At 43.5% G+C, this 288,358-nt stretch overlaps 1 protein-coding gene across 1 annotated transcript; it reads left to right on the forward strand.

The window, feature by feature from the left end:
* The first annotated feature begins 75,266 nt into the window (after positions 1 to 75,266).
* LOC126456278 (uncharacterized) lies at positions 75,267 to 196,155 on the forward strand. The gene is made up of 4 exons (XM_050092033.1): positions 75,267 to 75,593; positions 173,346 to 173,880; positions 190,933 to 191,192; positions 195,258 to 196,155. The coding sequence occupies exons 1-4, from the start codon at positions 75,267 to 75,269 to the stop codon at positions 195,804 to 195,806; spliced, it is 1,671 nt and encodes a 556-aa protein (XP_049947990.1). The 3' UTR covers positions 195,807 to 196,155.
* The last annotated feature ends 92,203 nt before the right edge of the window (positions 196,156 to 288,358 follow it).

The following is a 288,358-nucleotide window of genomic DNA, read 5'->3' on the forward strand; positions in this document are numbered from 1 at the left end:
GGGGGAAGCGTCTAGCAACTCATAGAAGGGTGGGGAGCTGTCTGTGGGCTAGGTTGGAGGTGCAGGTAGAGTGAGCATAAACCTTACCACCCACTGTTGATGCAACCTCCCTATACACACACCAAGGTCCCTCATGTCCATGGCCTTGACATGGTTGAACAGTACCTCTCCCAGAGCCCTGCATATTCCAAACCCACCACTTCATTCCTTGCACACTTCCAAATCTACATCCATATGCACAGCTATTTCACCTTTGAAGGGAAGGTATACAAACAAATTCATGGCACAGCCATAAGCACCCACATGGTATCCTCCAATTTCTCCTCTTCATGTGGCACCTAGAGGAAACATTCCTAGGTTCATAAAACCCCAAATCCTTAGTCTGGTTCAGGTTTATTGATTACATCTTTATAATCTGGACTCAAGGCTAGGACACCTTATCCTCATTCCTCCACAACCTCAACATCTTCTCTCTCACCCACTTCCTCCTCCAACCATCATGCTACCTTGCTAGATGTTGGTCTCCTCAGATGGCTCCATCCACACCTTGGTCCATGTCAAACCCACCAATCATCACCAGTACCTGTACTTTGACAGCTGCCGCCACTTCCACACCAAAAAATTCCTCCAATACAGCCTGGCCACCCATGATATGTGCATTTGCAGTGATGAAAACTCCCTTGCCCAGTATGCTGAAGGCCTCAGAAAGGCCTTCACAGACAGACAATATCCTCCAGACCTACTTCATAAACCGATTTCCTGCGCCATATCCTGACACACACCTCATCATCATACCCATCCCAGCAACCGAACATGAAGAAACGCCCCCTTTGTCATCCAACACCATTCAGACTGGAATGACTGAATTATGCCCTTTGTCAGGGCTTTGATTATCGTAATGACCTGAAATGACGGATGTCGTATCCAAGATACTTCCAACCCCTCCCAAAGTAGTGTTCCACTACCCACCCAACCACCACAACATCCTAGTCCATCCCTATTACACTCCTACCCCCAATCCCCTGCCACAGCGATCATATCTCTGAGGAACACCCAGTTGCAAGACCTGCCCAATACACCCACCCAGTACCACCTACTTCAGTCCTGTCACAAGCTTACCTTAACCTATCAGAGGTCAGGCCATCTGTGAAAGCGTAAATATTATACACCAGCTCTGCTGCAACCACTGCACAGCGTTCTACATTGGTATGACAGTCAACCAGCTGTTAACCAGAATGGCCACCGCAAAACTGTTGCCGAAAGCAAGATGGACCACCCAGTGGTACAACATGCAGCAGAGCACAACATGTGAGATATCAGTGGCTGCTTCACAACCTGTGCCATCTGAAACCTCCCCACCACTACCAGCTTTTCGGAGCTGCACAAATGGGAGCTATCCTTATGGCATATCCTTTGCTTCCATAATCTTCTTGGCCTAAAGCGAAGGTAGCTCAGTGGCCCCATCCCCCTACCCCATTCCCCACCCAATAGTGTGTGTGTGTGTGTGTGTGTGTGTGTGTGTGTGTGTGTGTGTGTGTGTGTGAGGTGTGCATGTGTGTGTTTATACACATCATAATCTGCTGCAGTACCCCTGTCGAAATTGTGTCCCCACATCAACTAGCTGTATGCTGTTATCTCACTCCCTAGTCTATGGAATGGTGAGCCCGGCCATCTGTCACCTGCCCCTCTACTTGAACCCATAGATAGCCCACAGATGGCTCCCCACTCTCCCTTGAACCGCTAGAAGCTTTCCTCCAACCCCCTCACTGCCCCCCACCTCTCACCGTACCTCACCTAACCCCTGATCCCCACCTCACCCCAGTATACTCACTGTGGTCCAGTAAAGAGCTGGCTGCCAACTGAGCACAATATAGGTAGCTGGACATGTGCATGTGAGTGTGTGTGTGTGTGTGTGTGGTTGTTTTTTCTACAGCTAGGAAAAGGAAGTGCGTTCTAAAAGCTAGCCAAGCTCTACACCTTTCGTTTGTGTGTCTATCGACGATGCACTGCTTCTGCCGTCGGTGAGTCATCTCCTTTATTCCTAAATAATTCGTAACTTCCAAGCAGAGATTTCCATAAATTATTAAGGAAATGTAACTCATCCACGAAGGAAGTGACTTGTAAAACTCTTGTACGACCGATTCTTCAGTATTGCTCATTTCTCTGGGACTCTTACAGGGTAAACTAATAGAAGAGACAGAGATGATACAACGGAGACCACTGTGTTTCGTCACAGGATCGTTTAGTCGGCGAGATAGCGTTACAGAGATGCTCAACAAGCTCCGAGAGAGTACATTACGGGGAAAATCGGACAACATATTATGACCTCTCACATATGTCTTGTGAAATGATTATAAAGAGAAACATTGTGAAATTAGAGCTAATGCAGATGTCTACCGATAACCATTTCGTCCATGCACCATTTGGGAATGGAATATGGACGGGCGGATCAGATAGTGCCACCACAAGCACCCTCCGCCACACGCAATCAATTGACTTGCGAAGTACTGATGTAGATGTAGATCAGAATCGTGTACTTAGCTGTGGAAAAAGGGTGTCTTTAAATGTGAAGAAATAATTCATTGGACAACAACCACAAATACATTTTAAATTCTACAAGGAAGGTAACCATTGCGTTTCAGCAGCTAGTCACTCACCGTTTTATCTAGTAAAAATCTAACGTGAAATGAGAGAACAGGTTGAACAGGCAGTTCGTAAAGAACAGCGCTAATATGTAAATAGTTTTAGTAAATGACGTGCGTCCATTTCGTCATTCTCATCCTTGTAGAGTTCCCAGATCTCTCATTTCCTGTTCGTATTATTCGTACTGCATATGATGACAGTGCCTGGTACGAGAACTCTACTCGGCAGCGTTTACACCGCAATAGTGATGCCCAGGTGCTTACGTTTCAATTTTAGAACATTTCTCTCATTTCTGTGAACAGTTTCAAGGTTTACATCAGCAACCGTAATCTCACTGCACTCTGTACTCTGTACTCTGTACAATAGCCTCCGAGACAATACATGAGCAATGTCGGAAAACAAGGTCAGTGGCGTGCTATATCCAACACAACAATTATCCACTCAAAACCAAATATCCATAGCAGCACAAAGCATACATAATGCTCAAAGAATCACTACAAAGACACTCGGCAATAAAATCAACAACACATAAAACTCTAATTTGTATTTCGGTATCTGGGGGTACACTTTGACAAACAACATATCTTCACTAATCAAGAACAAAGCCAACGGTGTACTCCACAAACTACCGACATTGAACTCGGCATCATCCAGGCTACCACTTCATCCGTCCCACTGCCACCATCACACCCCCCACTCTACCCACCACGATACACCACTGTATGGGACGCATTGCAGAGACATATTCCACCACGTCCAAATTCACATGCACCAACGACCTTCCAGCAGTTGTGAACCGCGCTGGTGGATTAATTTCTTACCAACCTCGCGGCCAGCATCGGAGCACGTTGCAGAACATGCATTTCTGTCCGTGGTGGTCACATACCCTATTAAGGGGCGATGTAATGGAAAATGTAAACATTTATTTAAAAAATCATTACAGCCATATTTATTAATGTACAAATCTAAAATTTTGCATGTGTAAAGGAAAAGAGCTCTATTTTAACGGAAAAATATATTAAAATATGCAGGATTAATATTTTGCCAGAGATATGAATTTTTAAGTTTTTTGCTGTATAAAGAGCCATAACTCAGATTCTAATCATGCAATTAATCTAAAAATTTTATTGTAGTATCCTGAGAAAGTTACGAGACCATTGAACTACAGTTATTAATTTATGGTACATATTGTATCATTAACAGAGTTTTTAACTTTACACATCCAAAATTAACTTTTTTCTACATACAATCATCTAAAAATCAAAATGTAATTGCCGGATCTCGTATTTTTTAGTTGAAGGGAGATATCAACACACTGCGAACAGTTCCTCAAAATTTCATAGCATTAGCGACTATACTATTTGAGGAAAGGCTTCTAATAACATAAAAAATGTAACAGGGAAAAAGAGGTTCAAAGATTTTTTTCTCAAACTTTTACATGTAATAAGCTTACCTCAGTTTTAAAATCCTCCGTACTGATACTCCTCATCCTCCAGGTTTCTCTTCTCTCCTCTTCGAGTCTGCCTGGCCTGGATTTGCAGGTGAGACACTGATCTGTTGCCTTTCTTGATCGTCCTCTCGTCGATGGTGTGAAATGCTTTTGTTATAAACATACCAGGTTCTATATCAACTCTCTTCAGCACTTCAATTCTGCCATTATTTCCCTTATTTTAACATAAGAATGCATCATAGACGCCTATTTTGAGTACTTAAAGTCCACAGAATGCCCTTTTTGAGCATAAAATCCAAATTAAATTATTGAAGCTTTCATTTGCATTTTGTGTCTTTGCATGAATACACTTCCTCAATAAACCTGAATGTGGGCTTAATTGCATTCATAACAGGTTCTGGTAGTGAGTGTTTATGTAAATACGTCTCATTTCTGTTGTTGAACGTACACCAATCGTCTTTAGGTCACAGATTCTGCAATGGTGTTTGGTCAGCACGCCTCATTGCCTCTAAATTATGTGTGTTTTTCCTAATAACTCTCCCATAAAATAACTGAAGAGAAACAATTTCTTTCATAGTAAGCCTGTCTTTTCCTTCTAGCGGTTTTCCATCCTCAAGTACTTCACCTTTCTTCTCTTTCAGCAAGCGACGAAGCCTACCACCAAGCCTCTTTTGGATGCCGCCAGTACATTCCAACTTTTCTATTGTTATATTGTACGGATTTTTATCTGTTACAGCTTTGAACGAGTCCCCATCAACAAGGTATTTAGTATATCTTACAACATACTGGTCCTCAGATCTGGAGAACATTCTCACGACTGCGGCAGCCTCCGTGCCCCCACTTGAGGCACTATAATTTTTAGAGCATGCTACTGCACTGTTTCTCACTGTCTTCAGTGTTGTACGTTTTCCTTATTGCACACCGGTGGCAGTATTTAGACATAATTTCTACATCTAAAACTTTACCTGAGTCAATACCAATAACAGATGGAACTCCATACAGAGATCTGTTACACCATTTCATCCAGGTCCCACCTACAGACAAACACAGGTCAGTAACATTTGTAGTAGATTCACTGTCATGAATATCTACCCCAGGATCTATTTCTTTTTGGTTTATTTCCACCAATTCCTCCACTGCTTTGTTCGTAGAAATTTTGGCAGTATCCCAAACAGCATCAGACATTTCTTTATTTATTTTTTCACACCTTGCACAAGGCGGAGGCATATTCAGAAAACCACACAATAAATTACCTCCTTCCCTGCCCTGTCCAAGTCATCTCAGAACATATGCTAGCCTAAAATTGCTTTCATAGGTACCAGTGACAGTTTTTTCGAAGGAGGAAAATGAAAATTCATAGCCACACGAATTACAAATTAATTTAAAATCACAAGCTATTCCCACTCTTCTTTCTTCAACAACAATCATGCATTCCGTATTTTTACAGCTAACACAAGAACATGAAAACTTTATAGCCTGGCAGAGAAGCTCTAAATCAATAAGTCTGAATCCAGTGGAATCCATATCAACATCATTCACGCACCTGTACAATTCTCCTATCCCATGTTTTGCTGCTGAGATGAGAGCTCTTGTTCTTCATTTCGAGCTGCTTCCTTTTTTTTTTTTTTTTTTTTGTTGGTAAATCGATTTCCATGAAATCTCCGTTTCCTAAACACAGTTTTCCCACCATCCTTTATGCGTAAATCTTGACTTCCACATAAAGGTTAGGATTGTCAAAACGTAAATAAACCACATGCTAAGAAGTTCTCAGGCGAAAATATAGATGTCAGCCAGAGATATAGATGTCAGCCAAAGATATCGAAAGAAAATAACCTACACACTGACAAAAATTCCTCTGAAGCACGCAGTTTCCCAAATGTCGGATATGGTGGGAGTGGCGGCCAGTGCAGAGTTAACCAGTTTAAAGGCATTTCTAAATCTGCTATCAGGATAAAATTCACACACAACACAGATTAAACTATGTATATCAAGAAAATAATATTTTCGAAAAGTCAATTTTTTGGAATAAAATCCAACTATGTCGCGTCTTTTGTAATGTCCAGGGGAACATAATAAATTGAGATGAATTCAGTGTACTTATTGTCCCTTAAATAAAAGTGTCATTTCTTTTCGTCCATTCGTATTTTTTTCAGTTACATCTGTGCTATACTGTAGCAGTTCATTCTATGTATGTTCCAAGTTTTTATCGAGCTATGTTACTTAACAGTCACATATCAAGCGAATTTTATTTATGTCCTTCAGTTTTGTTCTTTGTTAGTGTCCAGCAGTTTGACTGTGACGCATGAGCATGCTCATGAAGAGAAGAGAATCGAAGCATTTGAGATGTGGTGCTACAGACGAATGTTGAAAATTAGGTGGACTGATAACGTAAGGAATGAGGAGGTTCTGCACAGAATCGGAGAGGAAAGGAATATGCGGAAAACAGTGAGGAGGAGAAGGGATGGTATAATAGGACTTCTGTTAAGACAACAGGGACTGACTCCCATGGTAAAAGAGGGAGCTATAGAGGACAAATGTGTGGAAGATGACAGAGAGTGGAATACAGCCAGCAACTAATTGAGGACGTTGGTTTCAAGAGCTATTCTGAGATGAAGAATTTGGCACAGAAGAGGAATTCGTCATGGGCCGCATCAAACCAATCAGAAGATTGATGACTAAAAACAAAAAACGTCATCGAATATAACTGTTTGGAATGAATTCTACGAAAGAATATTGAAGTACCGGCTCATACGGTCCATACAATACTGAGTTGGTAAAAATTCTGTTTCTTGAAACAATGCTCTCCAGTTTCCGTTTGTGTTAACATTATGCAAACTACGAAATAATTGACAACTACACTGTTTTAAAATCTCGTAACCAAGGCTACAGTTTAAAACAAGTTAAATTTTCGTCTATTAGAACGGAAAGCTTACTCATTTCAAGAATCATTGGCATTGAGATAAAGAAAATATTTATTTTCAGTTTTGCATGCCACGGAATCGTATCATAGATCATGGGTAATGCAAGGAAGTGTCGATTAATATCGTAGTCATTAAATAGCGTAATACGAAGCATTACGCCGAAAGCTGAAATTTTGTTTGTAAACGCTTGTTTGGAATCTAATAAACGCATAAAAATTCTTCTGATATTGGAATACGTAATTCTTAGTGAGGGGCAACAGAACTCTCTGAAGCTCACACTGCCCACTACGAAATCCAGATTATCGAGTACATCTCGCCTGCGAAAAAGCTATCCGTTCTCAATTAAACTTACATATGCTGTTTGACTGCAAAACGAAATGATACAGATTGAACTGTTGACCCTGAATATTCCTAATCTGTATCTTTTGCTTAGCAAAGAATCACTGTACCAGAACAGTTGTCCTAATTACACAGCAAATGAACTTAACATTTATCGCATCTGTCCTTCTGATAAACTGGTTGAAAGCTTACAAGATAGCACTTTTATGAAATCTTTTACAGATAGGAAACCTCTGAAGTGATTTGAGATGTTCACAAATACATGCCGACAATAACTGTACCTTACAGTAGACATGAATTTTGATGATAATTACATTTATTGACCTGTCTGTGCGAACGGAACGCTCGCCCGTTCTGCAACCTGTTACTATTAAGATAACGATGAAACTATCAAAAATCAATTTTGATTTACGGTACTTGCCATATCCAATGCAAGACTGATCCTTATCACTTTTTATAAAAATGCTTCTGCAGCACACAACTCGCTATGGGCAATGCGAGTATACAAAACCACATGCATGAAGGTAAAATGAAATGAAAAACGAATCATAAATGAGAACAAGTACACTTCATTAAGCCATAACAACAAAACACCCTTTCATAAAGTTCTCACAACTAGAAAAATCAACAAAATGTTGTGAATGTGGTGAAAACTACGAACATCCTTTGTTGGACGAAAATTATGGAAACTAATACTTCGGACCAACATTTCATGTAAGTCACATCCCAGTGCAAATGTGTAACGCAATCATCTGTGTGGCGTGCTTATAAATATGTATTATTTATATTTTAGGACAACTAATCAATAAAAACGCCCACATGTTCTAATGAAAGCATGAAAGCCTTCTGGCGATGAATGGTAATGATTCGAAACCAGTATAGGTACCTTCTGAATAAAGGAACTTAATATAAATTTGTGGCTGGTTGCTGTCTCAACACTATCAACATTTGTTTTCAAATAACAGCCACGGTCTCCGACCATGTCATCATGAGACAGAATTGCGTGAATCAACAAAATATTTCTTAATAACTTTCTTGTGTATAATTACTTCCTGTAACATTTGTTTCAACTATGACATAACCATATGTTGCATTATAAAATTTCTACAGTAAACTTCAGCCATACGCAATGTTCCAACAACTAGAGATTACACAGTTCCATGTATATATATATATATATATATATATATATATATATATATATATATATATATATATATATATACTAAATTCCCTTAAAAATTAGACTACCGGGCTAGCCGCACGGTTTAACGCGCTGCTTTCCGAGCGGGAAGGCGTGCCGGTCCCCAGCACGAATCCGCTCGGCGCATCTGTGGCGAGGTCCGGTGTGCCGGCCAGCCTGTGGATGGTTTTTAGGCGGTTTTCCGTCTGCCTCGGCGAATGTGGGCTGGTTCCCCTTATGAGGCCTCAGTTACACTATGTCGGCGATTGCTGCGCAAACACCGTATCCACGTACGCGTACACCATAATTACTCTACCACGCAAACGTTTGGGGTTACACTCGTCTGGTATGAGACGTTCCCGTGGGGGGTCCACTGGGAGCCGAACCACACCATAAGCCTAGGTTCGGTGTGGGGCGGCGGTGGGGCGGGTGGACTGCTGTGGCCTGTTGGGGGGTTGTGGACCACTGCGGGCTATGGCGGGACGAAGCCTCTCCATCGTTTCTAGGTCCACAGTTCAATACAAACAATACACACACCTTAAAAATTCCTCTTTTGACATTCCTGCTTCGTATAATCTCATTTCCACAAAAGTTTACTCAGAACAAATTATTACAAAACCTTTGCTAAACAATGTTACCTTCACTGCACTGCAGGCCAGCTTTCATCCTTCTAAAATAAGTAAATAGCCGGACTGTTTGACACACACTGACTCACTGCTACTCTCTGACAGTAACATCTTTGGTTTCATAACACAGATTTACAAAGAATGTGATTACATTGATACTACAAACGTTGCGTACATTTATCAAATTCGCAAATTCATTCACAATTATGGTCAAAACTTACTGAAAATCGACATGGCAAATCGGACGGTCCCCTTTCAAGGCACAAAATTCTTTTAGTTAATTTTAGATCATAAAGTACTTTCATGTAGAAAATTACCCAATTAATCTTTGAAAATCAGTTAATCACGTAGCCTCCATTATATCTCGCAACATCCTAACATTTCCGCTTGTCAGCTACACGAGCAAACATATTTCATCGACCATTCTGAATATTAACGTGTTTACAATCTATATGGTTTACTTTGGCACCGCAGAACGTACTCGTTCCACTTACGTGACCGACATAGGAAGATAGGAGAATACAGCGCAGTCCACAAAATATCCTTGTAGCAACGACGTGCTTTATCAAAATCTTTGCTCACACAGTTCGTTCTCTGGTCTGCTGCTTTGCAGTATGAGAACGAACCTCCCCGATGACGAATGGCTGTGCTTTATCCTCGTTCCTGCATCCGTCACACATTATCATATGTTTGCCGCAACCCTTGTGAGGGACGGTCATGCCAAGATTCGAATGCTATCTCTGCGGGAGAAACCTCTTTCCAGCAGGCATTTGTTTAACAGTGAGCGTATGAACAAGAACGAAGCGTCGTGCTTTAAAGAATCTATTATTTATGTTACAGCTTTCTGAATTCATAAATCACTCGTGAAACTGAATAGTTACAGAGATCACGCCAAAAAGCGATAGAGAGATGTACTACCGTTATAACGTCTCCAAATCTGGACATTTAAGAGTGCGTGAAATTTTGTAACTTACTACTAAAGTGTCTGAAGTGTACAGTAATTACTTTTCAACAGAGACATTGTCTAAACAATATAGCTACCATTCCTGACAACTGAAATAATAGATAATAATACCTTTTCTCGTTCTATAAAGGAAGCGGTCGTAATAGCCACTATCTCTTCTGTCTGCCTCACTTTTTAGTTTTCGCTCGCTGTTCTTGGAGAAAGAGTCATTTACGTTGAGGAGGTGTGTATGTTGTAATGGTTAATATGTATATGAAATGTTAGGTTTCTTATTATTGAAAATAACCTTCCGATCCCTCATGTCAAAGTTGTGAACATTTAAACGATCTCTAGCAATGTATAGCTGCCACGCCGCCAGGAAACAGAACATCGCTGCTGGGCAACAATCAGCAGCCATCACGCGGCAGTTTCAAATACTACAAAATATTTAATGTCTTTTTACACAGCAACAGCCACAAAGCAATTTAAAGCATTTCATTTAATAATAGCTTGCATAGCAAAGAGTTTTTTTTTTAATTTTTTTTTTTTACAGTGTCAGTATTTGCAATATTTTAGATCCTAGTTGGATACAGTAGCTTTGGCCTTGACAACGAACGAAGAATCTTAAAATATATAAACTGTTGGGCGCCTTGTATGATGAAAGTGAACCCACCAACAAAAACTAAACACAAAGCCAATAGCCGTCCGTAGTGGCCGTGCGGTTCTAGGCGCTACAGTCTGGAACCGAGCGACGGCTACGGTCGCAGGTTCGAATCCTGCCTCGGGCATGGATGTGTGTGATGTCCTTAGGTTAGTTAGGTTTAATTAGTTCTAAGTTCTAAGGGACTGATGACCACAGATGTTAAGTCCCATAGTGCTCAGAGCCATTTGAACCATTTCGAACCATTTGAACCAAAGCCAATATTTCATTCTCTTTACCTATTCTTATTTCATTGGCTTGCCTAAGGAATCCTGATCTCTATTATATGCAAGTTTTCGTAATTCACAGGCGGCCTTGATGTCGGAATGTCAATTAACGGACCCGTAAACAAGAATGAAACGAAATACAGTTTCCGTGTATACGTTAATCGTCAGACCACGAATAATCTAATCACATTAATTACAAGGTGTGTCTGAGACGTTCGGTAAATGTTCTCAGAAAATAAAGGAAACTATAGGTGGAGTACTCCCCCCTGAACCATAGACCTTGACGTTGGTGGGGAGGCTTGCGTGCCTAAGCGATACAGATAGCCGTACCGTAGGTGCAACCACAACGGAGGGGTATCTGTTGAGAGGCCAGGCAAACGCATGGTTCCTGAAGAGGGGCAGTAGCCTTTTCAGTAGTTGCAGGGCAACAGTCTGGACGATTGACTGATCTGGCCTTGTAACAATAACGAAAACGGCCTTGCTGTGCTGGTACTGCGAACGGCAGAAAGCAAGGGGAAACTACAGCTGTAATTTTTCCCGAGGGCATGCAGCTTTACTGTATGATTAAATGATGATGGCGTCCTCTTGGGTAAAATATTCCGGAGGTATAATAGTCCCCCATTCGGATCTCCAGGCGGGGACTACTCAAGAGGACGTCGTTATCAGGAGAAAGAAAACTGGCGTTCTACGGATCGGAGCGTGGAATGTCAGTTCCCTTAATCGGACAGGTACGTTAGAAAATTTAAGAAGGGAAATGGATAGATTAAAGGTAGTATAGTGGGAATTAGTGAAGTTCGGTGGCAGGAGGAACAAGACTTTTGATCAGGCGAATACAGTGTTATAAATACAAATTCAAATAGGGGTAATGCAGGAGTAGGTTTAATAATGAATAAAACAATAGGAATGCGGGTAAGCTACTACAAACTGCACAGAGAACGCATTGTTGTGGGCAAGATAAACACGAAGCCCACGCCTACGACAGTAGTACAAGTCTATATAACAATTAGCTCTGCAGATGATGAAGAAATTGAAGAAATGTATGATGAGATAAAAGAAATTATTCAGATAGTGAAAGGAAACGAAAATTTAATTGTCATGGGTGACTGGAATACGATAGTAGGAAAAGGAAGAGAAGGAAAGGTAGTAGGTGAATATGGATTGGGGCTAAGAAATGAAAGAGGAAGCCACCTGGTGGAATTTTGCACAGAGCACAACTTAATCATAGCAAACACTTGGTTTAAGAATCATAAAAGAAGGTTGTATACATGGAAGAAGCCTGCACATACTGACAGGCTTCAGATAGATTATATAAGACAGAGATTTAGGAATCGGGTTTTAAATTGTAAGACATTTCCAGTGGCAGATGTGGACTCTGACCACAATCTATTGGTTATGAACTGTAGATTAAAACTGAAGAAACTGCAAAAAGGTGGGAATTTAAAGAGATGAGACCTGGATAAACTGAAAGAACCAGAGGTTGTACAGAGTTTAAGGGAGGGCATAAGGGAACAATTGACAAGAATGGGGGAAAGATATACTGTAGAAGAAGAATGGGTAGCTTTGAGGGATGAAGTAGTGTAGGCAGCAGAGGATCAACTAGGTAAAAAGACGAGGCTAGTAGAAATCCTTGTGTGATAGAAGAAATATTGAATTTAATTGACGAAAGGAGAAAATATAGAAATGCAGTAAATGAAGCAGGAAAAAGGAATACAAACGTCTCAAAAATGAGATCGACAGGAAGTGCAAAATGTCTAAGCAGGGATGGCCAGACGACAAATGTAAGGAAGTAGAGGCTTATCTCACTAGGGGTAAGATAGATACTGCCTACAGGAAAATTAAAGAGACCTTTGGAGAAAAGAAAACCACTTGCATGAATATCAAGAGCTCAGATAGAAACTCAGTTCTAAGCAAAGAAGGGAAAGCAGAAAGGTGGAAGGAGTATATAGAGGGTCTATACAAGGGCGATGTACTTGAGGGCAAAGTTATAGAAATGGAAGAGGATGTAGATGAAGATGAAATGGGAGATATGATACTGCGTGAAGAGTTTGACAGAGCACTGAAAGGTCTAAGTCGAAACAAGGCCCCGGGAGTATACAACATTCCATTAGAACTACTGACAGCCTTGGGAGAGCCAGCCCTGATAACACTCTACCATCTGGTGAGCAAGATGTATGAGACAGGCGAAATACCCTCAGACTTCAAGAAGAATTTAGTAATTCCAATCAAAAAGAAAGCAGGTGCTGACAGATGTGAAAATTACCGAACTATCAGTTTAATAAGTCACAGCTGCAAAATACTAACAGCCGAATGGAAAAACTGGTAGAAGCCGACCTCGGGGAAGATCAGTTTGGATTCCGTAGAAATGTTGGAACACGTGAGGCAATACTGACCCTACGGCTTATCTTAGAAGAAAGATTAAGGAAAGGCAAACCTACGTTTCTAGCATTTGTAGACTTAGAGAAAGTTTTTGACAATGTTGACTGGAATACTCTCTTTCAAATTGTGAAGGTGGCAGGGGTAAAATACAGGGAGCGAAAGGCTATTTACAATTTGTACAGAAACCAGATGGCAGTTATAAGAGTCGAGGGACATGAAAGGAAAGAAGTGGTTGGGAAGGGAGTGAGACAGGGTTGTAGCCTCTTCCCGATGTTGTTCAATCTTTATATTGAGCAAGCAGTAAAGGAAACAAAAGAAAAATTCGGAGTAGGAATTAAAATCCATGGAGAAAAAATAAAAACTTTGAGGTGCGCCGATAAAATTGCAATTCTGTCAGAGACAGCAAAGGATTTGAACGAGCACTTGAACGGACTGGACAGTGTTTTGAAAGGAGGATATAAGATGAACATCAACAAAAGCAAAACGAGGCTAAAGAATGTAGTCGAGTTAAGTCGGGTGATGATGAGGGAAATAGATTAGGAAATGAGACACTTAAAGTAGGAAAGGAGTTTTGCTATTTGGGGAGCAGAATAACGTATGATGGTCGAAGTATAGAGGATATAAAATGTAGACTGGCAATGGCAAGGAAAGCGTTTCTGAAGAAGAGAAATTTGTTAACATCGAGTATAGATTTAAATGTCGGGAAGTCGTTTCTGAAAGTATTTGTATGGAGTGTAGCCATGTATGGAAGGGAATCATGGACGATAAATAGTTTGGACAAGAAGAGAATAGAAGCTTTCGAAATGTGGTGCTACAGAAGAATGCTGAAGATTAGATGGGTATATCATATAACTAATGAGGAGGTATTGCATAGGATTGGGGATAATAGAGGTTTGTGGCACAACTTGACTAGAAGAAGGGATCGGTTGGTAGGACATGTTCTGAGGCATCAAGGGATCACCAATTTAGTATTGGAGGGCAGCGTGGAGGGAAAAAATCGTAGAGGGAGACCAAGAGATGAATACATTAAGCAGATTCAGAAGGATGTAGTTTGCAGTATGTACTGAGAGATGAAGAAGCTTGCACAGCATAGAGTAGCATGGAGAGTTGCATCAAACCAGTCTCAGGACTGAAGACCACAACAACAGCAACATTGATAAGGACCAGGTGCAGCAAGAAAATAAAAGTGAAGCATAGGTATTTACGTGCGACCGCTACGATATGGGACGTTGGTGCTAGATCTACATTCCAAGAAATCCTTCAGTTTATAATTAAATGGAAATTTAGTGAATCATTAACCCGCACAAGACCTACAATCCAGTACTTCCTGACCATACGTGTACCATGCGAGAGTTTCTCTAAAGTGAAACTAACAGAAAAATTATCTTCACTTTTAGATAAACGACTAGCCAATCTGTCAATTTTATCAGATGAAAGAAAAGTTTCAAATGTAACAGATTTCGGTGACATTATTGTGAATTTCAGTAACATAAAGGGATGTACTACAATACATCTACATCTGCTTCTGCACGACTACTTTGCAATTCACCGTTAAGTGTCTGGCAGAGGGTTCTTCGAACCACCTTCAGATTATTTTTGTGCCGCTACATTCTCTACCAGCGTGGGGAAAAATAGACACTTAAAACTTCCTGTACGAACTCTGATTTCTCTTATTTTATTACGACGATCTTTTCTTCCTATATATGTTGGCGACAATAAAATATTTTCACTTTCAGAAGAGAAAGACGGTGATTGTAATTTCGTGAAAAGATCTCGTCGCAACGAAAAAGCCTTTGTTTTAATGTTTGCCATTCCAAGTCGCTTACCATATCCGCGACACTCTCCCCTCTATTACGCGACAGTGCAAAACAAGATGCCCTTCTTTGAACGTTTTCGATGTCCTTCATCAGTCGTACCTGGAAAGCACCGGATATAGCACAGCAACACTGTAGCAAAGGACGAACAAGCCTGGTGTGGGTTGCCTCTTGAATACACCTGTAGCATCTTCTGAGTGTTCAGTCAATAAAACGTTGTTTTTGGTTTACATCCCCCACAACATTATCTATCTGAGCTATCCAGTTTAAGTTGTTCGACATTGTAAATCCTAGGTATTTAGTCGAATCGACAGCCCTTAAATTTGTGTGATTTATCGTGTAGACGATATTTACCGGATATCTTCTTGTACTCATGTGCATGAGCTCACACGCCTCCTTATTACGAGATAATTGTCACTTTTAACACCATTCAGATATCGTTTCTAAGTCATTGCCATATTTGGTGTTGATCTTCTCCTGGCTTTTACTAGACGGTAAATGACAGCATAATCTGCAAAGAATCTAAGAGGGCTACTCAGATTATGTCTTAAATCTTTTATGTAGATTAGGAACAGCAGAGGGCCTATAACACTTCTTTGGGGATCGCCGGATATCACTTACGTTTTTGTACATACTGTGCGACCTTTCTCATAGGAAATCTCGGAATCAGTCGCACAACTGAGACGATGATCCATAGACACGCATTTGGTTAGACGTCTCTTGTGAAGAACGGTATCAAAAGCCTTCTGGAAATATAGAAATATGGAATCAATATGAGATCTCCTTTCGATAGCAATAATTACTTCGTGTGAATAAAACGCTAGTTGTATTTCACAGAAACGATATTTTTTGAGTCCGTGCTGACTGTGTGTCAATAAACCGTAATCATAGAGGTAAATCATAATGTTCGAACACAGTATATCTTCCTATATCCTTTCGCAAATAATATCTACAATAACTGTCAATACCAAGAATACGAAAGTAGCTGATATTATAACTGTACAGCCTTTGTTTCCAGGAGTATAAAATAAACGGTAATTTTCTTACTCTATACTTTATTATTTCTTTGCACTCTACCTACCATTTCTTATGCCAAATGCTGTTTCGTATTCTAAGTTGCTCACCTGTATCTGTAAGTATGCAAATTACAGTTACTAGAGCGTAGAGTACACACAGTATAGATACTTGATTCCTTCAGACATTATTATTCATTTTTAAGAAAATATACACAACAGATTCATCAATTTCTAAGCAGACTTGGATCCTCATTTGCTTTCACCACGCCGGGCCTACGACAGGTTCTACTGTTCCTGAAACTACAGAGCGACAAATATTGAACTATATGAAAGAAACGTAAATTAGTTACAAACTACGGCATGTACGCACTTTCAAATGGTTCAAATGGCACTAAGCACTATGGGGTGTACACAGTTTATTCAACATGTAAACGTCACTACAGATATTCGGATTTAGCTTATGACATGTACGATATGCTTGCCATCCTTGGAAATGATGTGGCGCACAGGAATAACGAAATTGTGCATGACCCGATGAAGTGTCGGTACATCGATACTATCGATGACCTCCTGAATGACTGTTTTCAGCTCAGCGATGATTTTGGGGTTATTGCTGTACACCTTGTCTTTAATAAGGCCCCACAAAAAGGAGTCGCATGTGTTCAGATCCGGAGAATATGGCTGCCAATCGAGGCCCATGCCAGTGGCCTCTGGGTACCCCAGAGACAAAATACGGTCCCCAGAGTACTCATCCAGGACATCAATCACTCTCCCTCTTCGATGGGGCCGAGCATGAACCACATCCTGTAGAAATCTTGGTCACATTGGACAATGTGGATAAAATCATCTTTCAAAACCTTCAGGTGCCGTTCTGTAGTCACCGAGCCATCAAAGAATATCACGCCGATCATTCCGTGACTGGACATTGCACACCACTCAGTCACCCGTTGAGTATGAGGAGACTTATCGATTGCGAAATGCTGATTCTCAATCCCCCAAATGCGCCAAATTTGCTGATTGACGAAACCATGCAAATGAAACAAGGCACGTGCGCATGCGCATCCTGATTCCCATCACTCTCCGTGGCCAACCGTGCAGTTTGAACGTCGTAATAACGCAGCCCATTCAGAAGTTATGACGATTTTATTTTACCGGGTGATCAAAAAGTCAGTATAAATTTGAAAACTTAATAAACCACGGAATAATGTAGATAGAGAGTTAAAAATTGACACACATGCTTGGAATGACATGGGCTTTATTAGAAGAAAAAAAAACACCCCATATTGCTAGACGCGTGAAAGATCTCTTGCACGCGTCGTTTGGTGATGATTGTGTGCTCAGCCGTCACTTTCGTCACGCTTGGCCTCCCAGGTCCCCAGACCTCAGTCCGTGCGATTATTGGCTTTGCGGTTACCTGAAGTCGCAAGTGTATCGTGATCGACCGACATCTCTAGGGCTGCTGAAAGACAACATCCGACGCCAATGCCTCACCATAACTCCGGACATGCTTTACAGTGCTGTTCACAACATTATTCCTCAACTACAGCTATTGTTGAGGAACGATGGCGGACATATTGAGCATTTCCTGTAAAGAACATCATCTTTGCTTTGTCTTACTTTTTTATGATAATTATTGCTATTCTCCGTATGTCGGACATTTTTTGAACTTTTTTATTTTTTTGGTTCCAATAAAACCCCATGTCATCCCAAGCATGTGTGTCAATTTGTACCTCTCTATCTACATTATTCCGTGATTTATTCAGTTTTCAAATTTATACTGACTTTTTGATCACCCAGTATATAGTTCTGTAATTGTTACCCTGTATCTAGTACTCAGGATAACATGTCATAGTTGATATGCACGGCAGCTTGAAACGTTCGCTTGATGCAAGCTGAAGAAATAAAACTGCGCTCTAAATCACTGCATACTTCGTATGGCGGTGTTGTAGCTTTACAGTTGACAAACCGAAATGTTGACTCGCGAAGAAATTTAACGTAAGCAGTTCGTATTCCCGCAGTAAGCCGGATGGGGGTGCAGTCTAAGGCGCTTACCTTTACTGCGCTTCGCTGACGGGAGAATGGCAGCGAGCTGGGAGCTGCAGACGCAGCGGCGCTATTCCTTTTTTTTCCCCCGCCGGCGAGGTCTCTGCTGGGATTAAGGGCGCTGGCGGCAAGGCGAGAGGGAGGCACTAGAAAACCTGGGAGAGATGACAGCCGCCTGCCCTAATGGGGAGGATTAGCACTGTGGACCCGCGACTGGCACTCTTCCCTGTGTCTGAGGCCCCGAGGAGTCCAGCAAGCAAAGTACTGCGGGTGCTGGACCCATTGCGGACGTCTGCACCGCCAAGAAACAGTAATAACCTGCCACGCGACGACTAAATGAGAACCAGGAATTGAATGATCTTCCTTGTTAGTACTTGGCAACAATTTTCCGTTTCCTGTATTCCTCTCTCGTCCCAAGCGAAGGAGTGGGGGCTTCAGGAGGGAGGGGGGGGGGGGCTGGCCGTGTGAATCAAGGAAGTCGAGTGACTGTCAAAAAATGGACGGAGAAGAATTTCGTGTGGTGATTAAACATTACTTTATGAAAGGCCAAACGCCTCAGGAGGCTAAAGAGAAGCTTGATAAACATCACGGTGACTCTGCACCTTCGATTAGAACAGTTTATAAGTGATTTCAAAATTTTCGGATTGGCCATATGGGCACAATTGATGCTGAACGTTCTGGACGCCCTGTGGAGGTTACGACTCCAGATATCATTGATAAAATCCGTGATATGGCGATGGGTGACAGAAGAGTTAAGGTGCGTGTGATTGCTAGTGCTGTGGGCATCTCGAATGAACGGGTACGTAATATTTTGCATAAACATTTGGACATGAGAAACCTATCCGCAAGATGGGTTCCGCGATTGCTCACTCTTGACCAAAAACGGAATCGTGTGAAGTGTTGCAAGGATGGTTTGCAGCTGTTCAGGGGAATCCTCAGGACTTAAAGCGTCGTTCCGTCACTGTGGATGAAACATGGCTACATTACTATACTCCTGAGACCAAACAACAATCTAAACAATGGGTTACCAAGGAATAATCTTCACCAAAAAAAGGTAGGAAGGGTTATGGCTACTGTATTTGGGATTCGCTAGGGATAAGCCTCTTAGACTATCTGAAAAGAGTAAAACTATTACAAGTGCATATTATTCATCGTTATTGGACCGTTTGTAAACCGAGCTGCAAGAAAAACGCCGGCGATTGGACCGCAAAAAAGTCACTTTTCCATCACGACAATGCACCAGCACATACCTCAGCAGTTGTGGTCGAAAAATTAATGGAAATAGCATTCCAACTAGTTTCACAGTTCCAGACGTGGCTCCCTCGGACCAGTATTTGTTCCCCAATTTGAAGAAATGGCTGAGGGGACAAAGATTTTACTCAAACGAGGAGGTGATTGCAGCAACTAATAGCTATTTTGCAGACTTGGACAATTCCTATTACTCAGAAGGGATCAACAAATTAGAACAGCGTTGGACGAAGTGTATAAGTCTAAAAGGAGACTATGTCGAAAAATAAAAAGGTTTACCCCAAACACGTAAGTAGTTTTTATTTTTGTACGGACTTTTCAAACGCTCCTCGTACTCCTTCCCCAGGTGCGTCTTATAGGAGCGCATTCGGCACGGAATTTATATTTATGGATGGAAATGCGCTGCCGCACCCAACAGCGCAGGTGGAGGAGCCTTTGGAACGAGAGGGTATTCGGCAGGTTGGCTAGTCTGACCTTCCTCGCTGCTTAAACGGCATCGAACATGTGTTAGGGAGACGTACTGAAACACGTCTAAATGCACCAACGAACATCCAGCAATTGTCAACAGCGTTAGTGGATGAATGCAGCGCTCTACCACAATAACTCCTTACCAACATTGTGGCCAGCATGGGAACACATTGCCCACGATGTATTGTCGTCTGTGGTGATACACACTCTATTAAGGTCAAAGTCTCGCCGTTCTCCTGAGGATCACCATAAATCACGGTGACTACAGGGTAGCTATTTTCTTTGAAAAAAAAAAAAAGTCTGTTCGTCGCTTTCAGTTACCTTCTGTGCTGTACTGTAGCAGTTCTTTCTATGTATGGTCCAGGTTTCATCGAGCTATGCTATTTTTTTTCAGTACTCAGTCTTCCACATCCTCAATTATTTGCTGTATGTCTTCATCCAAATTTTTTGCCATCCACAGCTCCCTCTAGTACCATGGAGGTCATTCCCCGAGGTCTTAACAGTTGTCTTATCATCCTGTCCCTTCTCATTGTTAGTGTTTTCCACATATTCCTCTCCGATTCTGAGCAGAGCCTCCTCATTCCATACCATATCAGTCCACCTAATTTTCAACATTCGATTGTAGCACCACATCTCAAATGCTACGATTCTCTTCTGTTTGACCCTAAATAACGAAAATTGTGAGGTCATCCACATGAGTGCTAAAAGGAACTCGTTAAACTTCGGTTACACGATAAATCAGTCTAATCTAAAAGCCGTAATTTCAACTAAATACCTAGGTATTACAATTACGAACAACTTAAATTGGAAGTAACGCATAGAAAATGTTGTTGGGAAGGCTAACCAAAGACTCCGTTTTATTGGCAGGACACTTAGAAAATGTAACAGACTTACTAAGGAGACTGCCTACACTGCGCTTGTCCGTTCTCTTTTAGAATACTGCTGTGCGGTGTGGGATCCTTACCAGATAGGACTGACGGAGTACATTGAAAAAGTTCAAAGAAAGGCATCACGTTTTGTATTATCGCGAAATATGGGAGAGAGTGTCAAAGAAATGATACAGGATTTGGGCTGGAAATCATTGAAAGAAAAGCGTTTTTCGTTGCGACGGATCCTCTCACGAAATTCCAATCACCAACTTTCTCCTCTGAATGCGAAAATATTTGTTGACAGCGACCTACACAGAAAGGAACCATCATCACGATAAAACAAGAGAAATCAGAACTCGTACGGAAAGGTATAGGTGTTCATTCTTTGCGTGCGCTGTAGGAGATTGGAATAAGGTGGTTGTGAAGGTGGTTCGATGAACCCTCTGCCAGGTACTTAAATGTGATTTGCAGAGTATCCATGTAGATGTAAATGTAGATGTTCCGGTTTTCCTACAGCCCATGTTCCACTACCATACAATACTGTGGTCCAGACGTGCGTTCTCAGAAATTTCTTTCTGAAATTAAGGGTGTAGACTCTTGGCGACGAATGCTCTTTCTGCCAGTGCTAGCCTGCTTTTGATGACCTACTTGCTCCGTCCATCATTGGTTATTTCGCTGCCTATGTAGCAAAATTCCTTTACTTCGTTTTCCAACCGTGGTCTAGGGGTAGCGTCTTTTATCTGGAATCAAAACTGCCTCGGTCCCGGGTTCACAACCCGCCACCGCTTAAATTGTCATTATTATTAATCAGCATTGGCGGCCGAAGACTTCCGGCATAAGAAGTCAGCCTAATTCTGCCAACTGCCTTGTCAAAGAGGGCAGAAGAATCATGATCAACGGCATGAGGATGCAGAAGGTCACGGAAATCACTGCTTTAAAGACACATAAAATGTATCCACAGGACATGTGGCCTGTAATTGAAAAGAGTCATGACGATGTCTCCATTGGCAAAAGATTCCGGAATATTCCCCCATTCGGACCTCCAGGAGGGAACTGCCCATGAGAAAAAGATTGAATAGATGTTATTTAGCTCTGATATTTTGTACTTCTACGGAGTGCTCAAAAAGACTCTCCGCAGCGTCGTATGATTGTTAGCTGCGCGTGCCGTATGATTGTTCACCTGCTTGGGTTACTTCCCCTCAAGTGGACTCTCCCAACATTCCATTTCTTCGTTTATCTCAGCCAGCGTCAGTAGAATCGTTGGTGTGTGTCGTTACGTGTTGGCGTGAACGTTTAAGTTTAGTTCCTTTGTTCGTTTGTTTCGTTTATGTCGCTGTTAAAATGCTAAGCGTTGGAGGACGTGTGTTTTTAGTCGAACAAGTGTTCAAAGCTGGCGGTAAATACACAGTTTCATTTCGTCAAACATTTATTTCAGTTTTCCCGGAGACAACACTCCCACATACTGTGCGAGATTTGACTAACAAATTTCGAAGTACGGGTTCAGTGACAGTTGCACCGAGAAGTGGTCGTCCTAGCGTTTTGTCTGAGGATAAACTACTCGATATTTCCGATAAAATGTCCATGAGTCCGACCACGTCAGTAAGAAAATTCGCCCAGGAAATCGATGTTAGTGTCGGAACGGCCCACACACTTTCCCCATACAAAGTGACAGTCGTGCAAGAACTGAAAAATACTGTTCAAGGCAAGAGACTCCATTACTGTCAACGATTCGAAAATTTCGTTCAACAAAATGGAAGGGATATTCTTAAGGAAACGTTTTTCACTGATGAGGCGCGGTTTCATTTATCTGGGTACATGAACTCGCAAAATTCTCGTATGTGGAGTACTGCAAATGCATTGTGTATTCATGAGGAACCACATTATTCTGTGAAAGTAGCAGTTTGGATTGCAATTTCTAGACATCGCATTGTGGGTCCCATGTTTTTCAACGAAACAATAAACGCACAACGATACTGCAGTGATATTCTGTACCCATTCATACGAGAACTTGTGTTAAGTGAGACACTGAACGGCTATTTTCAACAAGATGGTGCAACCGCGCTTACACCTCGCGTTTCAATGTCACTGCTTGCTGATGTTTTTGGTATCTCATAATTTCACAGAGACATTGGCCTCCACAATCGCCTAACCTAACACCACCTGACTTTTTCTTCTGGGATGCAGCGAAAGCAACTGTCTATAAAAACCGTCCAAAATCCATCGATGAATTGGAGTTGAAAACTGCAATATACACTTTCACTACTTCTGTTTCAGAAGAAATGTTACAGCTTGTGTTTGGAAACATGATTAGACGAATTGAATTGTGTATTCAACAACAGGGGAGACACATACAACATTTAATGTGAAAATTTCTAAGTAAAAATGAATATTCAATAAATTAATGACTTGTATTTCACTGAGTTTCATTTCGGTATATTCACTGCGGCATACGGAACGTGCGGCTAACAATCAAACGACACCGCGGAGAGATTTTTTGAACACCCCGTATAACGGAAACGTTCGTTCTTTCTTCTGTCCGTGGTACATGTAACATCTTCCGCCAACACCACACCTCAAAGACACTAATTCGGCTCTTGTCACTTGCTTTCAGAGTCCATGTCTCGCGGCCTTACAAGGACACGCAGAGCACTAATAATTCCACCACCCGGATCTTCGTTGCTTTGGATATTGAGTGTACCGTTCACGCCAGCCGTGAGTTTATCTTTGACGGAGCAGCGGCGGCTGCTGAGGACAGGAAAGCTACAGGTAAAGTAAAGTGTACTGAAGACGAGGGTGCTTTTGGGTAGGGGAGCTACGACGCCACGTGGACGTCTGTACGCGCCCAGTATGTGTGGTGAAGGTGCTACCGTGTTGCAGGAAGTTAAATATTGGCATTGGCGGCAGCCGTTGGAAACAGGAGCAGTCGGGCATCGAAGCAATCATACCGTGTTGCTATATGTACCCGAGTTACCTGGAGGAGTTATTATTTTGCTAGCGGACTAACCACCTCATTTTCGGGAGGAGACTTTCTATTTTGGCCTGTGGTTAGCAAGTACTAAAACTTGGTCATTTCTTGAATCTGAGCCTGAACGTTCTTTTAGAACTAGCCTTTCAGTTTTATATTTCTGTTTAGTTGGTAATTCTTCTGTAGCTTATTCGTATTTGATCCCGGTCGTGTGCCTTGAGTGAACTGTGTGGTAAGTCATACGACGGTTGTAACTCCTTTATTCTGCTGAGTGTTCGTTGTTCAACAGCGAGCGGCAGTGTACCTGTGTTATTCTTGTTCCTTAACTGGCTTTATGTGTATGTGTTGCAGTTGTTTTACTGTACAATTGGCAGAAAGCTCATGTTTGTATGAGGTTGGCGGCTTCTATTTAAACGGCACGACCGACGAACGTTGACGGCAACAGAATTTTGAGGAACTGTATTGAGCAAGGACTCCCACAGCGGATTAGGTAGTTTCTGTGTCAGATCTTACCACTTATCTTGTTGTGTGTTAACTGGTCGCTAGAGAGTAAGAGTTTTTCTACTTAGTATTTGGTTTTGGCAGATGTCTCTTGTAGTGTATGGTAAAAGGGTTATTTTTTTCGGAATATGGCTTTCTGTATAGATAGTAGTATGTCAATCTGCCCGGAAATTGGTCTGCTGCTGGGGTGCTTACGATTAACTAGTACTTATTTTTAGTCGTTTTAACGACGCCGTGTTAAGCGTGTCGACGCTTGTTTTTTTTTTTTTTTTTTTTTTTTTTTTTAAATATGATAGAGGTCTGTTATTAGACTGCAGTTAGAGCGCCTTGAAATTTTCTGTTTATGTTCTTTGATGAATTGTCGTTTGCCTTCTGAAGGTTATTATTTTATGCTAGGTATCAGTCTTGCGCCCGTATGAATTCCTTGAGACTTTTTTTTTAAGTCCCGGCTTGTGTGGTCGTTCGAAAGACGCTACACACACATAATTAGGAGCAGTTTCTTATAAGCACCTTGGTGAATGGAAAATCGGCCATGAATTTTGTTAGCTCGAGGTCTGTGCTTCTCAGATAATTAATTTAAAGTCGTCCTACTGAATTTCTTGTTACGCGCTATGGCCGTCAAATATATGAAGTTGTCACCCACCTGACGAAATTGCTATTGTACTGCGTGCTGACCCCGCAAATGGACCTTTCTTTTTTATTATACTTTTTGTGATTAATTATTATTGTTTGGGTTGTGTTATTTCATCATTGTAGCTAAATCTGGGCAGCCGTTAATTATTGTTTTGCAGCTCCACCATCTAAATGTTTCTGTTTCAAACAGCATACTAAAAGATTTGGCGAACTATGGATGCAGGATAAAGTTAAAGTGAGATTTATTTTGACTGTCGTTTTTTTATTGTATAGAACAGGGGTCTCCAAACCTTTTAGTCCACGGGCCACATTGACTCCTCCACGAAGTCATAAGGGCCAAGTTCTACCTAGTGGGATTAAAGCACCCTAGCACTCCATGATCACCGTAATGTAAGGCTAAAGGAAAGATGAAATCGCAAAAATCTAAGGTTGTGGGAATAGCTAGCACTGAAACGAACTACGATTTTTATTTAATTACATGATTTTGATTGGTGGACGTACCTGACCGAAATTCTGGCGTATTTTATTCTGGCGAATTTCACCGACAAAAAAGTATGTCACTGCACATTCTTCACGAAAGCGTCCTGCAAAGTAAACGAAATCTCAAAATCATTGTAAGCAACACTATTACTGCAAGACGCAACAGAGGTAGAGTATGTCAACGCATTGTTATTTCAAGCAGCGCAACAATAAGTTTAGTTATGCAGTCTTGTAGCGAGTAGCAGAGCCAGAGCATATATTTGACAGTTCTGTTAAGTGATTGTGTCTATGATGCGAGTGTCTCATTAGTTTTTTTAGTGTTTTATGCGCTTTACTAGTAGGTGAGACGACGAAGTGTGGGACAATTCAAAGTTTGAATTAGAAGAGACAAGGAAAATCTGAAAATCGAAATATGTATAGCACGACTTGAGTATTTTTTCACTGTATTTTTTAGTGGAACTACAGTGTAATTGTGAGTATTTAATTTAGTAATTAAAGTACCTTAAAAATAAATTAATTGCATTTTGTTTAGGCAGACTGCTCCCTAGTTTTATTAGTATTAAATAGCACAATTTTATTTTCAGGTTACAATCTTTTGTAAAGTTCTGTACAAATATGGAAAAGAAACGAAAGGTTGACAGTGAATGTAGAATTTTTAAAGAGCAGTGGGGATGTCAATATTTCGTGGTGGAGTCAAGCAACAAACCAATGTGTATTATTTGCAATGAAGCGATATCAGTCTTCAAAGAATACAATATAAAACGTCATTATGAGACTAAGCACTCTCACAATTACTCCAAGTTTACAGGATGCGAACGATTGGAAATGTATGAGTCTCTGAAACGCGAGCTAAAATCCCAGCAGTCGCTGTTTAAGAAAGTAAATGCTGAACAACATACAGCAACTCGTGCTAGTTTTCGTGTGGCTCATTTAGTAGCGAAACAGTGTAAGCCATTTACAGACAGTGAATTAATTAAGAACTGCTTCATTGCAACAGCAGAAGAAATGTGTCCAGAAAAAGTTAATTTATTTAAAAACCTGAGTTTGTCCGCAAACACTATGGCTCGAAGAATAGATGACATTGCACAAACTATATCAGCACAACTGCGTGACAAAAATCAAGACTTAGACTGGTTCTCTTTGGCTGTGGATGAGTCAACAGATGTATCGGATACTGTTCAAGTACTACATTTTATTCGAGGGAATGACAAAAATTATGTAGTGTATGAAGAGCTCCTTGATGTTCACAGTATTCACGGGACGACCACTGGCGAAGATATTTTTAAAGGAGTTGAAAGGGCAGTTCAGAAAAACAATCTTCAGTGGAAGAAATTAAAACGTATCACAACTGATGGTGGCAAAAACGTGTGTGGGAAAAATAAAGGTGTTGTTGCTCTCCTTTCTAAGGCCGTAGAAAATGACGGTGGCTCAAAACCATTAGCAGTGCATTGTATTATTCACCAACAGTCTTTATGTGGAAAACATTTAGATATGTCAGAAGTTTTAAAGCCAGCTATTTCAGTTGTTAATTATATCAGACCCCATGCACTCAGTCATCGCCAGTTCCGGGAGTTTCTTGAAAATGTTGAGGAAAGCGACTTGCCATATTATACTGCAGTGCGCTAGCTTAGCTGCTGTAAAGTTCTGACCCGTTTTTTTTTTATCTCCGAACAGTAACTGAAATTTTTTTGAACGAAAGGAATCGCTTTCTGGCTGAATTACGGAACGGTGAATGGTTATGGAAGCTAGCATTTTATACAGACTTAACTAAACATATGAATGACCTTAATCTAAAATTGCAAGGTGAAAACCAGCTCCTGTCTGATTTATACACGCATGTTAAGTCCTTTCGACAGAAGATTGCTTTGTTTCAATCTCAGTTCAACAAAGTATGCTTCACGCATTTTAATACATGCCAAACATTCAGTCAGCAAACTGAGATTCCGTTTCCTGTAACTTTCGCAATTGAAGCTTTGAGCGCTTTGAAAATGAATTTTGGATCACGTTTTTCAGATATCGATGCAAATTCAAACGATATCTATATATTTCAAAATCCCTTTGACGTCGATATATAAGCGTTACCCGCAGAACTTCGGTTTGAAATTATTGATATGCAATGTAGCGACTTTTTTAAAGAAAAACATTCAAAGTCAACATTACTGGAATTTTATAAGTGTCTTCCATCCACACAGTTTCCAAATTTACATAAATTTGCCCGTGGATTTTTTTCCGCTTTTGTCACTACTTATTTGTCTGAAAAAGCTTTCTCCAAAATGAAACATGCAGAAAGTATTTACAGATCAAAATTAAGTAATGAGCATTTGAAGTCGCTGATGATTATCTCTGCCAGTAAACTGGAGGTAATTATGAAAGGAAAGTTACAGCTACATAAAAGTCACTAATTATGACTAAGATGTTAAATTTCTTTACGTGAATACTCTAACACTGTGAGTTTTCAAGCTATAAATTAATTACAGTTATTTTTATACATCAGTACAACTAAAATATCCAATATCATTATGTACACCAGGTATTGTATTTTCTTTAAATTGCCTTTAAATAAAAATATTTTATACGATTTTCTTGCTATGTGTATTTTACAACGTAATCAAAAGAAAGTGAAAACTCGCTTAAGAAGCATCTTCCATAATGAAACTTCCTGGCAGATTAAAACTGTGTGCCCGACCGAGACTCGAACTCGGGACCTTTGCCTTTCGCGGGCAAGTGCTCTACCAACTGAGCTGCCGAAGCACGACTCACGCCCGGTACTCACAGCTTTACTTCTGCCAGTACCTCGTCTCCTACCTTCCAAACTTTACAGAAGCTCTCCTGCGAACCTTGCAGAACTAGCACTCCTGAAAGAAAGGATATTGCGGAGACATGGCTTAGGCACAGCCTGGGGGATGTTTCCAGAATGAGATTTTCACTCTGCAGCGGAGAGTGCGCTGATATGAAACTTCCTGGCAGATTAAAACTGTGTGCCCGACCGAGACTCGAACTCGGGACCTTTGCCTTTCGCGGGCAAGTGCTCTACCAACTGTGCTCAGTTGGTAGAGCACTTGCCCGCGAAAGGCAAAGGTCCCGAGTTCGAGTCTCGGTCGGGCACACAGTTTTAATCTGCCAGGAAGTTTCATATCAGCGCACTCTCCGCTGCAGAGTGAAAATCTCATTCTGGAAACATCCCCCAGGCTGTGGCTAAGCCATGTCTCCGCAATATCCTTTCTTTCAGGAGTGCTAGTTCTGCAAGGTTCGCAGGAGAGCTTCTGTAAAGTTTGGAAGGTAGGAGACGAGGTACTGGCAGAAGTAAAGCTGTGAGTACCGGCCGTGAGTCGTGCTTCGGTAGCTCGGTTGGTAGAGCACTTGCCCGCGAAAGGCAAAGGTCCCGAGTTCGAGTCTCGGTCGGGCACACAGTTTTAATCTGCCAGGAAGTTTCATATCAGCGCACTCTCCGCTGCAGAGTGAAAATCTCATTCTGGAATCTTCCATAATGATTGATTACTAAGGCTAGTCGCCGAAGTGGCGTCCATTTGAAAGACTTGCACCAGACTCGTGAGCAGAAAAAAATGCAAAGAGTTTTTTTACTTAAAATGTTTTCGCCAAACTAGTCTGTGAACCGTTCTTTTTTTTTTTCACTATCGCACGGAGAATGGTCTGTCTGTTTATTGTGGATAGCGACAAGTTTAACCACTACCTTCCGCTTTGTAAAGATAGAGCTCCGACAATGTCGTGGTGTACTGGTTGCGATAGGCCTCGAAACTCAATTGTTGCCAGTATAGGTACCACCTCGCATATTTGGCGGGCCGGATACCGGGGCTGTCCGGACAGCTAACGCGAGCCGGTTTGCCGGCCCTCGCAGGCCGGTTTCGGCCCGCGGGCCGTAGTTTGGAGACCTCTGGTATAGAAAAGTGATCTGAAACTTCTGGAGCGCTGGAAAGATTTTCTTTCTTCTGAAATTGTTAGCAGATTTATTGTCAGCCTTAGACTGTTTATTTTGGTAGCAGCATCTTTCGGCTCCAAATATAGTACACTACCGTTATAGAGAGTTTCGTTATTGCGGCTCATCCAACGACAATTTGTCGTTTTTTTTCTTTATCATAACTTTTTGTGTCATTATTCAAAGGAACTAGATAGTCACAGACATCCACTGCCTCCAGATTCATTAAGTAGCCTGTAGGTTGAATGTGATCTCAACCTTGTCGGTTCATAACCATTACTTTCACGTTTGTCTCTAGACTAAAATTCAAACTGATAGTCTTCCCTCTGAAAAACAGGTCATTAAGTTCTGCCTAAGTTCCTGCAATGAGGCCAGCATAATCAGCAAAACATAGACTGTTGCTTTTCCTACCGCCAATTGAAATTCCACCATTCCAGCCATCCAGTGCGCACTCTGATATCTTACTGAGCACAGACGTTGTAGAGCTTACGTTATTTATTTATTTAGCGTATGGCTATACATGCAACATTAATACATCAAGTGTTAGACATTAAAATCTTATAACAATCATAAATATAATTTATGTTTATATTGGTCAGTTAAAAGGTTATATCGAGGTTTGAGATCCATTCTAGCGCCGATGGGGATGCCTCCAGGAAGTCGGACCAGTTCCCTGCATATGCTCGCAAGGAGCATTCACCATGGATGTGTTGGATCGTCTGTCTAGGGGCACCGCAGTCGCATTCTGGTGACATCGCTCTTCCCCATTTGTGTAGTGAATCCGCACACCTGCCCTGTCCAGTACATATTCGATTTAATGCGCACCATGTTTTCCGTGTTAGTTCCATTCCAGAGATGTTGCAGTTATAGCTCTCAAACCAGGTCTGTAGTTGGTCATTTGTCTTTTGGTTCCAATCTAGTCTCCATTGTTTCATGTGGTCATAGTTATTATTTTGAAGCTGCTCAGCTGTGCGTATGGGTGGCTTTCTTGATTTCAATCGAGTGTGTCGCAGTTGTGAGAATTCTTCTTTAATTGGTAGTTCTGGTTTTGTCTCAATCTTTCTGAATTCGTGCAGTAGGGCCGCTTTTCTACGCAGGTCCGGGGACAGGATATTACATAGCACCGGTAACCAGTACGTGGGCGTTGATTTAACAGTTCCAGAAATCAACCTCATTGTGTTATTTAATTGCCTGTCAATAAGTTTGGCGTGACAGCTATTAATCCAGACTGTAGCGCAGTACTCAGCCACAGAGAACACTAAGGCGATAGATGAGGTGCGTAATGTTTTTGCGTTAGCTCCCCAAGTAGTACCGCTAAGTTTTTGGATGATGTTATTCCGTGTTCCAATTTTTGCAGTGGTGTTCTCCAGATGTTTTCGGTAAGAAAGAGTGCGATCCAATGTTATAACTAAGTACTTTGGAAACTTATTATGTTTGAGGTTGGTGTTTCCGAGTTTTATGTTAATAATTTCATTTGCCATTTTGTTATTAAGATGGAATGTAGATACTTCAGTTTTGTTAGGGTTAGGCTTGAGTCTCCATTTCTTGAAATAATTGTATAGTATTTCAACATCATTATTAAGGACTTCCTCTGTATTGAAGAGATACTTGTCTCTGGTAGCCAGTGCTATGTCATCCGCATAGCAAAATTTTCTTGACTTTGTGTTTGGGAGATCTGCTATATAGAGGTTAAACAGGAGAGGGGCCAATACGGAGCCTTGCGGAAGCCCGTTGTTAATAAGTTTTGTGCCCGCATCTCGTGGTCGTGCGGTAGCGTTCTCGCTTCCCACGCCCGGGTTCCCGGGTTCGATTCCCGGCGGGGTCAGGGATTTTCTCTGCCTCGTGATGGCTGGGTGTTGTGTGCTGTCCTTAGGTTAGTTAGGTTTAAGTAGTTCTAAACTCTAGGGGACTTATGACCACAGCAGTTGAGTCCCATAGTGCTCAGAGCCATTTGAACCATTAGCCAATAAGTTTTGTTTTGCTTGTCTTTCCGTTTAGGGTGACCTGGAAGGTTCTGTTACTCAGCATACTATGTATTAAGGATGTTAGAATCAGGCAAGGAATCACTCTTAAGAGTTTGTAAATTATTCCATCTCTCCAAACAGTATCATATGCAGATGTTACGTCTAGAAATGCAGCACTTGTTTTCAATTTCTGTTGAAAGCCAGCCTCTATGTAGGATGTTAATGCCAGAACTTGGTCACGAAGCCTGCCTGTTCTATAGGTAAGTTCTCCATAATAATGCCGCTAATTCGATTATGGACAAGTCGTTCGAGAAGTTTGTATGTACAGCTAAGAAGTGCTATTGGTCTGTAGCTTAGCGGTTGGTCTGCTGGTTTCACTGGTTTCAGCAAAGCTATTATTCTTGCCTTTTTGAATTCTCTAGGGAGATGGTTTGTAGTCAAAATGTTCGAAAGGAAATTTGCCAGCCATTTGACTACGTTCTTTCCAGCGTAGGTCAGAAATTCTGGATGTATGTTGTCAAAACCTGGGGCTTTGCCCGGTTTCATATCCTTGAGGGCAGTAATGACATCATCCTCAGTGAATGGTCTGGAAAGCTCTGATATATTTGGAGTATTCTTTTTTAGTGTTCTGAGTTCGCGCTTAATCATCCTGGTATGCGGTTGGTCTCTCGGAGCTCTTGACATTTCGACAATGTTATTTGCAATTTTCTCTGGTGTTATGGTTGGATTTTTCTGGGCTGGTCTTGTCGTACCTCCGAGTTTACGTAACAAACTCCATGTCTTCCTACTTGATTGAGTGAAATTCATTCTTTCAGTTGCTTCAGTCCATCGTTGTCTTCTTGCGGAATCTAGATTGTGGAGGAGGTCATCAGCTATTTCTTGGTCACCACTACTAGTAAAATCCTCATATAGCTGATGGCATTTTGCATCCCATCCTGGGATGTATTCTTTTCGAAACCCCCTAGGGATGTGTTTTTTAGCTGTGGTAATTATAGCTTTCCTGAAACGATCATAGCATTTAGGTAGTGACGGTATAAACCGGATGCATTTATCAAGGTCCGCTGAATACTTCTCCCAGTCAGCTTTTTGGAAATTCCATCTAGGTCGAGGGAAGGACCGTATCAGGGGTATAGTGACACCGATGTCTAAAATAACAGGCCTATGCTGGCTGTGTGGGAAATCTGTGGCAACCCTTCTGGTTCTCTCTCGTTATCGGTAGTTACAAAGCAGAGGTCCGGATTGTAGTCCCTGCGCCAGGCGGCTGAGTGGAATGTGCCCCTCTCTTTGTCATCGAATATAAGATGTAGATTGTTCTCGTCGGCCCATTCCACCAGCGCTTCTCCATGTTCATTATTTTGGGTGTATCGCCACATTTCATGATGGCTATTAAAATCACCGGCATATATCGTTGGGTGTTCATGTACGGGTAGTACAATACTTGGCCAGATTTGGTTTGGTGGTTTGTAGACATTTATAAGTCTTATGTTGTCTACTTTTATATCAACAACATGGATGTTGTTTTCTGTGCTTGTGGACAGCAGGTGTGCATGTTCAATATCGGATCGGGCATATGTGGCGGTGCCATAGGCGTGATGATGTGTTGCGCCTATTTGTTGGAAGCCTTGAATACGTCCTCTTCTTTGTAAGTCTTCCTGCGAGTCGGTAAGTGTATCCTGAAGGAGTACCACATCGATGCTATTGTCCAATAGAAACTTTGAAAGATATTCAGATTTGGATCGACTAATTCCCTCAATATTTAGCTGGCAGATCCGGACTGATGGTCCCAATCTTCTAGTCGCATGGTTCCCAAAGGAATCGTTCGTTTGGTCACTTCGTTGCATGTTTGAATTACCAGGAGATCCCAAAGGATAGTCTGGTAGCCAAGTTTGTAGACTATTTAGCCGCGATATAATCACGTTGCCCGGGGTGCACCACGTGGAGGCTAGTCTACTACGCACCCCGTAGAGCTTAGGTGACAGAATAGAACCTTGTCTGCCGTGCAGTTAAAGGCGCTGCAGTCTGGAACCGCAAGACCGCTACGGCCGCAGGTTCGAATCCTGCCTCGGGCATGGATGTTTGTGATGTCCTTAGGTTAGTTAGGTTTAACTAGTTCTAAGTTCTAGGAGACTAATGACCTCAGCAGTTGAGTCCCATAGTGCTCAGAGCCATTTGAACCATTTTTAGAACCTTGTCTGTCTCAGTCTGTCACAGCGAAAATCTTCTTCCGTTCAGACCTTTAGCAATGACACTAGGTTTCGTTTGAAGTCCAAATTCATTAAGCGCATGCCACAACTTATCCCACACGCCAAGTTATCAGGTATAAAATACAATGAGGTTATGTACAACTCGTGCAGAAATCAGACAGAAGTTTGTAAGAGTCGGAGGACACAAAAGAGGGGCAGCTATTGTGAGGGAGTGAGACAGGACAGTAATCTGTCTACCGTGTTATTCGAACTGTCTACTGAGCAAGCAGCAGAGGAAGCTAACTGAAATCTGGAAACGGACTTAAAGTTCAGGGCCAAGCAATGAGACCTGGGACACAATAAGTGAATGGCATGGCTAGGCTGAGGTAAGTACGATAGTTTTCTTCAAAACACGTAACACTTTGATTTCAAAAACTCCCATTAAAAGAAACGAAAATATTCAAAAATGGTTCAAATGGCTCCGAGCACTATGGGACTTAACAGCTAAGGTCATCAGTCCCCTAGAACTTAGAACTACTTAAACCTAACTAACCTAAGGACATCACACACATCCATGCCCGAGGCAGGATTCGAACCTGCGACCGGAGCGGTCACGCGGTTCCAGACTGAAGCGCCTAGACCGCACGACCACACCGGCCGGCGAAAATATTCAAATTCAGTTTAAGATAATATAAATTTATAGAGTGAAATGGATATACCCATACAACTTGCTCAACAATTACAAAATTCAGTTAAAGTAATTGAAGAAATGTACCACAACACAAGATATTAAAAGAAATAAAAACAATTTACAAAGTGTTCTACCGACCTTTTTTTTATTTTTTCTAAATTACAGGGGTGCGATCCCGAGGTCTGCCCTCTATGCCTCCCCCTTCCCGTCCTCGAACGCACCCTCCTATTTTATTTTAACTTATTTTTTATGTTTCTTATTTTTATTTTGTTTGCATTTGTATTTATTTATTTGTTTTGTTCTTCAGCGTCGAAATCGAGTGAACAATTGTAATACAAATTGTTTCTGTTTGTTGTAAACAAATTAATGAACATAATTTTTTTTAATCGCATTTTCTTCGTGCGTCCACCTTCCATCACACAGCTGAACTCAAAACACATTATAACACATAAGAGAATGGAAATTCCTGCAGTTATATTGCACACGGTCAAAGGAAATCAAAATAATGATGAAAAACAAATCGAGCACGCTATTCCATGTGCGCTTCCCATCTGCAGCCAATGTTCGTTGGAACCACGCCGATAACCATTTTGCCTCGCGTCAGTGTCCACGACAGCGGTCATCTTCTGCCCGGTGCAACCCAACTGTGAGGGGGCTATGAAGACAATTCAAAAATAGTTTGCGAAGAGTTGTTGACAGCGAGGAATGTGCTCAAATGTACTGTGTTTATCCTGGAGATATTGTCAATTAGCAACAACCATCTTCTCATCATCGCTAAATACGTAATACATGGACATGCCTTTAAACCACGTGATAGCATGAGTCTTCGTGGTCGGGAAGTAAGTATCCTCCAGGCATAGGTGGAGTCGGGAGTCAACCGTGTGAGACGTGGCACCAAGGTTATAACAGAGGATCTTCTGTACCAGCAGCCATACGACAACTGCTGTTCCACGTGTTAAACGGGGTTTGTCAGTGTCCGGGATATGACATTGTGGTCAGAGTGGAGAAACCGCCAGCCCAATATCGTGCAACTTGCGGTACTTCCTGTTGACCACATGGTACCACGTTGCTCGTACCCGTGTAGGGAGGATGAGGTGTTGGATTATTCTCCGCACCACCGGCCATAGTGTGGCCGGGATCTTACACTCAGTCACATTGCGAGAGATGCTCTCAGTAGCAGACGATAGACGTTTCTCACCTTCGGAGCTCGAGTGGTTGGCAGATCAGTGTGCACAAAACTATATTCGAATATGAATACCGATATGTAGGAAAAGAGAGGGAGCGATGTACGCAACCGTAGCAGCTGGCATCAGTTCCTCCAACAGACTGGCCGTAAGTGAAGTTAGTTTTATCACTGTGCACAAATATAACGCTGCAGCGCACACTAGTACGTTTGTAAGTCCTGGTCCAACTTCAGGCTGAATGAGGGTGAAGGTGTCGTAGCGGACGTTAAACAAGAATCCAGCCGTAGTCTGCGTGCCATCGCTGTATCTAGTGGGAGAACCTGAGCCATGCGCATCAATTTGGTCATTAGACGAAGGTGAAGATATTGACACTTTGTACGAGGTCCATGGGCCGAAGTAGGTTCTGGTGGGCTTATGTGGGGGTTGGGTTGGATTGTTTGGGGGAAGAGATCAAACAGCGAGGTCATCAGTCTCATCGAAGTGGGGAAGGAAGTCGGCCGTGCCCTTTCAAAGGAACCAACCCAGCATTTGCCTGACACGATTCAGGGAAATCACGGAAAACCTAAATCAGGATGGCCGGACGCGGGATTGAACCGTCTTCCTCCCGAATGGGAGTCTACTATGCTAACCACTGAGGCACCTCGCTCGGTCGGATTTCTGTGCGTGTCAACTGCAGTAGTCGTCTATAGTTCGTGGTAGCCACGCGACGCACGCCTCGTGTAAATGTAATACCCAAATATCTGACTGCATCCACCTTTGGGGCCGGCCGAAGTGGCCGTGCGGTTAAAGGCGCTGCAGTCTGGAACCGCAAGACCGCTACGGTCGCAGGTTCGAATCCTGCCTCGGGCATGGATGTTTGTGATGTCTTTAGGTTAGTTAGGTTTAACTAGTTCTAAGTTCTAGGGTACTAATGACCTCAGCAGTTGAGTCCCATAGTGCTCAGAGCCATTTTTTGAACCACCTTTGGGAGAGGCGTCACGCAGACCACCTGCAGGCTTCTTCTAACACGCATCGCCGCCGACTTGGCTACATTCATATGGCTTCTCGCCGCCAATCCATATCGCTTGATCCATTCAGGCACGGAGAGCACCTCATCTGATCGGACCAGCAGTGGAAGGTCATCAGTATACGCTGTGTTGTAGAAGGTGTGCCCTGTCAACGTAATTCCCTTATGTCTGCCCTTCAGCCCTCCTAGGAGCGGTTCCAGTGCGCTTCCGTAAGAAACCATGGATAGTGGGCATGCTTGTCGAACCAAACTCCGGTTTGGCAAGGAATCCATCGTAAGTCTATTTAGCAACATATGTGATGATGCTCCGCATAAGAGGCGCAAAATTACTTCGAGGAAGTCAGATAAGAAGCCCAGGAGGGCTAGAACTGACATAAGAAACCATTGGTGAACTCTGTCGAAAGCATGGTCGAAGTTAACTCAGATCACAGCAGCTCGATGGCAACAAGATATGGCGAAAACTATCAAATCCATACATTCACTAGTGGAATGTTGGACTCACCTCTTTGTGTAGTTTGTTCCATTAAAGGGCTTAGTGGCAGAACCTTATTTATGCGCGCTGCCAGGAGCAGGGTAAAGATCTTCTAGTCCGAATTTAACATTGTAATCAGGCGGTAGTCCTCGATATGGTTCAAATGGCTCTGAGCACTATGGGACTTAACATCTGAGGTCATCAGTCCCCTATAACTTAGAACTGCATAAACCTAACTAACCTACAGACATCACACACGTCCATGCCCCAAGCAGGATTCGAACCTGCAACCGTAGCAGTCGCGCGGTTCCGGACTGAAGCGCCTAGAACCGCTTGGCCACCGCGGCCGGCAGTCCTCGATAGAGGCAAAGCGAAGTCCTTCATTAGCTGTTGTCGATGTCGACGGCTATCAAGCACGATGCGGTGGATGGATGGTATTTTGCCGCTCGATCGGTTTTGGCGCCGCGACCGCACCATGACTCTTTCAAATTTTCGCCGTCTACATCAATACGTCAATATGTTGGCTTCAGTCTGGCAATTTGTCATCTATCTCTGGTGACAGCGGTCGGGATACGAGTTCGCGAAGTATCATTTAATAAAAGTACAAAGTATACCAATGGCAGGCGGCGATGCCCTTTCCATATTGTATCAGTACCTGCTGGAACGCCGGTTTCGCACAAATGAAATGAAATGGCCTTTGGCATAGTTGGTCGGTATGTCCCATTCGGGTTCGGCCGCCAAAAAATGGTTCAAATGGTTCTGAGCACTATGGGACATCACACACATCCATGCCCGAGCCAGGATTCGAACCTGCGACCGCAGCGGTCGCGCGGTTCCTGACTGTAGCGCCTAAAGCCTCTCAGCCAGACCGGCCTGCTCGGCCGCCAAAAGCAAGTCTTATTTCATTTGGCGCCACACTGGGCGACTTGCGACCGATGATGAGGATGAAATGATGATGAGGACAAAACAACACCAAGTCCACGAGCGGAGAAAATCTCCGACCCAGCCTGGAATCAAACCCGGGCCTAGTGCATGAGAGGCAAACACGTTACGACCCAGCTAAGCAGACGGACGTCGGGTTCGCACATTCCGTCCACCATGCCAACGTTGAAGGGTATCGTGGAAGACCTGTTTCGCTGTGGGCCAACGCGCAGCCAATATCTGACGGCATTGTGGGTCCTGGAGGTGTGCCACATTCATATTCCACATACCACAGCTGCGCCATACACGCTGTTGCTGTAGAACGACGGGCATATGAAGGTAGTATGGTCTGAGAAGGCAAGTGGCTACCGTTCGACGTGCAACAACATGTGAGACTAGATGCGATCAAGACTACTGGCCGAGTGACTGGTGAGAATTGTGTCCCAGGAGTTGTCACCTTGCACTTTCTCCCAATTAACGATGAGATGGATGTCTCGAACCAGTATCCGAAATTCTTGACAAATCGAAAAGTGTGGGAGCACAACGTTAAAATCGTCGCCGAAGTTATAGTGACTGTACCGACAGAGAAAGAGGGTGGTGTTATCTTCTGAGTAGAACTGCGATCTTTCGCGGAGTTTGTCGGTTCCCGATGGAGCATACGCGTTAATAATATGTGTATGAGGTTTGTTCAAAAAATTCCGGAGTATTCGTAATTTCACGTCAATGGGGTGTTGAAGCGTAATGCGGTTGGCATCCCTCCTCACTCCTGTGTTTAGTGTGCAACTGCCGGAAGTTCCACTGTTGTATGTCTGTTAGTTATTGTTCAGTGTTGTATTGAGTACAACATTATATCGCACAATAATCCAGGGTTCAAATTTTTAGACAACATAGTTGCGTGGAGACAGCAGCGATTGGTTTATTTATAATCAATCAATCAAAATGGCAGTCACAATCGCGTTATTTATTTTGTCGCCAACCGGTTTCAACCCGCGGTGGGATCATCTTCAAGGCAATTTACACCATTTGGTCGCTCGCTGGAGTTGTCACCCTGCCTGTGCATGGTTGGTAACTATCAAACCACGCACAGGCAGGATGACAACTCCAGCGAGCGACCAAATGGTGTAAATTGCCCTGAAGATGATCCCATCGTGGGTTGAAACCGGTTGGCGACAAAATAAAAACGCGATTGTGACTGTCATTTTGATTGATTAACCCTTGGTTCGGTGTGGGGCGGCGGAGGGGTGAAGTGGACTGCGGTAGTCGTAGTGGGGTTGCGGACCACTGCGGCTGCGGCGGGGACGGAGCCTCTCCGTCGTTTCTATGTCCCCGGTTAACATAACATGACATAACATAAAGACTGACGGTCTGATCACACGGTGTCATATATGTCGCATAACCATAGTAGTCGGAGAAGGACACGAAACTAATTTCTTGCAATAAAGCAAAGCCGGTAACCGAAGCACGAAGCATCTCTCGCAGCAAATGGATCTTCACCGTTCTTACAATCATACTGAGGTTAATTGTGGCGATACGAAAGCCTTTCGTCGAACTGCGGTTTGCAAGTCTTCCATTACGTCTGAGATGTCTATTGAGTGTCAAGCTGCATCGTGACCATTGGCCACTCCCAACACATCGGCCGGAAATGTTCCTAAAATGCAGGCGCCACCGGTGCGGGCGCTGTTGGCGTATTGCAGAGTAAGACTATCTTGCATCGTCTCCTCGGGGCACGGTATGGGTGTCCGCAATGGCCGGCCGGAGTGGTCGTGCGGTTCTGGGCGCTACAGTCTGGAACCGAGCGACCGCTACGGTCGCAAGTTCGAATCCTGCCTCGGGCATGGATGTGTGTGATGTCCTTAGGTTAGTTAGGTTTAAGTAGTTCTAAGTTCTAGGCGACTGATGACCTCAGAACTTAAGTCGCATAGTGCTCAGAGCCATTTGTCCGCAATGCGCCATGTGGAAGGCAATTCCCGTCTCGGGTACTTGTGACTGACCGCTCGGCTGTGAGTACGTACGAAACTTCCTCAGTCCCATTCCGTGTTGCCAAGCTGCACCCGGCGGCGGTTGCCGGCAGCTGGTTCTCAATATCTTCTGAATTTGCTCTGTGCCTCCGCTTACGGCACTTTCGAGATCGTTACTTTCTGGTGCAACCTTCCGTGTCAGACGAAGGCAGCGGCTCACGACACTCCGACACAAAGGCCACAGTCACCACGATCAACGAGTCTATCACCATCTCATCGTCATGGACATCATCTGTCGACGGGGTGGTACCGTGAGAGTGGAGTCCGTGACACGTAAGACGGGCGTTTCATCTTCCCGCCACATCTGAGCATGCTGCGTTGTGTCATAAGGGAGCGCCAGACACCACGGTCAAGCGGCCACAGCCGTGATGGCGGCAACTGCCCGACTTAGCTACCCAAGCACGACTTACGACCCACCATTAGAGCTTTACTTCCGCAAGTACCTCATCTCCTGTCTTCCAAACTTCCAGGAGTGCTAGTGCTGCAGATTTCGCAAGAGTGCTTCTGTGAGTTCTGGAAGGTAGGAAGGATATGGGGCACTGCCGGAAGTAAAGCTCTGAGGGCGCGCCGTAATTCGCGCTAGGGTAGTTCAGTCGGCAGTTTTGCCTTTGGTGGAGCAGTGGTGCGAACGAGTTTTCGCCGCGGAATGAGCGCTCGTGTTATATACTCAGCACTCGGCCGTTTCATGCACGCCGGCATAATCATGTACGGTGATGGAAAATAGAATCGCTTCACCGAGAAGGAGTTTTGCGACATAAACAAAAGTAGCCGTGTTCCAGCGTCTGTAAGACGATGTCTGTTCAAATTTCGCACCAGTCTCACAAGAGTGACGCTAACACCACTATGAGAATGCAAATCAGATTTGCTTTAAACACACGTTGTAATGGACGTGACCATTACCTACGTTAGAGATTCGATCTGATGAGTTGATCTTAGTGAAGAATGCGATTAAGGCGACAAAGACGCCATAATCAGCACCCCACTGAGTTTGGACGAGGTCGTGTAATAGGGCTACGAGAAGATCGAGGTTTCTTCTACGATATCCAGAAAGACTTGTCAGGAATGGGATTAAATTTGGTCACTTTCTTTACCAGGTTTGAGAATGGTACTATTTTAGCTCTTTTTCACAATCTCGGAAAGCAACCGTTACTAAGGCAACTGTTATATAAAGCGGTAAGGTAGTTGGGAAAAACGATATACAACCGACATAGAATCTTACTAGTAACACCAATCTCATCAGGAGCCTTTTTTTTTCAGGCAAGTTCGTTATTATTTCTTCTATTTCTGTCTGTGTGAAAGCTATGTCCTTTATCGTTCCGTTGGGGGCATTTGAGATCTTATTAGTTTATGGTACTTCATGACTTGAATGTAATCGTCCTCAGGCACAATATATTCGATCATATATGTGGCGGTTTCTTTTAAATCCGTTATTTTCGTGTTGTCAGTTTTCCTTAGCGTTGTCATGGGAGCATTATTTTCTCTGGTGCAATTCGATAGACTGCGTTCCAAGGGTTATTTGTTGGGATCAAGCTGCACTATTTCTGTATAGCTGTGCTGTATTCCTTCTTCTCTTTGCAATATTGTTGGCCTCGAAGCTCTCTCAGATGTTCGCTGTTCTTTGTCCTTTGATGAATTCGCCTCAACGCGTTGGTCTTTTTCGCTCTGCAGTTAATTCAAACGACCACAACTTTTTGTTCCACTTCTGTACTTCAGCCGATGTTGTATCTTGAACACTTACTTTAGTGCAAGAAGTATCTAGAACTTCTTCAGATTCTGTGATAAGAGTTTAAGTATTTGTTTCCGCTTGATTTTTACTGCCAAATTCTGGTCTATTTCTTTTAAGTTGTGTAAGTCCGTGTTTGGTAAATATTTCTGAGTAAGATCTTCCAACAAATACCCATCAAAGTCTCTCAGGTTTTCGTCTCTAACAATAAATGTTTTAGTTTGAATTACGCTTCTAGCGTATGGCGTTGAGCACACTCTTACGCTAAAAGTGATAGTCCTATTGTTGGAGCAACACTCTTCTTCACCGCACGTCCATTGGCTCAGATGAGAGGTGGCAATAGTTAAATCAATATTCGTCTTCCAGTTACTGTTGTCAAATGTTTGTCCGTGGTTCTCCTCGTTCAGTAGGTACAGATTAATTTTTCCATCTCCTTTCCTCTGGAGCTGGTTACTATGTCTTTTCACATGCTTGATCTTGCATCGTATTCCATAGTAAATGCTAAACCAACTCTTTTATTGTACGTTATCATGTAAATTTTTCTTAGGTCACTGTTGATGGGTTTCGTGATATCTAAGTACAAGCTAGATATGAAAAATCGCAAGTTTTCTTTTACTATTTCTACAAATACTGAATCCTCGCCGGCCAAGTGGCTGATCATTGCGGAATCAATATCTTTGTCGGTTATCACTATTGCTGCCCTTTTCCTTGTGTTACCTGCGCTAAATACAGCCTCTAAGCAATGCCAATCTAATAAAATGGCTCTGAGCACTATGGGCCTTAACATCTGAGGTCATCAGTCCCCTAGAACTTAGAACTACTTAAACCTAACTAGCAGTCGCCCGGTTCCGGACTCTAGCGCCTAGAACCGGTAGGCCACCGCGGCCGGGGTCCATCTAATATTGCACAATAACTTGCATTATGTTAGCTGTTGCAGCTCTGCAGCGCTGTAGATTTATTTGTATGCACTTGATTTGATATTGAAGAGACCAAGTAGTCTGACTTGTATTTGGTTTTGCCAATAGTGATAGTCAGAGTTGTGTTTGCGTTATGCACTATTTATTTCGGACGTATCAACGCTACTGCATTGTACTGTCTCGAACAGAGAGGTGACGAACACTATCTCATTTTGTGGCCATCTCCTTTTTAATCGCACATAACAATCGCTGCAAGCGAAGACGTTCGTCGATTGCTTTGGTTTTTTGTAAGTTGTTTATCAATTAATTGTTCCAAAGCTGCAATATCTTTAGTGTGCTGTTTTGCAATCGGAAGTATTATTTTCTGACTTCTTGTCACATTGTAAAAGGCTTTGAATTGTTTTGAAGACATGAAGTAATGTTAATGGATATCTTCCGCCACTGGCGCACCTGTCATTGAGGAATGTGATACTGACGAACCACATTCGGATTCCGTGTCTATCGTGTCGTCGTTTTGATGTGCAGCGGGAGATTGCTGCTCGCGTTGGTCGAGATCCAATGACTGTTAGCATAATGTGGAATCGGTTGGTTCTGGAGGGTAATACGGTACGCCGTGCTGGATCCCAACGGCCTTGTATCACTATGCAGATGATACACGGGTATTCATTGGACAAATATATCATACTAGAACTAACATGTGATTACATTGTCACGCAGTAGGGTGCATAGATCCTGAGAAATCAGTACCCAAAACAACCTCCTCTGACCGTAATAACGGCCTGGGCATTGAGTCAAACAGAACTTGGATGGCGTGTACAGGTACAGCTGCCCATGCAGCTTCAGCGCGATACTACAGTTCATAAAGAGTAGTGACTGGCGTATTGTGACGAGCCACTTGCTCGGCCACCATTGAGCAGACGTTTTCAGTTGGTGAGAGATCTGGTGAATGTGCTGGCCAGGGCAGCAGTCGAACATTTTCTGTATCCAGAAAGGCCCGTACAGGACCTGCAACATGCGGTCGCGCATTATCCTGCTGAAATGTAGGGTTTCGCAGGGATCGAATGAAGGGGAGAGGCACTGGTCGAAACACATCTGAAATGTAACTTCCACTGTTCAAAGTACCGTCAATGCGAACATGAGGTGACCGAGACGTGTAACCAATGGCACCCCATACCATCACGCCGGGTTATACGCCAGTATGGCGATGACGAATACATGCTTCCAATGTGGGTTCGCCGCGATGTCGCCAAACACGGATGCGACCATCATGATGCTGTAAACAGAAACTGGATTCATCCGAAAAAATGACGTTTTGCCATTCGTGCACCCAGGCTCGCCGTTGAGTACACCATCGCAGGCGCTCCTGTCTGTGATGCAGCGTCAATGGTAACCGCAGCCATGGTGTCCGAGCTGATAGTCCATGGTGCTACAAACGTCGTCGAACTGTTCGTGCAGATGGTTGTTGTCTTGCAAACGTCCTCATCTGTTGACTCAGGGATCGAGACGTGGCTGCACGATCCGTTACAGCCATGTGGATAAGATGCCTGTCATCTCGACTGCTAGTGATACGACGCCGTTGGGAGCCAGCACGGCGTTCCGTATTACCCTCCTGAACCCACCGATTCCATATTCTGTTAACAGTCATTGGATCTCGACCAACGCGAACAGCAATGTCGCGATACGATAAACCGCAATCGCGATAGGCTACAATCCGACCTTTATCAAAGTCGGAAACGTGATGGTACGCATTTCTCCTCCTTACACGAGGCATCACAACAACGTTTCACCAGGCAACGCCGGTCAACTGCTGTTCGTGTATGAGAAATCGGTTGGAAACTTTGCTCATGTCAGGACGATGTAGGTGTCGCCACCGGCGCCAACCTTGTGTTAATGCTCTGAAAAGCTAATCATTTGCATATCACAGCATCTTATTCCTGTCGGTTAAATTTCGCGTCTGTAGCACGTCATCTTCGTGGTGTAGCAATTTTAAAAAATGGTTCAAATGGCTCTGAGCACTATGGGACTTAACATCTATGGTCATCAGTCCCCCAGAACTTAGAACTACTTAAACCTAACTAACCTAAGGACAGCACACAACACCCAGCCATCACGAGGCAGAGAAAATCCCTGACACCGCCGGGAATCGAACCCGGGAACACGGGCGTGGGAAGCGAGAACGCTACCGCACGACCACGAGATGCGGGCTAGCAATTTTAATGGCTAATAGTGTAAATTTCATATCCAGCCACTCATACATATTATGTAATACGTACCAAACGCAAAATCATAGCGATCCCTACTTTTCATTGCAAACTTTTCCGAACTTCGCGCTGTGTGTTACTTCCATACATACATCACAATAACTACGACCATTAACGAAATGATGGGCACACCGTAACGAACCTGACGTATAAAGCTACAAGTTTTTTCACCGAATAGTTTCTGTAAAATCGTTTCAGAAAGACTGCAGGGCGTGTGCATCGATTGTGTCATCGTCGACAGGCCGATAGGTGGAAAACGCTTGTCGGCCTCCCCTTGTGAACAAACGAATGAAATCGTCCAACTCTTTGGACGAGAATTGGTCACTGTGCATCGACGACCGTATCCTGTTCATCCTATACTGAAGTGAAAGTAATACGAAACGAGTTCGACAGAAATGACACTTCGAAGACGATCACTCACCTCATTTATGATGGTCTACCGCACATTATAAAAGGACGGTTCTTAGCAGGGTCTGTGATCACCATGGGCAACAGTGGACGCTCTGTAACGTGCTCTCTTGCTGGCCACGAGATGCGTAAGAAGTTCATGTGGCAGGGCGTCTCATACCCTCACCACCACGGTTGACAACTACTGTACTGTCATCGGTGCATGCGGACGAGCCGCAATACGTCTCCGTAATGGACCCCACGCGTCCTTATGTCGGGAAACGGGCAGGCCAGTCCATTCACCGAATATCCATTCATTATAAGAGCTCCACCACCTGCATTGCTCCGTGCGGTCCAACATTGTCATCCACGAAAATGAAGTCAGGAGAAAATCCACCTCTGAAAAGACCCACACGGGGAGAAGTGTAATGTCACAAGAACGTTGACCAGCGAGCGTACCGCACTATGGTGGTCAGTGCGCCCATGCGACATTATCACTCCCGACACCATAAGGGCTGCACAACCAAAACGGTCACGTTCGGCAATGTTCCGCGTGCGTTAAGTGTTCCCGTCTTTCGCCTTTTGAGTGTACTTCGACAAACACTACTGAGATTGAGTCTTGCCTCATTCGAGAAGAGCACGCTACCCCACTCCTCATTCGTGCACTTCTTGAGCTCTTATCAGCATCGCAAACAATGCGCCGATGAGCGGTTGTCAACGAAACTCAGCGCACTGGTCGTCGGACAAAGAGACCAGCCCCATGCAGTCGCTGTATAACTATGAAGGGTGAGACTGTGTCTCTTGCGTTGCTGTTAAGGCGGGTCCACACTGAGCGCGCCGCGCCGCGCCTTGCTGCGCCGCGCCGCTGCAGCCCGCGCACTGCTGTAGCACAGTAGAATGCGCCGTCAAATGGTTCAAATGGCTCTGAGCACTATGGGACTCAACTGCTGAGGTCATTAGTCCCCTAGAACTTGGAACTAGTTAAACCCAACTAACCTAAGGACATCACAAACATCCATGCCCGAGGCAGGATTCGAACCTGCGACCGTAGCGGTCTTGCGGTTCCAGACTGCAGCGCCTTTAACCGCACGGCCACGTCGGCCGGCTAATGCGCCGTCCGCGCCGCGCCGTTCCGAGGCGCGCACTGTGGTTCCAGTTGGAGAGCGCACACATCTGAAGACGGAGCGAGCCAAGATTGTGAGTGCCGCATTTATTGAGCTGTACCATCAGTTAAGTCATTGGGTAACCCCAGTGTTAAAGAGTACGGCATTCTACGGTGGAAATGATCTTTTCAGTGAACTACTTGCAGGCGACAGTGGACAGTTCGAAAACTTTTATCGAATGTCTTTCGAAGACTTCGAATATCTGTTGAAAGTGATCGAACCAGACATAATGAAGAAAGAGACAAATTGTAGACGTGCTATATCTACCAAAGAGAGACTGGCAATGACTTTGCGCTTTCTGGCAACTGGAGATTCCTTTACAAGTCTGATGTATCTGTTCAAAATATCTAAACAAAGTATATCAACGATTGTCATCGAAGTTTGCACCGCTCTCAATAATGCACTGAAACCCTTTGTGAAAGTAAGAAGCTATTATTGTTTACTGTCGTTAAATGAAACCATCCTTTTCAAAGCATTTGTAGTTATTTGCATGAAGTTGTTACCTGTCCGAAGTCAAAAGTGTACAAGGTAAAAGAGGTTGCGGGCTGATAGCATTACATCAAAGAAAGTTCCTTACAAACAATTATTTATTGACTGCAGTTTTGTTATTCGTTACAACCTTATATACGTAAATATCCGCATACAAATAAAAATGTCTGAAACACGTTATTGTTAACAGAATGTGCTTAATCAAATGTATTTATGAAGTACTACAAAAAAGTATATGATGAAGGTTCTTGGAGCAGAGCTGAATCTGGTAGACGGAGCGAGAGAGAGTCATGTCGTTCATTGCTGCTGCTTGGTTGAGTAGGGACAACCGTATGATGAGAGACGAGCACAGGTGACTGGGAGTGACTCGAAGGAGAAGTTGCGGAATAGGACTGCATTGGGGAGACGGGTGGGTGGGAAACAGGACTGCTTTGGGAAGAATGGACGACAGAAGGAGACGAACTATCTGATGTCAGATAATGTGCATAGAAATCAGTCTCGGCATCGAAAATAAAATTGTTTATCCTGTGCATTAGCACTGATCGCCTGCGCGTGTCAAATTTGCCGAGCTTCATTGCAATATGTTCCCCGAATGTGGAACACTCGTCGGGACGTACATTTCCCACACTTTCCAAAATTCCATAGGCCTTCATGAGCATCGGGTCTTCTTTCTTCTTACGTTTACTGGCCGGTTTTTTTGGGGACTGGAAAACCTTTCCCCTGTACGCCATTCCTTCCTCTTTGTTAATAGGAGGTGACTCTCCAGGTCTCTCCGGACCAGTGTCATTTAGATGTAATACTTCTTCGGCGACATTTACCGTAGAATCCTGTTGGCTTTCTTCATCACCAGAACTCTGAAATGAAACATTAGGCTATAATGTATTAGGTTTGACAGTAAATGCCACAGCCAGAATTCTATTTCATTATGGTACAGTATGAAGTAATATCTTTTCCTTTAATTCACTTATACGGCTAAATCGATTCTACAAGTAGCAATATTTCTTGGCGAACACGGAAATTCCACTAGTGTGAAAAGTACGGTTAAATTTGTGAGCAATGGTCGATGGATTGATATCGGATGTTTTCTGAAGGCAGACATGATGCCATTGATTGTTAACAAACCCTTATTACAATGTCACGACTACAGTTTCTGCCGTAAGCCATCGTTAAGTTGAATTTCGAAATACACTCCTGGAAATGGAAAAAAGAACACATTGACACCGGTGTGTCAGACCCACCATACTTACTCCGGACACTGCGAGAGGGCTGTACAAGCAATGATCACACGCACGGCACAGCGGACACACCAGGAACCGCGGTGTTGGCCGTCGAATGGCGCTAGCTGCGCAGCATTTGTGCACCGCCGCCGTCAGTGTCAGCCAGTTTGCCGTGGCATACGGAGCTCCGTCGCAGTCTTTAACACTGGTAGCATGCCGCGACAGCGTGGACGATGAACCGTATGTGCAGTTGACGGACTTTGAGCGAGGGCGTATAGTGGGCATGCGGGAGGCCGGGTGGACGTACCGCCGAATTGTTCAACACGTGGGGCGTGAGGTCTCCACAGTACATCGATGTTGTCGCCAGTGGTCGGCGGAAGGTGCACGTGCCCGTCGACCTGGGACCGGACCGCAGCGACGCACGGATGCACGCCAAGACCGTAGGATCCTACGCAGTGCCGTAGGGGACCGCACCGCCACTTCCCAGCAAATTAGGGACACTGTTGCTCCTGGGGTATCGGCGAGGACCATTCGCAACCGTCTCCATGAAGCTGGGCTACGGTCCCGCACACCGTTAGGCCGTCTTCCGCTCACGCCCCAACATCGTGCAGCCCGCCTCCAGTGGTGTCGCGACAGGCGTGAATGGAGGGACGAATGGAGACGTGTCGTCTTCAGCGATGAGAGTCGCTTCTGCCTTGGTGCCAATGATGGTCGTATGCGTGTTTGGCGCCGTGCAGGTGAGCGCCACAATCAGGACTGCATACGACCGAGGCACACAGGGCCAACACCCGGCATCATGGTGTGGGGAGCGATCTCCTACACTGGCCGTACACCACTGGTGATCGTCGAGGGGACACTGAATAGTGCATGGTACATCCAAACCGTCATCGAACCCATCGTTCTACCATTCCTAGACCGGCAAGGGAACTTGCTGTTCCAACAGGACAATGCACGTCCGCATGTATCCCGTGCCACCCAACGTGCTCTAGAAGGTGTAAGTCAACTACCCTGGCCAGCAAGATCTCCGGATCTGTCCCCCATTGAGCATGTTTGGGACTGGATGAAGCGTCGTCTCACGCGGTCTGCACGTCCAGCACGAACGCTGGTCCAACTGAGGCGCCAGGTGGAAATGGCATGGCAAGCCGTTCCACAGGACTACATCCAGCATCTCTACGATCGTCTCCATGGGAGAATAGCAGCCTGCATTGCTGCGAAAGGTGGATATACACTGTACTAGTGCAGACATTGTGCATGCTCTGTTGCCTGTGTCTATGTGCCTGTGGTTCTGTCAGTGTGATCATATGATGTATCTGACCCCAGGAATGTGTCAATAAAGTTTCCCCTTCCTGGGACAATGAATTCACGGTGTTCTTATTTCAATTTCCAGGAGTGTATGTTAAATCATATCATTGTAACCGGCATGCACTTGTTCTGAGCATAAAATATTGCAGTACGAATTTCATATATGGAATGAAAATTCTATGCAAAATGCAGGACTATGGCTTAACGCCGAAACTGCAGTTGTGACATGATACTAAAAATTTGTCAACAGTCGATGGCGCCATGATTGCCTTCAGAAAATATTATATCACTATGGGCCCCTCACAAGAGAAATTCTTGTCATCGCAAGCTTTCAATCTAGAACTGCTCATTGTAGACGCTCATTTCAATCACACTTGACACGATTATGTAACAAAGACACGTTTCAATTCTTCAGTTTTTAAGACAAGATATGTTGTAACTTCTTTGAAACCCTTTCTTGCCGGCCGGAGTGGCCGAGCGGTTAAAGGCGCTACAGTCTGGAACCGCACGACCGCTACGGTCGCAGGTTCGAATCCTGCCTCGGGCATGGATGTGTGTGATGTCCTTAGGTTAGTTAGGTTTAAGTAGTTCTAAGTTCTGGGGGACTTATGACCACAGCAGTTGAGTCCCATAGTGCTCAGAGCCATTTGAACCATTTTTGAAACCCTTTCTTTTCAGTTGCCGAGTACTACAGAAGAATGGAAACGATGTTCGGGGGAATTTGATAAAACATGGAATTCCCCCATTGCCTGGCTGCTATGGACGGCAAACACATAATGTTACAGGCAGCAATAAATACCGGCAGCGAGTACTATAACTACAAGAACTTTTTTAGCAATGTGTTATTTGGTCTGGTGGATGCAAAGTACAATTTCTTGTATGCACAAGTAGGTTCACAATGTCGTATATCTGATGGCGGAATATTCAAAAGCACTAAATTGCGGAAGAAATTGCAAGACAACTCCCTTAACATACCTCGACCTGAACCACTTCCTGCACGTGAACAGATGACACCATATGTTATATTGGCCGACGAAGCATTTGTTTTGCATGAGAATGCGATGAAACCATACGCAGGCGTCTATGCGAGAGGTACAAAAGAGAGAACATTCAACTATCGACTTTCAAGAGCCCGTCGAGTTGCTGAAAATTGTTTTGGAATCCTGACATCCGTTTTTAGGGTCATGAGGAAACCAATGCTTCTGGACCCAGAAAAAGCCAGTGTTATTGTACTGACAACTATTTACTTGCATAATTATTTGAGACAGAGCAAGAAATCTTCCAGTTTGTATGCTCCAGACGGCACAGTGGACAGTGAGCTGCCAGATGATACTTTAGTGGAAGGAACATGGAGACGGGAAGCACAACCAACGTCATTATGCAATTTAAAGGCAGTGCCAAGAAAAAGTTCGTCAAATGCCCGAGCTATTTGCGAAGAGATAGCCGACTATTTTATTAAAAATGGACGTATGCCTTGGCAAGATGAGGCAGCATGAAAGCATATACGTGTTTGTTATCACTACACCGTTGTGAAGACCACACTTTGGCCTAATTATCTAGTGTGTTAAAGTGATAATAGAATCTGACTCTATATTATAGATAATTGTTACATGACATGTACGTACATATTCTGTGTTTATGGTACCAGTGGGAGTGTCTCGTTCCTTCAGGAATTCAAATAATGGGAAAGCAAACCAGTTACTATTGTAAGTGTCTGTCAACCCTGAAACAATAGTGTGATGTTATAATAAATGTAAATGGGAAACTGTGTTGTTACAAACATTGTTTATGAGTAGTTACCTATTCCAGTGGCCCTCGACTTCTTCACTTTCATTTTCTCCCTTCTGTAGGAAGACAATAATGATGTCGTTCTTTTTTTGCTTGGTCGATTCCACAGCCGACGCCACTGGCGACCCACTGCCAAGCATCACTTTTTTTGGGTTTCATATGGTAATTATTGTCTTTTGGGTCCCACAGTTCCCGCCTTTGTCTATACAGCTCTATGAGGTTCTCACTTTGCTTCCGGTCCCACTCCATAACGAGGACACCTACGCGAGAACACACGACCTGTCACCGCGAATTGACGCACGCAATAAACTACCGCGCCCGCCAGCCGAAGCCCCGTCTAATCTGAGCGCGCGCAAACGCACCACTCCCTTTGATGTACCGACAACAGCCGGAACACTGCGCGGCGAGGCGCAGCACAGCGCGGCGCGGCGCGGCGCGGTTCGCCGCCCACACTGGACGCGCACACCCGCGCACAGCAGTTTCGCGCAGCGCGGCGCGGCACGGCGCGCTCAGTGTGCACCCGCCTTTAAACGCGGTTGCCGTGGCACCTGCTGCTTTACGTCCGTGCCCTCTCGCCTGTTGCGCAATGCAGCAGCCGTCCACTGCTATAGTTGACCGTGGTCGACCATCGCCTCTCCTTCGTGCAGCAGTGTCTGTGGTTCTGAACGTTCCCCATGCACGTGAAACCAGGCTGTGAGCGATAGCAAGCTCCAGGCCCGAACTCGCCACACTTCGTCCCACTTCCAGTTTCCTGATGACTCTTTCCCAACTGAATTCATCTAAGAGTTGTCTCGGGGCTATGTTGAAATGAAGGACACCATCACACTGCACCGTAGCTGCTTGATGACTGACACACACCGTCTTCTCTCGTTTCTTCAACTGCTTCGTGTTGCGGGCCCAGCTCCATAAGGCACTATAATCACGGCGACCTCACAGCATGCGACGTCCACCTTTCTGTCCATTTATGTCCACCAAGTACTCACAATCAACACCGATTTAGAAAACATCATTCTTGTGCAACACAACTAGCTCTTTACCCACACTCGTGTTGAGCGTTATTGAAAGGGATTTCAAATTGATTCCGTATTTCTATATTTCCAAAAGCCTTTTGACACTGTACAAAACAAGCGGCTTTTAGTCAAATTGAGTGCCGATGACTATCGTCACAGTTATGTGAGTGGATTCGTCGTTTACTGTCAGAGAGCTAACAGTTCGTAGTCATTGACGGAAAGTTATCGAGTAAAACAGGAATGATTCGTCGCGTTCCCGAAGGTGGTGTTATAGAACCTCTGCTGTTCCTTATCTACGTAAACGATTTAGGAGACAATCTGAGCAGCCGTCGTAGCTTATTCCCACATGGAGCTGTCGTTTATTGTCTAGTAAAGTCATCAGAAGAACAAAACAAACTGCACAACGATTTAGAAAAGATATCTGTATACTGCGAAAATTGGCAATTGAACCCAAATAATGAAAAGTGTGAAGTCATCCACATGAAACGTAAAAATGAATCCGTTAAACTTAGGTCATACGATAAATCAATCAAATCTAAAGGTCGTAAATTCAGTTAAATACCTAGGATATGTTGTTGTTGTGGTCTTCAGTCCTGAGACTGGTTTGATGCAGCTCTCCATGCTACTCTATCCTGTGCAAGCTTTTTCATCTCCCAGCACCTACTGCAACCTACATCCTTCTGAATCTGCTTAGTGTATCCATCTCTTGGTCTCCCTCTACGATTTTTACCCTCCACGCTGCCCTCCAATACTAAATTGGTGATCCCTTGATGCCTCAGAACATGTCCTACCAACCAATCCCTTCTTCTGGTCAAGTTGTGCCACAAACTTCTCTTCTCCCCAATCCTATTCAATACTTCCTCATTAGTTATGTGATCTACCCATCTAATCTTCAGCATTCTTCTGTAGCACGACATTTCGAAAGCTTCTATTCTCTTCCTGTCCAAACTATTTATCGTCCATGTTTCACTTCCATACATGGCTACACTCCATACGAATACTTTCAGAAATGACTTCCTGACACTTAAATCAATACTGGATGTTAACAAATTTCTCTTGTTCAGAAACGCTTTCCTTGCCATTGCCAGCCTACATTTTACATCCTCTCTACTTCGACCATCATCAGTTATTTTGCTCCCCAAATAGCAAAACTCCTTTACTACTTTAAGTGCGTCATTTCCTAATCTAATTCCCTCAGCATCACCCGACTTAATTAGACTACATTCCATTATCCTTGTTTTGCTTTTGTTGATGTTCATCTTATATCCTCCTTTCAAGACACTGTCCATTCCATTCAACTGCTCTTCCAAGTCCTTTGCTGTCTCTGACAGAATTACAATGTCATCGGCGAACCTCAAAGTTTTTATTTCTTCTCCATGGACTTTAATACCTACTCCGGATTTTTCTTTTGTTTCCTTTACTGCTTGCTCAATATACAGATTGAACAACAACGGGGAGAGGCTACAACCCTGTCTTACTCCCTTCCCAACCACTGCTTCCCTTTCATGTCCATCGACTCTTATAACTGCCATCTGGTTTCTGTACAAATTGTAAATAGCCTTTCGCTCCCTGTATTTTACCCCTGCCACCTTTAGAATTTGAAAGAGAGTATTCCAGTCAACATAGTCAAAACCTTTCTCTAAGTCTACAAATGCTAGAAACGTAGGTTTGCGTTTCCTTAATCTTTCTTCTAAGATAAGTCGTAAGGTCAGTATTGCCTCACGTGTTCCAGTGTTTTTTCGGAATCCAAACTGATCTTCCTCGAGGTTGGCTTCTACTAGTTTTTCCATTCGTCTGTAAAGAATTCGTGTTAGTATTTTGCAGCTGTGACTTATTAAACTGACAGTTCGGTAATTTTCACATCTGTCAACACCTGCTTTCTTTGGGATTGGAATTATTATATTCTTCTTGAAGTCTGAGGGTATTTCGCCTGTCTCATACATCTTGCTCACCAGATGGTAGAGTTTTGTCAGGACTGGCTCTCCCAAGGTCGTCAGTAGTTCCTAGGATATACTAAGATGGTATCTGTTCTTTCGGACATGTCCGGAAGAACAGATACCGTCGGTGACCATGCAGGGGACGTTGTAGCATCGGTGTTGACAACAGCCGACTGCAGCGCTACGCTGCAACTTAATAAACAGCTCGCCCTGCCGATGAAGCTGCCCTGTTTAACTTGATTACACAGGAGACATCGTATCCTCTGCGCTAAACGAATTGGACGACAGTGACTCCTGTGAATCTGACTGTAACGCAATTTGCCTCTTTTTGACTGCGATCTTCATACACTCAGTTGTCATGTCCCAGTGCATTATTTTAATATAAACTGTTCGGAAAGTGCGAATGTTGATAGTGGATTCAATAATTAGTTGCAGCTCAGTGGCCTGTTTTTCTCTGTGTATATACCGATGGACCCAAAATTCCGCAGGAAGAGTATACTGAACGTTCATCTCTCTGCTCTCAGATTCAGATCCGGAAAACTGTCAAACTGCCCCTAAGCGCCTCTATGTTTTCGGCGGTGACAGTGGTACTTTTGGAAGCTCTTAAACTTCTCTCTTCCACGTCCTTCCCCAAGATATTAATTGCTTCCTTCAAAGTCTGCTTCAACGAGGTGCAACAAAACAACTAATCGCTACAACTTGGATGTGGTTACGGAATGTATTCGCAGCACACGGATGGGGCGCACAATACATTTTTCTGTGGTTGTGTTCCCAAGCAAGTATCCTACATAATGACGAAGTTGATGCATTAGCCAAGCAAGCGACATCTTTAGGCACTGTCCTGGATCTGAATTTTCCTTCCACAGACTAGTTACGTGAGGCCAAGAGTCACGCAAACCAACAATGGCAAGAGATGTGGAACGTTTCCCAGCAAGCGAAAGACCGTTACTACGCAGTTCTCCAACCTCGGACTCTTTCGCCGGCCGGAGTGGCCGTGCTGTTCTAAGCGCTACAGTCTGGGACCGCGTGACCGCTACGGTCGCAGGTTCGAATCCTGCCTTGGGCATGGATGTGTGTGATGTCCTTGGGTTAGTTAGGTTTAAGTAGTTCTAAGTTCTAGGGGACTGATGACCACAGCAGTTAAGTCCCATGGTGTTCAGAGCCATTTGAACCATTCTGACTCTTTCACAGCTGTGGTACATGAGGTCACATTTGAACGGATCCACTATTTCTGCTACCATACAACTTCGCTTCAATCACGTGTATTTTCCTCATCTACGTCGGATCGACGTTTACGCTTCGTCGGTATGTGAGTGTGATCCTGAGTCGGAAACTGATGTCAACCACATCTTGCTTATGTGTCCAAAATTTGACTGTGAACGGTTGGACTTTCTGAAGACATTGCTGAGTGTGGTATATCACCTTCCTCAGTTAGTTCCTTCTCTTTTATTTACCAAAGACATTCGCCTTTATAAAGTGATTGTTAAGTTCCTTAAGAATACTGGGCACAATCTGTAGGTTTTAATGGTGCAGATATTCTGTTTTTCTGTCTTGCTTCTGTGGATATTTCAGGAACAGTGTGAACTGTGACTCAACAAAATTTTAATTACCTTTCAATCTAATTGCTGCAAAAAATATAGCGGACACAGCTGTGACTGTTTGAGCTTTCTCTACTTGTAAATATGTATTTCTATATTCTTTTATTCAGTTCCATGCACTTTGTAACTATGTGTTATTGATGGCAAAATTGAGTTGCTACTCGGAAGGCCAAATGAAGCAAAAAATAAAGTTGCTTTAAGGGGACATTGTATGTCCTATGCCTCCATTGTTAAATTATCGAATTTTTTGACCCATTATCTTGGAAGCTTTTTAAGACACCAACTTACAATTTCCCATAATTATTGAATGCACCTTTCTAGATACACTAATCTAGAATTATTACTAAAATTGCATTGTGGGGAATGTTATCTTTTTTTTTCAAACACTCAATTTTTTGACAGAATTTTGTAAATAAATGATGATAAAAACAAAACAACTCAGGATATTGTAATTATTCTAGTTCCATATGTGTTGAATCTCACACTTTGCATGCTGTGAAAATTTCATGTCTCTACCATAGTACTTTTTTTTAGAAAACAGGTCACTTATTGCAAAATATGTACTCCAGAGATATTGAGGTTTAAAACATTTTTAATTACAAATTTTTATACAGACTCACATTTCTGCTGCTTTTATGCACTAGAATTGCCCTGGCCCATAGTCTGTGTCTTCTTCAGTGTCACAACAGCCCAGTGCTTCCTTCCTCCTTTTCTTTCTAGCTTCTTTTGTCATTTGCTGAGCAGCTAACTCTGCTTCACGTACACAAAGTTCATCCATTCCCGCAGTCCTTTAGTTGTGTTCTGTCCAAATCTTACCCCTAACTTCTCCAGAACCTTGAGTCTTTCATAGTCCCCACCATTAAAAGTTATTGCAGCATCATACACTGCTAACTTTAGTCATGAGGCCAACAAATACATTTTTAGGCACGCGGCACCACACAACATTATTGAAGGACTCATTCACATTCTGGGTCTTCCCATGTAAACACTTGTTTAGTAGTTCAGGATTTGCCAAAGGAAGAGAATGTTTATGTGTAAATTCATGCAGGGTGCCAGAAAATTAAGCTTGCCTATATTTACACCAAGTGTTTGGTGGAGGTGGACACAAAGCATGACATGGCTTTTCATCGGTTGATATTCGATGAAAGAAAGTGCTCCACACAGCTCTTTTCATCTTGCATTTCTTGAAGTTACTTTTACGCTTAGTTATTTTACTTACGTAAAAAAGCAATAGAAGTTAGCTTACTAGTAAAATAGCCGATAATCACACTACTTTCAACGAAAACTAGTATCAGAAGCAAAGGACTGATTTGTTTATTCGTAATGCCATCTTCTGAGACGTAGCAGTGGGCACAAAACAAAGCAATTCATAGCCTTCTAGACTGCGTAGTTCCCAACAATGACTGCTTAACTGTGACAGTATATGCGTAGCCGCGAAAGTTGACAGTCACACGCAGCATTCAAAATATTATTTCAAGGTCTCACAATTGTCTGATTTTAACGTGTTATATACCAAAATGTTAAGGAAAGTCCAAAGTACTGGGCGATCAAAAAGTCAGTATAAATTTAAAAACTGAATAAATCACAGAATAATGTAGATAGACAGGTACAAATTGACACACATGCTTGGAATGACATGGGGTTTTATAAGAACCAAAAAATACAAAAGTTCAAAAAATGTCCGACAGATGCTGCTTCATCTGATCAGAATAGCAATAATTAGCATAACAAAGTAAGACAAAGCAAAGATCATGTTCTTTACAGGAAATGCTCAATATGTCCACCATCAGTCCTCAACAATAGCTGTAGTCGAGGAATAATGTTGTGAACAGCACTGTAAAGCATGTTCGGAGTTATGGTGAGGCATTGTCGTCGGATGTTGTCTTTCAGCATCCCTAGAGGTATCGGTCGATTACGATACACTTGCGACTTCAGGTAACCCCAAAACCAATAATCGCACGGACTGAGGTCTGGGGACCTGGGAGGCCAAGCATGACGAAAGTGGCGGCCGAGCACACGATCAGCACCAAACGACGCGCGCAAGAGATCTTTCACGCGTCTAGCAATGTGGGGTGGAGCGCCATCCTGCATAAACATCGTACGTTCCAGCAGGTGTTTATCAGCCTGGCTGGGGATGATGCGATTCAGTAACATATCGGCGTACCTCTCACCCGTCACGGTAGCAGTTACAAAACCAGTATCACGCATTTCCTCGAAGAAAAAAGGCCCGATAACGGTAGATGTGGTAAATCCAACCCATACCGTGACTTTCTCGTCGTGCAATGGAGTTACCACGACAATTCTAGGATTTTCGGTAGCCCAAATTCTGTGGGCGTTGACAGACCCTCGGAGCGTGAAATGAGCTTCGTCGGTCCACAACACGTTACTCAACCAATCGTCACCTTCCGCCATCTTTTGAAACGTCCACACCGCAAATGCCCTCCACTTCACTAAATCGCCAGGTAGCCGTTCATGATGCCGATGGATTTTGTACGGATAGCGTCGGAGGTTACGCCTAAGTGTCAACCAAACAGAAGTGTATGGAATGCCGATGCGACGTGCGACTGCACAAGCGGTGACTTCCCCGTGCATAGACGAACCCGCTCCATTTCTTCTTGAACTGTCTCAGCAGCATTACGCCTTGTGCTCGGTCAGCCACTACGGGGTCTATCGTCTAAACAACCCGTGGCTTAAAACTTCGAAATCATTCTCGCCACAGCTGCATTTGTCAAAGGACCTTTACCCGTTCGAAACCCTTCCTATGGTTATAGGATCGTAACGCTAAACTAGCACATTCCCCATTCTGATAATACAGCTTCACTAAAAGCGCCTTTTCAGGTAACGTCAATATGCTGCGACTGCTGGCGCATCTGATTCTCCTTCTCATTACAGCTCCTCTTATACACGATTGTCATGCGCAGTCACTGACGTTTTGCTGTCCAGCGCCATCTGTCGGACATTTTGTGAACTTTGTTTTTCTTGGTTCTAATAAAACCCCATGTCATTCCAAGCATGTGTGTCAATTTTTACCTCTCTATCTACATTATTCCGTGGTTTATTAAGTTTTCGAATATATACTGACTTTTTGATCACCCGGTACATTACGGAGTAGAAAACAGAAACTGTCAAATTTCAACGAAATTCTCGTACAACGTGATGGTCGCATCCGTGTTTTGGGACATCGCAGTGTACGCACATTGGAAGCGTGTATTCGTCATCGTCATACTGTCGTATCACGTGGCGTGATGGTATGGGGTGCCATTGGTTACACGTCTCGGTCACCTCTTGTTCGCATTGACGGCACTTTGAACAGTGGACGTTACATTTCAGATGTGTTACGATCCGTGGCTCTACCCTTCATTCGATCCCTGCGAAACCCTACATTTCAGCAGGATAATGCGCGACCGCATGTTGCAGGTCCTGTACCGGCTTTTCTGGATACAGAAAATGTTCCACTGCTGCCCTGGCCAGCACATTCTCCAGATTCCTCACCAATTGAAAACTTCTGGTCAATGTTGGCCGAGCAACTGGCTCGTCACAATAAACCAGTCACTATTCTTGATGAACTGTGGTATCTTGTTGAAGCTGCATGGGCAGCTGTACCTGTACACGCCATCCAAGTTCTGTTTGACTCAATGCCCAGGCCGTAATTACGGTCAGAGGAGGTTGTTTTGGGTACTGATTTCTCAGGATCTATGCACCCAAACTGCGTGACAATGTAATCACATGTTAGTTCTAGTATAATATATTTGTCCAATGAATACCCGTGTATCATCTGCGTTTCTTCTTGGTGTAGCAATTTTAATGGCCAGTAGTGTAAATGAGGTGAGTGTAATTATTGTGTTCGAAGAAACGTGTCATTTCTGTCGAACTCGTTTCTTATTATTTTCACTTCAGTATAGGATGAACAGGATGTGGTGGTCAATGAACAGTGACCAGTTCTCGTACAAAGAGCTGGACGAGTTCATTCGTTTGTTCACAAGGGGATGCCGACAAACCTTTGCCACCTTTCGCCCATGCGGCGATATGAGAGAATCGATGCACACGCCCTGCAGTCTTTCTGAAACGGTTTTACAGAAACTATTTGGTAAAAAAACTTGTAGCTTTGTACGTCAGGATCGTTACGGTGTGACCATCATTTCGTCAATGGTCGTATTTGTTGTGATATATATGTGAAAGTAAGACACTGCTCAAAATTCGAAAAAGTTTGCAATGATAAGTAGGGGTCGCTATCATTTTGCGTTTGGTACATATTACATAGTATGTATGAGTGGCTGGATATGAAATTTAGCTAACATACTTAATTTTCCTCTAATGTTGGGTAAAGATGTCTGTTACCAGTCTTGAGAAAATTGATCTGAAATATTACACTCTTTTGGGATCGCACCACGCCAGTGATAAAGCCAGAGTGAAACATCCATAACATGCCTCATATTTCATAAACTGTTTCTGAAATGGAAATGAGATTCTGGGAAATGATAGCACACGAAGAGGAGAATATTTCGCTGTATGGTTATTACGCTCAACTTTATTATCTGCTATGTTATTCCAATAACTAAAGACTTTTCCGATAAAGAAAGAATGTAATTTTTAAGGACCATCGATAGCTGGTGAAACGAGAAATGCTAGGCGTTTTGGAACAACATAAATGAAGTCATTTCACCTTTATTTTGTACCGAGGATGTGCTCTTTCATAAGATGCTGACCTTACTTTTCTCTGGATCCTCAGTTAATAAACTTAATAAACGACTGTTTCTTAATTCTTTCGCAATTGTGTCTGCACAACATGTTAATGAGGTGAGACTGTGTAAACTTTTCTGAGTTTTGCCAAAAGAAGCAAATTTTGACAAGAAAACAAGAGAAATGTGTAGGTTTTACTCAAAATTGCACACTCGTGGCACTTCTCTGTAAGTTACAAACGTATAATAAAACCAGGCGAAAATAAATCTCTGCATCTTCCGCAAATTTCTTTTCGATACTAATTCTTTTTTAGATACTAGCCAAAGAGCTCCCCCCCCCCACCCCCCTCCCCTGAACCATGGACCTTGCCGTTGGTGGCGAGGCTTGCGTGCCTCAGCGATACAGATAGCCGCACCGTAGGTGCAACCACAACGGAGGGGTGTCTGTTGAGAGGCCAGACAAACGTGTGGTTCCTGAAGAGGGGCAGCAGCCTTTTCAGTAGTTGCAGGGCAACAGACTGGATGATTGACTGATCTGGCCTTGCAGCACTAACCAAAACGGCCTTGCTGTGCTGGTACTGCGAACGGCTGAAAGCAAGGGGAGATTACAGCCGTAATTTTCCCCGAGGGCATGCAGCTTTACTGTGTGGTCAAATGATAATGGCGTCCTCTTGGGTAAAACATTCCGGAGATAGAATAGTCCCCCATTCGGATCTCCAGGCGGGGACTACTAAGGAGGACGTCGTTATCAGGAGAAAGAAAACTGGCGTTCTACGGATCGGAGCGTGGAATTTGAGATCCCTTAATCGGGCAGCTAGGTTAGAAAGTTTAAAAAGGGAAATGGATAGATTAAAGTTAGATATAGTGGGAATTAGTGAAGTTCGGTGGCAGGAGGAACAAGACTTTTGGTCAGGTGAATATAGGGTTATAAACACAAAATCAAATAGGGGTAATGCAGGAGTAGGTTTAATAATGAATAAAAAAATAGGAGTGCTGGTAAGCTACTACAAACAGTATAGTGAACGCATTATTGTAGCCAAGATAGATACGAAGCCCACGCCTACCACAGTAGTACAAGTTTATATGCAAGCTAGCTCCGCAGATCACGAAGAGATTGATAAAATGTATAATGAGATAAAAGAAATTATTCAGATAGTGAAGGGAGACGAAAACGTAATAGTCATGGGCGACTGGAATTTGATAGTTGGAAAAGGAAGAGAGGGAGACGTAGTGGAATGGGGGTAAGAAATGAAACAGAAAGCCGCCTGGTAGAATTTTGCACAGAGCATAACTTAATCATTGCTAACACTTTGTTCAAGAATCATGAAAGAAAGTTGTATACATGGAAGAGGCCTGGAGGTACTGGAAGGTTTCAGATTATACAGGGTGAGTCACCTAACGTTACCGCTGAATATATTTCGTAAACCACATCAAATACTGACGAACCGATTCCACAGACCGAACGCGACGAGAGGGGCTAGTGTAATTGCTTAATACAAACCATACAAAAATGTACGGAAGTATGTTTTTTAACACAATCCTCCGTTTTTTAAATGGAACCACGTTAGTTTTGTTAGCACATCTGAACATATAAACAAATACGTAATCAGTGCCGTTTGTTGCACTGTAAAATGTTAATTACATCCGGAGATATTGTAACCTAAGTTGACGCTTGAAACCTCCGACGTTCAGTTGTGTGTTGTAACAAACACGGGCCACGGTCGGCGAGCAGCATCTGCAGGGACATGTTTACGATGACGACCGTGTTTACGAGTATGGCTGTAGTGCACTGTTGTGGTTTGGTCTAGCTGTCGCAGTGTCCGCATGTAGCGCTTGCTGCTATTGTTATTCTGCATTCGTCTCCGCACGCAGACCAACTGTAGTACACCGTGTTACCAGACGTCTGTGATAGTGTAGTGTTGTAGGAACTGTGACCATGGTGTATTCGAACTCTGAAAAGGCGGTCATGATACTCATCTATGGCGAGTGTCGACGAAATGCAGCTGAAGTCTGCAGGGTGTATGCAGAACGGTACCCGGACAGAGAGCATCCAACGTGCCGCACATGCAAAAATCTACCGCCAACTGTATGTAACAGGTATGGTCGTAGCACGTAAATGGGTCCGTAACAGGCCCGTCACAGGAGAAGCGGGTGCAGTTGGTGTGTTAGCTGCTGTTGCCATGAACCCACACATGAGTACACGGGACATTGCGAGAGCCGGTGGACTGAGTCAAAGTAGTGTCATGCGCATACTGCATCGTCACCTCTTTCACCCGTTTCATGTGTCGCTACATCAGCAATTACGTGGTGATGACTTTAATCATCGAGTGCAATTCTGTCAATGGGCATTAACAGAGAATGCGTTGCAGTTCTACCTGTTTACCGATGAAGCGGGTTTCATAAACCACGGGGCAATGAATCTACGGAACATGCATTACTGGTCCGTGGACAATCCTCGCTGGCTCAGACATGTAGAGCGACAGGGACCGTGGACTGTAAATGTATGGTGCGGAATCATTGGCGACCACCTCATTGGTCCTCACTTCATTGCAAGGGCCCAAACAGCTGCAACATACATCGCGTTTCTACAGAATGATCTTCCAACGTTGCTCGAAAATGTCCCACTGGAAACGCGTCGACGTATGCGGTATCAGCATGTTGGTGCACCTGCACATTTCGCAATTAACACTAGGCTGACCCTTGACAGGATGTTCGATGGGCGTTTCATAGTACGTGGAGGACGCATAAATTGGCCAGCCCGTTCTCCTGATCTTACACCTCTGGACTTCTTTCTGTGGGGTACGTTAAAGGAGAATGTGTACCGTGATGTGCCTACAACCCCAGAGGATATGAAACAACGTATTGTGGCAGCCTGCGGCGACATTACACCAGATGTACTGCGGCGTGTACGACATTCATTACGCCAGAGATTGTAATTGTATGCAGCAAATGATGGCCACCACATTGAACATCTATTGGCCTGACATGTCGGGACACATTCTATTCCACTCCGTAATTGAAAACGGAAACCACGTGTGTACGTGTACCTCACCCCTCATGGTAATGTACATGTGCGTCAGTGAAAAAGACCAATAAAAAGGTGTTAGCATGTGGACGTAATGTGCTGTTCCAGTCTCTTCTGTACCTAAGGTCCATCACCGTTCCCTTTGGATCCCTACGTAATTCGGTGCTCTCCGATACACACGATCGAACAGCGGAGGAGTGGTACTCAAGCGTCAACTTTAGGTTACAATATCTCCGGATGTAATTAACATTTTACAATGCAACAAAAAGCACTGATTACGTATTTGTTTATATGTTCAGATGTGCTAACAAAACTGACGGGGTTCCATTAAAAAAAACGTAGGTTTGTGTTAAAAAACATACTTCCGTGCATTTTTTATGGTTTGTAATAACCAATTACACGAGCCCCTCTCCTCACGTTCGGTCTGTGGAATCGATTCGTCAGTATTTGATGTGGTTTACGAAATATATCCAGCGGTAATGTTAGGTGACTCACCCTGTATAATGGTAAGACAGAGATTTAGGAACCATGTTTTAAATTGTAAGACATTTCCAGATGTGGACTCTGACCACAATCTGTTGGTCATGAACTATATATTAAAATTGAAGAAATTGCTAAAAGATGGGAATTTAAGGAGATGGGACCTGGGTAAACTGAGAGAACCAGAGGTTTTACAGAGTTTCAGGGAGAGCATTAGGGAACGATTAACAGGAATGGGGGAAAGAATTACAGTAGACGAAGAATGTGTAGCTTTGAGGAATGAAATAGTGAAGGCAGCAGAAGATCAGGTAGGGACGAGGGCTAGTAGAAATCCTTGGGTAAGAGAAAATATATTGAATTTAATTGATGAAAGGAGAAAATATAAAAATGCTGTAAATGAAGCAGGCAAAAAGGAATACAAACATCTCAAAAGTGAGATCGACAGGAAGTGCAAAAGGCTAAGCAGGGTTGGCTAGAGGACAAATGTAAGGATGTAGAGGTATATGTCACTAGGGGTAAGATAGATACTTCCTACAGGAAAATTAAAGAGACCTTTGGAGAAAAGAGAACCACTTGTATGAATATCAAGAGCTCAAACGGAAACCCAGATCTAAGCAAAGAAGGGAAAGCAGAAAGGTGGAAGGTGTATATAGAGGGTCTACACAAGGGCAATGCACTTGAGGACAATTTTATGGAAACAGAAGAGGATGTAGATGAAGATGAAATGGAAGGTACGATACTGCGTTATGAGTTTGACAGAGCACTGAAAGACCTAAGTCGAAACAAGGCCCCGAGAGTAGACAACATTCCATTAGAACTACTGACAGCCTTGGGAGAGTCAACCCTGACAAAACTCTACCATCCAGTGAGCAAGATGTATGATACGGGCGAAATACCCTCGGACTTCAAGAAGAAAATAATAATTCCAATCCCAAAGAAAGCAGGTGTCGACATATGTGACAATTACCGAACTATCAGTTTAATAAGTCACGGCTGCAAAATAGTAACGAAAATTCTTTACAGACGAATAGAAAAACTGGTAGAAGCCAACTTCAGGGAAAATCAGTCTGGATTCCATAGAAATGTTGGAACACAAGAGGCAATACTGACCCAACGACTTATCTTAGAAGACAGATTAAGGAAAGGCAAACCCATGTTTCAAGCATTTGTAGACTTAGAGAAAGCTTTTGAGAATGTTGACTGGAATATTCTCTTTCAAATTCTGAAGGTGGCAGGGGTAAAATACAGGGAACGAAAGGCTATTTACAATTTGTACAAAAACCAAATGGCAGTTAGAAGAGTCGAGGCGCATGAAAGGGAAGCAGTGGTTGGGAAGGGATTGAGAGAGGGTTGTAGCATATCCCCGATGTTATTCAATCTGTAGATTGAGCAAGCAGTAAAGGAAACAAAAGAAAAATTCGGAGTAGGGATTAAAATCCACCGTGAAGAAATAAAAACTTTGAGGTTCGCTGATGACATTGTAATTCTGTCAGAGACAGCGAAGGACCTGGAAAAGCAGTTGAACGGAATGGACAGTGTCTTGAAAGGAGGATATAAGATGAACATCAACAAAAGCAAAACGAGGATAATGGAATGTAGTCGATTTAAGTCAGGTGATGCTGAAGAATTAGAATAGGAAATGAGACACTTAAAGTAGTAGATGAGTTTTGCTATTTGAGGAAGCAAAATAAATGATGATGGTCGAAGTAGAGAGGATATAAAATGTAGACTGGCAACGGCAAGGGAAGCGTTTCTGAAGAAGAGAAATTTGTTAACATTGAGTACAGAATTAAGTGTCAGGAAGTCGTTTCTGAAAGTATTTGTATGGATTGTAGCCATGTATGGAAGTGAAATGTGGATGATAAATAGTTTGGACAAGAAGAGAATAGAAGCTTTCGAAATGTGGTGCTACAGAAGAATGCTGAAGATTAGATGGGTGGATCACATAACTAATGAGGTGGTATTGAATAGACTTGGGGAGGAGAGGAGTTTGTGGCCCAACTTGACTAGAAGAAGGGATTGGTTGGTAGGACATGTTCTGAGACATCGAGGGATCACCAATTTAGAATTGGAGGGAAGAGTGGAGTGTAAAAATCGCACAGAGAGACCAAGAGATGAATACACTAAGCAGATTCAGAAGGATGTAGGTTGCAGTAGGTACTGGGAGATGAAGAAGCTTGCACAGGATAGAGTAGCATGGAGAGACGCATCCAACCAATCTCCAGACTGAAGACCACAACAACAACAACACCTACCAAAGAAGAGGTGACAGATCTTTGTGAATGGTCGCCATGCAGGTGCGGGCTTGAAGGGCCCCGCCTAATATTAACAGAAAATGTGAGTCTAGGCTCCAGTTTGGAAAGGCGCATCCCCTCTAGCTCTCGGCATTTCCCCTACAGCGCCTGCCCGCAGCCCCCACCACTACCGCCCTCCCCACAGGTGCCCTGCCGGCTGTGCATCTACCAGTCAGGGTTTCCTGCGTGCACCATACTATAGTGTAGCAGTTCTTCCTATGTACGTTTCGAGTTTCATCAAGCTATGTTACTTTGCAATGAAACACCATGCAAAGCTACTTGTGTTTGTAAGTTTTTCATAAATGCATTTCGCCATTCATGTAGCAAATTTAGTCTTGGTAAATCGGATGAACTTTTCTGAATCACCCTGTATAGTAATAAATAAATAAACAAATTAAATTAAAAGACGATGACTGTGTTCCTCTTCGACAGTGTTTCTAATTTTTGTCATTCTGATTTGGCCTGCGCATGCAACATTGTATGATATGGCAGTCAGTCAACATTTCCAGCTTGTGCGCCCTAGTTGATTTATTTTATGACATGTCACAGTTCAAAGTTTGGTGCTGTCCATGAGCGGTTCGTCAGTGCTTCGGTGCCATAGAACTCTGGCCATACTTTTTCTCGTTTGTCCTCCATGATCTTCAGTTGATTTCTGGAAGCCCTGGTGGGTGGCATCATATATCGAAGTTCGATGTCTTCAACTAGGAATGTCTCTCTCGCTAACAGGTACACTTGTCTAGATCTTGTTGTCTTTGAGAGAACTAGTGCTCTCTTCAGGTAAGTCGATTTTACCTTTTCTAGAGTTTCTAGATTTTTTTCTGTCAGGTGGTCCCATATAACCTCGATCCCATAGGCCAGGATTGGCAAGATTTTTGCGTTGAATAATTTAAGAAAATTGCCGCCAAATAGCCACATACAGTTACTTTGCTTAACATTTTACATTTACATTTTACACTTTTGCATATTAATTTATCGATTTCACTCTTTTACTGCACAGTTCTATGTGATATCGTTCACAGGTTTCGTTACACAGTTCACATACACATGTTGTGATTGGGTTGTGACAAGTTTTGTTTTTGCAGATTAGATGATGAATGCCGTGAATAGAAAATCTAGTTATGACATGTCACAGTTCAAAGTTTGGTGCTGTCCATGAGCGGTTCGCCATTGCTTCGGTGCCATAGAACTCTGGCCATACTTTTTCTCGTTTGTCCTCCATGATCTTCAGTTGATTTCTGGAAGCCCTGGTGTGTGGCATCATATATCGAAGTTCGATGTCTTCAACTAGGAATGTCTCTCTCGCTAGCAGGTACACTTGTCTAGATCTTGTTGTCTTTGAGAGAACTAGTGCTCTCTTCAGGTAAGTCGATTTTACCTTTCCTAGTGTTTCTAGATTTTTTTCTGTCAGGTGGTCCCATATAACCTCGATCCCATAGGCCAGGATTGGCAAGATTTTTGCATTGAATAATTTCATGGCCGTTTCTAGACTGAGTAGGCGGATGTTTTTGATGTCCTGTATTGCTATTATTGCTTGGGCTGTACGCTCTGTTGTATGTACTGTGAAGCATTTGACTGTTGGTTGCAATGTCACCCCTAGGTATTTAAAGTCTGATGAGATTTTTATTTCTTGTCCTCTGATGTTGATTTCCGCATTCTTGGGTGTTTTGCCTCCTTTTTCTGAGAAACACCATTTCTGTCCTTGTTATGTTTATGTTTAGTTTGTGTTCACTGCACCATTTGTCTATTTTCTCAATGGTTTTCTGCAGCTTCTGTGTATCTGTTGAACCTACGGCTATGTCGTCAGCATATGTATATATGCGTACATCTTCATTTTCTCCAATTCGCAGTACTTCTTCAGCGGCAAGAATTTACAGCAAAGGGTCACCCTGTAAGACTCCATTCGTTTGCTGAATGAGGTTCGGAAAAGAGAGGTTGTCTGATATTGTGATTAAGATGTATTCGAGGATTGACTTGATTACTCTTGTCAATACGCTATCTTCTCCCATTGTGTTTTCCAGTTTTCGGACAATGACATCTCTTTCCAGTAGGTCAAAGGCTTTGGTAAAGTCTATGAAAACTGTGTAGAACATTTGTTTCTTTTGTAGCACTTCGTCGATGTTGTTTAGAAGAAGCCTGACTGCCGTAAGTGTTGATCCTCCAGATCTGAAACCCATTTGTCGTTCTGGGAGATGACTGTCCGCAGAGGCTTTGATTTTTTGTGTAATTATCTCTGAAAACATCTTGAACTGAGTATTTTCGAGGGCTATGCCTCTCTACTTTTTTGTGTCCGTTGGGTCTCCTCTACTTTCGTAAAGAACTTTCACTCTCGAGTGTCTCCATTGGGTCGGAATCCTTCTAAGTTCCAAGCGTTTGTTGAATAGTTTGATCCATACATGTTGGAGGGCCTCTTTGGCATCTTTTCTATGTTCATTATACAGGGTGTAAACGGTATCAGGCGCCAAAATTATACAGATGGCACATCTCGCAATGCTTGACAAAAAAGTCTAGTAACATGTTTGCGTATTTCCTACTGTTGTCTCAGAAAAAAACAGTTCGTCTCAGGATAATGGTTTTGGAAAAGTACAGGGTTATTACAAATGATTGAAGCGATTTCACAGCTCTACAATAACTTTATTATTTGAGATATTTTCACAATGCTTTGCACACACATACAAAAACTCAAAAAGTTTTTTCAGGCATTCACAAATGTTCGATATCTGCCCCTTTAGTGATTCGGCAGACATCAAGCCGATAATCAAGTTCCTCCCACACGCGGCGCAGCATGTCCCCGTCAATGAGTTCGAAAGCATCGTTGATGCAAGCTCGCAGTTCTGGCACGTTTCTTGGTAGAGGAGGTTTAAACACTGCATCTTTCACATAACCCCACAGAAAGAAATCGCATGGGGTTAAGTCGGGAGAGCGTGGAGGCCATGACATGAATTGCTGATCATGATCTCCACCACGAGCGATCCATCGGTTTTCCAATCTCCTGTTTAAGAAATGCCGAACATCATGATGGAAGTGCAGTGGAGCACCATCCTGTTGAAAGATGAAGTCGGCGCTGTCGGTCTCCAGTTGTGGCATGAGCCAATTTTACAGCATGTCCAGATACACGTGTCCTGTAACGTTTTTTTTGCCGAAGATAAAGGGGCCGTAAACTTTAAGCCCTGAGATTGCACAAAACACGTTAACTTTTGGTGAATTGCGAATTTGCAGCACGAATGTGTGAAGACTCTCTACCGCCCAGATTCGCACAATCTGTCTGTTCACTTCACCATTAAGAAAAAATGTTGCTTCATCACTGAAAGCAAGTTTCGCACTGAACGCATCCTCTTCCATGAGCTGTTGCAACCGCGCCGGAAATTCAAAGCGTTTGACTTTGTCATCAGGTGTCAGGGCTTGTAGCAATTGTAAACGGTAAGGCTTCTGCTTTAGCCTTTTCCGTAAGATTTTCCAAACCGTCGGCTGTGGTACGTTTAGCTCCCTGCTTGCTTTATTCGTCGACTTCCGCGGGCTACGCGTGAAACTTGCCCGCACGCGTTCAACCGTTTCCGTTGATTTCCCCTTACAGAGCCATCAAGAAGCTTTAAACTGCGCATACCATCGCCGAATGGAGTTAGCAGTTGGTGGATCTTTGTTGAACTTCGTCCTGAAGTGTCGTTGCACTGTTATGACTGACTGATGTGAGTGCATTTCAAGCACGACATACGCTTTCTCGGCTCCTGTCGCCATTTTGTCTCACTGCGCTCTCGAGCGCTCTGGCGGCAGAAACCTGAAGTGCGGCCTCAGCCGAACAAAACTTTTTGAGTTTTTCTACGTATCTGTAGTTTGTCCTGACCATGTGTCAATGAATGGAGCTACAGTGAATTTATGAAATCGCTTCAATCATTTGTAATAGCCTTGTAGATACTTGGCCGTGCACGTAAGTAAGCAATCGGTTCCTGTTATTGCCCGCTGCGCGTATTGACATCGCGAGCGTAAATCGTAAACACATAGGCAACTGCGACCTGAGTGGCTGCGTCATTGTAATACACCGAGCGACGACAGTAGGCGAGTAACCTGTGCAGATGTTATTGCAACTCTGTTAACTGTTAGGATGGAAAGGAGATTTACTATAGCTGAACTATGCGATATTCATTTAATTTGTGGCGAGGCAAAAGGTATTGCGAGGGCAGCTGTCGAATTTATCGAGAACGCTTCACACAACTACGACTTCCTGCACGAAAGACATTTGCTGCTGTGCACCAAAGGGTTGTGTCATTGTAATCCTCTACCTGTATGTGATTATTATGCTTTTACATCTTAATAAAATACAGTAGTTATCTGCACCTTTGTAAATTTTCGTCCGTATGTGAAACGTATCTTCTGTTCTGATACGCTTTCCGTTTTTGTTACATCATGACAGAATTTCCTTAGATTGAGAGATACTGACTCTTTACTGCCCCGCGCAGAAGGCAGAGGCCCACAACGCGCCGATCGTACATTGGAAGCTGAGGAAAGAATTCTGGACCGCATCCAGGAGGATCCTTCTCAGAGTACTAGAAGCATCGCCCGCCACGTGGGTATATCGCACACTGCCGTTCATCGCATTTTGCAACAGGAGCGTCTGCGGCCTTACCACATTCAACGCGTACAAGCATTGGAAGAACAAGATTTCCCTTCACGACGTGAATGCGCAGAGTGGTTTTTGTTACACAGTGCGCAGCATGATTCTGTCAACAAAATACTCGTCACAGATGAAGCGTGTTTCACTCGCGACGGAATAACTAATTTCCATAACATGCACACGTGGAGTGTACACAATCCTCGCCACGTAGTGGCAACACATTTTTCAGCTACGATTTCCCGTAAATGTGTGGGCGGGTATGCTCGATAATTACATTATTGGGCCCTATGTTTTACCTGCACGTTTGATTGGTAACTATTACCGAACGTTTCTAGAGGATACATTGTTACCAACGTTGTTAGAAGACATTCCGTTAGGCATACGTCATAGCATGTGGTTCCTCCACGATGGTGCTCCACCCCACATTGGTCACAGAGAACGCAGATTTTTGGATAGTCGATTTCCAGGACGATGGACCGCGCGTTCGGGTCCACGTCGATGGCCAGCACGCAGTCCTGATTTAAATCCACTGGACTTTTGCTTTTGGGGCCATATGAAGGAACTTGTTTATGCTGAGTCCGTAAATAATGTGGACGAATTGACGCCGAAGATTTTAGATGCTGCCAATACCATAAAGGCCAATGTGCATGTGTTTGAACGAGTGCGACGAAACTGGGTTCGCCGTAATGAAGCATGTGTAGAAGCGAATGGTGGTCATTTCGAACATTTATTGTAGTATTGGTGTAAGAGGAAACGAAGTAATGGGTTTTCTTTTCGTAACGATGTTGTACAGAAGAGAAATAATGTGAATTTAGTATTCGTTATGGCATTGCCGTAAAAAGGTGAAACAGTTGATTGTAATTAATGCACAACTATCTACTTGGTGATTGACTGAATTTGTACTAATGGAAATACATTGTGTTTGATATTAGATTGTCATTACTACTACGACCTTCGTTATCGACTTGTTGAGAAACAGACTGATTGTATTCAATTCACGTAAAGCGAATTACACATTCTTGACAACCCAAAAACCGTTTACATTCCTTTTTTCGGTAGCACCTGATTATCACACCAGATCGTTGTACACGTCTAATGATTTCAATCCTCTGGTCGGTTCGTTGCCTTTCTCTGGCCGCCCCGTCATTGTAGGCAATAAGCTCGGTACGCCGTGTACTGTCGGTTGACTACGTAAACAGAAATGCGTATACTATCTATCCTACGAACATTAGGTTTTAATAATACAAAAATAAAGTACATGATACAAGAAAATGTCATTAGACTTTTTTGTCAAGCACACCGAGATGTACCATCTGTATAATTCTGACGCCTTATACCGTTTACACCCTGTATATATTACCGGGTCCTGCTGCTTTCTTGTTCTTCAGTGCTTTTATTACTTCTATTACATCTTGTTGATTTGATTTGAAGGGTGGTTACAAGCTGCTGTGCTGGGAGACGCCGTGTGCCCGTCTGCGGCGGAGGGGAGGACGCGAGGCGCCGGTGGTGGGGGCAGCGGGACCCCGACAAGCGGATCGGCCGCAGTCGCGCGCCGGCCGCCGAGCAGGGAGGTCGAGCCGAAGCTGCTCGCGGGCGAGGGGATACGTGGCGAGGCGAAGCGGTCGCGCGCCTTCCGCGCCGCGTTCGGTGGACAGGACAGGCACGATCGGGACACGTGGTTCCGTACGGCGTGACGCAACTCCGACACACAATACGTCAGATCGCTTGATGTTGGCCTCAGCAGCCGAACGTATCCTCTGAAATGCAGTGCAGTGCTTCGAATTTTTCGCCCTATACTTAATGTCACAAATACATTAATTTCGCCATAAATAAGCACACACCCCTTTTAATAAATGCAACAATATTCAACCAATATAGGGCTTCATGTAGGATTCAGATGAACAAAAGAAGAAGCAAGTGATGTTAATTATCGATACTGAATAACCACTTTCCTTCTAAATTCATTAGGCTTGGAAGCTTAATTGTACATGTACCTTTTTATGGGAACTCTATTCACTGACACCAATAAAGTCGTGTGATGACTGAGGGCAGTGCATGTCAATTTCAAGGAATTCGTCACAGTCATAAAATTTGCGAAGTCTCTGTCAAGGTGGGATAAACAAGAAACTACTGGCCTACTGAGACGCGCGTCTTAGCAAACTACCTGAGTCAATGCAGTGAGAAACTTTGTGAATGTTTTCCGTAACTGCAGCAATGCGTTTATTCTGCATCATAGTTAATGAGAGTTCGTTACCAGCGACGAGAACTATTCACTAAGAGAAGACGCTGTCAAGAAGCTAAGGAATCTGTTCTGTGTGTTTTTCATTTAGATTATACCTTTAGACTTGTGGTCCAATGTCAAAGTACGAAACTGGCTGGAAAGATGCTCGTTCGCTCAAAGCTGCCACTTTTGCAGTCGAGTGTGTTGGGAAACTGTCCATTGGATGGTGAGTTCGGCTTAGCCAGTGGAAGTGGTATTGCCTGACACAAAATTATTCAAGGGAATTCGATGTAACTCTCAGCAATAATGAGAGCGTAGTAAAACTGCCGATTAGAAAACAGCACTCTGTCCTGTCGCAGGTTTCACTCATATAAACTGGGGCTTCGAAAACCTGTGAATGTGTCAAGAGTCACTGACGATAATCGTAAAGTGTGGTACACTTCAAAGAAAAGTCCGCCCCCGGTAGCTGAGTGATCAGCGCGACAGACTGTCAATCCCAAGGACACGGGTTCGATTCCCGGCTGGGTCGGAGATTTTCTCTGCTCAGGGACTGGGTGTTGTGTTGTCATAATCATCATTTCATCCCCATCGACGTGCAAGTCACCGAAGTGGCGTCAAATCGAAAGACTAGCACCAGGCCAGCGGTCTACCCGACGGGAGGCCCTCGTCACACGCCATTATTATTATTATTATTATTATTACTTCAAAGAAGTATGCTGTAAGGCAGATTCGGAATGTGAGCGTCCACGCAGGTCGGTATTTGATGTTCAGAGTCTATGGGATATGGTTTATACAGAAGAAATGCCAGTGAAGGATAGGAAAAAGTGATTCATGCTTAGTGCACTTACTCGCAGCAGACCGAAAAGTGAATTAAAAGGGGAAATAAGTGATTGTTGTCAAAAACGGGTTAGCAAAAGAACCAAACCGTCGTTCGTCGTGCCTGAATAAGTCGGTCGAGAAGTGTATTGCTCCTGACGGGCAAGGTACCAGGTTCGAATCTCGGTGTCGATCTGCCAGGAAGTTTTCTATCGAGAAGAGTGTGCTGACTGGGCGTGTTTACAGTGTCTGTAGCGACGCGGAAACTGTCGGCGGCGGCCAGGTAGCACAGCGGGGCCAAGGGCGGCTACTGTGGGGGAGCGCGGCACTGCGCATGCGCGCCGGCCGGCCCGGCTGCGTTCCGGCGGCGACCACTGCGCTCGCAGCAGTCCGTCCTCCGCGAAAGTCGCGCCTCCCCCGCCGGCCCGACGTGACGCAGCGAAAGTCACCGCGGCTCGGGCGCGTCCTAGTTAGCCGCTAGCTCCCGTTTATCGCCAGTCCCTCGCGGTCCACACGGGACAACACTCGCACTCGCGCGCGCGCGGATACCGCCGCTCCTCCAGCGTCGACGCGTTCGGACACCTGCTGCAGGCCGGTGCAGCAGATACGGTTAAAGGTTACCGGAGGATTCGTCAGTACCATTCCGGTGAAGTCGCACCGGTAGCGAACAGGCATCCCTGTGACAGATGCCACAGTTAAAGCCTTGGACGGCGTTCCTTATTCTTGGAGGACAGCTCGAACAGACTCCGACATTACGTCGCTACGACCATCGATAAACCACACCAAAACAAGTGTTACGAAGAATTCTTATCATTGCATGATTTCACAGTGATCCCCTAGTGGTCTTACTAGTAACTACTACACGATTCTATAGCATTATGATAAAAGTGCGGACAGACTCTGCTTTGCATCTATCACAATCACGATTGTACACAGCGTGAATTACTAACTGCTGAGGGAATCAACAGGTGCCAACGACTGGGTGCTTCTGCATTCGATAAGCACCACGGTGGCAACATTTCAATTGTAGAACCTGAATCGAACACAAGTGCTCAAATTTTGAATGCGGATTTAAAGAAGAACTGACATCTGGAGTTGACGCTGAGTCTTACGTGACCGAGCCACTGACAAAGTCGCGAAGTGTGGTGCAAGAAGTCTGCCAGACTTCATTTCTTCACTGAAGTTTTTCACCGCAGCCCTCTGAACTAAATAGGCAAAGTGTACGTATTAGCGTCACTTAATTCGTTTAAATATTAACACCTTCCACAGGGTTGAGTTTCGGGACCAATTTTACCTGGGCGCTTCGCGTGTACAGGTGCTGTGCATGGGTATGACCGCAGCAAAATTCTCTCGCTGCACTGTTGGCGCGACGAAGAGCAGTTCCGTTTGTCGAGTGGCGCGCTGTGCCGAACTGAGTAACACTAGAACGCTCGTCGAAGAGTTATAGCACACGGACCGGCAGTGGAGTCGGACGGGATCGCGGTCGTGGGTGATGCTGGGGTCGGTACCCTGACGAGAGCAGTGTGTGGCACGCGATGGCCTTCCTGGGAGAGAACTTGACGGAGGTGGCGTCGACGGCGGCAGCGGCGGCGGCAGGGGCGGCGGGGGCGGCGGCGGCGGCGGCTGGGGACGGCTCGCTTTGGGGCGGCAAGCTGACGGCGATGCTGGGCCTCTGGCTGGGCTCGTTTCTGGCGGGAGTGCTGCCGCAGCTGCTGCGCGCCACGGTGGCGCCGCCCCCGCAGCTGCAGCCGGCCAAGGGGCTGGGCTTCTGCGCCCGCAACGAGGAGCTGCTCGTCTCGCTGCTGCTATGCTTCGGCGGCGGCGTCCTGCTCTTCACCACCTTCATTCACCTGCAACCAGAGGTACCAACACCTGCACAACTCCATAATTAACCTCTCACACCAGTGCTATTATACTGCGTCCCCATCATCGCTACGTTCATACGCCTGCAGCCAGAGGTACCAACACCTGCAAACTTCATAATTAACCTCTCACCACCAATGCTATTATATTGCGCCCGCCTCATCGCCACGTTCATACACCTGCAGCCAGAAGTACCAACAGCTGCGCAATTTCAAATAAACATCCCTCACTACCGGTGCTAATATACTGTGTCCTCCTCATCGCTACCTTCATACTCTTCCAGCCAGAGATACCAACACATGCGCAACTTTAAAATAAACATATCTCACTATCACAGCTACTATGCTACGTCTTCCTCTTCACCAGCTTCATACACCTACATCCAGAGGTACCAAAACCTGCACAGCTCCATAATCAACCTCTCACCACCAGTGCCATTATACTGCGTCCCCATCATCGCTACGTTCATACACCTGCAGCCAGAGGTACCAACACCTGCACAACTCCACAATTAACCTCTCACCACCAGTGCTATTGTACTGCGTCCCCCTCAACGCCACGTTCAAACACCTGCAGCCAAAAGTACCAACAGCTGCGCAATTTCAAATAAACATCCCTCACTACAGGTTGCTAATATACTGCGTCCTCCTCATCAATACCTCCATACTCTTCCAGCCAGAGATACCAACACCTACGCAACTTTAAAATAAACATCTCTCACTATCACAGCTATTATGGTACGTCTTCCTCTTCACCAGCTTCATACACCTACAGCCAGAGGTACCAACACCTGCTCGACTTCCAAATAAACATGTCACTACCGCTGCTAATATACTGCATCCTCCTCATCACTACCTTCATACGCTTGCAACCAAAGATACCAACACCTGCACAACTTCAAAATAAAGATCTCTCACTACCACAGCTATTATACTGAGTCTTCCTCTTCACGAGCTTCATACACCTACAGCCAGAGGCACCGACACCTGGGCAACTTCCAAATAAACATCTCTCACTACCGCTCCTATTATACAGCGTCCTTCTCTTCACTGCCACCTTCATACACCTGCAGCCAGAGGTGCATGACATCAAAATAAACATCTCTCACAACCATTACTATTATATATGAAGATAATAACTGTTCTCGAAAGAACAAATACCACTGATGCGCCTGCAGCTTCTTTACAATAAATGATAATTAATTGAAACCCTCAGCTGCCGACATGTGTTGTTGACATACCTCGATGGGGACAGCTGAAAATGTGTGCACCGACCGGGACTCGAACCTGGGATCTTCTTACATGGCAGATGCTCTACTCATCTGAGCCACTAAGGACACAGATGAATAACGCGTCTGCAGGGACTTATCCCTTGCACGCTTCCCGGGAGACCCACATTCCCAACTGTCTACAATCTACATACGTAATATTCCTAATAGATACTTTGTTCATCAACTCATTACTCGCTCCCACTAAGGTGACGATTCCCTTGAGAGTTCGGGCAACCTGTGCGGATTAGCACAGACGAAGGTTAAATGGCATATAGTTAAATGGCTACCTGCAGCCAGAGATATCAACACCTGCACGAATTCAGAATAAGCACCTCTCACAAATAGTGATACTGTACTGACTACTAACAATACAATGTATTCTAATAAACAGTTTCCGTTTCTTGAGGCAAGTCATTTTTCGATGTAAAGTGATTTTTTAAAATGAACCCTTTAATTTACAGTTTAGCAAGTATCGAATTTATCCCGCTTGGGCATTATAAAGCTACATCACACCAAAAATTATGGTGTCTGTAGCAACAAGTCATGTCTGTAATAAGGGCTTCGCATAACCACAACTATCATATACTAGAAGTGCATATGAAAAATGGAAAACAAAACTGCAATCCTTAAGAGGGTTTTGTCTCTGTGCCAGAATACAAGACATAAAAATGCCTCAATTATGCTTTATCATATAGATTAGAAAAGTCCTGTCTTTTGCAACTGAAGGCTTTAACTGCATGTACCAAATATGTATCGCCTGTTCCTGTTAGGCACTTTCACTGGTCTGTAATATAAATGAAATTATTTAATTATACTTATTTTGCTAGGATATCTATAGTGATGCTTGACTAACTATTTAATTATCTGTTTGCGAATACAGGGTATCCGAGGAGAATTCGTCAGTATTCGAAGATATGACAGAAACCATCATTTGAAACAAAAACTTCATATGGAATATGCCCCGTTCAAATGGTTTCCGAGATAGAACACATTTAATGCATATTGTCATTTATTTTCTGTATTATTCAATACGTTGCCTGACTTACACACCTGTACACATCTATAGCTTTTAGTAAACATAACAACATTTGTTTTACAAACTATCAGTTGAAAAACACGTATTTTTAATGCATTCACCACTAAACAAAATCGGACACGTCACATTACAGCTGTTCTACAGTTCACAATAGATATTCGAATATCCCACTGTCAACTGCAGTGCACTTGTGCACTCTTGGGAGAACATGTTGTGTTGGTTGTCTGAGTGTTTGTACATGTTCACTAATGAGAGCAGGAGCGCCCATGGCGCGATCGTGCATTCGTCTCGCGTATTCACCTTTCGTTTGCACACGCCATAGTTCACACAAACCCAGAAACAAAGACATCCCGAGCAAAGAGGCTGAAAGCAATGAGGTAGGTTAGGCTAGAATAAAACCTCAAAGAGGTTGGGTGGGTAAGACATATACGTGCGCACCACTAGCTAAAAACAAATACATGTTAAATTTATTCTGTCTCGGAAAATATTCGGAACTGGGAACTTGTCCATATGAAGCTTTCTGCTTCAAATTAGCGTTTTTCTCACATCCCTGAATATTAAACATCTCTCCTGGGACACCCTGCATTTGATCGTGTTTTTTTTTACACTTATATTCATTTTATGTCGTTTTCATGTATTTCTGTGTCCCACTGTATATACTACTAGAACCCAGTACAGATTTTCGATACATAGATCACATTTTATCATAGGAGGTTGGTTGATGGGGCACTATGTGTGTGTGTGTGTGTGTGTGTGTGTGTGTGTGTGTGTGTGTGTGTGTGTGTTTATGAAAAGTTATGATAGCTGCAAAGAACTGATACAGATCTCATATCAAAATATGTATAATTAAATATTTCCTTTATATCATAAGCCACTGAAAAAGCCTAGCATGGGTGGGCAATACACATTTGATAGACACAAATAGAATATTCATTTGCGAAATATGGAATTTTTTTCTTATCTGCGTGATAAATCACAACTGAAGTACCAACTACAAATACTAACTATAAACGTGTGTTAGCCTAACTATTAAAATGGGAACAGATATAGTTACACCAACGTTTCACTATGCACTGTATGCTGGCGTAGTGACAAAACCAGCACAAGGTGGCTTTTTTTCCCATTTTAATTGTGGACATCACGTCTGAAATAGTTGTTCCCTTACCAACTATATTTGTGCGAAATCATTGTTAAGGATACCATCCCAAGTTCCTATTTGCGTTTTAATTCTTGCTGTGATGCAACATGATAATGACCAAGGGTTCGTAGTTAGCTAATCGCTAAATTAGGAAATAAAATGTTTATTTGGAAATGTAATAACAGCCTACATAGGAAAACGACTTCCCTCAGGAAATTCACAACGACCCCACATCCTGCTGAGACCCTTCCCTCTATTATTGCACAAAACATTTAAATTTGCAGTTTGAGAAATTTCCTTAGTTATTGTTTAAACAAGTCCACTTTTTTAGCAATAACAATGTTTGGGTAGTGCAAAAATAATGAGTAAGAAAGAAGGTTGTAAAATAAAAAAAAAATACTGCTCATCTATTTGTTGTGACTCCTCGACGAACACGTAGCTCGTGGAAAGAATAATTTTGCGTCTAGTTAATATGATCCCGGTTTCGATTTTAGCTAAGAACAGTGTGTGGTTAAAACATATTCACTTGCTGATTTGTTGCCTTCACATACCGCACTTCTGATGTTTCGACATTGCCTTCAAACGTATAACTTTTTCGTTATAGTCGGTCACAACTGTTCCACAGATCACAATCTTATTTTCTCTTCAAAAATAAGGTTTACACTTCATCAGATAGAATAAGTTGAAGTAATTTCCAAGCATACAATGTAATTGCAACTGTTCAACATGGCAGCTTGTACCAACAATTACTTCTCACGCTCGCCAATATCATATGATTTGCGATTACCAACCAAGAAGAATGAAAATCGTGTATACACATACGAAAATTTGTTACCTAACGACTGACTTACATATTAATGATCTTTTTGGACTTATTTTTAAAGTTTATGAGTATCTATTTTGTAACGTTGATGACTTCAAATGGAAATAACATTAAATACATTTCAAAATAAATGTAATATATGATAAATAATCAGGTTATTCAAAAAATAAAACACATATTATACACATTATTAAAACTATACTAAACTTGAAATAATATTTTGAGCTTGTTGGTATCGTGTAATAAATATATAAAATGTGTCAGGTAATCCTTTTCATAACTCTATCGAAAGATACTATACGTGATGAAAGATAAGCCAGTGATCAGTTTGAAAATCAAGCGAGTGAAGGCTTCTCCAGCAGCTGTCACTTAGATGCCCTTCTTATTTCGTGATTTCGGTTCACGGAGTTGTAATTTTCGGCAGTTGATAGTACGCCGATGCGTATGTACTTCTGTGTTTAATATTCTTAACTTTTGTATAAACCGAGATACTTTTGAATGGAATGGTGTACTTTTTAACGGTATTTGTAAGGGCGTTGGATTGGTGTAGTCCGTGCAGCAATTTCGGCCATAGTGCTGTGGTGTTGCAATGGTCAGCATTCCTGCCTAGTAAACAAGGAGACCCTGGTTCGAGCCGTAGCCGCGGCACAAATTTTAATTTATTTATTCAGCGTCCGTCATTATCGTAGAATTTCTAAGCTCTTGAAAACACGATTACAGTCATACAACGCGTGTTAATGTTCCCATTGCCACTTATCGCAAAAGCATCCGAAAATGTGGAAAACCTGGAAGAGCAAAGCGGCCGAAATCGGCTATTACGATCAAAACACGGCCAAGAAGGTTTCCCACGGCAGACTGCTTCATTAAATGCAGCTACAACGTGAGCCTACACTGCTGAGATAAAACGAATTTCCTTTTTGCCCTTTTCTATACGACACAGTTACAGAGTCAGTTACGATTGTTGTAAATGAAACTAAATCATATGCTCACTTCTAGCGTATAGCGTATGAGTAAGTGCTTAGGAAAACTATTTAAATTGTTTATAGTTTTGAATTTGGGATTTATAATTCCGTTTTTTGCTTTAGTTAATTGATTAAAACCAAGCATTTGACGCGAGAAAGAATTGCATAGCACTAACACAAAATTCATGTTAACGATACTTGTCTTTTATTCATCAGTAGTATGGTCAAGTTGCACATTGACTCAAAGCGTAAGTAGTCCAGATTCTTAGAGCATGAGGTATTTTCCGACATTCCAAAGGAAAACCCGAACACGTAGTTTGAATTTTCACTTGAAGTTTGATACGCTTCATAAATTTTTCTGAATAACTCATTTAAAGAAATTTTCCGCGAAATCAAACAGTCTAGGACTGACCTTAAGATAATACACTCTAATATGACTGCGTCGGTGCAGGCGTCCAGGTATTTACATAACCAAACAATCAGAATTTTTACAACTATTGTTGAATTTACAACTTTTGAAAAAGCTGCAGTCAAGGAATTTTATTTCGGATTAATTGTAATGCAGTCTGGTGAACAAAGTGAACACTACACATAGATTGATTACTTAGAATAATATAAGTGTAACATATACGTTTGAAAATTGATATATTAGAGGCTTCAACAATACTCCGACGTTATTTCGTAATTACTGGCCTATTACAGGACAGGTAATTGGTAATATTTGAATCACATTGTATCATTAAGTAGTTATGATTACTGTAATAGCCATTGTCAGAAGTTACGAGTGTAACAGTAAATATTAATATTTTCACATCGCATTTGATTTAAGTTTTTACATATTCGATAAAACATTACATAAATTTCAATAAGTGGTGACATTTTACAAGTAATGGACGTATACAATGGGACGAACACACAAACTTCCATGTTCGTGAACGAAACAAAATGTGGATCGTGTAGTATCTTAATTACGGTATCGGTCACTTCACTATGGTGTGTCTCGGTCTGCTACATTACAGTGTCCATACAATGAAGTGCCAAAGAAACTGGTATAGGCATGCGTATTCAAATACAGATATACTTAAACACGGAGAATATGGTGCTGCTATCGGAAACGCCTATAAAAGGCAAGTGTCTGGCGCAGTTGTTAGATCGGTTACTGCCGCTCCAACGCCAGGTTATCAAGATTTAAGTGATTTTGAACATCGTGTTATAGACGGCACACGAGCGATGGGACACAGCATCTCCGAGATAGCGATGAATTGGGTATTTTCCCTTACGACCATTTCACGACTGTACCGTGAATATCAGGAATCCGGTAAAACATCAAATCTCCGACATCGCTTTGGCCGGAAAAAGATCTTACAAGAACGGGACCAACGACGACTCAAGAGAATCGTTCAACGTCACAGAAGTGCAAACCTTACGCAAATTGCTGCAGATTTTAATGCTGGACCATCAACAAGTGTCAGCGTGCGAGCCATTCAACGAAACAACATCGATATGGGCTTTCGGAGTCCAAGGCCCTTGAAGACGGCACGAGAAAAAAGCTTTACGCCTCGCCTGGGCCCGTCAACATCGACATTGGACTGTTGATGGATGGTAAGATGTTGCCTGGTCGGACGAGTCTCGTTTCAAATTGTATCGAGCGGATGGACGGGTATGGAGACAAGCTCATGAATCCATGGAACAAGTGAACATTCGAAGGGCTTTATATGACGACAGGGCCCAGCACGGGAGTCACACCTGGTTGTATTTGCAACTCAGTAGCCGATTTTGGTCGACTAGCCTTCTTCAGTTCTGCTCCACTGTCCTCGGATGCTCCTGTAAAACTTTCTACGTCGTCATTGACAACTGTATAGCACTGCAGTTGTCTTTCTCAGAGCTTTCAACTGTCGTTAAAAGCTACACAGATCCATTTAAAAAAAGTCATACTCGCCTCAATTTGTCGATTGTTACGAAAGCGAAGCGGAATAAACGAACAACAAAATTATGTCTGTGTGCTTTCATGTACAGAAAATCTTTCGAAATGTCGAGCGCCTCTGAAAATAAAGGGGATGTATTGAGCAACTTGCCCTATACAGGATGCATGTTACAAGTACAAAGGAGAGGAGAGTCTAGTGAAGAATGAAACAAACAAGTAATCCTAGTAAACGTAGGCCCCGAGCCAGTAGCTTCACCTGTTCGACGACCCGCCCTGATAGTCGCGCACGTTAGTATTCTACTTCCGTGATGCGGGGAGGCGCTCCGGTTCCGATTCGGAAACTCGCGGCGGATTAACGATGAATGCCGATGTGTCGGCAAGCCTGGATGCGGTGCTTAGGCTGTTTCGCACTTCCGACTAGGTGAACACCGGGCTGGCGTCCGCTTGTGCCTCAGTTACATGATTCACAAACATGTAACAAACTTTCGCTCTCTTCAATGTGGGGAAACACTAAATGGAGGCAGTTCGGGTACACAGATTCCGTATCAGGGGTGAAAGGGGTGGCGACAGAAAGGGCTTCCGGCCCCCTCTACCATTAACATTGTGAAATCCTAAAATTAACTTAACGACCTCGTGAAGATATGGGATAAAAACCAGGAAAGGTAAGAAGAAGAAGAAGAAGAAGAAGAAGTGGAAGAAGACGAGGACCTGAACACATTATAGCGAGAGGTCCCGAGAATCGAAGCTGCACTTGAGGACAAACATTTTACAATGTTCCATATGACTACCGTCATGCGAGGGCAGGTTTCAAAACATCTCCAGATCGATGACGTTTTTAATTTTTTTTATGAGTCACCAGTCTTCTGACTGCTCTGATGCGGCCCGCGATGATTTCCTCTCCTGTGTCAAACTCTTCATCTCAGAGTAGCCCTTGCAACCTACGTCCTCGATTATTTGCTGCACGTGCCTTACACCTTTTTCATCCGAGTGCTTCGTTCTTGTTCTTCTTCTCTTATTGTACCATTATGGCGCTTGAACATACCGCACCTAATCCGTCGTTCCCCATAGCTTACCCTTATTTTTCTCAGAATGTCAACATCTTGCACCATTTTATATTGTCGAAAGCTTTTACCAAGTCAACAAATCCAATGAACATTTCTTGACGTTTCTTCAGTCTTGCTTCCGTTATCAACCGCAACGTCATAATTACCTTTCTGGTTCCTTTACCGTTCCTGAAGCCAAAGTAATCGCCATCCAACACATCCTCATTTTCCTTTTCCGTACTTCTGTACATTATTCTTGTCAGCAACTTGGATTCGTGAGCTGTTGAGTTGATCGTGCAAGAATTCTCGCGCTTGTCGGATCTTACAGTCTTCAGAATTGTGTGGATGATGTTTCTCGGGAAGTCAGATAGTATACTGCCAGACTTATAGACTGGTGTCCAAAATTAAAGCAACAAACCGCTTTTTCCTCGTCCTTTGTCTGATTCACAATATAATCATACAAACTGTCAACAGATGTTCGTACGATCGTGTTCTGCACGGAAGATGGCAATCCGGTCAACGGGCAGCGACGCCAACGATGACGTCAGAGCACCTATCAAATGAGGTAGTGTTTTCTGGGTAGTCCCACATCCACAATCGCTGTGTACACGGTCACAGACGTTGCGGTTTGGCATAGAGAAGACGCCTACCAGACTCTCTGCGGTGGAGGGCCATAGGAAGAATGGAAGCAGGACGGTCGCAAACTCATGTGACCCGACGGATTAATGTGAATCGTTCTGTTGTTTCTCAGATGAGGCGACAGTCTATAGACAATGCAACTGTGTCCCGAAGACCAGGCCAAGGCCTACCATGTGTGACATGGTAGGCCTTATTTAGCTGTAAAGGTACGACGGTACCACCTTAGTACTGCACGACAACTGGCATCTGACCGCGCAGCATCCACTGGACGTGTTGTATCGAGGAAAACGGCATACAGAAGGCTTCGGCAGAGTGGTCTTTATTGTCAGAGACCTGCTGTGTGTGTACCTCTGACGCATCTTCACAGAAGGGAACGTCTTGAGTGGAGCTGTCAACATGCCGACCTGGACGGTCTAATAGGGCCAATTTTCTTTCCACGTATGAGTTCCGATTTGGTCTGGACAGTGATTCTCCACGGATTCGCATCTTGAGAAAACGTGGAACGCGATTTAGGGATCCAAATATTGTGGAAAGAGACTGATATCGAGGGAGATTTCTAATGGTGTGGGCAGGGATTATTTTGACCACTCAAACAAAAAATGGTTCAAATGGCTCTGAGCACTATGGGACTTAACAGCTAAGGTCATCAGTCCCCTAGAACTTCGAACTACTTACACCTAACTAACCTAAGGACATCATACACATCCATGCCCGAAGTAGGATTCGAACCTACAACCATAGTGGTCGCGTGGTTCCAGACTGGAGCGCCTAGAACCGCTCGGCCACCCCGGCCGGCCCACTCGAACACCTCTTCATGAGATTACAGGTGAATCGGCTGGGTTTCACTGCTGTAAGGTATCGTGATGAGACCTTGGGGCCTCATTTGCGGTTGTTGCGAGGTGCTGTTGACTCAGACTTCGTACTGATGGACGATAATGCCCGACCTCATAGAGCACAGGTACTTGATGTTTTCTTGCAAGCAGAAGATTTTGCACACATGGCGTGGCCTGCTCGCTCTCCCGATTTGAATCCCATAGAGCATTTCGGGGATGCACTCGAGAAGTGGGATGCATCACGTCAGCATCCACCTGCCAATCTACAAGACTTAAGAGCAGCTCTGCAAGAAAAACGGGCGTCATTGCCTTACCATGAGATTGTTGACGTCATCGACAGCATGCCCCTTTGATGTCAGGCCGGTATTGCTGCCAGAAGTAGTCACACCCCATACTGAGCACATTAACCTGTTGTCGGAATGTGTGTGCAAATCCTTTAAGTTGGAAAAAACGAACAACATTTTTGTCTACCTTTATGCATGTTGCAGTTGTTTATGTTCTTTATTCTTTACATTGTTTCTACTGTATTATCATCTATTTATACTGTTTTGTGACTAAATTAACAATCTTGAAAAATTTCCATTTATTGCTTTAATTTTGGACACCAGTATACACTCTACACAGGAACGTGAATACTTGTTTTGTTGCCACTTCCCCCAATGATTTTGGAAAGTCTGATGGATGTCATCTACCCCTTTTGTATTATCCGATCTTGGGTCGTCCAAAACTCTTTTAAGTTATGATTCTAATACTGAATCACCTTTCTACTTTCTCTGCCCTATCGATTCCCATTACTTCTTCTATCACGTCGCAGACGAAGTCTTCCCCTTCATAGAGGCGGACAGTGAATGCTTTCCACCTATCCGCTCTGTCCTCTACATCTAACAGTGATATTCCCTTTTCAGTCTTAATGTATCCATACTTGCCTTTAACTTCACCGAAGTTTGTTTAGACTTTTGAATTAGTTCTTCCTACTATCATTTCTTTTTCGATTTCTTGACATTTCTCATACAACCATTTCGCCTTAGCTTCGCTGAACCTCCTGTTTATTTCGTTCCGGAATGATTTGAATATTTCTAAATTTCCATTAATATTTGCGTTCTTCCTTCTTTCGTTGATCATCTAAGTATTTCTTCTGTTGACCATGGGTTCTTGCCAATTACCTTCTTTGCACCTATGTTTTTCTTGCCAACTTTCGTGACTGCCGTTTTTAGAGACGTCCATTCCTCTTCCACAGAACTGCCTGCTCAGCTAATCATCATCGTGGTATCTACAGCATCAGAGAACTTCAAGCGTGTCTCGTCATTCTTTAGTACTTCCGTATCGCACTCCCTTGCGCACTGATTCTTTCCGACTTGTCTTTTAAATTTCAACCTACTCTTCTTCATTACTAAATTGTGATCCGAAGGTGTATCTGCCACTGGATAATCTTTACAATCCAACATCAGATTTCGGAACCTCTCCGTGACTATGAAGTAATTCAACTGAAATCCTTCGGTATCTCTTGGTCTTTTCCAAGTACACGTCCACCTTTTTATGATCCTTGACTAGAGTATTCGCTAATTACTAACTGATATTCACTGCAGGACTCAACTAGTCTTTCTTCTATATCGTTTCTACTACCAACCCCATATTTTTCTGTAACTACTCCTTGTATTCACTCCCCTACAACCGCATTCCAATGTCTATTCGATTCTCATCTCCCTTTACGTACTGAGTTACCCGTTCAGTATCCTCATATACGTTGGCTTTCTGTTCAGCCTCTGCTTGTGACGTCGGCATGTATACCTAAACTATTGTTGTTGGCGTGAGTTTTCTGTCGATCCTGATGAGAGCAACTCTATCGTTGAACTGTTCACAGAAATTCACTCTCTGCCCTACCTTACTATTCATAACGATTTCTACTGCCGTCACACCATTTTCTGCCGCTGTTGATAATTATACTTTACTAGTCTAACCAGAAAACCTTGCCTTCTTCCCATTTCACCTCACTGACACTCACTGCATCTAGACTAAGCCTTTGCATTTCCCTTTTCAGATTTTCTAGCTTCCATACCATATTTAAACTTCTGGCGCTTCACTTCCCAGACTTATAGAACATTATGTTTTCGTTGGTTATTCAGTTTGTTTTGATGGTCATCTCCCTCTTAGTAGTCCCCTCCCGGAAATCCGAATGGGAGAGTAGTACAGAATCTTCTGCCAACGGAGAGATCATCATGACACTTTTTCAATTGCAGGCCGGCCTGTTCTTTGGATACACATTATGTATATTTAGTGAAGTGGTTTCCATTGCCTCTTTTATCCTACTGCCGCAGATCACTGAAATTCTTCCACCCCAAGGACAAGAGAGTGCTCTGAACCTCTGTACGCTAATCCGTCCTCCTTGACAGAGACGTTGGCAGAACGAGAGTGATTGCTGATGATTTCTTTATTCAAAATTTAATCAGCGGCGAGGTTCGAACTCGGTACCGAGGACGTTACCCCAAACCCAAGAGTGATCTAAGACCTACACCCAGATATCATTGATCTAAGACCTACAGGTTTGGAATATACCAAAGCTTGTAAATATCGCAACACATAAAGTCAAACTTGAGGAACTTGGGAGCCCTAGTATAGACGAGCCTCATCGATACATTTCTCGTCGAGACACTATTTACCAGTATTTACATACTGAAAATGATGAGAAAATCAATGGTGGACCGGATGAGATTTCAGCACAGTGTCGTGCAATTTACTTACCTTAGGGGAGCTGCAACAAACTGGCAAATTCTTCTCTTTAGTCCCCCATTTGGATCTCCGGGAGGGGACTGACAAGGCGCAGGTTACCGTGAGAAAAAGATTGAATAATCAACGGAAAGATAACGTTCTACGAGTCGGGGCGTGGAATGTCAGAAGCCTGAACGTGGTAGGGAAACTAGAAAATCTGAAAAGGGAAATGCAAAGGCTCAATCTAGATATAGTAGGGGCCAGTGAAGTGAAGTATAAGAAGACAAGGATTTCTGGTCAGCTGAGTATAATCTAAGATCAACAGCAGCAGAAAATGGTATAACAGGAGTACGATTCGTTATGAATAGGAAGGTACGGCAGAGAGTGTGTTACCGTGAACACTTCAGTGACAGGGTCATTCTTATCAGAATCGCCAGCAAACCAACACCGACGACGATAGTTCAGGTATACATGCCGACGTCGCAAGCTGAAGATGAAGAGATAGAGAAAGTGTATGAGGAGATTGAGAGGGTAATACAGTATATAAAGGGGGATGAAAATCTAAAAGCCATGGGGGACTGGAATGTGGTTGTAGGGGAAGGAATAGAATAAAAGGTTACAGGAGAATGTGGGCTTGGGACGAGGAATGAGAGAAGAGAAAGACTAATTGAGTTCTGTAACACGTTTCAGTCCTCTCTTTGATACTAGTAGACTTCTCCTGGCCAGGAACGCCATTCTTCTCATTGCTTGTCAGCTTTTGATGTTCTCCTTGCTCCGTCCGTCATAGGTTATTTTTCTGCCTAGATAGCAGAATTCGTTAACATCATCTACTTCGTGACCATCAATCCTTATGTTTCCAGAATGAGATTTTCACTCTGCAGCGGAGTGTGCGCTGATATGAAACTTCCTGGCAGATTAAAACTGTGAGCCCGACCGAGACTCGAACTCGGGACCTTTGCCTTTCGCGGGAAAGTGCTTTACCAACTGAGCTACCGAAGCACGACTCACGCCCGGTACTCACAGCTTTACTTCTGCCAGTACCTCGTCTCCTACCTTCCAAACTTTACAGAAGCTCTCCTGCGAACCTTGCAGAACTAGCACTCCTGAAAGAAAGGATATTGCGGAGACATGGCTTAGCCACAGCCTGGGGCATGTTTCCAGAATGAGATTTTCACTCTGCAGCGGAGTGTGCGCTGATATGAAACTTCCTGGCAGATTAAAACTGTGTGCCCGACCGAGACTCGAACTCGGGACCTTTGCCTTTCGCGGGCAAGTGCTCTACCAAATGAGCTACCGACGCACGACTCACGCCCGTTGTTGATCGTCTACTCTTATTATTCCCTTTTGACTCTTGTGTATATTGGATATTATCCCTCTCTCCCTATAGCTTACACCTATTTTTCTCAGAATTTCGAACATCTTGCACCATTTTACATTGTCGAACGCTTTTTCCAGGTCGACAGATCCTATGAACGTGTCTTGAGTTTTCTTCAGTCTTGCTTTCACTATCAACCGCAAAGTCAGAATTCCCACTCTCGTGCCTTCACCTTTTTTAAAACCAAACAGATCGTCATCTAGTATATCTTCAATGTTCTCTTCGATTCTTTTGTTTATTATTCTTGTCAGCAATTAGGATGCATGAACTGTTAAGCTGATTGCGCGATAATTCTCGCAAATGCAGTCTTCGAAATAGTGTAGATGATATTTACCCGAAAGTCAGATGGTATGTCGTCAGATTCATACATTCTACACATCAACGTGAAAATACTCTTTTAATTGCCACTTCCCCCAGTCATTTTAGAAATTCTGATGTGATCTTAAGTCCTCTAAAGCTCTCTTAAATTCTGATTCTGATACTGGATCTGCTACCTCTTATAGATTGACTCCTGTTTCTTCTCCTATCACATCAGACAAATCTTCCCTCTCATAGAGGCCTTCAATGCACTCTTTCCAACTATCCGCTTTCTCGTCTACATTTAACAGTGGAATTCCCGTTGCACTCTTAATGTTACCACCCTTGCTTTTAATGTCACCGGAGCTTCTTGTGACTTTCCTGTATGCTGAGTCAGTCCTTTCGACAATCATTTATTTTTCGATGTCTTCACATTTTTCCTGCATCCAATTCGCCTTAGCTTCCCCGCACTTCCCATTTATTTCATTTTTCAGTGACTTGTATTTCTGTGTACCTGAGTTCCCGGAACATTTTTGTACTTGCTCCTTTCATCAATCAACTGAAGTATTTCTTCTGTTACCCATGTTATCTTCGCAGTGACCTTCTTCGTACCTATGTTTTCCTTCCTTACTTCTATGATAGCCCTTTTGAGAGAAACCCATTCCTCTTCTACTGTACTGCCTACTGAGCTATTCCTTATTGCTTATTCTATAGCCTTAGAGAACTTCAAGCGTGTCTTGTCATTCCTTAGTACTCCCGGATCCATCTTTTTTGCGTATTGATTCTTCCTGACTTATGTCTTAAACTTGAGCCTACTCTTCTTCACTACTAGACTGTGATCTGAGTCTATATCTGCTCCTGGGTACACCTTACAATTCAGTAATTGATTTCGGAATCTCTGTCTGACCATGATGTAATCTAACTGAAATCTTCCCGTATCACACGGGCTTTTCCAAGTATACCTCCTCCTCTTGTGTTTCTTGAACAGGGTATTCGTTACTACTAACTGAAACTTGTTACAGAACTCAATTAGTCTTTCGACTCTCTCATTCCTCGTCCCAAGCGCATATTCTCCTGTAACCTTTTCTTCTACTCCTTCCCCTACAACTCCATTCCTGTCCCCCATGACTATTAGATTTTCATATCCCTTTGCGTATTGTATTATCCTTTCAATATCTTCTTATACTTTCTCTATCTCTTCATCTTCAGCTTGCGATGTCGGCATGTATACTTGAACTATAGTTGTAGGTGTTGGTCTGCTGTCGATTCTGATAAGACCAACCCTGTCACTGAACTGATCACAGTAATACACTCTCTGCCGTACCTTCTTATTCTTAACGAATTCTCCTCTCGTTATAGCATTTTTTGCTGCTGTTGATATTACCCTATATTCATCTGACCAGAAAGCATTGTTTTCTTTCAATTTCACTTAACTGACCACTACTATATCTACTGTTCATACGAGTGTAATTTATGACTGTAATGTAAACAAACTGTGCCACAATGCTCTTATCGTTTATTTAAGCCTCGCATATTTATCCATCTGACCTCTTTCAAGTTGCCGCATACATCGCAGGGAGCTGAAGAATTTAGAAATACTTAATCTAACTTAAATTAGGCTAAGGACAACACACACAGCCATGCCAGAGAGAGGACTCGAACCTGCGACGGGGGAAGCCGCGCGGACCGTGACAAGGCGCCTCAAACTACGCGGCTACCCCTCGCGGCGCAGGGAGCTGAAACACTGTAGGTATATTCATTAACCGGTGTGCTACTGAGGTGAAAGACCCTGAAAGTTGTTTTATCCTAAAGGCAGCAATAGCAGCGCTACATTGTGGGAATATCGCCGACAGAAACAGCTGCAAAGAGTCTTTACGTCAGTAACTGGATTAAAGAAAATGATCAAGAAGTTTGAAGAAACAGTTGAATTAGGTGGTGCAGCATTCCATGGCAGTTGTTGATGAAGTTGCTGCAGGAGTAGCTGACAGTGCAGCACATGCCTCAAATCGTGCATCCAGTGCTCGAGCTCTGACATGGGAATTGTCTCATCCTTGGTCAGCAGTTCAAAAGATTTTGCGGCGCATCTTATACTGGTATCCTTACAAGATTCAGAATGTCCACCAAATGAACTCCAAGATGAGCTACAGCGCCCTGACAATGCGTTTCGTTTTTTGGCAAGCATGGACATGGATGACACGTGGCCGGGGAATATTCTTTGGAGGAACGAGGCACATTCTACTCTGCACGGTGCCGCGAATCCACAGAACAGTCGCATCTGGGGTTCTGCTCCCCATATCCGAGAGATCTGTGCATTCGAGGCACCGTGCAGAGTAGAATGTGCATCGTTCCTCCAAGGAAATCAGCACGTCGTTAGGAAACAGCGGTCATCCGAGACACAGCTGGCCCTCTTTGTGCATGATATACCACAGGCTCTAGATACCGCCTCTCAGATTGATGCCATATTTCTCGACTTTCGAAAGGCGTTCGACTCAGTTCCGCACTGTCGCTTGCTCCAAAAAGTGCGCGCTTACGGTCTGTCCGACGACATATGCGGTTGGATCGATAGTTTTCTAGCAGACAGGGACCAGTATGTCGTCCTGAACGGGATGATTTCAACAGAAACAAGAGTAACTTCAGGTGTGCCCCAGGGCACTGCTTTTTACGATTTACGTAAACGATCTGGTAGATATTATTGACAGCGGCATTAGACTGTTTGCCGATGATGCTGTAGTCTACAGGAAAATAGTATCACACTAAAGTTGTGAACAAATCAATGAGGATTTGCAGAAAATAAGTACGTGGTGCAATGACTGGCAGTTATCTCTCAATATTAATAAGTGTAACCTACTGCATATAAGAGGGTGAAAATCCCCATCAATGTACGAGTGCAAAATAAACGCCCAGTCTTTGGAAGCGGTAACTTCCGTCAAGTATCTGGGTGTGACTATTCGAAATGATCTCAAATGGAATGATCAGATTACACAAGTAACCGGCAAGGCGAACTCTAGGTTGTGGTTTATTGGTAGAATCCTGCAGTTGGGTCGGATTCAAGAGATTGAGAAGGTCCAAAGAAGAGCTGCAAGATTCGCGACTGGTACATTTAGCCATCGCGAGAGCGTTACAAATCTCATAGAAATTTTGAAGTGGTACACACTTGCAGATAAACGACGTGCTAAACGGATGGGCTGCTGACTAAATTCCAAAATCCGATCTTCGCCGAGGATGTAGAGCACATATTATTACCACCAACTATCAAATCAAGCAATGATCACCATTCAAAGATAAGGGAAATTAGAGCTCGTACTGAGGCGTTCAGACAGTCGTTTTTCCCTCACGCGATCCGCAAGTGGAACAGAGGGGGGGGGGGGGGGGGGGGAGGGAGGGAATATAACTTTGGCAGCAATAGTGCCCTCCGCCATACACCGCTTGGTGGCTAGCGGAGTATATATGTAGATGTAGATATGTAGATGTAGAAAGAACACTCTACTCCGCCAGATATTGTGAAGGCACATCCACTACACTCAGCTTGTGTGGTGTGGTTTCACAAGCTCCTTAATTCTCGATACGTTTTATTTTACTGTGCACGGTGCCGTGAATACACCGTCGCATGTGGCGTTCTGCTCCGCCACATATTGTGCAGGAACAAGCACCACACTCAGCTTATGTGACTGTGTGGTGAGCTTTCACAAGCTCCTTCATTCTCGGTCCGTTTTTCTTCCAGTAAATAACACCTCGCGTGCCTGTTGGGTGTACAGTGACATCTGCACGTTATAAGGACTTCAGTGTACAATACGTGATTCCAGCTTAATTTAGTGGATGGCACCAAATATCGCTTGCTAGGTGAAAGATTTGCTTCGAGAAACCTTCGGTAACGACCGCGTCATCTCTAGGCAATATCAAGTTGTGTAGCCTTCCGGACCCCGAGCCTAAATTCATGTGATTCCTGTTTGTGGGGATATCTGAAAGCTGGTGTCTGTCAGGAATGTATTCCTGGTCTGAAGGATGACATACTATGATATGTCACAATGGTTACACAGGGTACGTTGCTAGCAACGATCGACCATGCCGCGTTATGGCTGCAGCATATTTCTGAGCTGGGACACCACCATACTGAGCACATGTAGCTTGTGACCATATCCTAATAAACGGGCCATAACCTCCGTTAGCATGTGTCTACATCTACTTCTACGTGATTACTCTGCTGTTCACAATAAAGTGCCTGGCAGAGGATTCAATGAACCGCTTTAGCCGGCCGGGGTGGCCGAGCGGTTCTAGGCGCTACAGTCTGGAACCGCGCGACCGCTACGGTCGCAGGTTCGAATCCTGCCTCGGGCATGGATGTGTGTGATGTCCTTAGCTTAGTTAGGTTTAAGTTGTTCTAAGTTCTAGGGGACTGATGACCTCAGCAGTTAAGTCCCATAGTGCTCAGAGCCATTTGAACCGCTTTAAAGCTGTCTCTCTACCGTTCCATTCTCGAAAGGCGCGCGAGAAAAACGAGCACTTAAATTTTTTTGTGCGAGCCCTGATTTCTCTAAATTTAATTGTGATGATCATTGCTCCCTATGTAGGTGGGTGGCAACAGAATGTTTTCGCAGTAGGAGAAGAAAACTGGTGATTGAAATTTCATGAGAAAATCCCGTCGCAACGAAAAACGCGTTTGTTTTAATGATTGCCTCTCCAATTGACGCATCATGTCTGTGGCACTATCTCCCCTATTTCGCGGTAATACAAAACGAGCTGCCCTTCTTTGTACTTTTTCGATGTCATCCGTCAGTCCCACCTGATGCGGATCCCACACCGCACAGCAATACTCCAGAATAGGGCGGACAAGCGTGGTGTAATCAGTCTCTTTAGTAGACTTGTTGCACCTTTTAAGTGTTCTACCAATAAATCACAGTCTTTGGTTTGTGCTACCCACAATATTATCTATGTGATCGTTCCTATTTAGGTTATCTGTAATTGTAATCCTTAATTATTTAGTTGAATTTACTGCCTTCAGATTTGTGTAACTTATCGCGTAATCGAAATTTAGCTGATTTCTTTTAGTACTCGTGTGAATAACTTCACACTTTTGTTTATTCAGAATCAATGGACACTTTTCGCACCATACAGATATCTTATCTCAATCATTTTGCAAGTCGTTTTGATCATCTGATGACTTTACAAGACGGTAAATGACAGCATTATCTGCAAACAATCTAAGACGGCTACTCAGATTGTCTCCTATGTCATTAATATAGACCAGGAACAATAGAAGGCCTTTAACACTTCCTTGGGGAACGCCGGATATTACTTCTATTTTACTCGATGACTTTCCGTCTATTACTACGAACTGTGACCTTTCTGACAGGAAACCACGAATCCAGTCGCACAACTGAGGCGATACTCCGTAGGCACGCAGTTTGATTAGAAGAAGCTTGTGAGGAACGGTGTCGAAAGCCTTCTGGAAATCTAAAAATATGGAATCAATTTGACATCCCCTGTCGATAGCACTCATTACTTCATGAGTGTAAAGAGCTAGTTGTGTTTCACAAGAACGATATTTTCTGAATCCTTGCTGACTATATGTCAATAAATCGTTTTCTTCGAGGTACTTTATAGTGTTCGAATACAGCATATGTTCCAAAACCCTACTGCAAATCGACGTTAGTGATATAGGCCTGTAATTCAGCGGATTACTCCTACTTCCCTTTTTGGGTATCGGTGTGAGCAATTTTCCAGTGTTTGGTCGTTACTCCCCTTCTCCTGCACTTTACGCCGCATTCTCACTGATCACATCGCCTATTTTCGCCTGGTGTCACAAAGTGGAAATATCATTTTTTTCAGCATACACCGTGAGCTCTCCGATTAACGAACATACGTACGATGTTTCAGCGTCCCGCGATGTATACAGCCCGCACTGCAGCACTTGTAACACTGTTTAATTTTAACCACGCGGCAGTAGTGCACAATGGCAGGAAATAAAGTCCAAGCCGGAACGTTTCTGCAGACTTGTACGAGTATGTACACAAACTGAACATCACTGAATTACAGGAATATCCCACACCTATTGTGCTACTGCCAGCATAAAAGGAATAGGAGAGATACGCGCTTTATTTAAAACAAACGCGCTCGGATGTTCACGACGGCCAAACGCTCGCATCAGAGAAGTCACCGCCAATAGCAGGCACGAGTGAAATAACAGAATTAAAACGCCTTCCACGCGCGCACAGCAGCATTGGGAATACAGATTGACGATCCATCGTACGACCTGTCGCTACTTGCCTATGCACTGAAAAACACCTCCAGAGACTAAAATGTGTGCAGTGGACGCCATATGTAAACAGTCTTATACTGTTTTTTTTTTTTTTTAAGTCATCTGTCTTCTGACTGGTTTGAAGCGGTCCTCCACGAATTCCTCTCCTGTGTCGACTTCTTCATCACAGGGTAGCACTTGCAACATACGTCCTCAATTATTTGCTGGATGTATTCCAATTTCTGTCTACTTCTACAGTTTTTGCCCTATACAGCTCCCTCTAGAACCATGAAAGTCATTCTCTGATGTCTTAACGGATCCTTTTACCCTGTCCCTTCTCCTCGTCAGTGTTTTCCACAAATTCCTTATTTTCCGGCTCTGCGCAGAACCTCCTCATTCCTCGCATGATCAGTCCACCTAATTTTAAACAATCGTCTGTAGCCCTACATCCCAAATGCTTCGATTCTATTCTGTTCCGGTTTTCCCACGGTCCATATTTCACTACCATACTATACTGTGCTCCAGACGTACAGTCTCAGACATTTCTACCTCAAATTAAGGCCAATGTTTGATACTAGTAGACTTCTCTTGGCCATGAATGACTTTTTTGCCATTGCTAGTCTGCTTTTGATGTCCTCCTTGATTCGTCCGTCACTGGTTATTTTACGGCCTAGATCGTAGAATTCGTGAACTTCATCTACTTCGTGGCAATCAATCCTGATGTTAATTTTCTAACTGTTCTCATTTCTGCTACTTCTCATTACTTTCGTCTTTCTTCGATATACTCTCATTCCATAATCTGTACTCATTAGACTATTCATTCCATTGAGCAGATCATGTGATTCTTCTTCACCATCACTCAGGATAGCAATGTCATCAGTGTATCGTATCACTGATATCCTTTCAACTTGAATTTTAATTCCACTCCTGAGCATTTCTTTTATTTCCATCATTGCTGCCTCGATGTACAGATTGAACAGTAGGGGCGAAAGACTACTCCCCTGTCTTACACCCTTTTTGTTTCGAACACTTCGTTCTTGGTCGTCCACTCTTATTATTCCTTCTTGGCTCTTGTACGTATTGTATCTACATCTACATCTACGTGGATACTCTGAAAATCACATTTAAGTGCCTGGTAAAGGGTTCATCGAACCAACTTCACAATTCTCTATTATTCCAATCTCGAATAGCGCGCGGAAAGAATGAACACCTATATCTTTCCGTACGTGCTTTGATTTCCCTTCTTTTGTCGTGGTGATCGTTCCGCCCTAAGTAGGTCGGTGTCAAAAAAATATTTTCGCATTCGGAGGAGAGAGTTGGTGCTTGGAATTTCGTAAGAAGATTCCGTCGCAACGAAAAACGCCTTCTTTTAATGATTTTCATCCCAAATCCTGCATCATTTCTTTGACACTCTCTTGCATATTTCGCGACAATACAAAACGTGCTGCCTTTATTTGATCTTTTTCGATGTACTCCGTCAGTCCTATCCGGTAAGGATCCCAAACTACGCAGCAGTATTCTAAAAGACAACGGACAAGCGTAGTGTAGGCAGTCTCCCTAGTAGGTCTGTTACATTTTCTAAGCGTCCTGCCACTAAAACGCAGCCTTTGGTTAGCCTTCCCCACAACGTTTTCTATGTGTTCCTTCCAATTTAAGTTGTTCGTAATTGTAATACCTAGGTATTTAGTTGAATTTACGGCTTTTAGATTAGTCTGATTTATCGTGCAACCGAAGTTTAACGAGTTCCTTTTAGCACTCATGTGGATGACCTCACACTTTTCGTTATTTAGGGGCAACTGCCACTTTTCGCACCATTCAGATATTTTTTCTAAATCATTTTGCAGTTTGTTTTGATCTTCTGATGACTTTATTAGTCGATAAACGACAGCGTCATCTGCAGACAACCGAAGACGGCTGCTCAGATTGTCTCCTTAATCGTTTATATAGATGAGGAACAGCAATGGACCAATAACACTATCTTTGGGAACCCCTGAAATCAGTTCTGTTTTACTCGATGGGTGTATTACCCGTCTCTCCATATAGTTTACCCCTGTTTTTCTAAGACTTTTGTAACTGTAATATTCCCAGAAACGAGGCGTTATTGACATTCCATCTGCCTGACGTACGTATTTCTATCCGTAGCAATACCTGTGCAGTAACCATTGTTGCGTAGGATGTACTATATTTAATGTCAAAGTCAATGTCACTACAGCAGTGCATTGCACGATGCAATGTATGATCTGCCTTCGCACATTACGGTATGTGTTATCTTCTTAAAATTCATCTTTCGTCAACACAGGAATGTGTTCCCCGTATAGAGCTCCGCACATGCGCTTTGGTTGTGACCTTTTAAAAAAAATATGATGAAACTCCTGTACAGTAACAATACAGGAACTATAACAACCACCGACTAGGTCATGGATATTCAGCAGAGATGTTAGCTGTGCTTTACCTCCCGTGTTAAACATATCTTTTACTACCACCAAGCACCGAAAAAAAGTTATTTTATGAACAAGCCCATGACCAAAGGTGTTTCCGCTACTAAAAGCCCTAACAGTAGCAGCTGTTGTCATTTAAAAGTTGTTGGCAACAACAGACCATGGTTAAATGGATTTTAGAAAGTCCGAAGAAGATACTTTGCTTTCCCGTTACTTGGATTTCTTCCTCATGATTTTGGGTAAACGCTACAATATTCTGTGTATTGGGAAATTCTCGAAAGGCATCCATTCATCCTTGTGAGAAAGTTTTTTCGTCTGTCTTCCGACTACCTTGATGTGGCTCGCCACAATTTCCTGTGTCAGCCTCTTCGTCTCTTGTGTAACACTTACACTTAAACACTTCAATCATTTGTTGGATGTATTCCAATGTTCCCCTGCATTTTTTATAGTCTACGGTTCTCTACAGTACAGTGGAATCAGTTCCATGATGTCTCAACACCTAACCTATCATCCTGTCAATTTATTCTAGCCGGTGTTTTCCACTAATATCTTTCCTCGAGGAATCTACGCAGCACCTCTTTTCTTCTATCATCAGTCCACTTAATTTTCACTCTCCTTCTGTGGCACCACATCTTAAACTCTTCGATTCTCTTTTTTTCCGATTTCCCCATCGAATCACAACCTGCTGAATGCGTCTTCCCTTTGGCTTTGGAAAACCTCCTCCACCGTAGAATCATCTATCCGTCAGTGGTGTTGTCCACGCAGTGGTTCGTAAGCTTTTCGGAAAAGCTTGAAAACGCTAGACTCTAGATCTGGCGAGTAAGGAAGATACGGCGAGGTTTTGAATCCTGGAAGTGAAGAAAAAGGACAAGGTGCTTTGAGTATTGCGATCGGACGCATGCATTCGTCGCATAACTTTCGAAGTCTTTCGTCGCCTCTTTTGCTTAATCTCAGATTTTAATCGGGGTGGAAGAAATTGATAAGGACAATGTAAAAAGAAATTCAGTATAGCCTTCACAGAACAGTAGTGCTTCATTGTTGTAGGGAAATGAATCTACGTTTAAGGTCCGTTTCCCTGAAATAATAGTGAATCCAACAATCTTCCACTGCGATCAGATGGCTGAAGTCTCATCTCCCTTACCCGTGCACATTCTAAACATTTTCGTCCCGTAATCCATGTGCTGCTTCCTTCGAACTGTCTTTGACATACTAGAAGCGGGAAATATGACGTATCTTGTGCACTGACCCTACACTAATTCCAGCTTCTCTGTCAGCTGCCCAATGTTCTCGATTATTTGCCAGATATATTACAATCCCTCTCTTCCCCCACTTATTTTTTTTTCTATGGTTCCCTCTTGTACCACGGAAGTTATCCCCTGACGTCTTAAAGTACCGGGTGATCAAAAAGTCAGTATAAACTTGAAAACTGAATAAATCACGGAATAATATAGATAGAGAGGTACAAATTGACACACATGCTTGGAATGACATGGAGTTTTATTAGAACCAAAAAAAATAAAAACGTTCAGAAACGCCCGACAGATGGCGCTTCATCTGATCACAATAGCAATAATTAGCATAACAAAGTAAGACAAAGCAAAGATCATGTTCTTTACAGGAAATGCTCAATATGTCCACCATCATTCGTCAACAATAGCTGTAGTCGACGAATAATGTTTTGAACAGAACTGTAAAGCATGTCTGGAGTTATGGTGAGGCATTGGCGTTGGATGTTGTCTTTCAGCATCCCTAGAGACGTCGGTCGATCACGATACACTTGCGACTTCAGGTAGCCCCAAAGCCAATAATCGCACGGACTGAGGTCTGGGAATCTGCGAGGCCAAGCATGACGAAAGTGGCGGCTGAGCACACGAACATCACCAAACGACGCGCGCATGAGATCTTTCACGCGTCTAGCAATATGGGGTGTTTTTTTTTTGTTCTAATAAAACCCCATGTCATTCCAAGCATGTGTGTCAATTTTTACCTTTCTATCTGCATTATTCCGTGGTTTATTAAGTTTTCAAATTTATACTGACTTTTTGATCACCCGGTATGTCCAGCCGTCTTTTCTCTTCTTCTAGTTCCCCATGTATTTCCTCCTCATTTCTTATCATTCCACCTACTTTTCATCAGCTTTCTGTAGCACTCCACTTTAAACTCTTTGAGTTTCTCGTTTTCCGGATTTCTCACAGTCCAAATATATGTTCTCAGAAAATTTTCCGTAAGCCGAGGCTTACGGTTGATACTAGTACAATTCTTTTAGTGAGGAATGCTGTCTCAGCCTTCGTTAGTCTATCATACGTTGCTTTGCTTCCAAGGTAGTATAGTTCCATCATTTTGTCAGTTTCGTACTACGTAGGGTGACCAGAGGTCCGAATTAATCCGGACATGTCCTCCTTTTTAGCTCTTTGTCCGGGGTCCGGGCGGTTTTTACAGTGTCCGGCTTTTTCGGAAAGTTGAATTTACAATTCGTCCCGTTCTATTGCTCTTTTCTCAAATATTTTAAGTATTGGCATAGCTTCCGCGATAAACACGCGCGAAGGCGGTGTTAGTAGGTGGCACCAGGATGGTCGATGTTACCGTTGATCTACCTGTAAGCGAATGCAGATGTCGATTATTTAAAATTTTCGTTTCGTATCTTCGCTTTGTATTGGTTTGGCTTCCTGTAGTGCAAGTTTGATTTGTGAGTGTAATTTTTAACCGAGTGAGTTACGTAAAATATTTGGCTATGCCTAAACGAAAGAGTACATTTTCTGATGTCCTGTCCTGCAAATATCCGGCTTTATGAAAGGGAGAAATGAATTTGAAGCGGAATTTAAGATATGTGGAGCTGAATCGTACGTCTCAGTGGGCAATAAAGGTAAGAAATTACTCGACAGATTAATTGTCATGGTTTTATTTCATTGTTTCATAGTCATTCAATTTATTTGTATTCGGAAGGTTAAAGCGCAGTTTACGTGTCGTCAGCTGCTGCTTGAATTGTAGATGTTGGTAGCGGTGCGTCGAATGAATGGAGGTAAATGGTCTTACGTTTTTCGCTTTGTAAACAATTCCGTGTTGCTGACATAACAAAACAATTGACGCCACACTGTCACGACAATGAATGTTTTTAATTTTTTTTATATTGCTCATTTAACCACCACATCAGGAACAATTAACTACTAGTTTTACCGGTAATTCCCGGCAGTAACGTGACTTGTCCAAAGCTGACGGGTGGTATCGTCAACTGCAGGTGACCCGTTTGATGTGTCCTCTTTTTTCTTCCTTTGTCCTCCTTTTTAACGCTGTTTGTCCTCCTTTTTAAACAATTGCATCTGGTCACCCAAGTACTACGTAATTTTGATAATTTTATCGCTAATATCATTTATCCTAGAAAATCATCCCATTCGTTTTTCTTTCAACAAGCGCATATTCGTCACTTAAACGCCAAAGAGTAAGCCGCCAGAATAAGAAACCAACGAACTGAGGCGCAAGACGCCGAAGGCACGTGAAGTCGAAAGCCCTGTTACCAGGTTGTGGGCCACACAACGTACATTCTGTTAATGGAAACACAAAACCACAGCCAAGCGTCCTGCGGCGTATTCTGCGCTCAGTCGGGCAAACAAGTAAATCACTCAGTTTAAACGGCTTACGGTCCGCAGGACTTTTAGGACGCAGTCGATTGAGCGGGCCATTACCAGCCGGCAGCTGCGCGAAGCTGGGGACATGCATTAGTGGTGTTCGATATGCGTATCAGATGGCGCGCTGCACTCTGTGGCCTAGGTCAGTTGGCGGTGGTGCGTTGTTGTGGCGCTCGATAGGGAGGACGCACCCACGTAATGCGAGTTGTTCACATCGCTGCAGCTTGACTGGTGAGCGTAGGTGGCAGAGAATAGAGTTTTGCGTGTATCTCAACTGCCTAGACGTCTAGGCAGTTGAGGCACACGGAAAATTCTGTTTTCTTTGAACTAAGAGTCGTGAATTTCTCAAATAACACCATGTAGCCTACAACTGATAATTTTTAGTTCTTTTTCGCAATGAAGCACTACTTCGATCATATACCACTTTCAAACACCCTGTTAACACTCTTCTTACAAAAACAATATTTGATATTCAACATGGTGTTATTAGTTAAAGGGCAATGACTAAATAGAACATAAATTACTTTGTACGCTATTGGCCATTAAAATTGCTAAACCAAGAAGAAATGCAGATGATAAACGGGTATTCATTGGACTGTTATATTATACTAGAACTGACAAGTGATTACATTTTCACGCAATTTCGGTGCATAGATCCTGAGAAATCAGTACCTAGAACAATCACCTCTGGCCGTAATAACGGCCTTGATACGCTTGGGCATTAAGTGAAACAGAGCTTAGATGGCGTGTACAGGTACAGCTGCCATGGAGCTTCAACACGATACCACAGTTCATCAGGAGTAGTGACTGGCGTATTGTGACGAACCAGTTCCTCGACCACCATTAACCAGACGTTTTCAGTTAGTGAGAGATCTGGAGAATGTGCTGGCCAGGGCAGCAGTCGAACATTTTCTGTATCCAGAAAGGCCCGTACAGGACCTACAACATGCGGTCGTGCATTATCCTGCCGAAATGTAGAGTTTCGCAGGGATCGAATGAAGGGTAGAGCCACGGGTCGTAACACATCTCAGATGTAACGTCCACTGTTCAAAGTGCCGTCAGTGTGAACATCACACGGAATCAGCAACGACGAACGAAAAGATGTACCGGACCGGAATTCTAACTTGGGATCTCCTGCTTACTAGGCAGGTGCGTTTACCACTGCGCCACCCGGGACACCGTGGTATCCCAACTGCGCGGACTATCTCGCCATGTCTGACGGCCGATCCACATTGCCATCCCGCTGTCCCTATTCATTCCCTCCATGTTCGCTACTCTGAGTTTGTTAATTTGTGGTAAGATCTTATGGGACCAAACTGCTGAGGTCATCGGTCCCTAAGCTTACACACTGCTTAATTTAACTTAGATTAACTTACGCTAAGGACAACACACACACCCATCACGAGGGAGGACTCGAACCTCCGTGGGAGGGAGCCGCGCGGTCCGTGACAAGGAGCCTAAGACCACGCGGCTACCCGGCGCAGCTTCGCTACTCTCAGATCGATACAAGAAGTCGGACGTATTTGTACATCCGCAATGATGGAGGTGAATCCATTTCCCAGCTAGGAAAATCAGTCAGTTATATGAAAACGTGGTGTCTGTCCTTTCGGACATGACTGAAAGAACAGACACCACGCCTTCCTGTAATTGTTATCTGAGATGGTTTTTCCAAAGATGAGTACTTGCAACATGAATGGATAGTTCGAGGCAAAAGCGCGGAAAGTGAATATGAATACTGCGCGTGTGTGTTCATTTCGTTTTCGTTCCGAAGACTGTGAACGAGATGTGAGAAACGAACTTCTAGGGTTACCATCAAGAAAAAAGTTACTACCCACAGCAGTCTCCAGCGTAAACATTACGAACTGGAGTGTGGAAGACATTACAGATAGCAGAGATGTAAGCGGAAAGACAAGAAGTCAGTACGTAAATAACACTCAGAATAGTTATAAAAAAAACCACCTTAAAATAAATTAATTCATATAAATTTAATACTTTTTCACCCGGAATTGGATTACGGAGCGTTAGTGAATGACTCGATAACTAAATTATATTGCTCAGGTTTATTAGCTGTTGCTACCGGATACTTCATTTCTCGTGTAATTAGCCGATATTTTTTGGCTCTGAGCACTATGGGACTTAACATCTATGGTCATCAGTCCCCTAGAACTTAGAACTACTTAAACCTAACTAACCTAAGGACAGCACACAACACCCAGCCATCACGAGGCAGAGAAAATCCCTGACCCCGCCGGGAATCGAACCCGGGAACCCGGGCGTGGGAAGCGAGAACGCTACCGCACGACCACGAGATGCGGGCCGATATTTTTTCCGTGTTCTCAAGAAGTGTTAACTATTTCAATGTAAGAATATAGTACAACTCGCAATTGAGCTCTTAAATCTGTACATTTCACATGCTATTCTAAGGAATTAAGAATAACACTTGATAAGATCTGTCCTTGACAGGCTCAAGGCTGTGAGGTCAAAACCTCTCGATTAGTGGCAAATTTATCTTTAAACTGTATTGGAGTAAGCTATTGCTACGATTTGTGTCACTTATATCACTTTTTTCTATTATTTATTTGATTAATAATGAGAAAATAAAATTCATACCTTAGAGACCTGGAAATCATGGACAACACTGCGAAGCAAGAAATTTGCAAAATCGAGCTTTGACGATTTTACAAAATGCGTTACCGAAAAAGAATGAAAGTCGACCAGACCACACACCTCTGATGATCGCGTTCATGAACTCAGTAAAACAGTTATTAAGGATTTAGAACTTAAGGAACTGAGGGTGCAGATTAAACTTAGTCTTACGTAGTGAAGCAAATGCTCTTCACCGTGTTCTGTCATTAAAGTGGGCAAAAAGGTCATCTGACGCTGAGGAAAAGAACCAAATTACACAGAAGTGTGAGCAATGTGTTGACAAAATATTTCAGACCGCCGCAAATACAATGTCTGTTGAACGGAAGCAAAAAGGGAAAGTAGAATTCAGAGAACATTGTCCATTCATTACTCCTAGAACTCAATCGCCAAAACCTTGTTTGCAAAAGCGAAAAGTACCTTTGTTGTGCAGCATTTCAAAAATGGACAAAGGAATTTAAATGCAGACTACATACGCTCGAAGATATTCTATGTTTATTGAAGGCTAGGTCAAAAACTTTTACTACCCAAGAGACACTAGCAGTTTTGACATTTGACGAAATGAATGGTGATGTTAGCATATGTTACGATACATCGAAGGACATAGTGTAGCAGCCGGTCCACAATTCAGCGTTCAAGTTTGAATGACCCGTTGGTTGTGTAAGTTGTGGAAACAACCGGTTTATTACGACTTCGACAATGTTATGATTAGTATTTTGCTTCAGATTATCATGAAGACAGTAGAGGAATCGGGAATAAATGCTGTAGCTGTGACATATGACACGGGTTGAAAAAATGTAAAAGTTTGAAAGGAACTGCGCGTCGACATAGATAAAACATATTTCGCAAATCCAGAGGACGATACCAGGAATGCACGAGTTTCCTTCGCTGTATCACATTTGAATTCCGTCCGGACAGGTCTTGGATGGTCCACCGGTATCGATCAGTCGCCGTGTCATCCTCAGCTCACAGGCGTCACTGGATGCGGATGTGGAGGGGCACACCGCTCTCCCGGCTGTATGTCAGTTTACGAACATCATGAATAGCGACAACGTTGTTCTTGTGAAAGCTCAATATAGAATCGGTATCCAACATAGAGGAATGAATAATTCTGCTGCCACAGTCGCACAACCACGGGAGTAAGATGAGAGAGATTGCATACATGAGCATTGACAGTATTTCCCCCTCTGTCCATACGTGCTTTGAACAGAAGAGTGTGTGGATTGTACTGGTCAGGGTGTAGTGGAGTTATGTGTAGATGCAAATAAGAGGAGACGGCGTGCACACATTCCTTTTTTAGCAGAAAATGACGATTTGTGTTGTCAGCGGCGGCGTGGAGTTATCGAGAAATATTTCATCTGTCGCTGACTGCAGTGATGGAACCGCTGCAATGCGGTCCCTAGCAGTATCTCGCGTGAGTTTCGCTGCAACAAGAGCTGCGGAAAGTCGCAAGCTTTTGCGCCGCTCGCGAAGAAAATTGCGACGTTTTTCACCTGCTTAACGCGCAAAGCAATGACCTCCCTCCTACTTAACATCTGAAACGTCAAGTTACCTGCATCGTTTTTTATCGCGAGGGGGAACAACGTGAAATTTCAAAAGAAAGTGTCTTCAGCTTCTTAAATCCAAAAAAGTAAAGCAAATTGCTTGAACATGGCGGTGCCCTACACTTGATATACAATGGCGGAAAAGAATGACAACACCAAGAGGGAGTTGTGCGACATTAAAGAGAGGTGGCAGGCGTTGTTTCTATATTTGAAATTTGATGTCATTCACATTTCGTGTCAGTCGCATATAAGGATGCAAATCATATTTACTTTAAATACACGCTATGACGGTCGTGAGCGTTAATCACATTTTAGATGGGACGCGATGGGTTGTTGTTAGTGAGAAATTTCTTTAAGGAGACAAATCCACCATTATCAACACATTACTGAGTTTGAACGAGGTCGTGTTATAGGCCCACGTGGAACTACCAAGAGGGAAGACCATTGTGTTCGGCATACGGGTCTGGCGTATGGTACTGCATCTACAGCAGCAATTTCAGCAGCAGTTGGCGCTACAGTGTCACAGTGAACCGTTACAAATCGGTTACTTCATGGATAGCTTGCAGCCAGAAGCATTTTACCTTGCATTCCACTGAGCCCAAACCACCGCCATTTCCGACTTCAGGCGAGAGGTCATTGGATTGCAGGGTGGAGGTCCGTCGTGTTTTCTGATGAAAGCCAGTTCTTCTTCGGTGCCTGTGATGGCCGTAGATTGGTTAGGAGGAGTCCAGCTCAGGGCCTGCAACCAACCTGTACAGGTACTAGACACACTGGACCTACACTTGGAGTTATGGTCTGGGGTGCGACTTCGTGACAGTAGGAGCACTCTCGTCGTAATCCCACGCATCCTGTCCACAAATCTCTACATCAATTCGACCTATTGTACTGCCATTCACGGACAACATTGCAGGGGGTGTTTTTCAACAGGATAACGCTTGCCCATAAACCGCTGTTGTAAACCGACATTCTCTGCAGAGTGTCGACGTGTTGCCTTGTCCTGCTCGATCACCAGATCGGTTTCCATTATGGGACATCATCGGACGGTATCAGCATTTCACATCTGCATTAGCTTATTTCACCCTTACGTTAACCTGTGATCTTGGAGTGGGCCATATGTTACGTAGACAAATGTATTCCCGAAATTTCATTACTCTAGACCAATTACTTTTTGGTGTTACGATTTTTTTCCGTCATTGAAAAAGTGACGTAAGACTGGAAAGTATGCCAGAAAATGCAGAATGACAGCTGTGGTTCTCTTTTCCAGAGGGTTTGTTGACCATACAATACGTAATTACAGGCCTACGTCATTTACTTCAATCTGTTGTACAATTTTGGTACAAGTATTATGCACGATTAGACGAAAATATGTGTTATAGGAATGAATGTGGGTTCCATAAACAATTCTTGTGGAGCGTAGTTAGGTAAACACTTACTGAATGAGATGATCCATTAGTAAGATGCTCGACTCATGTTATAGGCGAGAACGGATGTTCAGATTCCTGTTAAGTGACGTAGGTTTAGGATTCCAGTTGCTTTCTAAAATTGGTTATTCGTGCCTTATTCGACCGGAAGACCTGGACAACAGCGATTAAATGTGCCCCAATTTATGCCTTATATCTCGGCTCTCGGAATGCAGTTGATGGAGCGACGTACTGTCACGTAGTGTACAAAATACGAACTTACGGGGTATCGGAACAGTTTTGTGATTAGACTCAGGACTTCCATGTATTTCTTATCTGTGTGTAATTGTCGGATGTAAAAGTTACTTCGGGAATACCTTAAGAGATTGTGTACAGCCTTTAGTGTTCATCATATAGAGGACGTTTCACAGTTCATGTTACAAACTTCTAGAGGTTATATAGGGGAGTTAATAGACCAAGTTATACATTGGAACCGCGTCCGCAAACGATTCGTTTCCGTGTTACAAGGAAACTACTCAGTCGCGCTATATATGTCTCTTACGCACTTCGCCTATCCACATTCATGAACGATACGATGAGGTGACGTCACGTAATGTCCTCTGTTTCCATTTTCCTCGATTTCATGCTTCCTCGTGATGCGTCAGCTGACATTACGGTGACTAGTACTGCAGCAACAGGATGCCTGAGTACACGTTCGCAAAGTACATCGATACGTTCTTAATTTGCGGTGAAGTTCACCGTCATGGATGAGAAGCTCAACATCTATGCCACGAGTACTTTCCTCGTCGTGTGACTCAATCTCATCCCATGTTGGAGGGAGTAGAACAGTGGCTGCAGGGAAGTAGGGAGTTCGCAAGTGATGGAGCAAACTATGGTGGTCCAAGAAGGTGGCGCACTGTTGTATTTGAAGACGAACGTCTTCATCCACATGAAGAACATCCGTCGACGAGTACTCGAGCCATTGCGCGTGTCACATGTGTCTCATTCGGCTGCCTGGCGTGAGCGGCATGAACAGCAGCTCCACCCTTATCATCCTCAGAAGATACATGCCATGCTCCCGGGAGGATTTTGTGCACGTGTCAATTTCTGTACTTGATTTTTAAACCGTTGCCTGGATATTCCTCAGTTTCTAAGCTGAGTTATTTTCGTCGACGAAGCGCATTTCAACGGGGAAAGTGCTTCGAACACTCGAAGTAGCCACATTTGGAATCAAGAAAACCCAAAAGCCACATGTACACGAAAATTTCAGGACACCTGCGGCTTAAATATCCGACGATGGTCGTGTGACAGGGCCATACATCCTTCCTCCCCACCTAACGAGTGCCACTTACTTGATATTTCTGCATCAAGCGCTGGTTAAGTTTTTGGAAGATGTACCATTGGACATTCGGCACGAATTGTGGTTCCAGCACAGGTTTCAGACAGATTATTTCCAGGGGCAGATGTGGACTCTGACCACAATCTATTAGTTATGAACTGTAGATTAAAACTGAAGAAACTGCAAAAAGGTGGGAATTTAAGGAGATGGGACCTGGATAAACTGACTAAACCAGAGGTTTTACAGAGATTCAGGGAGAGCATAAGGGAACAATTGACAAGAATGGGGGAAAGAAATACAGTAGATGAAGAATGGGTAGCTTTGAGGGATGAAGTAGTGAAGGCAGCAGAGGATCAAGTAGGTAAAAAGACGAGGGCTAGTAGAAATCCTTGGGTAACAGAAGAAATATTGAATTTAATTGACAAAAGGAGAAAATATAAAAATGCAGTAAATGAAGCAGGCAAAAAGGAATACAAACGTTTCAAAAATGAGATCGACAGGAAGTGCAAAATGGCTAAGCAGGCATGGCTAGAGGACAAATGTAAGGATGTAGAGGCTTATCTCACTAGGGGTAAGATAGATACTGCCTACAGGAAAATTAAAGAGACCTTTGGAGAAAAGAGAGCGACTTGTATGAATATCAAGAGCTCAGATGGGAACCCAGTTCTAAGCAAAGAAGGGAAAGCAGAAAGGTGGAAGGAGTATATAGAGGGTCTATACTAGGGCGATGTACTTAAGGGCAATGTTATAGAAAAGGAAGAGGAGGTAGATGAAGATGAAATGGGAGATATGATACTGCGTGAAGAGTTTGGTAGAGCACTGAAAGACCTAAGTCGAAACAAGACCCCGGGAGTAGACAACATTCCATCAGAACTACTGACAGCCTCGGGAGAGCCAGTCCTGACAAAACTCTACCATCTGGTGAGCAAAATGTATGAGACAGGCGAAATACCTTAAGACTTCAAGAAGAATATAATAATTCCAATCCCAAAGAAAGCAGGCGTTGACAGATGTGAAAATTAACGAACTATCAGTTTAATAAGTCACGGCTCCAAATACTAACGCGAATTCTTTACAAACGAATGGAAAAACTGATAGAAGCCGACCTTGGGGAAGATCAGTTTGGATTCCGTAGAAATATGGGAACACGTGAGGCAATACTGACCCTACGACTTATTTTAGAAGATAGATTAAGAAAAGACAAACCTACGTTTCTAGCATTTGTAGACTTAGAGAAAGCTTTGGACAATGTTGACTGGAATTCCCTCTTTGAAATTCTGAAGGTGTCAGGCGTAAAATACAGGGAGCGAAAGGCTATTTACAATTTGTGCAGAAACAAGATGGCGGTTATAAGAGTCGAGGGACACGAAAGAGAAGCAGTTGTTGGGAAGGAAGTGAGACAGGGCTGTAGCCTCTCCCCGATGTTATTCAATCTGTACATTGAGCAAGCAGTAAAGGAAACAGAAGAAAAATTCGGAGTAGGTATTAAAATCCATGGAGAAGAAATAACAACTTTGAGGTTCGCCGCTGACATTGTAATTCTATCAGAGGCAGCAAAGGACCTGGAAGAGCAGCTGAACGGAATGGACAGTGTGTTGAAAGGAGGATATAAGATGAACATCAACAAAAGAATAACGAGGATAATGGAATGTAGTCGAATTAAGTCGGGTGATGCCGAGGGAGTTAGATTAGGAAATGAGACACTTAAAGTAGTAAAGGAGTTTTGCTATTTGGGGAGCAAAATAACTGATGATGTTCGAAGTGGAGAGGATATAAAATGTAGACTGGCAATGACAAGGAAAGCGTTTCTAAAGAAGAGAAATGTGTTAACATCGAGTATTGATTTAAGTGTCAGGAAGTCGTTTCTGAAAGTCGATGTATGGAGTTTAGCCATGTATGGGAGTGAAACATGGACGATAACTAGTTTGGACAAGAAGAGAATTGAAGCTTTCGAAATGTGGTGCTACAGAAGAATGCTGAAGATTAGATGGGTAGATCATATAACTAATGAGGAGGTAATGAATAGGACTGGGGAGAAGAGGAGTTCGTGGCACAAGTTGACTAGAAGAAGGGATCGGTTGGTAGGACATGTTCTGAGGCATCAAGGGATCACAAATTTAGCATTGGAGGGCAGCGTGGAGGGTAAAAATCGTAGAGGAAGACCAAGAGATGAATATACTGAGCAGATTCAGAGGGATGTAGGCTGCAGTAGGTACTGGGAGATGAAGAAGCTTGCGCAGGAAAGAGTAGCATGGAGAGCTGCAGCAAACCAGTCTCAGGACTGAAGACCACAACAACAACAACAACATGATGGAACGGCAGTACATTTTGCAGCCTGCGTCCGAATCCATCTGAACATAGTCTACGTGGACAGGTGGATCGGTCGAGGTGGACCACATGCTTGGCCACCAAGATCCCTAGATTTAACCCCTTTGGACTTTTTCTTGAGGGGCCACATGAAGATTCGTGTTTACGGAACTTCTGTCCAGTCGGAGGTAGATCTGGATACACGGATCAAATGGTTCAAATGGCTCTGAGCACTATGAGACTTAACATCTATGATCATCAGTCCCCTAGAACTTAGAACTACTTAAACATTACTAACCTAAGGACAGCACACAACACCCAGTCATCACGAGGCAGAGAAAATCACTGACCCCGCCGGGAATCGAACACGGTTGCACGGATCATGGCTGCGGCAGAAGTGATTAATCATACACCACGCAGGTTGGACAGGGTTTGTGTGAACTTACGTCGCAGATACACTGTGTGCACAGAACATGGTGGTTGCCATATCGAACAGCTGTTGTAATATCACAGTAAATATGAATAAAATCTGTACTTTTTTTACATGGGTTCTTATTGTAATTTTCACATTACAATGTCTCTCAGATATGCGTGCATGTATGAAGGTTCAGATACTGTTCTGACGATTACAGCGGTGGTAAATGCTAAAAAATTGATACTCATTTTGCGAATCCGGATTGATGTCACCTGTTACTGACAAATGAAAGTCTGTGCTGGGCCAGTACTCGGACCCAGATTTCCCGCTTATCTCGAGCGGTCGCTCAAAGCTCTTCTGTTGAGCACGGCTCCATGACCGACCCAAACTTCCATGTGTCACGGGGTCCACAAACTTGTATCTGTTCCTCCAGACACGCACGCGTGTCTGAAGTACATTGTAATGTGAAAAGACGGGCACTGTATAAAGAGAGGCATTGTAACAGTCAGTGATGTATCCAAGCCTCGGCGGCCGAAATGACGGTAAAAATATATAATAATACTAGAAAAGATAAAACTTCCTAATGTTCTGCAAAATTATATTTATTTGGTCAAGAACCGGCTTTGGGATTCTCAGTCCATCGTCAGGTGATAACTGAATATCACGAACACTGATAAACAAGACTTTTGTTTGTTTGGTTTTTTTTTTCGTCTCCACAGACTGTACTCTGTTCAGCCATCGAGTACACATGTTTACACAGAATACATAACTGTACAAAGAAAATACAAAAATGCATATTTACAGAATGGAAATCTCAAGCTTTTACCACAACAAACGTTTAAAAAGCAGACTGATAAGTAAACTAGACATATTTATGTAATCAATTCATACTACTTCTTAAATATAATAATAAATGATAAAGGTAAAAAAATATGAATCCTAGAGAATTTTCCCTTTTTTCTTAACAAAATTGACAATCACTTTATACAGACGAATATCTTTAGAAACATGGTGCGCGACTTACACAGATCTTATTTGTACAGAAGATACAGTGTTTGCATAGGAAACCATTACAATAATTACATTAACAAAAAAAGAAGAAACAAAGTTTTTACGTCGAGATATAATTTATAAATGGAGAGAAGCAAGGTTAATTTACAGTTTGAATCTAGTATTTGTAACGAGAACTTAATTTAACAAAGGAGAAAATGGAAAATGAGTCTGATCACTTAATACTAGGCTGCTATTCTGTGTCATATATTTCCAATAGTGTCAACTTTCTGCTATTTTTTACAGAATGTAAAACTTCAAATTTTGCATCGTATGGCTGGTTTTCAGCTAAAAGATGATCAGCAAATCTCCAGTTGCTCTCATGTTCACGAAGCCTTATTGCCACAGCTCTGCCTGATTAGCCAACATATGCTTTCTCGTATTGCTTGCCAGTGATTTTATATATACCACTCTGTGGCAAGGTCTGCAATTTGTCTTTATTACTGAATAAAACTGATATGTTATTGACACTATAAAATACCGGACTGTAGTTGAGAGACCTCAACTTTTTTGCAAGATTGTCTGAAATGTTGACAATATGCACCAGGTTTTGTAACTACTGAGTGCTATTGGCCAGCATACAGAAGCGGTGTAATTTTATTAATTTTCTTTTTTCTCAGGATATTATCAATGAATTTGAAAGCCTGAGTCAGATAGTGGAACAGATATAGATAGACAATTAAATACATCACTGCAACATTTAATCCCACAGCATAAGAAAATTCAGTTCTCAATGGACCTGGGAGGCTCTTCTATAAATTTCTTGGACCTCAATATTGATATTGGTATAAGAAAACACACATTTAACATTTAAAGAAAAAACTTAGCTAGCTTCCAGCATCCAAACAGCTACAAAAATGTAGCTTTCCACTCAATGGTGCATCGCCTCAAATCTGTTCCATTATCCAAATCAGCTTTTCAAACAGAACTACAAACCATCAAATAAATCGTTTATAGCTATGGCTATAGCTCTGCCTTGATTCCTAATATTCTACGAAAAAAGAGAATAAATAAAATTACACCACATCTGTACTTTGGCTAACAGCAGTAACTCAGTAGTTACAAAACCTGGTGCAGAATTCCATATATTGGTAACATTTCAGACAATCTTGCAAAACGTTAAGGTATCGCAACTACAGACCTGCATTTTACAATACTGATAACGTTTCATAATTTTTATTCAATAGTAAAGACGTAGTATAACCCTTGGAACGGAATGCTGTGCAAAAAATTAATTGCAAACAATATGAAACAGTGTGTGTTGGTCAGTCAAGCTGAGCTGTGGCAATCAGGCTACGTGAACATGAGAGAAGATGGCGATTATGGAAGAATCGTTTAACCTGTGCTGATTATCTTTTGGCAGAAAGTTATTTATCTGATGTAAAATGTGAAGTTTTACGTTGTGTCAAGGAAAGCAGAAAGATGACCCTCCAGGAAATAATGGAAAACAACAAATATACGACACAGAAAGCCCATCTAGTGTTAAATGTTCCTTTCTATTTTCCTCCTTGTTAAATTAAGTTTTCATTACAAATACTAGATTCAAATTGTAAATTCAACTTTGTTTTCATCATCCGTTAAATGTAAATCCACATAAAAAATTTGATTACCCATTTTTTAGTTACTGTAGTTATTGTAATGTTTTCCTGTGTAAACGCTGTCGTTTTTGTATCTTCTGTATTAACAATATCTGTGTAAGTCGCAGATAATGTTTATCTGTGTTCCCGACACCTAAAGGTGACTTGAGAAGCCGAAAGTCTGTTAGTGAGCAAATAAACATAATTTTGCAGAACATTAGGAAGAGTTTCCCTTTATAATATTATTACCATGTTCTACCAAGCACGGGCGGAAAATCCAGTTAATGTTATCAAAATATTCGCCTCTCCCTGTGCGGGAATCACGCAATGTACGAGTGTAAGGGTTGTGAACCGCGTGATATTTGGAAGTTTGCGTCGGTCCCGGAGGTGCCCTTGGAAATAGCCGAAGGGCTTAGGGCGACCGCTCTCGACAAGAAAGAAATCCTGTTTCGAGTCCCGGTGTGGTACAAATTTTGATCTGTCGCAAACAGTTGACTTCAATCTGCAGTAGCAAATTGCGAATTGTTTTTGTAGCACTCCCGTAGCGCCAGATAGATGAATCCTAACAGTGGCGGTATCTGTCGGAAAATAGGCCGCTATAATCTACGCAATGTCACGTGGGTTGGTGTGAAGACTGCCTTTCTCGATTACAGCAACCACTGGGCACTATCCTCCTTCCCCAGAAATCCTCCTGACGGTCTCACATAAAACTGTAATTTTAGTCAACAATGAATAAATTTTCGACTGCCAAGATCTGTAAAATCACTTATTCATACAGATTACCGTTTCCGTTAATCCTCTGTTGCCATCTTCGGATCTGTAAAAGATGGGACCGAAAAGCTAGGTTACGGCAGCTAACATAACAGCACACACAATTACATCCTTGATTTTTAATACAAGAAGTAATAACATACCTATGTTTGCATAGTTATGCAATCTTCTCCTTCAGTACAGCAAGTGGTTCTGTACGATGTAGGTCCGTGTTGGTATCGCGAGCTATACCAGAAGTCGACAAGTCAGTTTTAAAATAACAGCTATGTACGAACATGTTATTACGCCGATTACAAGTGCTGCCATTCATCCATACTTCACAACCAACAGATCTCAGCGTAAACATTCTTTATGATACGTAAGTACATCAGCTGGTGCAGTGGTAGCACGAATCGATATTTTAATCTCACACTGGATTAAGGCTTGGATCTACTATTCCATATAATTACTATTGCCTAAATTATTATTATTATAACAAATAAGCGACGTCAGTATTCCACAGTTTTATGAAATTGTCTGTAAAATTATGTGCAAAATTCATAAAACATAATTTAGACATAAAAATTTCTTGAACTTTTTTTCATTTTAGAATTTTTTTATATTTTTTTTGTAAAACGTAAAAAAATGTTTACAAATTCTTTACCAAATTGTTCTTTACGCAAAATCATATACAATATGACAACATATAACCACTTAAACACTTTCTGTGTTCATTTAATGGTGTCATTATCATACACATGTTACAACTAGCAGTACATAGAGCTTTTAAGTGGTTACAGGTTGTCATATTGTCAATGATTTTGTATAAAGATAGATTTGGTAATTTTTTTAAGAATTTTTATAAAATTTTAATAAAAAATTCTAAAATAGTTTTCTAACAATTTTATAAAATGATATAAAAAGCTTTTTATGTCTAAATTATGTTGTATGGATGTTGTACAGGATTTTACAGGCAATTTTGTAATAATGTAGAACACTGCTTTGGCTTACAATAAATGTTATTATACGAGGGCAGTTCAATAAGTAATGCAACACATTTTTTTCTGAAACAGGGGTTGTTTTATTCAGCATTGAAATACACCAGGTTATTCCCCAATATTTGAGCTACACAATACTATTTTTCAACGTAATCTCCATTCAATGCTACGGCCTTACGCCACCTTGAAATGAGGGCCTGTATGCCTGCACGGTACCATTCCACTGGTCGATGTCGGAGCCAACGTCGTACTGCATCAATAACTTCTTCATCATCCGCGTAGTACCTCCGACGGATTGCGTCCTTCATTGGGCCAAACATATGGAAATCCGACGGTGCGAGATCGGGGCTGTAGGGCGCATGAGGCCCTGAAGTTTTGTGAGCTCCTCTCTGGTGCGAAGACTTGTGTGAGGTCTTGCGTTGTCATGAAGAAGGAGAAGTTCGTTCAGATTTTTGTGCCTACGAACACGCTGAAGTCGTTTCTTCAATTTCTGAAGAGTAGCACAATACACTTCAGAGTTGATCGTTTGACCATGGAGAAGGACATCGAACAGAATAACCCCTTCAGCGTCCCAGAAGACTGTAACCATGACTTTACCGGCTGAGGGTATGGCTTTAAACTTTTTCTTGGTAGGGGAGTGGGTGTGGCGCCACTCCATTGATTGCCGTTTTGTTTCAGGTTCGAAGTGATGAACCCATGTTTCATCGCCTGTAACAATCTTTGACAAGAAATTGTCACCCTCAGCCACATGACGAGCAAGCAATTCCGCACAGATGGTTCTCCTTTGCTCTTTATGTTGTTCGGTTAGACAACGAGGGACCCAGCGGGAACAAACCTTTGAATATCCCAACTGGTGAACAATTGTGACAGCACTACCAACAGAGATGTCAAGTTGAGCACTGAGTTGTTTGATGGTGATCCGTCGATCATCTCGAACGAGTGTGTTCGCACGCTCTGCCATTGCAGGAGTCACAGGTGTGCACGGCCGGCCCGCACGCGGGAGATCTGACAGTCTTGCTTGACCTTGCGGCGATGATGACACACGCTTTGCCCAACGACTCACCGTGCTTTTGTCCACTGCCAGATCACCGTAGACATTCTGCAAGCGCCTATGAATATCTGAGATGCCCTGGTTTTCCGCCAAAAGAAACTCGATCACTGCCCGTTGTTTGTAACGCACATCCGTTACAGACGCCATTTTAACAGCTCCGTACAGCGCTGCCACCTGTCGGAAGTCAATGAAACTATACGAGACGAAGCGGGAATGTTTGAAAATATTCCACAAGAAATTTCCGGTTTTTTCAACCAAAATTGGCCGAGAAAAAAATGTGTTGCATTACTTATTGAACTGCCCTCGTACGACAATAATTTACACATGTAATTATATGGAATGGTAGATCCATGCCTTAATCTAATGATGATAATATCAAATCGTGGTATAGTTGCGCCATTTGATGTTCTTATGTATCATTAAGAATATTTACCCTGCAATACGTCAGTTGTAAAACAGCGATGAATGTGAGCCCTTGTAATCGGTGGAATAACATATGCGTAAATAGCTGGTATTTTAAAATTGACATGTTGACGTCACGTATAGCTCACGATACCAACATGGACATACAATATAACACTACTTGCTGCAATGAAGGATAAAATTGTGTAATGATGTAAACATAGGTATGTTGTTATTCCTTGTATTGAAAATCTTGGATATAATTATTATGTGTGTTATTATGTTAACTGCTGTGCAGCAGCGTTTTGGTCTCTCCATTGGCAGATCCGAAGATAGCAACAGGTAATTACCAAAACCGGTAATCTATATGAATAAAAGATTTTAGTAATCTTGATTGCTCGAAATGTATTTAGTGTTCATAATACTACAGATCGCCCCCACGCTGACGATGTTGGTAGCGTATAAGACTATGTAATTTTTGTGGAACGGTGATCAGGAACTGTTGCCACGATCTGTTTCTGCTGTCTCTAGTAATTCGGCGACACTTCGCCCTCGCTACCCGAAAGTCTGCGAGATTCCCATCAGTTGGTCGACGCTTGAATCCACGCAGAGCTGTGCAGGTCCTGCTCACTGCGCAGCAGTATTCGTCGCTCCATCAAGGGACAGGTTGCCTTTTGCAGCTGGCTCGAAGATGGCAGAGCGGGTGCTCCAGTGGCGTGGTGGATTACACTACTGGCCATTAAAATTGCTACACCACAAAGCTGACGTGCTACAGACGCGAAATTTAACAGACAGGAAGGAGATGGTGTGATATGAAAATGATTAGCTTTTCAGAGCATTCACATAAGGTTGGCGCCGGTGGCGACACCTACAACGTGCTGACATCAGGAAAGTTTCCAACCGATTTCTCATACACAAACAGCAGTTGACCGCCGTTGCCTGGTGAAACGTTGTTATGATGCCTCGTGTAAGGAGGAGAAATGCAAACCATCACGTTTCCGGCTTTGATAAAGGTCGGATTGTAGCCTATCGCGAATGCGGTTGATCGTATGGCAACATTGCTGCTCGCGTTGATCAAGATCCAATGACTGTTAGCAGAATACGGAATCGGTGGGTTCAGGAGGGTTATACTGAACGCCGTGCTGGATCCTAACGGCCTCGTATCACTAGCAGTCGAGATGACAGGCATCTTATCCGCATGGATGTAACGGATCGTGCAGCCACGTCCCGATCCCTGAGTCAACAGATGGGGACGTTTGCAAGACAACAACCATCTGCACGAAGAGTTCGACAACGCTTGCACCAGCATGGATTGTCAGCTCGGAGACCATGGCTGCGGTTACCCTTGACGCTGCATCACAGACAGGAGCGCCTGCGATGGTGTACTCATCGACGAACCTTGATGCACGAATGGCGAAACGTGATTTTTTCGGATGAATCCGGGTTCTGTTTACAGCATCATGATGGTCGCATCCGTGTTTGGTGACATTGTGGTGAACGCACACTGGAAGCGTGTGTTCGTCATCGCCATACTGGCGTATCACCCGGCGTGATAGTGTGGGGTGCCATTGGTTACACGTCTCGGTCACCTCTTGTTCGCATTGACGGCACTTTGAACAGTGGACGTTACATTTCAGATGTATTACGACCCGTGGGTCTACCCTTCATTCGATCCCTGCGAAACCCTACTTTTCAGCAGGATAATGCACGACTGCATGTTGCAGGTTCTCTACGAGCCTTTCTGGATACAGAAAATGTTCGATTGCTGCCCTGGCCAGCACATTCTCCTGATCTCTCACTAACTGAAAACGTCTGGTCAATGGTGACCGAGCAACTGGCTCGTCACAATACGCCAGTCACTACTCTTGATGAACTGTGGTATCGTGTTGAAGCCGGATGGGCAGCTGTACCTGCACACGCCTTCCAAGCTCTGTTTGACTCAATGCCCAGGCGTATCAAGGCCGTTATTACGGCCAGAGGTGGTTGTTCTAGGTACTGATTTCTCAGTATCTATGCATCCAAATTGCGTGAAAATCTAATCACATGTCAGTTCTTGTATAATATATTTGTCCAATGAATGCCCGTTTATAATCTGCATTTATTCTTGGTGTAGCAATTTTAATGGCCAGTAGTTTATTTCGGTAACATGACCGGTCCATTCCTGAACGCCGTCACTGTTCAAACACAGCAGGGTGTATGAAGAGCGTCCATTCTGCATACTGACCACCCACAGTGGCGGCTTCCTTTCGGTGATCCGGCGACCACTCCGTCATATGAATGCAGGTCGGGAAGTGATCATTTGAGTGTACGCCACTGACCCTTCCCCCTGGGCCGGTGTGTTCGGGGGCTGGAGAACACACCGAGAGGTCGATAGCGGCGGACGATCCTGTTACACTGCGGAAGTGCGTGCTGTGCGCCGTGTTCAACAAACACGGACATGAGAAGGCTCTCAGTTGTTCTGCTCTTGCGGCAGATGATTGAGGAGCCGTAAAACACACTGCGTGCATTAGAATGAGGAAGGTGCGGGGGATCTGAGTAAGGAAGTCATAGAGGGCCTCTCCGTGTAGCACGGGGGTAGTCATCCTTTCTTTACTCGCCGTCCACTTTTGTATCTCTGTTAAACCTTCTAACCGCCCACCGGTTTCACGGTAATGGTGATTTATAAAGTAGGGAGAAACTTTACTTAATTACGAGTGTTGCCCAGAAAGTAATGCACCACATTTTTTTTCTTCAACAATTCTTTATTGAACACAATGAGAATTACACAAACGAAAGAATGGTATTGGTTGGAAACGGTCTTGTTTGCAATTTTATTTTTTTATTTTTCAACTACGCGTTTCGCCTTATTTGGGCATCTTCAGGTTGATCTACATAGAAAACAGAGAACAAATACATTTATTTAAGAATCGTGATCGCGTTGTGCAGACTTGGATAACCTAAAAGCATGTATAAACAGATCAGGTACTGAAAGAGCAAATACCTTAATTTGGTATTTCTTAGAACGATCCTTTAGACTGTGTAGCCAAAGGGCATCGTCGAACACATCAGGCCAAAATCGCCTTCGTTAAACTCAGTACAAACTAGAAATATAAAATATAAAAACAGATAAGAGAATTCACCAGTGATCGGACACTCAGAAATGCAATCATATTACCGAAGCTTTACGATAAGGCCATGCCTTCCTAGATGGACGTGAGTGACTCCAAGGCCTGCATAACGCGTTCCCGTTCACAGGAGTGAGTAATAGAATAAGATGGGGCTTGAGTGGTTAGCATAATGCACCACAGCGTCGTGTGCTAGTACTGACGCCTAATACAGAATCACCTCATTAGATGGCGCTGCCACGCAGCTGTTGGTAAGAATGAAGGATCGTAAACTGGATATACATAGCCAATGAAATTTCATAAATGTAATGCACATAAAACATTGATAATATGGAATTACTAGGAGAAGCACCTGTGCAATAACTTATCCTAAAAGTTTGACGAAGTAAAATACAAATGAAGGCGGTTAATTTAAAATGAGAAAACAGGGCGTATAATAGAACACACAGATGCAGTACCTAAACAGATTTTACGTATCATATATCACTAGAACGAGGCAATGCCACCTATTGAGGTGATTCTGTATTAGGTGTCAGTACTAGCACACGACGCTGTGGTGCATTATGCTTCAACCAATACTGTTAAGCACTAGTTTGCTGCATGCCACAGATGGATTGGACGAAAGAATGGTATTTTATCTACACACCATTTTTTTCCACGCTACCTCCATCCCGTTCTATGGCCTTCCTCCAGCGCGAAATAAGACCAGTCCTTGTCCTGGTGGCGGAACCAGTGCTTCGCTGTGTGAACCAGTTCTTCATCGTCCTCAAAATGTCTTCCACTAATGGCATCCTTTAACGGCCCATGTATGGGCCGAGAGGGCTATGTCAGCGCTGTAAGGTGGATAGGATAACTCTGTCCAACCATGTTTTGCGATGTGTTCACCAGTCCTCAGACTTGTGTGAGGCCGAGTGTTATCGTGTTGCAGCAAAACATCTCCTCGGTTGCTGTGGCGCCGAAGTCACCGGAAACGCGTCTTGATTTTGTTATTGTGTTGACATATGCTTCTGAATTAATGGTACCGCCTCTTGGTATCACATCAATGAGACGCACACCTTCACAGTCCCAGAACACGATGATCATGACCTTATCGGCGGAAGCAGTCAAAACGGTTCAAATGGCTCTGAGAACTATGGGACTTAACTTCTGAGGTCACCAGTCCCCTAGAACTCAGAACTACTTAAACCTAACTAACCTGAGGACATCACACACATCCATGCCCGAGGCAGGATTCGAACCTGGACCGCAGCGGTTGCGCGGTTCCCGAGTGTAGTGCCTAGAACCGGAAGCAATCACTTTGAACTTTTTTTTCCTTGGGGAGTGGGAATGGCGCCATCGACTGTCGTTACGTTTCGGGCTCAAAATGGTGAACCCAGGTTTCATCACTTGTCGCAATCCGGCACAAGGCGGCCTCCTACTCAGCTTCAAAACGTTGCAACAAATCAAGACAAATGTTTTTTCTGTGCGATTTTTGATCCAACGTTAAACACCGGCGGACCCATTTTGCACACAATTTTGAATATCCAAGTGAGCGAATAATTGCATCCACATTTCCTTTGCTGTTTGACAGATGCAGCGCCTACTGCAGAGTCGTAATGCGTCTGTCCTCGCGAATGACAAAATCAACTCGCTGCAACATGTCAGGTGTGAGACAGCCGTGGATGGTCTCCCCGACAGCTGCAGATCGTGGAGCTCCGCCGAACCGCCTTCTGATGACCTCACCCTCCGTGCCCAGCGACTAACTGTACTTCTGCAGACAGCAGATGCTCCATAGACTCTGCACAAGCGTTTGTCAACGTTCCCCACCGTTCCTTCCCTTGCAATGAGAAGTTCAATTGCTTGTAACGTACGTCACCCACAGACGCCATTTTGAAACTGTCCTGCAGCTACGCTATCTATCGGAAGTGATGGAAACTTGGCGCGCTCACTCTCCGGAGACTATACATACGTAATACATACGTAACGTTTCGCATTCGTAGCAATGTTTTCGGCGGAGAAAAAAAATGCGGTGCATATTGTCTGCGCAACCCTTGTAAATTAATAAAGCAGAGTTAATGAAAGTTAAAGCATATAATAATAATCACTTGCCAGATACTGTGTCAAAATTTTATGAAAATCTAGTTGACATGTTTTTAAAACCACTACCACCGGCCGCGCACCATGCAATCTGGAACCCCTACTAGTGGGTGGTGGGAACCAGGTTGACTGCCATTGGTGCAGCACATCGTATGGGGGCAGGTAGAGGGAACATATGGTCAATCTGTGACACACGTGCTCTGATACAACGATTGCTTGTAGGGCAGTTGTGATGAGAGAAGCGATGAGTGAAAGGCGTTGTTTAATAGCACAGCCACTTTCTCTCTGCTGGGGTCCTTTTATCTGGAAATGTAGCCATGTAGTTCAGGGGCGACGGGGAATTTGAAATGTGTCTACTGCAAACATAATCACATTCGTCTACCCTGAAGCAACAGACGAAGTTCTTCCACACGTGTCATGAACCCATTCAAGTTCCACTGAAGTATGGAAGCCATTTGAATGATGAAGTTTTCCTCCGTTGTTCCCCTGCGGTGGGGTGACTGTAACCAAGGGAGCGAGGGGCTGATTTAACAGAAATACCTTGTTAGTGCTCTCCTACTGTGAGCGTTATGTTCCGCTTCCACTTCCGCTGTTATTTCACTGGTAGGAAACATAGGTTGTTGGACTAGTTGTACAGGTCGGAAGCAGCCACATTTATGAGGTGCAGGATGAAGTGCTCGTCTCAGATGTCGAAGTCTGGGTGCCAACTTTACTCTTCTGTAGGGGCTACATCGATGCTGAAACAAGAGTCGGTACGGAAGTGGGCGGCTGTATGGCCTCAAGCGCCTTCTTTGCGTCAGAATACGAGATGTGCAGGACGACGTTAGTCTCCTGAATTTTCTTTTTTTTTCTGCGAAATTAGGACATTGTTTGCTCCAAACTGGTTGGACGTGAAAGCAATTGACTCTCATTGAATAGTGAGTTCGTGGACAGTGGTCTCTTATCGTCCACACATAGCCCTCTGTTGCAAGCCAAGAGGGCGTGTCCGAAGCGTCGACGCTTAAAAAGCAGCACATATGATGTAGCGTTCGTGTAAATAAACAAGATAAAATTTTGCGAATTGAAATTTGGTTTACGCAAAGCTGTGCAATGATAATAATGTATTAACTAAATGATGTCACGTTTAAAACGTTAAGTTGCAAAGAGTTTGTTATTAAATAAAGGTTTTAATTCTCATAAACAAATATTGACTGCATCGAAGACTGTATATCAGGCTCTCTCGATTTATAGCAGTCAAAAATGTGAATCTCGGTGGTTTATGTTTCCTGACAATATACCTTTCTGGATGTCTACACTTCATTTCATTGGAACGAATCAAACAACAACATGGAATCTTGAAGAGTCAAACAGGTACCAAAGTGGTCAGTGCATATGCAGGTATTATCTACGTAAAAATCAACTGTACAGAAAGATTTTTTCCCTTGTTCTTTAATCTTGCTTCTCAGGATTTAATGCGTTATGTAGTAACTTATTGTACATTAGTATCTGTGTTCGTGACCTACCCACACAGCGACTCGGATTACATTCTCGTACATACAGATACACTGAAGTGTCAAAGAAACTGGTATATGAATGCGTATTCAAATACAGAGATATGTAAACAGCCAGAATACGGCGCTGCGGTAGTCAACGCCTATATAAGACAACAAGTGTGTGGCGCAGTTGTTAGATCGGTTACTGCTGCTACAATGGCACGTTATCAAGATGAGTTTGAACGTCGTGTTATAGTCGTTGCACGATCTTTGGGACACAGCATCTCCGAGGTAGCGATGAGGTGGGGATTTTCCCGTATGACCATTTCACGAGTGTAAGGTGAATATCAAGACTCCGGTAAAACATCAAATCGCCGATATCTCTGCGGCCGGAAAAGATCCTGCAAGAACGGGGCTAACGACAACTGAAGAGAATCGTTCAACGTGACAGAAGTGCAACCCTTACGTAAGTTGCTGCAGATTTCAGTGCTGAGCCATCAACAAGTGTCAGCGAAACACATCGATATGGGCTTCCGGAACGAAGGCTAACTGGCGTACCTTGATGACGGCACGCCACAAATCTTTACGCCTCACCTGGGCCCGTCACCAAGATTGGACTGTTGATGACTGGATACATGTTGCCTGTTCGGACGAGTCTCGTTTCAAAGTGTGTCGAGCGGATGAACGTGTACGAGTATGGAGACAACTTCATGAATCCATGAACCCTGCATGTCAGCAAGGGACTGTTCAAGCCGGTGAAGGCTCTGTAATGGTGTGAGGCGTGTGCAGTTGGACTGATATGGGTCCCTGATACGTATAGATACGACTCTGACAGCAGACATGTACGTAAGCGTCCTGTCTGATCACCTGCATCCATTAATGTCGATTGAGCATTCCGATGGACTTGGGCAATTCCAGCAAGATAATGCGACCCCCCCCAAGTCCACAATTGTTACAGAGTGGCTCCATAAACACTCTTCTGAGTTGTAACACTTACCCTGGCCACCAAACTCCCCAGACATGAACGTTATTGAGCGTATCTGAGATGCCCTGCAACATGTTTTTCAGAAGAGATCTCCACCTCCTCGTACTCTTACGGATTTATGGACAGTCCCCCAGGATTCATGATGTCAATTCCCTCCAGTACTACTTCAGACTTTAGTCGCGTCCATGCCACGTCGTGTTGCGGCACTTCTGCTTGCTCGCGGGGGCTCTATACGATATTAGGCAGGTGTACCAGTTTCTTTGGTTCTTCAGTGTAGGCACATGCAAATAGACTGATAGGTCAATGGCGGAATCCACCCAGTTCGCTCAGAGGCAAACATAAGAAGAAGGAACTGAATCCGGAGTGATACCAACATTGAGAGACATAAATGAGAAACGAAATTCCTGCAGTGATTACGTACAAATCGTATACATGTTCTTTTTATTTGAAAATCAGTCTCTGGACACAAAAAATTAACTAATTTTATAGTTGATATTACAAGAATTAGGTACACAGGGCCTAACTTTAAGGCGAGAATGTCCACCGCAGTACACCGGACAACTTCGATAGACTGAATGTCAGGATGAAATATGGTGACTTCAGGAGCTTACTGTCGGTCTTTTTCATGAGATTCTGAACTTTGGTGGCACGTTTGTTTTCCCATTCCTTTTCGATTTCCTTAGTATCTATTACATCCATAACGGCTGGCACTTTACAACCCAGTGTGCTGCACAATGTTGATAGAATATTCTCCAAGTAGTTTGGCATTAACATCTTGTTTATTTGGGTAGCTTTCAGTGTCTCGATCAGCAACTTACCAACACCCAGCCTGTTGACAGATTTAACTCGCCTTCTAGAGACTTTTGAGTATAGAAAGACGACAGTTTCTCAGACGGACGCTTTACACATTTAACAACAATAAATACATAATTTACCACAGAATATGGTTTATTATTTTGACTGTCTTCCTCAGGCGTCTCACGTGGACTAGCCACACGATATCGCTTTGGGATCTGGATGTTAACACCGCCCAACGCGTGTGAGGTGTGGCAGGTTCCCCAGAGGTTGCCCGCTAACGACTGTTCCACCTCAACTCCCTTGCGTCTCAGCGGCGCGCAGCACGTCTTGATACTGAGTTTCTTTAGTTTTTTTAACTTTTTTTACCACCCTTGCGATCCGGACAATGAAGTTAAGATCTTCTTTCCACGTGACACACAACGTTCTATCGCCGCGCCGCATAGTGGTCGCTGCCATCTAACGAAAGCTGAACTCCCTGATGTGGCGACACGGCAGGAAAAATATGCAGGAGAGACGAATAGCCCACCTCTAGCGACGATACACCGCTACTGGGGAAAACTCAGACACAGTAACTATGACCAAAGGCAGAGTGTTACGCGCGTCCGCTGGCAACGTGTGTCTTGTAATCGGCGAAGCTAGTTCGCTGTTCGCAGTCTTGAGCATCTATGGGAAATGGCTGAAGCACAATGAAAGCACAAACAAGCGACAAAGTGTTGGACGTCCGTGTCTCATTACGGAATGTGGAGATCAGAGGCTAGCCTAGTCTCTAAAGTGCCGTATCTTCTTTTTATTCCGAGCACTTCACTCTTAGACTTACATTTTTATTACGCCCTCTACGTCCATCTACATATTGTACGTTACCAGTCTTTACCTCTCCGATGATTACTAGCATCATGCACCACTTACACTGTCCAAATCGTTTTCTAGGTCGACTTGTTCCCACTTCCCCCAGTTATTTCAGAAATTTTTAACGAAATACTACCATATCTGGCCGGCCGGTGTGTCCTAGCGGTTCTATTCGCTTCAGTCTGGAACTGCGCGACCGTTATGGTCGCAGATTCGAATCCTGCCTCGGGCATGGATGTGCGTGATTTCCTTAGGTTAGTTAGGTATAAGTAGTTCTAAGTTCTAGGGGGCTGACGACCTCAGATGTTAAGTCCCGTAGTGCTCAGAGCCATTTGAAGTACCATATCTTGCTTGATCACAAGTTTTACAAAGCTCTGTCATACTCCGATACTGGATCAAGTGAGTCCTCCATATCGACACATATCGATGTGCCCTCCGCCACACACCGTTGGGTGGCTTGCGGAGTATAAATGTAGATGTAGACACCCACTTCTTCTCTTGTTAAGTTAGCAAACATTTTCTTCCTCTCTTACAGTTTTTTATGCAGTCTTTCCATTTATCTGCTCTGCTCTCTGAATTTGCAGTAGAAACGTTTTGAACCACAAGGTTGGTGGATATACTTTTAAATTCTCCGAAAGTAATTTGGCCTCTCTATTTGAAAAATGTGTCATGTAAACAATAATTTCTTTTTGAATATCCTTAAATTTTTCCTGCTGCTATTTCACTTTTGCCACGTTGATTGCATTTCTAATTCACTTATATTACTGTGTACTTTCTCTTTCTGAACAGTTTTGTTTTACGTTCTGTCGTCTACTGATTGAAAAATTCCTTCCATTATCTGCAGTTTCTTCACACTTACCTTTATTATGATACCTACATCAAATATATGATTTTCGGAAGCTCTGTTGTATTATAACATAGTTCAACTGATATCATTCCGTGATTCTTGGTATTTTCCAAGCGCCCTTTCTCCAGATGTAATTCTTGAATGGTGTACCAACTGCTTTTGCTTGTGGCGTCAGCATGTATAATATAACTACAGTTGATGGCGTTGATTTGGTTTCTGATGAGAATCGTCTTCTCGCTAAACTCATTATTTACACTACTCTCCTATTAATAACGAATGCTACTCCTCTAATACCATTCTCTAATGTTTTTGGTAGTTCCTTATTTTGATTTGATCATAAATCTCAAATACATTTCACTTCACTGACCTGTATTAGATACAGTTTCAGCTTTTGCTTTTCCCTTTCCAGGTTTTGTATAATGGTGCCCTTTCGTTGGTGCTTCGCTCTTTTTCTTATGCTCACGTCCGTTTTTCTAGTCTCCTCCCGGAGATCCGAATGGAGGATTACGAAATCTATTGCCAAAGAGAGAACATCGTGACACAGTTTTAGTTACAGGCCACTGTTCCTGCAAATCATATACCACGTCTTCGATACAGTAGATTTCATAATTGCTTTCGGGGTTTACACGTTCTTTATGCACAGTTAATTACTACCATCAAAATGAGTATACATCAATTAACGAATATTTGTCATATTTCGTTCTTACTCATCATCACAAATACGTATCAAAGAGGCAGTAACATCCAATCACAAACGGTCACTTGTGACTAACTGCAGCTTCTCTCTCGAATACGTAACAATGTAACCATTCTACTTATGCCGAAACTCTTTCCTCAAGCACCACAACTATTTGGCTGGTTACTTTACAATCTAATATGTCATAGGTTCACACTCCTATTTTCGTACGTTTTTTCGACACACTCTGGACAAAATATTAATGATAGCCATGTACAGCAGGAACAGGCAACTGTAATGAGAAAGTTATGACACCGTCGTAATAAATAAAGTGTACATGGTCCATGCTAAACCTGTAGGCGGCGATGGGCTACATATTTTGTATGTTTTTATAAACAATTTTAATACAAACATCTAGAAACAGAGAAGGGCAATAAGTATGAAACGCTTTCGGTATGATCATTAACAGTAGCTGGTTCAAAGCTTTCTACTAATATAATTACACTGGAAATTTGCGGGTATGTGACGGCGCCGTGACATTGTTTATAAAATATATGCTGTTACGTTTTATTGAAGATGACGTGACGACAGCAGCGAAATTGTTTTTCTTTCGACTGTACTGCATACCTGTATACGAGATTGCTGCTCGCTGAATGTGTTAATCCGAATGCGTCAGCTTGCTGTCCGTCCAAACTACCATTTTACCCCAGAGGTAATTCTCTGATAGGGTTACTGCCAGTTGCAATTGCCTCTGACAGCCCTCTAGCTTTTGTGTTATATTCATTCCGTCTGCATAGAGGATTAGTCAGACGTGTGGACGTAATCCTCTGCTCTAGTTAAACAAGTTTTCTCGATAGAGCATTCTTCAGAGATGACTCTGACCATATTTCAAACATGTCTAAACTAAATTACAAATTAAATAAAAGGTATGGTTGTCCTGAATAGGAAAGTTTCTCGGACACCACAGTTCTTTACTAGGAGACAGTACCCCGTCTCCTAACTTCGAATTTACTTATGGAACCAATTATACAGGAGACTACATTTAGAGACGGATTGCGGGCCATGATGTAGCTTCACATCCTTTGAATATATAGACCTGTATCACTGATGTCGATTTGCAGTAGAAGATCGGAACATATACTGTGTGTCGAACATTACGAATTACCTCGAAGAAAACGAACTAGTGACACACAGTCAGCACGAATTCAGGAAACATCGCTCTCCTGAAACACAACTAGCTCTTTATCCGGATGAAATGATAAGTGCTATCGACAAATATATCTCAAATTGATCCCATATTTCTAGGCTCCTAGAAGGCTTTTGACACCATCCTTCCCAAGCACCTTCTAATCAAACTGCGTTTCTATGCAGTATCGTAGCAGTTGTGCGACCAAATTACCGAATTTTCCCAAAAACGTCATAGTTCGTAGTAACTGACGGAAATTCGTCGATTAAAAGAGAATTAATATCTGGCGTTCCGCAAGAAAGTATTATAGGCCCTCTGCTGTTCCTGATCTACTGGCAGTTTTTCACGCATCTCAATATTTTTAGGTCATATCTCCTGGAGCATACGTCGCACAACCACATAATTTTAGACATACGTTTGCTATGTATGTGGACAGTGCAAAACGATTTAGAAAAAATATCTGAATGGTGCGAAAAGTGGCAGTTGACCCTAAATAACGAAACGTGTGAGGTCATTCACATGAGTGCTAAAAGGAACTCGTTAAACTTCGGTTACACGATAAATCAGTCTAATCTAAAAGCCGTAAATTCAACTAAATACCTAGGTGTAACAGTTACGAACAACTTAATTTCGAAGGTTCAAATGGTTCAAATGGCTCTGAGCACTATGGGACTCAACATCTGTAGTCATAAGTCCCCTAGAACTTAGAACTACTTAAACCTAACTAACCTAAGGACATCACACACATCCATGCCCGAGGCAGGATTCGAACCTGCGACCGTAGCAGTCGCGCGGTTCCTGACTGAGCGCCTAGAACCGCTAGACCACCGCGGCCGGCAATTTCCAAGGAACACATAGAAAATGTTGTGGGGAAGGCTAACCAAAGACTGTGTTTTATTGGCAGGACACTTAGAAAATGTAACAGACCTACTAAGGAGACTGCCTACACTACGCTTGTCCGTCCTCTTTTAGAATACTGCTGCGCGGTGTGGGATCCTTAGCAGATAGGACTGACGGAGTACGTCGAAAAAGTTCAAAGAAAGGCAGCACGTTTTGTATTATCGCGAAATAGAGGGGAGAGTATCATAGAAATGATACAGGATTTGGACTGGAAATCATTAAAAGAAAGGCGTTTTTTGGTGCGACGGAATCTTCTCACGAAATTCCAATCACCAACTTTTCCCTCCGAATGCGAAAATATTTTGTTGACACCGACCTACATAGGGAGAAACGATCACCACGATAAAATAACGGAAATCAGAGCTTGTACGGAAAGATATAGGAGTTCATTCTTTCCGCGTACTATATGAGATTGGAATAATAGAGAATCGTGAAGGTGGTTCGATTGAACCGTCTGCCAGGCACTTCAATGTTATTTCCAGAGTCTCCATGTAGATGTAGATGTAGAAAATATTTTCCTAATACAGTTAGTGGTAAAGGAGTAAAAAGGAAATCGTTACACCTGATGCTGAAATGTTACTGCATAACAGTGAAAATCTACTAAGCGACAAACTTTTTTCCTGTCATGGTTTTGTGAGTGCTGTCAGCGAGAAAATTTTCGCACGGATCTGAAATTATGTGTAAAGATTGTTGCAGGTGACTAACTGTTCTCATTCTCTAATAACGTATGATTACAGTCTGGGCATTTGCGTGCAGTGAGTTGCACTGCTTCAAAACATGTACGCAGTTCACAATTGTATTATTGTCTTACTGTATTGAACCCTTCACGTTGTTGTTGTGGTCTTCAGTCCTGAGACTGGTTTGATACACCTCTCCATGCTACTCTATCCTGTGCAAGCTTCTTCATCTCCCAGCAACTACTGCAACCTACATCCTTCTGAATCTGCTTAGTGTATTCATCTCTTGGTCTCCCTCTACGATTTTTACCCTCCACGCTGCCCTCCAATACTAAATTGGTGATCCCTTGACGTCTCAGAACATGTCCTACCAACCGATCCCTTCTTCTAGTCAAGTTGTGCCACAATTTTCTCTTCTCCCCAATCCTATTCAATACCTCCTCATTAGTTATGTGATCTACTCATCTAATCTTCACGTAATACCTCTTAATCGGTAAATTATTTCACCATTTTAAATTTTAAAACGTGGTGACTATTTGTGTGGAATACTGAATATCAAATTTTTGTTGCCCCTTGAATCTGTTAAGTAGGCAACCTGCAATTGGGCTTTGTCTCGAGGTAGTCGCTAAGTAATACACAGGAGCGGACAAAATACGGAAAAGCCAAAAAACGAGATACTTAATACAGTGCAAGCGACCCTCTGGCGTTCAAAATAGCTCCCAATTGTCTCAGAATGTATAAAACGGGTCCTGTATGATTTTCAAGGGAATGTAATACCATTCTTCTTTCAAAATATCTAAAAGTTCAGGTAAGGATGATGGAGGTTCTTAGTGACCACGTAACATCCTCTCTAAAGTAGACCACAAGGGCTCAATACTATAGAAATCTCGTGAATATGGTGGCCAGGGGGGATGCTAAATTTATCCTTATGCTCACAAACCAGTTCTGGGCGGTGCGAGCTGTGTGAACCGGGTCTCTGTAGACTTGGAACACAGCGACACCATTCGGAGACGAACGTTGTGTCACAGAATTGTCCTTATCGGCCAAAATGGCCGTATAAACCTTAGTAGAAATGCATCCTTGCGGAGATACATTGGGGCTCATGGAATACCACGATGTAGCTGTCCAAATCGTCACTGAATCCCGCCTTGGTTCACTCTTGAGAGATAAGCTCGACCAGAAGTTGGATACTGTGTGAAGCAAGATTTATCCGACCGCATGACTTTCTTCACTTACTCGATAGTCCAGGTTTTAGGGCTTCGGCACCACGTTTGTCTCTTATGGAGTCCAGATATCTCTCCAGACAGTTCATGATTCGACTGTACAAAAACCTGATCCAGCCTGTTGTTCTATATGGCTGTGAGACATGGAGTATCCGGAAACAGGACTTACATAAGCTCCTTCTTTTTGAGAGAAACGTGCTTCGGAAGATCTTCGGTTCAGTTCTGGATGCAGATACAGGGGAATGGAGGAAAGATATAACCGAGAGCTTGAGGAACTATACCAGCAGCCCAACATAGCAGGAACTGTCAAAGCCAAACGAATGCAGTGGGCCGGCCATGTGGCCCGGATGGGGGATCACAGATGGCCTCGGAAGCTCCTGGATTTCACACCTACAGGAAAGAGACCGCCAGGGAGACCCAAGCAGCGTTGGAGGGATGGACTCCATGAAGATTTAAACCACGTGTCAATAGATGTGAATGGATGGCGGATAGCAGCAATGGACAGAATACAGTGGAGGAGGAAACTTGTAGATGCGTGCCGTCGACTGGGCCTGATCACGTAGTAGTAGTAGTAGTAGTTGTAGTAGATGAGTGCCCCATCCTTGTCAAACTGGACCTGCTCGGCCTGTAAGATCTTCTTCTATTCACTGTATATACGAATTACGTCATTTCTATTGTACTTAAATTGTAATACCACGACATGTCCAATATCCTTGTAAAAGTGATTTTTTTTTTTCGGATGAATGATACTGCAATATAGAGTCTCGTATTATTGTACTGTAAAATGCCAATTGGTATGCTGGTCGTAGAGAGTACGGCAACAAAGCTTGCCATTCTAGACATATACTGATAGGTATTTAGTCTCCCTTTATCAGTTACCAAAGCAGTCGTTTCGTCAAATGCCTTAGTTCCCTAGACAGTGATTGCAGCACTTGGAGAGGTACAAGTCTCGATAATGGCTGTTTCCTGTGACCTTCCGCCAGGTCTACGTCGGTGATGATCTGGTCACCACAGACAGAAGAGAGACTCACCGCTGGACACCACGGAAGGCCGCCCATTGTCTCAGATGGCTCTGTATCATCGACGTCTCTGTTCTCTGTGGTATACTGTCACGGATAAACGACGCATGGAAAGTCGAGAATTAAATTCAGCTTCCGGTAATCTGTTACTGATGGGTTCGTGGTGAGGCTCTGCCTGTAAACCCTTCCCAGATTCGAGCTGTTACTTTTCGTCCAGTAATCCTACACTCTTCCCGTCGTCTAGGTTCTTCTCATCTTTTCTCACAGTTGTCCATCTCTCTTTTATTTTTCTTTATTTTTGCTCCAGTTCCGTGGAGCCAAATGGAGGAGCGAATCTCTATGGTCACTGAATGAGTTAGTTCATGAAATTAACGTCAGAAATGTAACAATAGGTAAAATAAAACGTACACGACTCCTATGCCAACGACAAGCTGCGAGTATAAGTTAGCATAATCAACAATATAACATTTACATCTACGTCTGCAGCCTGCGAACCACTGCGAAGCGCGTGGCAGAGGATACGCCACACTGTGCCTGTGATTAGGGTTTTTTCGCCGTTCCATTCACATACGGGGCTTATATGGACAGCGTGACATGTGGAGATTTGGATGAGGCCGGGAGGCGTGCACGTAGCCGAAGTGATTAACGCGACAGCTCGTGATAAGCGGAAAATCCGAGTCCTGGTCTGGCAGAAATTTTCATGGGTCACCAATAAATTGTACACCGTATTGGCAATTTGCGAATCCATTTCGTAATATTTACAACAGCTGTTATCGTCAAAACAGTGTCAGATCCTACAGACAGGCATCCATATCTGAAGGACATTGTTTTGAGAGGTCCAGACATTGTAAAAACACAGACATTCTAATAATCAACAATCAACCACTTTAGTTAAATCACTGAAGACAGTTTGTGTTCACAACTTTCTGTTTAATACGTCAGTGCCTTTTAGAGAAAGACGATATAAAGTTGTCGGTTGTTAAACCTAGTCTGAAATCAAACTGCATTACTATACTGTATCTGTAGCCTCACTCTATATGCTCTTATAGTAGGATCCTTCCCGGCGTTTGTCTGAAGTAATTTAGACAAACCAAGGAAAACTTAAATGAGGATGGCTTTATTCTGTTTATCCCGAGTATACAATTCTGATTTAGGAAGAAGTTACTTCATAATATAAAAAGCTAGTGCTACAGAATGAAATTTTCACTCTGCAGCGGACTGTGCGCTGATTTGAAACTTCCTGGCAGATTAAAACTGTGTGCCGGACCGAGCCTCGAACTCGGGACCTTTTTCTCTCGCGGGCTACACTTTTCATCCATCTCTCACCTTCTAGTCACTGCACACACTACACATAATAAGCACATGTTATTTCAGAATATATGATTACTACACACACTGACGTCGACTATATGGACCATGTTCTGTGTATTGAAACCTCCCATTTGCTAGTCTGAGAAATTAACTTACCTCATGTTTGAAAAATGTCATGATTACCGCCTTGAGCTGGTCACAGAATCTTTAGCTAAACAACCAGTTTCGGTCGACTAATCATTATGGGGTATATTACATTAGTAGCAGTAAGATTTTGAACTCCTTTAATGGTAATGGTATTTTTGAGGTTGTTAAAAACCCGCTACCTAAATTCATAAGTGTGATGATATCTATAGTTAAGAATGCCGAAGTGTTGTTGAAAACCAAAAGAGAGAAGAGTTGTGTGCTCATGATGAGTCCCAAAATGCCTTCTTTAACGTCACTGGTTAAGTTACATGAAAAAGAAAAATATATCCGCCCGGTGGTTAGCAACAGCTTCAGTCAAAATAAAATTAAGGAACTATGTACATTGGACACTGTCCATTGCTTAAAAACAGTACATTAATGACCTTAGGCTACCGAGTGAATGTATTTTGTTGTCCTTGAATATCAATAATTAATACACTAATTATCCGATAACAGAAACTTTAGAGCTGGTTCGGAATAATCTTGTTTTCCTAACAAAGCAGAATGAGCTAGTTAATAAAATTGTACTATAAAAATGTAATAACAACGATATAATCGTCGCTTTTAGCGGGAGTAAGGACGAGAAGCTCAGGCTACAAGGAATTTTTAACTCTTTACACCATAATTTAAACTACACTATGGAGTATGAAGTAAGGGCTCTCTTAACTTTTTTGAATTATGGATAAGTAGGAATGCCTAGTGTTTAGAATACGAGGTCTTTCGTAAGACGACAACAGCAGATGTCAATATTGCTGCGAATTCTAATCATCCCCCATAGCAGAAGAAAGCCTTTTTGGCTTTAACGTTCCACAGGTTAAAAGAATTTGCACTTGACCAGAAGGCCACCGCTAGGTAAATAGCCTCCACTATACAGACAGGGATTGGAAATGGACTCAGAGAAAGTGATATTAGGGAAATGGCTGAAAAAATTCTGTCACAGGCTCATGAAGGGGCCGGAGCAGAGAACGAAGAAGTTAGGAATGCTGCTGTGAAGTATGTTGGCCCATCCTCTCTGAAGATTAGTAATGAGTTTAATATGCATAATGTGGTGGTAGGTTTCAACGCTAATACCAAATTGGGGAAGCCTCTCAGTCATAGTACAGAGTAACCGGTTAGTGGGGAGGGGGGCTATAAGATTAAGTGTGAAGCTTGTGACAAGTTTAACATCGGACACACTGGGAGGGAGTTCAGGACGCAACATAGAGAACACAACATAGAGAACACGGTTATCTTGGCTGTTGTAGTGCATTAGGAGCTTATTTAAGTTAGTGCAACCATCAGCTCTGTGATATGGAAAACAATTTACGGATTCTTCATTGTAGGAATAAAGATGCTTATGCTTTTAAACTCATATCTTCAGAGAGGGTGGGCCAACGTACGTCATAGCAGCATCTCTAACTTCTTCGTTCTTTCCTCCGGCCCCTTCACGAGCCTGTGATTCTTTTTTTAAGACCTAGAAATTTTCGTACATAGACGGCGCTTCCATGACCGGTTACTTAATGAGCAGGTCAGTGGAACAAGAGATCGGTTTTTTTCACATTTCTGATAATTTCTTCAATTCCCATTGGAAGTAAAACCGGTGTGCTCTTCGCGGCCACTGTTTAATACACCAAACGTTCGGTGACGTTTGCCGGAATCTGGTGTTTATTCTTTTAATATGCTGTAATTTTCAATTATGTACAGTAATAGTTGCTGCCGTATCATGTACACGTTTATGTCTTTGGGCTTTACTTTTGTCATTCTTAGTCCTCTTGACACACAACTTTTCTTAAATTTTCGTATGATACTGGAGGTTCCGCCATCTGGCACTCTGCTAGCCCAGGCTATCGGCGACGGCACACGTTACCTGCCACTCTGTCGCTGGTACGTTTTGTTCCTGTCCGTGCGAGTGAATGGTTATTGCACCTGATATACCACATGCATGTATTGATGTACGGCATTTAGAGCTGCCTTGTGAGCTTTTGCAACTGTTCATGATACATACATTTTTTGCCTGTTTTGACAAATTCTATTTTTTATTATTTTTGTACGGTTTTGAACCTTGCCGTTGTGTATACTTGCATTTGTATTACGGGAAGAGTTTGTAATCGCAAATTTTGATTACTGACAGGTCGCCAGACGTAGGGCTGGGCCCGAAACTTGTTGTGATTATGGAAATAAAAGATCTCCAAAAAAAGCTACGAGAGCTCTTCAACACCCAACAAGCATTTTTATTCATTTTTATTATATTTGTCGTGATGGTTGCCTACCTCTATCAGGACGTTTAGTCAGAAATAAACTTCATGATGTATTACTTCCTATTTCCGCCGTTCTGTTACAATTTGTGATTGTCCATCAACGTAATGTAGATTTCTGTACTTGAGAAGCTTGTAAATTTATGAAACTAAAAAGCAAGGAAAGGAAATTAATTTTTAAATGCATAGTTTTAGATAAAACTGGCCTGCATAATACTGGGCTAGTCAGATACAGCTCATTTTACGGAAACAAAGCGAAACTGGAATGAAATTCACTGCAGCCGTTAGAGCAACTGCCTGATTTAGCATTCTCCCTGCAGTAAAATAATGAAGGAAGCAGATGGAAGGTGAACAAAGGACCGAGCAGACGGGCCGGTAGTCGGGGGCAAAATTACTGCAGACGTGGCATGAATTAATCGCCAGTCCGAAAGTCCGATTCGAGCTGCCGTCGAATGCGCGGACAATGGCGGACTTGTAAGTGGGGAACGGAACTGACGGATGGACTGCACCTGCGAAAACCGTATCGTGCAGATCGATGCTCAGTGAGCGGCCGAGGGTACTTCTAACGTTGTCTTAATAAAAGAAAAGTAAAACACAAGAAGACATGACAGTAAGTCAATGTAATTCCGTATACGCACGTACACACTGTAATATATAAACATATAAGAGGCCTGAATAGCGTTAGATGCCGAGTCCTCGTGTGAGCGTTAACGAAGGTAGGGGCATATGGAATAAGTTCACAGATATGTGAGCGTCTCGAAGACCTCTTAAGAAATAGAACTTGGAACCCAGTATGTTGACCTCGACGGCGAGTGTCCATCAGAGGCAAGGGTATCGTCAGGAGTGCCCCAGGGAAGTGTCATAGGACCGCCGTTGTTCTCTACAGGGTGTTTCCGTAAGAGCATGACATTTACGGGGACATAGAGGATGCTCCATTGAACAATTTGAGACAGGGAACCTCCGATTGGAGAATGGGATGTTGTTGTTGTTGTCTTCAGTCCTGAGACTGGTTTGATGCAGTTCTCCATGCTACTCTATCCTGTGCAAGCTTCTTCATCTCCCAGTACTTACTGCAACCTACATCCTTCTGAATCTGCTTAGGGTATTCATCTCTTGGTCTCCCTCTACGATTTTTACCCTCCACGCTGCCCTCCAATGCTAAATTTGTGATCCCTTGATGCCTCAAAAGATGTCCTACCAACTGGTCCCTTCTTCTTGTTAAGTTGTGCCACAAACTCCTCTTCTCCCCAATTCTATTCAATACCTCCTCATTAGTTATGTGATCTACCCATCTAATCTTCAGCATACTTCTGTAGCACCACATTTAGAAAGTTCTTATTCTCTTATTGTGCAAACTATTTATCGTCCATGTTTCACATCCATACATGGCTACACTCCATACATCCATACAAATACTTTCAGAAACGACTTCCTGACACTTAAATCTGTACTCGATGTTAACAAATTTCTCTTCTTCAGAAACGCTTTCTTTGCCATTGCCAGTCTATAGTTTATATCCTCTCTACTTCGACCATCATCAGTTATTTTGCTCCGCAAATAGCAAAACTTCTTTACTATTTTAAGTAGTAGAAGGGGATAATGTAGTAGAAGGGGATAATGTAGTAGAAGAGGATAATGGCAATAAAATGACACTACTGTGTACTTTTTTCTTTACATTAGTTACAGTTAACTGCAAATACCATCACTGACACAATAACCTACCATTTGCGCTGTATCTTACAAAATGTGCTGATACTGACAGCCGTCAACCTCAATCCAAGCATGACATCGGCGAACAAAATTATGACGCACCCTGACAAATATCTCTGGTTTGTTTCGAATCACAGAGCAGGCAGCTACAATTCTGGCAAGTAATTCCATCTCTTCTTATCCAGTGGGATATCATTCACAAGTGATTTAAGACATCTCTATAGGAAATAATCAAGGGGATTTAGGTCAGGTGACCTCAAAGGATGAAATAGGATCTCCCCTTCCAATCCAGCGGCCAGGAAATACAACACTGAGATGGTTGCGGACATCCACACTGAAGTGAGGCGGTGGACGTCATGTTGTATCCACATCCTCTCTCAAACAGACAAGGTTTCGTTCTTCAATAATTCAGGCAGAACTCTTTGCACCAACCTCAAGTACAGGTGGCCATTTAGACGGCCAGAAAGAAGTTAAGGCCCTACGACATCCTCACCTACAATGGCGGGCCAGATATTCCCAGCAAAATGTACTTGACTCAACTAGAGCCTGAGGATTTTTCTCATCCCACATATGGCTATTCTTACTGTTCGAAATATCGTCAGTAAACAGCACGATATGGACGAATTCTGGTCGATCAATCCTGCAATCATTGACACAATGCGACCGTTGATGCAAAGTTAGTCACAAAAACTGCATGGACTCATTGTTGGTGATATGGGTGTAATTGTTATTCGCGGAGTACTCGCCACATGCTAGTATGTGCAGGGCCCATTTCACTTGCAATACGACGAGTACTTGTATTGGGGTGGGCTGCAAAATTTCCAGCACCTCCTCTTCAAAATCGGGCGCGCGAGTGGTCCTCAAGTTGCCAAGTCCCCCGTTTCTACTCTCCAATGAGCCAGTCTCCCGCGTTCGTCGATCAAGAGAAATAAACTAGTCGTGATGCATGATGCCTCTCAGGACATCGTTCCCTGTACAGCCTTCCAGTATTGAGAGCATTGCATCGTACATCCCCATACACAAGATGCATGTCATTGAGTTGTGCGAAACTGTACTGGTACTGCTCCACCGTATTGTGCTGCCTGTCTTTGAACAGCACTGAGTAATGAATGTGTCCGTCGGTGATTCATAGCACGGTCGGTCATGGGACAATGTACATTCGACACAACAGAGCCACCTTATGGACAAGTAAAGTAAACAAAACCTGCGCATCATGACTTCCTAGTAATCAGGTTCGTATTCCATATTTCCTTGTAGGAAGGAAATAATGTACGTCTAAATAAACTGCACAGTACACATAAATCTGTACGCAAGTTGGTTGTAAATAAGCTGGAAAACAGTAATGCTGGACAAAGCGGTAGGCAAGTTTACTTCCATATCTCTATAAGCTGGCTTCTCCGATCCCAGATTCCCTACCTCAAATTGTTCGGTGGAGCGTTCTCTACGTCCTGTTACATTTTTGCACGCTCTCACGGAAACACCCTGTATATACACTCCTGGAAATGGAAAAAAGAACACATTGACACTGGTGTGTCAGACCCACCATACTTGCTCCGGACACTGCGAGAGGGCTGTACAAGCAATGATCACACGCACGGCACAGCGGACACACCAGGAACCGCGGTGTTGGCCGTCGAATGGCGCTAGCTGCGCGGCATTTGTGCACCGCCGCCGTCAGTGTCAGCCAGTTTGCCGTGGCATACGGAGCTCCATCGCAGTCTTTAACACTGGTAGCATGCCGCGACAGCGTGGACGTGAACCGTATGTGCAGTTGACGGACTTTGAGCGAGGGCGTATAGTGGGCATGCGGGAGGCCGGGTGAACGTACCGCCGAATTGCTCAACACGTGGGGCGTGAGGTCTCCACAGTACATCGATGTTGTCGCCAGTGGTCGGCGGAAGGTGCACGTGCCCGTCGACCTGGGACCGGACCGCAGCGACGCACGGATGCACCCCAAGACCGTAGGATCCTACGCAGTGCCGTAGGGGACCGCACCGCCACTTCCCAGCAAATTAGGGACACTGTTGCTCCTGGGGTATCGGCGATGACCATTCGCAACCGTCTCCATGAAGCTGGGCTACGGTCCCGCACACCGTTAGGCCGTCTTCCGCTCACGCCCCAACATCGTGCAGCCCGCCTCCAGTGGTATCGCGACAGGCGTGAATGGAGGGACGAATGGAGACGTGTCGTCTTCAGCGATGAGAGTCGCTTCTGCCTTGGTGCCAATGATGGTCGTATGCGTGTTTGGCGCCGTGCAGGTGAGCGCCACAATCAGGACTGCATACGACCGAGGCACACAGGGCCAACACCCGGCATCATGGTGTGGGGAGCGATCTCCTACACTGGCCGTACACCACTGGTGATCGTCGAGGGGACACTGAATAGTGCACGGTACATCCAAACCGTCATCGAACCCATCGTTCTGCCATTCCTAGACCGGCAAGGGAACTTGCTGTTCCAACAGGACAATGCACGTCCGCATGTATCCCGTGCCACCCAACGTGCTCTAGAAGGTGTAAGTCAACCACCCTGGCCAGCAAGATCTCCGGATCTGTCCCCCATTGAGCATGTTTGGGACTGGATGAAGCCTCGTCTCACGTGGTCTGCACGTCCAGCACGAACGCTGGTCCAACTGAGGCGCCAGGTGGAAATGGCATGGCAAGCCGTTCCACAGGACTACATCCAGCATCTCTACGATCGTCTCCATGGGAAAATAGCAGCCTGCATTGCTGCGAAAGATGGATATACACTGTACTAGTGCCGACATTGTGCATGCTCTGTTGCCTGTGTCTATGTGCCTGTGGTTCTGTCAGTGTGATCATGTGATGTATCTGACCCCAGGAATGTGTCAATAAAGTTTCCCCTTCCTGGGACAATGAATTCACGGTGTTCGTATTTCAATTTCCAGGAGTGTACATAAATGATTTAACGGATTGAGTGGGCAGCAGTCTGTGGTTGTTTGTTGATGATGCTGTGGTGTACGGTAAGGTGTCGAAGCTGAGTGACTGTAGGAAGATACAAGACGACTTAGACAAAATTTCTAGTTGGTGGGATGCCTGGCAGATAGCTCTAAATGTGGTAAATTGTAAGTGAATGCGAATCTGCAGGAAAAATAAAACTATAATTTCTGAAAACACCAGTAATAGTGTACTGCTTAGCACAGTCACGTCGTTTGAATATATGTGCGTAGTTTTAGAAAGTGATATGAAATGGAACGAGTATGTGAGAACTGTGGTAGGAAATGCGAATGGTCGACATCTTGTTAGTGGGAGAATTCTGGAGAAACTTAGTTCATCTGTAAAGGAGACCGCACATAGGAAGTTGGTGCGACCTTGGTATCCATGCGAGGTCTGATTGAAGGAGGACATCGAAGCAATTCAGAGGCGGGTTGCTAGATTTGTCACCGGTAGGTTCGAACAACATGTAAATGTTACGGAGAGTCTTCAGGAACTCAAATGGGAATTCCTGGAGGGAAGGCGACATTGTTTTCGAAGAACATCATTGACAAAATTCTGTGAACCGGCATCCGAAGGTGACTGCCGAACGATTGTACTGCCGCCAACATACACTGCACGTAATGACCACGAAGATGAGAGGGCAGAAATTAGGGCTCATACGGAGGCATGTACCGGGTGATCAAAAAGTCAGTATAAATTTGAAAACTTAATAAACCACGGAGTAATGTACATAGAGAGGTACAAATTGACACACATGCTTGGAATGACATGGGGTTTTATTAGAAAAAAAAACCATATTGCTAGACGCGTGAAAGATCTCTTGCGTGCGTCGTTTGGTGATGATCGTGTGCTCAGCCGCCGCTTTCGTCATGATTGGCCTCTCAGGTCCCCAGACCTCAGTCCGTGCGATTATTGGGTTTGGGGTTACCTGAAGTCGCAAGTGTATCGTGATCGACCGACATCTCTAGGGATGCTGAAAGACAACATCCGACGCCAATGCCTCACCATAACTCCGGACATGCTTTACAGTGCTGTTCACAACATTATTCCTCGACTACAGCTATTGTTGAGGAATGGTGGTGGACATATTGAGCATTTCCTGTAAAGAACATCATCTTTGATTTGTTTTACTTTGTTATGCTAATTATTGCTATTCTGATCAGGTAAAGCGCCATCTGTCGGACATTTTTTGAACGTTTGTATTTTTTTTTGTTCTAATAAAACCCCATGTTATTCCAAGCATGTGTGTCAATTTGTACCTCTCTATCTACATTATTCCGTGATTTATTCAGTTTTCAAATTGATACTGACTTTTTGATCACCCGGTAGATAGCCGTTTTTTCCTCATTCTGCTTTCCAGTGGGACAAGAAACGAAATGACTACTAGTGGTATGGAGTACCTTCCACCATATGGAAGACTGAGGTATATTTGTGTAGATATAGATGTAGATGTAGCGCTACCACCACGTTGTATAGTCTCAACGGGACAAATCTGTGGGCGTTCAGATGTGACAGTGCCCGTTGTTGGACAGCGTGGGAACGTGAGAGCAGTCATACCCGCCATCAAGTTTCCGCACGAGCACGTCTGACCACCACAAGGGTTGGATCGCCGTACTGCGCCCCAATCGCATCGTAACCGCTTCACATTTGCGCCTGTTATGCGAGAACTAAATAATTCCTTGCAACGTTCTGTGTCATCCCACACGTCTGGTGGAAGACTGGCAGCAGGCGGACTAGGGAATTACTGTCCCATGTGTAGGCTGCCGTGAACGCCTAAACACAAACGGCTGCGTCTGGAGTGGGCAGTGGTGCCGCCACTGGAAATGGCTGGAATGCTGATGAATAATGTAGCTTCGCATACAATGGTGAATCGCAGTTCTGCACTACCGCAGGTGACCGTCGTCGGGAAGGTGTGGTGATGACTTGGGGACAGATTCCATTCTTTCAATGTTTTGGGACAGGGTAGCTGTGTCACGGCTGGTCTCATGGTGTCCGGAGTCGTCAGTGACCGAGGAAACTCAGTCGGCACGTCGGCAAGTCACAGACATTCTGCATCTTCAAGTGATAGCACTCACGCCAGAGTAACGTGGTACCAGTTTTCATTAGCACAATGCTCAGATTTGTAATGAGGTGGGGCTTTACAGCTGACAGACTGATAATGGTAGCACTAAGCATAATAGTTGGTTGTAGAGAATTTCAGGGAGAGCATAAGGGAACAATTGACAGGAATGGGGGAAAGAAATACAGTAGAAGAAGAATGGGTAGCTTTGAGGGATGTAGTAGTGAAGGCAGCAGAGGATCAAAAAGGTAAAGAGACGAGGGCTAGTAGAAATCCTTGGGTAACAGAAGAAATATTGAATTTAATTGATGAAAGGAGAAAATATAAAAATGCAGTAAATGAAGCAGCCAAAAAGGAATACAAACGTCTCAAAAATGAGATCGACAGGAAGTGCAAAATGGCTAAGCAGGGATGGCTAGAGGACAAATGTAAGGATGTAGAGGCTTATCTCACTAGGGGTAAGATAGATACTGCCTACAGGAAAATTAAAGAGACCTTTGGAGATAAGAGAACCACTTGTATGAACATCAAGAGCTCAGATGGAAACCCAGTTCTAAGCAAAGAAGGGAAAGCAGAAAGGTGGAAGGAGTATATAGAGGGTCTATACAAGGGCGATGTACTTGAGGACAATATTATGGAAATGGAAGAGGATGTAGATGAAGATGAAATGGGAGATACGATACTGCGTGAAGAATTAGCACTAAAAGACCTGAGTCGAAACAAGGCCCCCGGCGTAGACAACATTCAATTGGAACTACTGACGGCCTGGGGAGAGCCAGTCCTGACAAACCTCTACCATCTGGTGAGCAAGATGTATGAAACAGGCGAAATACCCTCAGACTTCAAGAAGAATATAATAATTCCAATCCCAAAGAAAGCAGGAGTTGACAGATGTGAGAATTACCGAACAATCAGTTTAATAAGCCACAGCTGCAAAATACTAACACGAATTCTTTACAGACGAATGGAAAAACTAGTAGAAGCGGACCTCGGGGAAGATCAGTTTGGATTCCTTAGAAATGCTGGAACACGTGAGGCAATACTGACACTACGACGTATCTTAGAAGAAAGATTAAGGAAAGGCAAACCTATGTTTCTAGCATTTGTAGACTTAGAGAAAGCTTTTGACAATGTTGACTGGAATACTCTCTTTCAAATTCTAAAGGTGGCAGGGGTAAAATACAGGGAACGAAAGGCTATTTACAATTTGTACAGAAACCAGATGGCAGTTATAAGACTCGAGGGCAATGAAAGGGAAGCAGTGGTTGGGAAGGGAGTGAGACAGGGTTGTAGCCTCTCCCCGATGTTATTCAATCTGTATATTGCGCAAGCAGTAAAGGAAACAAAAGAAAAATTCGGAGTAGGTATTAAAATCCAGGGAGAAGAAATAAAAACTTTGAGGTTTGCTGATGACATTGTAATTCTGACAGAAACAGCAAAGGACTTGGAAGAGCAGTTGAACGGAATGGATGGTGTCTTGAAGGGAGGATATAAGATGAACATCAACAAAAGCAAAACGAGGATAATGGAATGTAGTCGAATTAAGTTGGGTGATGTTGAGGGTATTAGATTAGGAAATGAGGCACTTAAAGTAGTAAAGGAGTTTTGCTATTTGGGGAGCAAAATAACTGATGATGGTCGAAGTAGAGAACATATAAAATGTAGACTGGCAATGGCAAGGAAAGCGTTTCTGAAGAAGAGAAATTTGTTAACATCGAGTATAGATTTAAGTGTCAGTAAGACATTTCTGAAAGTATTTGTATGGAGTGTAGCCATGTATGGAAGTGAAACATGGACGGTAAATAGTTTGGACAAGAAGAGAATAGAAGCTTTCGAAATGTGGTGCTACAGAAGAATGCTGAAGATTAGATAGGTAGATCACATAACTAATGATGAGGTATTGAATAGGATAGGGGAGAACAGAAGTTTGTGGCACAATGTGACTAGAAGAAGGGATCGGTTGGTAGGACATGTTCTGAGGCATCAAGGGATCACCAATTTGGTATTGGATGGCAGCGTGGAGGGTAAAAATCGTAGGGGGAGACCAAGAAATGAATACACTAAGCAGATTCAGAAGGATGTAGGTTGCAGTAGGTACTGGGAGATGAAGAAGCTTGCACAGGATAGAGCAGCATGGAGAGCTGCATCAAACCAGTCTCAGGACTGAAGACCACAACAACAACAACAAGCATAATAGTGAATGCTGATGGTTATCCACGGTGAAGTTTCAAATGGTTCATATGGCTCTGGGCACTATGGGACTGAACTGCTGAGGTCATCAGTCCCCTAGAACTTAGAACTACATAAACCTAAGGACATCACACACATCCATGCCCGATTAAGGATTCGAACCTGCGACCGTAGCGGTCGCGCGGTTCCGGACTGTAGCGCCTAGAACCGCTTGGCTACCCCGGGCTGCGGTGAAGTTTCACAGCACTGTGCTCGTCCAGACGTGCAACGTATCTCTATGAACTATCGGCGTTATGCTGAGGTATTCCCGTGGCCAGTAATATCCTTATATGGGCCCAGTGGAATGCCTGGGACAACCTTCGACATCAAATCTGTCCCAGTGCCAGAATACGAGGATCTGTTACAAGAATTGTCGGTCAGACTGCCTCGGAGGAGAATACGCTGGCTCTATGTCAGCCGTCGCTACCGAACCAGTGCATGCGTCCACGCCACAGTGTGTGCAATCCCATATTGATAAGTGGGTTAACGCTGCCCAATTCTTTGTAAATTTCTCTAAAGTTCGGATCACTGGACAGGCAGTTGTAGCTTCTTATCTCCTAGGTGAATACAGAGGTACTCAGAAGCCGCGACACACTGTCTTCATCCTATTCAGCTCTGTATGGGTATCACTGCGTATTAAAGACACATAATGTGTATCTATTGGACCTGTGGCCTATAATTTCAAACGTGTCACGATGAACTCTCTATTGGCAAAAGATTCCGTAATAGTCCCCCATTCGAATCTCCGGAAGAGACTGCCAGGGGGCCGGTTACAATGAGAAAAAGACTGAACAATCAATAAAAACTTAACGTTCTACGGGTCGGGGCGTGAAATGTCAGAAGCTTGAATGTGGTAGGGAAGCTAGAAAATCTGTAAAAGGAAATGCAAAGGCTCAATATAGACATAGTAGGGGACAGTGAAATGAAATGGAAAGAAGACAAAGATTTATGGTCAGATGAGTATAGGGTAATATCAACAGCAGCAGAAAATGGTATAGCGGGAGTAAGATTCGGTATGAATAGAAAGGTAGAACAAAGAGTGTGTTACAGTGAACAGTTCTGTGATAGGGTCGGTAAAGCCATGAGAGACGCAATTCTAACGTTGCTGTTGATAAGGGAAGCAAGACTAAAGAAAAATCAAGACATGTTCTTAGGGTTTGTAGACCTAGAAAAAGCGTTCGACAATGTAAAATGGTGCAAGATGTTGGAAATTCTAAGACAAATAGGGGTAAGCTATAGGGATAGAGGGGTTATATACAATACATACAAAAGTGAATAATAAGACTGGACGATCAAGAACGAAATGTTCCGATTAAAAAGGGTGGAAGACAGAGATATAGTCTTTCACCCCAACTGTTCAATTTGTAGATCGAAGAAGCAATGACGGAAATGAAGGTTCAAGAATGGAATTAAAATTCAAGGTGAAAGGATATCTATGATACGATTCGATGATGACATTCCTATCCTTAGCAAAAGTGAAGAATTACATGATCTTCTGAATAAAATGGACAGAATATGAGCTGAGAGTAAATCGACGAAAGACGAAAATAATGAGAAGTAGCAGAAATGAGAAAACGAGAAACTTAACATCAGGATTGATGGTCAGGAAGTAGATGAAGTTAAATAATTCTGTCTCCTAGGCAGCAAAATAAACAGTAATCGACAGAGCGAGGAGGACATCAAAAGCAGACTACCACGGGCCAGGAGAAGTCTTCTGGTATCAAACAGAGCCCTTAAATCGAGGAAGAAATTTCTGATAATGTACGTTTGGAGTTAAGCATTGTGTAGCAGTGAAACAAGGAGTGACGAATATTGAAAATTAGGGGGACTGATAAGGTGAGAAATGAGGAGGTTCTGCGCAGAATCGAGGAGGAAAGGAGTATTTGGAAAACACTGATAAGGAGAATGGACAGGATAATAGGAGATCTGTTAAGGCATCAGCGAATGACTTCCGTGGTACCAGAGGGAACTGTAGAGAGAAAGACAGAGACTGGAATACATCAAGCTGATAACTGAGGACGTAGGTTGCAAGTGCTACTCTGAGATGAAGAGGTTGGGACAGGAGGGGAAAATCATTTAGTGCCATTTATATGACGCGTAGTATGGATGAGCTGCGTGTCAACAAGTCGTATGTGATTAGTGTACATCGAGAAAGGGGAGCAATTCCGCAACAGTGTGACAAACGCCAGAGGTAAAATGTGGAGGGTCGATGCAGATGAAGCGCCTTCTAGTTTCTGGAGAACGTTATATCGGGTTTTATTTTGGTAGCTGTCCCTAATAGTTGTTGTTTCTAGCTGAGTGGTCTGTTAAGAGTGACTCCCTGGACACTTAGGGGTCTTGTTATGTCTGAGTAGCCTTCCTTCAATGTAACCAGTAAGCTGTTTGTTGGCCAGCTTGTTGCTTAGGTAAAACGTTGAAGGTTCTGTTTTAGCTTCGCGGCTGCAACCGCCACTTGCGGAAATATTCACCAGCAGTTGATAAATCATTGATCAACAGACTCGGGAACTTCAAGATCTTTATATTTCATTGCGAATGCTCAGCCGACACCACACCCAAACTTTCTTGATGTGGTTTCAGACGTGTATGATATGTACAAACTGAACAGGAGAGGGATCAGAAAAGATCCTAGTGACAGTCCACTGTTTAGCTTCATATGCGAAGGTATTTTATTGCGCGTTAGTACTTAGAATCATCGGTTACTGAGCATTTTATTGATGGGACTGGAAATTTTTACACTTGGGATGACTTCAGCATGACACCTTGCCAGCTAACAGCATCATTCGCAACCATCAGATCAACCAATACGACCGCTGGCTTCTCTCAATTCTGAAAACCAGCTTCTACTTGAACTAAGAGTGCTGGGAGGACCTTGATTCCTGCGGATGTGGTTTGGTCTGAATTCTGCCTCTTCAACAGGTATATTTTCATAGACACCTTTGGCGGTTCGTCCTCTTGCGCAGTTCTTAACTGAAATCCAGACTTCGTCAAAAAAGACCATTTAACATTTTATGACCAGCTTTTGAGTCATACGCTGACTGCAGTAGAGAGCAGCCGTACTAACGTCGGGCAACAGTGTCTGAGTAGGTCAGTCACTGCACTGCAGCTGCTGTTTGTGCACTGCTTCAAGTGGTTCGAATGGTTCTGAGCACTGTGGGACTTGTTGGTTGGTTTGGGGAAGACCAGACAGCTTGGTCATCGGTCTCATCGGATTAGCGAAGGATGGAGAAGGAAGTCGGCCGTGCCCTTTCAGAGGAACCATCCCGGCATTTGCCTGGAGTGATTTAGGGAAATCACGGAAAACCTAAATCAGGATGGCCGGACGCGGGATTGAACCGTTGTCCTTCCGAATGCGAGTCCAGTGTCTAACCACTGCGCCACCTCGCTCGGTGTGGGACTTGTCATCTGAGGTCATCAGTCCCCTAGACTTAGAACTACTTAAACCTAACTAACCTAAGGACATCACACACATCTATGCCCGAGGCAGGATTCGAACCTGCGGCCGTAGCAGCAGCGCGGTTCCGGACTGAAGCGCCTAGAATCGCTCAGCCACATCGACCGGCTGTGCACTGTTCTCCGATCAAACCTTACTGCTATACTACTTTCAAATGAAAAATGGCGCAATAATTTTGTTGGACTTCTTTCCAAAACCGTTTCTATATTTTCTTGTTCGGCTGACGCCGATCCGCCACCTGCCACGCGGGCAACGCTAAATATGGAACTCCACCGCTCAGAACGGCATGCAATAGATCGTACTCTCCAGAGAGAAGCCTTCCACCTGAAGTGTAGCGTGCCTAAATACATCGCACTAAATCCGATTCTAAATTAAGCCAGTGCTTTCGTGAGTATTTATAGAGGACGATAAAGTAAAAATACGTTAATACCAATACCGTTCGGTGATTATTCTCAGTTCCCATCTGTTTCTGTTTGGCCCAGTAGCGACATTACTTGTATCAGAGCATATAAACTAATTTCAGTCGTTTGTAAACAATTAACCCAAATGTTCTCTAGCACATTCACGTGGTAGTAACGAACACTCACTTGCGAAATCGGACTAAGGACTCGAAAATTTTATTTAAACGACAGGACGATAATTACACAAAATTGATAGTCTCTAACTTCATAACATTGTATCTTGTTGTCTAGCGACAAAGAGCGTGTATGGTAAATGAGAGGTCGCGGGATCGAATACAGGTCGGACTACGGAAATGTTCAGTCTACTTTTGATATAGTCTTCAGCTCTCAATGCTTTGAAGAGCTGTTCGGACTCTACGATAGAACTCTGTGTCCCGTTCCTCTGGCTACATACTGGGGTAAATTCGGGACACGCAACTGCACGAAGTGGCTTCTAATTGAAAGACTTGCTCACGCCAACAGAGGACACGAAATTATTATAACCTCATCACACAAGATTTTCAATCGCTACTTGAGTAAGAACATTATGCACTTCACAACTGCGTGGACCAGAAATTCTTGCCCATAATGAGATGAAAATTGAACAGAAGAGATGTATGAAAAGCTTCTTTTCTTCCTTTCTACTTCTTGCTTAACTTCTTCTTCTCCTTCTCACATTTACTTCAAGAGTAAGACAACAACCTTTCGCAGTACTCATCTGTTGCATTGTCTTCCCAGTCTTCTTTTGCTTTCAAGAATAATCTTTCAGACTCTCCATGTGTCCTTCTGCTTCGACGGATAAGGTCTATTCTTTCACATATTCATTTCTCCTTGTTCTCGTTTCTAATTCGTGTTGCATACCACTCTTAATGTTTGTCAAGTGTAGGCTACCATCGTCATTGGCATATTCAAATAAAACTGTGCTGGATTGCTAGAACGCTTTCTCGTGTTGTTTTGTAGACCGAATTTTCGATGTTATTTACACACCCACACACACACACACACACACACACACACACACACACACACACAGATCATTGGGACATGCAGTCTACAGAAAACGCGGTCACACCGAGTTGAACTTACAGGCTAATGGTTGTCACCATCTGGCTCAGCGAGAAGGGGGTACGTACCTTGGTACACGGGGAAAATGTCGTTTCTGACGCTAGGACTTTGCCAGCTGAGCTGTCCCATCTTGAAGTTACATTTCGTCAAAATGGCTACAGTAACAGACAGATTGAACGTGCGTTGCGCTATCGACCAACTGTACATCGGGTGATTGATGATAATTCTGAGTCGACACTTAAGTCTACTGCCTTTTTGCCTTACGTAGGAAACACTTCCAACAAGATCGGTCGTATTTTACGGAAATACCTTGTGAAATGTGTTTTCCTACCTCCATATAAAATTAGAGCGCTTTTGAGTTCTGTTGAAGATAGTCTTGGTCTGCGTAAGGCGGGTGTATATCGTATTCCTTGTAGCTGCGTCATGGTATATATTGGTCAAATTATCAGGACCGTGGATGACCGATGTACTGAGCATAAACGGCACACACGATTACAGCAGCCAAGTAGATCTGCTATTGCCGAACATTGCTTAACTGGTCACCCCATGTTATATAATAACACCGAGATATTGGCATGCACGTCCAGCTATTGGGACAGTTTTATTAAGGAGGCAGTTGAGATTAAATTAGCGAGCAGCCTGGTTAACAGGGATGGAGGGTTTTGTTTAAATTCTGTTTGGAATCCGGCTCTCTCCCTTGTGAAAAAACAGAGGGACAGAGTCAATGCTGCCTCACCTGCGAGATCGTAGTCTCACTATCGATAGCTCTGATTCTGGTCACCTTTGGTGGCACTAGTGTTCAGTGTGTGTCTTATCTTTCCTGCTTCAGTTCGAGAACCGAGGTTTTAAATTTGTATGTACGTCGCCTGCCCGTTGCAGTTTGCCTTGAAAATGGCGGGGTGTTCTCCCGCCGAAATATCGACGTTCGCTGAAAGCCTTACCTGGCTGAATTCCCGGAAGTTATTTGAAAACGAATGGTTGTTCAGGAATGAAGTATCAACACGTATCCCTCTACCTTCTTTTACCCACTTCAATACCGTTGTACTTTCTAGTAATTAATCAAGTTTTCTACTGTCGCCTTGTTTTTCAGTAATACTACTAAAAATATTAGACGGGTTCCTATCCAGTCTAGGGGCTACAGCTTAACATTTCTGAGAGCAGAACACCAAAAGCTCACAAATTTCCAAAACAGATGAAACTATTGGGACTCACAGAGGGGAAAATTGTGGTAGGGGGAAAATTTCAGTAGCAGCCTAAGAAAGAAACCGATAATGGTAGTGGCAATAATCCTAAATGCAGTCGCAATCAATGTAGATATGTCTGACCCTCTCCACCAACGAGTCGGCCGGAGTGGCCGAGCGGCTCTAGACACTACAGTCTGGAACCGCGCGACCGCTACGGTGCTAGGTTCGAATCCTGCCTCGGGCATGGATGTGTGTGATGTCCTTGGGTTGGTTAGGTTTAAGTAGTTCTAAGTTCTATGGGACTGATGACCTCAGAAGCTAAGTCCCATAGTACTGAGAGCCATTTGAACCATTTTCCACCAAAGACATCGAACGGAGCTAGGTTGCTCGGCCTCGTTGTCTCTGCAGAAACTGAATTTATTATTGTTGCTATTGTTGTTTCCTACTGCCGCTTCTCGTAGTTTCCTTGGTGTTTTTGTTATTCAGGCAGACACTGCTACTGCTGGAGGAGGGCAAGTTGAGATCCATCTATTTTTTTGCCGTACGACATCGCAGTGCCTGTGTTCAAATGGTTCAAATGGTTCTGAGCACAATGGGACTCAACATCTGAGGTCATCTAGACTTAGAACTACTTAAAACTAAGGACATAACACACATCCATGCCCGAGGCAGGATTCGAACCTACGACCGTAGCAGCAGTGCGGTTCCGGACTGGAGCGCCTAGAACCGCTCGGCCACACCGGCCGGCAGTGCCTGCGTTGTTAAGAAGTACATTGCATTGTACTTCTTAACACGACACAGACACTGCAATATCCCATTCATCTGCCTATACCAAGCAGCGACTTTCAATTAAAGTAGATGGTAGAGTTTTGTCAGGACTGGCTCTCCCAAGGTTGTCAGTAGTTCTAATGGAATGTTGTCTACTCCGGGGGCCTTGTTTCGACTTAGGTCTTTCAGTGCTCTGTCAAACTCTTCACGTAGTATCATATCTCCTATTTCATCTTCATTTATATTCTCTTCCATTTCTATAATATTGTCCTCAAGAACATCGCCCTTGTATAGACCCTCTATACACTCCTTCCACCTTTCTGCTTTCCCTTCTTTGCTTAGAACTGGGTTTCCATCAAAGCTCTTGATATTCATGCAAGTGGTTCTCCTTTCTCCAAAGGTCTCTTTGATTTTCCTGTAGGCAGTATCTATCTTACCCCTAGTGAGATAAGCCTCTACATCCTTACATTTGTCCTCTAGCCATCCCTGCTTAGCCATTTTGCACTTCCTGTCGATCTCATTTTTGAGACGTTTGTATTCTTTTTTGCCTGCTTCATTTATTGCATTTTTATATTTTCTCCTTTCATCAATTAAATTCAATATTTCTTCTGTTACCCAAGGGTTTCTACTAACCCCTTTTTTTCCCTATTTGATCCTCTGCTGCCTTCACTATTTCATCCCTCAAAGCTACCCATTCTTCTTCTACTGTATTTCTTTCCCCCATTCCTGTCAATTGTTCCCTTATGCTCTCCCTGAAACTCTGTACAATCTCTGGTTCTTTCAGTTTATCCAGGTCCCATCTCCTTAAATTCTCACCTTTTTGCAGTTTCTTTAGTTTTAATCTACAGTTCATAACCAATAGACTGTGGTCAGAGTCCACATCTGCCCCTGGAAATGTCTTACAATTTAAAACCTGCTTCCTAAATCTCTGTCTTACCATTATATAATCTATCTGATACCTTTTAGTATCTCCAGGGTTCTTCCATGTATACAACCTTCTTTTATGATTCTTAAACCAAGTATTAGCTATGATTAAGTTATGCTCTGCGCAAAATTCTACCAGGCGGCTTCCTCTTTCATTTCTTAGCCCCAATCCATATTCACCTACTATGTTTCCTTCTCTCCCTTTTCCTACTGATGAATTCCAGTCACCCATGACTATTAAATTTTCGTCTCCCTTCACTACCTGAATAATTTCTTTTATCTCATCATACATTTCATCAATTTCTTCGTCATCTGCAGAGCTAGTTGGCATATAAACGTGTACTACCGTAGTAGGTGTGGGCTTCGTGTCTATCTTGGCCACAATAATGCGTTCACTATGCTGTTTGTAGTAGCTTACCCGTACACCTATTTTTTTTATTCATTATTAAACCTACTCCTGCATTACCCCTATTTGATTTTGTATTTATAACCCTGTATTCACCTGACCAGAAGTCTTGTTCCTCCTGCCACCGAACTTCACTAATTCCCACTATATCTAACTTTAACCTATCCATTTCCCTTTTTAAATTTTATAACCTACCTGGCCGATTAAGGGATTTGACATTCCACGCTCCGATTCGTAGAACGCCAATTTTATTTCTCCTGATAACAACGTCCTCTTGAGTAGTCCCCGCCCGGAGATCCGAATGGGGGACTATTTTACCTCCGGAATATTTTACCCAAGAGGACGCCATCATCATTTAATCATACAGTAAAGCTGCATGCCCTCGGGAAAAATTACGGCTGTAGTTTCCCCTTGCTTTCAGACGTTCGCAGTACCAGAACAGCAAGGCCATTTTGGTTAATGTTACAAGGCCAGATCAGTCAATCATCCAGACTGTTGCCCCTGCAATTACTGAAAAGGCTGCTGCCCGTCTTCAGGAACCACACGTTTGCCTGGCCTCTCAACAGATAACCCTCCGTTGTGGTTGCACCTACGGTACGGCTATCTTCACAAGAAACGACATTAAGATTTCGATAAAACTCTTGGGATGCTATCCAGAACTGTGTTCGGAACCGTTATCAGAGCTCTAGTACGATTTCGTATATTTTCGATAGTGAAAATGGGTCCCTCGTTATTTCACTTATCTCATAAACTATTATCTGCACGAAAAAGTCATTAAGGTTTTCTGAAGAACTGTTGGTGAGCTGTTCAGAACTATGATCACAATTTTACCTTGGTAAGTTCATAAATAATTTTTCACACCATTAAAATTTCCCTGTTAGTAGTGTTTTCTTTACGAAATTCTGGAGAACTATTCAGATTTAGTACAGAGATTTCTAGAATTATAGCATTTATACCAAAACTCTAAAAAAATGTGTATTTCTCGAAAGTCGGTACCAGCTTCACAGCTACTTAAGTATTGATAAGTGTGATTATAATATTTCTCGCACAATTCCGCAGAACTATTAAAATTTGTGCAGATAACTCTAGAACTATGGTGCAGCTATCAAGGACTATGAAAGAAATATACAGGGTGTCCATAAAGTCGCTTTACGTCTTCAAAATTTTATTAGAACGGCAGTTGTTGAAATATTTTAACCATATTTCTTTTATTGTAATCAGTGTTTATAAAAGTTTTTTTGACAGTGTTTAATAGACCTCTGTATGGGCGCCTCTGGTTGCACGAACCACATCAAGACGGTACTCGATTTCTTGCGATGTTCGCTGTAGCATAGCTTCATCAGTGGTGGCAATGGCATTACGAATCTTTTGCTTCAAGTCAGCAATGTCCCGTATCTGTGTTTGATACACGATATCTTCTACATACCCCAAGGGAGTGCTATGTGGCGAACGCGGTGGCCAAGGAATTGGCCCATCCCTCCCAATCCATCTGCCTGGAAATGTTTTATTGAGGAACCGACGAACAAATAGTCCCCAATGTGGTGGTGCACCATCTTCTTGGAAAATGATAGTTGGTTGTAAGTCAATCAATTGTGGTGCTACATACTCGGTCAGAAGGTCGTGCTAAACATCTGCAGTAATTGCTGACTCATTGAAGAAAAATGGATCAATTATTCGGTTGCACATGATTCCACACCACATATTCACTTTTGGACCATCACGGTGTAGCTCCCTAACCACATAGGAGTGTTCAGATCCCCAGATGCTCACGTTGTGTCTGTTTAACGTCCCAGAAACATGAAAAGTTGCTTCGTCAGTAATCAAACTAGCTTGAGGAATTCTTCAGCCTCCAAAAGGCGTTCCAGCATGTTGAGTGCAAACTCTGTCTGTTTTGGCTTGTCATTTGGCTCAAATGTCTGTTAACAGTTGCACTTTCTAAGAGTACAACCGTAAGTTCTTGTGGAGGACCTTATGCACAGCTGAATGTGGTAGTTGTAACCGTCTAGCAGCAGTGCGGATAGACTTTGTAGGTGAACGAGTGAAGACGTTAAAAACACGATCGATGTTTTCCTCGGATTTTCTTGGTCGCCCGCTTCTCCCTTTATCCAACACTGTCCCTGTCTCCATAATTTTTTTGTGCCATGCACGGATTGAAGGCGCGGTGGTGGATCTCTTCCATACTTCATTCTGAAGTTTCATTGTGTCTGAACACCCGATTTGTCTCAATAAACCAGGACACACATTGTGCCTTCTCTTGAGGAGTTACCATTTTATAGAGGTTCAGTTCCTTCCATCAACAGAGTACCTGAAACGCAAAAATTTAGCAGTAAAAACTTTACCAAACACTGATTACAGTGAAAGAAATGTTGTTAAAATATTTTAACAACTGCCGTTGTAATAACATTTTTAAGTTGTAAACGGACTTTATGGACCCCTTGTATATTCCTCGAAAGGCAGGTGTCAACTTCACCAGACTCGTGGGTTGTGAGCGCTCGCAGTAAAATTGGTCGGCCAGACGTCGTTACGTAGTGCAGCACTGCCGGCTGTTAGCGCAGGAGAAGTGCAGACAAGGCGCTGCCTTCAGAGGGATGACCGTAATTAGGTTCGGCGTAGCCTTAGATACGAACATACAGTTATATGGCGTGCTGCTTGAGGGGAGACTCCAAACAGAAATTTAATTTTTCTTCTCCTTTGCCGATAGCAACCACATTTTAAAATCATGTCTATTATCGAAAGATGTAGGAACACCCAAGTTTTGAAGTCCATACTTCCGTTAGGATTCGAGTTTTAAATTATTTTAATCGCATTCTTGAAAACCAACATTTGGTACTCACACCACAATTTTCACAAGCCGGATCGGGCAGGTACATTCACAAGACATAGTTCAAAGGTTCTGTGCATTCATTTTATGAAAAATATTAATAATTAGTTTTCAGTGTTCATTTCAAATTTCAGCCTTAAATTTTCTTAAATTATCGATAAGTGAATGTGATGGTAGAATAAAGAAATTACTTTTTCAACAATATTAATGCATAGAAGTATGTAAACACATCAAGAATACTTCCGGCAAAAATTTCATTCAGGTTGGTTATTTATGATAAATAAGTTGCCACTGAGCGTAGAAAAACAATCTTACGATAAGATGGATTTTAACATTTTATCAAAACATGAACGTTGCTACAAGACATAACCATTAAAATTCACCGACACCATAATGTTTTCCATTCCTGCTTATATGAGGCTTGTTCTTGTCATTTCAAGCTCAGGATAGCCTTTGTCTTGAATTTTCTGAACAGTCTTCTTGAGGAGGCGCAGTGGTAGGGATATCTGGTGGTAAACCAATGCCTGTTTCCAGAATGAGATTTTCACTCTGCAGCGGAGTGTGCGCTGATATGAAACTTCCGCTGCAGAGTGAAAATCTCATTCTGGAAACATCCACCAGGCTGTGGCTAAGCCATGTCTCCGCAATATCCTTTCTTTCCAGTTTTATTCTGCCAGGAAGTTTCATATCAGCGCACACTCCGCTGCAGAGTGAAAATCTCATTCTGGAAACATCCCCCAGGCTGTGGCTAAGCCATGTCGCCTTTCTTTCAGGAGTGCTAGTTCTGCAAGGTTCGCAGGAGAGCTTCTGTAAAGATTGGAAGGTAGGAGACGAGGTACTGGCAGAAGTAAAGCTGTGAGGACGGGGCGTGAGTCGTGCTTGGGTAGCTCAGTTGGAAGAGCACTTGCCCGCGAAAGGCAAAGGTCCCGAGTTCGAGTCTCGGTCCGGCACACAGTTTTAATCTGCCAGGAAGTTTCAATGCCTGTTTCCTTGGAGCTTGTTGATTGAACTGTACAGGACTTCATTGAATTCCCTAAATTGAAATTCCAGAGTTAATAGGCAAAGTAACTGATTACCAACGACTGGCTGTCAATTGTTTCGCTTCAGTTTTCCTGGAAATCTTGCAGATTGTTTTCCCCAGTTTCAGTTTATGCCAAGGCCGGAGTAAAGGTAATTCTGTTTGATGGTGATAGAAATTAAAAAAAAAAAAATTGGCATCTTTCTGTGTGCCACAGCCCCTAAGACATTCACTGATTCAAACATTTCTTAAATATACTTGTAATTCGAATACAGCGAAACAGTTTTGGGATCCAAGAGTAAGCAGTATAAAGATGTGAAATAGCCATTTTTTAAATAATTGTAGTTTTAGGGTGGAGTGTCCCTTTAAAACGGAGAGCAGCTGCCTTTAAAGTGGTGAAAAGTAGCATAAAGGTCGCGTTAGGAACCTCAAAGCGGTCAGACACATCAACATCTACGTATCAGTGCAGGATGCCTAGTCTATATATTTATTGTATGCTATGGTGTCTCGATACACTTAGCATTCTATTAAAGTGCTATAAAACTTTGAACACGAAGAAAAAAATTCTGTTTACCACAACATTGCAATTGATTTCCATGCATAAGAGTATGGATTCTTGTAAGGCGTACAGTGAAATGCCGAAGTGAAGAAATTAAACAACAACAAAAAACCTCCGTTTTTTAGCAATATGACTGAAGAATGTATACGGGAGCACAGAAACAAATGTCTCAATAATTTTCCCCCCGTTTTCCCATGCAACTTTTGTCCCACAAACTTTTCAGCCACTGTCATACTTGCGGAGTTATTCTAGGTGGCAATAGTTAGAGACTCACCCTGTATTTACCCTACTGTGTGATAAGACAGTGTTTTCATGGGAAAATGTTTGCGCTTGCCTACGGTAGCTTCATTGTATGCAGGCGTGCGCCTCTTCGACCGAAGCAAATCTACTGTCACGTATGTCTTTCTTCTGGGTTCGAAAAATATGTAAATGGCCCGGGGCAGGTCGGGACAGTATGGAGGATATATAAGAGCTTCCCAGCGAAACATCTGCGAGGTACTCCAAACAACTGTGTAGATTATTATCAGAGGAATCGTATTATTTCGGAGCGTTTAGTGGATGTAAAATTGGTCTTTTTCATTATCACCTTGCACATACACGGCACTTATTGCCTCAGTCATTACTTTAATGACTCTGAGATAGATACTAAGCCGCTTTTGTTTTAATTTAAGAGTAGAACAAGAAACTGTACGACCTTACTCTTCGATTTTTGGTTCGGAAAAACCACATATTTGGTAAATACAGTCGCTAGTCATGAAGGGACAAAAATTCAGCATTGTTTCTGTATATTCACTCAAACTCATTAACAAGATTTTTTAGTTAAATTACAAGAATTAATAAAAAAATTAAGTATGCAAGCACTTTTTTTCCTGTTTTTCATAAACTTTGCAATACATTAATAGCCATTTTAACCATGAACTATTGCAAAGATACCACTCCAATAAATGAGCAAAAGTTGTTTAAGAAGTTAAATAATCACTTTTTTATGGGTTGAAGGGACTTCATTTACACTTATATTACGTAGCATTCTGCATTACCTCACAAATATTTATAGTGTCCATAATTGCTCTTTGTTTAAGAATACGACTGCAAACATCATGGGAGCACGAGGTAGATAGAGTAACATAATATAATAACTACTCGGATGGAATGATGAAAGTGAAGGAGAACGCCGCAGCCGCTCACAGAAGGTTGGACGACACATAGCGTGAGTTTAACGTGAGTATAGTGCAACACGTGGTAGCTGTAGGAAAGAGAAAAGACAGTGTGTGTCAGTCAGTGAGCAGTTACGGTGCACTTTGGTGGTGTTCGTCATTATAACATAGCTTGGAGACAACACAGCAGTTTGGTGTTACTCACAGCATTGTTTCACGTGCATGGGGAGTTTTGTGAACCACTGGCACTTCTGTCCAAAGGAGAGGAAGTGGTCCGGCACGGTCAACCACAGCAGCAGGTGACCGATACACTGTGCAACAGGCAAGAAGGGACCCACGGCAAATAGCAGGTGCAATTGCAGCCATATTTAACAGGTCTGCAAGGCACGCAATCTCACACTCCGCAGCGGCACGGCGACTGCGTGGTGTCGGTCTCTTTTCCAGACTACCGGTACGTTGTACTTCTCTACATCTACATTTATACTCAGCAAGCCACCCAACGGTGTGTGGCGGAGGGCACTTTACGTGCCACTGTCATTACCTCATATTTCCTGTTCCAGTCGCGTATGGTTCGCGGGAAGAACGACTGTCTGAAAGCCTCCGTGCGCGCTCGAATCTCTCTAATTTTTCATTCGTGATCTCCTCGGGAGGTATAAGTAGGGGGAAGCAATATATTCGATACCTCATCCAGAAACGCACCCTCTCGAAACCTGGCAAGCAAGCTACACCGCGATGCAGAGCGCCTCTCTTGCGGAGTCTGCCACTTGAGTTTGTTAAACATCTCCGTAACGCTATCACGGTTACCAAATAACCCTGTGACGAAACGCGCCGCTCTTCTTTGGATCTTCTCTATCTCCTCCGTCAACCCGATCAGGTACGGATCCCACACTGATGAGCAATACTCAAGTATAGGTCGAACGAGTGTTTTGTAAGCCACCTCCTTTGTTTTTGGACTACATTTTCTAAGGACTCTCCCAATGAATCTCAACCTGGTACCCGCCTTACCAACATTTAATTTTATATGATCATTCAAAATGGTTCAAATGGCTCTGAGCACTATGGGACTTAACATCTGTGGTCATCAGTCCCCTAGAACTTAGAACTACTTAAACCTAACTAACCTAAGGACATCACACACACCCATGCCCGAGGCAGGATTCGAACCTGCGACCGGAGCGGTCACGCGGTTCCAGACTGAAGCGCCTGGACCGCACGGCCACACCGGCCGGCTATGATCATTCCACTTCAAATCGTTCCGCACGCATACTCCCAGATGTTTTACAGAAGTAACTGCTACCAGTGTTTGTTCCGCTATCATATAATCATACAATAAAGGATCCTTATTTCTATGTATTCGCAATACATTACATTTGTCTATGTTAAGGGTCAGTTGCCACTCCCTGCACCAAGTGCCTATCCGCTGCAGATATTCCTGCATTTCGCTACAATTTTCTAATGCTGCAACTTCTCTGTATACTACAGCATCATCCGCGAAAAGCCGCATGGGACTTCCGACACTATCTACTAGGTCATTTATATATATTGTGAAAAGCAATGGTCCCATAACACTCCCCTGTGGCACGCCAGAGGTTACTTTAACGTCTGTAGACGTTTCTCCATTGATAACAACATGCTGTGTTCTGTTTGCTAAAAACTCTTCAGTCTAGTCACACAGCTGGTCTGATATTCCGTAGGCTCTTACTTTGTTTATCAGGCGACAGTGCGGAACTGTATCGAACGCCTTCCGGAAGTCAAGAAAAATAGCATCTACCTGGGAGCCTGTATCTAATATTTTCTGGGTCTCATGAACAAATAAAGCGAGTTGGGTCTCACACGATCGCTGTTTCCGGAATCCATGTTGATTCCTACATAGTAGATTCTGGGTTTCCAAAAACGACATGATACTCGAGCAAAAAACATGTTCTAAAATTCTACAACAGATCGACGTCAGAGATATAGGTCTATAGTTTTGTGCATCTGCTCGACGACCCTTCTTGAAGACTGGGACTACCTGTGCTCTTTTCCAATCATTTGGAACCTTGCGTTCCTCTAGATACTTGCGGTGCACGGCTGTTAGAAGGGGGGCAAGTTCTTTCGCGTACTCTCTGTAGAATCGAATTGGTATCCCGTCAGGTGCAGTGGACTTTCCTCTGTTGAGTGATTCCAGTTGCTTTTCTATTCCTTGGACACTATTACCTGACCCCCGCACATCGGCGTCACCGTCTGCGACGGTGCTAAGGGCATTGGGATAGGACCAACGAGGAGTCGGGTCACGTACTCATCCCGGATGAGAGCAGATACAGTCCGGATAGTGATTCTGGACGTACACTCATACGGCGAGGGTGGGAAAACATGCGCCCAGGAACCTTGTCAAACGTGATCGTTCACTGCACGCCTATACGCCTCTTTAGAATGACGCATTCTGCAGCGTCCGTCCCGTCCCGCATGACGGATTATAGATGCGGGATGCCTTCATCACAGGGAGTGAAACCAAAGCAGATGTTTACAGTACGACCGAGGCCGCTGTCGGAGATGAAAGCACAGCCTCACGTCTCTGCCAACGGCCGGCAGGGCCCGCTTCCCGAGCACTGCGGATCGACAGCTTCGCCAGAGGTCGCGATCAACAAGCGGACTATTTTCCCACGCCAGTGACGTGGTGATCGAAAATAGTCCCAGAAGATCAATCCGCCGACCGGCCTTATAAGCCAGCCCATCGCCGGCCAGCTGGTACTAACAACAGGCCCATTAGCCTTCTGAATACCGTGGTAAAGGTCCTAAAATCTTTGATCACCACTTTTCCGAGCCGCTGGCGGTGGCTGGGACGATCTGTCCGGAACAGTTAGGATTCGCTTCCAACTGATTAGGACCACAGAGCATGTCAGCAGGGTCTTTTACTCAGCCATTTCGACGCTATCGGTTTTCCTGGACCTGCGAAACGCGTACAACAAGATATGGCAGGACAATCTTGTGTACAAAATGCTGACACCAACGACCATCCACCACATCTATGTCAAGATCGTCGATAATTTCCTCCACGACAGAACCTTGTTGGTTACTCAGCAAGGAAAACGCTCAGCTTACATCATATGTCGATGGGTACCCCTCAAGGCTCTCTGTTGTCTCTCATCCTCTTTAACATTTATGTTAATGATATGTCACTCATCCCACACTACCCCCGGGCGCAGTTCGCCGACGGTACCGTGCTCTATACGATCAGCTGCAACACGGACCAGCTCATTGCTCGCCTGCAGAGGCAGGTGGACCCCACTGCCATCTGGTGTCGATCAGACAAGAGTGCCCTCAATGCCGCTAAAACTACGGCAGTCTACTTCTGCGCCACAACATCACTATTGCAGGGGTCCGGGTCCCATGGTCCCCGGGTACCAAATATCTAGGAGCCCTGATGGATAAAAAACTGCTCTTAAATCGAGATTCAAAATATGTCACCCAAAAAGGACAGAAGCTGATAAAAGCGTTATACGCACTCTTCAACAGCAGGGAACTGAGCTTAGAAACGAAGCTCCGACTGTACCGGATGGTTGTCCACACTTCCCTCACCTACAGCTTCTCTGCATGAGGCACTGTTTGTGCCTCCCAGATGCAGACACTCCAGCGCCCGCAGAATAAGGTGCTTCGACGCAGCCTGCTTGCTCCTCCCCTCACGAGGGTTGTTACGCTCCGTGATGAAACAAACACGGTAACTCTAAAGACGTCCATTCGAGAGAAGGCTTGGCGTCTCTATGACAAAGTGGATGCCCTGCACGACACGGCCACCGGCTTACCTCATATTGGCACCCCGACTCCCAGTACTGGCACCACCACCTTGTTCCTCTCACCATCCTCGAGGAATTGGATTCAGACCATGGCTAACGACAGCCCGGTTACTGCTACTAATAAGGTGTCAGTCTTTATACGGCCACTCAGTATGTGACGTCCATAATACGTCCACCACTTTCAGTACCTATGTAGTTGTGTTCCTTATTGCCTGCTACCTTGAATTTACACTATCAGAGGGTGGCACAGGACATCAAGTCCCACCGCCACACCTAAAACGTGGACTCTAATGATGTCATCGGGATGATGTCATTGTAGGATCGGACAATTTTACAGTTCCATCAAGACAGTAAGACCGAGATCTGCCGGTGACGCTGTACCTTAACCTACTAGAGGGAAAAAAAAGCCAGAGGGCAGTTTGACAAGCCACCCAGACTTTCAGCGATTTGCTACCCCGGCCTCGTCTGCTGCTTGTCCCGGGTAGTCAGGTTCAAAATGGTTCAAATGGCTCTGAGCACTATGGGACTTAACATCTATGGTCATCAGTCCCCTAGAACTTAGAACTACTGAAACCTAACTAACCTAAGGACATCACACAACACCCAGTCATCACGAGGCAGAGAAAATCCCCGACCCCGCCGGGTAGTCAGGAGTGGTAGCTTCGGACTGTGACTCAAGGGTGTCGTGTAATGGTGATGTGGACTCCCTGAACAGCTTTGTGTTAATGCTGTGCCGACCACTTTGTAGTAGTTTTGTTTCCGTTTTTTTTTTTTTTTTTTTTTTTTTTTTTTTTTTTTTTTTTTTTTTTTTTTTTTTTTTTTTTGTGGACTTTCTTGAGTGAGAGACTCGCGAGGAAGACATTTTATTTTGTTACTCTTCTGTTATAAGATCCGAAGTGGGATCTGTTACGCCATTACCAAGGTAGCCTCTGCAGGCCGGCAACACATCTAACATGACAAAGGACCGAGGTATCCTATGCCCAAAGGCGTAAGCAATGGTAAACATCGGATGTTTTGGAAACAGACATTCCGCGTACTACTTCCTGCAGAGGGAGTTCGAGATGGCCTGCAGGAAGTATTACTACAACAACATCTGATTGGCTGACCAGTACTATTTAAAGGCTAGAACCAGCGCCGGACTTCAGTTCACGCCGAAAACCGACCTCATGGACGTCTCCACGGAAGACTACGTCTTCGACATCAGAATAGAACTTGGAATTAAGTGTATGTGTGTTACGACGGACTCTTGTGGGAAATTTAGAAGTTATCTTTTGTTGTCTCTAGTAGGAAATTCTTATAGGATTTGTGATTGTGACTTTTCGTTATTATTCTGTCATTTCCATGTAGACTCACATCACTAAAAGTTGTGTTGTAAAAACGTTCGAATTCTCCATTGCAACAGGATCCATACTTTGTTTCTTGCCTAAATTGTGTTTCGTTTCGACTACACTGTCATCATCAGCCACGTTGTTGATTTTAACCAATAAAAGCATATTGCGGAATATTGTTCGAGTTTTGTCTCTGCTGCCGCAGATACAGTACATTCGGTCGTGGATTCATTTTTATAGGTAACAACGTGTCAGCGCATGAACTGTGCAGGTGGAAAAAAAGAGGACATTCGTCGAGTGGACTGGCCTGCTGATTACCTCGAGTTAAAACCCACTGAGCACATATGGGATACGTGGACACGTATGGGAAGACATACTGCCGCATTTCCACGTACACCAGCGACCACCCAGGATTTGTCAGCCGCGCTGGTGGAGGAGTGGAACGCCCTGCCACAAGAACTTTGTGGCCAGCGTGGGTGATAATCACGCACCCTGTTAAGAACCAAATCCCTCCTTTTGTAATTTCCGGTGGATCATCATAAATCGCGGTGACTTCAGCGCAATTATTCTCTTTAAATAAAAGTATTATTTCAGTTACCTTCTATAATATACTTTCTATGTGTGGTCCAAGTTACGTCAAGCTATCGTCCGAAAGTTACTTTCGACCTTAGGTTCTGCACACCACTGTACATTGTCCAGAACTAATTAGCACCCGCTTTTCCAAATGTAACTGATCCTCCCTACACACTCATAAGGAGAAAAGGAAAAACGTTCTAGGCATTTTAATTGAAGCACAGACGTGCAACCAGTGAGATTATATTAAGAATGTAGCTACTGCTTGGCGTATTGTATTCCTTGGCGACAATGCTTGACGGACTTGGGACGAGAGCAGTTACGACAGATTTAGCCTCGTAAAAAACCTTATACCTGAAGCATTTAAGTAACTCAGAGGACTGACTACTGTAGTGGCGCGAACCCGACGTCTCTGTTCACCACTGCTTATTGCATAAACTTACCGTCTGCACAAGTGTCCGATTACTGCTGACTGTATGATAGGCTACGGATTGCGCGCTAAGGCAACAAAAAGGCGGCAAGCTAAAATGCGTGGTACATACCCTACTTCTGTGGTTGTAGACACCACGCTTAAAGTTGTTAGAAAGCATTCCCTCAGGAAAGAATCAGTCATTTACAAACATTAGTAACGAAAACAACTTCATGTAGACCGTAGTTTCCACAAGTAAATTACACACCCCAACAAGTCATGCATCACCTCTTTATTTCGAAATATATAGAACGAAAAAACAGGCTCAGACGCATCCAGATAAATTCATTTGCAATGAGTCCAGATTTTTCTAAAAGAGCAACGACAAAATTGTCTGTTTCAGATAACATTATCGGGAAACAGCGGTCTGTCAGTTAAGTAAAATTAGTAAGGAAACTGCCTCGGTCACACAGCCATTTGTTAAGAATATGACGAGTTTCGCCTTTAGTAGTAGGCCGTCTTCAGATAGTGCACTGTAAAGATAAGAATTATAACTGCTCATTTACATATGGAACTCAGAAACGACTACAAAGAATACACGTTAAAATGATGTTCCGACACCCATCCGGCTGATGATGACGATGACGCTTGGAACAGGTGTGCTGATCCCAGTCGCAAAACCGCTGCTGATAGTTGAGCAACAGCGGGTTAAACAGCGTGAAAGAGGGCGCGCATGAGCCGCACTTCGTCAGAGCCGGACAATGGGGAGCGACTTACATATCGTATGCTAAGATCTGAACGTTCACTTTTCAAAAAACGTATGTACATTTAACTGTAAACTTCTAAAAACAGCAATTTAAATACCCTATGGATATGGGGATCGTTAAAACCAGCTTTATAAATGTTAACTAATAAGCTAACGTAATAACCCAATGGCTAGCATTACAAACACGCTTTCCCATAGCAACTGCTATTCAGTCATCAATTATACACTCCTGGAAATGGAAAAAAGAACACATTGACACCGGTGTGTCAGACCCACCATACTTGCTCCGGACACTGCGAGAGGGCTGTACAAGCAATGATCACACGCACGGCACAGCGGACACACCAGGAACCGCGGTGTTGGCCGTCGAATGGCGCTAGCTGCGCAGCATTTGTGCACCGCCGCCGTCAGTGTCAGCCAGTTTGCCGTGGCATACGGAGCTCCATCGCAGTCTTTAACACTGGTAGCATGCCGCGACAGCGTCGACGGGAACCGTATGTGCAGTTGACGGACTTTGAGCGAGGGCGTATAGTGGGCATGCGGGAGGCCGGGTGGACGTACCGCCGAATTGCTCAACACGTGGGGCGTGAGGTCTCCACAGTACATCGATGTTGTCGCCAGTGGTCGGCGGAAGTTGCACGTGCCCGTCGACCTGGGACCAGACCGCAGCGACGCACGGATGCACGCCAAGACCGTAGGATCCTACGCAGTGCCGTAGGGGACCGCACCGCCACTTCCCAGCAAATTAGGGACACTGTTGCTCCTGGGGTATCGGCGAGGACCATTCGCAACCGTCTCCATGAAGCTGGGCTACGGTCCCGTACACCGTTAGGCCGTCTTCCGCTCACGCCCCAACATCGTGCAGCCCGCCTCCAGTGGTGTCGCGACAGGCGTGAATGGAGGGACGAATGGAGACGTGTCGTCTTCAGCGATGAGAGTCGCTTCTGCCTTGGTGCCAATGATGGTCGTACGCGTGTTTGGCGCCGTGCAGGTGAGCGGCACAATCAGGACTGCATACGACCGAGGCACACAGGGCCAACACCCGGCATCATGGTGTGGGGAGCGATCTCCTACACTGGCCGTACACCACTGGTGATCGTCGAGGGGACACTGAATAGTGCACGGTACATCCAAACCGTCATCGAACCCATCGTTCTACCATTCCTAGACCGGCAAGGGAACTTGCTGTTCCAACAGGACAATGCACGTCCGCATGTATCCCGTGCCACCCAACGTGCTCTAGAAGGTGTAAGTCAACTACCCTGCCCAGCAAGATCTCCGGATCTGTCCCCCATTGAGCATGTTTGGGACTGGATGAAGCGTCGTCTCACGCGGTCTGCACGTCCAGCACGAACGCTGGTCCAACTGAGGCGCCAGGTGGAAATGGCATGGCAAGCCGTTCCACAGGACTACATCCAGCACCTCTACGATCGTCTCCATGGGAGAATAGCAGCCTGCATTGCTGCGAAAGGTGGATATACACTGTACTAGTGCCGACATTGTGCATGCTCTGTTGCCTGTGTCTATGTGCCTGTGGTTCTGTCAGTGTGATCATGTGATGTATCTGACCCCAGGAATGTGTCAATAAAGTTTCCCCTTCCTGGGTCAATGAATTCACGGTGTTCTTATTTCAATTTCCAGGAGTGTATGTTCGTAATAGAATAAGATATAAAAAGTAGCTGTGTAACAATTAAATACACGAATATCCACATTAGCATAATTGGTTTGTTAAAAATACTTCAAAATTGACTAGAAAATTTCAGCACACTGGTACCACTCCTGTTAGCGACGCTATTTGTGGCACAACCTGACTAAAGGACATGACGGAATCTGTCGATAGAATACGTTGTGACACATTAAGGGATCACCAATTTAGTACTGGAGGGAAGAGTCGTGGGCAAAAATCGTAGAGGTGGATCAACAGATGAAAACAGTAAGTATATTCAGAAGGATGTATATTGCAGTACTCATTCGGAGATGAAGTGGCTTGCTTAGGATAAAGTAGCATGGAGAGCTGCATCAAACCATGTCTTTGCACTAAATACGTCGACGACGACGACAACAACAACAACAATCGTCTCCTATGGATGCTGTACCTATCCTTCTGTAGCCTAATCGAGTGCCGACTTCGATTCTGGAACACTCAGTCCACAGTTCCTTTGAGTGAAAAGTCGTAGATACTATTCCACAGACTCGTGCTTTACTTTTAACTGGAATCATGCAACCCTTTCAAGTGCGGTATTCTACACATTGGTAGCGCTTATGGTAACTGCGTTATAGGAGCCCGCCTGATGCTAGTCTCCCATGTGAGTGTAGGATAGACACGCAGAGGTGCGATGATGCAGCGCTGTGGAATGCACTGGACTGATGGGATATCATTAAATTAACAACAATTTATTAGCAAGAGTTTTACAACCAACCTGTCTTTTTCTCAGAGCTGCCTAGCACAGTCCTAGCTGAGCCTGACTTGCACACAGGTGCAGAGCAGCACATCAGCACCTGGGCTCTGGCATTGTTGGGGGTCAGTGCTTCGGACCTGCCGTAGGAGGGTCCGGCGACTGGCGCCTCACTACAGTTCCCCTTGGCTGTGGACGCCTGCCTGAGACTCGGTGCTCTTCATTGCATGGAGCTGCAATTAGGCTCTGCCCCAGAAATCTGCATGCACCTGTTGTCAGTTGTGGAAGGCCGAGCAGCGACGACGGTTCAATCTCGCGTCCGGCCATCCTGATTTAGGTTTTCCGTGATTTCCCATAATCATTCCAGGCAAATGCCGGGATGGTTCCTTTGAAAGGGCACGGCCGATTTCTTCCCCCTCCTTCCCTAATCCGATGAGACCGATGACCTCGCTGTTTGGTCTCTTCCCCAAAACAATCCAGTCAAATCACATCCGAGCAGCGACATGAAGGGCAGCCTAGAGGTGGTACTGGTATTGGCAGGAATTATGACACAGGCGCTCTGCTTCCATATTGAACAGCTCACATACACGTAGATTGGTTCTTCATTAATGGAAGATCGTCCCAGCTCTCATCCCCAGTAAGTCACTATTGTGACTAATGCTTCCATGTTGAACAGTTCAGAAATGGGCAAATTGGTTCTTCAGTCATGGAAGATCGTTCCAGTCCTCATCCACGGTAAGTCACTGTTGTGACTAATGCTCCCATGTTAAACAGTTCATTGGTGGGCAGATTGGTTCTTCATTCTTCGAAGATCACCCCGGCTATCATCCTCGGTAAGTCACTGTTGTGACTTTAAGTTCTGTCCACATACAGATAGCGTACTCGTAGCGGTGGACTCCAAACTGGTGGTGGTTGTAGATACTTCGTTGCATTCACCAGGTCATCTTGCAGCTAGTAGGGCTGGCCCTCCATCGGTATCCGTGATGCAATAGGGTTGGCCTGACTCAGAGTGAGTGGAAGGTTCAAAAATGGTTCAAATGGTTCTAAGCACTATGGGACTTAGCATCTGAGGTCATCAGTCCCCTAGACTCAGAACTACTTAGACCTAACTAACGTAAGGACATCACACACATGCATGCCCGAGGCAGGATTCGAACCTGCGACCGTAGCAGCAGTGCGGTTCCGGACTGAAGCGCCTAGAATCGCTCGGCTACAACGGCCGGCTGAGTCAAAGGGAGGCGAGGGTTTTGCACCAGTCGATGATATTATTCCATCCCCCCCTCCCCCCCCCCCCCCCTTTCGGGTGACGGAATGTGCTCTTATACGAGGTGCATTCAAGTTCTAAGGCCTCCGATTTTTTTTCTAATTAACTACTCACCCTAAATCGATGAAACTGGTGTTACTTCTCGACGTAATCGCCCTGCAGACGTACACATTTTTCACAACGCTGACGCCATGATTCCATGGCAGCGACAAAGGCTTCTTTAGGAGTCTGTTTTGACCACTGGAAAATCGCTGAGGCAATAGCAGCACGGCTGGTGAATGTGCGGCCACGGAGAGTGTCTTTCATTGTTGGAAAAAGCCAAAAGTCACTAGGAGCCAGGTCAGGTGAGTAGGGAGCATGAGGAATCACTTCAGAGTTGTTATCACGAAGAAACTGTTGCGTAGCGTTAGCTCGATGTGCGGGTGCGTTGGCTTGGTGAAACAGCACACGCGCAGCCCTTCCCGGACGTTTTTGTTGCAGTACAGGAAGGAATTTGTTCTTCAAAACATTTTCGTAGGATGCTCTTGTTACCGTAGTGCCCTTTGGAACGCAATGGGTAAGGATTACGCCCTCGCTGTCCCAGAACATGGACACCGTCATTTTTTCGGCACTGGCGGTTACCCGACATTTTTTTGGTGACGGTGAAACTGTGTGCTTCCATTGAGCTGACTGGCGCTTTGTTTCTGGATTGGAAAATGGCATCCACGTCTCATCCATTGTCACAACCGACGAAAAGAAAGTCCCATTCATGCTGTCGTTGCGCGTCAACATTGCTTGGCAACATGCCACACAGGCAGCCATGTGGTCGTCCGTCAGCATTCGTGGCACCCACCTGGATGACACTTTTCGCATTTTCAGGACGTCATGCAGGATTGTGTGCACAGAACCCACAGAAATGCCAACTCTGGAGGCGATCTGTTCAACAGTCATTCGGCGATCCCCCAAAACAATTGTCTCCACTTTCTCGATCATGTCGTCAGACCGGCTTGTGCGAGCCCGAGGTTGTTTCGGTTTGTTGTCACACGATGTTCTGCCTTCATTAAACTGTCGCACCCACGAACGCACTTTCGATACATCCATAACTCCATCACCACATGTCTCCTTGAACTGTCGATGAATTTCAATTGGTTTCATACCACGCAAATTCAGAAAACGAATGATTGCACGCTGTTCAAGTAAGGAAAACGTCGCCATTTTAAGTATTTAAAACAGTTCTCATTCTCGCCGCTGGCGGTAAAATTCCATCTGCCGTATGGTGCTGCCATCTCTGGGACGTATTGACAATGAACGCGGCCTCATTTTAAAACAATGCGCATATTTCTATCTCTTTCCAGTCCGGAGAAAAAAAATCGGAGGCCTTAGAACGTGAATGCACCTCGTAGTCTGAGCCCATCATCGCTCTTGGCTGGCCTAACGTTTAACTTCAGGACTTCAGGCCGTCCTTTATGCAAAGTTTCTAGTCTGCAAGGCGTTCGTGTGTCATCTCTAGCTAGAGTTGCCACAAGTAGTCTCGTAACGGAAGAGTGTTACGTCCGCTTGCCACCGTTGTCTAATCACTGAATCAGGTGTCTCCTGGCGTCTTCTCTCGCACCTGTAAGTTAATAAGCTCCCTGTCAGTTTGTACTTTGGCACTTACGGTGTTAATATCGATTATGCCGTCGTTGCGTACCTGGCAAATGCTAAGAAAATTTTATTCCTGCACGTAATTACTAATCTTCTGTCCAACAGTGTGTATGCTTGGGAACGACGTCAGGGGATCCTGCTCGTTAGACAGATGCGTCAACCACTACACAATTCTGGCGCAGTGGCTTTGGACAACTGTACGGAATATCATACAGCGTCGCACAGACTCTCCAACCATATCGGAACAGCATCCCAGCATTGATCGAAGTGGGGATCCTTCCTGACACCCGGGAATCAAATGAAAGTACATTGTTCAGGAGACCTTTTACGTCTCAAGAATTGTATATATTTATTTATTTATTGTTCAGCTAATTCAGCTTATTCAAGATGCAGCCTCTTTAAGTTATTAAATACATTTTTAAGAGCTTTTTCCATGCATCTCTGTCCGCTGCTATCTTCTGCCAGTTGAAGCCCGCAACTTTCCTGAGTTCCTTATCCGAGCGATCAAGTGGTCTCTCTGGTGGTCTTTTTCCTTTGGGCCTCCTGCCCACTGCCATTTTAGAGTCTTAACCCGTTCTATAATGTCTTTTACTCCTCTTATTGCTCGAATGTCCTCACTTTTCTGTCAATCTTTCTTAGTGAGACCTAACATTGACCTTTCCTTAGTTCTCTGAGCAGTTCTAAGTTTCCTTTTGAAAAATTCATTTAAAGTCCACGTTTCACACCTGTACGTTAAAACCGGTAGGACGCACTGATCAAAAACTCTCTTCTTTATTCAGACTGGAATGTTAAATTTGAAAACTGTTGCATTCCTACCGTATGCCCTCCAACCCAGTTTAATTCGACGAAAAATTTCAGGTTTCAAATCCCCATTTCTGTCAATTATACATTTTGTGTCAATTATATATTATATACATTTTGTGTCAAAGTAATTGAGAGATTGATTTGAAGGACAGGACCAAACAGTGAAGTCATCCTGCATCAACGAATGAAAATTTGTATCAAGGCCGGGATTTGAACCCAGATCTCCATTATGGCACCCTGGCGCAGGGCTTTGTCCGACTGCGTGGACTATCCTAGCATGTCTCTCTCCTCAAGCCTTGAGGCTGTGGCGTGCATGGGAATGTCGACTGAGGAGCAAGGCATGCTAGAAGTGTGTGCTAGGATGGCCTAGTGGCTAGCGCATATGCCTCGTGAGCTGGGTTCGAAACGTGACCCTCGCCCAAATTTTATTTAGTCGCTGCAGTCTACATGATGTTTGAGACTTGAAAAACGTCTCTGGAATGTTACAGTTTCATTTGCCCGTCAGGGGTGCCTTTACAATCGATACAAGAGCAGTGACAGTAGCAACACACCTAGACGTCGTATCGGGATGCTGCAACACTTTGCAGATCTGGATATTGAATACTGTTATGTTGATCAGTGGTTTTATTGACAAATAATGCAAAATATTATTTATGTTAAATTTTGACGGCAAAACATGTGAGATAGTAAGCGAAAGGTGTGCGTTGGGCAGGTGCGCGACAGCTTCAGGGACCTGGAGAGCTGCGGCTACCTGTGGGAGAGCCGCGAGGGCCTGCCGCTGGCGGACCTGGCGTTCTGCGCCGGCTTCTTCACGGTGTACCTGGTGGAGGAGATGGTGCACCTGCTGCTGGACAGCCGGCAGGACCGCAAGCGCCGGCGCCGCCAGCAGCACCAGCAGAGCGCCGAGTGCTCGGCGCACGACAGCGGCGCCATCGCAGACTTCGCCGCCGCCGCCGAGGACGACGAGGAGGAGGAGGCGGACGAGGCGGTGCTCACGCGCACCATGAGCCTGCGCTGCTCGCGCCGCGGCGGCCGGCCCGCCCGCGCCGTGGGCGGCGGGGGCGGCGGCGGCGGCGACGGCACGGTGCCGCCCACGCCGGCGCCCGCGGCGCGCGAGCCGCCGTCGCCGCTGCCCGTGCCGCTGCAGCTGCAGCTGCCGCCCACCGCCGCCGCCAGCGCAACCGCGGGCAGCGGCAGCGGCAGCAACGTCTCCACCCAGGGGCTCATCCGCACCGAGTCCGCTATAGGTGAGTCTCCACTCGCAGCGCCGGCTGCCAGAGACAGTGTGCACGAAATAACTTGTCCCGTAGCTACTCAGACAGGAGAGGGGACAGCGGTAGTGGTGGGATTTCTCCTTAAGGGCAGATGTGTTCATTCGCTTTGGGACACATGAAGTGTTAGTGTAAAACTGCTGTGTGTAGGTGTGATTCGTGGCTATTCAGTGCAAGATCCTGCAGTCTGCACACTGTGCACATCTGTGCATGTCTAGCAAACTAGTGGATCGATGACTTACTTCTTTCACCTATAACTTTATTGACAAAGGTCCCGAACGACTATGTTATATAAACCAGAAATTTTGCCGTTCGTGGACATGATCTTACTCTGACACAATCTTCTCGGGTTATGAGTCACGGCATCCCGTTGATACAACGTTTCGACTAGTTTCCTACTTGTCGTTTTCACGCAAGGTGTTGGGATCTTGTCGAATTTGTTCCTTTATAGCTTCTGGACCTTAGATTCCACTGCGAAGGTGAGCCAGTAGTGTGCCTCCAGAGGTAGCGGGGGCAGCTTTGGCGGGGCCCGGACGTGGGGTCCTGGTGCTGCCTGTCAATTCCACCCACTCATGAATTCACTGATGCGAAAGTAGTGGAGGCAGTGGAAGGAACAGAAAGGTAAAACCGGGATCCGACGACAAGACGCCCCTGAACCTCCTCTGGGGGTTTCTCCACCAATGCCACCACTGGCAACAACCCTTCTGGGTGCTCGGAGAAGCTCGTAGTGCCAGATCAAGACACCGTGTAGGAGATCCTCCCTTGGCGCCACTGGCTTGAGATCAGAAGCCATGAGGTCTAGTGACAGCTGGCTGATGACGCTGGTAGTTGAAGCTGGAGCTACATAGCTGCTTGGCCCGCACGTAGGACCGTGGAGACAGAATCAGCTGTAGTCTGAAGTCTGGAAGCAGTCGTCGTGTGAATGCTAATGGCCGAGTGGCGAATATTTATAGTCGCAGTGCACAGTGACAGTGTAGCCCCTCTGGTCAAGAAGTTGACCATGGAAGCACAGCGTTGTACAACGGCTTGCGGAAATTCAGCCCACCTCTGCGACGGACTGTGGTCCTGCAGCGCGCTTTGCCAGCAGTATTCCAGTACCAGGCAGCTGCCGCAACGATCTGTCCAGCAACACGACTCGTTATCACAAGAAACAATCAAACTCAAAGTTGGAAGAAGGGAAACCAACAATTCTACAGATCTACTACACAGCATTCTTGGTTCCCCTTCTTCCATCCATGAGTCTGATTACTTCTTGAGGTGGTGAATCGTATTGCTGGACCGGTGGTTGCGACATTCTTGAAGTGTCACCCAACCTGTGCGAACTGCGTTAACATTTATATCGTCAGTTAAGGCCACATGTTTGTCGGCAATACATGCAAATTTTTGGGTTTTCATCCGAGTTGTCACTTTCTCTGTACCCGATATTTTGACGACTTATCTAGTTGTCGTTATCAGGTGTCCAGGACATTTTCAATTCTCAGTGAAGACTCAGCAAACTCAAAAACATATAACAATCATTTTCGCTGAGAAAGTCTGAAGGATGGATCGTTTGTTCCAGTTTGAAAGGAACTAGTAATATAGCATCTGTTCCCACGAGGTATACGTCGTCAACTGTAAAGGTAAATTGAAATAACTAGATCTCTCACTCTAAAACTTTCAGCTGACATGTGATTATATTTTCACGCAATATGGATGCACAGATCCTGAGAAATCAGTACCCATAACAACCACCTCTGGCCGTAATAACGGCCTTGATACGCCTGGGCAGTGCGTCAAACAGAGCTTGGATGGCGTGTACAGGTACAGCTGCCCATGCAGCTTCAACACGATACCACAGATTATCAAGGATAGTCACTGGTATATTGTGACGAGCCAGTTGCTCGGCCATCATTGACCAGACGTTTTCAATTGGTGAGACATCTGGGGAATGTGCTGGCTAGGGCAGCAGTCGAACATTTTCTGTATCCAGAAAGGCCCGTACAGGACCTGCAACATGCGGTTTTGCATTATTCTGCTGAAATGTAGGGTTTCGCAGGGATCGAATGAAGGGTAGAGCCACGAGTCGTAACACATCTGCAATTTAACGTCCACTGTTCAAAGTGCCGTCAATGCGAACAAGAGGTGACCCAGACGTGTAACCAGTGGCACCCCATACCATCACGCCGGCTGATACGCCAGTATGGTGATGACGAATACACGCTTCCAATGTGAGTTCACCGGGATGTCGCCAAACACGAATGCGACCATCATCATGGCTGTAAACAGAACCTGGATACATTCGAAAAAATGACGTTTTGCCATTCGTGCACCCAGGTTCGTCGTTGAGTACACCATCGCAGGCGCTCCTGTCTGTGATGCAGCGTCAAGGGTATCCGCAGCCATGGTCTCCGAGCTGATAGTCCATGCTGCTGCAAACGTCTTCGAACTGTTCGTGCAGAAGGTTGTTGTCTTGTAAACGTCCCATCTGTTGACTCAGGGATCGAGACGTGGCTGCACGATGCGTTACAGCCATGCGGATAAGATGCCTGTCATCTCGATTGCTAGTGATACGAGGCCGTTAGTTGCGGCACGGCGTTCCATATGACCCTCCTGAACCCACCGATTCCATATTCTGCTAACAGTCATTGGATCTCGACCAACGCGAGCAGCAATGTCGCGATACGATAAACCGCAATCGCGATAGGCTACAATCCGACCTTTATCAAAGTCGGAAACGTGATGGTACGCATTTCTCCTCCTTACACGAGTCATCACAACAACGTTTCACCAGGCAACGCCGGTCATCTGCTGTTTGTGTATGAGAAATCGGTTGGAAACTTTCCTCATGTCAGCACGTTGTAGGTGTCGCCACCGGTGCCAACCTTGTGTGAATGCTCTGAAAAGCTAATCATTTGCATATCACAGCATCTTCTTCCTGTCGGTTAAATTTCGCGTCTGTAGCACGTCATCTTCGTGGTGTAGCAATTTTAATGGCCAGTAGTGTATACCACTGCAAGAAAAAAAAAGACAACACACCACGAAGGAGTTAAGGAGTTACCCGAGTGGGACGGAAATCAGTAGATGTTTTGTAATTGTACAGACAAACATATGCTTACATTTTCATGAAAATTGAGCAAGTCTGTAACGCGTTGGTCGAGCTCTGGCACTTGTGCAAACTTGGTATTGATTGATTGAGTTTTGGATGTCCTTCTGAGGGGTATCGTGCCAAATTCTGTCCAACGGGCACGTTAGTTCGTCAAAATCCCGAGCTGGCTGGAGGGCCTTGTCCATAATACTCCAAACAATCTCAGTTGGGGAGAAACCCACCGACTTTGCTGGTCAAGGTAGGGCATGCCAAGCACGAAGGCAATCAGCAGAAATTTTTGCCTGTTCGAGCGAGCGTTATCTTGCACCAATGTAATCCCAGGACTGCTTGCCATGAAAAGCAACAAAACGAGGCGTGGTATGTCACGTAAGGGTGTGCTGTAAAGGTGGCGCGGTCGACAACCGAAGGGGTGCTACTGTAAAAGTAATGGCACCTCAGAACATTACCCCTGGTTTTCGGACCATATGTTGGGCTACAGCCGGTTGGAATCCCACCGCTGTCTGGAGCGTCTCCAGACACATATTAGGCCTGGAATCTCATTGATTGGAGTAGAATTGCTTTCAGGTTGAGTCCCACTTTGAATTGAGCCCCGATGATCACTGAAAAAGTGCCTGGAGAGGGTCTGGATAACGGTGGGATACCAGCCTGATTATCGCCGGTTATGGGGCCCCCACCTCCCCATGAACCATGGACCTTGCCGTTGGTGGGGAGGCTTGCGTGCCTCAGCGATACAGATAGCCGTACCGTAGGTGCAACCACAACGGAGGGGTATCTGTTGAGAGGCCAGACAAACGTGTCGTTCCTGAAGAGGGGCAGCAGCCTTTTCAGTAGTCGCAAGGGCAACAGTCTGGATGATTGACTGATCTGGCCTTGTAACAATAACCAAAACGGCCTTGCTGTGCTGGTACTGCGAACGGCTGAAAGCAAGGGGAAACTACAGCCGTAATTTTTCCCGAGGGCATGCAGCTTTACTGTATGATTAAATGATGATGGCGTCCTCTTGGGTAAAATATTCCTGAGGTAAAATAATCCCCCATTCGGATCTCCGGCCGGGGACTACTCAAGAGGACGTCGTTATCAGGAGAAGGAAAACTGGCGTTCTACGGATCGGAGCGTGGAATGTCAGATCCCTTAATCGGGCAGGTAGGTTAGAAAATTTAAGAAGAGAAATGGATAGGTTGAAGTTAGATATAGTGGGAATTAGTGAAGTTCGGTGGCAGGAGGAACAAGACTTCTGGTCAGGTGACTACAGGGTTATAAACACAAAATCAAATAGGGGTAATGCAGGAGTAGGTTTAATAATGAATAGGAAAATAGGAATGCGGGTAAGCTACTACAAACAGCATAGTGAACGCATTATTGTGGCCAAAATAGATACGAAGCCCATACCTACTACAGTAGTACAAGTTTATATGCCAACTAGCTCTGCAGATGACGAAGAAATTGAAGAAATGTATGATGAAATAAAAGAAATTATTCAGATTGTGAAGGGAGACGAAAATTTAATAGTCATGGGTGACTGGAATTCGAGTGTAGGAAAAGGGAGAGAAGGAAACATAGTAGGTGAATATGGATTGGGGATAAGAAATGAAAGAGGAAACAGCCTGGTAGAATTTTGCACAGAGCACAACATAATCATAGCTAACACTTGGTTTAAGAATCATGAAAGAAGGTTGTATACATGGAAGAACCCTGGAGATACTAAAAGGTATCAGATAGATTATATAATGGTAAGACAGAGATTTAGGAACCAGGTTTCAAATTGTAAGACATTTCCAGGGGCAGATGTGGACTCTGACCACAATCTATTGGTTATGACCTGTAGATTAAAACTGAAGAAACTGCAAAAAGGTGGGAATTTAAGGAGATGGGACCTGGATAAACTGAAAGAACCAGAGGTTGTACAGCGTTTCAGGGAGAGCATAGGGGAACAATTGACAGGAATGGGGGAAAGAAATACAGTAGAAGAAAAATGGGTAGCTTTGAGGGATGAAGTAGCGAAGGCAGCAGAGGATCAAGTAGGTAAAAAGACGAGGGCTAGTAGAAATCCTTGGGTAACAGAAGAAATATTGAATTTAATTGATGAAAGGAGAAAATTTAAAAATGCAGTAAATGAAGCAGGCAAAAAGGAATACAAACGTCTCAAAAATGATAACGACAGGAAGTGCAAAATGGCTAAGCAGGGATGGCTAGAGGACAAATGTAAGGATGTAGAGGCCTATCTCACTAGGGGTAAGATAGATACTGCCTACAGGAAAATTAAAGAGACCTTTGGAGATAAGAGAACGACTTGTATGAATATCAAGAGCTCAGATGGAAACCCAGTTCTAAGCAAAGAAGGGAAAGCAGAAAGGTGGATGGAGTATATAGAGGGTCTATACAAGGGCGATGTACTTGAGGACAATATTATGGAAATGGAAGAGGATGTAGATGAAGATGAAATGGGAGATATGATACTGCGTGAAGAGTTTGACAGAGCACTGAAAGACCTGAGCCGAAACAAGGCCCCCGGAGTAGACAACATTCCGTCCTACTGACGGCCTTGGGAGAGCCAGTCCTGACAAAACTCTACCATCTGGTGAGCAAGATGTATGAAACAGCCGAAATATCCTCAGACTTCAAGAAGAATATAATAATTCCAATCCCAAAGAAAGCAGGTGTTGACAGATGTGAAAATTACCGAACTATCAGTTTAATAAGTCACAGCTGCAAAATACTAACACGAATTCTTTACAGACGAATGGAAAAACTAGTAGAAGCCCACCTCGGGGAAGATCAGTTTGGATTCCGTAGAAACACTGGAACACGTGAGGCAATACTGACCTTACGACTTATCTTAGAAGAAAGATTAAGGAAAGGCAAACCTACGTTTCTAGCATTTGTAGACTTAGAGAAAGCTTTTGACAATGTTGACTGGAATACTCTCTTTCAAATTCTAAAGGTGACAGGGGTAAAATACAGGGAGCGAAAGGCTATTTACAATTTTTACAGAAAGCAGATGGCAGTTATAAGAGTCGAGGGGTATGAAAGGGGAAGCAGTGGTTGGCAAGGGAGTAAGACAGGGTTGTAGCCTCTCCCCGATGTTGTTCGATCTGTATATTGAGCAAGCAGTAAAGGAAACAAAAGAAAAATTCGGAGTAGGTATTAAAATCCATGGAGAAGAAATAAAAACTTTGAGGTTCGACGACGACATTGTAATTCTGTCAGAGACAGCAAAGGACTTGGAAGAGCAGTTAAATGGAATGGACAGTGTCTTGAAAGGAGGATATAAGATGAACATCAACAAAAGCAAAACAAGGATAATGGAATGTAGTCTAATTAAGTCGGGTGATGCTGAGGGAATTAGATTAGGAAATGAGACACTTAAAGTAGTAAAGGAGTTTTGCTATTTGGGGAGCAAAATAACTGATGATGGTCGAAGTAGAGAAGATATAAAATGTAGACTGGCAATGGCAAGGAAAGCGTTTCTGAAGAAGAGAAATTTGTTAACTTCGAGAATAGATTTAAGTGTCAGGAAGTCATTTCTGAAAGTATTTGTATGGAGTGTAGCCATGTATGGAAGTGAAACATGGACGATAAATAGTTTGGACAAGAAGAGAATAGAAGCTTTCGAAATGTGGTGCTACAGAAGAATGCTGAAGATTAGATGGGTAGATCACATAACTAATGAGGAAGTATTGAATAGGATTGGGGAGAAGAGAAGTCTGTGGCACAACTTGACCAGAAAAAGGGATCGGTTGGTAGGACATGTTCTGAGGCATCAAGGGATCACCAATTTAGTATTGGAGGGGCAGCGTGGAGGGTAAAAATAGTAGAGGGAGACCAAGAGATGAATACACTAAGAAGATTCAGAAGGATGTAGGTTGCAGTAGGTACTGGGAGGTGAAAAAGCTTTCACAGGATAGAGTAGCATGGAGAGCTGCATCAACCCAGTCTCAGGACTGAAGACTACAACAACAACAACATGGGGTCCCAACAACCATGATTGATGATATGGGGTGCCATTTTATTTCATAGCAAGACCCCTTTGGTTGTCATCCGCAGCACCCTTCCAGCACAGTGGTAAGTCCATGGTATTCTACTCCCCGTGTTGTTGCCCATGATGGCAAGCCATCCTTGGATTACATTTCAGCAAGATAATGTCCGCCCGCAGACGGGGAGAGTTTTTCTATTGCTTGTGTTCGCCTTGCCAACCTCCATCTTGGCCAGAAATTCGCCGGATCTAACCACAATTGAGAACGTTTGGAGCATTATACTCAGTGCTCTCCCACAAGCTCAGGATTTTGACGATCTGACGCACCAATTGCAGAGAATTTGGCACGACATTCCTCAGAAGGAAATCTAACAACTCTGTCAATCAATGCCAAGCCGAATAAATGTTGAACCAACACGCTACTGACTTGCTCAATTTGTGACGCTCTTTCTTTCGAATAAATCATTCAATTAGTCTGAAAATGTAATCATTTGTTTGTCTGTGCGCATAATCAGATTATTCTTTCAGGGTGCGTCTTTTTTTTATCTTGCAGCATACATGTTTCTCCCGGCAAATCGCAGCATATTACATACGTGCGGGTTTCATAATAGTCTGAGAACAAAGTGTTACAGTTTCAAGATGAGATAGAAGAATAAGTGCTGTCTGAATTTGTGTGGAAAAAATTTCCTAAACCTATTATGAGCTGCGTACAGCTTAATTTCCAAGGCTAGGTCTCCTTTCATTCACGTTGCATTTTAATTACCCACACCGCAAAAGGTTAGCAGTATGGTAATGCGTCCCTGAAGTTTTTCTCAGCCAGAACGGCTTTAGAAAGTCCATGGTAACCTGTTCTCTGCAGAACTATTAAGAGAGAATTGTTACGCGCTCTCTATTTATACTTACAAGGGAACCTCCCAATCGCACCCCCCTCAGATTTAGTTATAAGTTGGCACAGTGGATAGGCCTTGAAAAACTGAACACAGATCAATCGAGAAAACAAGAAGAAGTTGTATGGAACTATGAAAAAAGTAAGCAAAATATACAAACTGAGTAGTCCATGTGCACGATAGGCAATATCAAAGACAACTTGAGCGTACGAGCGCCGTGGTCCTGTGGTTAGCGTGAGTCGCTGTGGAACTAGAGGTCCTTGGTTCAAGTCTTCGCTCGAGTGAAAATTTTACTTTCTTTATTTTCGCAAAGTTACGATCTGTCCGTTCGTTCACTGACGTCTCTGTTCACTGTAATAAGTTTAGTTCCCGTGTTTTGCGACCGCATCGCAAAACCGTGCGATTGTTATTGAAGTTGCTGGATTCATATTGCCCACGGAATACATCCCACGTATTTAATGCACTCTCGTCCAAAAGTAGTGAACAGTAAACTGCCAGCCAGGGAGCCTCGTTTGCAGAAATACTCTCTTCCGTGCGCTGTAGTCGACTGACGTGTGTTTCGATGTTTGTTTAGGTGTGGCGTCCCCATACTACGGCGCAGTTACCTCGCATCGGACGGACGGACGGACAGATAATAATTGTCTGAAAATAAAAAATTAAAATTTCAGTTGATGGACGACTTGAACCAAGGACCTCTCGTTTCACAGCCGCTCACGCTAACCACGGTACCACGGCACTCAAGCGCTCATATTGTCCTTGATGTTGCCTATGTTGCGCATTGACTACTCAGTTTGTATATTTTGCTTATTTTTTCATAGTTCCATACAACTTCTTCCTGTTTTCTCGATTGATCTGGATTCAGTTTTTCAAGGCCTATCGACTGTGCCAACTTATAACTAAATCTGAGGGAGTGCGATGGGGAGGTTCCCTTGTTAGTTCATAGTGCGTTTATTTACTTAAGGCACATTCCGAAAAATCTCCTTCACTGGTCTCTAGAGACACCGAAAACAACCGTAGGTGACTTATGGCTGTGAGACATTCATTGCGTCAAAGCAAGCGAAATAGCCACTAAGACTAAAAATGTTGACTTAAACGCTGATAGAGTGATAATTTATGCACCAGTCAGGTTCCTCTTAGAGTATACTGATAAAATAGCTCGATATTTAGCAATTACATACAACCACTAGCTCACAGAAAGATCCGTACCTAAAGGTTGGAAAAGTGCTCAAGTCACACCAATATCCAAAAAAGGAAGTGGGAGTAATGTGCTGAATTACAGGCTTATATCACTAACGTCGATTTCCATTAGGGTTTTAGAACATATACTGTATTCAAACATTGTGAAGTACCTCGAAGAAAACGATTTATTGACATGTAATCAGCACGGATTCAGAAAATATCGTTCTTGTGAAACACAACTAGTTCCTTATACTCATGAAGTAATAAGTGCTAACGACAGGGGATGTCAAATTCATTCCATATTTTTAGATTTCCAGAAGGCTTTCGACACCGTTCCTCACAAGCTTCTTCTAATCAAACTGCGTGCCTACGGAGTATCGCCTCAGTTGTGCGACTGGATTCGTGGTTTCCTGTCAGAAAGGTCACAGTTCGTAGTAATAGACGGAAAGTCATCGAGTAAAACAGAAGTCATATCCGGCGTTCCCCAAGGAAGTGTTATAGGCCCTCTATTGTTCCTGATCTATATTAACGACGTAGGAGACAATCTGAGTAGTCGTCTTAGATTGTTTGCAGATGATGCTGTCATTTACCGTCTTGTAAAGTCATCAGATGATCAAAACGACTTGCAAAATGATTTAGACAAGATATTTTTAGGGTGCGAAAAGTGGCAATTGACCCTGAATAAAGAAAAGTGCGAAGTTATTCACATGAGTACTAAAAGAAATCAGCTAAATTTCGATTACGCGATAAGTCACACAAATCTGAGGGCTGCAAATTCAACTAAATGCTTAGGGATTGCAATTACAAATAACCTAAATTGGGACTATCACATAGATAATATTGTGGCTAGAGCAAACGAAAGACTGCGATTCATTGGCAGAACACTTAGAAGGTGCAACAGGTCTACCAAAGAGGCTTCTTACACCACGCTTGTCCGCCCTATTCTGGAGTACTGCTGTGCGGTGTGAGATCCGCATCAGGTGGGACTGACGGATGACATCGAAAAAGTACGAAGAAGGGCAGCTCGTTTTGTATTATCGCGAAATAGGGGAGATAGTGTCACAGACATGGTAGGTGAATTGGAGAGGCAATCATTAAAACAAAGGTGTTTCTCGTTGCGACGGGATCTTCTCATGAAATTTCAATCACCACTTTTCTCCTCAGATTGCGAAAACATTCTGTTGGCACACACCTACATAGGGAGAAATGATCATCACAATAAAATAATAGAAATCAGGGCTCGCACGGAAAAATTTAAGTGCTCGTTTTTCACGCGTGTCGTTCGAGAATGGAACGCTAGAGAGACGGCATGAAGGTGGTTCGTTGAACCCTCTGCCAGGCACTTTATTGTGAATAGCAGAGTAATCACGTAGTTGTAGAAGTAGATGTAGAAAGCCTTTCAGGTATCCGAAAGACGGTGGGAAGTCCGGAATGACTCTATCGCCAGGTTAAGAGCTTTATATTTGACAACGAAGGAACAGCCTTCGGACGGAGCACATACGGACTTTGATGGATACGTGAAACAAGAGGATGAACTGGTGCGTCATCCTTGGCCGCCACAGTCACCAGATCTCAATATTTTTGAGCCCTTGTGGTCTACTTTGGACAGAAAGATGTTTGATCGCTGTCCATATCCATCATCGCTACCTGAACTTGCTACTATCCAGTACGTTGTCCTCGATGGTGAGTGTTCATCGGAGGGGAGGGTATCATCTGGATTGCCCCGGGGAAGTGTGTTAGGTCCGCTGTTTTTTTCTATCTACATAAATGATGTTTTGGATAGGGTGGATAGCAATGTGCGGCTGTTTGCTGATGATGCTGTGTTGTACGGGAAGGTGTCGTCGTTAAGTGACTGTAGGAGGATACAAGATGACTTGGACAGGATTTGTGATTGTTGTAAAGAATGGCAGCTGACTCTAAATATAGGTAAATGTAAATTAATGCAGATGAATAGGAAAAAGAATCCCGTAATGTTAGAATACTCAATTGTTAGTGTAGCGCTTGACACAGTCACGTCGATTAAATATTTGGCCGTAACATTGCAGAGCGATGTGAAGTGGGACAAGCATGTAATGGCAGTTGTGGGGAAGGCGTATAGTCGTCTTCGGTTTATTGGTAGAATTTCGGGAAGATGTGGTTCATCTATAAACGAGACCGCTTATAAAACACTAATACGACCTATTTTTGAGTACTGCTCGAGGGTTTGGGATCCCTATCAGGTCGTATTGAGGGAGGATATAGAAGCAATTCAGAGGCGGGCTGCTAGATTTGTTACTGGTAGGTTTGATCATCACGCGAGTGTTACGGAAATGCTTCAGGAACTCGGGTGGGGGTCTCTGGAGGAAAGGAGGCGTTCTTTTCATGAATCGCTACTGAGGAAATTTAGAGAACCAGCATATGAGCCTGACTGCAGTATAATTTTACTGCCGCCAACTTATATTTCGCGGAAAGACCACAAAGATAAGATAAGAGAGATTAGGGCTCATACAGAGGTATATAGGCAGTCATTATTCCCTCGTTCTGTTTGGGAGCGGAACAGGGAGAGAAGATGCTAGTTGTGGTACGAGGTACCCTCCGCCACGCACCGTATGGTGGATTGTGGAGTATGTATGTAGATGTAGATGTAGATATCTTGCAGTAAGAATGGTATAACATTCCCTTGAAAACCATACAGGACCTGTATTTATCAATTACGAGATGACTGGAAGCTATTTTGAATGCCAACGGGTTTCCTCAACCGTATTAAGCGTAGCAATTCGTTGTGCTTTTGGTGTTTGCATAGTTTTCTCTCAGCGCCCCGTATGTGGCACCCGATATCCGCGAAAAAATCATGCAATTCTCATGAATTACGAGCAGCAGCTGAATAGCGGGCGCAGATCCGGCCCCCGATAATTCCCTAGATGTGTTCCATCAGGTATAGATAAAGTGAATTTGCTGGCCAGGTTATCAAAGAGAGTGTATTATTACCATTCAGTACGATTCTAGCCTTGTGACACGGTTATCCTGTTGAAAGATGCCTGTACCATCAAGTAAGACATCGACATTGAAGGGATGCGTGTTTCTGCAATACTGTTCACGTATCCAGAATGAATTTTCACTAAGTCGTGGAGCGTGCGCTGATGTCAAACTTCCTGGAGGTTAAAACTGTGTGCCCTATCAGGAGCCGAGGACGGGGACTTTGCTTTTCGCCGTAAGTGATCCACTGACCCGCTGTCACAGCCTTACTTCTACCTGTACCTGTTCTCTTACATATCAAACTTCACAGAGGTTCTTTTGCATAGCTATCTGGACTAGCACTCCTGGAAGCGGTGGTGAGGAGACGGTGGCGTAGCGAATGAGTGGCTGTCTGAAGAGAACTGACTTCTGCCCGTTCTGAATACTATTATTACGGCCATTTTCGAACGCAATCGACCTTCGCTGCCGGCGGTCACGTGGCATAGACACAGCTCCCTGCAGCGGACTGGCTAAACCTACTGTCTCCACGATTTCTGACATCCATAAATTTCCACTGATCCCTTGCAAATAAATTAAAGGCATCTAAAAATAATTTGGCCCGTATGGAGAATCGATTTCACGTCGCGAGCGCCCATTGTTCCGAAGTTAGATGGCTGTGACCGCCGACCTGCACGCTACGAGCACCCTCGTCGCTGTCTTTTTCCGCATAGCGTGCAGACTTTATGCACTGTAGATGCAGAGAACGTTCTTGGTACTCAGACATGAGCGATTTTATGAAATGTCATTAGATTGCGTATTGGAAGAGGCAAACTAGGAAACAGAAATCCCACTAATCCGGGATTGAATAGGTTGCAAAAACCACTTACTGTTGTAATAGCGCAATGTAGAGAATACAGAAGCAGGGTGAAAACATTGCTAACGAGTGCACTGTACTGAAGCAGTATCAATAGTTGTCTCTGTTGACAGCGAGAACGCCATTGTAGAGCAGTCGTAGTTAGCTTACGTCGTGCGTGTCAGATGCAGTGCCCACGCCGTGGTTGCAAAACTGCGATTTGAGATGTTTTGATGAATCGATTAGACTTTGTACCACGGAAGTCGCGTATATGGTTCAAATGGCTCTGAGCACTATGGGTCTCAACTTCTGAGGTCATTAGTCCCCTAGAACTTAGAACTAGTTAAACCTATCTAACCTAAGGACATCACACACATCCATGCCCGAGGCAGGATTCGAACCTGCGACCGTAGCCGGCGAAGTCGCGTATACAACGTCAGAGTTGACAGTCCGGTGTAAGTGAGTTATTTCTACGATTATGGGACAAATAACATGGGCTTGGTTAAGCCTGACAGAACATTCTAAGTGAAGAGGGACATATAATCAGACTGAGTAAATGTCATCTGTTTTTCTATGTCCATTCTTGTCACGGGAAGTGTGAGGGACTACGGCCGCTCACTGTTGTAATAAAATGAAACACCTACAGCCGTCCTTACCATGTCATTTATTGTACGGTTACCAGTGTCGGTCCTTCAGTGCACCATCTTCAGGCCTTAGCTGATGCTGAACGGGTTAACACCATCCTCATACACGATTAATCAGTGGCCAACATAACTGGTTTACGCAGACTACCTGTAACTGTGATGTTATCTCTCCAACCATCAGCTATCAACTATAATATGCTCGAGAGAAGAATCGGTAATACTATTAGGATGGATTAATATAAACTGAAAGAAACTCGCCACATGTGTAAAGTTTAGCAGCCTCTTTTTACGGTGAATTTTACATCTTTATGCTCCAAGTAACTCAACTCAGTAATTACTACTCTGACAGTATATATCCATGACTTCAACAGACTACACTAACTGATCAAAAGCATCTGGACACCCCCAAAAACATAAGTTTTTTTATTAGGTGCATTATGCTGCCACCTATTGCCAGGTACTCCATATCAGCGACCTCAGTAGTCATTATACATCGTGAGAGAGCGGAATGTGGCGCTCCGCGGAACTCACGGACTTCGAACGTGGTCAGGTGATTGGATGTCACTTGTGTCATACGTCTTCACGCGAGATTTCCACACTCCTAAACATCCCTAGGTCGACTGTTTGCGATGTGACAGTGAAGTGGAAACGTGAAGGGACACGTACAGCACGAAACCGTTCAGGCCGACCTCGTCTATTGACTGACAGAGACCGCCGGCAGTTGAAGAGGCTCGTAATGTGTAATAGGCAGACATCTATCCAGATCATCACACAGGAATCCCAAACTACATCGGGATCCACTGCAAGTACTATGACAGTTAGGCGGGAGGTGAGAAAACTTGGATTTCAACAGCCACACATCACGCCAGTAAATGCCAAACGACGCCTCGCTTGGTGAAAGTAGCGTAAACATTGGATGATTGAACATTGGAAAAGCGTTGTGTGGAGTGACGAATCACGGTACACAATGTGGCGATCCGATGCCAGGTTGTGGGTATGGCGAATGCCCGGTGAACGTCATCTGCCAGCGTGTGTAGTGCCATCAGTAAAATTCGGAGGTGGTGGTGTTATGGTGTGGTCGCGTTTTTTATGGAGGGAGTTTGCACCCCTTGTTGTTTTGCGTAGCACTATAGCAGCACAGGCCGACACTGATGTTTTTAGCACCTTCTTTCTTCCCATTGTTGAAGAGCAATTAGGGGATGGCGATTGATATTTCAACACGAGCGAGCACCTGTTCGTAATACACGGCCTGTGATGGAGTGGTTACACGACAATAACATCCCTGTAATGCAGTGGCCTGCACAGAGTCCTGACCTGAATCCTACAGAACACCTTTGGGATGTTTTCGAACGGCAACTTCGTTCCAGGCCCCACCGACCGACATCGATACCTCTCCTCAGTGCAGCACTCCGTGACGAATGGGCTGCCATTCACCAAGAACCCTTCCAGAAACTGATTGAACGTAAGCCTGCAAGAGTTTAAGCTGGCTTGAAGGCTAAAGGTGGGCCAACACCATACTGAATTGCAGCATTATCGATGGAGGGTGCCACGAACTTTCCAGCCAGGTGTCCGGATACTTTGATCACATGGTATAGGTGGGAGAGTAACAACCAATGATTGCGACAATTATATGATAGTTCAAGACCGAACAGTGTGACCCATGTTTTGAGTTCGTGGTACAATATATTTCAATACGGATTTATGAGTTGGAAGTGTTCCTCGAAGATGCCTTACCGAGTGAACATTGCAGGATTTTAACTTTCGATGGCTGTGAGAGCAGCGAGAGCACAACCGCTGTGGGTAACTAGTTACATGTAGTTTTAGATATGTGGTCGAAAAATATCCGGGCCATATTACTGCGTTTTGTAGAACTTTGTGCAGAATTTGCAGTTGAGAGAGAACAATTTTTGTTATTTTAACCCCCGGGGAAATTGAAAGCATTTTGTTAGCAGCAGTTAACTACTTTGGAAAGATGCAGAAAGAGGTGAAGAAAGTTTCAGTTTTAGATAGTATTGCCAAAATGGTTATCATAGGACTGAACTGATTTCCTCATGACATATTTTCAGTATTGTAGTAATTGAGATTGACCACTATGCTACATTTTCACCCCGTTTCTGTTTTAAGAGATTGTTCTGGCGGTGTGCGGTCGATCTGGTTTTCATGTGGTTTATCCTCTGTTTGTGCGAATTTTTCTTTTTCTGTACTCTAGTGAGAAAATGTTGACGTTGGACATCACATCTTAACGTGTTAATACGATAGTTTGCAGGCTCGCTAGCAGCAGCTTCCAAGTCAAGCGATACACACGTGTGTGAGTGGGCTTCACCTTCCAACATGCACGTCCCCTACTGTGCAGGGATCCTCCATAGCGCAGCCTCCACCACTACCGTTTGTCGCCTCCCCTACAACGCCAAGTTATTTTGCCAGCGCGCTGCCTGCCCCTTACTCTAGGCCAGTGGTTCCCAACAGGTGGTCCGCGGACCCCCAGGGGTCCGCGAGCCATGCCAGAGGGATCCACTAGATGCTATTACAATAAAAATATATTAAATACATTTCGTATTATAACAGATTTTTAGTTCTGGCCGCTTCCTCCATGAGCAGAGCTTTAGCGAACGCCAACTTCTGCGTGTAACGTCTTCCTAGACCCAACTGACACTAGCACACTCTAGGGCAAAACTAGAATTAGACAGAGGCAAATAGTTCTGCTGCATGCCTGTAGACTGCGCGAGCTGCCTCTTTGCAGCTGACAACTGACAGTCACTTTACACAGAAACTCGCATTTCAGACGACAATCGGCCATTGTTAATTTAATGGTTCAAATGGCTCTGAGCACTATGGGACTCAACTGCTGAGGTCATTAGTCCCCTAGAACTGAGAACTAGTTAAACCCAACTAACCTAAGGACATCACAAACCTCCATGCCCGAGGCAGGATTCGAACCTGCGACCGTAGCGGTCTTGCGGTTCCAGACTGCAGCGCCTTTAACCGCAAGGCTTTCACAGACCGTATTGTTTACATATTCGATATTCTGTATTAAAAGAGTAGTGTTTGTAAAGCGTTGCTATTTGGGGAAGCTACAGTTCGCGTAGTTAAAAATGGACCGTTGGTTAGAAAGTGGTTCGTTAAAACGAGAAAGGCCTACAGATGAAGAGGAAGATAATGCATTTGTCATACTAAACACCCACATTTGAAGACAAAGATTTTGAGCAATAATAAAAAATTTTACAACAACAATGATCGCTAAATTGAAAGAATTTTAGCTCAATATTTTTTCAATAATGAATGTCAATGTTTTTTCTAAGTACCAAAAATAGGAAACGCATAGAAAGACTTTTTTAGGTACTTGATGCTGTGATATGACAAGGTACCAATCATGCTCGATGAAGGGGTCATCGAGAAAATTTTGTTGTGAACCCCTGCTGTAGGCCGTCGCCCCAGGCTTTGCCCGCTGACGGACCGGCGCTGCTTGTCGGCAGGTATCACGGACAAGCAGTCGTCGCTGCTGGACGCGGGCGTGCGCGTCAACAGCGCGTTCCCGTTCGGGCCGCCGGCCGGCCTGGGGGCGCAGGGAGACGGGCCGATGCCGCCCCCGGGCGCCGCCGCCGGGGACGGGCTGCCCGGCACGCCTGGCCGGCGGCGCGCCAGCTCGTCGTGCTCGCTGCGCTGGCTCTTCACCATCGTCGCCCTCTCTTTCCACGCCATATTCGAGGGCCTCGCCGTCGGCCTCGAGAAGGGGGTGAGTGATAGCGCTGTGACATACTACAGTGACCGTCGTAACAACATACTCTACTGGCCAATAAAATTGCTACACCAAGAAGAAGTGCAGATGATAAGCGAGTATTCATTGGACAAATATATTATACTATGACTGACATGTGATTACATTTTCACGCAATTTGGGTGCATACATCCTGAGAAATCAGTGCCCAGAACAATCACTTCTGGCCTTAATAGCGGCCTTGATACGCGTGGGCGTTGGGTCAAACAGAGCTTGGATGGCGTGTACAGGTACAGCTACCCATGCAACTTCAACACGATACCACAGTTCATTAAGAGTAGTGACTGGCGTACTGTGACGAGCCAGTTGCTCGGCCACCATTGACCAGACGTTTTCAATTGGTGCGACATCTGGAGAATGTGCTGGCCAGGGCAGCAGTCGAACATTTTCTGTATTCAGAAAGGCCCGTACAGGACCGGCAACATGCGGTCGTGCATTATCCTGCTGAAATGTAGGGTTTCGCAGGGATCGAATGAAGGGTAGAGCCACGGGTCGTAACACATCTGAAATGTAACGTCCACTGTTCAAAGTGCGGTCAATGCTAACAAGAGGTGACCGAGACGGGTTACCAATGGCACTCCATACCATCACGCCGGGTGATACGCCAGTATGGAGATGACGAATACACGCTTCCAATGTGCGTTCACCACGATGTCACCAAACACGGATGCGACCGTCATGATGCTGTAAACAGAACCTGGATTCATCTGAAAAAATGCACCCAGGTTCGCCGTTGAGTACACCATCGCAGGCGCTCCTGTCTGTGATGCAGCGTCAAGGGTAACCGCAGCCATGGTCTCCGAGTTGATAGTCCATGCTGCTGCCAACGTCGTATAACTGTTCGTGGAGATGGTTTTTGTCTTGCAAACGTCCCCATCTGTTGACTAAAGGATCGAGACGTGGCTGTACGATCCGTTACAGCCATGCGGATGCCTGTCATCTCGACTGCTAGTGATACGAGGCCGTTGCGATCCAGCACGGCGTTCCGTATTACCCTCCTGAACTCAAGGATTCCATATTCTGCTAACAGTCATTGGATCTCGACGAACGCGAGCAGCAATGTCGCGATACGATAAACCGCAATCGCGATAGGCTACAATCCAACTTTTGTCAAAGTCGGAAACGTGATGGTACGCATTTCTCCTCCTTACACGGGCATCACAACAATGTTTCACCAGGCAAGGCCGGCCAATTGCTGTTTGTGTATGAGAAATCGGTTGGAAACTTTCCTCATGTCAGCTCGTTGTAGGTGTCGCCACCGGCGCCAACCGTGTGTGAATGCTCTGAAAAGCTAATCATTTGCATAATACAGCATCTTCTTCCTGTCGGTTAAATTTCGCGTCTGTAGCACGTCATCTTCGTGGTGTAGCAATTTTAATGGCCAGTAGTGTAGGTATCAGCGTCCGGCGGTGTAAGCAGACTTAACAGAGAGGGGGACCACTGTGGCGCAGCCTGCGGCAGTGGCCTCAGATTATTTTTATTATTCACGTTTCAGCCCTACTGAACTGCACGGTGTACAACAAGGGGCATTTCTGGAATCTTTCTCTTGGTTGTTCTCTGTGCCCGTATTAATTACATTCCCTCAGAATCGCCTCCTTTCGACAAAATTCTTCTGCTCTTCTTGAGTTTCTTTATAAGGCCAAATGTCCAGTGACGAAGTTTCTGCCTAAAATTGTTACATTCTAATGTACCAGTGAAGCTTCTTGTACCGCAAGGAAGCAAGGGAGACAATGTTGTTATGGGCAGCCGATATCCTCTTTCTGCAACACAAATGCACACGTGAATTAATACGGTTCTTTATTTACATGAACCGGAAACATTTACTTAACTTGAAGAGAGTCATTGTTTTTTTGTACAAGCTCATCAGTAATAGTCCTCTTGTCAGATGATGTAGTGTCAAAATCGTTAATTTTGCTATTACAAATTTTGTTCTCTCACTGCTACTAAAGAACAATTCTGATTGAGGTAAACCAGTCCCACTATGGTCAATAATCTGGTCGCTATTTACTGTCGTAGCCTGTGACAAACTAAACCCGATCTGCAAGTAAACTGATAGACGAAAAACTGGATGATTGAGTGAGACCCTCCAGTCAGCGGCGCCAGTCCAAATACATGCTGTCGAGAGGGCGTTGGCAGCGTGTTGCTTGTGGGTGTGTCTCTAGCCTCTCTCGTGATAGACGCACTTGACCCGGCGCCTACTAATCGATCTTTGCACTTCATCTTCACCAAGTTTTATTATTCCTACTTCCTATGGGTCTTTTTTTTACTGCATCATTCCATTTTATTATTTCAATTTTAGCTTTACTGTTGCTTTTGAAAATTCCACAACTTGCCAAGTTGATCTGATTGATTACAATCTTTTAATATGGCCATAGAACTTTAGCATGAGTTTTTTCGTATCCAAATAAATATTGGTATACTTTTTTTGTGGCATCAGTCTACTGACTGATCTGATGGAGACCGCCACAAATTCTGTTCTTGTGCCAACTTTTTCATTTCAGAGTAGCACTTTCATTCGATGTCCTCAATTATTTGTTGGATGTATTCCAAGCTTGGGCTCTTTAGTACTACTGAAGCTACTTCCTGATGTCTTACATATGTCCTACCTTCCTGTCCCTTCTTCTTGTCAGTACTTTCCACATATTTTTGTCCTCGCCCTGTTCTGTTCATAACCTCCTTATCTTATCTGTACACCTAATTTTCAGCATCGTTCTATAACTCCATGTCTTAAACGGTTCAGTTGTCATATTCTCGGGTTCCCTCACAGTTCATGCTTCACTTGCCTACATTTCTGTTCTGCAGATGCTCAATCTCAGAAAACTATTTTTTTATGACACAATAACATTTTGTGACACAGTCATAACTGATTTCCGCCACAACGGCCATCTTCAGATCCTAAAAGACGGATTTGCTTAACACGTGTTCAAAATGGTTCAAATGGCTCTGAGCACTATGGGATTTAACATCTGAGGTCATCAGTCCCCTAGAACTTAGAACTACTTAAACGTAACTAACGTAAGGACATCACATACATCCATGCCCGAGGCAGGATTTGAACCTAGCAGTCGCTCAGTTCCGGAGTGAAGTGCGTAGAACCGCTCGGCCACCGCGGCCAGCGGTTAACATGTGTCGAAGCGTTAAGGTTGACTACAAACGACCTTGTCTTTACAAAATCTGAAGATGGCTATTGCAACCAAAACCAACTACGATTGTGTGACAAAAAAGTGATTGTGTTAAAAAAAATTAAAATGTATATAATAATTTCGTGCCCGTCTAGTTAAAGGAAATGTATTTTCTATTCTCAGAAATTTCTGCCGAAAATTAAGACCAATGCTTTATAGAAATACACTTTAGCAGAAATGAAGTTCTCTATTTGCTCGTAGTCTGCATGTTCCAACTTCATTATATTTCGGATCCAAAATTTTCCTGATTACTTTTCGTCCTCTCTTTTGGATTTCTCCAATGTCCCTCTTTCTGTTTAAAATGTGTGTTGTAAAGACTCTCTGGCGGGTATCTCGTAGCACCTGAGTTTTGTGTATTTTGAGATGGATTTTTTTTTGCAATGGATATGTGTTGCATGTCTGAAGCTCATTTTGATTTTGTGGCAATGAATTTTGTATCCAGTCTTTACAAGACGAGTCCCCTGTACGGTTGCGCCCAAATACAGAGTCGCCTAAATCGAACTGGTTCATAAAATATTTACCATGCGGGACTGATACTCGATAACGAACATGGGAGGACGAAGATTTGCAGCAATAGACGAGATAAAAGAAGATTCGCAGACGGCAATTCGCACGATCTAGCAAGAGGCGTACCAAGACTGCTTCCGGAAGTGGAAGCGGCTTGGGAGCCGTGTATCAGTTGTGCGGGAGAGTATTTAGAAGGAGGCGGTGCACAATTAGTAAAAGATAAGCGTAGAAAAATGTTGTGGGCAAGGTTGCGAATTTGTTTGAATAGACCTGGTATGCACGCGGCAGCGGAGGGAAGTGGGTCAGCTAAGAGGGCGGTGGGTGTCGGTTGCAGGTGGGCGACATGTGGATCCTGGTGTCGGCGGTGGCGATGCACAAGCTGGTGATCACGTTCTGCGTGGGCGTGAAGCTGGTGGCGGCGGAGACGCGCGGCCCGCTCGTGCTGCTGTACATGGCGGTGTTCGCGGCGGTGACGCCGTTCGGCGTGGGGCTGGGGCTGCTGCTGGAGCAGCTGGGCCAGGGCAGCGTCACGACGCCGGCCGCCGCCATCCTGCAGGCCATGGCGGGCGGCACGCTGCTCTACGTCGTCTTCTTCGAGGTGCTGCAGCGAGAGCGCTCCTCCGACAACGCCGGCATCCTCCAGCTGGCCGCCATCGCCTTCGGCTTCGCCCTCATGCTGCTCATCCAGTTCTGCAGTGAGTACTCGGGCGCTCCGTTCACTCGCTTTTGTCTCCGTCGCTCTGACCGTTTCCCTGTAACACTGGACCAGATCTATGTGGCCCACTGTTTTTGTTACTTTTTGGAGAGGTCTGCTGCTGAAGGCACTCAAAATGTTTCATCAGGATATACCAGTTCCAACCGTCGTACAGCCCAAGTTGTCTGATTTATGTAACATCACACTGCGTGCTGTTTTGTGAAAAACTGATTCCGTGGCTGTGTACAAAATATAGTGAGAGGCACCAACATGCCTTGCTCATACTGTGGCATCGAGCAGTCAGGCCTGCAAGATGAGTGGTCTGCCAAGCGAGTGGATTCATTCTTATTTCTCGATCGAGTTACATCAGTGACTGATTATGGGCTCTAGTACCCACAATTAAGCTACAAATTATTCTCCTGTTTGAATATTACGCAATGGAAACGGATAACGCACATCTGACTATTAGTAATTTACGCAACTCTGATTGTTCACTACACACTGGCAATACCACGTTTTCTTTCTTACCCAACGGCTTTCATCAACACGTGGCCATCGCACTGAATGTGAATGGCGCACATATTATAAATTCTGGATATCATGACTACACACTATGCGAAGAACAAGGCCACCAATCTATTTCTTTTCACTATCTTTTTTATTAAGATAAATTCTATTATGATTCAAAGATAAACTATACACACCATTACATTTTATACAACAGTTACACATGAGAAACTCCGCCCAGTGGGCATGGCTTTACATTGGTGATTTTCTATCTTATGGTCTCGTAATTATCTAACACTAGAGTGCACTTTCTGGATAGGATGGTGGATCTTTTGCTACGTCTCACACTTCGACTCTCACACCCATCTTCACGCAAATTTACTTCAGACCGAGCGGTACAAAAAGGAACATGCATAACCCACTGCCTCTGAACCTATCTTGCTACTCTCCCATGCAAACCACACATACTTAAATTACATGAAATACATCACACTGGCAAAATACAATAGACCACAAAGAATAGTGACAACGTTAGAATCACTTCACTTTCAGCTTTCCCACTTCAATTAGTATTCATCCCAGTTTCACACGACACTGCCCCACTTCGTAACTTTTCTTTCCTACTACGAACTCTGGAGGATATATGCACGTCTTCCTGTGCAATGCAAGCCAAGTGGCGTTGCTGGATAGACGGCTGACTCACCTTGCTTCACTCTCAGAGTATTAGAGTTTGAATCTAGCGTCACACGGAAACGTAACACGCAAAGTAATATTAAAATCATATTCGTCACACACACGAGTCCTCAACTGATACCATGGACCAGTACTTCTCTTTATCCTCTGTCTCATACACAGATTGAGACTCACACAGTACTCACCACGTGGAAGTGCTCGTCTCTAATTTCAAGTCCTGCACACGCCATTTCTCAAATATTTCCAACTTCTAGTACACACGCCAGTAATTCAGCTTAACTTTAGCACTCGGAAGTATTTCAACTTAGTACTAGCACTCGCAAGTATTTCAACTTATTGCTAGACGTTGTTTCGTTGTGACCGTTGGTCACTTCCGAAGATTACTACGATCCCCTTAATATTACCTGCCTGTCATTTAATTCTCCCCCCAAAAGTTACTGAAATAGAGAAATAATTATTCCAAACTACTCTTAAGTATTTTACATGCATACCATCTCTCCACTCTTTTGTCTTTACGGAGCACACCTAAGACAGGTCTTACCAACACAAGATCCAGCGCCAGAGTGCTGAAACATGGCCGTTCTTCAGGTCATCCCGCACCTCCCACAAGGTGGGGGACCACCATGCTACCGTATTGGCCAGCCACATTTCAGGCGCTTAAAGCTCAGGTAGATTTCATCTCTTTGGTGGACCGTCTCAAAGATGATCATATATTGCACATTCACTATCTGCGGTTATCAGATGACCATAAATTCATTCATTTCACAGATCTCACCAAATTGGATGTAGGGATTTATTTTGTGGGAGTGCACATGTGATCAATTAAATAAATAAATTGTCCTTCTTTCCTACACTGGTATCCGGCTTCGGTGTATTAAGTGAAATTGAGTTATTATTACAAAAAATATGTCGTTCTGACAAGAATAACGAAGAATGTTGTACCTATTTTCAATGTCGGGCTGTACTGTACCCTTTCACCAGGTTGACTTACACAGAAGATTACAGGAACCAGCCACTTTTTATAATGTTTTTTAAATAAGTATCGTTTTGAAATTAAAAAAAGATGTGCTAAGATATCTCAATAATTTTATGTTTACATGAAAGCCTGTACCTTAACCTACTTTTCTACATACTTTCCGTCAATATTGAGGCACTTGTCATAACGTTGTACCAGTTCTTGAATACCCTCCTCATAGAAGTCTGCCGCCTGACTTGTTAACCACTGTATCACCACTGTTTTGACTTCGTCATCGTGTTGAAGACGCTGACCGCCCAGGTGATTCTTCAAGTGCAGGAACAGATGGTAATCACTGAGCGCTACATCGGGGCTGTTCGGGGGATGACCTAGAGTTTCCAATCGAAAACATGTGATGAGATCTTCGGTCTGATTCGCCAAATGCGGACGGGCATTGTCTTGCAGCAAAACGATGCCCTTGCTCAACTTCCATGGACTGTTGCTTTGATTCTGAAGTGACGTAGGCCATCCATGTTTAATCGCCCGTAACAATTTGGCTTAAGAAATGATCACCGTCGTTGTGGTAGTGCTCAAGGAAAGTCAATGCACTGTCTAAACGTTTTGTTTTGGGCACATCCGTCAACATTTTCGGTACCCAACGGGTGCACAATTTTCGGTAATTCAAATGCTCGGTCACAATGCCATACAAAACACTACGAGAAACATTAGGAAAGTCATCCCGCAAGGAGGAAATCGTAAAGCGTATGTTTTCTCTCACTTTATTGTCCACTTCCTGCACCAAACTTTCCTTAACGACTGAAGGACGCCCACTCCGTTGTTCATCATTCACATTTGTGCGGCGATCTTTAAATGCTCTCAAGCACTTTCTTACCATTCCATCACTCATGATGTTTTTTCCGTAAACTGCACAGATCTCACGATGAATATCGATCGCTTTTAGGCCTTTAGCACTAAGAAATCTTATAACAGACCGTACTTCACAGTCGGCGGGACTCACGATTATTGGAGGTATCTTAAACACTCAGTACACAATGTAAACAAGGAAGAATTAGACTCTAATGGCGTCAGTGCGTAGATTAAGGTACAGGCTTTCATGTAAAAATAAAATTACTGAGATATATTAGCACGTCTTTTTTTAATTTCAAAACGGTACTTACTTAAAAAACACGCCTCGTATTTATTTATTTAAACAGGTTCATCTTCAGACGGCTATTTCACGCTTTAGATTAGCTTTCGCCTTTTGTTTTACCAGTCGACGAAATTTCCTTGAGGTGGCGGTGTCCTACAACCAAAAGAAGATGTGAGATAATGTCTTTTTAACTGTAATTGTACCTCACAACGATTTTAAGTCTTGTAAACAAATTATTAAAGGGAGGATGTTTAATAATTATTAAAGGGGACATGTTTAACAATTTGTTTCCATCACTTAAAATCGTTGTGAGGCACAATTACAGTTACAAAGGCATTGCCTCACTTCTTGGTTCGGTTGTAGGGCACCACCACCACCTGAAGGAACTTTCGTCTATTGGGCAAACAGAAGGCGAAAGCTAATGTAAAACGTTGACTGGCCGTCTGAAGATGAACCTGTCGGTTCGAAACCGGTAACGGCGCTGTTTAAATAAATAAACAGCATTGTAACAATTGGCTGGTTGCAGTAACCTTGTATGTGAGAGTCAATCTATATCATACGGCGTACTTAGAAATATGACGATAATATTAAACCTCAACCATTACCTTCAAGGGGGAACGACACGGTGACGGACGAAAACATTGCGCAAATTCAGGATTTCTTTTCTCCCTACTGGACTATAGCAGACAAATGGGATTTTCTGCAATGAATAAAGCATACATTGAAGTTTTTATGGGCATTTTTTATCAAAAAATATTAATATCTTCACTGTGTAATTGCAATTTTCCAGAGGCAGTACTGAATGGAGGTAGACTACTGTTGTGGTTATCTGAAACATGAAATTATCATATCGCCCTGATCCTTACAAATGTAATTTTAGTTCAACGTAGAGGTTTGGAAAAAAAAGAAAAAAGTTTGGCGAAATTATAGATACTGGACCCCTCCTTTTTGGTCGAAAAAAGTGCTGAATACCAACGTAAAAAACGTCGGCTACAATTAATTGATGAGAATTACATTTGCTTCATAGGAGACCAAAATCCATTGAAACCGTATGAAAATTTGCAGCGTGGCCGACGACAACTATGCCGCAAAACTGGTTTTGAGAAAAACGTGTTTAAAGTGTGACAAGTATTTATCATATAAAAAAGGGACAAAGCTTGAAACTTACGGGAAATCATTGACCCCTGGTCCATAATAACTATCGCCCCTGCTAGTGGATGGCCACTGTCTGCTACTTTGACCTGATAAGTCCTCATTTTCGTCCTCAAAGCCCTTTCCGTAACTGACCGCATCTCCGCTGGCGCCTCTACCTTCACAGAATTGGAGCGTGTCATCGTCGATTTTGATTTAAAGGGCGTTTGCCACGTACATTAATGCAGTCTGGCCTACACTGAATTCACATACGTCCAAATTTGAAGGAATGTTGACAATTTCGCTTCGGCTGGATGTTATTTTTGCAGCGTATCTCCAAATGCGACTATTGAAACTTTCGTTAACATTTTGAGTAAAACCGCACAAATAACACTCCAGCAAATCAAGTTTACTAAAAAGCCGTATGAATAGGGGTGATGGCATCGATAGCGACTTCTGGAAATGGCGTTTTGTGTTGTGCACACTCGGCTTCAAACGCTCAGGGAGTCGTTACTTTTTGGAGATCGCCCATAATATTCTTGGTAATAATTCTTCAAAGTGTATATACTCGTACATGCGAATTCCGTGACAAAATAAAGTCGACCTTTTTCGATCCTCAACCTGACATTCCCCTTTTACAAATCAAGCAGCGATCATGAAAGTTGGTGATGGCTATGGTGCTAGTCCTTCTTTACATATCCAGTGCGGCTCATTTTTCCCCAGAGATGGATGCCCTGACCGCGACTTTGGTTGCAGAGTCTGCAATTAGGAAATGTTTTCCTAGATAATCGAAACATCGTCATTCTCGAAACGCCTGCTGCGTAGTTACTCTCCATTTGTGAAAGAGGAATGAGTCACTGCATAGCACATCAGTGGAATAAGGGACTGAATCAGAACCTGAAGCCTTAAATAAGTAGTGTTCGTGTCCTGTGCAGAATGAACTGGGGTGTTGCTCTCGAATCAAAACACCCACTTAGACTCCTTTCTGCCTTAACACCCTCCCGCAAACTCGCCAGGAGATTTTGGCGATATGCCAAGTGATGGTTTGCTCTTTACCAACATAGCCAATTAGCACCATATCATGTCAGTCGAAAGAACACTCAGCATTATTATCTGTGATGACAAATCTTTGTATTTTATCGTTGGCGCTGAATCCATGTTTCGGCTTCTTAGTTTGCTGCAGTCTCTCTGTGACACTGAAATCTTTAGCAAGCGAGGAGGTGGCAGTGGTAAGACGCCAGCGCACAAAATACTGTACATGTCATCTACAAAATATTTGTTTAGTAACTAATTTTTAATATGTGGAATTTGACAAGTTTTAATGAGTATAATTATTCTTAAAATGCCGAAAAACTCGGCAAAAAAATTTAGCATTTCAAATTCAATGGATGTTGACTTTCCAAATCATGAGCTTCCGTGTTGCTTCACCTCAATCACGTGGTTTTGTTTCAAAATAAATCCGTAACATGCAGTATCAATTAAGGTACTACTTGAACAGACAGAAAGACATTGCAGTTAAAAGCGTCCATGAACACTTGCTTAAAACATCAGTTAACGCACCAGAAAGCAACAGGCAATAAGCAACCATAATAAATAAGTAAAAAAGACCTTCATGTAAATCAGAAGAAAAATATTTAAGCTTTCACAAATAGCTATCGGTTGTCACCTTAAAGATCTCGATATTAGGGACAAATAATCAAACATGGAATTATGCAGAATGCAAATATCAACCAAAAGAAATTGTGACAATGTACTTAGCTTGGTTTTAGCTTTTGATAACGCATGATTGTTATATAAAAGAATGCATAAATACAAGGGACAAATAATCAAACATGGAATTAAGCAGAATGCAAATCTCAACCAAAAGAAACTGTGGCAATGTATTTAGCGTGGTTTTAGCTTTTGAAAACGCATGATAGTTGCATAACCGTTCTTCCTCATCCACACATGTTCGGCCATACTGGAAGCCTCTGCGCAGCTAACCATTCTCATAATGCGATGGTGTATTGTTACTGTAAACTTCCACACGAACTGAGCAAGGATTGCTGCAGTGTTATTTCCCTTCAAACGGTGAGGTCACTGGTTTGTTTCTCTGTGTAGTCATTTTGTTTGGACAACGACGCTAGAGCCTGCAGATTACTTCGACGAATAAACAAAGAAGATCCAAAAACCTGATACTCATACATTACGAGGCTTTGCTGAAAAGTAATGCCGCCGTATATTTTATGTGAAACCACTTAGAGCATTTTAAATAAAACAAACGTTATTAACTTTTGGAAACCGATGAAAATAGGGACTATGTGGAGGACGACAGACGACAGTCAATCCTAGGCGTAGGACTGTTGCAGATTACGCAACGTTCTTGTGTCGTCTGGCACCGTCAGACTCAAGAAGAGAGTGTTCCATATGTGGACGAACTCTTCGAATTTGAAACTCGATTACGTGACGCTGTTTCTCACGCACCGACATAGTTTCGTTTCAAAACGCCATGTTATACGCTACAATTGTGAGCTCTCTTACGACAGAGGTCTGCAAATATGTATACATGAAGAGTAAAGATCTAGTACGTCAATAATGTTTGTTTGATTTTAAAAGTTTTAACAGTTTTCACGTGAAAAATTCAGAGGCATTACCTTTCAACACGCCCTTGTACAGTCCACTTGTCCGCATCTTAGCTCCCCTGGACTGAAAAATAAACTCATACTCGCTACCTAGATAGAAGTAATGGACTAATGACAATAAATTAAAATTTCAATGTTTTAAATAATCACTTATCTGTTGTTTCACATGCTCAGTGTCTTTCATAAAGCATGTTATTTTGTAATACAGTAACCAGAACATGGCCCAGTTCAGAGCCTAAGTCTCGTCGAAATCCCTTTTCCTGTTGATTACTGTTCTGAAACTGATAATTCAAAGTACTGCTAACTGCACTCCTAAAAGTGGTAAATCTTAACTTAGCTTGCCACACAGATTGAAAATACGACGGGCAGCGCACGAATCGCGTTAGACTGAAACGAAAGACGCTTATCAAATATTGCAGTTCACGAGGAAGTTCATGTCTACCAGTTCTTTTTTTCGTTTTTAACGTGATTGTGGCTCCTCTTTCAGGCTGAGAAATTACTAAAAATTACTCAGTGTTTTCTAAAGAGAGAAATTCGATAAGTTCTAAACATGCTTCTAAACTAACACTTGGCATCAAAATTCCGAGAATTTCGCGTGACAAAAGGAAAACAAACGTTGTGCAAATAACTTGCGGAAATTTTCACTCTGCTGTTGGGCGGATACAGATTTCCTCGTAGCGAAACGAGGAAAACTGCTTAACTATGAATGATGGTCGCTGTACTGCATGGCACAGCCACACAGCTTCGGTACTAGCGTGGAATGTATTGTAAACTACAACACAAGGAGGATCGTCTGAAACCGAAATAAAACTTTACACCATGAAGGTGCCTAATTTGTTTTTGTTGTGTGGAAACGTATAGTTTTATTTCCTGGTATTTTGTCTGTGTACTAATGCGAAGTTGAAGTCGTAGTTAGAGAAACAGTTAAGCTCGTATTTAAGTTCACAAGTAATCTCCTAATTCTAGAGAAGTGATCAGCAGCGCAAAAGTTCGTCAGAAATTCAACATTAAACTGTGTACTGCAATGCTCATGGAGAGAGTACAGCGTGTTCTATTAAATTTAGGGAAAATGTCCTGTTAGCAGTAGTACAACCAATCTGCCTGCGAGAAAAATATGAAATATAAATAACTGTCAAAAATGCCCTGTCTGAAAAGCTGGTCACTGTTGAAATGGTATTTGCGTCACACGTAAATTATAAATGGCCTACATGTTTGCGCAGTGAATATATGCTGTGCTGCTGCTATCTTCAAACTACTGCAGCTGCTACTCCTACGTTAGTTAAAAAATAAAAATTGGAACTACCAGCAACGCGATGTGCAATGTGTGCTTTAAGCTACCGAGATATTCACAAAACTTCTGTGCCAATAAATCTCATTACTGCAGTGCGCATTGTCAATTACATTCTACACTCCTGGAAATTGAAATAAGAACACCGTGAATTCATTGTCCCAGGAAGGGGAAACTTTATTGACACATTCCTGGGGTCAGATACATCACATGATCACACTGACAGAACCACAGGCACATAGACACAGGCAACAGAGCATGCACAATGTCGGCACTAGTACAGAGTATATCCACCTTTCGCAGCAATGCAGGCTGCTATTCTCCCATGGAGACGATCGTAGAGATGCTGGATGTAGTCCTGTGGAACGGCTTGCCATGCCATTTCCACCTCGCGCCTCAGTTGGACCAGCGTTCGTGCTGGACGTGCAGACCGCGTGAGACGACGCTTCATCCAGTCCCAAACATGCTCAATGGGGGACAGATCCGGAGATCTTGCTGGCCAGGGTAGTTGACTTACACCTTCTAGAGCACGTTGGGTGGCACGGGATACATGCGGACGTGCATTGTCCTGTTGGAACAGCAAGTTCCCTTGCCGGTCTAGGAATGGTAGAACGATGGGTTCGATGACGGTTTGGATGTACCGTGCACTATTCAGTGTCCCCTCGACGATCACCAGTGGTGTACGGCCAGTGTAGGAGATCGCTCCCCACACCATGATGCCGGGTGTTGGCCCTGTGTGCCTCGGTCGTATGCAGTCCTGATTGTGGCGCTCACCTGCACGGCGCCAAACACACATGCGACCATCATTGGCACCAAGGCAGAAGCGACTCTCATCGCTGAAGACGACACGTCTCCATTCGTCCCTCCATTCACGCCTGTCGCGACACCACTGGAGGCGGGCTGCACGATGTTGGGGCGTGAGCGGAAGACGGCCTAACGGTGTGCGGGACCGTAGCCCAGCTTCATGGAGACGGTTGCGAATGGTCCTCGCCGATACCCCAGGAGCAACAGTGTCCCTAATTTGCTGGGAAGTGGCGGTGCGGTCCCCTACGGCACTGCGTAGGATCCTACGGTCTTGGCGTGCATCCGTGCGGCGCTGCGGTCCGGTCCCAGGTCGACGGGCACGTGCACCTTCCGCCGACCACTGGCGACAACATCGATGTACTGTGGAGACCTCACGCCCCACGTGTTGAGCAATTCGGCGGTACGTCCACCCAGCCTCCCACATGCCCACTATACGCCCTCGCTCAAAGTCCGTCAACTGCACATACGGTTCACGTCCACGCTGTCGCGGCATGCTACCAGTGTTAAAGACTGCGATGGAGCTCCGTATGCCACGGCAAACTGGCTGACACTGACGGCGGCGGTGCACAAATGCTGCGCAGCTAGCGCCATTCGACGGCCAACACCGCGGTTCCTGGTGTGTCCGCTGTGCCGTGCGTGTGATCATTGCTTGTACAGCCCTCTCGCAGTGTCCGGAGCAAGTATGGTGGGTCTGACACACCGGTGTCAATGTGTTCTTTTTTCCATTTCCAGGAGTGTATTTTAATACTTAAAATATTAAAAAAATCACTTTACATTAATAGTAGGAAAACCTCAACGAATTCTCTTTACTCTCTTGCAAACACGTATGGTATCCATCTATGAAGAAAAATCAGTAAATTTCACATTCTATCTTTTCATAAAAATCTAAATCCCTGACAAAATTCACTACTACACTTGGATGTCTCGGCAAATGCGCTATTACAGTACCTTTTAAAGTCTTCTGAATGAATTTAGAAAATATCTCTCCATAAATGAAAAATAATATAAGAAAATTATTGCCGGCACGCAGCACGACCTTACTGCATCGCAAGACACAGCTCGACTCCTGTGTCCCTCCAAAACTGCGCTCCACTCACAAGCTAAGGTTCTACAAACAGTCTCTCGTGCGCAACCTCTTTAGCAGAGATGTTACCCGCTATTACTCAGATGCTATTATGCTTTACTTTTACGCGCGACATTCAAAATATTACTAAAATTACAATTTTCTGTATATAACGAAACTCTTACCACCATACATCACGTACATGACAAAATGCATGTTATTAGAATTACGAAACTGTTAATGATGTCTGATGAATTCATTTGTTGTTGTGGTCTTCAGTCTGAAGCCTGGTTTGCTGCAGATCTGCTCGTTAGTGTACCCCGTACAAGTTGATTCCCATTCGCTTAAGTACTGCAGCACACATCCATTTGAACGTGCTCAGTGATTGGTCACCTGCTACGATTTTTGCTTTCACACTTTCCTTTAGTACTAAAATAACTATTCTTTGAATCCTCAGAATGAGTCCTACCAATCGAACCCGATTTTTAGTCAAGTCGTATCAAAAATTTTATTCTCTCTTCAGAGTGTTTCAGTAACTCGCTATTAGTTATTCAGTACACTGATCTAATTCAGCATTCTCCTGTAGCATAACATTGCAAAAGCTGCTACAACCTTCTTTTCTGAGCTGCTACTCGTCCACTTTTTACTTCTGTACTAGATAAATATCTTCAGAAGGACATCCTAAGATTCGAATTTATATTCGATTTTAATAAATAGTTCTTTTTCAAAGAAGTGTTTTTTTCTATTACCGGTCTGCACTTTATGTGCTCTCTACCTCAACCATCATCAGTTGTTTTATTGCACATCTACTAATTTTAGTGTTTTATTTCCTTCCCTAATGTCCTTATCATCGCCTGATTTAATTTGGCTCTATTCCAGTACTCTTGTTTTACTGTTGTGGATGTTTTACCGTGTCGATGTTTATACACATATTTGAAGACGCTATCAATTCCATCGGCAAACCTCAATGTTTTTATACTTTCTTCTTTAACTCTAATTCCCTCCCCAAAATTTGTTTCCATCACAACTTGGTCAGTGTACAGATTAAATAAGTTGTGAAATCAGCCGCAACCCCGCCTCACTCCCTTCTCAACTAGCGCCTGTATTTCACGTCCTTAGGCTCTTATAACTGCAGTTTTGTTCCTGTGTAAGTTACAGGTAATCTTTCCTTTTCTGTATTTTATCCCGACTACCTCAGATTTTCAATCAGTGTAGCCCAGAGCCAACATTGCCAAAAACTTTCTCTAAATCTAGAAATGGTAGTGGTAGGTTTTTTTCTCTTCTAAACCTATTTTCTAAGATAGGGGTCAGCACTGCTTCAGATGCTTCTACATTTCTTTGAAATCAGACTGGTCTACCTCGGAGTCTCTTTCTACCAGACCTTCCATTCTTATGTAAATAATTCATGCCAGAATTTACAGCCGTGACTATAAAACTGATGTTCAGGTAATATTTACACCTGTCAGGGCTCGCGTTCTTGGGGACTGGAATTATTACTTTGGTATTACAAGTGCAGAACTGCAAATGATATCTGATGAATCTACTAAAGGGTGAAAACTCCGTGTGCTGAAGTGACAGTTCCTAAACAACGTAGCATCAAACGGAAGAGAGCCTGTTTTTGTTCAGGTGGAAGTCCCATCCGACGCTGTTCGTATACGGTCAGAGGCATCTGATTTTGTCGCCGAGTGGTCTAAAATGAGAAACTGGGCGGTAGATCAAGTGATTCCGTAGTTTTTACGACAAGAAAAATATTACGACAAGGAAAATTACTATTTGCCCGTAAACAGAAAACAAATGTTATACTACATGTCGCTCTATGTATGGCGAATGACCGAATGAAATGATCAAGTTAGCCACTAAAACAATAGAAAACAGAGAAGTATAACAAATATAGCCTAAAAAACACACACACAAAAGAATACGTATCATGCTACATGCAAGCACAACAACACAAACAAAAGAAGACGAAAAACAAAGTCGGCTAGCAGCTATACATTCAGTAAACAAACCAAACCAAAAAAGTGGAAGAGAGATGTTAAGTCGAAATTTGTTCGTGAAACGTTGAAAATAAGACATCGTGGGCACGCAAATGATGCAACTCCAGAACGGGACATGTTTACTAATAAGATCGCAGATCGTAAATAGAAACAATTAATTTAACATCACGAAACTTGAGCCACGAAAGTTGTTTCTGTCCTACAACCCAATAACATAAGACAGTAATATACACTCCTGGAAATTGAAATAAGAACACCGTGAATTCATTGTCCCAGGAAGGGGAAACTTTATTGACACATTCCTGGGGTCAGATACATCACATGATCACACTGACAGAACCACAGGCACATAGACACAGGCAACAGAGCATGCACAATGTCGGCACTAGTACAGTGTATATCCACCTTTCGCAGCAATGCAGGCTGCTATTCTCCCATGGAGACGATCGTAGAGATGCTGGATGTAGTCCTGTGGAACGGCTTGCCATGCCATTTCCACCTGGCGCCTCAGTTGGACCAGCGTTCGTGCTGGACGTGCAGTCCGCGTGAGACGACGCTTCATCCAGTCCCAAACATGCTCAATGGGGGACAGATCCGGAGATCTTGCTGGCCAGGGTAGTTGACGTACACCTTGAGCACGTTGGGTGGCACGGGATACATGCGGACGTGCATTGTCCTGTTGGAACAGCAAGTTCCCTTGCCGGTCTAGGAATGGTAGAACGATGGGTTCGATGACGGTTTGGATGTACCGTGCACTATTCAGTGTCCCCTCGACGATCACCAGTGGTGTACGGCCAGTGTAGGAGATCGCTCCCCACACCATGATGCCGGGTGTTGGCCCTGTGTGCCTCGGTCGTATGCAGTCCTGATTGTGGCGCTCACCTGCACGGCGCCAAACACGCATACGACCATCATTGGCACCAAGGCAGAAGCGACTCTCATCGCTGAAGACGACACGTCTCCATTCGTCCCTCCATTCACGCCTGTCGCGACACCACTGGAGGCGGGCTGCACGATGTTGGGGCGTGAGCGGAAGACGGCCTAACGGTGTGCGGGACCGTAGCCCAGCTTCATGGAGACGGTTGCGAATGGTCCTCGCCGATACCCCAGGAGCAACAGTGTCCCTAATTTGCTGGGAAGTGGCGGTGCGGTCCCCTACGGCACTGCGTAGGATCCTACGGTCTTGGCGTGCATCCGTGCGTCGCTGCGGTCCGGTCCCAGGTCGACGGTGACGTGCACCTTCCGCCGACCACTGGCGACAACATCGATGTACTGTGGAGACCTCACGCCCCACGTGTTGAGCAATTCGGCGGTACGTCCACCCGGCCTCCCGCATGCCCACTATACGCCCTCGCTCAAAGTCCGTCAACTGCACATACGGTTCACGTCCACGCTGTCGCGGCATGCTACCAGTGTTAAAAACTGCGATGGAGCTCCGTATGCCATGGCAAACTGGCTGACACTGACGGCGGCGGTGCACAAATGCTGCGCAGCTAGCGCCATTCGACGCCCAACACCGCGGTTCCTGGTGTGTCCGCTGTGCCGTGCGTGTGACCATTGCTTGTACAGCCCTCTCGCAGTGTCCGGAGCAAGTATGGTGGGTCTGACACACCGGTGTCAATGTGTTCTTTTTTCCATTTCCAGGAGTGTAGTAGAAAACACGAACTCGTTATCGAACGCGGTTGCTATATATAGAGACATGTTTCACAAATAAAAAGAAGCGAAACCCGCATGCACCATAAAAAAAGGCCCTCCATCTAGTTGCATTAGACCAGGGGTCTCCAAACTACGGCAAACCGGCCCGCGTTAGCTGGCCAGATATCCCCTGTATCCGGCCCGCCAAATATTTGAGATGGTACCTATACTGCCAACAATTGAGTTTCGAGACCTATCGCGACCAATACACCGCTACATTGTCGGAGCTCTATCTTTACAAAGCGGAAGGTCATGGTTAAACTTGTGGCTATCCACATTAACAGACAGACCATTCTCCGTGCGATAGTGAAACGGAGCTCTTCATACACTTCATAATTTTTGTCATTCCCTCGAATAAAAAGTAGTACTTGAGCAGTATCTGATACATCTGTTGACTCATCCACGGCCAAAGAGAACCAGTCTAAGTCTTCATTTTTGTCACGCAGTTGTGCTGATATATTTTGTGCAATGTCATCTATTCTTCGAACCACAGTGTTTGCCGACAAACGTATGTTTTTAAATAAATTAGCTTTTTCTGGACATATTTCTTCTGCTGTTGCAATTATGCAGTTCTTAATTAATTCACCGTCGGTACATGGCTTACACTGTTTCGCTACTAAATGAGCCACACGAAAACTAGCACACGTTGCTGCATGTTGTTCAGCATTTACTTTCTTAAACAGCGACTGCTGGGCTTTTAGCTGGCGTTTCAGAGACTCATACATTTCTAATCGTTCGCATCCTGTAAACTTGGAGTAATTCTGAGAGTGCTTAATCTCATAATGACGTTTTATATTGTATTCTTTGAAGACTGATATTGCTTCATTGCAAATAATAGACATTGGTTTGTTGCTTGACTCCACTACGAAATATTGACATCCCCAGTGCTCTTTAAAAATTCTACATCCACTGTCAATCTTTCATTTCTTTTCCATATTTGTACAGAACTTCACAAAAGATTGTAACCTGAAAAAAATTGTGCTATTTAATACTAATAAAACTAGGGAGTAATCTGCCTGAACAAAATGCAATGAATTCATTTTTAAGGTACTTTAATTACTAAATTAAATACTCACAACGATGAGTACACTGCACTTCCACTAAAAAATACAGTGAAAAAATACTCAAGTCGTGCTATACGTATTTCGGTTTTCAGATTTTCCTTGTCTCTTCGAATTCAAACTTTGAATTGTCCCACACTTCGTCGTCTCACCCACTAGTACAGCGCATAAAACACTAAAAACCTCGTAAGACACAAGCAACATAGACACAATCACGCAAAAGAACTATCAAATATATGCTCTGGCTCTGCTACTCGCTACAAGACTACATAACTAAACTTATTGTTGCGCCGCTTGAAATCACAATGCGTCGACATACTCTACCTCTGTTATGTCTTGCAGTAAGAGTGTTGCTAACAATGATTTTGATATTTCGTTAACGTTGCAGGACGCTTTGGTGAAGAATGCGCAGTGACATACTTTTTTGTCGGTGAAATTCGCCAGAATAAAATACGCCAGAATTTCGGTCAGGTATGTAATTAAATAAAAATCGTAGTTCGTTTCAGTGCTAGCTATTCCCACAACCTTAGATTTTTGCGATTTCATCTTTCCTTTAGCCTTACATTACGGTGATCATGGAGTGCTAGGGTGCTTTAATCCCACTAGGTAGAACTTGGCCCTTATGACTTCGTCGAGGAGTCAATGCGGCCCGTGGACTAAAAAGTTTGGAGAGCCCTGCATTAGACGAACAACATCGCAAGAATATTAATAAGTGATCGAAGAGATGATCTCAGTTCTTCACAAATGCATTAGAATGGGAATTAAATGTCCCTAATTCTACAAAAAAAAAAAGGGTGGCTACACGGTTCGATGGCGTAGTGGGTGAGCGACAGACTACAAATCCAAAGTTCGTTCCTCATTCGGCCCTCAACTTTTTGGTTATACATCTCTCTTTTCATCTCTGGCAGTCATCTGTTAACGCGAAAAATATCGAGTTGTGCCGTGGCTCGCAATCTGCGTTTCCTGTAGACGTGTCTATAACGGACTGGACACCACATCTCGGATATCGTAAGAGCGCATGGCGTGTCACTTCTAATGGAACCATACCTGGTAAAACAGTGCAGTGTTGAAGTGAGCCATCTGGTTGAAGACGGGTTTACTTTTATTGTAAAATAAGTTTAGTGTCATACTATCCATTGTTTTTATGGTTCCTGGTAAGGATGTATCTCAATAGAATAGAAACACGTGTTTCTAATGTTTCCGCTTTGGAAACCCTGTGCTCTGTACCAAAAAATACCAGTTTTACTAAGTAACAAAAAATTATCGTTTGAATTAGTTATCAAACCTTGAATTCTGACAAGTAACTTTTGAGTTTACGGGTAACTAATGGAGAGCTACGGAGACTAGTAGAGGAGTTTTGAATCGTGGGACATAACTCTGGGGAAGTGGAACCATTAACTATGTTTAGAGTCACAGAGATTAAATATTCGGTCAACGATATGAGTTTTGTGGTAGGACTTGAGTAAAGGAAAGGACCGGTTACTGCGACACGTCCTGAGGCAGCAAGGAATCGTTAATCCGGTGATGTAAGGAAGTGTCAAGAGTGAGGAGGGGGGAAAATATAGAGGGAGACAAAGGTTTGGATATACACGGTACAGTCACATTAACGTGACCACCACCCATGTTCGACGTGAACGTGTAGTAACCACTCACAGACAGCAGATGGCAGCACTAGAAGCAGAGATTATATAAAACGAGTCAGGGGAAACGGAAAACAGTGCAGTCGTTGTCGAATTGCGGAAAGGGTGTGATTTAAGTGACGCACAAAACAACGTGAGCATTGGCTGTCGGGCCAAAGATGGAAGAATTCCCGAAACTGCTAAGTTTGTAAACCGATCGCATGCCACCATAGTTAAAGTACAGCGTGCATGGCAAAATAGTGCTAACCAAAACCGGCACTGAAGCACCTGTCTCGAATCACAGGTCATAGGGGTAAACGGCGGCTGCAGAGATGTGTAAGTATGAACAGACGTGCAACTGTTTAGCAGCTGACCACACAGATGAACCGAGGGGCGACCAACAGCGCCTCCTCAAAGACCGCTCAAATGGTTCAAATGGCTCTGAGCACTATGGGACTTAACATCTGAGGTCATCAGTCCCCTAGACCTTAGAACTACTTAAACCTAGCTAACCTAAGGACATCACACACATCCATGCCCGAGGCAGGATTCGAACCTGCGACTGTAGCGGTCGCGCGGTTACGGACTGAAGCGCCTAGAACCGCTCGGCCACCGCGGCCGGCCAACGACCGTTCAGCGAGTGATTCCGCGTTTTGGCCTCCGCAATGGGAGCCTACTTCATGCACCCGTGCCGGCCGCTGTGGCCGAGCGGTTCTAGGCGCTTTAGTCCGAAACCGCGCTGCTGCTACGGTCGCAGGTTCGAATCCTGCCTCGGGCATGGATTTGTGTGATTTCCTTAGGTTTAAGTAGTTCTAAGTCTATGGGACTGATGACCTAGATGTTAAGTCACATAGTGCTCAGAGCCATTTGAACCATTTGATCCATGCACCCACACTGACAGCTCTTCATTGGCGGCGAATGCTGGAATTTGCGCGTCAATACAGGAACTGGGCGTCCAAGGAATAGTGGCAGCTGGGCTTTCCACATGAATCACGTTTCATCCTTCATCGGTCTGAAAGCAGACACACAGCAACAATCGTCAGGAGGGTACAGGCTGCAGGAGGGACTCCGGATAGGGCACTGTCTTTTTAGCCATCGACATCTTTTAAGCGGCGATCCCCCCCACTCTGTCCCCACTGCTCTCAACTGTGGACGGTGAGACACCTTTTACTTAAGTGCCCCTATTTTACTCCGTTACGCGCCCGTCTACAGCTGTCGCCTGATATATCTTCCATTTTAGCAGATGACACGCGATCAGCCGATCGCGTTCTCGAGTTCATCAGCGCCAGTGAGATGACGTCAGTAATTTGATGCTCTTTTTGGGGACAAACAACCCCCCATCTATAGTGGTTTTTTAAGCTTTCCTTCTGTTTTTGGTTTCCCCACTTTTTTGAGTTTTGCTCCCATTGCTGCTGGTTTCCAGTTTCGTTTTTTAGCTTTTCCTAAGTCACAGACCGGGCGCTAATGACCGTAGCAGTTTTGCGCCCTAAAACCATAACAAAAAAAAGGAGGGAACGTTACGGTCTGGGGACCGTCCGCGTGGTATTCCCTGTATGATCTGGTCATTCTGGAAGGCACACTGGATGAATAGAAGTATTCATGTATCCTTGGGGACTACCTCCATCTCTACACGCATTTTGTTTGTCCTCGCCGCGATTGCGTTTGCCGGCCATTGTGGCTGAGAGGTTCTAGGCACTTCAGTTCGGAACCGCGCTACTGCTACGGTCGCAGGTTCGAATCCTGCCTCGGTCATGGATGTGTGTGATGTCATTAGGTTTAACTAGTTCTAAGTCTAGGGTATTGATGACCTCAGATGTCCAATAGTGCTCAGAGACAGTTTTCGATGGCATCTACCTGCAGGACAATGCAATGTATTACACAGCTCGCAGTGTACTTGCGTGGTTCGAAGAACATCAGGATGTATCTACTGTACTCCGCTGGCCTCCAGACTCCCCGGATTAAAACCAATAGAGGATATGTGGAACCACCTCGATCAGGCTCTTCACACCATGGATCCTCAACAGAGAATCGTAGCGCAGCTGACCAAGGCACTGGATTGGGCATGGTTCCACATCCCTGTTGGTCCCGAGCGAGGTGGTGGACTTGCATTCAGGAAGATGACGGTTCAAACTCCTACTCAGGCTATTCTGATTCAGTTTTTCCGTGATTTTCCTAAATCGCTTCCTTCAAATGCCAGGGTTGTTCCTTTGAAAGAGCACAGCCGATCCTTCCTCATCATTTCCTTATCGATGGGGCCGATGACCTCGCTGTTTGGTCCTCACCCCAAATCAACCATCCCTGTTGGTGTTTTCCAAAACATCACGGCTCGCAGCTGTCCGCGCTGCAGAAGGTGGTTATTCAGGCTTTTGACATCAGTGTGAGTGGACAGGGTAATATGCAGGTCCGAACGGAAGTAAGTTTGCAGAAATCATGTAGTGATGAAGACGCTTGCCAGAACGGGGAGAGCTACTTTCAGATTGGGCTTCAGAGGACAACTGTGTTCTCATAGTGTGGACGATGGAGACAGCGAGTAATCTTTTTACCAGCAGGCCATTCAGACCCGGCGCTACCTGCGTCTTGAATGCCACGTGCAGCGACGGGGGTTTGGGTTGCGTAACGCGGGAGCCCTTTCACATTTGCGGCTCGGAGAGACAGCGGAATGCAGCTAGCTGTCTCACTGTGTCACGGCCCGGATGCGACCTTGGCGCACCAGCCGTCTATCTGGTCCACGGCGTCTGGCTTTGACAGCAGATGATTGGTCGCTAAACTCGGTCTGGCACACTTCTTACAGCAGTCGAAAATGCAAAGATCTCTCTCTTCTGCGGCCCACTTGGCATTAAAATAACCAAAGATGGATTGTATTAATCTCCTTGCATGAATTGCCATAGCGAGAGACGCAACTTTGAGTATCCTCAAGAACTGACACTACTGTTACACACAAGGTGACCCAATTCGGCGGTGTCAACATTACACTGATGAATCCCAAACTATTTTGAGATGAGGAACCAACAGTAAGTAAAGATTGTTTCGACGTGTTCAGATCGACCTTAGTTTACGTAAAATGGTATTACTGCGACCCTCTCCTACTAACGTAGATTCAAAAATGGACGCCTCCCGTGAATAGAGTTACCTTGTAGTCGTTTCTTGTCGAGAGTTGTTGTTTCACGCGTTCATATGTTGACTGTTCTAACCATATAACTAACGAACAAAGATTTCGAATAATGTTTGTTTATTATTTACCAGTAAAAAAGTATTTTAAAAAGAACTACGATTACAATACGCTGAAAGATCTCGCTGCCTCAGCGTCACCTCTTTGCCCTAGGGAAAAATAATCTTAAAAACCTGCTCATCTCGAGGAGTCAAAGCGTCTGTTTGCTACACTCGCCGAAAGCCTGTCAAGACTTTCTCCGCGACTGCAATTACGTTTCATATGCTGTGAAGGAAATTGTGTACTTAAAGGGCACTCTTCATCCCTTCTAGTCGCTATATGCATGTACGGGATGGGTCAAAAGTCACTTCTCATCGTAACCCAGTTGAATACAAAAGAAATAATTCGAATTTTGAAATGACTGAGTACTTTATTGAAGCTACTGGGTAATTTACATCATTCTTTCACGAACTGTTTTCCATCTTCCTTTCGTCTGACGATCAGGGAGGGTTAAGCACTCTAGTTTACACAGTCGTTTATTAGGATCAAGGTTTTGAAAAAAATTGTAAATATCTTCTTTCAAATTCTCGATTGTTCTATGTGAAATTCTCCCTAAAGAAGTTCTAGAAATAGCTTCTTCGAGAGATAACCTACGAATAGACTTTTAGAACTCTGGGTAAAATGAGCGAGGTGGCGTAATGGTTAGCACACTGGACTCGCATTCGGGAGGACGAAGGTTCGAACCCGCGTCCGGACATCCTGATTTAGGTGTTTCGTGATTTCCTTAAATCGCTTCAGGCAAATGCCGAAATGGTTCCTTCCCCAATCCGATGGAACCGCCGACCTTGCCGTTTGGGCCCCTCCCTAAAATCAATCAACCAGCTCTGGATAACCGCTTGTAAAACTTTCAACTGAATCACTTATTGATGGCCTACCTGGCCTGTGGCAATCCACTGCAGAAGCACTTTTTCAAATATGTGGGACCACCCCGATCAGACTGTTCACACCATGGATCCTCAAAACAGTCTTCCTTGTAGACTGAACGGTGTTGAATTTAGTATACCACTCCTTTATTTAAATTGTAGCCATCCTTGCCACGTTTTTAAAGCGAAAACTGTTTCTTCATTAGTTAACATCTTCACAACAGGTTAAAATAAAAAAAATAACAATGTTAGAGATGTGTGATGTAACCCCAGTGCACTCTGCTATTCGTATCAGTAATTGTCTGATAAAACACAGCAGTGCGCTCTGGTGCTTGTATTTACAATTATCGCAAATAAGATTACCTTACGTTTTTAATGGGCTACGATGGGTAGTGACTTTTGGGCCACTTCGTATATAAAGCGTAACACTGTCCTTAACTCTAGTACACAGCTTGACTGTGTGCTGGGAGTAAGTGGCTGCCTATACATTTTACGGTTACACTCTGTATCATACGTTCATTATGAAAGAAGAAAAACGTTTTCTAAATGTTTCTTAAAGAATTATTTTAACTGCATAAAGTGGTACCGAAACCGGTTTCCACTAGGAAAAATAAAATACTGCGACTCGAGACTGTACCAGATTTTTTTTTTTTTTCGTGGTTGTGTTGGTCGCTGTTCCGACCGGCAGTATACAGGTAATGTGAAAGCGTGCTGGCTTGCAAAGGCACTTGACGGGAGAATGTGGCAAGTATTAGAGCGCGTAGAGGTATGCGCAGCTTACCGGAAACTTTACGCTCCCCGCTCAGGGGAAAGCAACGGACATTAATATGACTGTAATTTCGTTATTGGCTTTTGACCGTTAAGTGTATAGCAGGTAGATTATTCACGGAATTTGCGCGGTATTAAAGAATATTATGGGAACATTATCATGCAACATCAGTTAGTGAGTGTTATTAGAACAATACAGGATGTTTCACGTAAACGATGTCTCTGCCGTCGTCCGGCAACCGATACGCCCGTAGGCAGACCACAGCGGTGCATGACGAACGCTGCTTTACGATGCTCGAACTTTAGCTGATAACGAAATAGGCAAGTAAATAGCTGCATCAAGAAAAGCAAACGAATAAATCGTTGCAGGATTTAGCAATTGGGTCTGGTGTATCATTTAAGCCGCAGTATATTTGCATCAAGTAGTTTTAGTTCAGTCACCAACATACCTTCATTTCATCTGCACCCTTATCAGTCGAAATATCTGAAAATGAAACAATTTTCTGCTGGGTACACACCAGAAATATGATTGAATAAGACTGCTCCAGTTTATAGAGTGGCTCCAAACCAAACTAATACCAAATACCGATGCTTTGGTTACCTTTTTCTGTCATTAGAAGTTCTGGAATGGAACTCTTCCAGTATCATGAGACACAGTGAGAGAGAACTTTAGAAAATAAGCAAATAAACCGACGTGCACGCTGTTGAAGTCGAATCGAAAGTCTGGAAGGCTGGAAGCCACGTGACATTTAATTATTTGTAATGGAAATGGAAATGAGCGTTTGGCGTCACTGGTGCAGGTCTTATGACATTCGACGCCACATTGGGCGACCTGGGCGCCGGATGGGGATGAAATGATGATGAATACAGCACAACACCCAATCCCTGAGCGGAGAAAATCCCCGACCGAGCCGGGAATCGAACCCGGGCCCGTAGGAATGCAATCCGTCACGCTGGCCACTCAGCTACCGGGCGGACATTTATTTGTAATGAATACCGCACAGTACTTTTCGTGCACATTGATGTGTACCAAGAGGAATATTGCACTTTGGAGTATTGCCCTGAAAATATACAAATTTTTATTTATTTATTTATTTTATTTTTCTAGATGTATTGCAGTCTCCGTCTTCCTCTATAATTTTTGCCCTCTACAGCTCCCTCTAGTACCACGGAAGTTGTTCCCTCCTGTCGTAACAGATGTTCCATCATCCCGGCCCTTCTCATTGTCAGTGTTTTCCCATGTTTCTTTCCTCTCCGATTCTGTGCCGAATCTCCTCATTGCTTACCTTATCAGTCCACCTAATTCTCAACATTCTTCTGTTGCACCACATGTCAAATGCTTCGATTCTCTTGTGTTCTGGTTTTCCCACAATCCATGTTTCGCTAGCATACAATGCTGTGTTCCAAATGTACAGTCCCAGTAATTTCTTCCTCAAATTAAGGCCTATGTTACTACTAGATTTCTGTTGGCGAAGAATTCCCTTTTTACCATTACTAGTCTGCTTTTTATGTCCTCCTCGTTCCGTCCACCATTGGTTATTTTGCTGTCTAGGTAACAGAATTTCTGAACTAACCATCAGTCCTGATATCAAGTTTTTCGCTTTTGTCATTTCTGCTACTTCCCGTAACTTCCGTCTTTCTTCGATTTATTCTCAACCTATTATCTGTACTCATTAGACTGTTCATTCCACTCAGCAGATGATGTAACTCTTCTTCACTTTCACTCAGGATAGCAATATCATCAGCGAATCGTATCATTGATATACTTCGCTCTTGAATTTTAATTCCACTCCTGAACATTTCTTTTATTTCCATCATTGCTTCTTTGATGTACATATAAAACAGGCTACATCCCTGTCTTACAACCTTTTTGATCCGAGCACTTCGTTCTTGGTCGTTTACTCTTGTTATTCCCTCTTAACCCTTGTACATATTGTGTATTTCCCATCTCTACCTATAGCTTAGCCCTATTTTTCTCAGAACTTTGAACATCTTGCACCATTTGACACTGTCCAACGCTTTTCGCAGACCGACAGATCCTATGAACGTGTCTTGACTTTTCTTTAGTATTGCTTCTAATATTAACCGCAACGTCGCAATTACTTTTCCTAAAGCAAAAATGATAGTCATCTAGCACATTCGATATTTACCTGACTACAGCATCGTGTAAGGTAAATGGGTACGAAGAACGAAAGAAGAACTGTGCCAACGGTTTGGAAAGTCAGTCTTTGGCCGAACGTTGGGACATACGTGGCTACAGTGGCTTGGCCTAATTTTTAGAGACGGTGGATTCCTCCCATACCAGGTCCTCCATTCTCAGCCTCCTGTAAAATGCTCAAGAGGACTTTCCAGTACGAGTTGGAAGGATCGAGGACTCACAGTCCTTAACCAAGGGAAGCCGCCAGTGCTGGAAGATGAAGACAGAGACCAACAACGATGGACTATCGTGTACAGTAAACATCTCCGCCGTCGTGGCCGACTGACTTAGTTTTTAGTGTTTCGTATCTCAATCGAAAAAAATGGAACCCTTATAGGATCATTTTGCTGTCCGTCTGTCTTTTTGGCTGTCTGTCTCTCTGTCTATTGAAAACCCTTTTCCTCAGATACTGGTACACGTATGAAGTTGAAATGTATGTCACATACGAGGTCTGTTCAAAAAATTCCGGAGCATTCGTAATTTCGCGTCAGTGGTGTGATGGAACGAAAAGCGGTTGGCATCCCTGCACACGCCTGCGTTTAATATGCAACTGTCGTAGGTTTCATTGTCTATTAGTTACTGTTCATGTCTCTTAGTTATGTCTATGTTATTTACGTAAGTGCTGGATATATTTTGGAATATTCGCTAAAAAATACAATGCTGCAACTTCGCAACAAAATCGCGCGGAATTTTCGACGTAAGTACCATAACCACTTCACCTCACATATTTATTTACGCTGTATTTCACCTTTTGGAGGTTAGTTATTTTCACATACGGCGATTCTAACACTGTTTTCTACCGTAGGGCAACAACACACCAAAAATACTACGCCACAGTGGAATAACAAAAATCGTAAACGGACGATAGTGTAAAGTGTATTTTGAAAATCATGTGAATAGTCGTCTGATGATGAACTTGCCAGTTCGAAACCGGTAACGGAGCTATTTACCTAAATAAATAGCAGTATTAATAGTGGCTGATTGCTGTTTTCTTCTTTGTAAGAATTAACCTACATTAAGTACAGACGTATTTGAAGCGTATGTCGCCATCTAAATTGGCTCACATTTTACTCATGGCCTACCTTAACTTCAGCACATTCGAAAGTGATAAAGGAGCTGGTGCACGTATTGTCCTCATTTATGGATACAGTATGCCACTCGTCTTTGCAGTGAGTTACGATTTCTTTGAAACATCGCCATGTTATCTCGTGTATCCTGAAGAGGCTTTACAATTCGCTGCTCCTGTTCTCCAAGCGTTTCAACAGGGTTGCTGTACGTGTAAGTCCGGGTTTCACGTCAGATGATCTTGTAGGTCTAGTTACAGGGCCTGCTCGACGCACACATTTTAGGTTGTACGTATTGCCACGTATTTAACATCAGTAGCAAAATATGGCGGTGCTTCAACAACCCTGTGCTATATTCCCCAACGATAGACCATAGGTAAAATTTCAGACCAGTTATATAGGAATTTAGTCGAAAAGTTTACATTTCAGATACACTAAATACAATACATCTGCATCTGCGTACACATGCCACAAGCCACAGAATGGGGCATGGCGAAGGGTAACCTGACCACTACTAGACATTTCCTTTCCTATGCCATTTGAAAATGCAAAGACGCAGAAACAACTGTCTATATGCCTTCGTATGAGTCCTAATTTACTTCATATTACGTTCCGGGTCGTTATAGGAAATGTACTTTGGTCACTGTAGTATAGTTCTGTAGTCGCTTTGAAATGCCGATCCTCTAAATCTTCTCAATAGTGTTTCGCGAAAAGAACGTCGTCTTCTCTGTAGGGATTCCATTTGGGTTTACGAAGGCTGTGCCTAATATTCGCGTGTTCATCGAATCTACCGGCAACAATTCTACCAGCTCGCCTTCGAATTGCTTCCGATGTCTTCTTTCAATCCGATCAGCGGGGGATTCCAGACACTCGTGCAGTACTCAAGAATGGATCGCACCAACTAGTGTTCTATACGCGATCTCCTGTATAAACGAGCTACACTTTCTTAAGATTCTCTGTTTTGGAACATATACTGTATTCGAACATTTGAAGTACCTCGAAGAAAACGATTTATTGACACATAGTCATCACGCTTTCAGAAAATATCATTCTTTTGAAACACAACTAGCTCTTTATACTCATGAAGTAATAAGTGTTATCGATAAGGAATGTCAAATTGATTCTATACTTGTAGATTTCCAGAAGGCTTTCGACACCGTTCCTCACAAGCGTCTTCTAACCAAACTGCGTGCCTACGGAGTATCGCCTCAGTTGTGCGACTGGATTCGTGATTTCCTGTCAGAAGGGTCGCAATTCGTAGAAATAGACGGAAAGTCATCGAGTAAAACAGAAGTAATACCCGGCGTTCCCCAAGGAAGTGTTATAGGACCTCTATTGTTCCTGGTCTATATTCACGACATAGGAGACAATCTGAGTAGTCGTCTTAGATTGTTTGCAGATGATGCTGTCATTTACCGCCTTGTAAAGACATCAGATGATCAAAACGACTTGCAAAATGATTTAGATAAGCTATCTGTATGGTGCGAAAAGTGGCAATTGATCCTGAACACGGAAAAGTGTGAAGTTATTACTAAAAGAAATCAGCTAAAATTCAACTAAATACTTATGGATTACAATTACAAATAACCTAAATTGGAACGATCTCATACGTAATATTGTGGATAGAGCAAACCAAAGACTGCGATTCATTGGCAGAACACTTAGAAGGTGCAACAGGTCTACTAAAGAGACCGCTTACACCACGATTGTCCGCTCTATTCTGGAGTATTGCTGTGCGGTGTGGGATCCGCATCAGGTGGGACTGATGAATGACATTGAAAAAGTACAAAGAAGGGCAGCTCGTTTTGTATTATCGCGAAATAGGGGAGATAGCGTCACAGACATGATACGTGAATTGGAGTGGCAATCATTAAAACAAAGGCGTTTTTCGTTGCGACGGAATTTTCTCATGAGATTTCAATCACCAGTTTTCTCCTCCGATTGCGAAAACATTCTGTTGGCACCCACCTACATAGGGAGAAACGATCATCACGATAAAATAAGAGAAATCAAGGCTCGCACAGAAAAATTTTTTAACTTCTCGTTTTTCCCGCGTGCCGTTCGAGAGTGGAACGGTAGAGAGACAGCTTGAAGGTGATTCATTGAACCCTCTGCCAGGCACTTTATTGTGAATAGCAGACTAATCACGTAGCTGTAGATGTAGATGTGAACAACCCGAAGTTGGCCATTCACCTTACTTACCACCGTCCTTAGGTACCCGTTCCATTTCATATCGTTTTGCAATGTTACGCCACCTATTTAATCGACATGACTGTGTCAAACAGAGCGTTATTAACGCTGAATTCGAACATTACGGAATTTTTTGCCATACTCATCTCCATTAGCTTGCACTTTTCTACGCCTAGAACAAGCCGCCGTTCATCATATCAACCAGAAACTTTGCCTAACTTATCCTGCATCCTCCTACAATCATTCAACGTCGACATCTTCCCGTATCCTGCAGTGTCATCAGCAAACAGTCACAGGCTGCTGATCACCCTGTCCGTCAGATAATTTATGTGTACATATAGAGAGCACGAGCTGTCTTATCACACTTCCCTCGTGCACTCCTGACGATATCCTTGTCTCTAGTGAACACTCGTCGTCGAGGACAAGATACAGGGTTCTGTTACTTAAGAGATCTTCGAGCCACTCGCATATCTGAGAACCTAATCCTCCGAACTTCGTCAACAATTTGCAGTGGTGCACCGTTTCAAATGCTTTTCGGAAATCTAGGAATGTGGAATCTACCTGTTGCTCTTCATCCATGATTCGCAGGATATCACGTGAAGATAGAGCAAATTGAGTTTCGCACGACCTATGCTTTCCAACACCGTGCTGGTGTGTGGATAGAAGCTTTTCGGTCTCAAGGAAATTAATCATTTTCGGACTGAGAATATATCCAAGAATTCTGCAGCAAACTAACGTTAAGAAAATTGGTCTGTAATTTTGCGGGTTCGTTCTTTTGCCCTCCTTATATACTTGTCCAATGTTTCGTACAGAAGTCAGGACAGCTCGTAGCTACACATCGTAGTTAAATCATTTCACTATCGGCTATGTTGCGGACCCATGTTTACTGGTAACCTTTCTCTTCTAATATCTTTTAGTTACACCTACGTCAGTTTTCCATGTTAATTCTGATGCACCCTGCTTTTTTCATCTGCCTGTAAGTACAAAAATTATCTTTCCTCAAATAAAGCTCATTTCAGTCATACGTATGGTACTGCCGTTAGTGCGTAAATTTTTAGCATATAACAGTCAAGTAACAGTGCACGTAACTGTAGACGTGTGTTACACAAGGTACAGTGAGACGAAAATTCGGAGCGCCGACTAGGCGACATCCGCAGTTCAGCAAAGTGGAGCTCTTGATTCGAAAGCAAGTGCAGTAGTGGACAGTCCGTGCATTGCTCTGCTGAAGGGCTTGGTTTCTGTGGGTCGTAGACGTTTTATGGCTTCGACCGACGTTTATGAGCGTGTAAGGTTGTAAAACGTTGGGCGTCCGCGAAACGAGAAAAGCACCATAAAGTCGCACGTGTGAAGTTGTCATTCTACATGCTGAAAAATCGCAGATGAGATGTAATATTGCAAAGCAGTTCCGTAAAACGGCTCTAGACCCGGCGTCAGAGAAAGTACTGGGAAACGTGCCGCAGAATGAAGGGGTTTCTATGCCGTGCTTGCTTGTAGCTTTAGGTGGAGATGTACAAAGAAGTTCGCACCACACAGTGGGCAATAGAAGCACATGTAACAGAAATTCAATTACCAAACGATGTTGACATAGGGTGATAATTATTCTACATCTACATCTACATGGATACTCTGCAAATCACATTTAAGTGCCTGACAGAGGGTTCATCGAACTACCTTCACAATTCTCTATTATTCCAATCTCGTATAGCGCGCGGGAAAAATGAACACCTGTATCTTTCCGTACGGGCTCTGATCTCCCTTGTTTTATCGTGTGATCGTTATTGAACTATATCAAATAAAATCGTCATAGCTGCTGAACGGCTTGCGTTAGGACGTACAAACTGCACGGTTGCCCGAGGGCCATGATGGGAATTAGTATGCGCAGTGTGGTTTGGTTTAGCGACGAAGCCCACTTTCATTTGGATGGGTTCGTCAATAAGCAAAAGTGGCCCATCCGCGGGGACTGAGAATCCGCATTTCGCGATCGAGAAGTCTCTTCATCCTCAACAGGTGACTGTGTGGTGTGCAGTGTCCAGTCACGGGCTAATCGGTGCGATATTCCTTGACGGCATGGCGACTACTGAACGGTAAGTGAAAGTTTTGAAGATGAATTCATGCCCATTATCCAAAGTGACCCTGATTTCGATAAGATGTGGTTCATGCAAGACGGAGCTCGACCCCATCGAAGCAGGCGAGTGTTTGATGTCCTGGAGGAGCACTTTGGGGAGCGCATTCTGGTTCTGGGGTGTCCAGAGGCCACTGTCGTGTGCCTTGATTGGCCACCATATTCTCCGGATCTGAACACTTGCGACTCCTTTTTAGGGGGGCTATATTAGAGACAAGGTGTGCAGCAGTAACCCCAAAACCATTTTTGAGTTGAAAACAGCCATTCAGAATATCGTCAGCATCGATGTTTCGACACTTGAGCGGGTCATCAGAATTTCGCTATTCGTCTGCGCCGGATCACAGCCAATGATAACAGGCGTTTCGAACATATCGCAACCTAAATCCGAATATTTGTAGTGACGTTTGAAAATTGAATAAAGTGTGTACACGCTGTAGTTTGTAACTAATTTACGTTTTTTCTCATATAGTTCAATGACTGAAACGCTGTACATAACGAGCTGTGGAGTTAATACAACTTTGTAAATTAGAAAGGAAGTTTCTGGAACAACATTGGGAACTGGGGGAGCTTCGGCTTACAAAATGTGTGTACCAGAGAGAGAGAGAGGAATGGTACCGACTATCCACAACCGGTTTTGTACATAGTTAAACAGGAACGCCGGATTTCATTTTGTGAATTTATTCTTCAGAAGTAGAAAAGCTCATTCCGGTGAAAGAAAACGCGAGAAATATAGATAGTTAAAACAATAACTGCCTCGCCTTGCTTTACTGTATACTGCTACTATAATTAAAAATGCTTTCACTTAAAAGCTTCTCTAGTTGTCATGTAGGTCTGCAGACAGTTGTTGTCCAGTAAGTGTAAGTAGTCTGTAGGCGCTGATGAACTTCCGAAATGAAACTGTAATACTTTTTACGTCAAAGAATAAATAAAAACGTGCAAATAATACAATGAAGGACTTCAGTGAATGAAAATATGTGAAATATACCAACTGACTCATTTCTGTGGGCCAAAAACATGCAATTACTTTTTTTAATGAAGCTGTCTTAACCCAGATGTTATAGAATACCCACGAGATGATTAATGATAAATACGTTACATTAAACACCGATACGCCAAAACATTATGACCACTACTTAACAGCGTTTTGGTTCACTTTTCAAACAGAGTACAGCAACGATTCTGCTTGGCATGGATTCCACAAGTCCTTGATAGGTTTCCAGAAGTATGTGGCACCAGTAGTCTACTCACAGGTCACCATTTCCGCAAATTGCAGGACGGTGGTTCGTGGGCACACAGCTGACGGCCGATGTATGTTCCAGTGGGTACAGATCAGGGACATTTGCTGGCTCAGACATCAATGCGAGTTCACTATCACGCTCTTCAAACCACTACAGCAGGATTGTGGCCTTGTGTCGAGGAGAGCTATACTGCTGGAAGATGTCATCGCCATCAGAGAAGACTTCAACCATGAAGGGATGCAGGTGGTCCGCAATGGTGTTCACTTAGTTCATTGCTCTCATGGCGTCTTCGAGCACTGTCGTGGGTCCCACAAGAGAACAATGTTCGCCATAGCATGATTCTGTTCTCACCGGCCTGCATCTGCGACATGGAGCATGTTCCGTGCAACCATTCTCCTGGATGTAAGGGCCCAACCATCGACCTACGTTAGCAAGAAATGCGATTCATTGGATAGCAGACACGTTTCTGTTGATCCACGGTGAAAACACATTGAAGTTGTACCCACTGCAATCGTAACTGACGATATCGTTGGGTCAACACAGGAACGCGTAGGGGTCCGTCGATGTGGAGCTCCATGTTCAACAATGACCTTGAAACGGTATGCTCCGAAACACGTGAGCCTTCACCAGCATTTTACTCATATCTGCCACAGAGCGCAGCCTGTCCTGGATTACACTGTGCGAAATCCTCTGACCTCTATGTTCTGTGACGATACGTGGTCGTCCAGTAATATACGGCCTACGCGTTATTCCACTATCCTTCAACCACTTTAGTAGCACGCCAGCAAATGACCCGCATCGCCTTTTCAGTGATTCTCGTTTCCTGCCGCAGCGCCATTACAATGTGCCCTTTATCAAAAGCGTCAATATCAATGGATTTGAGCATTTGCGGTCGGTGTCTTCGCTATAATGACTCCCCATTCGTCCTTTCGGTGAACTGCAATCACGTTGGACATGTTAGTTCAGTTGTGCAACGCTGCTGGAACCAGTGGTCACGTCAACATCCTCACGCCCGTAGGTGAGAGTCTGGATGTCCATACAGTACAGACGCCCGCCAGGATCGTTCTTGTGAAACACAACTAGCTCTTTATTCACATGAAGTGCTGAGTGCTATTGACAAGGGATTTCAGATCGAATCTGTATTTCTGCGTTTCCGAAGGCTTTTGACACTGCACCACGCAAGCGGCTAGTAGTGAAATTGCGTGCTTATGGAATATCGTTTCAGTTATGTGACTGGATATGTAATTTCCTGTCAGAGGTGTCACAGTTCGTAGTAATTGACGGAAAGTCAACGAGTAAAGCAGAAGTGATTTGTAACGTTCCCCAAAGTAGTGTTATAGGCCCCTAGCTGTTCCGTATCTCTATAAACGATTTGGGAGACAATATAAGCAGCCGTCTTCGGTTATTTGCAGATGACGCTGTCGTTTATCGACTAACACAGTCATCAGAAGATCAAAACAAACTGCAAAACGATTTAGAAGAGATATCAGAATGGTGCGAAAAGTGGCAGTTGACCTTAAATAACGAAAAGTGTGAGGTCATCCACATGAATGCTACAAGGAATTCGTTAAACTTCGGTTACACGACAAATCAGTCTAATCTAAAAACCGTAAATTCAACTAAATACCTACGTATTACAATTACGAACAACTTAAATTGGAAGGAACACAGAAAATGTTGTGGGGAAGGCTAACCAAAGACTGCGTATTATTGGTAGAACACTTAGAAAATGTAACAGACCTACTAAGGAGACTGCTAACACTACGCTTGTCCGTCCACTTTTAGAATACTGCTGCGCGGTGTAGGACCCTTAACACATAGGACTGACGGAGTACATCGAAAAAGTTCAAAGAAAGGCAGAACGATTTGTATTATCGTGAAATATGGGAGAGTGTCACATAAATTATACAGGATTTGGGATGGACATCATTAAAAGAAAGGCGTTTTTCATTGCGACGGAATCTTGTCACGAAACTCCCAACTTTCTCCTCCGAATGCGAAAATACTTTGTCACCGACCTACAATGGGAGGAGCGATCACCAAGATAAAATAAGGGAAATCAGAGCTCGTACGGAAAGATATACACTACTGGCCATTAAAATTGCTACACCAAGAAGAAATGCAGTGATAAAGGGGTATTCATCGGACAAATATATTATACTAGAACACAATTTTGGTGCATGGATCCTGAAAATCAGTACCCAGAACAACCCCTCTGGGCGTAATAACGGCCTTGATATGACTCGGCATTGAGTCAAACAGAGCTTGGATGACGTGTACAGGTAAAGCTGCCTATGCAGCTTCAACACGATATCACAGTTCATCAAGAGTAGTGACTGATGTATTGTGACGCGCCAGTTGCTCGGCCACCATTGACCATACGTTTTCAATTGGTGAGAGATCTGGAGAATGTGCTGGCCAGGGCAGCAGTCGAACATTTTCTGTATCCAGAAAGGCCCGTACAGGACCTGCAACATGGGTTCGTGCATTATCCTGCTGAAATGTAGGGTTACGCAGGGATCGAATGAAGGGTAGAGCCACGGGTCATAACACATCTGAAATGTAACGTCTACGGTTCAAAGTGCCGTCAATGCGAACAAGAGGTGACCGAGACGTGTAACCTCATACCATCACGCCGGGTGATACGGCAGTATGGCGATGACGAATACACGCTTCCAAAGTGCGTTCACCGTGATGTCGCCAAACACGGATGCGACCATCATGATACTGTACACAGAACCTGGATTCATCCAAAAAAAATGACGTTTTGCCATTCGTGCACCCAGGTTCGTCGTTGAGTACACCATCGCAGGCGCTCCTGTCTGTGATGCGGCGTCAAGGGTATCCGCAGCCATGGTCTCCGAGTTGATAGTCCGCGCTGCTGCAAACGTCTTCGAACTGTTCGTGAAGATGGTTGTTCTCTTGCAAACGTCCCCATGTGTTGACTCGGGGATCGATACGTGGTTGCACGATCCGTTACAGCCAAGCGGATAAGATGCCTGACATCTCGACTGCTAGTGATACGAGGCCGTTGGGATCCAGCAGGGCGTTCCATATTTCCCTCCTCAAGCCACCGATTCCGTATTCTGCTAACAGTCATTGGATCTCGACCAACGCGAGCAGCAATGTCGCGATACGATAAACCGCAATCGCGGTAGTCTACAATCCGACCTTTATCAAAGTCGGAAACGTGTTGGTACGTATTTGTCCTCCTTACACGAGGCATCACAACAGCGCTTCACCAGGCAACGCCGGTCAACTGCTGTTTGTGTATGAGAAATCGGTTGGAAACTTTCCTCATGTCAGCACGTTGTAGGAGTCGCCACCGGCGCCAACTTTGTGTGAATGCTCTGAAAAGCTAATCATTTGCATATCACAAACATCTTCTTCTGTCGGTTAAATTTCGCGTCTGTAGCACGTCAAATTGATGGTGTAGCAATTTTAATGCCCTGTAGTGCAGGTGTTCATTCTTTCCTGTCCCTATACGATATTGGAATGATAGAGAATTGTGGTGGTGGTTCGATGAACCCTCTGCCAGGCACTTAAATGTGATTTGCAGAGTATCTATGTAGATGTAGATGTAGATTGTAAGGACATCAGTGGCAGATCGCACTACCAGAGCTCAGATAAAGAGCCCAGATGTGTCGACACGAACTGTTGCGAACTGCTTATTAGCAGTGGGACTGCGGGCGTGTACACCTCTAGCCACAGCATCGACGTGAATGGCTCGACTGGTGCCGTCAGAGGATCACTTGGAAGATAGAATGGCGCGCTGAAGTCTTCAGTGACGAAAGCAGATTCTGCCTGTACGCAAGTGATGGTCATTTGAGCCTACGATGTAGACCCGGTGAGCGCTGTCTAGTAGAGCGCATTCGTCCAAGACACACTGACCCCACCGCCGGCCTTATGGTCTTGGGTGCGATAAGCTACAACTCTCGTGAGGTGGCGCAGTGGTTAGCACACTGGACTCGCATACGGGAGGACGACAGTTCAAACTTGCGTCCAATCATCCTGATTTAGGTGTTTTTGTCATATCGCTAAATCGCTTCAGGCAAATGCCGGGATGTCGCTTCGAAAAAGCACTGTCGTTTTTCTTAATTCATCCCGCCATAATCCGATGGGAAACATGACCTCGCCGTTTGGTCCCCTCCCCCAGTTTAGACGGGACGCTACCTGGCGCTCGGTACTTACAGCACACCGTTAGGCTCGTCCTTTTGCCATTCTTCCTGCAGGAAGGTGATGTGTTGTTCCAACATTATAATGCTCGCCCACGCACTGCCTGTGGAGCTCAGCGTGCTCTACAAGACGTGCAGCAACTTCGAAGGCCAGCACGATTTTCGGACTCGTCTCCAATCGAGCGCGTGTAGCATATGATAGGGCGAGAAGTGATCCGTGATGCTCATCAACCAACTCTTACAAAACTACGTGAACAGGTCGAGCAGGTGTGGCGTAACGTATCCCAGGGCAGTACTGGGTAGCTGTGCGATCGACTGGATGCTAGAGTCAGCGCCTGCAGTGCGCATTTGGAGGCTGCACCACGTACTAACATAGGCGTTTCAGCATAGGTCGATGCGTGGTATCCCAGAACCACTAGTGCTTCGGATATGTTAATGTAATTATTTCATGTACTTCATATACTCTGTTCCACCAATAAATATTGAGACACTTGGAAACCTCTAAATGATGTACTAATATTTTTCAGCATTGTAGTTCATGGTGTCTTCCCAAAACTACACAGGAATTTGCCTGCCCTATCCACTGGCACAATCGGAGTTGATTTCTAGCTATAGACCAAATTAAGTAAATATATAAACATTTAATTGAAAAAAGACAATTAAAAGTATAAATCTTACAGACTAAGTAGTGTAGTTGGTATATAATCACGCGTTTCAACACATACTGCCTTGCTATTAGTATAACTGTCTTGGATAAAATGATAAGTTGATTTTACTTAAATATTCAATTAAGATGTCTCTCATAGGTTAATTAATTTCGTTACGAAATTCAGTTGAAGCGCACTGATGAATGCTGCAAATTGATAGCTTAATCTCCTCTGTGTAAAAAAAATTGTAAAAGTTGTCAATTACTTACTAAATTTCAGTTATAGAAATTTGGTCGGTGCTTTATCTTGCAATACACACCTCGAGAGAAATCAGCGCATCAACAGAATCGTCTTTCCTTCCTTTTTTAGCATAATGTATTGAACGTATTGTACTTTTCTGCATCTATAACAGTTCTCACGTACGTGAACAGAATACGTCTATAACTTGTGCTCGCTACCTGATATCACGTCTCGAGTGTTAAAATTTTGACAGAAGCACATGCATGCCCTGTATTGCGTCTCCGCCATGTCCTTTCTACAACCACCAACCAGCAGCGCGACCATCTCGTCCCCACACCAAAACGTGTGCAAACCATGTGCCGCGCCCGAGCAGGATCAAACGTCAGTAATAATTACATGGTACGCCGTGTGCAGTATTCTATACCTGTACTGCATCTACTACTTTTGCCATTCCACTATCTGTTCCAGCGTCAGCAATGCGGTGCCACATATACACCATATGAACAAAAGTATCCGGACACCCGCAAAAACATATGGTTTTCATATTAGGTGCATTGTACTGCCACCTACTGCCAGGTACTCCATATCAGTGACCTTAGTAATCATTAGACATCGTGAGAGAGCAGAATGTGGCGCTCCGTGGAACTCACGGACTTCGAACGTGGTCATGTGATTGGGTGTCATTTGTGTCATACGCCTGAACGTGAGATTTCCACACTCATAAACATCCCTATGTCCACTGTGATGTTCGATGTGATAATGAAGCGGCAACGTGAAGGGACACGTACAGCACAAAAGCGTACACGTCAACCTCGTCTGTTGTCTGGCACAAACCGCCGACAGTTGAAGAGAGTCGTAATGTGTAATAGACAGACATCTATCTGGGCCATCACGCAGGAATTCCAAACTGCATCAGGATCCACTGCAAGTAGTATGACAGTTAGGTGGGAGATGAGACAACTTGGATTCCATGGTCGAGCGGCTGCTCATAAGTTACACATCACGCCAGTACATGCCAAACGACGCTCTGGTGTAAGGAACGTAAACATTGGACGATTGAACAGTGCAAAAACGTTGTGTGGAGTGACCAATCACGGTACACATTGTGGCAATCCTATGGCACGGTGTGGGTATAGCGAATGTCCGGTGAACGTCATCTTCCAGCGTGTGTAGCGCCAACAGTAAATTTCGAAGGTGGTGATGTTATGGTGTGGTATTTTTCATAGAGGGGGCTTGGACCCCTTGTTGTTTTGCGAGGCACTATCACAGCACAGGACTACATTGATGCTTCAAGCACCTTCTTGCTTCGCACTGTTGAAGAGCAATGCGGGGATGGCGATTGCATCTTCCAACACGATCGAGCACCTGATTATAATGCACGGCCTGTGGTGGTGTGGTTGCACGTCAATAACATCCCTGTAATGGACTGGCCTGCACAGAGTCCTGACCTGACACCTTTGGGATGTTTTGGAATGCCAACTTCGTTCCAGGCCTCATCAACCGACATCGATATCTCTCCTGAGTGCAGAACTCCGTGAAGAATGGGGTGCCATTCCCCAAGAAACCTTCCGGCAGCTGATTGAATGTATGCCCGCGAGAGTGAAAGCTGTCATCAAGGCTAAGGGTGGGGCAACATTATACTGAATTCTAGCATTACCGACGGAGGGCGCCACAAACTCGTATGTTGGTTTCAGGCAGGTGTCCAGATACTTCTGATCACATAGTGTACCAATAAGCTGTTCCCTCTACTAATAAGTTTTTCCCATTGATTTCTGTGTTCACCTATTGTTTTGAGTGTTTCAAAATGTTGAACTTCTTCTGATTTCGATGAAGGCAGCAGCTTACAGTTGTGAATATTACCGAACCATCAGTTCAATTAACAGTGGTTACACAGTATTTACACAAATTATTTTCCAAAGAATGGAACAACTCGTGGCTGGCGATCTTGGGGAGGTTAGTTTGGATTCAGGAGAAATTTAGGAGCACACGAGAAATACCGACCTACAACTTGTTTTAAAACTGCAAACCTATGTTTATAGAATATGTAATTGTACGAAATATTTTAACAAAATTGACTGGAAAAACTCTTTGAAATAGTGAAGGTACCAAGAATATAACAAAAATAGTGAAACAGTGTATACAGGTTGTGCAGGAACCCGACTGCAATTATAAGAGGCATGAAACGAGAGCAGTAGTTGGAAGGGAGTGACGCAATGTTTTAGCCCATCCCCTACATTATTAAATCTGTATTTCTACTAGACTATAAGGGAAACCAAGGGAAAATTTCGGAAGGAAATTAAGGTTGAGGGAGAAGAAATGAAGAAACTTTGAGGTTTGCCGATGACATTTTTACGCAGTGACAAGCGTTAAATGACTTGGAAAAGGAGGTGAAAGGAACAGATAGTGTCTCGAAAAGAAGTGGTGGGATGAAGATCAACAAAAGTAAAACAAGGGTCGCACACTGTAATCGAATTAAATCCGGCGATTCTGAGAGAGCTTGATTAGAAATGGGACACAAAAATTAGTATATGCGTTTCCTTATTTGGAGTGCAAAATAACTGATGAAGGCAGAAGTAGAGAGAATATAAAATTCACACTGACAATAGCGAGAGGAACATTTCTGAAAAAGAGAACTTTGGTAGCATAAATGTACGTGTTAGGAAGCCCTTCTAGAAGGTGTTTGGAGTGGGGCATCGTACCGAAGTGAAACAGTGCAGACAAGGACAGAGAGCAGAAATTTTTGAAATGTGGTGCTACACAAGAATACTGAAGTTTAGGTGGGTACATCGAATGACTAAAGTGGAAGTACCAAATGTGGTTGGGGTGAAAAGAGATTTATGCACAACTGCACTAAAAGGAGGGGTCGGTTGATAGCAGACATCCTGAGGCAAAATTTAGTAATGGAGTGTGTGGACACGGGGGGCGGGGTAAAATTTGTCGAGGGTGACTTGGCTATGCTACAGAAAGCGGATTTGAGATGTAGGTAGCCTGCAGCAGTAATGTAGAGGTGAAGAGAATCCCAGAGGATGGACCAGCATGGATAGCTGCATCGGACACAACAACACACCTGTCAGTTTTTAACACTGCGGTGAGCAGCAGCAGCCCCGCACTACACCCATCTGAACGGTAACTTCTGTTACTTGAACTGACTAGAGCGAAGTTGGTTGACCTTTCGAGGTGCTGCCGCCTTAGGAACGTTGTGAAAGTCCTCTCGGCGAGAGAAACAAGAGCACGAGCCACACCAAGGTCGCAGTCCACGAACTTGAAACAGGTTTCGCTAAACCGCTACCGATTACTCTGGACTGGTTCCAGCGGAAATGTTACACGCACGTGTTAGCAAGTCGCAGTGCTGATGTTGTCATCGCAGACAGGTGAGATGAGTAATAGTTGCGTCTCGTACGTCCAGGTCGGCAGAACCTGTAATATGAAGCACGACAACGAGTCATCGCTGCGCTGTTTACCGCTTGGAAAACGAGACGCCACCGTTAGTGAATAACCCATTCCTGTTTTAAAGGAGGTACGTCATGAACGGTCGATAGAAAAATAGTCAGTGAGGGAAATAAAGGCTGCAGTATAACACCTGTGGTTCTGAGCACTGGGCACCGTGACACTGAAACCCGACTGATGAAGTGGTGAGAACGTGACGCGCTGAGGAAAGTTTTTAAGCGGAACATAGGCAATGGACAATTATTTATACTCTCAACACACACATTAGGCAACACTTGCAGAAACTATCCATATATGAAAACAACAAAAAGGAACCTATCACATTCTTATGAAATCTGCTACTTCTCCTCACGTCGTCATCAATATTCATTAGGCCATCAGTTCTTAAATTCGCTTCATAAAGGTCCAAAGATGCCCCTCTCACGATACTTTCTCACGACTTACAAATATTCAACGACTACGCAAACATTTCAGTCTACACAATCGTATCCCGTCATTTTCAACTAATCCGTACCACAATCTACACTCATGCTCATAAATTAAGGATAATTGCGGAATGTGGTGTCACACAACGGGTCACTACACAAAACTGGCGCTAATAGCATAGGCACATAGGGAACACACACGACACAGATCTGTAGATCCACGGTATTGGTGATAAGTTGGGAAAACTGTCCCGAAACACATGTGTTACAAAACGGCACTGTTTCCTGCGCATGTACCCCGACATCAATATGGGATATGATCACCATGCACACGTACACAGGCCGTGCAACGGTTAGCATACTCTGGATTAGGTGGTTTAGCAGCTGCTGGGATATAGCCTCCAATTCTTGCATCAGTGCCTGTCGGAGCTCCTGAAGTGTCCTTGGGGTTTGAAGACGTGCAGCGATACGTCGACCGAGAGCATCCTGACGTGCTCGATTTGGTTTAGGTCTGGAGAACAGGCTGGCCACTCCAGTCGCCTGATATCTTCTGTTTCAAGGTGCTCCTCCACGATGGCAGCTCGGTGGGGCCGTGCGTTATCATCCATCAGGAGAAAGGTGGGACCCACTGCACCCCTGAAAAGGCGGACATACTGGTGCAAAATGATGTCCCGATACACCTGACCTGTTACTGTTCCACTGTCAAAGACATGGATAGGTGTACGTGCACCAATCATAATCCCACCCCACATCATAAAACCATGACCTCCATACAGGTCCCTTTCAAGGACATTAAGGTGTTGGTACCTGGTTCCTGGTTCACGACAGATGAAAACCCGGCGAGAATCACTGTTCAGACTATACCTGGACTCGTCCGTGAACATAAGCTGGGACCACTGTGTTCTTAACACCAGGCTTTACCGGCTCTCCTGCGACCAGGGGTCAGTGGAATGAACTTTGCAGGTCTCTGGGCGAATAAACCATGTCTGTTCAGTCGTCTGTAGACTGTGTGTCTGGAGATAATTGTTCCAGTGGCTGCGGTAAGGTCCCGAGCAAGGCTACCTGCAGTACTCCGTGGCCGTCTGCGGGCACTGATGGTGAGATATCGGTCTTCTTGTGGTGTTGTACACTGTGGGCGTCCGGTACTGTAGCGCCTGGACACGTTTCACGTCTGCTGAAATCGTTGCCATAATCTTGAGATCACACTTTGTGGCACAAGGAAGGCACGTGCTACGACCTGCTGTGTTTGACCAGCCTCCAGTCGCCCTAGTATTCTACACCTCAAAACGTCATCAATATGTGTTCTTTGAGCCATTTTCAATACACAGTCACCATTAGCAAGTCTGAAAACGTCTGCACGCTTACTTTCTGCACCGTACTCTGACATGCACCATCACACCTCTGCGTATGTGGTCTGCTGCCAGTGCCACCGTACGACGACCGCAGGTCAAATGCACCGCATGGTCATACCCAGAGGTGATTTAAACCCACAAAAAACCCACCAGAGCGTTGTTTCACCATGTATCAGCATTATCTTAAATTTATGAGCATTAGTGTACATCCACGTCGTACATACTCCGTGAGCCACTGTATGGTGCATGGCGGAGGGTACTCTGCACCACAATGAGTCATTTCCTTTCCTGTTCCATTCGCAGATAGAACGAGGGAGAAACGACCGTCCACAAGCCTACGTACGAGTCCCAATTTCTCTTACCGTGGTGGTTAATATGCGAAATGTATCATTCCGGCAGTAGAACCGTTCTGCAGCCACAAGTACGGGTCTCTAAATTTTCTCAATAGTATTCCTCGAAAACAACGTCGCTTTGCTTCCAGGGAATCCCCTTTGTGTTCCGAAGATATGGCGCCAGACAACAGCGTTTGTGCAGGCACGGCTGTTTCGGAGCAGACTGTTCAGCGCACCGTGTTGAAAATACAACCCTGCAGCAGACGGCCCCTACTTGTTCCGACGATGATCCAACGATATCATCAATTAGAATTGCGGTAGGCTGAGAATCGTCATGGATGAACTGCAGATCAATGAAAACACGCCGTCTCATCAGATTAATTACGACTTTTGCTAACGCTACGTTACCCCAGATACCCAGGCCAGTGCAGGAGACAACTTTGGCTTTGGCTCCACATACCTCGGTGTATGACCATGCGGTGCATTTGACCTGCGTTCGTCGCACGGTGGCGCTGCCAGCAGTCCACATACGCAGTGGTTTGATGGTGCGTGTCAGAGTACGGTGCAGAGAGTAAGTGTGCAGACGTTTTCAGACGTGCTAATGGCGACTGTGTGTTGAGAATGGCTCAAAGAACACATATTGATGACAGTATGAGTGGTAGAATACTAGGGTGACTGGAGGCTGGTCAAACACAGCAGGTCGTAGCACGGGCCCTCCGTGTGCCACAAAGTGTGATCTCAAGGTTATGGCAACGATTCCAGCAGACAGGAAACGCGTCCAGGCGCTACAGTACGGGGCGTCCACAGTGTGCAACACCACAGGAAGACCGATATCTCACCATCAGTGCCCGCAGACGGCCACGGAGTACTGCAGGTAGCCTTGCTCGAGATCTTACCGCAGCCACTGGAACAGTTGTCACCTTTGCCAACCTTTGGGTTCCATAGGACCTGTGGTCGTAACGAATCCACCATGGCAGCTGTGGGCTACGTGAACAATACTGCGGATCATCTTTATCCCTCCGTGCTTGGTGTCTTCCCACACATTACACAGAAAAGTTCTCAACCACTGCGAGGAATTACTATATGTTATAGGAACAGTTTGCAACTTGGAAAATTTTCAGCATGAATTCTAAGGCCGGGTTTATGACTTAATTTTTACAGTTTCTATCTAGTGTCCGTCAAGGAATATTGCAGTTTCTTCCGAGTGAGTCAGTACTGTCGTAATAAATTCCATGACGCAATATATGTAGAGGAATGGCAGAGTTAGAATTCAAAAGCACATGGACAACGGCCTACACGAGATTCACATACTGACACCAAACATCATTCTGACCATCTTTTTCTTCTCTAACGATTTTCTTGGTATGTGTACAGTTTTTCTTCTTGTTTTTGTCCTCATCCTGAAGATTGGTTTGATGCAGCTCTCCATGCTACTCCATCCTGTGTAAGCCTATTCATCTCCGAATACCGACAGCAATTTATATCCTTCTGAATCTGCTTATTGTATTCATGTCTTGGTGTCCCTTGATGATTTTTATCCCCCAAACTTCCCTCCAGTACTAAATTGGCCGTCCCATGATGTCTCAGAAACTGTCCTACCAACCGATCCCTTTTTCTAGTCAGGTACTGCCACAAATCTCTTTTCTCCCAAATTCTATTCTGTACAAGTTGTAAATAGCATTTCGCTCCCTGTATTTTATCTCTGCTACGAACGCACAGATTTGCCTCAAAATATGTCATTATACGGGACAACAGAGTAAAAGTAAGCATATTAAATAAGCTTCCATGCGCCTGTGCCACCGACAGTGCGGTCATTCTTATACTGAAGATAAGAGCATTCAGTTTCTGCTTTTGTGTTCGTGGTTTTGTGTGGGGATTTCATTCTAAACTTTTCAGTTGATACCCCAGAGAAAGGAATGTTAATGGACTCCCTTGAATCTCAGAACCTGGTACAGACAGTATACTTCCAAACTAGAGCTCAGAAAAAGAGCAGATACTCTCTTCATAGATTATTTTCTACTTGAAAGAAACAATGTGAGAAAAGTTAGTAATCGCTTGTCAGAACATTCACAGGAAGTAATGCTTAAAGGAATCATGGTAGAGTCATCGCCCATAGCAGTGAGCAAAAGATTTAGAGATATGTTTCCACTTGCAGTCCAGACATTTAAAGCCACTCTCAAAGGGATAACTGTGCAAGGAGTCTACAATAAAGACGACCTGAACGACAAATATAATAAATTTCTTCAAACCTCTATCAAGTTTTTTGATAGTTCCTTCACATTAAAAAATTGCAGGACTGCTAAGAAATCTATTTAAACAACAAAAGGCATTAGAATAGCATGTAGAAGGAAACGGAAGTTGCATCATAATACGAAGGACAGGAACAGAATTTCACTGCAGACAATACTGCAAAATGGTGAAGAATGTTATCAGACAGCGTTGCGTCAAAAGAGTAAATAGTTCTCATAAAAAATTAAAACTATATGATCAGTTGTGAAAGGGTTTCAGAGCAGAAAGTAGGTATACAGTATACATGTATTACATTTGCTTGCATTTACTTGCATCAGTATGGAAGTGTTAGTGATATATCAGACTTGTGCAAAATATTTAATAATCACTTCGTGTCAATAGGTGCCAATTTAAAACAAAATTTTATTGGTGCAGGTAGATACGCAAAACTTGGTTAGTTGGTGTCGAAAGATAGGGTTACATCACATGCAGCTACAGGAAAGAAGCAAAGATGAAACTGAATCAATTATCGCACTATTAATGAGTAAAGACTCCCTTTGCGATAATGAAATTTCATGTACGGTTGTCAAGATCAGTGCTCGATATATCGGTTCTGTACTCAGCCACCTGTCCAATGTGTCTTTCAGGTGCGGCCAATCTCCTGACAGAATGAAATGCGGCCAGTTTCTTTGCAGTGTTTTCAAAAGTTTTTGGAATAAGTAATATGTTGGGGAGTGCTGATACATCGTATCGCACATAATTTTCTGTCAGGTTTGCAGATGATTTCAGGAAGGGGACATAGACAGAAAATGCAGTTTATTCTTTTGTTTGTGCGGCAGTATCAAACGATAAGTAAAGGAAATGCATTTGATTGTGCGGTCTATGCAATAGTTTTGCTTAAGTTGGAACATTAAGGATTAGGGAAAATCTCAGCAGTGGTTCACTTCCTAATTATCTCTTGTCAATAGTAGGAAGTACGGAGCATAACGTGTTCCTCAAGTGTCAATAAAGAGGAAGAGGTTTGACTGTGACTGGGGTCATCTGAAAGGGTGGGGAGGGGGCTGAGTTCCAAAGACTTCCGTTCTGGATCCGTTGCTTTCCTTGACAGATGTCAACGACCTGCCACTAAAAATAACAGATAACTAAAATATTACGGCGTCAACACACCATAAAAGCGTTTCTGTAATTTTTTCTGTTGTACATGTCGTATATTCAGTCAGGTAAATTCCACCTATTGTCTACCCTATAATGTGAACATACACAGTTTTTCAAAGATGACGACACTCACAATAAAATCAGATAATGATGTAACACTACAGGCACAATCAAGATAATAACATCAGGCAAAGGAAGGTTCGGTCTGAACGTGTTAATTTGCATGCGCTACAGAACACACAGACACATTTCGGCGACAGAAGATGGCGATGTCAGCAGATCACACACATATATGCTGTTTGAGTAGTCTCACTTCTCTTTTCATTGTAGTCTTAACATTTCTTCGCAACTTTCAGAGATCATAAATTTGACTGGTTATTGTCTTATCGCCGGCCGCTGTGACCGAGCGGTTCTAGGCGCTTCAGTCCGGAACCACGCTGCTGCTACGGTCGCAGGTTCGAATCCTGCCTCGGGCATGGGTGTGTGTGATGTCCTTAGATTAGTTAGGTTTAAGTTGTTCTAAGTATAGGGGACTGATGACCTCAGATTTTAAGTCCCATAGTGCTTAGAGCCATTTGAACTATTGTGTTATCTAGAGTGGTAGTACAAAATCGCATAATACGTTAAATATGAACGACAGTAAGCCCGAATCGTATTATGATCTTGTTGCGTGAATACTACAACCATTCCAAAACGGATTCAGCAGGAGGAATGAATACTGAAAGTATCGACATAGAATGTGTATTATTGTCTGTGCCGTCCCATATGGAGCATGTTAAATGTATTTACACAAAGGCTTGATAAAAAATGTGGAGAGAACGTATAAAATTCTGAGGTACTAGAGGTAATCTACGAGGAAAGAGCTGTGTAAAAAAAACCTTCCATTAGAATAATCTGGTCGGTGTGAAATGTGTTAAGGTGTCGAGGAGTTGTTAACTTATACGCAGGGACACTTCAGGGAAAAATGTGGGGCAGATAATGCTAGAAGGACAAGTTGGAATATATCTGGCCTGGTTGAGAAATACTATGGACAAAGCTCATTCAAGTAAGTAACAGTTTTCACAACAACAACAATAATTAAATGTTTTCCCTGTAACTCGATTCTCCTCCGCAGTCACATTTTGGTCCTTCTAGAAACGCCCATTTCGGACAGCATAACCTCCTCATTCAGTACTAATTCAGAAAAAAACAAGTGGTCTGAAACACAGGTCGCTTTATTCCTACACGACATCTCGTACACAATAGATGCAGGTGGACAGGTACTTTCTGCCTTCCTAGATTTACAAAACGCGTTCGACACTCTGCCAAATCGTGAGCTATAGTGCTCAGTTAAATGAGAACCAGACAAAGGGAGAAAAGGCAGTAAGCTGCTTATTATTTCAAAAGTATTCGCCACACCTGTAAATACATTTATCCCACTGTGAGACAAGACAGGCATTGTGGTTTAGAAAAAATGATGTCGATTGCCTGCGAAACCATGATTGTACCCAGACGGCCACCTCTTCATTTTTAGCAAATCGACGGCTGCGAATGTCTTTCTTCATTGCTCCAAAAATATGAAAACAGCATGGGGAGACAGCGGGACTGTATAGAGAACGTGCAAGGGCTTCCCAGCGACACTTCTACAGCATAGTCCAAAGAACCTGGCAACAAAATGCCAGCCCAGATGTTGGCAGGCTGCAGAAGTTTCACTGGGAAGTCCTTGCACGTCCTGCATACGGTCTCCATATCTCTCCGTGCTGTTTCCATATTTTTGGAGCTGTGCAGAAAGACATTCGCAGCCGTCGATTTGCTAAGGACGAGGAGGTGAACACCTACACACAATCCCAGTACAGTATAAAGGCACTGACCATCTTCTCTGACACTGAAAACTGTATTAACAGCCATGACGATTGCTTTTCAAATAACAAACATTTTACTTACTTCTTACCATCTGCCTCGTTTTCATTTGTCTGGCCCTTGTACTATTGAATATACGTTAATATAATCTTCACAAATATGTGATTTTTGACTACTGGTACCCACTACGTTATACTGGACGACGAATGCTACACAGAAAAAAGAGTAAAGAAGAGATCGTGTAGATGGAATCAGGCAATTAACAGTCCACTCAGAGGAGTACAAACGAGTCATTCTTCACATTCCATCCGTAAACGCAACCCTTAAAGTATCTAAGCTAATCATCTGTTAAATAAATTTACTGAAGTTCTTTCAGTTACAATTGGTATGAATCTATTATTTGCTCCAAAAATTTCTGAACATTGACCAAAGAAATCTTTATATACAGTAATATAAATACTAACCTGCACCTCGCACATCGCAGACTATAAATTCAGATGAAACAAATGGAGTGACAGAATGTGAGAGTGACTGTCGAATGGTGGGTGAAATATCACCATCATAAACAAACGTTTTAAATAACCTACCACAAAACCACGTTTGCACTATTCATCTCGGATGTGGATGAATTAAGTTGGATTAGCTATCTTAAGGTGCACGAAATATTTTCCGGACTTTTTTTTATCCACCCTTTTGTTACATTTCTACAGATACGTAGGCAAAACTATAATTTTTGAAGAATGTCGTGCAGTGAGGTGACAAAAAACAAGCGACACCTCCTGACACCCAGTCAAACACTATTTGTCCGTCGGAGTGCAGCAACACAACGTGGCTTGGGCTCCACAAGTCGCTGGAAATCCCCTGCAGAAATATTCCTCCACAATGGCTCTTTAACCGTCCATAATTGTCGAAGTGTTGCTGATGCAGAATTTTGTGCAAGAACAGATCTCTTCATTATGTGCCATAGATGTTCGATGGGATTCATGTAGGGCGATCTGGGTGGCCAAATCATTCTCTCGAATTTTCCAGAATGTTCTTCAAAGCATTCGTAAACAATTGTAGCCCTGTGAGATGCAGCGTTGTAATTCATAAAAATTCCATCGTCATTAGGAAACGTGAAGCCAATGAATGGCTGCAAATGGTCTCCAAGTAGCCGTTACATAACCATTTCCAGTCAATGATCGGTTCAGTTGCACCTGAGGACGCACTCCATTCCATGCAAACACAGTCAACACCATTATGGAGCCACTACCAGCTTGTAAAGTGCCTTGTTGACAACTTGAATCCATCGCTTAGTGGAGTCTGCGCCACACTCTAACCCTACCACCAGCTCTTAGCAACTGAAATCGGGATTCATCTGACCAGGCCACAGTTTTCCAGTCTTCTACGGTCCAACCAAAGTGTTGATGAGCCCAGGAGAGGCGCTGCAGGCGATATCATTTTGTTAACAAAGGCAAGCACGTCGGTCGTCTGCTGCCATAGCCAATTAACGCCAAATTTGGCTGCACTGTCCTAACGGATACGTTAGCCGTATTATTTCAAGCAGTGTAGCTTGTCTGTTAGCACTGACAATTCTCCGCAAACGTCGCTGCTTTCGGTCGTTAAGTGAAGGCCATCGGCCTCTGCGTTGTCGGTGATGAGAGGTAAGGCCTGACATTTCGTATTCTGGGCACACCCCCTAACGACTTACAAAATGGCATGTACAAGGGTGAGTCACATTAAAACCTTAAATAATTTTTTTAAATATTATTTATTGTGCAGGAGTGGTACTATACATGCAAGTCCTCCAGCGCTTACAAAGTGCATAAATTCCTTAAAAAACATTCTTTTGGTAGTCCGCGCAACCACTGATCCACCGCGTGGCGTACCTCTTCATCATAACGGAACTTCTTTCCTCCCATTCCGTCTTTGAGTGGTCCAAACATCTGAAAATCACGTGGGGCAAGGTGTGGTGAGTATGGTGGATGAGGAAGACACTCAAAATGCAGGTCTGTGATTGCTGCAACTGTTGTACTGGCAGTGTGGGGCCTTGCATTGTCATGTTGCAAAAGGACACCTGCTGACAGCAATCCACGTCGCTTTGATTTGACTGCACGGCGCAGATGATTTTTTAGGAGATCTGTGTATGATGCAATGGTGACAGTGGTCCCTCTAGGCATGTAATGCTCCAAAATGACTCAGCATAAACTTCCCTGCTGATGGTTCTGTTCGAAACCTCTTTCGTTTTGGTGATGAGGAATGGCTCCATTCCTTGCTCGCTCTCTTCGTTTCCAGATGGTGGAAGTGAACCCAGGTTTCGTCCCCAGTAACGATTCTTGCAAGGATGCCGTCACCTTCTCATTACTAGCGCCGAAGTGGTTCTTCACGAGCATCAACACGTCGTTCTCTCATTTCAGGAGTCAGCTGCAGTGGAACCCATCTTGCAGACACTTTGTGAAAGTGGAGCACATCATGCACAGTGTGGTTTGCTGACCCATAACTAATTTGTAAACATGCTGCAATGTCATTCAGTGTGACTCGGCGGTTTTCATTCACTATGGCTTCAACTGCTGCAATGTTCAGTCTAGTCACAACTAGTTGTGCCTGACCTGGACGAGGAGCATCTTCCACTGAAGTCACACCATTTGCGAACTTCCTACTCCACTCGCAGACTTGCTGCTGTGACAAACATGCGTCACAGTACTGAACCTTCATTCGTCGATGAATTTCAATAGGTTTCACACCTTCACTACGCAAAAACCGAATAACAAATGGCTCTGAGCACTATGGGACTTAACATCTGTGGTCATCAGTCCCCTAGAACTTAGAACTACTTAAACCTAACTAACCTAAGGACGTCACACACATCCATGCCCGAGGCAGGATAATAACCTGCGACCGTAGCAGTCACGCGGTTCCGGACTGAGCGCCTATAACCGCGAGACCACCGCGGCCGGCAAACCGAATAACAGAACGCTGTTCTTCCCTGATGCAAGTCACAAGTCGGGCGGCCATCTTTATACTGATACTGCGACGGTATGTGTGCATCTGCACTATGCTGCCACCTACAGGCCATTCTCCACGCTGTTTGTAGCACGCTTACCAACTTACAGGATAACGGGGCGAAATTTCGAATTGTTATTACAAATTTAAGGCCTTCATTTGGCTCACCCTCGTACCTTGCATCTAGCTCCCAACTACCATTCCGCATTCAAAGTCCGTTAATTCCCGACGTGCCGCCACAATTTCGTCGGAAACTTTTTCACAAGAATCACCTGAGTTCAAATAACAGCTCTGCCAATGCACCGCCCTTTTATACCTCGTTTACACAATACTACAGCCATCTGGTTATCGCTATCGCAATACTTTTGTCACCTCGTTATATTACCGCCTTGAGCTGCTGGTAAAATGCTGTATCTACATAACCAGTTTCTGTCGTCTGTCCATCATCAGTTTCATAAAAGTATGCAAGTCGTATTAGGATGTGGTAACAAAGTATAATTCATGGTTTTATCACCTGACGACAGTGATTTTGTATTTCGTCTAACATGATGCTGTGAATATTTTTATGAACCTGATGATGATCAGACGACTGAAACAGGTTGTATAAATAAAGTACTGTACCAGTAGCTCAACGCGGTAATACAATTATATTCAAATGTACAGAAGCTGTGAGGCACCATTTCCCCAAAAATGTCGTCTCCGCCCTACATCAACCAGCTAATAAGTGTTCTAAGAAATTTTAAGAAATACTAAAGATTAGAAATTGAATGTAGATGGCTGTAGGGGAAGAAACCTAAAATTAGGAAGTCGACCGTAAACGAACGCATCAGTGTAGTGTTAATGTTGTGACACGCCTGGTGCTTCCGGTTTTAGGCCAAAGTGACACAACGAGGCCAATTAAGCGGCGGGAAACAGGAGGCCGGATGGGGTCCAGCAGAGCGTTGGACCGTGCCGCGTCCACAAAACGCAGGAAGCGGGCAGGCAAGCACGCAGCCTCCAAAGCGTGCCACTCCGCAGTTAAGCGCAGTTACACGCGGCCGTCTGCGGAACACCGAGCTGCACAGTTCCTCTGAGTGAAAGGCTGAGCTCCTCTGTTCCGTAAACACGACAGCTGCCCGCACGTGACGTAAGAGAGTCGCTTGTGATGTAAGGACGCCTTAGCCTCACGTGGCTGACAAGAGGGCGTTTTAAGTGACGCAAGCAATATCGGCCAAGCGAAGTAAAGTAAAATATGGTGTATAGTACGGGGTGTTCAAAAAGTCTCTCCGCAGTGCCGTATGATTGTTAGCCGCGCGTGCCGTATGATTGTTCACCTGCCTGGGTTAATTCCCTTCAAGTGGACTCTACCAACATTCCTCTGTTTCGTTTATCTCAGCCAGCGTCAGTAGCGTCGTTGGTGCGTATCGTTACGTGTTAACGTGAATGTTTAAGTTTAGTTCCTTTGTTCGTCTGTTTCTTTTTTGTCACTGTTAAAATGCTATCCATTGAAGAACGTATGTTCTTAATGAAACAAGTGTTCAAAGCTGGCGGTAAATACACAGTTTCAGTTTGTCAAACATTTAATTCAGTTTTCCCGGAGACAGCACTCCCATATCGCGATACTGTGCGAGATCTGACTAACAAATTTCGAAGTACGGGTTAAGTGACAGATGCACCGAGAAGTGGTCGTCCTAGCGTTTTGCCTGAGGATAAACTACTCGATATTTTCAATAGAATGTCCATGAGTCCGAACAAGTCAGTAAGAAAACTCGCTCAGGAAATCGATGTTAGGTCGGAACGGTCCACACAGCTCTAAGGAAAAAATTAGAACTTTTCCCATACAAAGTGAGTCGTGCAAGAACTGAAAAATACTGATCATGGCAAGAGACTGCATTATTGCCAATGGCTCAAAAAATTTCGTTCAACAAAATGGAAGGGATATTCTTAATGAAACGTTCTTCACTGATGAGGTGTAGTTTCATTTATCCTAGTACATGAACTCGCAAAATTCTCGTATGTGGAGTAGTACAAATCCATTGTGTATTCATGAGGAACCACTTCATTCTGTGAAAATAGGAGTTTGGATCGCAATTCTTAAGGACATTGTCCTCCACTATCGCCTAACTTAACATCACCTGACTTTCTCTTCAGGGGTGCAGCGAAAGCAACTGTCAATAAAAACCGTCAAAAATCCATCGCTCAATTGAAAACTGCAATATCCACTTTCACTGCATCTGTTACAGAATAAATGTTACAGCTTGTGTTTGGAAACACGATTAGACGAATTGAATCGTGTATTCAACAACAGGGGGGGACACTTTCAACATTTAACGTTAAAATTTGTAAGTAAAAATTAATATTTAATAAATTAATAACTTCTGTTTTACTGAGTTTCATTTCGGTAAATTCACTGTGGCATACCGCAAGCGCGGCTAACAATCATACGGCACTGCGGAGAGACTTTTTGAACACCCCGTATAATGGCACTGTAGTCGAGTCTGCTTAAGTTGATTCCTCACAGTTGCAGAGGGCTGGGAGAGGCAGATTTGCGGACCTACCTCAACCCATAACGCAGTAACGTAACACGATTTTGCAAACATCTCTTTGGCAACACCTCAGTGTATTTTTTTTAATGTTTCTCCACCCAGCTGACAGTTAATGGTTGGAGAGATGACATTACAGTTACAGGTAGTCTGCGTAAACCAGTTGTCGGCCACTGATGCACCGTGTATGTGGATCGTGATAGCCCCTTCGGCGTCAACTAAGGCCTGAAGATGATGCACTGAAGCAACGAAACTGCTAGCGACACAATAAGTGACAACGTAAGGACGGCTGTAGGTGTTTCATTTTCTTACAACACTAGTGTTATCACAGCTCTGTAGGTGTCTACTGTCTCCGCCTGCAGCCGTTAACGCTTCGCAGTTGAAAGTTGGCAGCAGCGCTCTGAGCTTCCAGAGATCTTCTTAGACTGTCTCGACTACAGGAGGAAATAAAAGGCACAACTTTGAAATACAGAAAGGTCCCGATCTCTCAATTCTTTATTAAGCGTTACGCGTTTCAAAATATCATCGGATTGAAACTGTGGAATGAAGTGTACAAGAAAATTAATGCTAGAAAATATATATTTAACTATCCATTTAAGCATTACAATATACAGAAATTTCAATTAGTATGGTACTTACGTTAAAATAAAACTTTAGTACAAAGCTCACGAAAGTAGGACATAGACTGAAGGCAACACAAATCTCACCTCGTATAGGCATGTTTGACGGTGCCGTTGGAATAGAACCAGTGCCAAACAGTGTGGCGATTAAATTGTCAAAGAGATAAACGAAGGGCAGTAGGTGGCGCTAGCATTAACCGTAGAAAGCAAGTCAAAGAGTAACTTTACAAACTTCAATGCACTGCGATTAAGTATATGTTAGCATCTCGTGACAAAAATACATTTATGCTACTTTTATGGAAGAGAAACTCATATACTAACAGCACGAAATGTGTGTCATTAGTTAACATCGCAAACGACGTTACAGACATAGATTTTAATCAACAATCAAAGAAGAAGACATTTGCAACCAATAACTGGCGTGGTACAATATAAACATAAAACCGAGGCAGGCAACAAATGAAATATAAGTTGTGAAGGAATAAGTTTACAACCATCAATAAATAAAATTTTGCATAAGTATCAATCAAACTGCAATAGACGAAGTTATAATAAAAGAAACAACAGAACCAATTAGGTGAGCCCAGACTGGTGGCAACAACTTGAAATGAAAGACCTAGTATACGATAAAAAGGGATTTTTTTTTACTCTTTAACTTACTGTAATATCGTATAACTGTCCATCTGCGATCAGTTTACAACCGCACAAAAAGAAATGTCACATGAGTAACATGAGCTATACCCGCAGAACAGATAGTTTAATTAGTGGAAAGGGGCCGAAATGAGTGGTTGTCAGTTTCACTCTAACGTACTACTTTTTTCATTTGACAAACATTACAAGAGTAAAGAAAACATTAAAAACAGAGCAAGCCAAACAAGGCAGAAGATTCCGCTGGTGCACTTCAATTCAAAATAATCAAGTTAAGTTAAAGTCCAGAGGAGGGCGGCTAGAATTTCGCCAACTTGAAAACACACGTAGTTGCTTGCGGGAATGTCCCAATAGCCCACAACGAAATTCAAACTACACAATGTGAACAGTTGGGGCTGGCTGGTAGATTAAGTAAACACTCAACTTTCGTGTCTGGGATCGGTGAGCCACAGACCTCGTACCAATGGGAACAGCCCCTCACACTCCGACCGCGCGTGGACGCCGCCAACGGCTCTGGGCAGACATGCGCCACAGAGACTTCCTCGCAGCTCCACGCCAACCGACCAACTGCCCACATACGACACAGCCGGAAACTATAAGCACGAGGCCAACGATAGTACAAGGGTGCGAATATCGATACACACTGCTGCTGCCACTCGCGGAGAGAGAGGATAACAGCATAATCGCGATAACTGCGGGAGACTAATCACAAAATAGTAACCAAGGTTTAATGCAAAGCATAACACGAGTCAGCCACGGCTCAACCATCTACAATCATTACACTAGCCGAACAGACAATGGATGACATACCATATAACCATTTAGGTGGACAATTTGGAGAGCTGAAATGTGAACAATAAGGAGGAAGACAGAGCAACGCTAGAGAGTTTTGGCGTACGGACATGGTGAAGAATAACTTGGATTGATTGAGTGAAAAATAAAAGTGTACTGAGAAGAGTAGAAGTACAAAGGCAGTTATTGAACGTAGTGAAAAGAAAGAAAAGAAACTCTATTGGGTATGTATTAACAAGGGAAGGGGAGCTTGTAGAATCAGCATTAGAGGTGAGTGCGGAAGAGAAGAGGAGGCGAAGGAGGAAGAGATGTGACACTCTGGATGATGTGCCGGGCGACACATGTTCAGCACCATTAAGAAGGAGGAGGTAAAGCGTCGAGGAAAATGGAGACGCAAAGGAGCAGCTAACATAGCGGAAAAATGATGGTGTTAAGTGTATAGAGTCGAATTTTGGAGACGGTGAGGAGTTATTCGACAGCACTAGCTGAATTCTCCGATTTCCCGCGCGTTGTATGGGCTGTATACCTTTTAAGTTACTGAGTAACAGCACAACTGAAATTAGCGACAACCATCAAAACTGGGGAGTTCGGAATAGCTGAAGAGAAAGAAAATTTTCCGCCTTTGTTGCAAAATAAATGCACGTTAAACAAAGCAAGCATTACATTAGAAGGAGAGTGTATTTCTACATCTACATCTATATCTTTATGTATACTCTGCAAACCACCATACGGTGCGTGGCGGAAGGTACCCTGTACCACTACTGGTCAGTTCCTTTCCTGTTCCACTAGCAATTAGAGCGAGGGAAAAACGACTCTCTGTATGAGCCTTAATTTCTCGTATATTATCTTTGTGGTCCTTACGAGCACTGTAGGTTGGCGTTCGGCAGTCAGCTTCCAGTGCCGGGTCTGTAAATTTTATGAATATTGTTTCTCGAAAAGAAAGTCGTCTTCCCTCCAGGGACTCCATTTTGAGCTCTCGAAGTATCCTCGTATTACGTTTTGTTCGAAGATATCGGTAACACATCTAGCAGCCTGCCTCTGAATTGCTTCGATGTCTTCCTTTAATCCGACCTGATACGGATCGCAAACACTCGAGCGCTACTCAAGAATAGGTCGCACCAGCGTCCTATATGCGATCTCTTTTAAAGGTGAACCATTCTTTTCTAAAATTCTCCCAATAAACCGAAGTCGACCATTTGCATTCCCTACTACAGTTCTCAAATGCTCGTTCTACCTCATATCGCTTTGCAACGTTACACCCAGAACCAGTTTTATCATCTCATTCACCTTGCCAGTTTGGCGAACGCATAGACAGTATCTTACGCCAGTCCACTTTAAGGATTGGCAAAGAAGTTTGGAATTTATTTCAACACAATGTATAAATATTTAATAGATTTTCGGCCCTCAAAACTCCCACCCCTCTTAATCACAATGGCCTGATGTCACGAGGCGTGTTTTTTTAAAGTAAGTACCGGTATGAAATGAAAAAAAGACGTGCTAATATATCTAAATTATTTTATTTTTACATGAAAGCCTGTACCTTAATCTACGCACTGACACCATTACAGTCTGATTCTTCCTTGTTTACGTTGTGTACTGAGAGTTTAAGATGCCTCCAATAACCGTGATTCCCGCCGACTGTGAAGTACGGGCTGTTATAAGATTTCTTAGTGCTAAAGGCCTAAAAGCGATTGATATTCATCGAGAGACCTGTGCAGTTTACGGAGAAAACATTATGAGTGATGGAATAGTAAGAAAGTGGGGAGAGCATTTAAAGATGGCCGCACAAATGTGCATTATGAACAACGGAGTGGGCGTCCTTCAGTCGTTAATGAAAGTTTGGTACAGGAAGTGGACAATAAAGTGAGAGAAAACAGACGCTTTACGATTTCGTCCTTGCGGGATGTCTTTCCTAATGTTTCTCGTAGTGTTTTTTATGGCATTGTGACCGAGCACTTGAATTACCGAGAATTGTGCGCACGTTGGGTACCAAAAATGTTGACGGATGTGCGCAAAACCAAACGTTTAGACAGTGCATTGAATTTCCTTGAGCGTACCACAACGACGGTGATGATTTCTTAAGCCAAATTGTTACTGACGATGAAACATGGGTGGTCTACGTCACACCAGAATCAAAGCAACAGTCCATGGAATGGCAGCATTCAAATTCACCCAGAAAAGTGAAGTTTAAGCAAACAATTTCTGCCCGGAAAATCATGTGCACAGTTTTTTGGGGCAGAAATGGACTATTGCTAATGGAATTTGTGCCTCGTAATGAGACAATCAATGTCGCAGCTTACTGTAAGACATTAAACAATCTGCGCCGTTCAGTTCATAACAAAAGACGTGGCAAGTTGAGCAAGGGCATCGTTTTGCTGCAAGACAATTCCAGTCCACATGTGGCGAATCAGACCGAAGATCTCATCACATCTTCTCGATGGGAAACTCTAGATCATCTTCCATACAGCCCCGATCTTGCGCCCAGTGACTACCATCTGTTCCTGCACTTGAAGAAACTCCTGGGTGGTCAGCGTCTTCAAGACGATGAGGAAGTCTAAAGAGTGGTGATGCAGTGGTTAACAAGTCAGGCGGCAGACTTCTATGAGGAGGGTATTCAAAAACTGGTACAAAGTTATGACAAGTGCCTCAATATTGACGGGAATTATGTAGAAAAGTAGATTAAGGTACAGGCTTTCATGTAAAAATAATATTATTGAGATATCTTAGCACTTTTTTTAATTTCAAAACGGTACTTACTTAAAAAAAACACGCCTTCAACAGTTCGATTCGAAACTTATCTAGAACTAGCTCAATATTACGACCTGGCGATGTCGGTGAAGCATTCGATTATTTGAGAACTATCGTTGAATCTGTAAATGAAGGTAAGACTCCCACAATGAAAACTTGGTCACGTTCCTGTTTTGTATAGTACCAACGGATTCACCGAGCAAGGCGGTGCAGTCGACGAGGAGCCATGCTCTGTTGGGCAGGAGTTCGTGTTCTCCCGCTCTGACTTAGGTTTTCGCAAGTACAGCTCCACTCGCAATACTTATACCAAATAGAATGTCAAAATTTATACTCCGAATATCACTACGTGGTACGTAGTATTAGATAGTCTGTTTTTTTTTTCTTATTACTCCATTTCTCAGAATAAGTGCTGTAGATACTCCTCCAGACTATCCAAAAATTCTCTGATTTTACGACCGTAGACACACACCTTCCCTACAATATGCCTTTTCGGAAATCTCGTGTTTAAGACTTTCGAGAAATGCTACCCATCTTTCGCAGCATGTGTCACTGCTGTATGTTGAACACGTCTGTGACGTTTTCATTGTAATAAAGCCGCCTCCGTATCTCTTGTCTCTGCCTCATTCATTATTTTCCTGGAAGGGTTTCCACAGAGAACAATTATTGTATGCCATAAAATTCCTTACTGAACTATACAAGCTTATTCTCTTGTGCGTCCTATTTTCCCCGAAACCTGACGCAATATTGCTTTGAAAGCAAAGACACGAAGGACACTCTTGCTAGGTACCTGAAAAACATTACAAGCAATGTTGAAAAAAGCGACACAGAATATTGTTTCAGTCAGCCTAATACCAAATAAAGTAACACAGCATGTATCAGCGGTACCGCAGCATGAAAGAGCGTCCATACTTCTTTTACATCTACTATTTCACGTTTATGAATGCGTTCTGTAATAGCTCGTTGGCGACTCTCGGGTCTTAATACCGGCTCTAGCATTCCGTACCGATTACTACTCCCGGAACCTCAGACATTTTCATTAACTACTCCATACTCTTCTCCATAAACTCTTCCTTAATGATATCTACAGGCCTCTACGAAGGAACGAGTCAGTCACTGTGTCTTGAGTCTACGATTCGTCATATACAGCTCCAACGTGAGACTAGTTCAAATGGTTCAAATGGCTCTGAGCACTATGGGACTTAACTTCTAAGGTCATCAGTCCCCTAGAAATAGAACTACTTAAACCTAACTAACCTAAGGACGTCACACACATCCATGCCCGAGGCAGGATTCGAACCTGCGACCGTAGCGGTCAAGCGGTTCCAAACTGTAGCGCTTAGAACCGCTCGGCCACCCTGGCCGGCCAACGTGAGACTGGACGGTAATGGTGGGGCTATAGTGTCTGGGGAAAGAGGGATGGTTAGTGTTATTCAAATGTTTAATTTGTTAATTGTGAGTACAAGAAAGTGAGTTTAATGTGCAGAAGCTTCAGTACTTGACGAGAAGAGCGCCGCGTGGTTTCTCATCGTTCATGCGCCATTCCCCACATCACTGAGCTCGTTGTTGCATCGTGGAACAAAGCGAGACATGAGAAGGCCACTCTTTTATGGAGCACCGATTTCGTTCATTGCCGCCGTTAACATGTCGTCAAGTAGCCTACAATGCGCATCCATATTATTGTTGTAATCAGATTTGCTTCCATAGTTCTCTTATGTGATGAACAATAGCTCAAAGCAGTGTAATACGACGTACTATGTAACGAAACAGAGCTTCTTTTGCCGAGACTATTCTTTCATTTTTCCTCTTTTTTAAGTACTTTTTCATCCTTGCCATTCTTTGTCATTGTGGTCTGGTGCGTCACTTCACGATTTCCTATCGTGTACCAACGACCCCATCTCAGAGCAGCGGTTACACCCAATGTGCTCAGTTAATTGTTTCATCCATTCCAGTCTCTGGATTTTCCTATAGTTTTTGCATCCACACAGTTACGAGGACTGCAAGAGCTGACAAGTGCAAGAATTATCGGACACACAGCTTAGCAGTTCACGCATCCAAGTTGCGGACAAGAATAATATACAGAAGAATGGAAAAGAAAGTTTAGGATGTGTTAGGTGTCGATCGGTTTGGCTTTAGGACAGGTAAAGGCGCCAGAGAGGCAATTCTGACGTTGCGGTTGATAATAGAAGCAAGACTAACGAAAAATCATGACACGTTCACAGGATCTGTCGACGTGGAAAAAGCGTTCGCCAATGTGAAATGGTGCAAGATGTTCGAAATTCTGAGGAAAATAGGGGTTAACTATAGGGACAGACACGTGATGTACAATACGTACAAGAACCAAGAGTGTAAGACAAAGTACGAAGTGCTCGGCTTGAAAAGGGTGTAAGACAGCTATGGAGTCTTTCGCCCCCACTGTTCATCGAAGAAGCAATTATGGAAATAAAAGAAAGGTTCAGGAATTGAACTAAAATTCAAGGCGAAGAGATGTCAACGAGACGATTCGCTGATGGCATTGCTGTCCTCAGTGATACTGAGAGGAAATCGGGGAAAGACGAAAGTAATAGAAATAACATAAATGAGAACAGCGAGAAACGTAACAACAGGATCGATGGTCACGAAGTAGATGAAGTTCAGGAACTATACCACATAGGCTACAAAATAACCAATGACGGACGGAGCAAGGATGACATAAAAAGCAGACTAACACTGGCGAAAAGGGAATTCCTGACCAAGAGAATTCTACTAGTATCAAACATAGGTCTTAATTTGAAGGAAATAATTCTGAAAATGCACGTTTGGAGCACAGAATTGATAGTGGAATGTGAGAGAATTGGAACAGAAGGGAATCGAAGCATTGGAGACGTAGTGCTACAGACGAAAGTTGAAAATTAGAAGGAATGAGGAGGTTCTGCGCAGAATCGGAGAGGAAAGGAATATGTGACAAACACTGATAAGGAAAAGGGACAGGATGACACGACACCAGGAAATGAATTCCATGGTACTAGAGGGAGCTTTCGAGGGTTAAAAGTATAGAGGAAGACAGAGACTGGAATACACCCAATAAATACTTGAGGACGCAGGTTGAAAATGCTTCTCTGAGATGGAGAAGATGGCACAGGAGAGGAATTCGTTGCGGGCCTCATCAAGCCAGACAGAAGACAATGATTTTTTTTTTTTTAAATGTCTCCCTCTTTTATACAATGTAGGTTTCCCTGATATTTTAACACTTGACTTACTATTCTGTCTCTTCTTTTTGTCAAAGATTTCTACATATTTCTTCCTCATCTACTCTGCGGAGAACCTCCTCATTTCATGTTAATCTTCAACATTTTTCTAAATCACTTCTCAATCACTTTGAGCCTCTTGTCGTTCGGATTGCCCACTGCCGGTTATTCGCTTCCGTACAGTGCGGAGTGTAGCTGTAGATTCTCAAAAATTTCTTCCTCAAGTTGAGGCCTATACTCGTTCTAGTAGACTTCACTTATCGAAAAATGACATTTTTGCGTCTCCTAATTTGCATCTTATTTCATTCTGCCTTGGCTAGTCATCGGTGTAGTAGGTAATTTAGTAATACTGGGATATGAACATCAGATCCACATGTATTAGTCTGAAATTTAATTTCCTTTTCACCATACCTCCTTGTAAACTTAAATAAATATTATTCGACAAGGCCTTAAAAATCTGCAGCATAGAATTCTTGTGGCAGCGTTAGCATCTTGCGAGTGATTCTTGGAATAGTACAAGTTTATTTGGCCCCTTACATTACTGCAACCCACAATACTGATGTGTCATGGGGGTAGCAAATAGCCCTAGACGGGGAAACGATGTGCCACTACCGGATTTCCTGGGCAGCCGGGACAATCATTATTTTTCTTGGGATTTGCTGAATTTGTGTATCCCATCGTACACAAATTTCCATGAAATACAGTTCTAACCATATACGGCAGGAATTTCGCTACGGACGCGCTCTGCAGGCAGTCCTCGGCTTACAAAAATCGCACTGTTCTAGTCGGGTACACACTCATAGCGCACCTGCCATCTTGGTCTGATTGCAGATCATTAACCATTGGCCATAGAATACTGTGCAAGGGCTACCTTCCATGCGACATGTGCTGCTCCCTTCTAAATACCTATAGGTGCCAAATTTATGTGTGTGTGTGTGGTTTGAGGTTTTCGGGCGCTAAACAGCATGGTCATCAGCGCCCAAACGATGTGTGGTATTCTAGCGTTTGCGACTTATTTCTCGTCTCAGTCTCGTAAACCGAAACCACAAGCGAGAACATAGCAGGCAAGTGGGAATTTTATGAGTGTACTAGTATTTTAGGTCCACACTCAAAACGTCACGCATGTAGTCTATGCCGCCGCAGAGGCAAGTCCGTGCGTAACAAAGCCGGCGTGTATTGTGAATGACACGAATAGTGCCAGTTTCCGTAGACAACGTTATTACGCTCTTGAGTGTGGAGTTTAAACACCGGTACAGGTGAAAATCCCCACTTGCCTGTTTTCATGTGTGGTCTCAATCACTGAAACCCACTCTGCCAATGATCTTTTATGTTTGTGTGTACCCCCCTTGGAAGGCATTTGCAGCCATGTGTCTGTGTGACCTTTTTTGCGACTCATCTTCTCATTCATCATCTCCTGCAGTTTGACCCTGTATATTACGAACAAAATGAAATTCATATACACTGGTTCGTTATGATTAAACTTTTGTTCCTTGAGCCAGTGTTAACGGGAAATTATTTACTTTATGGGTACTCAACTTTATTTTATTTTATTATTTTATTTAGCACATCAAGTTCCGTAGGACCAAATTGGGGAGCAAATCTCCAAGGTCATGGAACGTGTCAGTACATGAAATTACAACATAAAAGTAATAACAGATGAAAATAAATGTTCATGAATCTGAAAAAAGTCAGTCCATAAGTTTAAGTAAATACAATCAACAATACAGTGAGAATAAGCTTAATTTTTCAAGGAACTCCTCGACAGAATAAAAGTAGTGACCCATGAGGAAACTCTTCAGTTTCGATTTGAAAGCGCGTGGATTACTGCTAAGATTTTTTACTTCGAGTAGTAGCTTACTGAAAATGTATGCAGCACTATACTGCACACCTTTTCGCACAAGAGTTAAGGAAGTCCGATCCAAATGCAGGTTTGATTTCTGCCGAGTATTAGCCGAGTTAAAGCTGCTGATTCTTGGGAATAAGCAAATATTGGTAACAAGCAACGACAGTAAGGAATATACATATTGAGAGGCCAATGTCAAAATACCAGACTCGTGAACAGGGGTCGACAAGAGGTTCGTGAACTTACATCACTTATTGCCGGAACCGCCGGTTTCTGAGCCAAAAATATCTTTTTAGAATGAGAAGCGTTAACCCAAAATATAATACCATACGACATAAGCGAATGAAAATAAGCAAAGTAGACCAATTTTCGTGTCGAATGGTCACTCACTTCTGATACCGTTCGAATAGTAAAAATGGCAGTATTAAGTCTTTCAGCAAGATCCTGAACATGGGCCTTCCACGACACCTTACTACCTATCTGAACACCTAGAAATTTGAACTGTTCAGTTTCACTAATCATATGCCCGTTCTGTGAAATTAAAACGTCAGGTTTTGTTGAATTGTCTATTAGAAACTGCAAAAACTGAGTCTTACTGTGATCTAGCGTTAGATTATTTTCTACAAGCCATGAACATAGGTCATATACTGCACTATTTGAAACCGAGCCAATGTTGCACACAACATCCCTTACTACCAAGCTAGTGTCATCAGCAAACAGAAATATTTTAGAGTTACCCGTAATACTAGAGGGCATATCATTTACATAAATAAGGAACAGGAGTGCCCCCAACACTGATCCCTGGGGCACCCCCCACTTCACAGTACACCACTCAGACCCCACACACAGCCGTTATTAACATTGTGAATAATGACCTTTTGCTGCCATCTTGGTATGATTGCAGATCATTAACCATTATAGGAATGATGTTCAGACTGTCCACTACAGGTTTTTCACTATTAGTAATGTTAGTGTCATTACTTGCCGTTAGGCCCCAGTACTGGTACGGCGACCTGGAGTTGAAACGAAAGTAACAGCGTGCATTACAGTTGCAGGGAGTCAACATTGTTCTGGACAAGGTGAGCAGAGCGTTACTCGTAAAGCTGATTTATCTAAATCTTCATCTACATAATTACTCTGCAATTCACAATTAAATGCCTGGCAGAGGGTTCATCGAACCATCTTTAAGCTACTTTTCTACCGTCCCGCTCTCGAACAGCGAGTGGGAAAAACGAACGCTTTCCATGCGAGCTCTGATCTCTTATTTTATTGTGATGATTATATCTTTGTATGCATATAGGCGCCATCAAAATACTTTCACGCTCTGCGAAGAAAGCTGGTGACGGAACTTTCATGAGAAGGACCTGCCCCAGCGAAAAACGCAGCCACCCCAACTCGTGTATCATATCCGTGGCACTTACTTCGCTATGATACAAAACGAGCTGCCCTTCTTTGAACTTTTTCGATGGCCCCGTCAGCCCTGTCTGATGCGGATCGCACACCGTACAGCAATACTCCAGAAGAGGATGGACAAGCGTAGAGTAAGCAGTCCCTTTAGTAGAACTGTTACATTTGGTAAGTGCTCTGCCAATAAATTGCAGTATTTGCCTTGCTTCCCCACATCATTATCTATGCGATCGTTCCGATTTGATTTATTCGTAATTGTAATCCCTAAGTACTTAGCCGAGTTTACGCCCTTCACACTTGTGTGATTTATCGTGTATGCGAAATTTAGCGGATTTCTTTTAATATTCATGTGGATGACTTCACACTTTTCATTATGTGGGACAACTGTCACTTTTCGCACCTCCCAGATATCTTGTCTGTATTCATCGAAACAACAACGATGCTGCCGCTCTTTGCGAGTTTCAACGCCTTAAAGGAAAACTGGGTTGAAGAAAATGATTCGGAAGTTGGAACTAACTGACTATTTGGTAGTAGCTCCTGGGAGAGACTGACGGCCTATTACGGCACAGATTGTTGGTAAAGTTACTGTTGCCTTGGCTGGAATGGCGGATGCAATGTGCGATCTTCAAGCAGTGTACTGGGTGTGTCGCAACAGCCAACATCCGACATCTGATGTTTCGGGGGGCAGTAGAGCATCTCTAGTGCGGTTAGAGGCGGTCGCAATGTTTGTAACGTACGCTATTAGCAAATGTTACGCTCTGGTGTGGAACTTAAAATGCGTTTCTTTAAATAATTTATTCATTGTTTCTCTTCCACAAAGTTTCATTGCCTTACGATCACACGTTTCTCAGGGGGACCCCCTCAAGTAGCAATAGTTTAATTATAACCACTTATAACCACCCTGTACACTGTACATAGATTTACGTACGCCAGATGTTGTGAGAGAATGGTGGACGAGGTAATCAGCAATAACCTAATGGTAGGATCCACCTTGACATTTACCTAAAGTGATATCTGAAACCTCAGGAAACGTAAATCAGTGTGCCTGGATGGTGATTAGACCGTCCATCTTCCAGAACACTAAGCTCGTCTGTTAACAACAGAGCAAACTCTTTCATGTATCCCCAGTGTACACCGATGTTAACCGTTCCGTGATATTTGATTGTTTGCGTGTGACCAAAATGTGAGGTGAACAATGTCTCTGTCAGTGTAAGGAAGCAGATGAACTCGCTCAGTTCCATTGCACTGACTTTATTTGGAAAAACATTTTCAGCAGACGTAGCGTGTGCCGATCTCTGAGGCTCTCTTGCTGAAGGTGCTCGCCTTAGTATATTCACTACTGTTGCAGAATTCAGGAACGACACAGGGACGGCATGCATACTTAAAAGCGCCAGGAAGGAGCGGAAGGGTGCTCTAGAGAGAAGGTGGAGTTGTGTGGAACCATCTCAAAGAAATATATACATGGCAGCAAAGCGAGCAGACGGAGTAAACACAACACGGGGTGGAACAAGGTTCTCCTTCTGAATAATGAAACACGCTCGGTGGAAGCAGATGCTAGCTAGTTCTTATAACGTCGCTTTCGTCACAGTCACATCTTTAGCTATGTCGTGCAGAATACTTGCAAATGATTTATGCAGGATAGGATGGAACTTGTGATGCTTACAAATGAACTGAGTTTCTTTAACGTCTTAACTGTTTCACCCGCCTTGTAAATGAAACTTTGGGTTGGTTTCCAACAGTTTCTATTTCAAAGTCTATCGAACTCGTAACTGGTTTTTGCTAATACTTCTGCTTAATTTGACTTCACTTATTGCTTATTGGCGTGTAGCAGATTAATAATGTAACAGATAGTTGATCAATTACACTACTGATAATATTTCCCCGATTGAAACGCTTTTAAATTTCAATGGAGTTTTTGTTCCTACGCACATGACTACTGTTGTACTCTGTGACATGATTTCACATTTCGAAACTAAACAATAATTTTCCGGAGTACCGGTAATTGTTTTTATTTCAGAAAAAGAATGCAAGACATAAAAAGTAAATGCCAACATCTAAAAATGAAATAAGAAATATGCTACATTTCTATTACAGGAAAAAGGTACTAGACTTTCCCTTTACATACCGTTAACTTATTCCTTTATCTACAGAGTGCCTTAAAATTATCGTATATCTGCCTAAATGTTCATTTTGATCTAATTTTATTTCCAAAATAGCATCTGTCGGTGTGTAGGCCGTTCCTCACCTCTTGTCACCACTGGAACGTCATCATTCCTTCCGAAGTTCGCTTCGTAATCTCATTCTATCTCCTTGTCTCCTACCATCTGTTAATGTAGTTTCTTGAACCTTCTCATAATGTTACGTAGCTTAAGCAAATCAGTGTCTAAACTTCGTACCTTGTCCATACGCATCCAGTGTCTTCTGATATTTGGCTTTATACGAGACACATTTACTATAACTCTAGGATAACTTACTGGAATACATCATTATTTCAACTATTTATTTCATGTAATGCGTTCTCATTGTGTTTCAATACTACTGTAATCAAATACTACCACTATCTTAAAACATGTAATGAATTTAATGGGTTCATAGTTTTGTACATCCAGGTAATATTAAAGGGCCAATATCAGACTGAAGTCTTGCTGAGACAAAATTACCATCTACGAGGGCTATTCGGAAAGTAAGGAACGATAGGTCGCGAAATGGAAACCACAGTGATAATCAAAACTGGTTTTTTTTGCAACAGTTAGCTACAACTTCCAGCTATTTATCTCCATAGTCGCCGATCCGACTTAGACGTTCGTCGTAGCGTTGTACCAACTTTAAAATACCCTTGTTATAGAAGGCAGCCGCCAGTGCTTTCCGCCAATTCTCTACGCTGGCCTACAGCTCGTTGTCTGTGCGAAAATGTTGTCTTCATAGCCAGCGGTTCATGTGAACAGAGATAAAACTCAGGGGGAGACAATTGTGGGCTGTATTTGGAGTAATCAAATATTTCCAATTGAAAACGATGCAGGAGCATTTTCATTGCCCCTGCTGAATGCGGCTGAGAATTTTCTTGAACAAGAAAACGCACGACAGTTATGTAATGTTGGCTGCATAGCTTCAGGCGAAATTTCTCACCAGGCCCTCGTAGTTGTCGGGAGACACTATTGTTCTAGGTATCTTTATGTGTTCCCTGTGTGCTCAGAACTAAAAAGAACGACGTAACGCGATCGACGGGCATACTAGAGACACTGCCCAACACACCTGTGCAAAACGTCATCGGATTTTCACTGTGGTTTCCATTTCGCAACCGATCGTTCCTTACTTTCCGAATAACCCTTGTACACTGATGCGCCAAAGAAACCGGTACAGGCATGCGTATTCAAATGCAGTGATATGTAAACACGCAGAATACGGCGCTGTGGTCAGCAACATCTATATAAAACAAGTGTCTGGCGCAGTTGCTAGATCGGTTACTGCTGCTACCGTGGTAGGTTATCAAGATTTAAGTAAGTTTGAACGTCGTGTTATAGTCGACTCACGAGCGATGGGACACAGCGCCTCCGAGATAGCGATGAAGGGGGGACTTTCCCGTACAACCATTTCAAGAGGTTACAGTGAATAGTAAGAATCCGGTAAAACATCAAATCTCCGACGTTGCTACTGCTGAAAAAAAGATTCTGCAAGAACGGGACCAACGACGACTCAAGAGAATCGTTCAACGTGACAGAAGTACAACCCTTCCGCAAATTACTACAGATTTCAACCCTGGGCCATCGACAAGGGTCAGCTTGCCAAAGGTTCAACGAAACATCATCAGAGCGGAAGACCCATTCGTATAGTCTTGATGATGGCACGACACAAAGCTTTACGCCTCGTCTGGGCCCGTCAACACCGACATTAGACTGTTGATGACTGGAAAAAGTGTTGCCTGTTCGGACGAGTCTCGTTTCCAATTGTATCGAGCGGATGGACGTTTACGGGTATGGAGACAAGCCTGCATGTCAGTAGGGGACTGTTCAAGCTGCTGCAGGCTCTTTAGTGCCATGGGGCGTGTGCAGTCGGAGTGGTATGGGACCCCTGATACGTCTAGATACGACTCTGATGGGTGACTCGTACGTAAACACCCTGTCTGATCACCTGCATCCATTCGTGTCGATTGTGCATTACGATGGACATGGGTAATTCAAGGAGGACAATGCGACATCCCACACGTCAATAATTGCTACAAAGGGGCCCCAGGAACACTCTTCTGAGTTTAAACTCTTCCGCTGGCCACCAGACTCTTCAGACATGATCATTATTGGGCATATCTGGGATGCTTTACAACGTGCTGTTCAGAAGAGATCTCCACCCCTGGTAATCTTACGGATTTGTGGACAGCCCTGCAGGATTCATGGTGCCAATTCCCTCCAGCACTACTTCAGACATTAGTTGAGCCCACGCCACGTCGTACTGCGGCACTTCTACGTGCTCGAGGGGGCCCTACACTGTTTTTGGCAGGTGTACCAGTTTCTTTGGCTCTTCAATGTATGCAAATGTATTCCAGTAATAATATTTCATCTAAAAACAACCTGCAGTGTCAGAGATGTGCAAGGTGTTCCTAAATTCCCATTACGCATTTTGAGAGCTGTTAGGAAGAACAAAAGAAGTTCACTAGGACCAAACAGAAAGACTTAACTTGAGAAACAAAATTTCTGCGGTTTTACGTCCGGAGCAGAGCGTAATACTGAAGTGAACCACGGACTGCGAGGGGAGCAAAAGAATAAAAGCATCTTAAATATGGTGCTACAGTGGAGTGGTGAAAATTAAGCCCGCTGACATCAGATCGCAGAACCGATGTAGAAAGGAACACGTGGAAGGACTAAGGCTGCTGTATGAATAGGCTACCATTATTTGCTGTGATTCTGGTAGTTGTTAGTCCCACAATTTATTTCCCTACGCCTTTCATAGGCTTAAATCTCCATTGTCCCTCGGTTTAGGTGAATTAATGCGCATTTAATACAAAACTATTGACAAACTGTGTTTATCCTTCTCCAAACCTATAATTTTACACTTTTAATACTTACCTACTAACTGAAGTTTATTTAACGCAGAGGATATGGTTCGACGAGAGTTTGTTGACAGGCAAATGACCTTCAGGTACATGCGATACTTTCCATATTCGAATTTTAGTTTATTCTAACACTAGGTGGTTACACGAGAGAATAACGTCGCGAACTGAATGTGAAACGCAACGTTACTGGCACCTGTCAGAAGTCAGAGTCATTTGACGCTTACAGCTGCAAGAAGACTTGCTGTTTTCGCTACGTCAGTATCCAATCCAATCCATGTTCTGAATGAATTGTGTGTGTGTGTGTATGGAGTGTGGGCGGGGTGAAGCAGGATACTAGTGCCTCTTGGGAAGTTGTTTTTTTGCTGGTGAGCGAGAGAGGTGTTTTCCTCTGCCCCTCCTTGCGTACGTCCGTGGTCATGAGTAACAGAAAGGAGAAGACTGCTAATGAATTTAAGGGGAACAGATTCCTTAAAATACGACTTGTTCAAGGAGTCTAAGAACGCCGACCTAAAATGAAGGAGAGAAGTAAGAGATCATCCAAGTCAGGACCGTCCGATGACAACCAAAAGGGAAAGGTGATTCAAAGTGGCCACTCTAAGGCAAAGTGAATTTTCACTAAACCGTGGTTACTGATAGAAGCTTGACTGCCCCTTATACGTTTGAAGTTATATGAGGTAGCACATCAAATATTATGAAGTGAAAAAGAAACAATGTATAGGAGCTATATGCATTTTTCTGAAGAGATATCTAGGGGGTAATGTGGCCAATGCTTTCCAACAGCTCCCCATATTTTTTGTTCTGATTTCCGCCCACACTTTCAAGACAACTTGCTACTCTAGAGTTTGAAACAATACCATGCGGCTGCAGCAGACGGTTTTGAATCGAATTTTTGTATTAGGCCAACCACAACAGAGATAGATTTAAAGTATATAAATTAATTAATTAAAAATTGTCACAAATTGATAAAATGGCGGTTAGTAGCGTGGCATATATATCTAATGGTTTAGAACTCAATCTCATCTGCAGCATTATGCGTGATATATGGAAGTAAATAACTCTTACTGGTGTGAATACCTTGTCCATTTATCCGGATAAGTAGCGTGGCCACTTTTCCCTATCGAACGCCATTTCACAGATGAAAATATCGAACCGAAAGAAACGAAGAAGAACTATATTAGTGTTTCAAAAGACATCGTTTAAAAAGTGATATAGTAGAAAAATATTGCTCTACGTACGAATGTGATAACAGTAATAATGTAAATGACTTATCTTACATGAGAAGACTGAAAATCAGAAAAGTTTCTAACAAAAAATAACGGAACAAGCTTCCTCTGTCAAATTCACTGACACATCAGTCAAGGCACTGATTGTCTTGAGTCTGAGCACTTCTAGGCAGGCAGCATGACTGTCCAGGGTAAAACATGTGCTGTTACGACTTTATGCACCCTGGCTACTTTGCACCAAGTGGGCCTACGAGTATCAGCCAAATTTACAAGTTAAAAATCTAAGATAACATTTACCTTGTATTTCAGATGTTGTCCCTTCAGTGCTGTTTCTTTTTCATTGACAATAGCAATAAATTGCTGCCAGCATTTCATTTTTTTCCTAATTAAAGGAGTGAGTAGTGATAGCAGATAAGAATAACTGTTTTCGTCCGTAGGTGTTTCTGAAAATGTTTTGGGGTCATTTTCAGTTCCGAAATGAGTTTGCGGTGACAGAATTTTCTTTCCTACGACAGGCTCGCCTCGCACCTGTAATGTTCCTTGGCCCGTGCTGGTTGAAGGAGGTGATCGGTTCAAAGACCTTCCTATAGTTTTTGGTTTAAAGTGAATATACAATGCGAGGTGGTGCGTTTCGCCTGCGCGAGTGAAATAATTATTCTGTGAAGTCGCGTTGCTCCATGGCGAGAGATGAAACGTCAGAAAATCAGAATGTGACTGGACTTTGTTACGGGACACGATAACGAGAGGAGGTGTAGAAAATTTGTACAATGAAACAGTCATTGTTAGCCACCATATTATATAATTTGTGTTTTTGAGATTCACAAGCAGTATGTATTGTTAATGTGAAGTTTAGTAACGGCCAGAATACAGTCTGTTGCATTTTGAAGGTAATTACGCGTATTTAATTTTTATAAAAGGATTCTGTGAGGAACTATTATGCACTACAGGCTTGTATGGGACTTGGAACATTTGGTATTCGATGTTTGCTGTAGAACCTGCTTCTGTCACATGGTCAAAGCATAGAGAAAGTTTTCTCCGATAAAAAAAACTCATTTCACTCGCAGACAATCATCGAATGACCAAATGTGAATGGCAGCGTTCCAATTCGAGGAGATCCTATAGAAGTTTTCTTTATCTCACATTTCAAGAATTTTACAGGCGACCGTCGGAGTCGGCAGCTGTTTCTCCATCACAAGAGTAACTTATCTACGTGTACGAAATTACGTATGCTGTGGCGATCTTCGACGCCGATAGAGATAGCGTTCTTCATAGACATACAAACAGAGACGTTACACGCACTAGTTCAGTAACAACGAGTTTAATATTACCAGCTTGAAAACATTAATTCTTCCTTTGAGCAGTAAAATGTGCTATAAAACACCAAGTACGCTCTTTCGCGCGGTTTCTTTCGTGCGTTAACACACGCCGTGAACGAGTAGGCGATGGGTTCTAATAAGCGATATGACTATCACCTCTTCAGGAGACATGGCTGCCATCACAACTGCGCACAGACTGTAAAAAAAAAAAAAAAAAAAAAAAAAAAAAAAAAAAAAAAAAAAAAAGGATATCCTGCGTCATCTGCGAGCAAGGTTCCAGTTAAGGAAATACTCAAGGCCTGACCTTCACGCATTTTCTGTGGTGATTACGGGAACGTTTAATGCAGAGGGTTCGGTTTATATCAGCTTCAAGGCCCATTCAGCCGGTGTTTTCCTTGAAAAGTATCTGCGCTGTTGTAAGGAATACGCCTCAGCAGCCAAGTGCATAACCTGTTCAGAGCTTCACAATTGAACTGTAAGTGTCGCATTGTTAGGTATCTTGTGTTTCAGATAGCATCTGCTATCGGCGGAATTCTGATACACATGGGTGTATTTTAGTATTGGAATGACGTCTATTGGTGCTAGAACTTTTCCATTGATAGATGGATCTATTTCTGAACACTTTCTGTAATTTGATTATCCAAGTATGGCTACGTAATCTTGTAATGAGCTTGGCTGCGAAGGATAATCTCTTCTTCTCTAATTCATCTCCCACGAAAGATGAAGTGGCCTTCTGCTCCTGCAGGATACCCCAACGCCTCAACAATTGCTGTTAATGCTTGTAGACATAATCAGCGTTTTTGAAAGTAACTTATTCCTTTCTGTGTCTTCAGAAGAGATGTCTGTTATTGCGACCAACTGAATTAGATACCTGTAGATGGCTAGTTCGTTAAATCTGAACTAATTATCATTTTCCCAGTGATGTTTGAAGAAACGGTGAACTGGAATATATACATTACATGAAGTCATATTGCTGCGTGAGGTTATTTTTATTCAAAATAAACACTTTAAGTTGCGATTAATTTATCTTGAGCATTATTCAAAAATATCACACCAAATTACGTTACATGCTTCCATTTGTCAACGATTCATGGCCACACACAGCATGGAAAGATCAACATGTGCAGATGATGACATGTTGAGAAACAGAATCGTATAACGAATTTTTAGTCTGATTATGCACGAGAACTTCCAAGAAAGTTAAATTAACCAATCGCATATCAAATAAAGCTTTATTTCAAATTTAAAAAAAAAAAAACAACATTTAAATGTCAAAAAATTACTTCTTATGAGAAGATGCATCTATGGAACCATCACAAAGAAACTATTTGTGTATATTATTTTGCACATGTGAATTAAAGGTTTCTGGACAGGGTTTCCTCGTCACAATTATGTCGCCTCGGTTCGTACCAAAATTTTCAATATATGTGATGCATGTAACAACGCGTTACTTATAGTGCGAGACACCGAAGTACAAATGTAAGAATCAAAGAAATCTCTTTACCAAGTGAGAGTATTAAAATATTGCTATTCAAGTGTCGAAGAATTCGCGGCAAAGTCTCACAATTTGAAGTGCTCCTAAAAATCACTGCAGTTCATATATTACTAGGTACAAACAACTGGCTAAGGACCCATCTCGGGTTCTGAAAACATCAACCTTGCGAAAATCAACTGGCGATATTCCAACACGACTTCGTCGAAGTAATCGATGCTGTATTTCTTCCATCCTGAAAAGCAGTTGACTCAGTACCACATCAGCGGTCATTAATAAAAGTACGATAACATGCGGTAGCAAGGGCAATTTGTGTTTGAAATTAGTATTTTATTAGTGAGGAGAACGCTGCATGTTATCTTGGATAGTGAATCAACAACGGACGTAGAAGAAACACCATCCGGTCCTCAGGGAAGTGTTCTGGGTCCCTGACCTTCTCACGTTGTATTTTAATCATCTATAAGTGAGTAGTAAAGTCAATTTTTCTTACAGAAAATGCAGTTGTCTATAATAAAAGACTACCTGAGAAAAAGCAGCATAAATACTTACACAGATCTCGGTAACAATATTGGAACGACCGCGATCTTCTTAAGAAACGTAACAAAAACAAGTCAGTGCAGATTGTAAATACTACTTCTTTCTCGAAGCAACCGGTTTCAGACAACATTGCCTCTTCAGACCACTAATTCCCTGATGACGCGTAGAGCCGGCACAGGAATTTGCTGCACTTACCGAAAGGTACAAGTTAACAACTGCTTACAATATAGAATGACTAGTTTTGTTAGATCTTGATAAAATTTCAAAGTGCTGCAGGGATTTGAAATCTGATTTAAATGTCCAGAAATGTAAAAGTGTGCACTCGTCTAATCTAAGAAATATAGTACCCTAGAACTACGATATTAGGATATCGATAAGTAACAAGCGAGATCAGTCAACTCGTACTGATCCCTAGGTATAACAATTCGTGGGGCTATAAAATGGAATGATCACACATGCTCTGTAGTAGATAAACCAGATAGTAGTCCTGCAGTTCATTATTAAGTTACTGGATACATATAATCGGTCTAGAAAGGAAACTGCTTACAAAATACTCGTGCGACTCATCGTAGAGTACTGCTCAAGTATTTGCGCCCATGAGAAATCGAAATAACTGGAGAGATTAAGCGAGTTAACAAAAAAAAGGCAGCGCGAATGGTCACAAGTTTGTTTGAGCCACGAGAGAGCGACCGTGGCAGGTATGCTGAAAAACTTGAACTGGCAGACACTTGAAAATGGAAGCGAATCATCCTGCGAAAGCCTACTTACAGAGTTTCAAGAACCCCTACTAAGCGAGGAGTGTAGGAGGTTACGGTTGCCCTCTGGGTAACTCTTACATAGCGACGTCGACGACGAGATTTTTTTTTTTTTTTGTCATCAGTCTACTGACTGGTTTGATGCGGCCCGCCACGAATTCCTTTCCTGTGCTAACCTCTTCATCTCAGAGTAGCAATTGCAACCTACGTCCTCAATTATTTGCTTGACGTATTCCAATCTCTGTCTTCCTCTACAGTTTTTGCCCTCTACAGCTCCCTCTACTACCATGGAAGTCATTCCCTCATGTCTTAGCAGATGTTCTATTATCCTGTCCCTTCTCCTTATCAGTGTTTTCCACATATTCCTTTCCTCTCCGATTCTGTGTAGAACCTCCTCATTCCTTACCTTATCAGTCCACCTAATTTTCAACATTCGTCTATAGCACCACATCTCAAATGCTTCGATTTTCTTCTCTTCCGGTATTCCCACAGTCCATGTTTCACTACCATACAATGCTGTACTCCAGACGTACATCCTCAGAAATTTCTTCCTCAAATTAAGGCCGGTATTTGATATTAGTAGACTTCTCTTGACCGTAAATGCCTTTTTTGCCATAGCGAGTCTGCTTTTTATGTCCTCCTTGCTCCGTCCGTCATCGGTTATTTTACCGCCTAGGTAGCAGAATTCCTTAACTTCATTGACTTCGTGACCATCAATCCTGATGTTAAGTTTCTCGCTGTTCTCATTTCTACTACTTCTCATTACCTTCGTCTTTCTCCGATTTACTCTCAAACCATACTGTGTACTCATTAGACTGTTCATTCAGTTCAGCAGATCATTTAATTCTTCTTCACTTTCACTCAGGATAGCAATGTCATCAGCGAATCGTATCATTGATATCCTTTCACCTTGTATTTTAATTCCACTCCTGAACCTTTCTTTTATTTCCATCATTGCTTCCTCGATGTACAGATTGAAGAGTAGGGGCGAAAGGCTACATCCTTGTCTTACACACTTCTTAATACGAGCACTTCGTTCTTGATCGTCCACTCTTATTATTCCGCCTTGGTTGTTGTACATATTGTATATGACCCGTCTCTCCCTATAGCCTACCCCTACTTTTTTCAGAATCTCGAACAGCTTGCACCATTTTATATTGTCGACAAATCCTATGAAAGTGTCTTGATTTATCTTTAGCCTTGCTTCCATTATTAGCCGTAACGTCAGAATTGCCTCTCTCGTCCCTTTACTTTTCCTAAAGCCAAACTGGTCGTCACGTAGCGCATTCTCAATTTTCTTTTCCATTCTTCTGTATATTATTCTTGTAAGCAGCTTTGATGCATGAGATGTTAAGCTGATAGTGCGATAATTCTCGCACTTGTCAGCTCCTGCCGTCTTCGGAATTGTATGGATGATGCTTTTCCGAAAGTCAGATGGTATGTCGCCAGACTCATATATTCTACACACCAACGTGAATAGTCGTTTTGTTGCCACTTCCCCCAATGATTTTAGAAATTCTGATGGAATGTTATCTATCCCTTCTGCCTTATTTGCCGTAAGTCCTCCAAAGCTCTTTTAAATTCCGATTCTAATACTGGATCCCCTATCTCTTCTAAATCGACTCCCGTTTCTTCTTCTATCACATCAGACAAATCTTCATCCTCATAGAGGCTTTCATTGTATTCTTTCCACCTACCTGCTCTCTCCTCTGCATTTAACAGTGGAATTCCCGTTGCACTCTTAATGTTACCACCGTTGCTTTTAATGTCACCAAAGATTGTTTTGACTTTCCTGTATGCTGAGTCTGTCCTTCCGACAATCATATCTTTTTCGATGTCTTCACATTTTTCCTGCAGCCATTTCTTCTTAGCTTCCCTGCGCTTCCTATTTATTTCATTCCTCAGCGACTTGTACTTCTGCATTCCTGATTTTCCCGGAACGTGTTTGTACTTCCTCCTTTCATCAATCAACTGAAGTATTTCTTCTGTTACCTTCTTTGTACCTATGTTTTCCTTCCCGACTTCTGTGAAGGCCCTTTTTAGATATGACAATTCCTCTTCAACTGTACTGCCTACTGCGCTATTCCTTATTGCTGTATCTGTAGCGTTAGAGAACTTCAAACGTATCTCGTCATTCCTTAGTACTTCCGTATCCCACTTCTTTGCGTATGGATTCTTCCTGACTAATGTCTTGAACTTCAGCCTACTCTTCATCACTACTATATTGTGATCTGAGTCTATATCTGCTCCTGGGTACACCTTACAATCCAGTATCTGATTTCGGAATCTCTGTCTGACCATGACGTAATCTAATTGAAATCTTCCCGTATCTCCCGGCCTTTTCCAAGTATATCTCCTCCTCTTGTGATTCTTGAACAGGGTATTCGCTATTACTAGCTGAAACTTGTTACAGAACTCAATTAGTCTTTCTCCTCTTTCATTCCTTGTCCCAAGCCCATATTCTCCTGTAATCTTTTCTTCTACTCCTTCCTCTACAACTGCATTCCAGTCGCCCATGACTATTAGATTTTCGTCTCCCTTTACATACTGCATTAACCTTTCAATATCCTCATACACTTTCTCTATCTGTTCATCTTCAGCTTGCGACGTCGGCATGTATACCTGAACTATCGTTGTCGGTGTTGATCTGCTGTCGATTCTGATTAGAACATCCCGGTCACTGAACTGTTCACAGTAACACACCCTCTGCCCTACCTTCCTATTCATAACGAATCCTACACCTGTTATACCATTTTCTGCTGCTGTTGATATTACCCGATACTCATCTGACCAGAAATCCTTGTCTTCCTTCCACTTCACTTCACTGACCCCTACTATATCTAGATTGAGAATTTGCATTTCCCTTTTCAGACTTTCTACTTTCCCTAAGACGTTCAAGCTTCTGACATTCCACGCCAACCTCTTAGAACGTTATCCTTTCGTTGATTATTCAATCTTTTTCTCCCCCTTGGGAGTCCCCTCCCGGAGATCCGAATGGGGGACTATTCCGGAATCTTTTGCCAATGGAGAGATCATCATGACACTTCTTCAATTACAGGCCACATGTCCTGTGGATACACGTTACGTGTCTTTGTCGTTGATCATTGCTGATTCTTCCGCCTTTAGGGGCAATTTCCCACCCCTAGGACAAGAGAGTGCCCTGAACCTCTATCCGCTCCTCCGCCCTCTTTGACAAGGCCGTTGGCAGAATGAGGCTGACTTCTTATGCCGGAAGTCTTCGGCCGCCAATGCTGATTATTTATCAAAATTTAGGCAGTGGCGTGGATCGAACCTGGGACCGAAGACGTTTTGATTATGAATCAAAGACGCTACCCCTAGACCATGGGTAACTCTTCCATAGCGACGTCGACGACGAGATTAACTGCTGCATATTCAAAGACATTTCAGCAGTCATTCGCCCTGCGCTACATAGGTGAGTGAAACGCAAAGGCCGGCTGCTGTGACCGAACGATTATAGGCGCTACAGTCCGGAAGCATGCTGCTGCTACGGTCGCAGGTTCGAATCCTGCCTCGGGCATGGATGTGTGTGATGTCCTTAGGTTACCAAGGTTTAATTAGTTCTAAGTCCTAGGGGACTGATGACCTCAGAAGTTAAGACCCATAGTGCTTAGAGCCATTTGAGCCATTTTGAAATACAAAGATACCCTAATACGTGGTGCACTGGGAAGCACCCTTTGCCACTCACTTCGCAGTGGTTTACAGTATATAGATGTGGATATTTGCAGTCACAAGTGGTGGTGCTAACGCTCGACCCTGTGCCGCTTCAAAAGTCATTTCTACATCTCATTTTTGTATAATCCAGGAAGAACCTAATTCTTAATACGGTCTGTAGGACATCTGTGATCCCTTTGTGAACGTTTCTTGGTAGCGGCTGTGATCTGGAGGGCCTGTCAGTTTTTCAAGTTAGGCGTGGTTCTCAATGAGGCAACACGACGTGCCACACTGTACCCCATGCGACTCGCGATACGACACAGAAGCAACCCTGATTGGTGGGGCGCGTAGAAATGTAGTTGAAGCGACTGGTTCGCACTGGGACGACAGCGCTACAACGGCGACACGATTCTTTGTCGCGTAGCCTGGCTCAATACGGAGTACTAGTTGCTCCACGCAACTATATCGTACGATACACGAAGAAGGAAATTTTAAGTCATTTGATGTGACTCAAGAAAAATTGTTTAGTGTATTTGAAGCAATGTTAGTCTGTCCCTGTAGTTAGTTCCTCGGTAAAAATTTAAAACGTAAAAATTTAAAAACAATCGTTTTGCGATTCGTGAAATGTATATCAGTCAGTTTTGAGGAAACTGTTCAGTAAAAGTAAAAAATAAATAAATAAATAAACTATTTTTTTTACATCTTACAGTTTGATATCCTACCTTGATGACGGACTAGTTTTCATTCCACTATTGCCCATAGTTACTGTGATACTTCAAAATTAAGTTCAACACAGTGCATATTTTAAAAAGTTTTCAGTAAAAATCACAGTTCCTGGGCAGTTTGTGTTTGGTATATTTTAGGTCATATAAATATCCTGTGTAAATATCGAAAATGTTTTTTAAACTGGAAGGAGAGCCATATATCATTACAGTCTCGATTAAATACGTCCCTTACAAGGTGCCCAGTGGAAGATTCCCTGATTTCAAAATTAAATATCTCGTAATTAAATACGCAACGTACATTGTGTCAAGCGAAGGTGTCTCTGATTCCAAAATTGAAATTTTCGAAAACCAGGAGTTATACATGATATAATCTAAAGCATGGCAGCAGCAGCAACTGTCCAAATCTAATATATGGAATAAAAACAACCACCAATTGCAGAAGGTAATAGTCAAAAGCTCTAGACGTAGGTTATAAAGACTTCTGAAGAAAGCCCATTTGTATGGGTTGAAACATAGATCAAGAGCTTTTGACTACCACATTCCGCAACTGATGGCTGTTTTTATTCCATATACTAATAAATTGGTTGAATAAAACGAGTGTTTATTGTAGAAGCTATAAGAATTTTGTACAGAAGTTATACGGTAGTTTCGAAATAGTTCGAAAATCTGCTAAAAGATGCCACTGTACGTTGTCCAGCTCGTAGAGTATCAGCGTGCATAATTAAACGCGTCTCTTTCAAGCAGTCTTTGCCATCACACCACTGTCTTTTCGAAATGTCCGCCACCTACTGTACGGGTTTGGGGTAAACGAGCAACGAAATTTGCCATCACATCGTGTGGTGCCTCAACGGAAATGGATTCAGATGCCACACAGATCGCCGATTGAGGCTCGGATAGCGTTGTGGCATGGTTCCGGCAGACAAGTGCCCTACCATGTGCGCTACAAAAGTAGTCCCAAGGAGTCAGATCGGGTGAATATGGGAGCAAATCGATCTCTGCGCCAGTAAATTTGGTGTAATCCAACGAAATGACTGTATTCCAGAAGTATTCATCTAGAAACACCTGTTCGGTGCGATGTGGTCGGGCCACTGGCGTGGTCGATCCTCCAGCGCTTTCTGTGTAGCGGCAAATTGTTCCAAAATTTGAAACATAAGGATCACTAGTGATCGTTTCTCTCGTGAAAAACGGGCCGATAGTGCCTCTGTTACATATTGCTGCCCACAAAGGAACTTTGGAAGAATACATTGGTTTCGAAATTTCCTTGCAGATTAAAACTGAGTGCCGGATCGAGACTCGAACTCGGGACCTTTGCCTTTCGCAGGCAAGTGCAGTACCAACTTTTTTGTTTTTTTGTTTTTACTTTTCTCTTTCTTATCTTATCTTTTCTTTTTTTATCTTCTTTTCTTTTCATTTCTTAGAACTCTTTCACTTCAGTCGTTCTCTCCTAGCACCAACTGATCTACCCAGGTACGACTCACGACCCGTCCTCACAGCTTTATTTCCGCCAGTACCTCGTCTCCCATCTTCCAATCTTCACAGAAGCTCTGCTGCGAAACAGTAAAGCTTCTACGAAGTTTGGAAGATGGGAGACGAGGTACTGGCGGAAGTAAAGCTGTGAGGACGGGTCGTGAGTCGTACCTGGGTAGCTCGCTCAGGACCTCAGTTGGCTGCCGGCACGGTAGCTCAGCGTGTGCGGTCAGAGGGTTAGCTGCCCTCTGTAAAAAAAAAAAAAAAAAAAAAAACCGACCAAAATAAAATTTAAAAAATATTGGTAGAGCCCTTGCCCGCGAAATTCAAAGGTCCCGAGTTCGAGTCTCGGTCCGACACACAGTTTTAATCTGCCAGGAAGTTTCGCATCAGCGTATAATAGTTTCGCTGCATACAAATGCGGATTTTCGGAGCCCTATAATCGCCAGTTTTGTCTGTTCAGCTGGAAGCGTTCTTCATCTGTAAACGAGATGTAGATGACATCATTATCAGTCATTGTGAGAATCTGGTTAGCAAAATCAGCTCTTTGTCGCATAGCTCGTTTCATTTATGGCCTGGTGGCTTCCGATTTTGGAAGGAAACATGAATTGCACTCTGTCTTGGTATTTTCTGCGTGCTGCAACGCTTCAGTCAGTCTAAGCTGCAGTTCCTCGGACTGATTTCCTTGAATTTTGCTGAATAATTCCAGAAACTGGGACGACGCTCTCAGGAGTAACTACAGTTTGCCTGGGGCCAACGTTCGCTGCTACATCATCAGCCACGCAGCCCGTCCGTTGGATTTTGGCTGACAACTTTCGCATCGTGTCGCTCGGAACATTAAATCGTGTTTTAAAACTGCACCTTGCTTCGGTATCACTGTGTTCTAACTTATTGAGTCGCACAGATAAATGCTGCGTCCGGCGACCTTTATTGCAACGCAGGAAAATGTGTCCGCAGTTGCGACTATCAACATCCATCACCTGTATAATGGAATGACGAAAGTGAAGATTTGGACAAAACCGAGGCTCGAACCCTGGATTTCCCACTTAGCGCGAGCGGTCGCCTTACCATATGGCTATCCGACCAGGCAGGCCACACCCAAACATCCATATATCATCAACTATGTGTCTACAACCTATACTCATACATTCACTATGTATGTTCATGTACAAGGGACACATTTTACTTGAATGTCGCTTGCCCGGTGTCGGCGGATAAATACGACATTTCAGTGCCTGTGTTATTACGAATTATGGTACAAAGTTCCTTCGGTCGTGCATGCACAGGCACTGTGGCGACTACGGTCGTTATGAAATACAGGAAATGTAATCACAGTTGCGAATATGGACAACCATCAGCTGCATAATAGAATGACGAGAATGAAAATTTGTGCCGGATCGGGCCTTGTATAATCCCTATGCATTGTTTCAGGCAACGGCTGTCAGGGCGCACGCTATGATCAATGCAGCTGGGTAGGGCAGTCCATTTAAGGAGTGTTGTCGTCTACAAACGTTGCGTCACAGATGCTGCCTCACGACGGCATGGAGTGTCACGCCGATAAAAACAATGATCGTCTCCGAACTGTTCGTCTACTGTATGCAGTACACAATGCTATAAAACGTGGTCATAGCCCTCCACATTTTAGCATTTTGTTAAGCATAATAAGGGAACCACACGTTAACCAGGAAAAGAACCCCCAGTAATGTAACACCAACTCCTTACTTCACTATTGGCACTATACATGACGGTAAGTAATTTCCTGTAAGATTTCTCGAAATCCAAACCTCTCCCTCCGTTTTCGACACGTAAGGCGTGATTCATCACTCCAATTCAGTCGTTTCCAGTTTCCACTGTCCAGTGGCATCACTGTTTTCACCGTCTCAAGCGATGTTTAGTGTTGATTACGGTCAGCTATTTTGCCCCATTCTTTTTAACTCACGACAAGCAATCATTATGTTAGATGGAGGATTTCCAGCAGCGTTTTGGAACTCACGAGTGATCGCTTCCGCTGACTAGACGTGATTTTTTACAGACACCCTCCCGACGTCCGTCATGACATGAGGTCAGCCTGCGTTTGGTGTAGTTGTGGTTGCCCCTTCGCGTTTCAAATTATGAATCACCACATCACCAATAGTCGAAAGGGGCCGCTTCAGAAGGGTTTAAATGTCGCTGGTGGATTCGTTACTCCGGCGGCTTCCAGTGACTGTTGCACATACTAGGTCACTGAGTTCTCGTGAGTGACCCATTCTGCTGTTAACTGCTTGTCTACTGACTGCACTACAGTCCCCGCCTGCTGTTACGCAGACGGGTCCACATCTCCTGACACGTAGCAGTATTAAGTAGCAGTGTTCGGACACTTTTGATCGTATAGCGTAGCTGCAGAACCTGCGTAATCTGTATACGGTGTAGACATCTCTATCCAGCCAGCTAGCTGAAGGTTTCCTCGCGCCCGAGCGTCCCCACTTAAGTTGTCCGCGTGTCTGGCGCTGTGGAGTCGGATGCAATCCTGGAGAGTGCCTGGCACGCCTCGCGATGCTATCTCAAAGGCCTGGCCTGCGCCGGTGTGGCCTTTCGGCGCCTACCGTGCCCTGCCGTATCAACAACACCGCACCACGGCGAGCAGCGAGCCCACTTAATGTTCTCGCGCCAGCAGAAGGCCTCCGCCTCTGATGTACGTCTGCTGCTGCTGTCTACCTCTCTACGGCGCGGTTCTCCGTGAGGCGATACAATTTACGATACCGCACATTGCAGTAAATACGACATTGCAGTGCCTGTGTTATAACGAATTACAATGCAAAGTTCCTTCTGACAAGCATGCATCTCCTAAAAACACGCACTGTGGCGACTGCAGCCCTTACGAAATACAGGAAATGTATTCGCAGTTGCGAATATGGACAACCATGAACTCCATAATGGAATGGCGACAATGAAAACCTGTGTCAGACCGGGACTCGAATCTCGACATCCCGCTTATCGGAAGCGGTCGTCTCATCATTTTCTTCGTCATTATTCGTTCTATACGTTCGGAGCGGACGTCCCACGACGCCTGCTCAAGTTCATCATCGATCCATTAACTTAGTTTTTATTTATTAGAGAAGGCAGCGAACCTCCTGACCAAACACGCTGAGTTACCGTGCCGGCATCATTTGGCTATCCGTGCTCGGCTTACAGCCAGATCCAAACTCCCATATGTCGTCAGCCATGTGTCTACAACCAGTACTCGTACACTCAATATTCCAATTCGACTGAGTCATGCTCGGATAGCAAAATGCTAAGGCGACGGCTCGCGATAAACGGTAAATCCGGGTTCGAGGCCCGGTCCGGCACAAATTTTCATTTTCGTCATTCTATTATGCAGCTGATGGTTGTCCATATTCGCAACTCTGATTACATTTCCTGTATTTCATAATGGCCATAGTCGCCATTTGACCAAAAAATTGTAAGGACAGTGTATTAGAAAACATCGTCTCTGTATCATTTTATGTCAACGGATTGGTTAATACAGAGTTTTATAGCTGAGTATTTCAATCCTTCCTGTGCCAAAGACAGATTCACTGGTATTAATTTCTTTACAACAGAGGTTTTGTTCGCGATAGGACTCTTATCTCAATACATAAGGCATTAAACGTCATACTCGACCTGTCAATGTATTGTTGGCGTCTACTTACATCGCGATGTACAGCTAATCAGGAAACCTAAATCAATAGAGCTTAATATTGTCATCAAAATCTGATTCATATCTAGTTGTCATCGATATGTATTCTAGAATATGAAAGTGTACAATGGTTGAAAGCAGGAGAACCATTTCGTACTGTTACTTGTTGAATTACCTTTCTGGTAACAGTTCCAGCAGCATATATCGTAAACAGAGTCATTCAGTCTGCTCGGTAGTGAAATGCCGCCGGGAGACATTAACACCCGAGTCAGTTACGGCTTTGCTGATAAGGGAGGTGGCTTTACGCTGTCGTTATTCCGTAGACGATCTTCTGGGCGATGAGACACCGCGATAGTCTTCGGAACGCCAGATCAGCTCTGGCACAAATCGTTACGTAGGGCTGCAGAAAATTCTTTATACTGCAAATAACACCTTCCGTTCTCCCGTTTTTCGTTCCTCTTCCGTAGCGAGCTGCAGGGATACAAGCCTCCTCAAATCGGATCAAAAGCGATCTGATTTCCGTTGGCTGGTTGATGTCTCTCTACCAGTGGAGAAGATGCAGTAGGCATTGGCAATGAATGGAGTTTCACAATATTCCATGAGACTATAATTAGTTACTTTTTCCGTGTATTAACATTCACGATGAACGTTATGGTGTCGGGCGTGTCAACAGATCATGGAACACTTATATATAAGTAAATAAAAAAATAAAGTTATACTTATACGGCTATATCCTAGCCATTTACACAATTATTTTAATGATTAACTGTCTATAGTCAAGTATTCCCCTACGGTACAGAACGAGTTGTTGGAGAGAAAAGTCTTTCATCTACACTTTAAAACATTTCTGCTATCTTCGTTGATCCATTATGGACCGTGGGACAACGGCTGGCATGTATTTCTTGATTCAAATGGTTCAAATGGCTCTGAGCACTATGGGACTTAACATCTATGGTCATCAGTCCCCTAGACCTTAGAACTACCTGAACCTAACTAACCTAAGGACAGCACACAACACCCAGTCATCACGAGGCAGAGAAAATCCCTGACCCCGCCGGGAATCGAACCCGGGCGCGGGAAGCGAGAACGCTACTGCACGACCACGAGCTGCGGACTTTCTTGATTCAATAATTTACCAACAGCCGTACGTATTGTAGAAATTCATTTTATGAACTTATGTGCTACCAGTTTCTGCATTACATTGGTGCCATCTTGAGGCCCCTGTACAATGAGTAGAACAAATGTACTATTATAAAAAATATCATGTTAACTATATAAGTTGCTCAAAAAGACATATTGTATATCATTAAAACTATATGTAACATTAAGGCAAATGTGCTTCTGCCGATGTCAAGCTGTTGTTAGTAGTTTTCAGTTTTACTCGAATATAACATAATAGATGAACGTATGTATACGCTTTTATTCGGAAATTCGTACCACACAGTTGTAATAGGCCATGCAACTCAACAATCAAATGTACTGCATACAATCATATGTGCAGTGGAAGAATTTTTTTGAATAATTAACTAATATAAGTAAATAATTAAATGAATTAAAATACAAGAAAATGTGCCATAATCATGTCAGAATAAATAAGTTACGTGTTACTTATATTTTAATGTATTTTATTGTTTATTTATATTAGTATATTATTTTAAAAAATTCTTCCACTGGACATATGATTGTATGCAGTACATTTGATTGTTGTGTTGCATGGCCTATTACAACTGTGTGGTACGGATGTACGAATAATAACGTATACATATGTTCATCTATTATGTTATATTCGAGTAAGACAGCGAAAACTATTAAGAATAGCGTGACATAGGCAGAAGGATATTTGCCCTAATGTTACATATAGTTTTAATGATATACAATATGTCTTTTTGAGCCACTTACATAGTTAACATGATACCTGTCAATTGTTAACGTATCTTCTATATTTTTTTATAATAGTACATTTGTTCCACTCATTGTACAGGGGACTGAAGATGGCAGCAATGTAATGCAGAAACTGGTAGCATAAAATAAATTTCTACAATACATACGGCTGTTGGTAAATTATCGCATCAAGAAATTTCTGCTATCTGTCAGACACTTTATGTCTATGGACAGACTGGCAAGGATTTTTACAGCTGCATGTTTCACAACCTTTTTGCGCCAAAGATTCATTAAACGGTTTGCAAATCAGATTCATTAAATAGTAATGCAGATCAATTTTCCTGCTAGTGCTTTACTTTTGAGGCTCTGTGTTTCTCTCAGACTTAGAGGGTTATTGATAGCAAATTTCTTAATTGAATAAACGTTCTGTGAGGCTGTGTTAAATGTTCTCAGTTGCTTAAAGACACGCCTGCAAGAAGTACGTATGTGAACTCTACACATAATTTTAATAACTTTGTGCAATGAGTACTTTTTGCGTATACGACGAGTTAGCCCAGAATATTATCCCATAAGACATCAATGACTGAAAATGTGCAAAATATGTTACCTCGATGACTTCCCTATGCCCAAAGTTGACAATTATTGATATGGCAAAAGTAGTCAAACGCTAATGTCTTAGAAGGTCCACGATGTTGTTTTTGCAGGTTAAGTTTTCATCTTTATAGTAACATTAACTGTTTAACATTGCGTTTTGAGTTAAGGCGCGTGACATTTTGCATTATTGCACCTGAAGTGGTAGGTGCTATTTTAGAGCAGCTACGTTTTCCCCCGGTATTCTGGACAAGTAAATAGAAAAGAATGTGTCGGGTTTAAGTAAAAAACAAAGTGGTTTTAAGCAAGGACGATCATGCCTTCCTAACATTCACTGCATCAGACGGTTATTGGAAAACTGCGAAAATAAAAATAAAAGCATATACGTGACCTTTGTCGACCTGCAGAAAGTGTATGACAAAGATTGTAAAATAAAATTATGGGAAGTAATTTGGAAATTTGTGGTAAGTTCCTACGGGACCAAACTACTAACGTCATGGGTCCCTAGGCTCACACACTACTTAATCTAACTTAAACTAACTTACGCTAAGGACAACACACACACACCCATGCCCGAGGGAGGGCTCAAACCTCCGACGAGGGTAGCCGCGCGAGCCGTGGCAAGGCGCCCCAGACCGCACGGCTACCACGCATGGTTTATGGGAAGTAGCGATAAGGGTTAATATGAGACAAAAATTGGTTTACGTCGCGAGGAAGCTATAGAAGCACACAAAAGTAATGATTAAAATAAGAAACAAGATTACCCGAAGTATTTGCGATGAAAGTGATCTAAAACAATGTGTAATGTCAACTATTCTTTTTAAGATTTTTTTTGGAATTGGCGCTGAATGGCTCGTACAGGAAACGCTCAGGCATGAAAATAAAGACTGGTGACCATACTCTCCACTCTCTTTTATTTGTAAACAACCAATTCTCTCATGATAAAGAGGATATGGAATACATGCTGACAAAGCCTAGAGAAGAGTACAGGAAATGGGATTTGGGAATAAAACCAGGGCGGAGTTTGTCTGTGTCTGGGATAGGATTTGGTGAAAATTGATACAGTGGAAGGAGAAATAAAATCCTACAGAAGCTGCAAATACTTAGGACCAATATGACTCCGATACACGTGATAAGGATATTAGTTCCAGAATAGCAACGGGGAAGAGAGCTAGTAAAGCTCTGCATAGGATAATACGGAATAATAATATTCGATAGGACACGACGAAAAGAATATTTCACTGTTGATGGAGGACGTAATTCTACGTGGAGCTGAGATGTGGTCTCAAAGAAAATTAGGGAGGATATTAGAACAATGGAAATGGCCTGTATGGGAAGGTGTCTGCAGTTAACGATAAGAATATTCAACAGTGTGTTGGAGGACATAATTCTACATACAGCTGAAATGTGGCCTCAAAGAAAATTACGGAGAACATTAGAAGAGTGGAAATGAACTGTATGAGAAGATGTCTGCAGTTAACGAGGTAAGATACGAAACGAAATGAAGAGGTATAGAAGCGAATGGAGATAAAGTGCTCCATAATAAAAACATTTGAGAAAAGAGCGCTTCAGTGGTGTAGGCACGTGCAGATAATGCCTAATTATAGGCGGACAAGGACGATTTTAAACTGGGAACCGCCCGAAAGAAGAAGGAGAGGATGGTCAGCGCTAAGGTGAGAAACATGCTTACAGGTAGCAATGGACCGGAGGACGGAAACGAAAGAAGACTGTGGAGGTCGAAAATGGCTAACTCCAGTGGACAAATGCCGAAAGTACCTATCTTCGATTAAAACGTACTTCTATGACTTATTTCCAGATCCTTGGGATATATGATGGTGAGGTATGTTTTCCAGCCAAGGTGTCTGATGCACGATAGACACGCAAAAGGTGATCCACACGGTGGGTAGTCGGAATGCTGAATTAATTATCGTCAACAATATTAGGCATCTCCAGACAGTGTCCTTGGTCAAATCACATACTTCTCCGCAACGTTTGCAGGAATGGGAGCATGAATCTTGGGAAAGGACCACGCTGCTCACAATTTTCCAGTCCCTTATTCTAAAAACCACGATTAACAAGAGAAAAACGACTTGAAAATGAGTACACCCTTTCAACATCAGCTCAAATGACGGAGGTACACATTAAGATCTTATGGATACGTAGTAGCTTTCGTGCTTGCTTAATGGTTTGGGAGCAGTTGGAATATTTGTGTAGGAATCTTTTACCCACAGTTTTATCACTGTGTTCCTTAGGTTTCGTGACCAAAAGTAACATACATTGTGGAAGACTAACGTTACAGTGTTGCTGTCAGTCGCCAGGAAACGAGAGCGAATCTTCGGAAAGCCGAGCCACGCGTGCTAGAAAAGCGTCAGAAAACAGTTTAGTTACTGAATATCCCGAGAAAACATCAAGACAGTACAATCAGGGATGTATGTTCTGCATAAACCTGCGGAAATTGTTCACAAGAGTTGGGTATCTCCTACACAAATCTATGGAAAGGGTGACAGTAGTTGGGGCCTGATTTATCTTCCTCTCCTGTGCCAGCATTTACATCTCAGAGTATTTCTTACATCCAACGTCTTCACTTGTTTGTTGGATATCCTCCGATCTCTGTCTTTCCGTAAGTTTTTGACCCTTTACGTCTCCCTCTAGTACCATGGAAGGTATCCTCTGATGCCTTAACCAACGTCCTATCAGTCTATATTTTCCATATATTCCTCGACCAGTCTGTGGAGGATTTTATCATTTCTTGTCAGTTTTCAACATATTTTTGTATCACCACTCTCAAATGCTTCGAGTTTCCTCTTTTACATTATTTTCCACAGTGTATGAGTCATTTCCAATGCTGTGCTCCAGACAAGCATTCTCAGACATATCTTCCCCAAAGAAAAGCCCGTACTTGAAGCTAGTAGACTAGTTTTAGCGTGACATACTCTCTGCCTTCATATCCCTCTTTCTGTTAGTCTGCGTCTTGCATCCTCCTTCCTTCGTCAAGTGTTGTTTATTTATTTTTTCCAAGATAGTAGAACTCCTCCACTTCGTCGCCTATTTTGATGTTAAGGTTATCGTTGATCTCACGTCTGCTACTCATTATTTTCATCTTTGCTTGATTTCCGCTCAGTGCATGCTACGTATTCATAAGAATGTACATTCCAGTCAGCAGGTCCTACAATTCTTTTTCATACTAACTTCTAAGAATAGCAGTGTTATAAGATAGTCCCATACTAAATTTTAAACCCCAGTCCTTAATTTTTCATTTTCGCCATTGCTTCTTCGGTATAGAAATTGAATGGTTTGCCTTACGTCCTTTTTAATCAGAACACTTCTGACTAACAACTGGGAATTATTGATTCAGTACCTTTTTACAGCGCCGTGATTTTGTTTTATTAATATAAAATACACTATATTATAATACAATATAATACCCAATAACAAGCCTGATACACTGCGCAGCGATTCGCATCTGTGGTGATTCTGGTAGTATGCGAGCGTGCGTTATTGTGAGGTAACGACACAGGTTTATCAGGGGTTTTGTTTTCAGTAGCAATAGGGGGTCGCCTTAGTTATTTTGTATACGCTGTAGGATTTATCGTTTTATTTCTTGGTAGCAGTTCATGTTGGAGATTGCCATTTCGGTTCCACCAAATGCACAACATGATTTTTTTAGGGTGTAAACCAACTTTCGAACGGGATATTCCGAGACATTCTCTGGTCTTTTTTAAAACAGGCTCCATTTCTCGTCACCTGTAACAGTGTTCCAAAGGAATCGCCTGTGCCTAGGACCAGACGGAAATGGGCCAGCAATAACGAACACGCGGTAATTCGTTGATTTTTGATGGTGTCGTTTATAACACGTGGTACCCATGTGTCCAATTTTTGCATTTTATTTAGGGAATACAAATGGCGGACAGTGGTTGCGTGACCGAATTCCGTAATTTGTGCCTATCCCCGCGTTGTTTGACTAGAATTATTGGGAATAAACTGATTTAGCCTGTTTTTACCAAAAATGTGAGGTATTCCAGAAAATGGTTCATTTCCTTGTCGGAAACGAGAAAACCATTTCCGTGTTGTCTTTTCGGTAAATGCTTCCCTTCTGTACATGCTAAAAACTCTTCTCGTGGCTTCTGCGGCGCTACGTTCTTTATCATATTAGAAAACCTAAATGTGCTGACAGTTTCCTTTTTCTCTGCTTGACACTGCATGGTGATTATCTTCGAAAATGGTGAAAACGAGCTGTTAGCAACTCACGAGCTTACATTCGCAACAATCCAAATTGAAGAAAAACAAGTGAATAACTAAGAATGAAGGCTTCACGATGCAGTGGCGCCAACCCACTGGAGAACGGCACTGACTTATGCACCGACCCAAAACTACGTTGTGCCAAACGACGTACACTGCGTTTCCTCTACAATCGCCTGACCTCTTGGGACATGCCATCTGACGGGGTTGTTTATTGCGCGGCAGAATGCTCCAGCAGTTTGTCGAGAGCAGTAGAGTGCGCAGCACGGTTCTCCGAAGCGTAGCGCGCTGCTGCGGGAGGCACCGGAGGCGGCGTTATGGGCGCACAAATCGCATTAAGAGTCGCCGTGCGCAAACCACGTTACGTCAGCCCAGCCGGTGGCGCGACCCCTATGCCGGGGTGGCGATGCGAGCCACTCCCTCAGCTAGCTGGCGGCTGCTCTGAGCCGGTCGCTCTCAACCTCCCTTATTTTGATGTGCAACCTCAGCAACATCTCACTCGTCTCGTTATTTTCTCTACAGCACTTATATACACTGCCTGACTAAAGAAAAAAACAGGTGAAACATCCAGACGATTTATAAGAGTCGAGGGGCATGAAAGGGAAGCAGTGCTTGGGAAAGGAGTGAGACAGGGTTGTAGCCTCTCCCCGATGTTATTCAATCTGTATATTGAGCAAGCAGTAAAGGAAACAAAAGAAAAATTCGGAGTAGGTATTAAAATTCATGGAGAAGAAGTAAAAACTTTGAGGTTCGCCGATGACATTGTAATTCTGTCAGAGACAGCAAAGGACTTGGAAGAGCACTTGAACGGAATGGACAGTGTCTTGAAAGGAGGATATAAGATGAACATCAACAAAAGCAAAACGAGGATAATGGAATGTAGTCAAATTAAATCGGGTGATGCTGAGGGGATTAGATTAGGAAATGAGACACTTAAGGTAGTAAAGGAGTTTTGCTATTTAGGGAGTAAAATAACTGATGATGGTCGAAGTAGAGAGGATATAAAATGTAGACTGGCAGTGGCAAGGAAATCGTTTCTGAGGAAGAGAAATTCGTTAACATCGAGTATAGATTTAAGTGTCAGGAGGTCGTTTCTGAAAGTATTTGTATGGAGTGTAGCCATGTATGGAAGTGAAACATGGACAATAACCAGTTTGGACAAGAAAAGAATAGAAGCTTTCGAAATGTGGTGCTACAGAAGAATGCTGAAGATAAGGTGGGTAGATCACGTAACTAATGAGGAGGTATTGAATAGGATTGGGGAGAAGAGAAGTTTGTGGCACAACTTGACCAGAAGAAGGGATCGGTTGGTAGGAAATGTTCTGAGGCATCAAGGGATCACCAATTTAGTATTGGAGGGCAGCGTGGAGGGTAAAAATCGTAGAGGGAGACCAAGAGATCAATACACTAAGCAGATTCAGAAGGATGTAGGTTGCAGTAGGTACTGGGAGATGAAGAAGCTTGCACAGGATAGAGTAGCATGGAGAGCTGCATCAAACCAGTCTTAGGACTGAAGACCACAACAACAACAATGGTGAGTTTATACAATATATAGTTGATATAAGGCAAATGATTTTGTACAGTATACATATGATATTAGACAATATTAAACCTTAAAGTCCGTGTTTTTCGACCAGTTAATTAAGTTGGGTGTGAGAATGAACAAGTCATCGGGAATTCCAGGGTATGAATGAACTGGACAGCGTTGGACTAAATGTTCAATTGTCTGTTCTTCTTGATGACATTCACACATTGGTGAACTGATCCAGCCCCATTTGTACCTGACGTGCCTACAACAACCATGTCCAGTCCTTAACCTGTTGAGGCGGCACCAAAGGTTCCTCGGTAGGTCAAAACCTTTTGGCTTCTTTGTGGGATCAAGGTGATGGGCTCTTGTTCCGAATGTTTTTGTTGACCATTCATGCTTCCAGCTTTCATTTACATCAAAACCATCCGCAATGAGTTGTCCTGCAGTAACACTTGCTGGTCTTCTTGATCGCAATCGTTGCTGTGGCGGATGACAGAATTCCTGGTGCAGTGGTAGAGAGGGTGATGCAGAGATTTTCTTGGCCTCCCTCAGTTGAGCTTGTTTCCGCCTTAAGTGAGGTGGAGGGATGTGACTCAGTACTGGTAACCAGTGGCATGGGGTTGATTTGATGGAACCAGTAATGCAGCGCATTGTGTCGTCAACTTTTGTGTGTACCGTCTTTACATGTACACTTTCCAACAAGACCGCTGCACAGTACTCGGCAGCAGAGTACACAAGACTGATGCCAGGTAAACGCAGTCAGCAGGGTGGTACCACTGAGCTTATGTAGTATGTTGTTCCTAGTAACAACTTTATGAGAAAGCTTGGTGATGTGCTCTTTGTAGCTCAGGGTTCTATCTAGAGTGATTCCGATATATTCTGGGAAAGGATTGTACCTCAACGTTTGTCCATTGAGCAGAACTCTTGGTTTGTAGTTCGTAACACTATTCGCTAGATGGAAACAAGAGACTTCAGTTTTTGATGTGCTTGGGATCAATTTCCGGGTCTTAAAGCAAGTTGACATCTTCAAACTTGACAAACCTGAAGACAGCCCTGAAAGCTACCGCCCTATAGCACTGCTCAGTTGTAGATTCAAACTTTTGAAACGAGCCCTCCTAACCAGAATAGCACCGTTCATCGAGGCTGCTACCCCTACTGAACAAGCTGGCATCAGACAAGGACGCAGCTGCACCGATCAAGTTCTTGCCCTAACTACCCATACTGAAGCAGGTTTTGAAGGCCATCTGAAATCAACAGCTGTCTTCATCGACCTGACAGCCGCGTATGATACTGTCTGGCGACAGGGACTGATATACAAGTTACTGCAAATTGTACCAAGTTGAGAAATTGTGGATCTAAATCCAGCATGCTTAGCGAAAGGCAATTTGAAGTTTTTCTAGGCAGCTCTAAAAGCCACAAACGGAAACTAAATAATGGACTACCACATGAATCTGTTTTAGCTCCATCACTATTCCATTTATACATTAGTGATTTACCAACCACAATATCAACTAAATTCATCTATGCTGATGACATAGCACTGGTAGCACAGAGCATTAATTTAGCAGGTGAACGAATTCTTACGGAGGATCCAGACGATAAGGACGAATGTCTACGTAACTTTGCACACATCCACACCATCGGCAGGTATGTAAACGGCTTACAGTTGCAGTTCTCTGTGACAGGTAGAAACGGCCACCAGAGTGCATTAGTGTTGTTACTGCTGAATGGAGGCTTAACGCCTGCAGTGTCGGC

The sequence above is a fragment of the Schistocerca serialis genome, chromosome 1, assembly GCF_023864345.2.
Source record: "Schistocerca serialis cubense isolate TAMUIC-IGC-003099 chromosome 1, iqSchSeri2.2, whole genome shotgun sequence".
Taxonomy (NCBI): domain Eukaryota; kingdom Metazoa; phylum Arthropoda; class Insecta; order Orthoptera; family Acrididae; genus Schistocerca; species Schistocerca serialis.

What these genes read in the sequence shown, in the direction of transcription:
- LOC126456278 (XM_050092033.1), top strand. Translation starts at nt 75,267, where the DNA reads ATGGCCTTCCTGGGAGAGAACTTGACGGAGGTGGCGTCGACGGCGGCA. An exon ending in TCATTCACCTGCAACCAGAG is followed by an intron (nt 75,594 to 173,345) that starts GTACCAACACCT and finishes TGCGTTGGGCAG; the next exon opens with GTGCGCGACAGCTTCAGGGA. An exon ending in CCGCACCGAGTCCGCTATAG is followed by an intron (nt 173,881 to 190,932) that starts GTGAGTCTCCAC and finishes GCTTGTCGGCAG; the next exon opens with GTATCACGGACAAGCAGTCG.